The sequence below is a fragment of the Aphelocoma coerulescens genome, unplaced genomic scaffold (assembly GCF_041296385.1).
Source record: "Aphelocoma coerulescens isolate FSJ_1873_10779 unplaced genomic scaffold, UR_Acoe_1.0 HiC_scaffold_81, whole genome shotgun sequence".
In the NCBI taxonomy this organism is placed as follows: Eukaryota; Metazoa; Chordata; class Aves; order Passeriformes; family Corvidae; genus Aphelocoma; species Aphelocoma coerulescens.
In genome coordinates this window covers 85,214-370,965 of record NW_027184066.1, presented here as the reverse complement: position 1 = coordinate 370,965, position 285,752 = coordinate 85,214, and positions in this window count along the sequence as shown.

The window sequence follows — 285,752 nt, the reverse complement described above, 5'->3', positions numbered from 1 at the left end:
CCATGCAGCCGTGTCACAATGGGCTCCTTGATTCCATGATTCCCCACGGTGTCACAATGGAGCCTTGTTTCTAGGAGGTTCTGTACTGTCACAATTGCCTCCTTGATGCCATCAGCCCCTGCAGTGTCACAATGGCTCCTTGGTTCCATGAGGAACACAATAGCTTGGCATAAGCATTGAGCAACAGCTGCTGAACACACCTGGCAACATCTGCTTGCATCAAAAGAGGGCTTCAAGCTGACAATGGCACCAGCAGCTTCCATCTGCAACAGAGACCCAGGAAAGGACAGGCTGTGCCGGTTTGGACAAATGTGGAGGAAAATATCCTCTGATAGAAGGCAGGTTACACCCAGCCCTCCCCCACCAGGTTTTTGGAAAAAAGAACTTTCCTGGGAAGAAAGTGAAAGAGATAAAAACTATTTTTTTAACAAACACACAGGAAAAGGAGAACAATGCTAAATATTAAAAGCTCTCGCTGTGCAGAGAAAGCTGGGATAATTTGAGAGTCCTTCCGTGTTTCGGTGGGGTCTCCTGAAACATCCATAGACAGCGAGGCCCGTGCAAAGAAACAGGGAGCGATTCTTGAGAGAAGTTTCAGAGCTCTTTCTTCTCCAGCCACATGGGCGGGGCACTGCCAAAGAACTGAGCAATCACAGCACAACCAGGGCCCTCCTCGCACAGGGCAACACAAAATAAGCAGTGCTGAACAGGATTAGGGCACATGTGAGAAGGGAGCAGGGAGACCCCGTGCCCAGGCCATGCCTCTACCCCAGGGTCCCCTCTCCCATGACCTCATGGCAGGGGGGAGGAACCCCAACACTTCCGTAGGTGCAGTCTCTCTCCTCCTCCTTGCAGCTGGCTCATGGGCCCACATTCAGGGCCCCCATCTCGGGAGAAAATTCTCCCAATGTGCTCTGATGTTGAAAGAGTCAAGAAGAGAAGAAGGGAAAAAAACCCCCAAAGTCCCAGGAAAACAAAGTTCAACTCTCCATCTCCCCCCAGAGAAAAGGAGCTGAAAACTGGCTAAAAAGAAACAAAGTTGCTTCCCTCTGCTCTTGCTGCAAGCAGGATGCAGAGGAGTGTGTATGTGTGTCCTTGAACAAACGCTCTGAGAAGTTTGTCCGGTTTTTTCTCCTCTCCTCCCTCTCAGGCTCAGTTGAAAGGCACAGAAATGCACAAAGTTCACTTCTGGGCATAGAGCAGCAATAGGGGATACACATGATAAAGTCACCCCAAGACACAGGGACAGAGAATTCAGTGGAAAGACTCCGAGAATTCTGCTCCCAGAGATCATTCATTCCTGCTCACACTGACCCTTGTAGAAAGGGGACATCGTTCCAGGCAGCCTGTACTGAGCATGTGGCTCCTGAGTGGGGTTTGTTGTTTAGGAAACCTGCTCCGGCTTTTCCATTCTTTCCTTCCAAACAGGAAAACTTCTCCTGGGGCTGTGTGCAGGCAGAGCCCTGAGGAGAGCAGGTGGCACATGGTGCGCTGGGCTGGGACAGCCAGCTGCAGAGCTCAAGGGAAGAAGCCCAAAGTGTCACAATGGCTCCTTGCCTTCACATGCAACACCTGGGTCACAATGGTCTCCTTGATTCCATGAGGCCCCACTGTGTCACAATGGCTCCTTGGTTCCATCAGGTTCCGCAGTGTCACCATGGTCTCCTTTGATCCGCACTGTCATCATGGACAATTGGTTCCATGAGGCCCCGCAGTGTCACAATGGTCCCTTGGTTCCATAGGTTTGATGTTGTAACAATGGACTCCTTGCTTCTATGAGCTAGCCTGCTTTTTGCAGAGGTGTCTTTGGTTCCAACAAGGCCCCGCTGTGTCTCAGTGCACCCTGGCTTCCATGCGGATCTGGAGTATCACAAAGGCTCCTTGGTTCCACCAGGTCCTGCTGTGTCACAATGGGTCCTGTGGTCCCTGAGGCCCTCCAAAACCATCGTGGAGGCTTGCTTCCATGAGGTTCCATTATGTGCCAGTGGTCATCTTGGTTCCAGGAGTTTCCTTAGTGTCACAATGCTCTCCATGCTTCCATTAGGCCCTGCTTTGCCACAATGGTCCCCTTGTTTCCATGAGGCCCCGCTGTGTCACAATGGACCTATGGTTCCATGATGTTGCGTGGTGTCACCGTGCTCTTCTTGAATCCGCAGTGTAACCATGGACCATTGGTTCCATGCGGCCTGGCTGTGTCACAATGGGCTCCTTGATTCCATGATTCCCCACGGTGTCACAATGGAGCCTTGTTTCTAGGAGGTTCTGTACTGTGACAATTGTCTCCTTGATGCCATCAGCCCCTGCAGTGTCACAATGGCTCCTTGGTTCCATGAGGAACACAATAGCTTGGCATAAGCATTGAGCAACAGCTGCTGAACACACCTGGCAACATCTGCTTGCATCAAAAGAGTGCTTCAAGCTGACAATGGCACCAGCAGCTTCCATCTGCAACAGAGACCCAGGAAAGGACAGGCTGTGCCGGTTTGGACAAATGTGGAGGAAAATATCCTCTGATAGAAGGCAGGTTACACCCAGCCCTCCCCCACCAGGTTTTTGGAAAAAAGAACTTTCCTGGGAAGAAAGTGAAAGAGATAAAAACTATTTTTTTAACAAACACACAGGAAAAGGATAACAATGCTAAATATTAAAAGCTCTCGCTGTGCAGAGAAAGCTGGGATAATTTTAGAGTCCTTCTGTGTTTCGGTGGGGTCTCCTGAAACATCCATAGACAGCGAGGCCCGTGCAAAGAAACAGGGAGCGATTCTTGAGAGAAGTTTCAGAGCTCTTTCTTCTCCAGCCACATGGGCGGGGCACTGCCAAAGAACTGAGCAATCACAGCACAACCAGGGCCCTCCTCGCACAGGGCAACACAAAATAAGCAGTGCTGAACAGGATTAGGGCACATGTCAGCAGGGAGCAGGGAGACCCCCGTGCCCAGGCCATGCCTCTACCCCAGGGTCCCCTCTCCCATGACCTCATGGCAGGGGGGAGGAACCCCAACACTTCCGTAGGTGTAGTCTCTCTCCTCCTCCTTGCAGCTGGCTCATGGGCCCACATTCAGGGCCCCCACCTCGGGAGAAAATTCTCCCAATGTGCTCTGATGTTGAAAGAGTCAAGAAGAGAAGAAGGGAAAAAAAACCCCCGAAGTCCCAGGAAAACAAAGTTCAACTCTCCATCTCCCTCCAGAGAAAAGGAGCTGAAAACTGGCAAAAAAGAAACAAGGTTGTTTCCACCGCTCTTGCTGCAAGCAGGATGCAGAGGAGTGTGTATGTGTGTCCTTGAACAAACGCTCTGAGAAGTTTGTCCATTTTTTTTTTTCCTCTCTCCCCTCTCAGGCTCAGTTGAAAGGCACAGAAATGCACAAAGTTCACTTCTGGGCATAGAGCAGCAATAGGGGATACACATGATAAAGTCACCCCAAGACACAGGGACAGAGAATTCAGTGGAAAGACTCCGAGAATTCTGCTCCCAGAGATCATTCCTGCTCACACTGACCCTTGTAGAAAGGGGACATCGTTCCAGGCAGCCTGTACTGAGCATGTGGCTCCTGAGTGGGGTTTGTTGTTTAGGAAACCTGCTCCGGCTTTTCCATTCTTTCCTTCCAAACAGGAAAACTTCTCCTGGGGCTGTGTGCAGGCAGAGCCCTGAGGAGAGCAGGTGGCACATGGTGCGCTGGGCTGGGACAGCCAGCTGCAGAGCTCAAGGGAAGAAGCCCAAAGTGTCACAATGGCTCCTTGCCTTCACATGCAACACCTGGGTCACAATGGTCTCCTTGATTCCATGAGGCCCCACTGTGTCACAATGGCTCCTTGGTTCCATCAGGTTCCGCAGTGTCACCATGGTCTCCTTTGATCCGCACTGTCATCATGGACAATTGGTTCCATGAGGCCCCGCAGTGTCACAATGGTCCCTTGCTTCCATAGCTTTTACGTTGTAACAATGGACTCCTTGCTTCTATGAGCTAGCCTGCTTTTTGCAGAGGTGTCTTTGGTTCCAACAAGGCCCCGCTGTGTCTCTGCACCCTGGCTTCCATGTGGATCTGGAGTATCACAAAGGCTCCTTGGTTCCACCAGGTCCTGCTGTGTCACAATGGGTCCTGTGGTCCCTGAGGCCCTCCAAAGTCATTGTGGAGGCTTGCTTCCATGAGGTTCCATTATGTGCCAGTGGTCATCTTGGTTCCAGGAGTTTCCTTAGTGTCACAATGCTCTCCATGCTTCCATTAGGCCCTGCTTTGCCACAATGGTCCCCTTGTTTCCATGAGGCCCCGCTGTGTCACAATGGACCTATGGTTCCATGATGTTGCGTGGTGTCACCGTGCTCTTCTTGAATCCGCCGTGTAACCATGGACCATTGGTTCCATGCAGCCGTGTCACAATGGGCTCCTTGATTCCATGATTCCCCACGGTGTCACAATGGAGCCTTGTTTCTAGGAGGTTCTGTACTGTCACAATTGCCTCCTTGATGCCATCAGCCCCTGCAGTGTCACAATGGCTCCTTGGTTCCATGAGGAACACAATAGCTTGGCATAAGCATTGAGCAACAGCTGCTGAACACACCTGGCAACATCTGCTTGCATCAAAAGAGTGCTTCAAGCTGACAATGGCACCAGCAGCTTCCATCTGCAACAGAGACCCAGGAAAGGACAGGCTGTGCCGGTTTGGACAAATGTGGAGGAAAATATCCTCTGATAGAAGGCAGGTTACACCCAGCCCTCCCCCACCAGGTTTTTGGAAAAAAGAACTTTCCTGGGAAGAAAGTGAAAGAGATAAAAACTATTTTTTTAACAAACACACAGGAAAAGGATAACAATGCTAAATATTAAAAGCTCTCGCTGTGCAGAGAAAGCTGGGATAATTTGAGAGTCCTTCCGTGTTTCGGTGGGGTCTCCTGAAACATCCATAGACAGCGAGGCCCGTGCAAAGAAACAGGGAGCGATTCTTGAGAGAAGTTTCAGAGCTCTTTCTTCTCCAGCCACATGGGCGGGGCACTGCCAAAGAACTGAGCAATCACGGCACAAGCAGGGCCCTCCTCGCACAGGGCAACACAAAATAAGCAGTGCTGAACAGGATTAGGGCACATGTGAGAAGGGAGCAGGGAGACCCCGTGCCCAGGCCATGCCTCTACCCCAGGGTCCCCTCTCCCATGACCTCATGGCAGGGGGGAGGAACCCCAACACTTCCGTAGGTGTAGTCTCTCTCCTCCTCCTTGCAGCTGGCTCATGGGCCCACATTCAGGGCCCCCACCTCGGGAGAAAATTCTCCCAATGTGCTCTGATGTTGAAAGAGTCAAGAAGAGAAGAAGGGAAAAAAACCCCCGAAGTCCCAGGAAAACAAAGTTCAACTCTCCATCTCCCCCCAGAGAAAAGGAGCTGAAAACTGGCTAAAAAGAAACAAAGTTGCTTCCCTCTGCTCTTGCTGCAAGCAGGATGCAGAGGAGTGTGTATGTGTGTCCTTGAACAAACGCTCTGAGAAGTTTGTCCGGTTTTTTCTCCTCTCCTCCCTCTCAGGCTCAGTTGAAAGGCACAGAAATGCACAAAGTTCACTTCTGGGCATAGAGCAGCAATAGGGGATACACACGATAAAGTCACCCCAAGACACAGGGACAGAGAATTCAGTGGAAAGACTCCGAGAATTCTGCTCCCAGAGATCATTCATTCCTGCTCACACTGACCCTTGTAGAAAGGGGACCTCGTTCCAGGCAGCCTGTACTGAGCATGTGGCTCCTGAGTGGGGTTTGTTGTTTAGGAAACCTGCTCCGGCTTTTCCATTCTTTCCTTCCAAACAGGAAAACTTCTCCTGGGGCTGTGTGCAGGCAGAGCCCTGAGGAGAGCAGGTGGCACATGGTGCGCTGGGCTGGGACAGCCAGCTGCAGAGCTCAAGGGAAGAAGCCCAAAGTGTCACAATGGCTCCTTGCCTTCACATGCAACACCTGGGTCACAATGGTCTCCTTGATTCCATGAGGCCCCACTGTGTCACAATGGCTCCTTGGTTCCATCAGGTTCCGCAGTGTCACCATGGTCTCCTTTGATCCGCACTGTCATCATGGACAATTGGTTCCATGAGGCCCCGCAGTGTCACAATGGTCCCTTGCTTCCATAGCTTTTACGTTGTAACAATGGACTCCTTGCTTCTATGAGCTAGCCTGCTTTTTGCAGAGGTGTCTTTGGTTCCAACAAGGCCCCGCTGTGTCTCAGTGCACCCTGGCTTCCATGCGGATCTGGAGTATCACAAAGGCTCCTTGGTTCCACCAGGTCCTGCTGTGTCACAATGGGTCCTGTGGTCCCTGAGGCCCTCCAAAGTCATTGTGGAGGCTTGCTTCCATGAGGTTCCATTATGTGCCAGTGGTCATCTTGGTTCCAGGAGTTTCCTTAGTGTCACAATGCTCTCCATGCTTCCATGATTCCCCACAATGTCCCAATGCTCTCCATGCTTCCATTAGGCCCTGCTTGCCACAATGGTCCCCTTGTTTCCATGAGGCCCCGCTGTGTCACAATGGACGTACGGTTCCATGATGTTGCGTGGTGTCACCGTGCTCTTCTTGAATCCGCAGTGTAACCATGGACCATTGGTTCCATGCGGCCTGGCCGTGTCACAATGGGCTCCTTGATTCCATGATTCCCCACGGTGTCACAATGGAGCCTTGTTTCTAGGAGGTTCTGTACTGTCACAATTGCCTCCTTGATGCCATCAGCCCCTGCAGTGTCACAATGGCTCCTTGGTTCCATGAGGAACACAATAGCTTGGCATAAGCATTGAGCAACAGCTGCTGAACACACCTGGCAACATCTGCTTGCATCAAAAGAGGGCTTCAAGCTGACAATGGCACCAGCAGCTTCCATCTGCAACAGACAACCCGGAAAGGACAGGCTGTGCCGGTTTGGACAAATTTGGAGGAAAATATCCTCTGATAGAAGGCAGGTTACACCCAGCCCTCCCCCACCAGGTTTTTGGAAAAAAGAACTTTCCTGGGAAGAAAGTGAAAGAGATAAAAACTATTTTTTTAACAAACACCCAGGAAAAGGAGAACAATGCTAAATATTAAAACCTCTCGCTGTGCAGAGAAACCTGGGATAATTTGAGAGTCCTTCCGTGTTTCGGTGGGGTCTCCTGAAACATCCAGAGATAGCGAGGCCCATGCAAAGAAATACGGAGCGATTCTTGAGAGAAGTTTCAGAGCTCTTTCTTCTCCAGCCACATGGGCGGGGCACTGCCAAAGAACTGAGCAATCACGGCACAACCAGGGCCCTCCTCGCACAAGGCAACACAAAATAAGCAGTGCTGAACAGGATTAGGGCACATGTGAGCAGGGAGCAGGGAGACCCACCGTGCCCAGGCCATGCCTCTACCCCAGGGTCCCCTCTCCCATGACCTCATGGCAGGGGGGAGGAACCCCAACACTTCCGTAGGTGCAGTCTCTCTCCTCCTCCTTGCAGCTGGCTCATGGGCCCACATTCAGGGCCCCCACCTCGGTAGAAAATTCTCCCAATGTGCTCTGATGTTGAAAGAGTCAAGAAGAGAAGAAGGGAAAAAAACCCCCAAAAAGTCCCAGGAAAACAAAGTTCAACTCTCCATCTCCCTCCAGAGAAAAGGAGCTGAAAACTGGCTAAAAAGAAACAAGGTTGCTTCCTCCGCTCTTGCTGCAAGCAGGATGCAGAGGAGTGTGTATGTGTGTCCTTGAACAAACGCTCTGAGAAGTTTGTCCGGGTTTTTTTCCTCTCCCCCCTCTCAGGCTCAGTTGAAAGGCACAGAAATGCACACAGTTCACTTCTGGGCATAGAGCAGCAATAGGGGATACACACGATAAAGTCACCCCAAGACACAGGGACAGAGAATTCAGTGGAAAGACTCCGAGAATTCTGCTCCCAGAGATCATTCATTCCTGCTCACACTGACCCTTGTAGAAAGGGGACATCGCTCCAGGCAGCCTGTACTGAGCATGTGGCTCCTGAGTGAGGTTTGTTGTTTAGGAAACCTGCTCCGGCTTTTCCATTCTTTCCTTCCAAACAGGAAAACTTCTCCTGGGGCTGTGTGCAGGCAGAGCCCTGAGGAGAGCAGGTGGCACATGGTGCGCTGGGCTGGGACAGCCAGCTGCAGAGCTCAAGGGAAGAAGCCCAAAGTGTCACAATGGCTCCTTGCCTTCCCATGCAACACCTGGGTCACAATGGTCTCCTTGATTCCATGAGGCCCCGCAGTGTCACAATGGTCCCTTGGTTCCATAGGTTTGATGTTGTAACAATGGACTCCTTGCTTCTATGAGCTAGCCTGCTTTTTGCAGAGGTGTCTTTGGTTCCAACAAGGCCCCGCTGTGTCTCAGTGCACCCTGGCTTCCATGTGGATCTGGAGTATCACAAAGGCTCCTTGGTTCCACCAGGTCCTGCTGTGTCACAATGGGTCCTGTGGTCCCTGAGGCCCTCCAAAGTCATCGTGAAGGCTTGCTTCCATGAGGTTCCATTATGTGCCAGTGGTCATCTTGGTTCCAGGAGTTTCCTTAGTGTCACAATGCTCTCCATGCTTCCTTTAGGCCCTGCTTTGCCACAATGGTCCCCTTGTTTCCATGAGGCCCCGCTGTGTCACAATGGACGTACGGTTCCATGATGTTGCGTGGTGTCACCGTGCTCTTCTTGAATCCGCAGTGTAACCATGGACCATTGGTTCCATGCGGCCTGGCAGTGTCACAATGGGCTCCTTGATTCCATGATTCCCCACGGTGTCACAATGGAGCCTTGTTTCTAGGAGGTTCTGTACTGTCACAATTGTCTCCTTGATGCCATCAGCCCCTGCAGTGTCACAATGGCTCCTTGGTTCCATGAGGAACACAATAGCTTGGCATAAGCATTGAGCAACAGCTGCTGAACACACCTGGCAACATCTGCTTGCATCGAAAGAGGGCTTCAAGCTGACAATGGCACCAGCAGCTTCCATCTGCAACAGACACCCAGGAAAGGACAGGCTGTGCCAGTTTGGACAAATTTGGAGGAAAATATCCTCTGATAGAAGGCAGGTTACACCCAGCCATCCCCCACCAGGTTTGGGAAAAAAGAATTTTCCTGGGAAGAAAGTGAAAGAGAGAAAACCTCTTTTTTTAACAAACACACAGGAAAAGGATAACAATGCTAAATATTAAAACCTCTCGCTGTGCAGAGAAAGCTGGGATAATTTGAGAGTCCTTCCGTGTTTCGGTGGGGTCTCCTGAAACATCCATAGACAGCGAGGCCCGTGCAAAGAAACAGGGAGCGATTCTTGAGAGAAGTTTCAGAGCTCTTTCTTCTCCAGCCACATGGGCGGGGCACTGCCAAAGAACTGAGCAATCACGGCACAACCAGGGCCCTCCTGGCACAGGGCAACACAAAATAAGCAGTGCTGAACAGGATTAGGGCACATGTGAGCAGGGAGCAGGGAGACCCCCCGTGCCCAGGCCATGCCTCTACCCCAGGGTCCCCTCTTCCCATGACCTCATGGCAGGGGGGAGGAACCCCAACACTTCCGTAGGTGTAGTCTCTCTCCTCCTCCTTGCAGCTGCCTCATGGGCCCACATTCAGGGCTCCCACCTGGGTAGAAAATTCTCCCAATGTGCTCTGATGTTGAAAGAGTCAAGAAGAGAAGAAGGGAAAAAAACCCCCGAAGTCCCAGGAAAACAAAGTTCAACTCTCCATCTCCCTCCAGAGAAAAGGAGCTGAAAACTGGCTAAAAAGAAACAAGGTTGTTTCCACCGCTCTTGCTGCAAGCAGGATGCAGAGGAGTGTGTATGTGTGTCCTTGAACAAACGCTCTGAGAAGTTTGTCCGTTTTTTTTTTTTCCTCTCTCCCCTCTCAGGCTCAGTTGAAAGGCACAGAAATGCACAAAGTTCACTTCTGGGCATAGAGCAGCAATAGGGGATACACATGATAAAGTCACCCCAAGACACAGGGAGAGAGAATTCAGTGGAAAGACTCCGAGAATTCTGCTCCCAGAGATCATTCATTCCTGCTCACACTGACCCTTGTAGAAAGGGGACATCGTTCCAGGCAGCCTGTACTGAGCATGTGGCTCCTGAGTGGGGTTTGTTGTTTAGGAAACCTGCTCCGGCTTTTCCATTCTTTCCTTCCAAACAGGAAAACTTCTCCTGGGGCTGTGTGCAGGCAGAGCCCTGAGGAGAGCAGGTGGCACATGGTGCGCTGGGCTGGGACAGCCAGCTGCAGAGCTCAAGGGAAGAAGCCCAAAGTGTCACAATGGCTCCTTGCCTTCACATGCAACACCTGGGTCACAATGGTCTCCTTGATTCCATGAGGCCCCACTGTGTCACAATGGCTCCTTGGTTCCATCAGGTTCCGCAGTGTCACCATGGTCTCCTTTGATCCGCACTGTCATCATGGACAATTGGTTCCATGAGGCCCCGCAGTGTCACAATGGTCCCTTGCTTCCATAGCTTTTACGTTGTAACAATGGACTCCTTGCTTCTATGAGCTAGCCTGCTTTTTGCAGAGGTGTCTTTGGTTCCAACAAGGCCCCGCTGTGTCTCAGTGCACCCTGGCTTCCATGTGGATCTGGAGTATCACAAAGGCTCCTTGGTTCCACCAGGTCCTGCTGTGTCACAATGGGTCCTGTGGTCCCTGAGGCCCTCCAAAGTCATCGTGAAGGCTTGCTTCCATGAGGTTCCATTATGTGCCAGTGGTCATCTTGGTTCCAGGAGTTTCCTTAGTGTCACAATGCTCTCCATGCTTCCTTTAGGCCCTGCTTTGCCACAATGGTCCCCTTGTTTCCATGAGGCCCCGCTGTGTCACAATGGACGTACGGTTCCATGATGTTGCGTGGTGTCACCGTGCTCTTCTTGAATCCGCAGTGTAACCATGGACCATTGGTTCCATGCGGCCTGGCAGTGTCACAATGGGCTCCTTGATTCCATGATTCCCCACGGTGTCACAATGGAGCCTTGTTTCTAGGAGGTTCTGTACTGTCACAATTGTCTCCTTGATGCCATCAGCCCCTGCAGTGTCACAATGGCTCCTTGGTTCCATGAGGAACACAATAGCTTGGCATAAGCATTGAGCAACAGCTGCTGAACACACCTGGCAACATCTGCTTGCATCGAAAGAGGGCTTCAAGCTGAGAATGGCACCAGCAGCTTCCATCTGCAACAGACACCCAGGAAAGGACAGGCTGTGCCAGTTTGGACAAATTTGGAGGAAAATATCCTCTGATAGAAGGCAGGTTACACCCAGCCATCCCCCACCAGGTTTGGGAAAAAAGAATTTTCCTGGGAAGAAAGTGAAAGAGAGAAAACCTCTTTTTTTAACAAACACACAGGAAAAGGATAACAATGCTAAATATTAAAACCTCTCGCTGTGCAGAGAAAGCTGGGATAATTTGAGAGTCCTTCCGTGTTTCGGTGGGGTCTCCTGAAACATCCATAGACAGCGAGGCCCGTGCAAAGAAACAGGGAGCGATTCTTGAGAGAAGTTTCAGAGCTCTTTCTTCTCCAGCCACATGGGCGGGGCACTGCCAAAGAACTGAGCAATCACGGCACAAGCAGGGCCCTCCTGGCACAGGGCAACACAAAATAAGCAGTGCTGAACAGGATTAGGGCACATGTGAGCAGGGAGCAGGGAGACCCCCCGTGCCCAGGCCATGCCTCTACCCCAGGGTCCCCTCTTCCCATGACCTCATGGCAGGGGGGAGGAACCCCAACACTTCCGTAGGTGTAGTCTCTCTCCTCCTCCTTGCAGCTGCCTCATGGGCCCACATTCAGGGCTCCCACCTGGGTAGAAAATTCTCCCAATGTGCTCTGATGTTGAAAGAGTCAAGAAGAGAAGAAGGGAAAAAAACCCCCGAAGTCCCAGGAAAACAAAGTTCAACTCTCCATCTCCCTCCAGAGAAAAGGAGCTGAAAACTGGCTAAAAAGAAACAAGGTTGTTTCCACCGCTCCCTCTGCAAGCAGGATGCAGAGGAGTGTGTATGTGTGTCCTTGAACAAACGCTCTGAGAAGTTTGTCCGTTTTTTTTTTTTCCTCTCTCCCCTCTCAGGCTCAGTTGAAAGGCACAGAAATGCACAAAGTTCACTTCTGGGCATAGAGCAGCAATAGGGGATACACATGATAAAGTCACCCCAAGACACAGGGAGAGAGAATTCAGTGGAAAGACTCCGAGAATTCTGCTCCCAGAGATCATTCATTCCTGCTCACACTGACCCTTGTAGAAAGGGGACATCGTTCCAGGCAGCCTGTACTGAGCATGTGGCTCCTGAGTGGGGTTTGTTGTTTAGGAAACCTGCTCCGGCTTTTCCATTCTTTCCTTCCAAACAGGAAAACTTCTCCTGGGGCTGTGTGCAGGCAGAGCCCTGAGGAGAGCAGGTGGCACATGGTGCGCTGGGCTGGGACAGCCAGCTGCAGAGCTCAAGGGAAGAAGCCCAAAGTGTCACAATGGCTCCTTGCCTTCACATGCAACACCTGGGTCACAATGGTCTCCTTGATTCCATGAGGCCCCACTGTGTCACAATGGCTCCTTGGTTCCATCAGGTTCCGCAGTGTCACCATGGTCTCCTTTGATCCGCACTGTCATCATGGACAATTGGTTCCATGAGGCCCCGCAGTGTCACAATGGTCCCTTGCTTCCATAGCTTTTACGTTGTAACAATGGACTCCTTGCTTCTATGAGCTAGCCTGCTTTTTGCAGAGGTGTCTTTGGTTCCAACAAGGCCCCGCTGTGTCTCAGTGCACCCTGGCTTCCATGTGGATCTGGAGCATCACAAAGGCTCCTTGGTTCCACCAGGTCCTGCTGTGTCACAATGGGTCCTGTGGTCCCTGAGGCCCTCCAAAGTCATTGTGGAGGCTTGCTTCCATGAGGTTCCATTATGTGCCAGTGGTCATCTTGGTTCCAGGAGTTTCCTTAGTGTCACAATGCTCTCCAGGCTTCCATTAGGCCCTGCTTTGCCACAATGGTCCCCTTGTTTCCATGAGGCCCCGCTGTGTCACAATGGACCTATGGTTCCATGATGTTGCGTGATGTCACCGTGCTCTTCTTGAATCCGCAGTGTAACCATGGACCATTGGTTCCATGCAGCCGTGTCACAATGGGCTCCTTGATTCCATGATTCCCCACGGTGTCACAATGGAGCCTTGTTTCTAGGAGGTTCTGTACTGTCACAATTGCCTCCTTGATGCCATCAGCCCCTGCAGTGTCACAATGGCTCCTTGGTTCCATGAGGAACACAATAGCTTGGCATAAGCATTGAGCAACAGCTGCTGAACACACCTGGCAACATCTGCTTGCATCAAAAGAGGGCTTCAAGCTGACAATGGCACCAGCAGCTTCCATCTGCAACAGAGACCCAGGAAAGGACAGGCTGTGCCGGTTTGGACAAATGTGGAGGAAAATATCCTCTGATAGAAGGCAGGTTACACCCAGCCCTCCCCCACCAGGTTTTTGGAAAAAAGAACTTTCCTGGGAAGAAAGTGAAAGAGATAAAAACTATTTTTTTAACAAACACACAGGAAAAGGATAACAATGCTAAATATTAAAACCTCTCGCTGTGCAGAGAAAGCTGGGATAATTTGAGAGTCCTTCCGTGTTTCGGTGGGGTCTCCTGAAACATCCATAGACAGCGAGGCCCGTGCAAAGAAACAGGGAGCGATTCTTGAGAGAAGTTTCAGAGCTCTTTCTTCTCCAGCCACATGGGCGGGGCACTGCCAAAGAACTGAGCAATCACAGCACAACCAGGGCCCTCCTCGCACAGGGCAACACAAAATAAGCAGTGCTGAACAGGATTAGGGCACATGTGAGAAGGGAGCAGGGAGACCCCGTGCCCAGGCCATGCCTCTACCCCAGGGTCCCCTCTCCCATGACCTCATGGCAGGGGGGAGGAACCCCAACACTTCCGTAGGTGTAGTCTCTCTCCTCCTCCTTGCAGCTGGCTCATGGGCCCACATTCAGGGCCCCCACCTCGGGAGAAAATTCTCCCAATGTGCTCTGATGTTGAAAGAGTCAAGAAGAGAAGAAGGGAAAAAAACCCCCAAAGTCCCAGGAAAACAAAGTTCAACTCTCCATCTCCCCCCAGAGAAAAGGAGCTGAAAACTGGCTAAAAAGAAACAAAGTTGCTTCCCTCTGCTCTTGCTGCAAGCAGGATGCAGAGGAGTGTGTATGTGTGTCCTTGAACAAACGCTCTGAGAAGTTTGTCCGGTTTTTTCTCCTCTCCTCCCTCTCAGGCTCAGTTGAAAGGCACAGAAATGCACAAAGTTCACTTCTGGGCATAGAGCAGCAATAGGGGATACACACGATAAAGTCACCCCAAGACACAGGGACAGAGAATTCAGTGGAAAGACTCCAAGAATTCTGCTCCCAGAGATCATTCATTCCTGCTCACACTGACCCTTGTAGAAAGGGGACATCGTTCCAGGCAGCCTGTACTGAGCATGTGGCTCCTGAGTGGGGTTTGTTGTTTAGGAAACCTGCTCCGGCTTTTCCATTCTTTCCTTCCAAACAGGAAAACTTCTCCTGGGGCTGTGTGCAGGCAGAGCCCTGAGGAGAGCAGGTGGCACATGGTGCGCTGGGCTGGGACAGCCAGCTGCAGAGCTCAAGGGAAGAAGCCCAAAGTGTCACAATGGCTCCTTGCCTTCACATGCAACACCTGGGTCACAATGGTCTCCTTGATTCCATGAGGCCCCACTGTGTCACACTGGCTCCTTGGTTCCATCAGGTTCCGCAGTGTCACCATGGTCTCCTTTGATCCGCATTGTCATAATGGACAATTAGTTCCATGAGGCCCCGCAGTGTCACAATGGTCCCTTGCTTCCATAGGTTTGATGTTGTAACAATGGACTCCTTGCTTCTATGAGCTAGCCTGCTTTTTGCAGAGGTGTCTTTGGTTCCAACAAGGCCCCGCTGTGTCTCAGTGCACCCTGGCTTCCATGTGGATCTGGAGTATCACAAAGGCTCCTTGGTTCCACCAGGTCCTGCTGTGTCACAATGGGTCCTGTGGTCCCTGAGGCCCTCCAAAACCATCGTGAAGGCTTGCTTCCATGAGGTTCCATTATGTGCCAGTGGTCATCTTGGTTCCAGGAGTTTCCTTAGTGTCACAATGCTCTCCATGCTTCCTTTAGGCCCTGCTTTGCCACAATGGTCCCCTTGTTTCCATGAGGCCCCGCTGTGTCACAATGGACGTACGGTTCCATGATGTTGCGTGGTGTCACCGTGCTCTTCTTGAATCCGCAGTGTAACCATGGACCATTGGTTCCATGCAGCCGTGTCACAATGGGCTCCTTGATTCCATGATTCCCCACGGTGTCACAATGGAGCCTTGTTTCTAGGAGGTTCTGTACTGTCACAATTGTCTCCTTGATGCCATCAGCCCCTGCAGTGTCACAATGGCTCCTTGGTTCCATGAGGAACACAATAGCTTGGCATAAGCATTGAGCAACAGCTGCTGAACACACCTGGCAACATCTGCTTGCATCGAAAGAGGGCTTCAAGCTGACAATGGCACCAGCAGCTTCCATCTGCAACAGACACCCAGGAAAGGACAGGCTGTGCCAGTTTGGACAAATTTGGAGGAAAATATCCTCTGATAGAAGGCAGGTTACACCCAGCCATCCCCCACCAGGTTTGGGAAAAAAGAATTTTCCTGGGAAGAAAGTGAAAGAGAGAAAACCTCTTTTTTTAACAAACACACAGGAAAAGGATAACAATGCTAAATATTAAAACCTCTCGCTGTGCAGAGAAAGCTGGGATAATTTGAGAGTCCTTCCGTGTTTCGGTGGGGTCTCCTGAAACATCCATAGACAGCGAGGCCCGTGCAAAGAAACAGGGAGCGATTCTTGAGAGAAGTTTCAGAGCTCTTTCTTCTCCAGCCACATGGGCGGGGCACTGCCAAAGAACTGAGCAATCACGGCACAAGCAGGGCCCTCCTCGCACAAGGCAACACAAAATAAGCAGTGCTGAACAGGATTAGGGCACATGTGAGCAGGGAGCAGGGAGACCCCCCGTGCCCAGGCCATGCCTCTACCCCAGGGTCCCCTCTTCCCATGACCTCATGGCAGGGGGGAGGAACCCCAACACTTCCGTAGGTGTAGTCTCTCTCCTCCTCCTTGCAGCTGCCTCATGGGCCCACATTCAGGGCTCCCACCTGGGTAGAAAATTCTCCCAATGTGCTCTGATGTTGAAAGAGTCAAGAAGAGAAGAAGGGAAAAAAACCCCCAAAGTCCCAGGAAAACAAAGTTCAACTCTCCATCTCCCTCCAGAGAAAAGGAGCTGAAAACTGGCTAAAAAGAAACAAGGTTGTTTCCACCGCTCTTGCTGCAAGCAGGATGCAGAGGAGTGTGTATGTGTGTCCTTGAACAAACGCTCTGAGAAGTTTGTCCGTTTTTTTTTTTTCCTCTCTCCCCTCTCAGGCTCAGTTGAAAGGCACAGAAATGCACAAAGTTCACTTCTGGGCATAGAGCAGCAATAGGGGATACACATGATAAAGTCACCCCAAGACACAGGGAGAGAGAATTCAGTGGAAAGACTCCGAGAATTCTGCTCCCAGAGATCATTCCTGCTCACACTGACCCTTGTAGAAAGGGGACATCGTTCCAGGCAGCCTGTACTGAGCATGTGGCTCCTGAGTGGGGTTTGTTGTTTAGGAAACCTGCTCCGGCTTTTCCATTCTTTCCTTCCAAACAGGAAAACTTCTCCTGGGGCTGTGTGCAGGCAGAGCCCTGAGGAGAGCAGGTGGCACATGGTGCGCTGGGCTGGGACAGCCAGCTGCAGAGCTCAAGGGAAGAAGCCCAAAGTGTCACAATGGCTCCTTGCCTTCCCATGCAACACCTGGGTCACAATGGTCTCCTTGATTCCATGAGGCCCCGCAGTGTCACAATGGTCCCTTGGTTCCATAGGTTTGATGTTGTAACAATGGACTCCTTGCTTCTATGAGCTAGCCTGCTTTTTGCAGAGGTGTCTTTGGTTCCAACAAGGCCCCGCTGTGTCTCAGTGCACCCTGGCTTCCATGTGGATCTGGAGTATCACAAAGGCTCCTTGGTTCCACCAGGTCCTGCTGTGTCACAATGGGTCCTGTGGTCCCTGAGGCCCTCCAAAGTCATCGTGAAGGCTTGCTTCCATGAGGTTCCATTATGTGCCAGTGGTCATCTTGGTTCCAGGAGTTTCCTTAGTGTCACAATGCTCTCCATGCTTCCTTTAGGCCCTGCTTTGCCACAATGGTCCCCTTGTTTCCATGAGGCCCCGCTGTGTCACAATGGACGTACGGTTCCATGATGTTGCGTGGTGTCACCGTGCTCTTCTTGAATCCGCAGTGTAACCATGGACCATTGGTTCCATGCGGCCTGGCAGTGTCACAATGGGCTCCTTGATTCCATGATTCCCCACGGTGTCACAATGGAGCCTTGTTTCTAGGAGGTTCTGTACTGTCACAATTGTCTCCTTGATGCCATCAGCCCCTGCAGTGTCACAATGGCTCCTTGGTTCCATGAGGAACACAATAGCTTGGCATAAGCATTGAGCAACAGCTGCTGAACACACCTGGCAACATCTGCTTGCATCAAAAGAGGGCTTCAAGCTGAGAATGGCACCAGCAGCTTCCATCTGCAACAGAGACCCAGGAAAGGACAGGCTGTGCCGGTTTGGACAAATGTGGAGGAAAATATCCTCTGATAGAAGGCAGGTTACACCCAGCCATCCCCCACCAGGTTTGGGAAAAAAGAATTTTCCTGGGAAGAAAGTGAAAGAGAGAAAACCTCTTTTTTTAACAAACACACAGGAAAAGGATAACAATGCTAAATATTAAAACCTCTCGCTGTGCAGAGAAAGCTGGGATAATTTGAGAGTCCTTCCGTGTTTCGGTGGGGTCTCCTGAAACATCCATAGACAGCGAGGCCCGTGCAAAGAAACAGGGAGCGATTCTTGAGAGAAGTTTCAGAGCTCTTTCTTCTCCAGCCACATGGGCGGGGCACTGCCAAAGAACTGAGCAATCACGGCACAAGCAGGGCCCTCCTGGCACAGGGCAACACAAAATAAGCAGTGCTGAACAGGATTAGGGCACATGTGAGCAGGGAGCAGGGAGACCCCCCGTGCCCAGGCCATGCCTCTACCCCAGGGTCCCCTCTTCCCATGACCTCATGGCAGGGGGGAGGAACCCCAACACTTCCGTAGGTGTAGTCTCTCTCCTCCTCCTTGCAGCTGCCTCATGGGCCCACATTCAGGGCTCCCACCTGGGTAGAAAATTCTCCCAATGTGCTCTGATGTTGAAAGAGTCAAGAAGAGAAGAAGGGAAAAAAACCCCCGAAGTCCCAGGAAAACAAAGTTCAACTCTCCATCTCCCTCCAGAGAAAAGGAGCTGAAAACTGGCTAAAAAGAAACAAGGTTGTTTCCACCGCTCCCTCTGCAAGCAGGATGCAGAGGAGTGTGTATGTGTGTCCTTGAACAAACGCTCTGAGAAGTTTGTCCGTTTTTTTTTTTTCCTCTCTCCCCTCTCAGGCTCAGTTGAAAGGCACAGAAATGCACAAAGTTCACTTCTGGGCATAGAGCAGCAATAGGGGATACACATGATAAAGTCACCCCAAGACACAGGGAGAGAGAATTCAGTGGAAAGACTCCGAGAATTCTGCTCCCAGAGATCATTCATTCCTGCTCACACTGACCCTTGTAGAAAGGGGACATCGTTCCAGGCAGCCTGTACTGAGCATGTGGCTCCTGAGTGGGGTTTGTTGTTTAGGAAACCTGCTCCGGCTTTTCCATTCTTTCCTTCCAAACAGGAAAACTTCTCCTGGGGCTGTGTGCAGGCAGAGCCCTGAGGAGAGCAGGTGGCACATGGTGCGCTGGGCTGGGACAGCCAGCTGCAGAGCTCAAGGGAAGAAGCCCAAAGTGTCACAATGGCTCCTTGCCTTCACATGCAACACCTGGGTCACAATGGTCTCCTTGATTCCATGAGGCCCCACTGTGTCACAATGGCTCCTTGGTTCCATCAGGTTCCGCAGTGTCACCATGGTCTCCTTTGATCCGCACTGTCATCATGGACAATTGGTTCCATGAGGCCCCGCAGTGTCACAATGGTCCCTTGCTTCCATAGCTTTTACGTTGTAACAATGGACTCCTTGCTTCTATGAGCTAGCCTGCTTTTTGCAGAGGTGTCTTTGGTTCCAACAAGGCCCCGCTGTGTCTCAGTGCACCCTGGCTTCCATGTGGATCTGGAGCATCACAAAGGCTCCTTGGTTCCACCAGGTCCTGCTGTGTCACAATGGGTCCTGTGGTCCCTGAGGCCCTCCAAAGTCATTGTGGAGGCTTGCTTCCATGAGGTTCCATTATGTGCCAGTGGTCATCTTGGTTCCAGGAGTTTCCTTAGTGTCACAATGCTCTCCAGGCTTCCATTAGGCCCTGCTTTGCCACAATGGTCCCCTTGTTTCCATGAGGCCCCGCTGTGTCACAATGGACCTATGGTTCCATGATGTTGCGTGGTGTCACCGTGCTCTTCTTGAATCCGCAGTGTAACCATGGACCATTGGTTCCATGCGGCCTGGCCGTGTCACAATGGGCTCCGTGATTCCATGATTCCCCACGGTGCCACAATGGAGCCTTGTTTCTAGGAGGTTCTGTACTGTCACAATTGCCTCCTTGATGCCATCAGCCCCTGCAGTGTCACAATGGCTCCTTGGTTCCATGAGGAACACAATAGCTTGGCATAAGCATTGAGCAACAGCTGCTGAACACACCTGGCAACATCTGCTTGCATCAAAAGAGGGCTTCAAGCTGAGAATGGCACCAGCAGCTTCCATCTGCAACAGAGACCCAGGAAAGGACAGGCTGTGCCGGTTTGGACAAATGTGGAGGAAAATATCCTCTGATAGAAGGCAGGTTACACCCAGCCCTCCCCCACCAGCTTCGGGAAAAAAGAATTTTCCTGGGAAGAAAGTGAAAGAGATAAAAACCATTTTTTTAACAAACACACAGGAAAAGGATAACAATGCTAAATATTAAAACCTCTCGCTGTGCAGAGAAAGCTGGGATAATTTGAGAGTCCTTCCGTGTTTCGGTGGGGTCTCCTGAAACATCCATAGACAGCGAGGCCCGTGCAAAGAAACAGGGAGCGATTCTTGAGAGAAGTTTCAGAGCTCTTTCTTCTCCAGCCACATGGGCGGGGCACTGCCAAAGAACTGAGCAATCACGGCACAACCAGGGCCCTCCTGGCACAGGGCAACACAAAATAAGCAGTGCTGAACAGGATTAGGGCACATGTGGGCAGGGAGCAGGGAGACCCCGTGCCCAGGCCATGCCTCTACCCCAGGGTCCCCTCTCCCATGACCTCATGGCAGGGGGGAGGAACCCCAACACTTCCGTAGGTGTAGTCTCTCTCCTCCTCCTTGCAGCTGCCTCATGGGCCCACATTCAGGGCCCCCACCTCGGGAGAAAATTCTCCCAATGTGCTCTGATGTTGAAAGAGTCAAGAAGAGAAGAAGGGAAAAAAACCCCCGAAGTCCCAGGAAAACAAAGTTCAACTCTCCATCTCCCCCCAGAGAAAAGGAGCTGAAAACTGGCTAAAAAGAAACAAGGTTGTTTCCTCCGCTCTTGCTGCAAGCAGGATGCAGAGGAGTGTGTATGTGTGTCCTTGAACAAACGCTCTGAGAAGTTTGTCCGGGTTTTTTTTTTCCTCTCTCCCCTCTCAGGCTCAGTTGAAAGGCACAGAAATGCACAAAGTTCACTTCTGGGCATAGAGCAGCGATAGGGGATACACATGATAAAGTCACCCCAAGACACAGGGACAGAGAATTCAGTGGAAAGACTCCGAGAATTCTGCTCCCAGAGATCATTCCTGCTCACACTGACCCTTGTAGCAAGGGGACATCGTTCCAGGCAGCCTGTACTGAGCATGTGGCTCCTGAGTGGGGTTTGTTGTTTAGGAAACCTGCTCAGGCTTTTCCATTCTTTCCTTGCAAACAGGAAAACTTCTCCTGGGGCTGTGTGCAGGCAGAGCCCTGAGGAGAGCAGGTGGCACATGGTGCGCTGGGCTGGGACAGCCAGCTGCAGAGCTCAAGGGAAGAAGCCCAAAGTGTCACAATGGCTCCTTGCCTTCACATGCAACACCTGGGTCACAATGGTCTCCTTGATTCCATGAGGCCCCACTGTGTCACAATGGCTCCTTGGTTCCATCAGGTTCCGCAGTGTCACCATGGTCTCCTTTGATCCGCATTGTCATCATGGACAATTGGTTCCATGAGGCCCCGCAGTGTCACAATGGTCCCTTGCTTCCATAGCTTTTACGTTGTAACAATGGACTCCTTGCTTCTATGAGCTAGCCTGCTTTTTGCAGAGGTGTCTTTGGTTCCAACAAGGCCCCGCTGTGTCTCAGTGCACCCTGGCTTCCATGTGGATCTGGAGTATCACAAAGGCTCCTTGGTTCCACCAGGTCCTGCTGTGTCACAATGGGTCCTGTGGTCCCTGAGGCCCTCCAAAGTCATCATGGAGGCTTGTTTCCATGAGGTTCCATTATGTGCCAGTGGTCATCTTGGTTCCAGGAGTTTCCTTAGTGTCACAATGCTCTCCATGCTTCCATGATTCCCCACAATGTCCCAATGCTCTCCAGGCTTCCATTAGGCCCTGCTTTGCCACAATGGTCCCCTTGTTTCCATGAGGCCCCGCTGTGTCACAATGGACGTACGGTTCCATGATGTTGCGTGGTGTCACCGTGCTCTTCTTGAATCCGCAGTGTAACCATGGACCATTGGTTCCATGCGGCCTGGCCGTGTCACAATGGGCTCCGTGATTCCATGATTCCCCACGGTGTCACAATGGAGCCTTGTTTCTAGGAGGTTCTGTACTGTCACAATGGTCTCCTTGATGCCATCAGCCCCTGCAGTGTCACAATGGCTCCTTGGTTCCATGAGGAACACAAAAGCTTGGCATAAGCATTGAGCAACAGCTGCTGAACACACCTGGCAACATCTGCTTGCATCAAAAGAGGGCTTCAAGCTGAGAATGGCACCAGCAGCTTCCATCTGCAACAGAGACCCAGGAAAGGACAGGCTGTGCCGGTTTGGACAAATGTGGAGGAAAATATCCTCTGATAGAAGGCAGGTTACACTCAGCCATCCCCCACCAGGTTCGGGAAAAAAGAATTTTCCTGGGAAGAAAGTGAAAGAGATAAAAACTACTTTTTTAACAAACACACAGGAAAAGGATAGCAATGCTAAATATTAAAACCTCTCGCTGTGGAGAGAAACCTGGGATAATTTGAGAGTCCTTCCGTGTTTCGGTGGGGTCTCCTGAAACATCCATAGACAGCGAGGCCCGTGCAAAGAAATAGGGAGCGATTCTTGAGAGAAGTTTCAGAGCTCTTTCTTCTCCAGCCACATGGGCGGGGCACTGCCAAAGAACTGAGCAATCACGGCACAAGCAGGGCCCTCCTCGCACAGGGCAACACAAAATAAGCAGTGCTGAACAGGATTAGGGCACATGTGAGCAGGGAGCAGGGAGACCCCCCGTGCCCAGGCCATGCCTCTACCCCAGGGTCCCCTCTTCCCATGACCTCATGGCAGGGGGGAGGAACCCCAACACTTCCGTAGGTGTAGTCTCTCTCCTCCTCCTTGCAGCTGGCTCATGGGCCCACATTCAGGGCTCCCACCTCGGTAGAAAATTCTCCCAATGTGCTCTGATTTTGAAAGAGTCAAGAAGAAGGGAAAAAAACCCCCAAAGTCCCAGGAAAACAAAGTTCAACTCTCAATCTCCCCCCAGAGAAAAGGAGCTGAAAACTGGCTAAAAAGAAACAAGGTTGCTTCCTCTGCTCTTGCTGCAAGCAGGATGCAGAGGAGTGTGTATGTGTGTCCTTGAACAAACGCTCTGAGTAGTTTGTCCGGTTTTTTCTCCTCTCCTCCCTCTCAGGCTCAGTTGAAAGGCACAGAAATGCACAAAGTTCACTTCTGGGCATAGAGCAGCAATAGGGGATACACATGATAAAGTCACCCCAAGACACAGGGACAGAGAATTCAGTGGAAAGACTCCGAGAATTCTGCTCCCAGAGATCATTCATTCCTGCTCACACTGACCCTTGTAGAAAGGGGACATCGTTCCAGGCAGCCTGTACTGAGCATGTGGCTCCTGAGTGGGGTTTGTTGTTTAGGAAACCTGCTCCGGCTTTTCCATTCTTTCCTTCCAAACAGGAAAACTTCTCCTGGGGCTGTGTGCAGGCAGAGCCCTGAGGAGAGCAGGTGGCACATGGTGCGCTGGGCTGGGACAGCCAGCTGCAGAGCTCAAGGGAAGAAGCCCAAAGTGTCACAATGGCTCCTTGCCTTCACATGCAACACCTGGGTCACAATGGTCTCCTTGATTCCATGAGGCCCCACTGTGTCACAATGGCTCCTTGGTTCCATCGGGTTCCGCAGTGTCACCATGGTCTCTTTTGATCCGCACTGTCATCATGGACAATTGGTTCCATGAGGCCCCGCAGTGTCACAATGGTCCCTTGCTTCCATAGGTTTGGTGTTGTAACAATGGACTCCTTGCTTCTATGAGCTAGCCTGCTTTTTGCAGAGGTGTCTTTGGTTCCAACAAGGCCCCGCTGTGTCTCAGTGCACCCTGGCTTCCATGTGGATCTGGAGCATCACAAAGGCTCCTTGGTTCCACCAGGTCCTGCTGTGTCACAATGGGTCCTGTGGTCCCCGAGGCCCTCCAAAGTCATCATGGAGGCTTGGTTCCATGAGGTTCCATTATGTGCCAGTGGTCATCTTGGTTCCAGGAGTTTCCTTAGTGTCACAATGCTCTCCATGCTTCCATGATTCCCCACAATGTCCCAATGCTCTCCATGCTTCCATTAGGCCCTGCTTTGCCACAATGGTCCCCTTGTTTCCATGAGGCCCCGCTGTGTCACAATGGACGTACGGTTCCATGATGTTGCGTGGTGTCACCGTGCTCTTCTTGAATCCGCCGTGTAACCATGGACCATTGGTTCCATGCGGCCTGGCCGTGTCACAATGGGCTCCTTGATTCCATGATTCCCCACGGTGTCACAATGGAGCCTTGTTTCTAGGAGGTTCTGTACTGTCACAATTGCCTCCTTGATGCCATCAGCCCCTGCAGTGTCACAATGGCTCCTTGGTTCCATGAGGAACACAATAGCTTGGCATAAGCATTGAGCAACAGCTGCTGAACACACCTGGCAACATCTGCTTGCATCAAAAGAGGGCTTCAAGCTGACAATGGCACCAGCAGCTTCCATCTGCAACAGACACCCAGGAAAGGACAGGCTGTGCCGGTTTGGACAAATGTGGAGGAAAATATCCTCTGATAGAAGGCAGGTTACACCCAGCCCTCCCCCACCAGGTTTTTGGAAAAAAGAATTTTCCTGGGAAGAAAGTGAAAGAGATAAAAACTATTTTTTTAACAAACACCCAGGAAAAGGAGAACAATGCTAAATATTAAAACCTCTCGCTGTGCAGAGAAACCTGGGATAATTTGAGAGTCCTTCCGTGTTTCGGTGGGGTCTCCTGAAACATCCAGAGATAGCGAGGCCCATGCAAAGAAATAGGGAGCGATTCTTGAGAGAAGTTTCAGAGCTCTTTCTTCTCCAGCCACATGGGCGGGGCACTGCCAAAGAACTGAGCAATCACGGCACAACCAGGGCCCTCCTCGCACAAGGCAACACAAAATAAGCAGTGCTGAACAGGATTAGGGCACATGTGAGCAGGGAGCAGGGAGACCCACCGTGCCCAGGCCATGCCTCTACCCCAGGGTCCCCTCTCCCATGACCTCATGGCAGGGGGGAGGAACCCCAACACTTCCGTAGGTGCAGTCTCTCTCCTCCTCCTTGCAGCTGGCTCATGGGCCCACATTCAGGGCCCCCACCTCGGGAGAAAATTCTCCCAATGTGCTCTGATGTTGAAAGAGTCAAGAAGAGAAGAAGGGAAAAAAACCCCCAAAAAGTCCCAGGAAAACAAAGTTCAACTCTCCATCTCCCTCCAGAGAAAAGGAGCTGAAAACTGGCTAAAAAGAAACAAGGTTGCTTCCTCCGCTCTTGCTGCAAGCAGGATGCAGAGGAGTGTGTATGTGTGTCCTTGAACAAACGCTCTGAGAAGTTTGTCCGGGTTTTTTTCCTCTCCCCCCTCTCAGGCTCAGTTGAAAGGCACAGAAATGCACACAGTTCACTTCTGGGCATAGAGCAGCAATAGGGGATACACACGATAAAGTCACCCCAAGACACAGGGACAGAGAATTCAGTGGAAAGACTCCGAGAATTCTGCTCCCAGAGATCATTCATTCCTGCTCACACTGACCCTTGTAGAAAGGGGACATCGTTCCAGGCAGCCTGTACTGAGCATGTGGCTCCTGAGTGGGGTTTGTTGTTTAGGAAACCTGCTCCGGCTTTTCCATTCTTTCCTTCCAAACAGGAAAACTTCTCCTGGGGCTGTGTGCAGGCAGAGCCCTGAGGAGAGCAGGTGGCACATGGTGCGCTGGGCTGGGACAGCCAGCTGCAGAGCTCAAGGGAAGAAGCCCAAAGTGTCACAATGGCTCCTTGCCTTCACATGCAACACCTGGGTCACAATGGTCTCCTTGATTCCATGAGGCCCCACTGTGTCACAATGGCTCCTTGGTTCCATCAGGTTCCGCAGTGTCACCATGGTCTCCTTTGATCCGCACTGTCATCATGGACAATTGGTTCCATGAGGCCCCGCAGTGTCACAATGGTCCCTTGCTTCCATAGCTTTTACGTTGTAACAATGGACTCCTTGCTTCTATGAGCTAGCCTGCTTTTTGCAGAGGTGTCTTTGGTTCCAACAAGGCCCCGCTGTGTCTCAGTGCACCCTGGCTTCCATGTGGATCTGGAGCATCACAAAGGCTCCTTGGTTCCACCAGGTCCTGCTGTGTCACAATGGGTCCTGTGGTCCCTGAGGCCCTCCAAAGTCATTGTGGAGGCTTGCTTCCATGAGGTTCCATTATGTGCCAGTGGTCATCTTGGTTCCAGGAGTTTCCTTAGTGTCACAATGCTCTCCAGGCTTCCATTAGGCCCTGCTTTGCCACAATGGTCCCCTTGTTTCCATGAGGCCCCGCTGTGTCACAATGGACCTATGGTTCCATGATGTTGCGTGATGTCACCGTGCTCTTCTTGAATCCGCAGTGTAACCATGGACCATTGGTTCCATGCAGCCGTGTCACAATGGGCTCCTTGATTCCATGATTCCCCACGGTGTCACAATGGAGCCTTGTTTCTAGGAGGTTCTGTACTGTCACAATTGCCTCCTTGATGCCATCAGCCCCTGCAGTGTCACAATGGCTCCTTGGTTCCATGAGGAACACAATAGCTTGGCATAAGCATTGAGCAACAGCTGCTGAACACACCTGGCAACATCTGCTTGCATCAAAAGAGGGCTTCAAGCTGAGAATGGCACCAGCAGCTTCCATCTGCAACAGAGACCCAGGAAAGGACAGGCTGTGCCGGTTTGGACAAATGTGGAGGAAAATATCCTCTGATAGAAGGCAGGTTACACCCAGCCCTCCCCCACCAGGTTTTTGGAAAAAAGAACTTTCCTGGGAAGAAAGTGAAAGAGATAAAAACTATTTTTTTAACAAACACACAGGAAAAGGATAACAATGCTAAATATTAAAAGCTCTCGCTGTGCAGAGAAAGCTGGGATAATTTGAGAGTCCTTCCGTGTTTCGGTGGGGTCTCCTGAAACATCCATAGACAGCGAGGCCCGTGCAAAGAAACAGGGAGCGATTCTTGAGAGAAGTTTCAGAGCTCTTTCTTCTCCAGCCACATGGGCGGGGCACTGCCAAAGAACTGAGCAATCACAGCACAACCAGGGCCCTCCTCGCACAGGGCAACACAAAATAAGCAGTGCTGAACAGGATTAGGGCACATGTGAGAAGGGAGCAGGGAGACCCCGTGCCCAGGCCATGCCTCTACCCCAGGGTCCCCTCTCCCATGACCGCATGGCAGGGGGGAGGAACCCCAACACTTCCGTAGGTGCAGTCTCTCTCCTCCTCCTTGCAGCTGGCTCATGGGCCCACATTCAGGGCCCCCACCTCGGGAGAAAATTCTCCCAATGTGCTCTGATGTTGAAAGAGTCAAGAAGAGAAGAAGGGAAAAAAACCCCCAAAGTCCCAGGAAAACAAAGTTCAACTCTCCATCTCCCCCCAGAGAAAAGGAGCTGAAAACTGGCTAAAAAGAAACAAAGTTGCTTCCTCTGCTCTTGCTGCAAGCAGGATGCAGAGGAGTGTGTATGTGTGTCCTTGAACAAACGCTCTGAGAAGTTTGTCCGGTTTTTTCTCCTCTCCTCCCTCTCAGGCTCAGTTGAAAGGCACAGAAATGCACAAAGTTCACTTCTGGGCATAGAGCAGCAATAGGGGATACACACGATAAAGTCACCCCAAGACACAGGGACAGAGAATTCAGTGGAAAGACTCCAAGAATTCTGCTCCCAGAGATCATTCATTCCTGCTCACACTGACCCTTGTAGAAAGGGGACATCGTTCCAGGCAGCCTGTACTGAGCATGTGGCTCCTGAGTGGGGTTTGTTGTTTAGGAAACCTGCTCCGGCTTTTCCATTCTTTCCTTCCAAACAGGAAAACTTCTCCTGGGGCTGTGTGCAGGCAGAGCCCTGAGGAGAGCAGGTGGCACATGGTGCGCTGGGCTGGGACAGCCAGCTGCAGAGCTCAAGGGAAGAAGCCCAAAGTGTCACAATGGCTCCTTGCCTTCACATGCAACACCTGGGTCACAATGGTCTCCTTGATTCCATGAGGCCCCACTGTGTCACACTGGCTCCTTGGTTCCATCAGGTTCCGCAGTGTCACCATGGTCTCCTTTGATCCGCATTGTCATAATGGACAATTAGTTCCATGAGGCCCCGCAGTGTCACAATGGTCCCTTGCTTCCATAGGTTTGATGTTGTAACAATGGACTCCTTGCTTCTATGAGCTAGCCTGCTTTTTGCAGAGGTGTCTTTGGTTCCAACAAGGCCCCGCTGTGTCTCAGTGCACCCTGGCTTCCATGTGGATCTGGAGTATCACAAAGGCTCCTTGGTTCCACCAGGTCCTGCTGTGTCACAATGGGTCCTGTGGTCCCTGAGGCCCTCCAAAGTCATCGTGAAGGCTTGCTTCCATGAGGTTCCATTATGTGCCAGTGGTCATCTTGGTTCCAGGAGTTTCCTTAGTGTCACAATGCTCTCCATGCTTCCTTTAGGCCCTGCTTTGCCACAATGGTCCCCTTGTTTCCATGAGGCCCCGCTGTGTCACAATGGACGTACGGTTCCATGATGTTGCGTGGTGTCACCGTGCTCTTCTTGAATCCGCAGTGTAACCATGGACCATTGGTTCCATGCAGCCGTGTCACAATGGGCTCCTTGATTCCATGATTCCCCACGGTGTCACAATGGAGCCTTGTTTCTAGGAGGTTCTGTACTGTCACAATTGTCTCCTTGATGCCATCAGCCCCTGCAGTGTCACAATGGCTCCTTGGTTCCATGAGGAACACAATAGCTTGGCATAAGCATTGAGCAACAGCTGCTGAACACACCTGGCAACATCTGCTTGCATCAAAAGAGTGCTTCAAGCTGACAATGGCACCAGCAGCTTCCATCTGCAACAGACACCCAGGAAAGGACAGGCTGTGCCAGTTTGGACAAATTTGGAGGAAAATATCCTCTGATAGAAGGCAGGTTACACCCAGCCATCCCCCACCAGGTTTGGGAAAAAAGAATTTTCCTGGGAAGAAAGTGAAAGAGAGAAAACCTCTTTTTTTAACAAACACACAGGAAAAGGATAACAATGCTAAATATTAAAACCTCTCGCTGTGCAGAGAAAGCTGGGATAATTTGAGAGTCCTTCCGTGTTTCGGTGGGGTCTCCTGAAACATCCATAGACAGCGAGGCCCGTGCAAAGAAACAGGGAGCGATTCTTGAGAGAAGTTTCAGAGCTCTTTCTTCTCCAGCCACATGGGCGGGGCACTGCCAAAGAACTGAGCAATCACGGCACAAGCAGGGCCCTCCTCGCACAAGGCAACACAAAATAAGCAGTGCTGAACAGGATTAGGGCACATGTGAGCAGGGAGCAGGGAGACCCCCCGTGCCCAGGCCATGCCTCTACCCCAGGGTCCCCTCTTCCCATGACCTCATGGCAGGGGGGAGGAACCCCAACACTTCCGTAGGTGTAGTCTCTCTCCTCCTCCTTGCAGCTGCCTCATGGGCCCACATTCAGGGCTCCCACCTGGGTAGAAAATTCTCCCAATGTGCTCTGATGTTGAAAGAGTCAAGAAGAGAAGAAGGGAAAAAAACCCCCGAAGTCCCAGGAAAACAAAGTTCAACTCTCCATCTCCCTCCAGAGAAAAGGAGCTGAAAACTGGCTAAAAAGAAACAAGGTTGTTTCCACCGCTCTTGCTGCAAGCAGGATGCAGAGGAGTGTGTATGTGTGTCCTTGAACAAACGCTCTGAGAAGTTTGTCCGTTTTTTTTTTTTCCTCTCTCCCCTCTCAGGCTCTGTTGAAAGGCACAGAAATGCACAAAGTTCACTTCTGGGCATAGAGCAGCAATAGGGGATACACATGATAAAGTCACCCCAAGACACAGGGAGAGAGAATTCAGTGGAAAGACTCCGAGAATTCTGCTCCCAGAGATCATTCCTGCTCACACTGACCCTTGTAGAAAGGGGACATCGTTCCAGGCAGCCTGTACTGAGCATGTGGCTCCTGAGTGGGGTTTGTTGTTTAGGAAACCTGCTCCGGCTTTTCCATTCTTTCCTTCCAAACAGGAAAACTTCTCCTGGGGCTGTGTGCAGGCAGAGCCCTGAGGAGAGCAGGTGGCACATGGTGCGCTGGGCTGGGACAGCCAGCTGCAGAGCTCAAGGGAAGAAGCCCAAAGTGTCACAATGGCTCCTTGCCTTCACATGCAACACCTGGGTCACAATGGTCTCCTTGATTCCATGAGGCCCCACTGTGTCACACTGGCTCCTTGGTTCCATCAGGTTCCGCAGTGTCACCATGGTCTCCTTTGATCCGCACTGTCATCATGGACAATTGGTTCCATGAGGCCCCGCAGTGTCACAATGGTCCCTTGCTTCCATAGCTTTTACGTTGTAACAATGGACTCCTTGCTTCTATGAGCTAGCCTGCTTTTTGCAGAGGTGTCTTTGGTTCCAACAAGGCCCCGCTGTGTCTCTGCACCCTGGCTTCCATGTGGATCTGGAGTATCACAAAGGCTCCTTGGTTCCACCAGGTCCTGCTGTGTCACAATGGGTCCTGTGGTCCCTGAGGCCCTCCAAAGTCATTGTGGAGGCTTGCTTCCATGAGGTTCCATTATGTGCCAGTGGTCATCTTGGTTCCAGGAGTTTCCTTAGTGTCACAATGCTCTCCATGCTTCCATTAGGCCCTGCTTTGCCACAATGGTCCCCTTGTTTCCATGAGGCCCCGCTGTGTCACAATGGACCTATGGTTCCATGATGTTGCGTGGTGTCACCGTGCTCTTCTTGAATCCGCAGTGTAACCATGGACCATTGGTTCCATGCAGCCGTGTCACAATGGGCTCCTTGATTCCATGATTCCCCACGGTGTCACAATGGAGCCTTGTTTCTAGGAGGTTCTGTACTGTCACAATTGCCTCCTTGATGCCATCAGCCCCTGCAGTGTCACAATGGCTCCTTGGTTCCATGAGGAACACAATAGCTTGGCATAAGCATTGAGCAACAGCTGCTGAACACACCTGGCAACATCTGCTTGCATCAAAAGAGGGCTTCAAGCTGACAATGGCACCAGCAGCTTCCATCTGCAACAGAGACCCAGGAAAGGACAGGCTGTGCCGGTTTGGACAAATGTGGAGGAAAATATCCTCTGATAGAAGGCAGGTTACACCCAGCCCTCCCCCACCAGGTTTTTGGAAAAAAGAACTTTCCTGGGAAGAAAGTGAAAGAGATAAAAACTATTTTTTTAACAAACACACAGGAAAAGGAGAACAATGCTAAATATTAAAAGCTCTCGCTGTGCAGAGAAAGCTGGGATAATTTGAGAGTCCTTCCGTGTTTCGGTGGGGTCTCCTGAAACATCCATAGACAGCGAGGCCCGTGCAAAGAAACAGGGAGCGATTCTTGAGAGAAGTTTCAGAGCTCTTTCTTCTCCAGCCACATGGGCGGGGCACTGCCAAAGAACTGAGCAATCACAGCACAACCAGGGCCCTCCTCGCACAGGGCAACACAAAATAAGCAGTGCTGAACAGGATTAGGGCACATGTGAGAAGGGAGCAGGGAGACCCCGTGCCCAGGCCATGCCTCTACCCCAGGGTCCCCTCTCCCATGACCTCATGGCAGGGGGGAGGAACCCCAACACTTCCGTAGGTGCAGTCTCTCTCCTCCTCCTTGCAGCTGGCTCATGGGCCCACATTCAGGGCCCCCATCTCGGGAGAAAATTCTCCCAATGTGCTCTGATGTTGAAAGAGTCAAGAAGAGAAGAAGGGAAAAAAACCCCCAAAGTCCCAGGAAAACAAAGTTCAACTCTCCATCTCCCCCCAGAGAAAAGGAGCTGAAAACTGGCTAAAAAGAAACAAAGTTGCTTCCCTCTGCTCTTGCTGCAAGCAGGATGCAGAGGAGTGTGTATGTGTGTCCTTGAACAAACGCTCTGAGAAGTTTGTCCGGTTTTTTCTCCTCTCCTCCCTCTCAGGCTCAGTTGAAAGGCACAGAAATGCACAAAGTTCACTTCTGGGCATAGAGCAGCAATAGGGGATACACATGATAAAGTCACCCCAAGACACAGGGACAGAGAATTCAGTGGAAAGACTCCGAGAATTCTGCTCCCAGAGATCATTCATTCCTGCTCACACTGACCCTTGTAGAAAGGGGACATCGTTCCAGGCAGCCTGTACTGAGCATGTGGCTCCTGAGTGGGGTTTGTTGTTTAGGAAACCTGCTCCGGCTTTTCCATTCTTTCCTTCCAAACAGGAAAACTTCTCCTGGGGCTGTGTGCAGGCAGAGCCCTGAGGAGAGCAGGTGGCACATGGTGCGCTGGGCTGGGACAGCCAGCTGCAGAGCTCAAGGGAAGAAGCCCAAAGTGTCACAATGGCTCCTTGCCTTCACATGCAACACCTGGGTCACAATGGTCTCCTTGATTCCATGAGGCCCCACTGTGTCACAATGGCTCCTTGGTTCCATCAGGTTCCGCAGTGTCACCATGGTCTCCTTTGATCCGCACTGTCATCATGGACAATTGGTTCCATGAGGCCCCGCAGTGTCACAATGGTCCCTTGGTTCCATAGGTTTGATGTTGTAACAATGGACTCCTTGCTTCTATGAGCTAGCCTGCTTTTTGCAGAGGTGTCTTTGGTTCCAACAAGGCCCCGCTGTGTCTCAGTGCACCCTGGCTTCCATGCGGATCTGGAGTATCACAAAGGCTCCTTGGTTCCACCAGGTCCTGCTGTGTCACAATGGGTCCTGTGGTCCCTGAGGCCCTCCAAAACCATCGTGGAGGCTTGCTTCCATGAGGTTCCATTATGTGCCAGTGGTCATCTTGGTTCCAGGAGTTTCCTTAGTGTCACAATGCTCTCCATGCTTCCATTAGGCCCTGCTTTGCCACAATGGTCCCCTTGTTTCCATGAGGCCCCGCTGTGTCACAATGGACCTATGGTTCCATGATGTTGCGTGGTGTCACCGTGCTCTTCTTGAATCCGCAGTGTAACCATGGACCATTGGTTCCATGCGGCCTGGCTGTGTCACAATGGGCTCCTTGATTCCATGATTCCCCACGGTGTCACAATGGAGCCTTGTTTCTAGGAGGTTCTGTACTGTGACAATTGTCTCCTTGATGCCATCAGCCCCTGCAGTGTCACAATGGCTCCTTGGTTCCATGAGGAACACAATAGCTTGGCATAAGCATTGAGCAACAGCTGCTGAACACACCTGGCAACATCTGCTTGCATCAAAAGAGTGCTTCAAGCTGACAATGGCACCAGCAGCTTCCATCTGCAACAGAGACCCAGGAAAGGACAGGCTGTGCCGGTTTGGACAAATGTGGAGGAAAATATCCTCTGATAGAAGGCAGGTTACACCCAGCCCTCCCCCACCAGGTTTTTGGAAAAAAGAACTTTCCTGGGAAGAAAGTGAAAGAGATAAAAACTATTTTTTTAACAAACACACAGGAAAAGGATAACAATGCTAAATATTAAAAGCTCTCGCTGTGCAGAGAAAGCTGGGATAATTTTAGAGTCCTTCTGTGTTTCGGTGGGGTCTCCTGAAACATCCATAGACAGCGAGGCCCGTGCAAAGAAACAGGGAGCGATTCTTGAGAGAAGTTTCAGAGCTCTTTCTTCTCCAGCCACATGGGCGGGGCACTGCCAAAGAACTGAGCAATCACAGCACAACCAGGGCCCTCCTCGCACAGGGCAACACAAAATAAGCAGTGCTGAACAGGATTAGGGCACATGTCAGCAGGGAGCAGGGAGACCCCCGTGCCCAGGCCATGCCTCTACCCCAGGGTCCCCTCTCCCATGACCTCATGGCAGGGGGGAGGAACCCCAACACTTCCGTAGGTGTAGTCTCTCTCCTCCTCCTTGCAGCTGGCTCATGGGCCCACATTCAGGGCCCCCACCTCGGGAGAAAATTCTCCCAATGTGCTCTGATGTTGAAAGAGTCAAGAAGAGAAGAAGGGAAAAAAAACCCCCGAAGTCCCAGGAAAACAAAGTTCAACTCTCCATCTCCCTCCAGAGAAAAGGAGCTGAAAACTGGCAAAAAAGAAACAAGGTTGTTTCCACCGCTCTTGCTGCAAGCAGGATGCAGAGGAGTGTGTATGTGTGTCCTTGAACAAACGCTCTGAGAAGTTTGTCCATTTTTTTTTTTCCTCTCTCCCCTCTCAGGCTCAGTTGAAAGGCACAGAAATGCACAAAGTTCACTTCTGGGCATAGAGCAGCAATAGGGGATACACATGATAAAGTCACCCCAAGACACAGGGACAGAGAATTCAGTGGAAAGACTCCGAGAATTCTGCTCCCAGAGATCATTCCTGCTCACACTGACCCTTGTAGAAAGGGGACATCGTTCCAGGCAGCCTGTACTGAGCATGTGGCTCCTGAGTGGGGTTTGTTGTTTAGGAAACCTGCTCCGGCTTTTCCATTCTTTCCTTCCAAACAGGAAAACTTCTCCTGGGGCTGTGTGCAGGCAGAGCCCTGAGGAGAGCAGGTGGCACATGGTGCGCTGGGCTGGGACAGCCAGCTGCAGAGCTCAAGGGAAGAAGCCCAAAGTGTCACAATGGCTCCTTGCCTTCACATGCAACACCTGGGTCACAATGGTCTCCTTGATTCCATGAGGCCCCACTGTGTCACAATGGCTCCTTGGTTCCATCAGGTTCCGCAGTGTCACCATGGTCTCCTTTGATCCGCACTGTCATCATGGACAATTGGTTCCATGAGGCCCCGCAGTGTCACAATGGTCCCTTGCTTCCATAGCTTTTACGTTGTAACAATGGACTCCTTGCTTCTATGAGCTAGCCTGCTTTTTGCAGAGGTGTCTTTGGTTCCAACAAGGCCCCGCTGTGTCTCTGCACCCTGGCTTCCATGTGGATCTGGAGTATCACAAAGGCTCCTTGGTTCCACCAGGTCCTGCTGTGTCACAATGGGTCCTGTGGTCCCTGAGGCCCTCCAAAGTCATTGTGGAGGCTTGCTTCCATGAGGTTCCATTATGTGCCAGTGGTCATCTTGGTTCCAGGAGTTTCCTTAGTGTCACAATGCTCTCCATGCTTCCATTAGGCCCTGCTTTGCCACAATGGTCCCCTTGTTTCCATGAGGCCCCGCTGTGTCACAATGGACCTATGGTTCCGTGATGTTGCGTGGTGTCACCGTGCTCTTCTTGAATCCGCAGTGTAACCATGGACCATTGGTTCCATGCAGCCGTGTCACAATGGGCTCCTTGATTCCATGATTCCCCACGGTGTCACAATGGAGCCTTGTTTCTAGGAGGTTCTGTACTGTCACAATTGCCTCCTTGATGCCATCAGCCCCTGCAGTGTCACAATGGCTCCTTGGTTCCATGAGGAACACAATAGCTTGGCATAAGCATTGAGCAACAGCTGCTGAACACACCTGGCAACATCTGCTTGCATCAAAAGAGTGCTTCAAGCTGACAATGGCACCAGCAGCTTCCATCTGCAACAGAGACCCAGGAAAGGACAGGCTGTGCCGGTTTGGACAAATGTGGAGGAAAATATCCTCTGATAGAAGGCAGGTTACACCCAGCCCTCCCCCACCAGGTTTTTGGAAAAAAGAACTTTCCTGGGAAGAAAGTGAAAGAGATAAAAACTATTTTTTTAACAAACACACAGGAAAAGGATAACAATGCTAAATATTAAAAGCTCTCGCTGTGCAGAGAAAGCTGGGATAATTTGAGAGTCCTTCCGTGTTTCGGTGGGGTCTCCTGAAACATCCATAGACAGCGAGGCCCGTGCAAAGAAACAGGGAGCGATTCTTGAGAGAAGTTTCAGAGCTCTTTCTTCTCCAGCCACATGGGCGGGGCACTGCCAAAGAACTGAGCAATCACGGCACAAGCAGGGCCCTCCTCGCACAGGGCAACACAAAATAAGCAGTGCTGAACAGGATTAGGGCACATGTGAGAAGGGAGCAGGGAGACCCCGTGCCCAGGCCATGCCTCTACCCCAGGGTCCCCTCTCCCATGACCTCATGGCAGGGGGGAGGAACCCCAACACTTCCGTAGGTGTAGTCTCTCTCCTCCTCCTTGCAGCTGGCTCATGGGCCCACATTCAGGGCCCCCACCTCGGGAGAAAATTCTCCCAATGTGCTCTGATGTTGAAAGAGTCAAGAAGAGAAGAAGGGAAAAAAACCCCCAAAGTCCCAGGAAAACAAAGTTCAACTCTCCATCTCCCCCCAGAGAAAAGGAGCTGAAAACTGGCTAAAAAGAAACAAAGTTGCTTCCCTCTGCTCTTGCTGCAAGCAGGATGCAGAGGAGTGTGTATGTGTGTCCTTGAACAAACGCTCTGAGAAGTTTGTCCGGTTTTTTCTCCTCTCCTCCCTCTCAGGCTCAGTTGAAAGGCACAGAAATGCACAAAGTTCACTTCTGGGCATAGAGCAGCAATAGGGGATACACACGATAAAGTCACCCCAAGACACAGGGACAGAGAATTCAGTGGAAAGACTCCGAGAATTCTGCTCCCAGAGATCATTCATTCCTGCTCACACTGACCCTTGTAGAAAGGGGACCTCGTTCCAGGCAGCCTGTACTGAGCATGTGGCTCCTGAGTGGGGTTTGTTGTTTAGGAAACCTGCTCCGGCTTTTCCATTCTTTCCTTCCAAACAGGAAAACTTCTCCTGGGGCTGTGTGCAGGCAGAGCCCTGAGGAGAGCAGGTGGCACATGGTGCGCTGGGCTGGGACAGCCAGCTGCAGAGCTCAAGGGAAGAAGCCCAAAGTGTCACAATGGCTCCTTGCCTTCACATGCAACACCTGGGTCACAATGGTCTCCTTGATTCCATGAGGCCCCACTGTGTCACAATGGCTCCTTGGTTCCATCAGGTTCCGCAGTGTCACCATGGTCTCCTTTGATCCGCACTGTCATCATGGACAATTGGTTCCATGAGGCCCCGCAGTGTCACAATGGTCCCTTGCTTCCATAGCTTTTACGTTGTAACAATGGACTCCTTGCTTCTATGAGCTAGCCTGCTTTTTGCAGAGGTGTCTTTGGTTCCAACAAGGCCCCGCTGTGTCTCAGTGCACCCTGGCTTCCATGCGGATCTGGAGTATCACAAAGGCTCCTTGGTTCCACCAGGTCCTGCTGTGTCACAATGGGTCCTGTGGTCCCTGAGGCCCTCCAAAGTCATTGTGGAGGCTTGCTTCCATGAGGTTCCATTATGTGCCAGTGGTCATCTTGGTTCCAGGAGTTTCCTTAGTGTCACAATGCTCTCCATGCTTCCATGATTCCCCACAATGTCCCAATGCTCTCCATGCTTCCATTAGGCCCTGCTTGCCACAATGGTCCCCTTGTTTCCATGAGGCCCCGCTGTGTCACAATGGACGTACGGTTCCATGATGTTGCGTGGTGTCACCGTGCTCTTCTTGAATCCGCAGTGTAACCATGGACCATTGGTTCCATGCGGCCTGGCCGTGTCACAATGGGCTCCTTGATTCCATGATTCCCCACGGTGTCACAATGGAGCCTTGTTTCTAGGAGGTTCTGTACTGTCACAATTGCCTCCTTGATGCCATCAGCCCCTGCAGTGTCACAATGGCTCCTTGGTTCCATGAGGAACACAATAGCTTGGCATAAGCATTGAGCAACAGCTGCTGAACACACCTGGCAACATCTGCTTGCATCAAAAGAGGGCTTCAAGCTGACAATGGCACCAGCAGCTTCCATCTGCAACAGACAACCCGGAAAGGACAGGCTGTGCCGGTTTGGACAAATTTGGAGGAAAATATCCTCTGATAGAAGGCAGGTTACACCCAGCCCTCCCCCACCAGGTTTTTGGAAAAAAGAATTTTCCTGGGAAGAAAGTGAAAGAGATAAAAACTATTTTTTTAACAAACACCCAGGAAAAGGAGAACAATGCTAAATATTAAAACCTCTCGCTGTGCAGAGAAACCTGGGATAATTTGAGAGTCCTTCCGTGTTTCGGTGGGGTCTCCTGAAACATCCAGAGATAGCGAGGCCCATGCAAAGAAATACGGAGCGATTCTTGAGAGAAGTTTCAGAGCTCTTTCTTCTCCAGCCACATGGGCGGGGCACTGCCAAAGAACTGAGCAATCACGGCACAACCAGGGCCCTCCTCGCACAAGGCAACACAAAATAAGCAGTGCTGAACAGGATTAGGGCACATGTGAGCAGGGAGCAGGGAGACCCACCGTGCCCAGGCCATGCCTCTACCCCAGGGTCCCCTCTCCCATGACCTCATGGCAGGGGGGAGGAACCCCAACACTTCCGTAGGTGCAGTCTCTCTCCTCCTCCTTGCAGCTGGCTCATGGGCCCACATTCAGGGCCCCCACCTCGGTAGAAAATTCTCCCAATGTGCTCTGATGTTGAAAGAGTCAAGAAGAGAAGAAGGGAAAAAAACCCCCAAAAAGTCCCAGGAAAACAAAGTTCAACTCTCCATCTCCCTCCAGAGAAAAGGAGCTGAAAACTGGCTAAAAAGAAACAAGGTTGCTTCCTCCGCTCTTGCTGCAAGCAGGATGCAGAGGAGTGTGTATGTGTGTCCTTGAACAAACGCTCTGAGAAGTTTGTCCGGGTTTTTTTCCTCTCCCCCCTCTCAGGCTCAGTTGAAAGGCACAGAAATGCACACAGTTCACTTCTGGGCATAGAGCAGCAATAGGGGATACACACGATAAAGTCACCCCAAGACACAGGGACAGAGAATTCAGTGGAAAGACTCCGAGAATTCTGCTCCCAGAGATCATTCATTCCTGCTCACACTGACCCTTGTAGAAAGGGGACATCGCTCCAGGCAGCCTGTACTGAGCATGTGGCTCCTGAGTGAGGTTTGTTGTTTAGGAAACCTGCTCCGGCTTTTCCATTCTTTCCTTCCAAACAGGAAAACTTCTCCTGGGGCTGTGTGCAGGCAGAGCCCTGAGGAGAGCAGGTGGCACATGGTGCGCTGGGCTGGGACAGCCAGCTGCAGAGCTCAAGGGAAGAAGCCCAAAGTGTCACAATGGCTCCTTGCCTTCCCATGCAACACCTGGGTCACAATGGTCTCCTTGATTCCATGAGGCCCCGCAGTGTCACAATGGTCCCTTGGTTCCATAGGTTTGATGTTGTAACAATGGACTCCTTGCTTCTATGAGCTAGCCTGCTTTTTGCAGAGGTGTCTTTGGTTCCAACAAGGCCCCGCTGTGTCTCAGTGCACCCTGGCTTCCATGTGGATCTGGAGTATCACAAAGGCTCCTTGGTTCCACCAGGTCCTGCTGTGTCACAATGGGTCCTGTGGTCCCTGAGGCCCTCCAAAGTCATCGTGAAGGCTTGCTTCCATGAGGTTCCATTATGTGCCAGTGGTCATCTTGGTTCCAGGAGTTTCCTTAGTGTCACAATGCTCTCCATGCTTCCTTTAGGCCCTGCTTTGCCACAATGGTCCCCTTGTTTCCATGAGGCCCCGCTGTGTCACAATGGACGTACGGTTCCATGATGTTGCGTGGTGTCACCGTGCTCTTCTTGAATCCGCAGTGTAACCATGGACCATTGGTTCCATGCGGCCTGGCAGTGTCACAATGGGCTCCTTGATTCCATGATTCCCCACGGTGTCACAATGGAGCCTTGTTTCTAGGAGGTTCTGTACTGTCACAATTGTCTCCTTGATGCCATCAGCCCCTGCAGTGTCACAATGGCTCCTTGGTTCCATGAGGAACACAATAGCTTGGCATAAGCATTGAGCAACAGCTGCTGAACACACCTGGCAACATCTGCTTGCATCGAAAGAGGGCTTCAAGCTGACAATGGCACCAGCAGCTTCCATCTGCAACAGACACCCAGGAAAGGACAGGCTGTGCCAGTTTGGACAAATTTGGAGGAAAATATCCTCTGATAGAAGGCAGGTTACACCCAGCCATCCCCCACCAGGTTTGGGAAAAAAGAATTTTCCTGGGAAGAAAGTGAAAGAGAGAAAACCTCTTTTTTTAACAAACACACAGGAAAAGGATAACAATGCTAAATATTAAAACCTCTCGCTGTGCAGAGAAAGCTGGGATAATTTGAGAGTCCTTCCGTGTTTCGGTGGGGTCTCCTGAAACATCCATAGACAGCGAGGCCCGTGCAAAGAAACAGGGAGCGATTCTTGAGAGAAGTTTCAGAGCTCTTTCTTCTCCAGCCACATGGGCGGGGCACTGCCAAAGAACTGAGCAATCACGGCACAAGCAGGGCCCTCCTGGCACAGGGCAACACAAAATAAGCAGTGCTGAACAGGATTAGGGCACATGTGAGCAGGGAGCAGGGAGACCCCCCGTGCCCAGGCCATGCCTCTACCCCAGGGTCCCCTCTTCCCATGACCTCATGGCAGGGGGGAGGAACCCCAACACTTCCGTAGGTGTAGTCTCTCTCCTCCTCCTTGCAGCTGCCTCATGGGCCCACATTCAGGGCTCCCACCTGGGTAGAAAATTCTCCCAATGTGCTCTGATGTTGAAAGAGTCAAGAAGAGAAGAAGGGAAAAAAACCCCCGAAGTCCCAGGAAAACAAAGTTCAACTCTCCATCTCCCTCCAGAGAAAAGGAGCTGAAAACTGGCTAAAAAGAAACAAGGTTGTTTCCACCGCTCTTGCTGCAAGCAGGATGCAGAGGAGTGTGTATGTGTGTCCTTGAACAAACGCTCTGAGAAGTTTGTCCGTTTTTTTTTTTTCCTCTCTCCCCTCTCAGGCTCAGTTGAAAGGCACAGAAATGCACAAAGTTCACTTCTGGGCATAGAGCAGCAATAGGGGATACACATGATAAAGTCACCCCAAGACACAGGGAGAGAGAATTCAGTGGAAAGACTCCGAGAATTCTGCTCCCAGAGATCATTCATTCCTGCTCACACTGACCCTTGTAGAAAGGGGACATCGTTCCAGGCAGCCTGTACTGAGCATGTGGCTCCTGAGTGGGGTTTGTTGTTTAGGAAACCTGCTCCGGCTTTTCCATTCTTTCCTTCCAAACAGGAAAACTTCTCCTGGGGCTGTGTGCAGGCAGAGCCCTGAGGAGAGCAGGTGGCACATGGTGCGCTGGGCTGGGACAGCCAGCTGCAGAGCTCAAGGGAAGAAGCCCAAAGTGTCACAATGGCTCCTTGCCTTCACATGCAACACCTGGGTCACAATGGTCTCCTTGATTCCATGAGGCCCCACTGTGTCACAATGGCTCCTTGGTTCCATCAGGTTCCGCAGTGTCACCATGGTCTCCTTTGATCCGCACTGTCATCATGGACAATTGGTTCCATGAGGCCCCGCAGTGTCACAATGGTCCCTTGCTTCCATAGCTTTTACGTTGTAACAATGGACTCCTTGCTTCTATGAGCTAGCCTGCTTTTTGCAGAGGTGTCTTTGGTTCCAACAAGGCCCCGCTGTGTCTCAGTGCACCCTGGCTTCCATGTGGATCTGGAGTATCACAAAGGCTCCTTGGTTCCACCAGGTCCTGCTGTGTCACAATGGGTCCTGTGGTCCCTGAGGCCCTCCAAAGTCATCGTGAAGGCTTGCTTCCATGAGGTTCCATTATGTGCCAGTGGTCATCTTGGTTCCAGGAGTTTCCTTAGTGTCACAATGCTCTCCATGCTTCCTTTAGGCCCTGCTTTGCCACAATGGTCCCCTTGTTTCCATGAGGCCCCGCTGTGTCACAATGGACGTACGGTTCCATGATGTTGCGTGGTGTCACCGTGCTCTTCTTGAATCCGCAGTGTAACCATGGACCATTGGTTCCATGCGGCCTGGCAGTGTCACAATGGGCTCCTTGATTCCATGATTCCCCACGGTGTCACAATGGAGCCTTGTTTCTAGGAGGTTCTGTACTGTCACAATTGTCTCCTTGATGCCATCAGCCCCTGCAGTGTCACAATGGCTCCTTGGTTCCATGAGGAACACAATAGCTTGGCATAAGCATTGAGCAACAGCTGCTGAACACACCTGGCAACATCTGCTTGCATCGAAAGAGGGCTTCAAGCTGACAATGGCACCAGCAGCTTCCATCTGCAACAGACACCCAGGAAAGGACAGGCTGTGCCAGTTTGGACAAATTTGGAGGAAAATATCCTCTGATAGAAGGCAGGTTACACCCAGCCATCCCCCACCAGGTTTGGGAAAAAAGAATTTTCCTGGGAAGAAAGTGAAAGAGAGAAAACCTCTTTTTTTAACAAACACACAGGAAAAGGATAACAATGCTAAATATTAAAACCTCTCGCTGTGCAGAGAAAGCTGGGATAATTTGAGAGTCCTTCCGTGTTTCGGTGGGGTCTCCTGAAACATCCATAGACAGCGAGGCCCGTGCAAAGAAACAGGGAGCGATTCTTGAGAGAAGTTTCAGAGCTCTTTCTTCTCCAGCCACATGGGCGGGGCACTGCCAAAGAACTGAGCAATCACGGCACAAGCAGGGCCCTCCTGGCACAGGGCAACACAAAATAAGCAGTGCTGAACAGGATTAGGGCACATGTGAGCAGGGAGCAGGGAGACCCCCCGTGCCCAGGCCATGCCTCTACCCCAGGGTCCCCTCTTCCCATGACCTCATGGCAGGGGGGAGGAACCCCAACACTTCCGTAGGTGTAGTCTCTCTCCTCCTCCTTGCAGCTGCCTCATGGGCCCACATTCAGGGCTCCCACCTGGGTAGAAAATTCTCCCAATGTGCTCTGATGTTGAAAGAGTCAAGAAGAGAAGAAGGGAAAAAAACCCCCGAAGTCCCAGGAAAACAAAGTTCAACTCTCCATCTCCCTCCAGAGAAAAGGAGCTGAAAACTGGCTAAAAAGAAACAAGGTTGTTTCCACCGCTCCCTCTGCAAGCAGGATGCAGAGGAGTGTGTATGTGTGTCCTTGAACAAACGCTCTGAGAAGTTTGTCCGTTTTTTTTTTTTCCTCTCTCCCCTCTCAGGCTCAGTTGAAAGGCACAGAAATGCACAAAGTTCACTTCTGGGCATAGAGCAGCAATAGGGGATACACATGATAAAGTCACCCCAAGACACAGGGAGAGAGAATTCAGTGGAAAGACTCCGAGAATTCTGCTCCCAGAGATCATTCATTCCTGCTCACACTGACCCTTGTAGAAAGGGGACATCGTTCCAGGCAGCCTGTACTGAGCATGTGGCTCCTGAGTGGGGTTTGTTGTTTAGGAAACCTGCTCCGGCTTTTCCATTCTTTCCTTCCAAACAGGAAAACTTCTCCTGGGGCTGTGTGCAGGCAGAGCCCTGAGGAGAGCAGGTGGCACATGGTGCGCTGGGCTGGGACAGCCAGCTGCAGAGCTCAAGGGAAGAAGCCCAAAGTGTCACAATGGCTCCTTGCCTTCACATGCAACACCTGGGTCACAATGGTCTCCTTGATTCCATGAGGCCCCACTGTGTCACAATGGCTCCTTGGTTCCATCAGGTTCCGCAGTGTCACCATGGTCTCCTTTGATCCGCACTGTCATCATGGACAATTGGTTCCATGAGGCCCCGCAGTGTCACAATGGTCCCTTGCTTCCATAGCTTTTACGTTGTAACAATGGACTCCTTGCTTCTATGAGCTAGCCTGCTTTTTGCAGAGGTGTCTTTGGTTCCAACAAGGCCCCGCTGTGTCTCAGTGCACCCTGGCTTCCATGTGGATCTGGAGCATCACAAAGGCTCCTTGGTTCCACCAGGTCCTGCTGTGTCACAATGGGTCCTGTGGTCCCTGAGGCCCTCCAAAGTCATTGTGGAGGCTTGCTTCCATGAGGTTCCATTATGTGCCAGTGGTCATCTTGGTTCCAGGAGTTTCCTTAGTGTCACAATGCTCTCCAGGCTTCCATTAGGCCCTGCTTTGCCACAATGGTCCCCTTGTTTCCATGAGGCCCCGCTGTGTCACAATGGACCTATGGTTCCATGATGTTGCGTGATGTCACCGTGCTCTTCTTGAATCCGCAGTGTAACCATGGACCATTGGTTCCATGCAGCCGTGTCACAATGGGCTCCTTGATTCCATGATTCCCCACGGTGTCACAATGGAGCCTTGTTTCTAGGAGGTTCTGTACTGTCACAATTGCCTCCTTGATGCCATCAGCCCCTGCAGTGTCACAATGGCTCCTTGGTTCCATGAGGAACACAATAGCTTGGCATAAGCATTGAGCAACAGCTGCTGAACACACCTGGCAACATCTGCTTGCATCAAAAGAGGGCTTCAAGCTGACAATGGCACCAGCAGCTTCCATCTGCAACAGAGACCCAGGAAAGGACAGGCTGTGCCGGTTTGGACAAATGTGGAGGAAAATATCCTCTGATAGAAGGCAGGTTACACCCAGCCCTCCCCCACCAGGTTTTTGGAAAAAAGAACTTTCCTGGGAAGAAAGTGAAAGAGATAAAAACTATTTTTTTAACAAACACACAGGAAAAGGATAACAATGCTAAATATTAAAACCTCTCGCTGTGCAGAGAAAGCTGGGATAATTTGAGAGTCCTTCCGTGTTTCGGTGGGGTCTCCTGAAACATCCATAGACAGCGAGGCCCGTGCAAAGAAACAGGGAGCGATTCTTGAGAGAAGTTTCAGAGCTCTTTCTTCTCCAGCCACATGGGCGGGGCACTGCCAAAGAACTGAGCAATCACAGCACAACCAGGGCCCTCCTCGCACAGGGCAACACAAAATAAGCAGTGCTGAACAGGATTAGGGCACATGTGAGAAGGGAGCAGGGAGACCCCGTGCCCAGGCCATGCCTCTACCCCAGGGTCCCCTCTCCCATGACCTCATGGCAGGGGGGAGGAACCCCAACACTTCCGTAGGTGTAGTCTCTCTCCTCCTCCTTGCAGCTGGCTCATGGGCCCACATTCAGGGCCCCCACCTCGGGAGAAAATTCTCCCAATGTGCTCTGATGTTGAAAGAGTCAAGAAGAGAAGAAGGGAAAAAAACCCCCAAAGTCCCAGGAAAACAAAGTTCAACTCTCCATCTCCCCCCAGAGAAAAGGAGCTGAAAACTGGCTAAAAAGAAACAAAGTTGCTTCCCTCTGCTCTTGCTGCAAGCAGGATGCAGAGGAGTGTGTATGTGTGTCCTTGAACAAACGCTCTGAGAAGTTTGTCCGGTTTTTTCTCCTCTCCCCCCTCTCAGGCTCAGTTGAAAGGCACAGAAATGCACAAAGTTCACTTCTGGGCATAGAGCAGCAATAGGGGATACACACGATAAAGTCACCCCAAGACACAGGGACAGAGAATTCAGTGGAAAGACTCCAAGAATTCTGCTCCCAGAGATCATTCATTCCTGCTCACACTGACCCTTGTAGAAAGGGGACATCGTTCCAGGCAGCCTGTACTGAGCATGTGGCTCCTGAGTGGGGTTTGTTGTTTAGGAAACCTGCTCCGGCTTTTCCATTCTTTCCTTCCAAACAGGAAAACTTCTCCTGGGGCTGTGTGCAGGCAGAGCCCTGAGGAGAGCAGGTGGCACATGGTGCGCTGGGCTGGGACAGCCAGCTGCAGAGCTCAAGGGAAGAAGCCCAAAGTGTCACAATGGCTCCTTGCCTTCACATGCAACACCTGGGTCACAATGGTCTCCTTGATTCCATGAGGCCCCACTGTGTCACACTGGCTCCTTGGTTCCATCAGGTTCCGCAGTGTCACCATGGTCTCCTTTGATCCGCATTGTCATAATGGACAATTAGTTCCATGAGGCCCCGCAGTGTCACAATGGTCCCTTGCTTCCATAGGTTTGATGTTGTAACAATGGACTCCTTGCTTCTATGAGCTAGCCTGCTTTTTGCAGAGGTGTCTTTGGTTCCAACAAGGCCCCGCTGTGTCTCAGTGCACCCTGGCTTCCATGTGGATCTGGAGTATCACAAAGGCTCCTTGGTTCCACCAGGTCCTGCTGTGTCACAATGGGTCCTGTGGTCCCTGAGGCCCTCCAAAACCATCGTGAAGGCTTGCTTCCATGAGGTTCCATTATGTGCCAGTGGTCATCTTGGTTCCAGGAGTTTCCTTAGTGTCACAATGCTCTCCATGCTTCCTTTAGGCCCTGCTTTGCCACAATGGTCCCCTTGTTTCCATGAGGCCCCGCTGTGTCACAATGGACGTACGGTTCCATGATGTTGCGTGGTGTCACCGTGCTCTTCTTGAATCCGCAGTGTAACCATGGACCATTGGTTCCATGCAGCCGTGTCACAATGGGCTCCTTGATTCCATGATTCCCCACGGTGTCACAATGGAGCCTTGTTTCTAGGAGGTTCTGTACTGTCACAATTGTCTCCTTGATGCCATCAGCCCCTGCAGTGTCACAATGGCTCCTTGGTTCCATGAGGAACACAATAGCTTGGCATAAGCATTGAGCAACAGCTGCTGAACACACCTGGCAACATCTGCTTGCATCAAAAGAGGGCTTCAAGCTGACAATGGCACCAGCAGCTTCCATCTGCAACAGACACCCAGGAAAGGACAGGCTGTGCCAGTTTGGACAAATTTGGAGGAAAATATCCTCTGATAGAAGGCAGGTTACACCCAGCCATCCCCCACCAGGTTTGGGAAAAAAGAATTTTCCTGGGAAGAAAGTGAAAGAGAGAAAACCTCTTTTTTTAACAAACACACAGGAAAAGGATAACAATGCTAAATATTAAAACCTCTCGCTGTGCAGAGAAAGCTGGGATAATTTGAGAGTCCTTCCGTGTTTCGGTGGGGTCTCCTGAAACATCCATAGACAGCGAGGCCCGTGCAAAGAAACAGGGAGCGATTCTTGAGAGAAGTTTCAGAGCTCTTTCTTCTCCAGCCACATGGGCGGGGCACTGCCAAAGAACTGAGCAATCACGGCACAAGCAGGGCCCTCCTCGCACAAGGCAACACAAAATAAGCAGTGCTGAACAGGATTAGGGCACATGTGAGCAGGGAGCAGGGAGACCCCCCGTGCCCAGGCCATGCCTCTACCCCAGGGTCCCCTCTTCCCATGACCTCATGGCAGGGGGGAGGAACCCCAACACTTCCGTAGGTGTAGTCTCTCTCCTCCTCCTTGCAGCTGCCTCATGGGCCCACATTCAGGGCTCCCACCTGGGTAGAAAATTCTCCCAATGTGCTCTGATGTTGAAAGAGTCAAGAAGAGAAGAAGGGAAAAAAACCCCCGAAGTCCCAGGAAAACAAAGTTCAACTCTCCATCTCCCTCCAGAGAAAAGGAGCTGAAAACTGGCTAAAAAGAAACAAGGTTGTTTCCACCGCTCTTGCTGCAAGCAGGATGCAGAGGAGTGTGTATGTGTGTCCTTGAACAAACGCTCTGAGAAGTTTGTCCGTTTTTTTTTTTTCCTCTCTCCCCTCTCAGGCTCAGTTGAAAGGCACAGAAATGCACAAAGTTCACTTCTGGGCATAGAGCAGCAATAGGGGATACACATGATAAAGTCACCCCAAGACACAGGGAGAGAGAATTCAGTGGAAAGACTCCGAGAATTCTGCTCCCAGAGATCATTCCTGCTCACACTGACCCTTGTAGAAAGGGGACATCGTTCCAGGCAGCCTGTACTGAGCATGTGGCTCCTGAGTGGGGTTTGTTGTTTAGGAAACCTGCTCCGGCTTTTCCATTCTTTCCTTCCAAACAGGAAAACTTCTCCTGGGGCTGTGTGCAGGCAGAGCCCTGAGGAGAGCAGGTGGCACATGGTGCGCTGGGCTGGGACAGCCAGCTGCAGAGCTCAAGGGAAGAAGCCCAAAGTGTCACAATGGCTCCTTGCCTTCCCATGCAACACCTGGGTCACAATGGTCTCCTTGATTCCATGAGGCCCCGCAGTGTCACAATGGTCCCTTGGTTCCATAGGTTTGATGTTGTAACAATGGACTCCTTGCTTCTATGAGCTAGCCTGCTTTTTGCAGAGGTGTCTTTGGTTCCAACAAGGCCCCGCTGTGTCTCAGTGCACCCTGGCTTCCATGTGGATCTGGAGTATCACAAAGGCTCCTTGGTTCCACCAGGTCCTGCTGTGTCACAATGGGTCCTGTGGTCCCTGAGGCCCTCCAAAGTCATCGTGAAGGCTTGCTTCCATGAGGTTCCATTATGTGCCAGTGGTCATCTTGGTTCCAGGAGTTTCCTTAGTGTCACAATGCTCTCCATGCTTCCTTTAGGCCCTGCTTTGCCACAATGGTCCCCTTGTTTCCATGAGGCCCCGCTGTGTCACAATGGACGTACGGTTCCATGATGTTGCGTGGTGTCACCGTGCTCTTCTTGAATCCGCAGTGTAACCATGGACCATTGGTTCCATGCGGCCTGGCAGTGTCACAATGGGCTCCTTGATTCCATGATTCCCCACGGTGTCACAATGGAGCCTTGTTTCTAGGAGGTTCTGTACTGTCACAATTGTCTCCTTGATGCCATCAGCCCCTGCAGTGTCACAATGGCTCCTTGGTTCCATGAGGAACACAATAGCTTGGCATAAGCATTGAGCAACAGCTGCTGAACACACCTGGCAACATCTGCTTGCATCGAAAGAGGGCTTCAAGCTGACAATGGCACCAGCAGCTTCCATCTGCAACAGACACCCAGGAAAGGACAGGCTGTGCCAGTTTGGACAAATTTGGAGGAAAATATCCTCTGATAGAAGGCAGGTTACACCCAGCCATCCCCCACCAGGTTTGGGAAAAAAGAATTTTCCTGGGAAGAAAGTGAAAGAGAGAAAACCTCTTTTTTTAACAAACACACAGGAAAAGGATAACAATGCTAAATATTAAAACCTCTCGCTGTGCAGAGAAAGCTGGGATAATTTGAGAGTCCTTCCGTGTTTCGGTGGGGTCTCCTGAAACATCCATAGACAGCGAGGCCCGTGCAAAGAAACAGGGAGCGATTCTTGAGAGAAGTTTCAGAGCTCTTTCTTCTCCAGCCACATGGGCGGGGCACTGCCAAAGAACTGAGCAATCACGGCACAAGCAGGGCCCTCCTGGCACAGGGCAACACAAAATAAGCAGTGCTGAACAGGATTAGGGCACATGTGAGCAGGGAGCAGGGAGACCCCCCGTGCCCAGGCCATGCCTCTACCCCAGGGTCCCCTCTTCCCATGACCTCATGGCAGGGGGGAGGAACCCCAACACTTCCGTAGGTGTAGTCTCTCTCCTCCTCCTTGCAGCTGCCTCATGGGCCCACATTCAGGGCTCCCACCTGGGTAGAAAATTCTCCCAATGTGCTCTGATGTTGAAAGAGTCAAGAAGAGAAGAAGGGAAAAAAACCCCCGAAGTCCCAGGAAAACAAAGTTCAACTCTCCATCTCCCTCCAGAGAAAAGGAGCTGAAAACTGGCTAAAAAGAAACAAGGTTGTTTCCACCGCTCCCTCTGCAAGCAGGATGCAGAGGAGTGTGTATGTGTGTCCTTGAACAAACGCTCTGAGAAGTTTGTCCGTTTTTTTTTTTTCCTCTCTCCCCTCTCAGGCTCAGTTGAAAGGCACAGAAATGCACAAAGTTCACTTCTGGGCATAGAGCAGCAATAGGGGATACACATGATAAAGTCACCCCAAGACACAGGGAGAGAGAATTCAGTGGAAAGACTCCGAGAATTCTGCTCCCAGAGATCATTCATTCCTGCTCACACTGACCCTTGTAGAAAGGGGACATCGTTCCAGGCAGCCTGTACTGAGCATGTGGCTCCTGAGTGGGGTTTGTTGTTTAGGAAACCTGCTCCGGCTTTTCCATTCTTTCCTTCCAAACAGGAAAACTTCTCCTGGGGCTGTGTGCAGGCAGAGCCCTGAGGAGAGCAGGTGGCACATGGTGCGCTGGGCTGGGACAGCCAGCTGCAGAGCTCAAGGGAAGAAGCCCAAAGTGTCACAATGGCTCCTTGCCTTCACATGCAACACCTGGGTCACAATGGTCTCCTTGATTCCATGAGGCCCCACTGTGTCACAATGGCTCCTTGGTTCCATCAGGTTCCGCAGTGTCACCATGGTCTCCTTTGATCCGCACTGTCATCATGGACAATTGGTTCCATGAGGCCCCGCAGTGTCACAATGGTCCCTTGCTTCCATAGCTTTTACGTTGTAACAATGGACTCCTTGCTTCTATGAGCTAGCCTGCTTTTTGCAGAGGTGTCTTTGGTTCCAACAAGGCCCCGCTGTGTCTCAGTGCACCCTGGCTTCCATGTGGATCTGGAGCATCACAAAGGCTCCTTGGTTCCACCAGGTCCTGCTGTGTCACAATGGGTCCTGTGGTCCCTGAGGCCCTCCAAAGTCATTGTGGAGGCTTGCTTCCATGAGGTTCCATTATGTGCCAGTGGTCATCTTGGTTCCAGGAGTTTCCTTAGTGTCACAATGCTCTCCAGGCTTCCATTAGGCCCTGCTTTGCCACAATGGTCCCCTTGTTTCCATGAGGCCCCGCTGTGTCACAATGGACCTATGGTTCCATGATGTTGCGTGATGTCACCGTGCTCTTCTTGAATCCGCAGTGTAACCATGGACCATTGGTTCCATGCAGCCGTGTCACAATGGGCTCCTTGATTCCATGATTCCCCACGGTGTCACAATGGAGCCTTGTTTCTAGGAGGTTCTGTACTGTCACAATTGCCTCCTTGATGCCATCAGCCCCTGCAGTGTCACAATGGCTCCTTGGTTCCATGAGGAACACAATAGCTTGGCATAAGCATTGAGCAACAGCTGCTGAACACACCTGGCAACATCTGCTTGCATCAAAAGAGGGCTTCAAGCTGACAATGGCACCAGCAGCTTCCATCTGCAACAGAGACCCAGGAAAGGACAGGCTGTGCCGGTTTGGACAAATGTGGAGGAAAATATCCTCTGATAGAAGGCAGGTTACACCCAGCCCTCCCCCACCAGGTTTTTGGAAAAAAGAACTTTCCTGGGAAGAAAGTGAAAGAGATAAAAACTATTTTTTTAACAAACACACAGGAAAAGGATAACAATGCTAAATATTAAAAGCTCTCGCTGTGCAGAGAAAGCTGGGATAATTTGAGAGTCCTTCCGTGTTTCGGTGGGGTCTCCTGAAACATCCATAGACAGCGAGGCCCGTGCAAAGAAACAGGGAGCGATTCTTGAGAGAAGTTTCAGAGCTCTTTCTTCTCCAGCCACATGGGCGGGGCACTGCCAAAGAACTGAGCAATCACAGCACAACCAGGGCCCTCCTCGCACAGGGCAACACAAAATAAGCAGTGCTGAACAGGATTAGGGCACATGTGAGAAGGGAGCAGGGAGACCCCGTGCCCAGGCCATGCCTCTACCCCAGGGTCCCCTCTCCCATGACCTCATGGCAGGGGGGAGGAACCCCAACACTTCCGTAGGTGTAGTCTCTCTCCTCCTCCTTGCAGCTGGCTCATGGGCCCACATTCAGGGCCCCCACCTCGGGAGAAAATTCTCCCAATGTGCTCTGATGTTGAAAGAGTCAAGAAGAGAAGAAGGGAAAAAAACCCCCAAAGTCCCAGGAAAACAAAGTTCAACTCTCCATCTCCCCCCAGAGAAAAGGAGCTGAAAACTGGCTAAAAAGAAACAAAGTTGCTTCCCTCTGCTCTTGCTGCAAGCAGGATGCAGAGGAGTGTGTATGTGTGTCCTTGAACAAACGCTCTGAGAAGTTTGTCCGGTTTTTTCTCCTCTCCTCCCTCTCAGGCTCAGTTGAAAGGCACAGAAATGCACAAAGTTCACTTCTGGGCATAGAGCAGCAATAGGGGATACACACGATAAAGTCACCCCAAGACACAGGGACAGAGAATTCAGTGGAAAGACTCCGAGAATTCTGCTCCCAGAGATCATTCATTCCTGCTCACACTGACCCTTGTAGAAAGGGGACCTCGTTCCAGGCAGCCTGTACTGAGCATGTGGCTCCTGAGTGGGGTTTGTTGTTTAGGAAACCTGCTCCGGCTTTTCCATTCTTTCCTTCCAAACAGGAAAACTTCTCCTGGGGCTGTGTGCAGGCAGAGCCCTGAGGAGAGCAGGTGGCACATGGTGCGCTGGGCTGGGACAGCCAGCTGCAGAGCTCAAGGGAAGAAGCCCAAAGTGTCACAATGGCTCCTTGCCTTCACATGCAACACCTGGGTCACAATGGTCTCCTTGATTCCATGAGGCCCCACTGTGTCAAAATGGCTCCTTGGTTCCATCAGGTTCCGCAGTGTCACCATGGTCTCCTTTGATCCGCACTGTCATCATGGACAATTGGTTCCATGAGGCCCCGCAGTGTCACAATGGTCCCTTGCTTCCATAGCTTTTACGTTGTAACAATGGACTCCTTGCTTCTATGAGCTAGCCTGCTTTTTGCAGAGGTGTCTTTGGTTCCAACAAGGCCCCGCTGTGTCTCAGTGCACCCTGGCTTCCATGCGGATCTGGAGTATCACAAAGGCTCCTTGGTTCCACCAGGTCCTGCTGTGTCACAATGGGTCCTGTGGTCCCTGAGGCCCTCCAAAGTCATTGTGGAGGCTTGCTTCCATGAGGTTCCATTATGTGCCAGTGGTCATCTTGGTTCCAGGAGTTTCCTTAGTGTCACAATGCTCTCCATGCTTCCATGATTCCCCACAATGTCCCAATGCTCTCCATGCTTCCATTAGGCCCTGCTTGCCACAATGGTCCCCTTGTTTCCATGAGGCCCCGCTGTGTCACAATGGACGTACGGTTCCATGATGTTGCGTGGTGTCACCGTGCTCTTCTTGAATCCGCAGTGTAACCATGGACCATTGGTTCCATGCGGCCTGGCCGTGTCACAATGGGCTCCTTGATTCCATGATTCCCCACGGTGTCACAATGGAGCCTTGTTTCTAGGAGGTTCTGTACTGTCACAATTGCCTCCTTGATGCCATCAGCCCCTGCAGTGTCACAATGGCTCCTTGGTTCCATGAGGAACACAATAGCTTGGCATAAGCATTGAGCAACAGCTGCTGAACACACCTGGCAACATCTGCTTGCATCAAAAGAGGGCTTCAAGCTGACAATGGCACCAGCAGCTTCCATCTGCAACAGACAACCCGGAAAGGACAGGCTGTGCCGGTTTGGACAAATTTGGAGGAAAATATCCTCTGATAGAAGGCAGGTTACACCCAGCCCTCCCCCACCAGGTTTTTGGAAAAAAGAATTTTCCTGGGAAGAAAGTGAAAGAGATAAAAACTATTTTTTTAACAAACACCCAGGAAAAGGAGAACAATGCTAAATATTAAAACCTCTCGCTGTGCAGAGAAACCTGGGATAATTTGAGAGTCCTTCCGTGTTTCGGTGGGGTCTCCTGAAACATCCAGAGATAGCGAGGCCCATGCAAAGAAATACGGAGCGATTCTTGAGAGAAGTTTCAGAGCTCTTTCTTCTCCAGCCACATGGGCGGGGCACTGCCAAAGAACTGAGCAATCACGGCACAAGCAGGGCCCTCCTCGCACAAGGCAACACAAAATAAGCAGTGCTGAACAGGATTAGGGCACATGTGAGCAGGGAGCAGGGAGACCCCCCGTGCCCAGGCCATGCCTCTACCCCAGGGTCCCCTCTCCCATGACCTCATGGCAGGGGGGAGGAACCCCAACACTTCCGTAGGTGCAGTCTCTCTCCTCCTCCTTGCAGCTGGCTCATGGGCCCACATTCAGGGCCCCCACCTCGGTAGAAAATTCTCCCAATGTGCTCTGATGTTGAAAGAGTCAAGAAGAGAAGAAGGGAAAAAAACCCCCAAAAAGTCCCAGGAAAACAAAGTTCAACTCTCCATCTCCCTCCAGAGAAAAGGAGCTGAAAACTGGCTAAAAAGAAACAAGGTTGCTTCCTCCGCTCTTGCTGCAAGCAGGATGCAGAGGAGTGTGTATGTGTGTCCTTGAACAAACGCTCTGAGAAGTTTGTCCGGGTTTTTTTCCTCTCCCCCCTCTCAGGCTCAGTTGAAAGGCACAGAAATGCACACAGTTCACTTCTGGGCATAGAGCAGCAATAGGGGATACACACGATAAAGTCACCCCAAGACACAGGGACAGAGAATTCAGTGGAAAGACTCCGAGAATTCTGCTCCCAGAGATCATTCATTCCTGCTCACACTGACCCTTGTAGAAAGGGGACATCGCTCCAGGCAGCCTGTACTGAGCATGTGGCTCCTGAGTGAGGTTTGTTGTTTAGGAAACCTGCTCCGGCTTTTCCATTCTTTCCTTCCAAACAGGAAAACTTCTCCTGGGGCTGTGTGCAGGCAGAGCCCTGAGGAGAGCAGGTGGCACATGGTGCGCTGGGCTGGGACAGCCAGCTGCAGAGCTCAAGGGAAGAAGCCCAAAGTGTCACAATGGCTCCTTGCCTTCCCATGCAACACCTGGGTCACAATGGTCTCCTTGATTCCATGAGGCCCCGCAGTGTCACAATGGTCCCTTGGTTCCATAGGTTTGATGTTGTAACAATGGACTCCTTGCTTCTATGAGCTAGCCTGCTTTTTGCAGAGGTGTCTTTGGTTCCAACAAGGCCCCGCTGTGTCTCAGTGCACCCTGGCTTCCATGTGGATCTGGAGTATCACAAAGGCTCCTTGGTTCCACCAGGTCCTGCTGTGTCACAATGGGTCCTGTGGTCCCTGAGGCCCTCCAAAGTCATCGTGAAGGCTTGCTTCCATGAGGTTCCATTATGTGCCAGTGGTCATCTTGGTTCCAGGAGTTTCCTTAGTGTCACAATGCTCTCCATGCTTCCTTTAGGCCCTGCTTTGCCACAATGGTCCCCTTGTTTCCATGAGGCCCCGCTGTGTCACAATGGACGTACGGTTCCATGATGTTGCGTGGTGTCACCGTGCTCTTCTTGAATCCGCAGTGTAACCATGGACCATTGGTTCCATGCGGCCTGGCAGTGTCACAATGGGCTCCTTGATTCCATGATTCCCCACGGTGTCACAATGGAGCCTTGTTTCTAGGAGGTTCTGTACTGTCACAATTGTCTCCTTGATGCCATCAGCCCCTGCAGTGTCACAATGGCTCCTTGGTTCCATGAGGAACACAATAGCTTGGCATAAGCATTGAGCAACAGCTGCTGAACACACCTGGCAACATCTGCTTGCATCAAAAGAGGGCTTCAAGCTGACAATGGCACCAGCAGCTTCCATCTGCAACAGACACCCAGGAAAGGACAGGCTGTGCCAGTTTGGACAAATTTGGAGGAAAATATCCTCTGATAGAAGGCAGGTTACACCCAGCCATCCCCCACCAGGTTTGGGAAAAAAGAATTTTCCTGGGAAGAAAGTGAAAGAGAGAAAACCTCTTTTTTTAACAAACACACAGGAAAAGGATAACAATGCTAAATATTAAAACCTCTCGCTGTGCAGAGAAAGCTGGGATAATTTGAGAGTCCTTCCGTGTTTCGGTGGGGTCTCCTGAAACATCCATAGACAGCGAGGCCCGTGCAAAGAAACAGGGAGCGATTCTTGAGAGAAGTTTCAGAGCTCTTTCTTCTCCAGCCACATGGGCGGGGCACTGCCAAAGAACTGAGCAATCACGGCACAAGCAGGGCCCTCCTGGCACAGGGCAACACAAAATAAGCAGTGCTGAACAGGATTAGGGCACATGTGAGCAGGGAGCAGGGAGACCCCCCGTGCCCAGGCCATGCCTCTACCCCAGGGTCCCCTCTTCCCATGACCTCATGGCAGGGGGGAGGAACCCCAACACTTCCGTAGGTGTAGTCTCTCTCCTCCTCCTTGCAGCTGCCTCATGGGCCCACATTCAGGGCTCCCACCTGGGTAGAAAATTCTCCCAATGTGCTCTGATGTTGAAAGAGTCAAGAAGAGAAGAAGGGAAAAAAACCCCCGAAGTCCCAGGAAAACAAAGTTCAACTCTCCATCTCCCTCCAGAGAAAAGGAGCTGAAAACTGGCTAAAAAGAAACAAGGTTGTTTCCACCGCTCCCTCTGCAAGCAGGATGCAGAGGAGTGTGTATGTGTGTCCTTGAACAAACGCTCTGAGAAGTTTGTCCGTTTTTTTTTTTTCCTCTCTCCCCTCTCAGGCTCAGTTGAAAGGCACAGAAATGCACAAAGTTCACTTCTGGGCATAGAGCAGCAATAGGGGATACACATGATAAAGTCACCCCAAGACACAGGGAGAGAGAATTCAGTGGAAAGACTCCGAGAATTCTGCTCCCAGAGATCATTCATTCCTGCTCACACTGACCCTTGTAGAAAGGGGACATCGTTCCAGGCAGCCTGTACTGAGCATGTGGCTCCTGAGTGGGGTTTGTTGTTTAGGAAACCTGCTCCGGCTTTTCCATTCTTTCCTTCCAAACAGGAAAACTTCTCCTGGGGCTGTGTGCAGGCAGAGCCCTGAGGAGAGCAGGTGGCACATGGTGCGCTGGGCTGGGACAGCCAGCTGCAGAGCTCAAGGGAAGAAGCCCAAAGTGTCACAATGGCTCCTTGCCTTCACATGCAACACCTGGGTCACAATGGTCTCCTTGATTCCATGAGGCCCCACTGTGTCACAATGGCTCCTTGGTTCCATCAGGTTCCGCAGTGTCACCATGGTCTCCTTTGATCCGCACTGTCATCATGGACAATTGGTTCCATGAGGCCCCGCAGTGTCACAATGGTCCCTTGCTTCCATAGCTTTTACGTTGTAACAATGGACTCCTTGCTTCTATGAGCTAGCCTGCTTTTTGCAGAGGTGTCTTTGGTTCCAACAAGGCCCCGCTGTGTCTCAGTGCACCCTGGCTTCCATGTGGATCTGGAGCATCACAAAGGCTCCTTGGTTCCACCAGGTCCTGCTGTGTCACAATGGGTCCTGTGGTCCCTGAGGCCCTCCAAAGTCATTGTGGAGGCTTGCTTCCATGAGGTTCCATTATGTGCCAGTGGTCATCTTGGTTCCAGGAGTTTCCTTAGTGTCACAATGCTCTCCAGGCTTCCATTAGGCCCTGCTTTGCCACAATGGTCCCCTTGTTTCCATGAGGCCCCGCTGTGTCACAATGGACCTATGGTTCCATGATGTTGCGTGATGTCACCGTGCTCTTCTTGAATCCGCAGTGTAACCATGGACCATTGGTTCCATGCAGCCGTGTCACAATGGGCTCCTTGATTCCATGATTCCCCACGGTGTCACAATGGAGCCTTGTTTCTAGGAGGTTCTGTACTGTCACAATTGCCTCCTTGATGCCATCAGACCCTGCAGTGTCACAATGGCTCCTTGGTTCCATGAGGAACACAATAGCTTGGCATAAGCATTGAGCAACAGCTGCTGAACACACCTGGCAACATCTGCTTGCATCAAAAGAGGGCTTCAAGCTGACAATGGCACCAGCAGCTTCCATCTGCAACAGAGACCCAGGAAAGGACAGGCTGTGCCGGTTTGGACAAATGTGGAGGAAAATATCCTCTGATAGAAGGCAGGTTACACCCAGCCCTCCCCCACCAGGTTTTTGGAAAAAAGAACTTTCCTGGGAAGAAAGTGAAAGAGATAAAAACTATTTTTTTAACAAACACACAGGAAAAGGATAACAATGCTGAATATTAAAACCTCTCGCTGTGCAGAGAAAGCTGGGATAATTTGAGAGTCCTTCCGTGTTTCGGTGGGGTCTCCTGAAACATCCATAGACAGCGAGGCCCGTGCAAAGAAACAGGGAGCGATTCTTGAGAGAAGTTTCAGAGCTCTTTCTTCTCCAGCCACATGGGCGGGGCACTGCCAAAGAACTGAGCAATCACAGCACAACCAGGGCCCTCCTCGCACAGGGCAACACAAAATAAGCAGTGCTGAACAGGATTAGGGCACATGTGAGAAGGGAGCAGGGAGACCCCGTGCCCAGGCCATGCCTCTACCCCAGGGTCCCCTCTCCCATGACCTCATGGCAGGGGGGAGGAACCCCAACACTTCCGTAGGTGTAGTCTCTCTCCTCCTCCTTGCAGCTGGCTCATGGGCCCACATTCAGGGCCCCCACCTCGGGAGAAAATTCTCCCAATGTGCTCTGATGTTGAAAGAGTCAAGAAGAGAAGAAGGGAAAAAAACCCCCAAAGTCCCAGGAAAACAAAGTTCAACTCTCCATCTCCCCCCAGAGAAAAGGAGCTGAAAACTGGCTAAAAAGAAACAAAGTTGCTTCCCTCTGCTCTTGCTGCAAGCAGGATGCAGAGGAGTGTGTATGTGTGTCCTTGAACAAACGCTCTGAGAAGTTTGTCCGGTTTTTTCTCCTCTCCTCCCTCTCAGGCTCAGTTGAAAGGCACAGAAATGCACAAAGTTCACTTCTGGGCATAGAGCAGCAATAGGGGATACACACGATAAAGTCACCCCAAGACACAGGGACAGAGAATTCAGTGGAAAGACTCCAAGAATTCTGCTCCCAGAGATCATTCATTCCTGCTCACACTGACCCTTGTAGAAAGGGGACATCGTTCCAGGCAGCCTGTACTGAGCATGTGGCTCCTGAGTGGGGTTTGTTGTTTAGGAAACCTGCTCCGGCTTTTCCATTCTTTCCTTCCAAACAGGAAAACTTCTCCTGGGGCTGTGTGCAGGCAGAGCCCTGAGGAGAGCAGGTGGCACATGGTGCGCTGGGCTGGGACAGCCAGCTGCAGAGCTCAAGGGAAGAAGCCCAAAGTGTCACAATGGCTCCTTGCCTTCACATGCAACACCTGGGTCACAATGGTCTCCTTGATTCCATGAGGCCCCACTGTGTCACACTGGCTCCTTGGTTCCATCAGGTTCCGCAGTGTCACCATGGTCTCCTTTGATCCGCATTGTCATAATGGACAATTAGTTCCATGAGGCCCCGCAGTGTCACAATGGTCCCTTGCTTCCATAGGTTTGATGTTGTAACAATGGACTCCTTGCTTCTATGAGCTAGCCTGCTTTTTGCAGAGGTGTCTTTGGTTCCAACAAGGCCCCGCTGTGTCTCAGTGCACCCTGGCTTCCATGTGGATCTGGAGTATCACAAAGGCTCCTTGGTTCCACCAGGTCCTGCTGTGTCACAATGGGTCCTGTGGTCCCTGAGGCCCTCCAAAGTCATCGTGAAGGCTTGCTTCCATGAGGTTCCATTATGTGCCAGTGGTCATCTTGGTTCCAGGAGTTTCCTTAGTGTCACAATGCTCTCCATGCTTCCTTTAGGCCCTGCTTTGCCACAATGGTCCCCTTGTTTCCATGAGGCCCCGCTGTGTCACAATGGACGTACGGTTCCATGATGTTGCGTGGTGTCACCGTGCTCTTCTTGAATCCGCAGTGTAACCATGGACCATTGGTTCCATGCAGCCGTGTCACAATGGGCTCCTTGATTCCATGATTCCCCACGGTGTCACAATGGAGCCTTGTTTCTAGGAGGTTCTGTACTGTCACAATTGTCTCCTTGATGCCATCAGCCCCTGCAGTGTCACAATGGCTCCTTGGTTCCATGAGGAACACAATAGCTTGGCATAAGCATTGAGCAACAGCTGCTGAACACACCTGGCAACATCTGCTTGCATCAAAAGAGGGCTTCAAGCTGACAATGGCACCAGCAGCTTCCATCTGCAACAGACACCCAGGAAAGGACAGGCTGTGCCAGTTTGGACAAATTTGGAGGAAAATATCCTCTGATAGAAGGCAGGTTACACCCAGCCATCCCCCACCAGGTTTGGGAAAAAAGAATTTTCCTGGGAAGAAAGTGAAAGAGAGAAAACCTCTTTTTTTAACAAACACACAGGAAAAGGATAACAATGCTAAATATTAAAACCTCTCGCTGTGCAGAGAAAGCTGGGATAATTTGAGAGTCCTTCCGTGTTTCGGTGGGGTCTCCTGAAACATCCATAGACAGCGAGGCCCGTGCAAAGAAACAGGGAGCGATTCTTGAGAGAAGTTTCAGAGCTCTTTCTTCTCCAGCCACATGGGCGGGGCACTGCCAAAGAACTGAGCAATCACGGCACAAGCAGGGCCCTCCTCGCACAAGGCAACACAAAATAAGCAGTGCTGAACAGGATTAGGGCACATGTGAGCAGGGAGCAGGGAGACCCCCCGTGCCCAGGCCATGCCTCTACCCCAGGGTCCCCTCTTCCCATGACCTCATGGCAGGGGGGAGGAACCCCAACACTTCCGTAGGTGTAGTCTCTCTCCTCCTCCTTGCAGCTGCCTCATGGGCCCACATTCAGGGCTCCCACCTGGGTAGAAAATTCTCCCAATGTGCTCTGATGTTGAAAGAGTCAAGAAGAGAAGAAGGGAAAAAAACCCCCGAAGTCCCAGGAAAACAAAGTTCAACTCTCCATCTCCCTCCAGAGAAAAGGAGCTGAAAACTGGCTAAAAAGAAACAAGGTTGTTTCCACCGCTCTTGCTGCAAGCAGGATGCAGAGGAGTGTGTATGTGTGTCCTTGAACAAACGCTCTGAGAAGTTTGTCCGTTTTTTTTTTTTCCTCTCTCCCCTCTCAGGCTCAGTTGAAAGGCACAGAAATGCACAAAGTTCACTTCTGGGCATAGAGCAGCAATAGGGGATACACATGATAAAGTCACCCCAAGACACAGGGAGAGAGAATTCAGTGGAAAGACTCCGAGAATTCTGCTCCCAGAGATCATTCCTGCTCACACTGACCCTTGTAGAAAGGGGACATCGTTCCAGGCAGCCTGTACTGAGCATGTGGCTCCTGAGTGGGGTTTGTTGTTTAGGAAACCTGCTCCGGCTTTTCCATTCTTTCCTTCCAAACAGGAAAACTTCTCCTGGGGCTGTGTGCAGGCAGAGCCCTGAGGAGAGCAGGTGGCACATGGTGCGCTGGGCTGGGACAGCCAGCTGCAGAGCTCAAGGGAAGAAGCCCAAAGTGTCACAATGGCTCCTTGCCTTCACATGCAACACCTGGGTCACAATGGTCTCCTTGATTCCATGAGGCCCCACTGTGTCACAATGGCTCCTTGGTTCCATCAGGTTCCGCAGTGTCACCATGGTCTCCTTTGATCCGCACTGTCATCATGGACAATTGGTTCCATGAGGCCCCGCAGTGTCACAATGGTCCCTTGCTTCCATAGCTTTTACGTTGTAACAATGGACTCCTTGCTTCTATGAGCTAGCCTGCTTTTTGCAGAGGTGTCTTTGGTTCCAACAAGGCCCCGCTGTGTCTCTGCACCCTGGCTTCCATGTGGATCTGGAGTATCACAAAGGCTCCTTGGTTCCACCAGGTCCTGCTGTGTCACAATGGGTCCTGTGGTCCCTGAGGCCCTCCAAAGTCATTGTGGAGGCTTGCTTCCATGAGGTTCCATTATGTGCCAGTGGTCATCTTGGTTCCAGGAGTTTCCTTAGTGTCACAATGCTCTCCATGCTTCCATTAGGCCCTGCTTTGCCACAATGGTCCCCTTGTTTCCATGAGGCCCCGCTGTGTCACAATGGACCTATGGTTCCATGATGTTGCGTGGTGTCACCGTGCTCTTCTTGAATCCGCAGTGTAACCATGGACCATTGGTTCCATGCAGCCGTGTCACAATGGGCTCCTTGATTCCATGATTCCCCACGGTGTCACAATGGAGCCTTGTTTCTAGGAGGTTCTGTACTGTGACAATTGCCTCCTTGATGCCATCAGCCCCTGCAGTGTCACAATGGCTCCTTGGTTCCATGAGGAACACAATAGCTTGGCATAAGCATTGAGCAACAGCTGCTGAACACACCTGGCAACATCTGCTTGCATCAAAAGAGGGCTTCAAGCTGACAATGGCACCAGCAGCTTCCATCTGCAACAGAGACCCAGGAAAGGACAGGCTGTGCCGGTTTGGACAAATGTGGAGGAAAATATCCTCTGATAGAAGGCAGGTTACACCCAGCCCTCCCCCACCAGGTTTTTGGAAAAAAGAACTTTCCTGGGAAGAAAGTGAAAGAGATAAAAACTATTTTTTTAACAAACACACAGGAAAAGGAGAACAATGCTAAATATTAAAAGCTCTCGCTGTGCAGAGAAAGCTGGGATAATTTGAGAGTCCTTCCGTGTTTCGGTGGGGTCTCCTGAAACATCCATAGACAGCGAGGCCCGTGCAAAGAAACAGGGAGCGATTCTTGAGAGAAGTTTCAGAGCTCTTTCTTCTCCAGCCACATGGGCGGGGCACTGCCAAAGAACTGAGCAATCACAGCACAACCAGGGCCCTCCTCGCACAGGGCAACACAAAATAAGCAGTGCTGAACAGGATTAGGGCACATGTGAGAAGGGAGCAGGGAGACCCCGTGCCCAGGCCATGCCTCTACCCCAGGGTCCCCTCTCCCATGACCTCATGGCAGGGGGGAGGAACCCCAACACTTCCGTAGGTGCAGTCTCTCTCCTCCTCCTTGCAGCTGGCTCATGGGCCCACATTCAGGGCCCCCACCTCGGGAGAAAATTCTCCCAATGTGCTCTGATGTTGAAAGAGTCAAGAAGAGAAGAAGGGAAAAAAACCCCCAAAGTCCCAGGAAAACAAAGTTCAACTCTCCATCTCCCCCCAGAGAAAAGGAGCTGAAAACTGGCTAAAAAGAAACAAAGTTGCTTCCCTCTGCTCTTGCTGCAAGCAGGATGCAGAGGAGTGTGTATGTGTGTCCTTGAACAAACGCTCTGAGAAGTTTGTCCGGTTTTTTCTCCTCTCCTCCCTCTCAGGCTCAGTTGAAAGGCACAGAAATGCACAAAGTTCACTTCTGGGCATAGAGCAGCAATAGGGGATACACACGATAAAGTCACCCCAAGACACAGGGACAGAGAATTCAGTGGAAAGACTCCGAGAATTCTGCTCCCAGAGATCATTCATTCCTGCTCACACTGACCCTTGTAGAAAGGGGACATCGTTCCAGGCAGCCTGTACTGAGCATGTGGCTCCTGAGTGGGGTTTGTTGTTTAGGAAACCTGCTCCGGCTTTTCCATTCTTTCCTTCCAAACAGGAAAACTTCTCCTGGGGCTGTGTGCAGGCAGAGCCCTGAGGAGAGCAGGTGGCACATGGTGCGCTGGGCTGGGACAGCCAGCTGCAGAGCTCAAGGGAAGAAGCCCAAAGTGTCACAATGGCTCCTTGCCTTCACATGCAACACCTGGGTCACAATGGTCTCCTTGATTCCATGAGGCCCCACTGTGTCACAATGGCTCCTTGGTTCCATCAGGTTCCGCAGTGTCACCATGGTCTCCTTTGATCCGCACTGTCATCATGGACAATTGGTTCCATGAGGCCCCGCAGTGTCACAATGGTCCCTTGCTTCCATAGGTTTGATGTTGTAACAATGGACTCCTTGCTTCTATGAGCTAGCCTGCTTTTTGCAGAGGTGTCTTTGGTTCCAACAAGGCCCCGCTGTGTCTCAGTGCACCCTGGCTTCCATGCGGATCTGGAGTATCACAAAGGCTCCTTGGTTCCACCAGGTCCTGCTGTGTCACAATGGGTCCTGTGGTCCCTGAGGCCCTCCAAAACCATCGTGGAGGCTTGCTTCCATGAGGTTCCATTATGTGCCAGTGGTCATCTGGGTTCCAGGAGTTTCCTTAGTGTCACAATGCTCTCCATGCTTCCATTAGGCCCTGCTTTGCCACAATGGTCCCCTTGTTTCCATGAGGCCCCGCTGTGTCACAATGGACCTATGGTTCCATGATGTTGCGTGGTGTCACCGTGCTCTTCTTGAATCCGCAGTGTAACCATGGACCATTGGTTCCATGCGGCCTGGCTGTGTCACAATGGGCTCCTTGATTCCATGATTCCCCACGGTGTCACAATGGAGCCTTGTTTCTAGGAGGTTCTGTACTGTGACAATTGTCTCCTTGATGCCATCAGCCCCTGCAGTGTCACAATGGCTCCTTGGTTCCATGAGGAACACAATAGCTTGGCATAAGCATTGAGCAACAGCTGCTGAACACACCTGGCAACATCTGCTTGCATCAAAAGAGGGCTTCAAGCTGACAATGGCACCAGCAGCTTCCATCTGCAACAGACACCCAGGAAAGGACAGGCTGTGCCGGTTTGGACAAATTTGGAGGAAAATATCCTCTGATAGAAGGCAGGTTACACCCAGCCATCCCCCACCAGGTTTGGGAAAAAAGAATTTTCCTGGGAAGAAAGTGAAAGAGAGAAAACCTCTTTTTTTAACAAACACACAGGAAAAGGATAACAATGCTAAATATTAAAACCTCTCGCTGTGCAGAGAAAGCTGGGATAATTTGAGAGTCCTTCCGTGTTTCGGTGGGGTCTCCTGAAACATCCATAGACAGCGAGGCCCGTGCAAAGAAACAGGGAGCGATTCTTGAGAGAAGTTTCAGAGCTCTTTCTTCTCCAGCCACATGGGCGGGGCACTGCCAAAGAACTGAGCAATCACGGCACAACCAGGGCCCTCCTCGCACAAGGCAACACAAAATAAGCAGTGCTGAACAGGATTAGGGCACATGTGAGCACGGAGCAGGGAGACCCCCCGTGCCCAGGCCATGCCTCTACCCCAGGGTCCCCTCTTCCCATGACCTCATGGCAGGGGGGAGGAACCCCAACACTTCCGTAGGTGTAGTCTCTCTCCTCCTCCTTGCAGCTGCCTCATGGGCCCACATTCAGGGCTCCCACCTGGGTAGAAAATTCTCCCAATGTGCTCTGATGTTGAAAGAGTCAAGAAGAGAAGAAGGGAAAAAAACCCCCGAAGTCCCAGGAAAACAAAGTTCAACTCTCCATCTCCCTCCAGAGAAAAGGAGCTGAAAACTGGCTAAAAAGAAACAAGGTTGTTTCCACCGCTCTTGCTGCAAGCAGGATGCAGAGGAGTGTGTATGTGTGTCCTTGAACAAACGCTCTGAGAAGTTTGTCCGGTTTTTTCTCCTCTCCTCCCTCTCAGGCTCAGTTGAAAGGCACAGAAATGCACAAAGTTCACTTCTGGGCATAGAGCAGCAATAGGGGATACACACGATAAAGTCACCCCAAGACACAGGGACAGAGAATTCAGTGGAAAGACTCCAAGAATTCTGCTCCCAGAGATCATTCATTCCTGCTCACACTGACCCTTGTAGAAAGGGGACATCGTTCCAGGCAGCCTGTACTGAGCATGTGGCTCCTGAGTGGGGTTTGTTGTTTAGGAAACCTGCTCCGGCTTTTCCATTCTTTCCTTCCAAACAGGAAAACTTCTCCTGGGGCTGTGTGCAGGCAGAGCCCTGAGGAGAGCAGGTGGCACATGGTGCGCTGGGCTGGGACAGCCAGCTGCAGAGCTCAAGGGAAGAAGCCCAAAGTGTCACAATGGCTCCTTGCCTTCACATGCAACACCTGGGTCACAATGGTCTCCTTGATTCCATGAGGCCCCACTGTGTCACACTGGCTCCTTGGTTCCATCAGGTTCCGCAGTGTCACCATGGTCTCCTTTGATCCGCATTGTCATAATGGACAATTAGTTCCATGAGGCCCCGCAGTGTCACAATGGTCCCTTGCTTCCATAGGTTTGATGTTGTAACAATGGACTCCTTGCTTCTATGAGCTAGCCTGCTTTTTGCAGAGGTGTCTTTGGTTCCAACAAGGCCCCGCTGTGTCTCAGTGCACCCTGGCTTCCATGTGGATCTGGAGTATCACAAAGGCTCCTTGGTTCCACCAGGTCCTGCTGTGTCACAATGGGTCCTGTGGTCCCTGAGGCCCTCCAAAGTCATCGTGAAGGCTTGCTTCCATGAGGTTCCATTATGTGCCAGTGGTCATCTTGGTTCCAGGAGTTTCCTTAGTGTCACAATGCTCTCCATGCTTCCTTTAGGCCCTGCTTTGCCACAATGGTCCCCTTGTTTCCATGAGGCCCCGCTGTGTCACAATGGACGTACGGTTCCATGATGTTGCGTGGTGTCACCGTGCTCTTCTTGAATCCGCAGTGTAACCATGGACCATTGGTTCCATGCAGCCGTGTCACAATGGGCTCCTTGATTCCATGATTCCCCACGGTGTCACAATGGAGCCTTGTTTCTAGGAGGTTCTGTACTGTCACAATTGTCTCCTTGATGCCATCAGCCCCTGCAGTGTCACAATGGCTCCTTGGTTCCATGAGGAACACAATAGCTTGGCATAAGCATTGAGCAACAGCTGCTGAACACACCTGGCAACATCTGCTTGCATCAAAAGAGGGCTTCAAGCTGACAATGGCACCAGCAGCTTCCATCTGCAACAGACACCCAGGAAAGGACAGGCTGTGCCAGTTTGGACAAATTTGGAGGAAAATATCCTCTGATAGAAGGCAGGTTACACCCAGCCATCCCCCACCAGGTTTGGGAAAAAAGAATTTTCCTGGGAAGAAAGTGAAAGAGAGAAAACCTCTTTTTTTAACAAACACACAGGAAAAGGATAACAATGCTAAATATTAAAACCTCTCGCTGTGCAGAGAAAGCTGGGATAATTTGAGAGTCCTTCCGTGTTTCGGTGGGGTCTCCTGAAACATCCATAGACAGCGAGGCCCGTGCAAAGAAACAGGGAGCGATTCTTGAGAGAAGTTTCAGAGCTCTTTCTTCTCCAGCCACATGGGCGGGGCACTGCCAAAGAACTGAGCAATCACGGCACAAGCAGGGCCCTCCTCGCACAAGGCAACACAAAATAAGCAGTGCTGAACAGGATTAGGGCACATGTGAGCAGGGAGCAGGGAGACCCCCCGTGCCCAGGCCATGCCTCTACCCCAGGGTCCCCTCTTCCCATGACCTCATGGCAGGGGGGAGGAACCCCAACACTTCCGTAGGTGTAGTCTCTCTCCTCCTCCTTGCAGCTGCCTCATGGGCCCACATTCAGGGCTCCCACCTGGGTAGAAAATTCTCCCAATGTGCTCTGATGTTGAAAGAGTCAAGAAGAGAAGAAGGGAAAAAAACCCCCGAAGTCCCAGGAAAACAAAGTTCAACTCTCCATCTCCCTCCAGAGAAAAGGAGCTGAAAACTGGCTAAAAAGAAACAAGGTTGTTTCCACCGCTCTTGCTGCAAGCAGGATGCAGAGGAGTGTGTATGTGTGTCCTTGAACAAACGCTCTGAGAAGTTTGTCCGTTTTTTTTTTTTCCTCTCTCCCCTCTCAGGCTCAGTTGAAAGGCACAGAAATGCACAAAGTTCACTTCTGGGCATAGAGCAGCAATAGGGGATACACATGATAAAGTCACCCCAAGACACAGGGAGAGAGAATTCAGTGGAAAGACTCCGAGAATTCTGCTCCCAGAGATCATTCCTGCTCACACTGACCCTTGTAGAAAGGGGACATCGTTCCAGGCAGCCTGTACTGAGCATGTGGCTCCTGAGTGGGGTTTGTTGTTTAGGAAACCTGCTCCGGCTTTTCCATTCTTTCCTTCCAAACAGGAAAACTTCTCCTGGGGCTGTGTGCAGGCAGAGCCCTGAGGAGAGCAGGTGGCACATGGTGCGCTGGGCTGGGACAGCCAGCTGCAGAGCTCAAGGGAAGAAGCCCAAAGTGTCACAATGGCTCCTTGCCTTCACATGCAACACCTGGGTCACAATGGTCTCCTTGATTCCATGAGGCCCCACTGTGTCACAATGGCTCCTTGGTTCCATCAGGTTCCGCAGTGTCACCATGGTCTCCTTTGATCCGCACTGTCATCATGGACAATTGGTTCCATGAGGCCCCGCAGTGTCACAATGGTCCCTTGCTTCCATAGCTTTTACGTTGTAACAATGGACTCCTTGCTTCTATGAGCTAGCCTGCTTTTTGCAGAGGTGTCTTTGGTTCCAACAAGGCCCCGCTGTGTCTCTGCACCCTGGCTTCCATGTGGATCTGGAGTATCACAAAGGCTCCTTGGTTCCACCAGGTCCTGCTGTGTCACAATGGGTCCTGTGGTCCCTGAGGCCCTCCAAAGTCATTGTGGAGGCTTGCTTCCATGAGGTTCCATTATGTGCCAGTGGTCATCTTGGTTCCAGGAGTTTCCTTAGTGTCACAATGCTCTCCATGCTTCCATTAGGCCCTGCTTTGCCACAATGGTCCCCTTGTTTCCATGAGGCCCCGCTGTGTCACAATGGACCTATGGTTCCATGATGTTGCGTGGTGTCACCGTGCTCTTCTTGAATCCGCAGTGTAACCATGGACCATTGGTTCCATGCAGCCGTGTCACAATGGGCTCCTTGATTCCATGATTCCCCACGGTGTCACAATGGAGCCTTGTTTCTAGGAGGTTCTGTACTGTGACAATTGCCTCCTTGATGCCATCAGCCCCTGCAGTGTCACAATGGCTCCTTGGTTCCATGAGGAACACAATAGCTTGGCATAAGCATTGAGCAACAGCTGCTGAACACACCTGGCAACATCTGCTTGCATCAAAAGAGGGCTTCAAGCTGACAATGGCACCAGCAGCTTCCATCTGCAACAGAGACCCAGGAAAGGACAGGCTGTGCCGGTTTGGACAAATGTGGAGGAAAATATCCTCTGATAGAAGGCAGGTTACACCCAGCCCTCCCCCACCAGGTTTTTGGAAAAAAGAACTTTCCTGGGAAGAAAGTGAAAGAGATAAAAACTATTTTTTTAACAAACACACAGGAAAAGGAGAACAATGCTAAATATTAAAAGCTCTCGCTGTGCAGAGAAAGCTGGGATAATTTGAGAGTCCTTCCGTGTTTCGGTGGGGTCTCCTGAAACATCCATAGACAGCGAGGCCCGTGCAAAGAAACAGGGAGCGATTCTTGAGAGAAGTTTCAGAGCTCTTTCTTCTCCAGCCACATGGGCGGGGCACTGCCAAAGAACTGAGCAATCACAGCACAACCAGGGCCCTCCTCGCACAGGGCAACACAAAATAAGCAGTGCTGAACAGGATTAGGGCACATGTGAGAAGGGAGCAGGGAGACCCCGTGCCCAGGCCATGCCTCTACCCCAGGGTCCCCTCTCCCATGACCTCATGGCAGGGGGGAGGAACCCCAACACTTCCGTAGGTGCAGTCTCTCTCCTCCTCCTTGCAGCTGGCTCATGGGCCCACATTCAGGGCCCCCACCTCGGTAGAAAATTCTCCCAATGTGCTCTGATGTTGAAAGAGTCAAGAAGAGAAGAAGGGAAAAAAACCCCCAAAGTCCCAGGAAAACAAAGTTCAACTCTCCATCTCCCCCCAGAGAAAAGGAGCTGAAAACTGGCTAAAAAGAAACAAAGTTGCTTCCCTCTGCTCTTGCTGCAAGCAGGATGCAGAGGAGTGTGTATGTGTGTCCTTGAACAAACGCTCTGAGAAGTTTGTCCGGTTTTTTCTCCTCTCCTCCCTCTCAGGCTCAGTTGAAAGGCACAGAAATGCACAAAGTTCACTTCTGGGCATAGAGCAGCAATAGGGGATACACACGATAAAGTCACCCCAAGACACAGGGACAGAGAATTCAGTGGAAAGACTCCGAGAATTCTGCTCCCAGAGATCATTCATTCCTGCTCACACTGACCCTTGTAGAAAGGGGACATCGTTCCAGGCAGCCTGTACTGAGCATGTGGCTCCTGAGTGGGGTTTGTTGTTTAGGAAACCTGCTCCGGCTTTTCCATTCTTTCCTTCCAAACAGGAAAACTTCTCCTGGGGCTGTGTGCAGGCAGAGCCCTGAGGAGAGCAGGTGGCACATGGTGCGCTGGGCTGGGACAGCCAGCTGCAGAGCTCAAGGGAAGAAGCCCAAAGTGTCACAATGGCTCCTTGCCTTCACATGCAACACCTGGGTCACAATGGTCTCCTTGATTCCATGAGGCCCCACTGTGTCACAATGGCTCCTTGGTTCCATCAGGTTCCGCAGTGTCACCATGGTCTCCTTTGATCCGCACTGTCATCATGGACAATTGGTTCCATGAGGCCCCGCAGTGTCACAATGGTCCCTTGCTTCCATAGGTTTGATGTTGTAACAATGGACTCCTTGCTTCTATGAGCTAGCCTGCTTTTTGCAGAGGTGTCTTTGGTTCCAACAAGGCCCCGCTGTGTCTCAGTGCACCCTGGCTTCCATGCGGATCTGGAGTATCACAAAGGCTCCTTGGTTCCACCAGGTCCTGCTGTGTCACAATGGGTCCTGTGGTCCCTGAGGCCCTCCAAAACCATCGTGGAGGCTTGCTTCCATGAGGTTCCATTATGTGCCAGTGGTCATCTTGGTTCCAGGAGTTTCCTTAGTGTCACAATGCTCTCCATGCTTCCATTAGGCCCTGCTTTGCCACAATGGTCCCCTTGTTTCCATGAGGCCCCGCTGTGTCACAATGGACCTATGGTTCCATGATGTTGCGTGGTGTCACCGTGCTCTTCTTGAATCCGCAGTGTAACCATGGACCATTGGTTCCATGCGGCCTGGCTGTGTCACAATGGGCTCCTTGATTCCATGATTCCCCACGGTGTCACAATGGAGCCTTGTTTCTAGGAGGTTCTGTACTGTCACAATTGTCTCCTTGATGCCATCAGCCCCTGCAGTGTCACAATGGCTCCTTGGTTCCATGAGGAACACAATAGCTTGGCATAAGCATTGAGCAACAGCTGCTGAACACACCTGGCAACATCTGCTTGCATCAAAAGAGTGCTTCAAGCTGACAATGGCACCAGCAGCTTCCATCTGCAACAGAGACCCAGGAAAGGACAGGCTGTGCCGGTTTGGACAAATGTGGAGGAAAATATCCTCTGATAGAAGGCAGGTTACACCCAGCCCTCCCCCACCAGGTTTTTGGAAAAAAGAACTTTCCTGGGAAGAAAGTGAAAGAGATAAAAACTATTTTTTTAACAAACACACAGGAAAAGGATAACAATGCTAAATATTAAAAGCTCTCGCTGTGCAGAGAAAGCTGGGATAATTTGAGAGTCCTTCTGTGTTTCGGTGGGGTCTCCTGAAACATCCATAGACAGCGAGGCCCGTGCAAAGAAACAGGGAGCGATTCTTGAGAGAAGTTTCAGAGCTCTTTCTTCTCCAGCCACATGGGCGGGGCACTGCCAAAGAACTGAGCAATCACAGCACAACCAGGGCCCTCCTCGCACAGGGCAACACAAAATAAGCAGTGCTGAACAGGATTAGGGCACATGTCAGCAGGGAGCAGGGAGACCCCCGTGCCCAGGCCATGCCTCTACCCCAGGGTCCCCTCTCCCATGACCTCATGGCAGGGGGGAGGAACCCCAACACTTCCGTAGGTGTAGTCTCTCTCCTCCTCCTTGCAGCTGGCTCATGGGCCCACATTCAGGGCCCCCACCTCGGGAGAAAATTCTCCCAATGTGCTCTGATGTTGAAAGAGTCAAGAAGAGAAGAAGGGAAAAAAAACCCCCGAAGTCCCAGGAAAACAAAGTTCAACTCTCCATCTCCCTCCAGAGAAAAGGAGCTGAAAACTGGCAAAAAAGAAACCAAGTTCCTCTGCTCTTGCTGCAAGCAGGATGCAGAGGAGTGTGTATGTGTGTCCTTGAACAAACGCTCTGAGAAGTTTGTCCGTTTTTTTTTTTTCCTCTCTCCCCTCTCAGGCTCAGTTGAAAGGCACAGAAATGCACAAAGTTCACTTCTGGGCATAGAGCAGCAATAGGGGATACACATGATAAAGTCACCCCAAGACACAGGGACAGAGAATTCAGTGGAAAGACTCCGAGAATTCTGCTCCCAGAGATCATTCCTGCTCACACTGACCCTTGTAGAAAGGGGACATCGTTCCAGGCAGCCTGTACTGAGCATGTGGCTCCTGAGTGGGGTTTGTTGTTTAGGAAACCTGCTCCGGCTTTTCCATTCTTTCCTTCCAAACAGGAAAACTTCTCCTGGGGCTGTGTGCAGGCAGAGCCCTGAGGAGAGCAGGTGGCACATGGTGCGCTGGGCTGGGACAGCCAGCTGCAGAGCTCAAGGGAAGAAGCCCAAAGTGTCACAATGGCTCCTTGCCTTCACATGCAACACCTGGGTCACAATGGTCTCCTTGATTCCATGAGGCCCCACTGTGTCACAATGGCTCCTTGGTTCCATCAGGTTCCGCAGTGTCACCATGGTCTCCTTTGATCCGCACTGTCATCATGGACAATTGGTTCCATGAGGCCCCGCAGTGTCACAATGGTCCCTTGCTTCCATAGCTTTTACGTTGTAACAATGGACTCCTTGCTTCTATGAGCTAGCCTGCTTTTTGCAGAGGTGTCTTTGGTTCCAACAAGGCCCCGCTGTGTCTCAGTGCACCCTGGCTTCCATGTGGATCTGGAGTATCACAAAGGCTCCTTGGTTCCACCAGGTCCTGCTGTGTCACAATGGGTCCTGTGGTCCCTGAGGCCCTCCAAAACCATCGTGGAGGCTTGCTTCCATGAGGTTCCATTATGTGCCAGTGGTCATCTTGGTTCCAGGAGTTTCCTTAGTGTCACAATGCTCTCCATGCTTCCATTAGGCCCTGCTTTGCCACAATGGTCCCCTTGTTTCCATGAGGCCCCGCTGTGTCACAATGGACCTATGGTTCCATGATGTTGCGTGGTGTCACCGTGCTCTTCTTGAATCCGCAGTGTAACCATGGACCATTGGTTCCATGCAGCCGTGTCACAATGGGCTCCTTGATTCCATGATTCCCCACGGTGTCACAATGGAGCCTTGTTTCTAGGAGGTTCTGTACTGTGACAATTGCCTCCTTGATGCCATCAGCCCCTGCAGTGTCACAATGGCTCCTTGGTTCCATGAGGAACACAATAGCTTGGCATAAGCATTGAGCAACAGCTGCTGAACACACCTGGCAACATCTGCTTGCATCAAAAGAGGGCTTCAAGCTGACAATGGCACCAGCAGCTTCCATCTGCAACAGAGACCCAGGAAAGGACAGGCTGTGCCGGTTTGGACAAATGTGGAGGAAAATATCCTCTGATAGAAGGCAGGTTACACCCAGCCCTCCCCCACCAGGTTTTTGGAAAAAAGAACTTTCCTGGGAAGAAAGTGAAAGAGATAAAAACTATTTTTTTAACAAACACACAGGAAAAGGATAACAATGCTAAATATTAAAAGCTCTCGCTGTGCAGAGAAAGCTGGGATAATTTGAGAGTCCTTCCGTGTTTCGGTGGGGTCTCCTGAAACATCCATAGACAGCGAGGCCCGTGCAAAGAAACAGGGAGCGATTCTTGAGAGAAGTTTCAGAGCTCTTTCTTCTCCAGCCACATGGGCGGGGCACTGCCAAAGAACTGAGCAATCACAGCACGACCAGGGCCCTCCTCGCACAGGGCAACACAAAATAAGCAGTGCTGAACAGGATTAGGGCACATGTGAGAAGGGAGCAGGGAGACCCCGTGCCCAGGCCATGCCTCTACCCCAGGGTCCCCTCTCCCATGACCTCATGGCAGGGGGGAGGAACCCCAACACTTCCGTAGGTGTAGTCTCTCTCCTCCTCCTTGCAGCTGGCTCATGGGCCCACATTCAGGGCCCCCACCTCGGGAGAAAATTCTCCCAATGTGCTCTGATGTTGAAAGAGTCAAGAAGAGAAGAAGGGAAAAAAACCCCCAAAGTCCCAGGAAAACAAAGTTCAACTCTCCATCTCCCCCCAGAGAAAAGGAGCTGAAAACTGGCTAAAAAGAAACAAAGTTGCTTCCCTCTGCTCTTGCTGCAAGCAGGATGCAGAGGAGTGTGTATGTGTGTCCTTGAACAAACGCTCTGAGAAGTTTGTCCGGTTTTTTCTCCTCTCCTCCCTCTCAGGCTCAGTTGAAAGGCACAGAAATGCACAAAGTTCACTTCTGGGCATAGAGCAGCAATAGGGGATACACATGATAAAGTCACCCCAAGACACAGGGACAGAGAATTCAGTGGAAAGACTCCAAGAATTCTGCTCCCAGAGATCATTCATTCCTGCTCACACTGACCCTTGTAGAAAGGGGACATCGTTCCAGGCAGCCTGTACTGAGCATGTGGCTCCTGAGTGGGGTTTGTTGTTTAGGAAACCTGCTCCGGCTTTTCCATTCTTTCCTTCCAAACAGGAAAACTTCTCCTGGGGCTGTGTGCAGGCAGAGCCCTGAGGAGAGCAGGTGGCACATGGTGCGCTGGGCTGGGACAGCCAGCTGCAGAGCTCAAGGGAAGAAGCCCAAAGTGTCACAATGGCTCCTTGCCTTCACATGCAACACCTGGGTCACAATGGTCTCCTTGATTCCATGAGGCCCCACTGTGTCACACTGGCTCCTTGGTTCCATCAGGTTCCGCAGTGTCACCATGGTCTCCTTTGATCCGCATTGTCATAATGGACAATTAGTTCCATGAGGCCCCGCAGTGTCACAATGGTCCCTTGCTTCCATAGGTTTGATGTTGTAACAAAGGACTCCTTGCTTCTATGAGCTAGCCTGCTTTTTGCAGAGGTGTCTTTGGTTCCAACAAGGCCCCGCTGTGTCTCAGTGCACCCTGGCTTCCATGTGGATCTGGAGTATCACAAAGGCTCCTTGGTTCCACCAGGTCCTGCTGTGTCACAATGGGTCCTGTGGTCCCTGAGGCCCTCCAAAGTCATCGTGAAGGCTTGCTTCCATGAGGTTCCATTATGTGCCAGTGGTCATCTTGGTTCCAGGAGTTTCCTTAGTGTCACAATGCTCTCCATGCTTCCTTTAGGCCCTGCTTTGCCACAATGGTCCCCTTGTTTCCATGAGGCCCCGCTGTGTCACAATGGACGTACGGTTCCATGATGTTGCGTGGTGTCACCGTGCTCTTCTTGAATCCGCAGTGTAACCATGGACCATTGGTTCCATGCAGCCGTGTCACAATGGGCTCCTTGATTCCATGATTCCCCACGGTGTCACAATGGAGCCTTGTTTCTAGGAGGTTCTGTACTGTGACAATTGTCTCCTTGATGCCATCAGCCCCTGCAGTGTCACAATGGCTCCTTGGTTCCATGAGGAACACAATAGCTTGGCATAAGCATTGAGCAACAGCTGCTGAACACACCTGGCAACATCTGCTTGCATCAAAAGAGGGCTTCAAGCTGACAATGGCACCAGCAGCTTCCATCTGCAACAGACACCCAGGAAAGGACAGGCTGTGCCAGTTTGGACAAATTTGGAGGAAAATATCCTCTGATAGAAGGCAGGTTACACCCAGCCATCCCCCACCAGGTTTGGGAAAAAAGAATTTTCCTGGGAAGAAAGTGAAAGAGAGAAAACCTCTTTTTTTAACAAACACACAGGAAAAGGAGAACAATGCTAAATATTAAAAGCTCTCGCTGTGCAGAGAAAGCTGGGATAATTTGAGAGTCCTTCCGTGTTTCGGTGGGGTCTCCTGAAACATCCATAGACAGCGAGGCCCGTGCAAAGAAACAGGGAGCGATTCTTGAGAGAAGTTTCAGAGCTCTTTCTTCTCCAGCCACATGGGCGGGGCACTGCCAAAGAACTGAGCAATCACGGCACAACCAGGGCCCTCCTCGCACAAGGCAACACAAAATAAGCAGTGCTGAACAGGATTAGGGCACATGTGAGCAGGGAGCAGGGAGACCCCCCGTGCCCAGGCCATGCCTCTACCCCAGGGTCCCCTCTTCCCATGACCTCATGGCAGGGGGGAGGAACCCCAACACTTCCGTAGGTGTAGTCTCTCTCCTCCTCCTTGCAGCTGCCTCATGGGCCCACATTCAGGGCTCCCACCTGGGTAGAAAATTCTCCCAATGTGCTCTGATGTTGAAAGAGTCAAGAAGAGAAGAAGGGAAAAAAACCCCCGAAGTCCCAGGAAAACAAAGTTCAACTCTCCATCTCCCTCCAGAGAAAAGGAGCTGAAAACTGGCTAAAAAGAAACAAGGTTGTTTCCACCGCTCTTGCTGCAAGCAGGATGCAGAGGAGTGTGTATGTGTGTCCTTGAACAAACGCTCTGAGAAGTTTGTCCGTTTTTTTTTTTTCCTCTCTCCCCTCTCAGGCTCAGTTGAAAGGCACAGAAATGCACAAAGTTCACTTCTGGGCATAGAGCAGCAATAGGGGATACACATGATAAAGTCACCCCAAGACACAGGGAGAGAGAATTCAGTGGAAAGACTCCGAGAATTCTGCTCCCAGAGATCATTCCTGCTCACACTGACCCTTGTAGAAAGGGGACATCGTTCCAGGCAGCCTGTACTGAGCATGTGGCTCCTGAGTGGGGTTTGTTGTTTAGGAAACCTGCTCCGGCTTTTCCATTCTTTCCTTCCAAACAGGAAAACTTCTCCTGGGGCTGTGTGCAGGCAGAGCCCTGAGGAGAGCAGGTGGCACATGGTGCGCTGGGCTGGGACAGCCAGCTGCAGAGCTCAAGGGAAGAAGCCCAAAGTGTCACAATGGCTCCTTGCCTTCACATGCAACACCTGGGTCACAATGGTCTCCTTGATTCCATGAGGCCCCACTGTGTCACAATGGCTCCTTGGTTCCATCAGGTTCCGCAGTGTCACCATGGTCTCCTTTGATCCGCACTGTCATCATGGACAATTGGTTCCATGAGGCCCCGCAGTGTCACAATGGTCCCTTGCTTCCATAGGTTTGATGTTGTAACAATGGACTCCTTGCTTCTATGAGCTAGCCTGCTTTTTGCAGAGGTGTCTTTGGTTCCAACAAGGCCCCGCTGTGTCTCTGCACCCTGGCTTCCATGTGGATCTGGAGTATCACAAAGGCTCCTTGGTTCCACCAGGTCCTGCTGTGTCACAATGGGTCCTGTGGTCCCTGAGGCCCTCCAAAGTCATTGTGGAGGCTTGCTTCCATGAGGTTCCATTATGTGCCAGTGGTCATCTTGGTTCCAGGAGTTTCCTTAGTGTCACAATGCTCTCCATGCTTCCATTAGGCCCTGCTTTGCCACAATGGTCCCCTTGTTTCCATGAGGCCCCGCTGTGTCACAATGGACCTATGGTTCCATGATGTTGCGTGGTGTCACCGTGCTCTTCTTGAATCCGCAGTGTAACCATGGACCATTGGTTCCATGCAGCCGTGTCACAATGGGCTCCTTGATTCCATGATTCCCCACGGTGTCACAATGGAGCCTTGTTTCTAGGAGGTTCTGTACTGTGACAATTGCCTCCTTGATGCCATCAGCCCCTGCAGTGTCACAATGGCTCCTTGGTTCCATGAGGAACACAATAGCTTGGCATAAGCATTGAGCAACAGCTGCTGAACACACCTGGCAACATCTGCTTGCATCAAAAGAGTGCTTCAAGCTGACAATGGCACCAGCAGCTTCCATCTGCAACAGAGACCCAGGAAAGGACAGGCTGTGCCGGTTTGGACAAATGTGGAGGAAAATATCCTCTGATAGAAGGCAGGTTACACCCAGCCCTCCCCCACCAGGTTTTTGGAAAAAAGAACTTTCCTGGGAAGAAAGTGAAAGAGATAAAAACTATTTTTTTAACAAACACACAGGAAAAGGAGAACAATGCTAAATATTAAAAGCTCTCGCTGTGCAGAGAAAGCTGGGATAATTTGAGAGTCCTTCCGTGTTTCGGTGGGGTCTCCTGAAACATCCATAGACAGCGAGGCCCGTGCAAAGAAACAGGGAGCGATTCTTGAGAGAAGTTTCAGAGCTCTTTCTTCTCCAGCCACATGGGCGGGGCACTGCCAAAGAACTGAGCAATCACAGCACAACCAGGGCCCTCCTCGCACAGGGCAACACAAAATAAGCAGTGCTGAACAGGATTAGGGCACATGTGAGAAGGGAGCAGGGAGACCCCGTGCCCAGGCCATGCCTCTACCCCAGGGTCCCCTCTCCCATGACCTCATGGCAGGGGGGAGGAACCCCAACACTTCCGTAGGTGTAGTCTCTCTCCTCCTCCTTGCAGCTGGCTCATGGGCCCACATTCAGGGCCCCCACCTCGGGAGAAAATTCTCCCAATGTGCTCTGATGTTGAAAGAGTCAAGAAGAGAAGAAGGGAAAAAAACCCCCAAAGTCCCAGGAAAACAAAGTTCAACTCTCCATCTCCCCCCAGAGAAAAGGAGCTGAAAACTGGCTAAAAAGAAACAAAGTTGCTTCCCTCTGCTCTTGCTGCAAGCAGGATGCAGAGGAGTGTGTATGTGTGTCCTTGAACAAACGCTCTGAGAAGTTTGTCCGGTTTTTTCTCCTCTCCTCCCTCTCAGGCTCAGTTGAAAGGCACAGAAATGCACAAAGTTCACTTCTGGGCATAGAGCAGCAATAGGGGATACACACGATAAAGTCACCCCAAGACACAGGGACAGAGAATTCAGTGGAAAGACTCCGAGAATTCTGCTCCCAGAGATCATTCATTCCTGCTCACACTGACCCTTGTAGAAAGGGGACCTCGTTCCAGGCAGCCTGTACTGAGCATGTGGCTCCTGAGTGGGGTTTGTTGTTTAGGAAACCTGCTCCGGCTTTTCCATTCTTTCCTTCCAAACAGGAAAACTTCTCCTGGGGCTGTGTGCAGGCAGAGCCCTGAGGAGAGCAGGTGGCACATGGTGCGCTGGGCTGGGACAGCCAGCTGCAGAGCTCAAGGGAAGAAGCCCAAAGTGTCACAATGGCTCCTTGCCTTCCCATGCAACACCTGGGTCACAATGGTCTCCTTGATTCCATGAGGCCCCACTGTGTCACAATGGCTCCTTGGTTCCATCAGGTTCCGCAGTGTCACCATGGTCTCCTTTGATCCGCACTGTCATCATGGACAATTGGTTCCATGAGGCCCCGCAGTGTCACAATGGTCCCTTGCTTCCATAGCTTTTACGTTGTAACAATGGACTCCTTGCTTCTATGAGCTAGCCTGCTTTTTGCAGAGGTGTCTTTGGTTCCAACAAGGCCCCGCTGTGTCTCAGTGCACCCTGGCTTCCATGCGGATCTGGAGTATCACAAAGGCTCCTTGGTTCCACCAGGTCCTGCTGTGTCACAATGGGTCCTGTGGTCCCTGAGGCCCTCCAAAGTCATTGTGGAGGCTTGCTTCCATGAGGTTCCATTATGTGCCAGTGGTCATCTTGGTTCCAGGAGTTTCCTTAGTGTCACAATGCTCTCCATGCTTCCATGATTCCCCACAATGTCCCAATGCTCTCCATGCTTCCATTAGGCCCTGCTTGCCACAATGGTCCCCTTGTTTCCATGAGGCCCCGCTGTGTCACAATGGACGTACGGTTCCATGATGTTGCGTGGTGTCACCGTGCTCTTCTTGAATCCGCAGTGTAACCATGGACCATTGGTTCCATGCGGCCTGGCCGTGTCACAATGGGCTCCTTGATTCCATGATTCCCCACGGTGTCACAATGGAGCCTTGTTTCTAGGAGGTTCTGTACTGTCACAATTGCCTCCTTGATGCCATCAGCCCCTGCAGTGTCACAATGGCTCCTTGGTTCCATGAGGAACACAATAGCTTGGCATAAGCATTGAGCAACAGCTGCTGAACACACCTGGCAACATCTGCTTGCATCAAAAGAGGGCTTCAAGCTGACAATGGCACCAGCAGCTTCCATCTGCAACAGACACCCAGGAAAGGACAGGCTGTGCCGGTTTGGACAAATTTGGAGGAAAATATCCTCTGATAGAAGGCAGGTTACACCCAGCCCTCCCCCACCAGGTTTTTGGAAAAAAGAATTTTCCTGGGAAGAAAGTGAAAGAGATAAAAACTATTTTTTTAACAAACACCCAGGAAAAGGAGAACAATGCTAAATATTAAAACCTCTCGCTGTGCAGAGAAACCATGGATAATTTGAGAGTCCTTCCGTGTTTCGGTGGGGTCTCCTGAAACATCCAGAGATAGCGAGGCCCATGCAAAGAAATACGGAGCGATTCTTGAGAGAAGTTTCAGAGCTCTTTCTTCTCCAGCCACATGGGCGGGGCACTGCCAAAGAACTGAGCAATCACGGCACAACCAGGGCCCTCCTCGCACAAGGCAACACAAAATAAGCAGTGCTGAACAGGATTAGGGCACATGTGAGCAGGGAGCAGGGAGACCCACCGTGCCCAGGCCATGCCTCTACCCCAGGGTCCCCTCTCCCATGACCTCATGGCAGGGGGGAGGAACCCCAACACTTCCGTAGGTGCAGTCTCTCTCCTCCTCCTTGCAGCTGGCTCATGGGCCCACATTCAGGGCCCCCACCTCGGTAGAAAATTCTCCCAATGTGCTCTGATGTTGAAAGAGTCAAGAAGAGAAGAAGGGAAAAAAACCCCCAAAAAGTCCCAGGAAAACAAAGTTCAACTCTCCATCTCCCTCCAGAGAAAAGGAGCTGAAAACTGGCTAAAAAGAAACAAGGTTGCTTCCTCCGCTCTTGCTGCAAGCAGGATGCAGAGGAGTGTGTATGTGTGTCCTTGAACAAACGCTCTGAGAAGTTTGTCCGGGTTTTTTTCCTCTCCCCCCTCTCAGGCTCAGTTGAAAGGCACAGAAATGCACACAGTTCACTTCTGGGCATAGAGCAGCAATAGGGGATACACACGATAAAGTCACCCCAAGACACAGGGACAGAGAATTCAGTGGAAAGACTCCGAGAATTCTGCTCCCAGAGATCATTCATTCCTGCTCACACTGACCCTTGTAGAAAGGGGACATCGCTCCAGGCAGCCTGTACTGAGCATGTGGCTCCTGAGTGAGGTTTGTTGTTTAGGAAACCTGCTCCGGCTTTTCCATTCTTTCCTTCCAAACAGGAAAACTTCTCCTGGGGCTGTGTGCAGGCAGAGCCCTGAGGAGAGCAGGTGGCACATGGTGCGCTGGGCTGGGACAGCCAGCTGCAGAGCTCAAGGGAAGAAGCCCAAAGTGTCACAATGGCTCCTTGCCTTCCCATGCAACACCTGGGTCACAATGGTCTCCTTGATTCCATGAGGCCCCGCAGTGTCACAATGGTCCCTTGGTTCCATAGGTTTGATGTTGTAACAATGGACTCCTTGCTTCTATGAGCTAGCCTGCTTTTTGCAGAGGTGTCTTTGGTTCCAACAAGGCCCCGCTGTGTCTCAGTGCACCCTGGCTTCCATGTGGATCTGGAGTATCACAAAGGCTCCTTGGTTCCACCAGGTCCTGCTGTGTCACAATGGGTCCTGTGGTCCCTGAGGCCCTCCAAAGTCATCGTGAAGGCTTGCTTCCATGAGGTTCCATTATGTGCCAGTGGTCATCTTGGTTCCAGGAGTTTCCTTAGTGTCACAATGCTCTCCATGCTTCCTTTAGGCCCTGCTTTGCCACAATGGTCCCCTTGTTTCCATGAGGCCCCGCTGTGTCACAATGGACGTACGGTTCCATGATGTTGCGTGGTGTCACCGTGCTCTTCTTGAATCCGCAGTGTAACCATGGACCATTGGTTCCATGCGGCCTGGCAGTGTCACAATGGGCTCCTTGATTCCATGATTCCCCACGGTGTCACAATGGAGCCTTGTTTCTAGGAGGTTCTGTACTGTCACAATTGTCTCCTTGATGCCATCAGCCCCTGCAGTGTCACAATGGCTCCTTGGTTCCATGAGGAACACAATAGCTTGGCATAAGCATTGAGCAACAGCTGCTGAACACACCTGGCAACATCTGCTTGCATCGAAAGAGGGCTTCAAGCTGACAATGGCACCAGCAGCTTCCATCTGCAACAGACACCCAGGAAAGGACAGGCTGTGCCAGTTTGGACAAATTTGGAGGAAAATATCCTCTGATAGAAGGCAGGTTACACCCAGCCATCCCCCACCAGGTTTGGGAAAAAAGAATTTTCCTGGGAAGAAAGTGAAAGAGAGAAAACCTCTTTTTTTAACAAACACACAGGAAAAGGATAACAATGCTAAATATTAAAACCTCTCGCTGTGCAGAGAAAGCTGGGATAATTTGAGAGTCCTTCCGTGTTTCGGTGGGGTCTCCTGAAACATCCATAGACAGCGAGGCCCGTGCAAAGAAACAGGGAGCGATTCTTGAGAGAAGTTTCAGAGCTCTTTCTTCTCCAGCCACATGGGCGGGGCACTGCCAAAGAACTGAGCAATCACGGCACAAGCAGGGCCCTCCTCGCACAAGGCAACACAAAATAAGCAGTGCTGAACAGGATTAGGGCACATGTGAGCAGGGAGCAGGGAGACCCCCCGTGCCCAGGCCATGCCTCTACCCCAGGGTCCCCTCTTCCCATGACCTCATGGCAGGGGGGAGGAACCCCAACACTTCCGTAGGTGTAGTCTCTCTCCTCCTCCTTGCAGCTGCCTCATGGGCCCACATTCAGGGCTCCCACCTGGGTAGAAAATTCTCCCAATGTGCTCTGATGTTGAAAGAGTCAAGAAGAGAAGAAGGGAAAAAAACCCCCGAAGTCCCAGGAAAACAAAGTTCAACTCTCCATCTCCCTCCAGAGAAAAGGAGCTGAAAACTGGCTAAAAAGAAACAAGGTTGTTTCCACCGCTCTTGCTGCAAGCAGGATGCAGAGGAGTGTGTATGTGTGTCCTTGAACAAACGCTCTGAGAAGTTTGTCCGTTTTTTTTTTTTCCTCTCTCCCCTCTCAGGCTCAGTTGAAAGGCACAGAAATGCACAAAGTTCACTTCTGGGCATAGAGCAGCAATAGGGGATACACATGATAAAGTCACCCCAAGACACAGGGAGAGAGAATTCAGTGGAAAGACTCCGAGAATTCTGCTCCCAGAGATCATTCATTCCTGCTCACACTGACCCTTGTAGAAAGGGGACATCGTTCCAGGCAGCCTGTACTGAGCATGTGGCTCCTGAGTGGGGTTTGTTGTTTAGGAAACCTGCTCCGGCTTTTCCATTCTTTCCTTCCAAACAGGAAAACTTCTCCTGGGGCTGTGTGCAGGCAGAGCCCTGAGGAGAGCAGGTGGCACATGGTGCGCTGGGCTGGGACAGCCAGCTGCAGAGCTCAAGGGAAGAAGCCCAAAGTGTCACAATGGCTCCTTGCCTTCACATGCAACACCTGGGTCACAATGGTCTCCTTGATTCCATGAGGCCCCACTGTGTCACAATGGCTCCTTGGTTCCATCAGGTTCCGCAGTGTCACCATGGTCTCCTTTGATCCGCACTGTCATCATGGACAATTGGTTCCATGAGGCCCCGCAGTGTCACAATGGTCCCTTGCTTCCATAGGTTTGATGTTGTAACAATGGACTCCTTGCTTCTATGAGCTAGCCTGCTTTTTGCAGAGGTGTCTTTGGTTCCAACAAGGCCCCGCTGTGTCTCAGTGCACCCTGGCTTCCATGCGGATCTGGAGTATCACAAAGGCTCCTTGGTTCCACCAGGTCCTGCTGTGTCACAATGGGTCCTGTGGTCCCTGAGGCCCTCCAAAACCATCGTGGAGGCTTGCTTCCATGAGGTTCCATTATGTGCCAGTGGTCATCTTGGTTCCAGGAGTTTCCTTAGTGTCACAATGCTCTCCATGCTTCCATTAGGCCCTGCTTTGCCACAATGGTCCCCTTGTTTCCATGAGGCCCCGCTGTGTCACAATGGACCTATGGTTCCATGATGTTGCGTGGTGTCACCGTGCTCTTCTTGAATCCGCAGTGTAACCATGGACCATTGGTTCCATGCGGCCTGGCTGTGTCACAATGGGCTCCTTGATTCCATGATTCCCCACGGTGTCACAATGGAGCCTTGTTTCTAGGAGGTTCTGTACTGTCACAATTGTCTCCTTGATGCCATCAGCCCCTGCAGTGTCACAATGGCTCCTTGGTTCCATGAGGAACACAATAGCTTGGCATAAGCATTGAGCAACAGCTGCTGAACACACCTGGCAACATCTGCTTGCATCAAAAGAGTGCTTCAAGCTGACAATGGCACCAGCAGCTTCCATCTGCAACAGAGACCCAGGAAAGGACAGGCTGTGCCGGTTTGGACAAATGTGGAGGAAAATATCCTCTGATAGAAGGCAGGTTACACCCAGCCCTCCCCCACCAGGTTTTTGGAAAAAAGAACTTTCCTGGGAAGAAAGTGAAAGAGATAAAAACTATTTTTTTAACAAACACACAGGAAAAGGATAACAATGCTAAATATTAAAAGCTCTCGCTGTGCAGAGAAAGCTGGGATAATTTGAGAGTCCTTCTGTGTTTCGGTGGGGTCTCCTGAAACATCCATAGACAGCGAGGCCCGTGCAAAGAAACAGGGAGCGATTCTTGAGAGAAGTTTCAGAGCTCTTTCTTCTCCAGCCACATGGGCGGGGCACTGCCAAAGAACTGAGCAATCACAGCACAACCAGGGCCCTCCTCGCACAGGGCAACACAAAATAAGCAGTGCTGAACAGGATTAGGGCACATGTCAGCAGGGAGCAGGGAGACCCCCGTGCCCAGGCCATGCCTCTACCCCAGGGTCCCCTCTCCCATGACCTCATGGCAGGGGGGAGGAACCCCAACACTTCCGTAGGTGTAGTCTCTCTCCTCCTCCTTGCAGCTGGCTCATGGGCCCACATTCAGGGCCCCCACCTCGGGAGAAAATTCTCCCAATGTGCTCTGATGTTGAAAGAGTCAAGAAGAGAAGAAGGGAAAAAAAACCCCCGAAGTCCCAGGAAAACAAAGTTCAACTCTCCATCTCCCTCCAGAGAAAAGGAGCTGAAAACTGGCAAAAAAGAAACCAAGTTCCTCTGCTCTTGCTGCAAGCAGGATGCAGAGGAGTGTGTATGTGTGTCCTTGAACAAACGCTCTGAGAAGTTTGTCCGTTTTTTTTTTTTCCTCTCTCCCCTCTCAGGCTCAGTTGAAAGGCACAGAAATGCACAAAGTTCACTTCTGGGCATAGAGCAGCAATAGGGGATACACATGATAAAGTCACCCCAAGACACAGGGACAGAGAATTCAGTGGAAAGACTCCGAGAATTCTGCTCCCAGAGATCATTCCTGCTCACACTGACCCTTGTAGAAAGGGGACATCGTTCCAGGCAGCCTGTACTGAGCATGTGGCTCCTGAGTGGGGTTTGTTGTTTAGGAAACCTGCTCCGGCTTTTCCATTCTTTCCTTCCAAACAGGAAAACTTCTCCTGGGGCTGTGTGCAGGCAGAGCCCTGAGGAGAGCAGGTGGCACATGGTGCGCTGGGCTGGGACAGCCAGCTGCAGAGCTCAAGGGAAGAAGCCCAAAGTGTCACAATGGCTCCTTGCCTTCACATGCAACACCTGGGTCACAATGGTCTCCTTGATTCCATGAGGCCCCACTGTGTCACAATGGCTCCTTGGTTCCATCAGGTTCCGCAGTGTCACCATGGTCTCCTTTGATCCGCACTGTCATCATGGACAATTGGTTCCATGAGGCCCCGCAGTGTCACAATGGTCCCTTGCTTCCATAGCTTTTACGTTGTAACAATGGACTCCTTGCTTCTATGAGCTAGCCTGCTTTTTGCAGAGGTGTCTTTGGTTCCAACAAGGCCCCGCTGTGTCTCAGTGCACCCTGGCTTCCATGTGGATGTGGAGTATCACAAAGGCTCCTTGGTTCCACCAGGTCCTGCTGTGTCACAATGGGTCCTGTGGTCCCTGAGGCCCTCCAAAACCATCGTGGAGGCTTGCTTCCATGAGGTTCCATTATGTGCCAGTGGTCATCTTGGTTCCAGGAGTTTCCTTAGTGTCACAATGCTCTCCATGCTTCCATTAGGCCCTGCTTTGCCACAATGGTCCCCTTGTTTCCATGAGGCCCCGCTGTGTCACAATGGACCTATGGTTCCATGATGTTGCGTGGTGTCACCGTGCTCTTCTTGAATCCGCAGTGTAACCATGGACCATTGGTTCCATGCAGCCGTGTCACAATGGGCTCCTTGATTCCATGATTCCCCACGGTGTCACAATGGAGCCTTGTTTCTAGGAGGTTCTGTACTGTGACAATTGCCTCCTTGATGCCATCAGCCCCTGCAGTGTCACAATGGCTCCTTGGTTCCATGAGGAACACAATAGCTTGGCATAAGCATTGAGCAACAGCTGCTGAACACACCTGGCAACATCTGCTTGCATCAAAAGAGGGCTTCAAGCTGACAATGGCACCAGCAGCTTCCATCTGCAACAGAGACCCAGGAAAGGACAGGCTGTGCCGGTTTGGACAAATGTGGAGGAAAATATCCTCTGATAGAAGGCAGGTTACACCCAGCCCTCCCCCACCAGGTTTTTGGAAAAAAGAACTTTCCTGGGAAGAAAGTGAAAGAGATAAAAACTATTTTTTTAACAAACACACAGGAAAAGGATAACAATGCTAAATATTAAAAGCTCTCGCTGTGCAGAGAAAGCTGGGATAATTTGAGAGTCCTTCCGTGTTTCGGTGGGGTCTCCTGAAACATCCATAGACAGCGAGGCCCGTGCAAAGAAACAGGGAGCGATTCTTGAGAGAAGTTTCAGAGCTCTTTCTTCTCCAGCCACATGGGCGGGGCACTGCCAAAGAACTGAGCAATCACAGCACGACCAGGGCCCTCCTCGCACAGGGCAACACAAAATAAGCAGTGCTGAACAGGATTAGGGCACATGTGAGAAGGGAGCAGGGAGACCCCGTGCCCAGGCCATGCCTCTACCCCAGGGTCCCCTCTCCCATGACCTCATGGCAGGGGGGAGGAACCCCAACACTTCCGTAGGTGTAGTCTCTCTCCTCCTCCTTGCAGCTGGCTCATGGGCCCACATTCAGGGCCCCCACCTCGGGAGAAAATTCTCCCAATGTGCTCTGATGTTGAAAGAGTCAAGAAGAGAAGAAGGGAAAAAAACCCCCAAAGTCCCAGGAAAACAAAGTTCAACTCTCCATCTCCCCCCAGAGAAAAGGAGCTGAAAACTGGCTAAAAAGAAACAAAGTTGCTTCCCTCTGCTCTTGCTGCAAGCAGGATGCAGAGGAGTGTGTATGTGTGTCCTTGAACAAACGCTCTGAGAAGTTTGTCCGGTTTTTTCTCCTCTCCTCCCTCTCAGGCTCAGTTGAAAGGCACAGAAATGCACAAAGTTCACTTCTGGGCATAGAGCAGCAATAGGGGATACACATGATAAAGTCACCCCAAGACACAGGGACAGAGAATTCAGTGGAAAGACTCCAAGAATTCTGCTCCCAGAGATCATTCATTCCTGCTCACACTGACCCTTGTAGAAAGGGGACATCGTTCCAGGCAGCCTGTACTGAGCATGTGGCTCCTGAGTGGGGTTTGTTGTTTAGGAAACCTGCTCCGGCTTTTCCATTCTTTCCTTCCAAACAGGAAAACTTCTCCTGGGGCTGTGTGCAGGCAGAGCCCTGAGGAGAGCAGGTGGCACATGGTGCGCTGGGCTGGGACAGCCAGCTGCAGAGCTCAAGGGAAGAAGCCCAAAGTGTCACAATGGCTCCTTGCCTTCACATGCAACACCTGGGTCACAATGGTCTCCTTGATTCCATGAGGCCCCACTGTGTCACACTGGCTCCTTGGTTCCATCAGGTTCCGCAGTGTCACCATGGTCTCCTTTGATCCGCACTGTCATCATGGACAATTGGTTCCATGAGGCCCCGCAGTGTCACAATGGTCCCTTGCTTCCATAGGTTTGATGTTGTAACAATGGACTCCTTGCTTCTATGAGCTAGCCTGCTTTTTGCAGAGGTGTCTTTGGTTCCAACAAGGCCCCGCTGTGTCTCTGCACCCTGGCTTCCATGTGGATCTGGAGTATCACAAAGGCTCCTTGGTTCCACCAGGTCCTGCTGTGTCACAATGGGTCCTGTGGTCCCTGAGGCCCTCCAAAGTCATTGTGGAGGCTTGCTTCCATGAGGTTCCATTATGTGCCAGTGGTCATCTTGGTTCCAGGAGTTTCCTTAGTGTCACAATGCTCTCCATGCTTCCATTAGGCCCTGCTTTGCCACAATGGTCCCCTTGTTTCCATGAGGCCCCGCTGTGTCACAATGGACCTATGGTTCCATGATGTTGCGTGGTGTCACCGTGCTCTTCTTGAATCCGCAGTGTAACCATGGACCATTGGTTCCATGCAGCCGTGTCACAATGGGCTCCTTGATTCCATGATTCCCCACGGTGTCACAATGGAGCCTTGTTTCTAGGAGGTTCTGTACTGTGACAATTGCCTCCTTGATGCCATCAGCCCCTGCAGTGTCACAATGGCTCCTTGGTTCCATGAGGAACACAATAGCTTGGCATAAGCATTGAGCAACAGCTGCTGAACACACCTGGCAACATCTGCTTGCATCAAAAGAGGGCTTCAAGCTGACAATGGCACCAGCAGCTTCCATCTGCAACAGACACCCAGGAAAGGACAGGCTGTGCCGGTTTGGACAAATGTGGAGGAAAATATCCTCTGATAGAAGGCAGGTTACACCCAGCCCTCCCCCACCAGGTTTTTGGAAAAAAGAACTTTCCTGGGAAGAAAGTGAAAGAGATAAAAACTATTTTTTTAACAAACACACAGGAAAAGGAGAACAATGCTAAATATTAAAAGCTCTCGCTGTGCAGAGAAAGCTGGGATAATTTGAGAGTCCTTCCGTGTTTCGGTGGGGTCTCCTGAAACATCCATAGACAGCGAGGCCCGTGCAAAGAAACAGGGAGCGATTCTTGAGAGAAGTTTCAGAGCTCTTTCTTCTCCAGCCACATGGGCGGGGCACTGCCAAAGAACTGAGCAATCACAGCACAACCAGGGCCCTCCTCGCACAGGGCAACACAAAATAAGCAGTGCTGAACAGGATTAGGGCACATGTGAGAAGGGAGCAGGGAGACCCCGTGCCCAGGCCATGCCTCTACCCCAGGGTCCCCTCTCCCATGACCTCATGGCAGGGGGGAGGAACCCCAACACTTCCGTAGGTGCAGTCTCTCTCCTCCTCCTTGCAGCTGGCTCATGGGCCCACATTCAGGGCCCCCACCTCGGGAGAAAATTCTCCCAATGTGCTCTGATGTTGAAAGAGTCAAGAAGAGAAGAAGGGAAAAAAACCCCCAAAGTCCCAGGAAAACAAAGTTCAACTCTCCATCTCCCCCCAGAGAAAAGGAGCTGAAAACTGGCTAAAAAGAAACAAAGTTGCTTCCCTCTGCTCTTGCTGCAAGCAGGATGCAGAGGAGTGTGTATGTGTGTCCTTGAACAAACGCTCTGAGAAGTTTGTCCGGTTTTTTCTCCTCTCCTCCCTCTCAGGCTCAGTTGAAAGGCACAGAAATGCACAAAGTTCACTTCTGGGCATAGAGCAGCAATAGGGGATACACACGATAAAGTCACCCCAAGACACAGGGACAGAGAATTCAGTGGAAAGACTCCGAGAATTCTGCTCCCAGAGATCATTCATTCCTGCTCACACTGACCCTTGTAGAAAGGGGACATCGTTCCAGGCAGCCTGTACTGAGCATGTGGCTCCTGAGTGGGGTTTGTTGTTTAGGAAACCTGCTCCGGCTTTTCCATTCTTTCCTTCCAAACAGGAAAACTTCTCCTGGGGCTGTGTGCAGGCAGAGCCCTGAGGAGAGCAGGTGGCACATGGTGCGCTGGGCTGGGACAGCCAGCTGCAGAGCTCAAGGGAAGAAGCCCAAAGTGTCACAATGGCTCCTTGCCTTCACATGCAACACCTGGGTCACAATGGTCTCCTTGATTCCATGAGGCCCCACTGTGTCACAATGGCTCCTTGGTTCCATCAGGTTCCGCAGTGTCACCATGGTCTCCTTTGATCCGCACTGTCATCATGGACAATTGGTTCCATGAGGCCCCGCAGTGTCACAATGGTCCCTTGCTTCCATAGCTTTTACGTTGTAACAATGGACTCCTTGCTTCTATGAGCTAGCCTGCTTTTTGCAGAGGTGTCTTTGGTTCCAACAAGGCCCCGCTGTGTCTCAGTGCACCCTGGCTTCCATGTGGATGTGGAGTATCACAAAGGCTCCTTGGTTCCACCAGGTCCTGCTGTGTCACAATGGGTCCTGTGGTCCCTGAGGCCCTCCAAAACCATCGTGGAGGCTTGCTTCCATGAGGTTCCATTATGTGCCAGTGGTCATCTTGGTTCCAGGAGTTTCCTTAGTGTCACAATGCTCTCCATGCTTCCATTAGGCCCTGCTTTGCCACAATGGTCCCCTTGTTTCCATGAGGCCCCGCTGTGTCACAATGGACCTATGGTTCCATGATGTTGCGTGGTGTCACCGTGCTCTTCTTGAATCCGCAGTGTAACCATGGACCATTGGTTCCATGCAGCCGTGTCACAATGGGCTCCTTGATTCCATGATTCCCCACGGTGTCACAATGGAGCCTTGTTTCTAGGAGGTTCTGTACTGTGACAATTGCCTCCTTGATGCCATCAGCCCCTGCAGTGTCACAATGGCTCCTTGGTTCCATGAGGAACACAATAGCTTGGCATAAGCATTGAGCAACAGCTGCTGAACACACCTGGCAACATCTGCTTGCATCAAAAGAGGGCTTCAAGCTGACAATGGCACCAGCAGCTTCCATCTGCAACAGAGACCCAGGAAAGGACAGGCTGTGCCGGTTTGGACAAATGTGGAGGAAAATATCCTCTGATAGAAGGCAGGTTACACCCAGCCCTCCCCCACCAGGTTTTTGGAAAAAAGAACTTTCCTGGGAAGAAAGTGAAAGAGATAAAAACTATTTTTTTAACAAACACACAGGAAAAGGATAACAATGCTAAATATTAAAAGCTCTCGCTGTGCAGAGAAAGCTGGGATAATTTGAGAGTCCTTCCGTGTTTCGGTGGGGTCTCCTGAAACATCCATAGACAGCGAGGCCCGTGCAAAGAAACAGGGAGCGATTCTTGAGAGAAGTTTCAGAGCTCTTTCTTCTCCAGCCACATGGGCGGGGCACTGCCAAAGAACTGAGCAATCACAGCACGACCAGGGCCCTCCTCGCACAGGGCAACACAAAATAAGCAGTGCTGAACAGGATTAGGGCACATGTCAGCAGGGAGCAGGGAGACCCCGTGCCCAGGCCATGCCTCTACCCCAGGGTCCCCTCTCCCATGACCTCATGGCAGGGGGGAGGAACCCCAACACTTCCGTAGGTGTAGTCTCTCTCCTCCTCCTTGCAGCTGCCTCATGGGCCCACATTCAGGGCCCCCACCTCGGGAGAAAATTCTCCCAATGTGCTCTGATGTTGAAAGAGTCAAGAAGAGAAGAAGGGAAAAAAACCCCCAAAGTCCCAGGAAAACAAAGTTCAACTCTCCATCTCCCCCCAGAGAAAAGGAGCTGAAAACTGGCTAAAAAGAAACAAAGTTGCTTCCCTCTGCTCTTGCTGCAAGCAGGATGCAGAGGAGTGTGTATGTGTGTCCTTGAACAAACGCTCTGAGAAGTTTGTCCGGTTTTTTCTCCTCTCCTCCCTCTCAGGCTCAGTTGAAAGGCACAGAAATGCACAAAGTTCACTTCTGGGCATAGAGCAGCAATAGGGGATACACATGATAAAGTCACCCCAAGACACAGGGACAGAGAATTCAGTGGAAAGACTCCAAGAATTCTGCTCCCAGAGATCATTCATTCCTGCTCACACTGACCCTTGTAGAAAGGGGACATCGTTCCAGGCAGCCTGTACTGAGCATGTGGCTCCTGAGTGGGGTTTGTTGTTTAGGAAACCTGCTCCGGCTTTTCCATTCTTTCCTTCCAAACAGGAAAACTTCTCCTGGGGCTGTGTGCAGGCAGAGCCCTGAGGAGAGCAGGTGGCACATGGTGCGCTGGGCTGGGACAGCCAGCTGCAGAGCTCAAGGGAAGAAGCCCAAAGTGTCACAATGGCTCCTTGCCTTCACATGCAACACCTGGGTCACAATGGTCTCCTTGATTCCATGAGGCCCCACTGTGTCACACTGGCTCCTTGGTTCCATCAGGTTCCGCAGTGTCACCATGGTCTCCTTTGATCCGCACTGTCATCATGGACAATTGGTTCCATGAGGCCCCGCAGTGTCACAATGGTCCCTTGCTTCCATAGGTTTGATGTTGTAACAATGGACTCCTTGCTTCTATGAGCTAGCCTGCTTTTTGCAGAGGTGTCTTTGGTTCCAACAAGGCCCCGCTGTGTCTCTGCACCCTGGCTTCCATGTGGATCTGGAGTATCACAAAGGCTCCTTGGTTCCACCAGGTCCTGCTGTGTCACAATGGGTCCTGTGGTCCCTGAGGCCCTCCAAAGTCATTGTGGAGGCTTGCTTCCATGAGGTTCCATTATGTGCCAGTGGTCATCTTGGTTCCAGGAGTTTCCTTAGTGTCACAATGCTCTCCATGCTTCCATTAGGCCCTGCTTTGCCACAATGGTCCCCTTGTTTCCATGAGGCCCCGCTGTGTCACAATGGACCTATGGTTCCATGATGTTGCGTGGTGTCACCGTGCTCTTCTTGAATCCGCAGTGTAACCATGGACCATTGGTTCCATGCAGCCGTGTCACAATGGGCTCCTTGATTCCATGATTCCCCACGGTGTCACAATGGAGCCTTGTTTCTAGGAGGTTCTGTACTGTGACAATTGCCTCCTTGATGCCATCAGCCCCTGCAGTGTCACAATGGCTCCTTGGTTCCATGAGGAACACAATAGCTTGGCATAAGCATTGAGCAACAGCTGCTGAACACACCTGGCAACATCTGCTTGCATCAAAAGAGGGCTTCAAGCTGACAATGGCACCAGCAGCTTCCATCTGCAACAGACACCCAGGAAAGGACAGGCTGTGCCGGTTTGGACAAATGTGGAGGAAAATATCCTCTGATAGAAGGCAGGTTACACCCAGCCCTCCCCCACCAGGTTTTTGGAAAAAAGAACTTTCCTGGGAAGAAAGTGAAAGAGATAAAAACTATTTTTTTAACAAACACACAGGAAAAGGAGAACAATGCTAAATATTAAAAGCTCTCGCTGTGCAGAGAAAGCTGGGATAATTTGAGAGTCCTTCCGTGTTTCGGTGGGGTCTCCTGAAACATCCATAGACAGCGAGGCCCGTGCAAAGAAACAGGGAGCGATTCTTGAGAGAAGTTTCAGAGCTCTTTCTTCTCCAGCCACATGGGCGGGGCACTGCCAAAGAACTGAGCAATCACAGCACAACCAGGGCCCTCCTCGCACAGGGCAACACAAAATAAGCAGTGCTGAACAGGATTAGGGCACATGTGAGAAGGGAGCAGGGAGACCCCGTGCCCAGGCCATGCCTCTACCCCAGGGTCCCCTCTCCCATGACCTCATGGCAGGGGGGAGGAACCCCAACACTTCCGTAGGTGCAGTCTCTCTCCTCCTCCTTGCAGCTGGCTCATGGGCCCACATTCAGGGCCCCCACCTCGGGAGAAAATTCTCCCAATGTGCTCTGATGTTGAAAGAGTCAAGAAGAGAAGAAGGGAAAAAAACCCCCAAAGTCCCAGGAAAACAAAGTTCAACTCTCCATCTCCCCCCAGAGAAAAGGAGCTGAAAACTGGCTAAAAAGAAACAAAGTTGCTTCCCTCTGCTCTTGCTGCAAGCAGGATGCAGAGGAGTGTGTATGTGTGTCCTTGAACAAACGCTCTGAGAAGTTTGTCCGGTTTTTTCTCCTCTCCTCCCTCTCAGGCTCAGTTGAAAGGCACAGAAATGCACAAAGTTCACTTCTGGGCATAGAGCAGCAATAGGGGATACACACGATAAAGTCACCCCAAGACACAGGGACAGAGAATTCAGTGGAAAGACTCCGAGAATTCTGCTCCCAGAGATCATTCATTCCTGCTCACACTGACCCTTGTAGAAAGGGGACATCGTTCCAGGCAGCCTGTACTGAGCATGTGGCTCCTGAGTGGGGTTTGTTGTTTAGGAAACCTGCTCCGGCTTTTCCATTCTTTCCTTCCAAACAGGAAAACTTCTCCTGGGGCTGTGTGCAGGCAGAGCCCTGAGGAGAGCAGGTGGCACATGGTGCGCTGGGCTGGGACAGCCAGCTGCAGAGCTCAAGGGAAGAAGCCCAAAGTGTCACAATGGCTCCTTGCCTTCACATGCAACACCTGGGTCACAATGGTCTCCTTGATTCCATGAGGCCCCACTGTGTCACAATGGCTCCTTGGTTCCATCAGGTTCCGCAGTGTCACCATGGTCTCCTTTGATCCGCACTGTCATCATGGACAATTGGTTCCATGAGGCCCCGCAGTGTCACAATGGTCCCTTGCTTCCATAGCTTTTACGTTGTAACAATGGACTCCTTGCTTCTATGAGCTAGCCTGCTTTTTGCAGAGGTGTCTTTGGTTCCAACAAGGCCCCGCTGTGTCTCAGTGCACCCTGGCTTCCATGTGGATGTGGAGTATCACAAAGGCTCCTTGGTTCCACCAGGTCCTGCTGTGTCACAATGGGTCCTGTGGTCCCTGAGGCCCTCCAAAACCATCGTGGAGGCTTGCTTCCATGAGGTTCCATTATGTGCCAGTGGTCATCTTGGTTCCAGGAGTTTCCTTAGTGTCACAATGCTCTCCATGCTTCCATTAGGCCCTGCTTTGCCACAATGGTCCCCTTGTTTCCATGAGGCCCCGCTGTGTCACAATGGACCTATGGTTCCATGATGTTGCGTGGTGTCACCGTGCTCTTCTTGAATCCGCAGTGTAACCATGGACCATTGGTTCCATGCAGCCGTGTCACAATGGGCTCCTTGATTCCATGATTCCCCACGGTGTCACAATGGAGCCTTGTTTCTAGGAGGTTCTGTACTGTGACAATTGCCTCCTTGATGCCATCAGCCCCTGCAGTGTCACAATGGCTCCTTGGTTCCATGAGGAACACAATAGCTTGGCATAAGCATTGAGCAACAGCTGCTGAACACACCTGGCAACATCTGCTTGCATCAAAAGAGGGCTTCAAGCTGACAATGGCACCAGCAGCTTCCATCTGCAACAGAGACCCAGGAAAGGACAGGCTGTGCCGGTTTGGACAAATGTGGAGGAAAATATCCTCTGATAGAAGGCAGGTTACACCCAGCCCTCCCCCACCAGGTTTTTGGAAAAAAGAACTTTCCTGGGAAGAAAGTGAAAGAGATAAAAACTATTTTTTTAACAAACACACAGGAAAAGGATAACAATGCTAAATATTAAAAGCTCTCGCTGTGCAGAGAAAGCTGGGATAATTTGAGAGTCCTTCCGTGTTTCGGTGGGGTCTCCTGAAACATCCATAGACAGCGAGGCCCGTGCAAAGAAACAGGGAGCGATTCTTGAGAGAAGTTTCAGAGCTCTTTCTTCTCCAGCCACATGGGCGGGGCACTGCCAAAGAACTGAGCAATCACAGCACGACCAGGGCCCTCCTCGCACAGGGCAACACAAAATAAGCAGTGCTGAACAGGATTAGGGCACATGTCAGCAGGGAGCAGGGAGACCCCGTGCCCAGGCCATGCCTCTACCCCAGGGTCCCCTCTCCCATGACCTCATGGCAGGGGGGAGGAACCCCAACACTTCCGTAGGTGTAGTCTCTCTCCTCCTCCTTGCAGCTGCCTCATGGGCCCACATTCAGGGCCCCCACCTCGGGAGAAAATTCTCCCAATGTGCTCTGATGTTGAAAGAGTCAAGAAGAGAAGAAGGGAAAAAAACCCCCAAAGTCCCAGGAAAACAAAGTTCAACTCTCCATCTCCCCCCAGAGAAAAGGAGCTGAAAACTGGCTAAAAAGAAACAAAGTTGCTTCCCTCTGCTCTTGCTGCAAGCAGGATGCAGAGGAGTGTGTATGTGTGTCCTTGAACAAACGCTCTGAGAAGTTTGTCCGGTTTTTTCTCCTCTCCTCCCTCTCAGGCTCAGTTGAAAGGCACAGAAATGCACAAAGTTCACTTCTGGGCATAGAGCAGCAATAGGGGATACACATGATAAAGTCACCCCAAGACACAGGGACAGAGAATTCAGTGGAAAGACTCCAAGAATTCTGCTCCCAGAGATCATTCATTCCTGCTCACACTGACCCTTGTAGAAAGGGGACATCGTTCCAGGCAGCCTGTACTGAGCATGTGGCTCCTGAGTGGGGTTTGTTGTTTAGGAAACCTGCTCCGGCTTTTCCATTCTTTCCTTCCAAACAGGAAAACTTCTCCTGGGGCTGTGTGCAGGCAGAGCCCTGAGGAGAGCAGGTGGCACATGGTGCGCTGGGCTGGGACAGCCAGCTGCAGAGCTCAAGGGAAGAAGCCCAAAGTGTCACAATGGCTCCTTGCCTTCACATGCAACACCTGGGTCACAATGGTCTCCTTGATTCCATGAGGCCCCACTGTGTCACACTGGCTCCTTGGTTCCATCAGGTTCCGCAGTGTCACCATGGTCTCCTTTGATCCGCATTGTCATAATGGACAATTAGTTCCATGAGGCCCCGCAGTGTCACAATGGTCCCTTGCTTCCATAGGTTTGATGTTGTAACAAAGGACTCCTTGCTTCTATGAGCTAGCCTGCTTTTTGCAGAGGTGTCTTTGGTTCCAACAAGGCCCCGCTGTGTCTCAGTGCACCCTGGCTTCCATGTGGATCTGGAGTATCACAAAGGCTCCTTGGTTCCACCAGGTCCTGCTGTGTCACAATGGGTCCTGTGGTCCCTGAGGCCCTCCAAAGTCATCGTGAAGGCTTGCTTCCATGAGGTTCCATTATGTGCCAGTGGTCATCTTGGTTCCAGGAGTTTCCTTAGTGTCACAATGCTCTCCATGCTTCCTTTAGGCCCTGCTTTGCCACAATGGTCCCCTTGTTTCCATGAGGCCCCGCTGTGTCACAATGGACGTACGGTTCCATGATGTTGCGTGGTGTCACCGTGCTCTTCTTGAATCCGCAGTGTAACCATGGACCATTGGTTCCATGCAGCCGTGTCACAATGGGCTCCTTGATTCCATGATTCCCCACGGTGTCACAATGGAGCCTTGTTTCTAGGAGGTTCTGTACTGTGACAATTGTCTCCTTGATGCCATCAGCCCCTGCAGTGTCACAATGGCTCCTTGGTTCCATGAGGAACACAATAGCTTGGCATAAGCATTGAGCAACAGCTGCTGAACACACCTGGCAACATCTGCTTGCATCAAAAGAGGGCTTCAAGCTGACAATGGCACCAGCAGCTTCCATCTGCAACAGACACCCAGGAAAGGACAGGCTGTGCCAGTTTGGACAAATTTGGAGGAAAATATCCTCTGATAGAAGGCAGGTTACACCCAGCCATCCCCCACCAGGTTTGGGAAAAAAGAATTTTCCTGGGAAGAAAGTGAAAGAGAGAAAACCTCTTTTTTTAACAAACACACAGGAAAAGGATAACAATGCTAAATATTAAAACCTCTCGCTGTGCAGAGAAAGCTGGGATAATTTGAGAGTCCTTCCGTGTTTCGGTGGGGTCTCCTGAAACATCCATAGACAGCGAGGCCCGTGCAAAGAAACAGGGAGCGATTCTTGAGAGAAGTTTCAGAGCTCTTTCTTCTCCAGCCACATGGGCGGGGCACTGCCAAAGAACTGAGCAATCACGGCACAACCAGGGCCCTCCTCGCACAAGGCAACACAAAATAAGCAGTGCTGAACAGGATTAGGGCACATGTGAGCAGGGAGCAGGGAGACCCCCCGTGCCCAGGCCATGCCTCTACCCCAGGGTCCCCTCTTCCCATGACCTCATGGCAGGGGGGAGGAACCCCAACACTTCCGTAGGTGTAGTCTCTCTCCTCCTCCTTGCAGCTGCCTCATGGGCCCACATTCAGGGCTCCCACCTGGGTAGAAAATTCTCCCAATGTGCTCTGATGTTGAAAGAGTCAAGAAGAGAAGAAGGGAAAAAAACCCCCGAAGTCCCAGGAAAACAAAGTTCAACTCTCCATCTCCCTCCAGAGAAAAGGAGCTGAAAACTGGCTAAAAAGAAGCAAGGTTGTTTCCACCGCTCTTGCTGCAAGCAGGATGCAGAGGAGTGTGTATGTGTGTCCTTGAACAAACGCTCTGAGAAGTTTGTCCGGTTTTTTCTCCTCTCCTCCCTCTCAGGCTCAGTTGAAAGGCACAGAAATGCACAAAGTTCACTTCTGGGCATAGAGCAGCAATAGGGGATACACACGATAAAGTCACCCCAAGACACAGGGACAGAGAATTCAGTGGAAAGACTCCAAGAATTCTGCTCCCAGAGATCATTCATTCCTGCTCACACTGACCCTTGTAGAAAGGGGACATCGTTCCAGGCAGCCTGTACTGAGCATGTGGCTCCTGAGTGGGGTTTGTTGTTTAGGAAACCTGCTCCGGCTTTTCCATTCTTTCCTTCCAAACAGGAAAACTTCTCCTGGGGCTGTGTGCAGGCAGAGCCCTGAGGAGAGCAGGTGGCACATGGTGCGCTGGGCTGGGACAGCCAGCTGCAGAGCTCAAGGGAAGAAGCCCAAAGTGTCACAATGGCTCCTTGCCTTCACATGCAACACCTGGGTCACAATGGTCTCCTTGATTCCATGAGGCCCCACTGTGTCACACTGGCTCCTTGGTTCCATCAGGTTCCGCAGTGTCACCATGGTCTCCTTTGATCCGCATTGTCATAATGGACAATTAGTTCCATGAGGCCCCGCAGTGTCACAATGGTCCCTTGCTTCCATAGGTTTGATGTTGTAACAATGGACTCCTTGCTTCTATGAGCTAGCCTGCTTTTTGCAGAGGTGTCTTTGGTTCCAACAAGGCCCCGCTGTGTCTCAGTGCACCCTGGCTTCCATGTGGATCTGGAGTATCACAAAGGCTCCTTGGTTCCACCAGGTCCTGCTGTGTCACAATGGGTCCTGTGGTCCCTGAGGCCCTCCAAAGTCATCGTGAAGGCTTGCTTCCATGAGGTTCCATTATGTGCCAGTGGTCATCTTGGTTCCAGGAGTTTCCTTAGTGTCACAATGCTCTCCATGCTTCCTTTAGGCCCTGCTTTGCCACAATGGTCCCCTTGTTTCCATGAGGCCCCGCTGTGTCACAATGGACGTACGGTTCCATGATGTTGCGTGGTGTCACCGTGCTCTTCTTGAATCCGCAGTGTAACCATGGACCATTGGTTCCATGCAGCCGTGTCACAATGGGCTCCTTGATTCCATGATTCCCCACGGTGTCACAATGGAGCCTTGTTTCTAGGAGGTTCTGTACTGTCACAATTGTCTCCTTGATGCCATCAGCCCCTGCAGTGTCACAATGGCTCCTTGGTTCCATGAGGAACACAATAGCTTGGCATAAGCATTGAGCAACAGCTGCTGAACACACCTGGCAACATCTGCTTGCATCAAAAGAGGGCTTCAAGCTGACAATGGCACCAGCAGCTTCCATCTGCAACAGACACCCAGGAAAGGACAGGCTGTGCCAGTTTGGACAAATTTGGAGGAAAATATCCTCTGATAGAAGGCAGGTTACACCCAGCCATCCCCCACCAGGTTTGGGAAAAAAGAATTTTCCTGGGAAGAAAGTGAAAGAGAGAAAACCTCTTTTTTTAACAAACACACAGGAAAAGGATAACAATGCTAAATATTAAAACCTCTCGCTGTGCAGAGAAAGCTGGGATAATTTGAGAGTCCTTCCGTGTTTCGGTGGGGTCTCCTGAAACATCCATAGACAGCGAGGCCCGTGCAAAGAAACAGGGAGCGATTCTTGAGAGAAGTTTCAGAGCTCTTTCTTCTCCAGCCACATGGGCGGGGCACTGCCAAAGAACTGAGCAATCACGGCACAAGCAGGGCCCTCCTCGCACAAGGCAACACAAAATAAGCAGTGCTGAACAGGATTAGGGCACATGTGAGCAGGGAGCAGGGAGACCCCCCGTGCCCAGGCCATGCCTCTACCCCAGGGTCCCCTCTTCCCATGACCTCATGGCAGGGGGGAGGAACCCCAACACTTCCGTAGGTGTAGTCTCTCTCCTCCTCCTTGCAGCTGCCTCATGGGCCCACATTCAGGGCTCCCACCTGGGTAGAAAATTCTCCCAATGTGCTCTGATGTTGAAAGAGTCAAGAAGAGAAGAAGGGAAAAAAACCCCCGAAGTCCCAGGAAAACAAAGTTCAACTCTCCATCTCCCTCCAGAGAAAAGGAGCTGAAAACTGGCTAAAAAGAAACAAGGTTGTTTCCACCGCTCTTGCTGCAAGCAGGATGCAGAGGAGTGTGTATGTGTGTCCTTGAACAAACGCTCTGAGAAGTTTGTCCGTTTTTTTTTTTTCCTCTCTCCCCTCTCAGGCTCAGTTGAAAGGCACAGAAATGCACAAAGTTCACTTCTGGGCATAGAGCAGCAATAGGGGATACACATGATAAAGTCACCCCAAGACACAGGGAGAGAGAATTCAGTGGAAAGACTCCGAGAATTCTGCTCCCAGAGATCATTCCTGCTCACACTGACCCTTGTAGAAAGGGGACATCGTTCCAGGCAGCCTGTACTGAGCATGTGGCTCCTGAGTGGGGTTTGTTGTTTAGGAAACCTGCTCCGGCTTTTCCATTCTTTCCTTCCAAACAGGAAAACTTCTCCTGGGGCTGTGTGCAGGCAGAGCCCTGAGGAGAGCAGGTGGCACATGGTGCGCTGGGCTGGGACAGCCAGCTGCAGAGCTCAAGGGAAGAAGCCCAAAGTGTCACAATGGCTCCTTGCCTTCACATGCAACACCTGGGTCACAATGGTCTCCTTGATTCCATGAGGCCCCACTGTGTCACAATGGCTCCTTGGTTCCATCAGGTTCCGCAGTGTCACCATGGTCTCCTTTGATCCGCACTGTCATCATGGACAATTGGTTCCATGAGGCCCCGCAGTGTCACAATGGTCCCTTGCTTCCATAGCTTTTACGTTGTAACAATGGACTCCTTGCTTCTATGAGCTAGCCTGCTTTTTGCAGAGGTGTCTTTGGTTCCAACAAGGCCCCGCTGTGTCTCTGCACCCTGGCTTCCATGTGGATCTGGAGTATCACAAAGGCTCCTTGGTTCCACCAGGTCCTGCTGTGTCACAATGGGTCCTGTGGTCCCTGAGGCCCTCCAAAGTCATTGTGGAGGCTTGCTTCCATGAGGTTCCATTATGTGCCAGTGGTCATCTTGGTTCCAGGAGTTTCCTTAGTGTCACAATGCTCTCCATGCTTCCATTAGGCCCTGCTTTGCCACAATGGTCCCCTTGTTTCCATGAGGCCCCGCTGTGTCACAATGGACCTATGGTTCCATGATGTTGCGTGGTGTCACCGTGCTCTTCTTGAATCCGCAGTGTAACCATGGACCATTGGTTCCATGCAGCCGTGTCACAATGGGCTCCTTGATTCCATGATTCCCCACGGTGTCACAATGGAGCCTTGTTTCTAGGAGGTTCTGTACTGTGACAATTGCCTCCTTGATGCCATCAGCCCCTGCAGTGTCACAATGGCTCCTTGGTTCCATGAGGAACACAATAGCTTGGCATAAGCATTGAGCAACAGCTGCTGAACACACCTGGCAACATCTGCTTGCATCAAAAGAGGGCTTCAAGCTGACAATGGCACCAGCAGCTTCCATCTGCAACAGAGACCCAGGAAAGGACAGGCTGTGCCGGTTTGGACAAATGTGGAGGAAAATATCCTCTGATAGAAGGCAGGTTACACCCAGCCCTCCCCCACCAGGTTTTTGGAAAAAAGAACTTTCCTGGGAAGAAAGTGAAAGAGATAAAAACTATTTTTTTAACAAACACACAGGAAAAGGAGAACAATGCTAAATATTAAAAGCTCTCGCTGTGCAGAGAAAGCTGGGATAATTTGAGAGTCCTTCCGTGTTTCGGTGGGGTCTCCTGAAACATCCATAGACAGCGAGGCCCGTGCAAAGAAACAGGGAGCGATTCTTGAGAGAAGTTTCAGAGCTCTTTCTTCTCCAGCCACATGGGCGGGGCACTGCCAAAGAACTGAGCAATCACAGCACAACCAGGGCCCTCCTCGCACAGGGCAACACAAAATAAGCAGTGCTGAACAGGATTAGGGCACATGTGAGAAGGGAGCAGGGAGACCCCGTGCCCAGGCCATGCCTCTACCCCAGGGTCCCCTCTCCCATGACCTCATGGCAGGGGGGAGGAACCCCAACACTTCCGTAGGTGCAGTCTCTCTCCTCCTCCTTGCAGCTGGCTCATGGGCCCACATTCAGGGCCCCCACCTCGGGAGAAAATTCTCCCTATGTGCTCTGATGTTGAAAGAGTCAAGAAGAGAAGAAGGGAAAAAAACCCCCAAAGTCCCAGGAAAACAAAGTTCAACTCTCCATCTCCCCCCAGAGAAAAGGAGCTGAAAACTGGCTAAAAAGAAACAAAGTTGCTTCCCTCTGCTCTTGCTGCAAGCAGGATGCAGAGGAGTGTGTATGTGTGTCCTTGAACAAACGCTCTGAGAAGTTTGTCCGTTTTTTTCTCCTCTCCTCCCTCTCAGGCTCAGTTGAAAGGCACAGAAATGCACAAAGTTCACTTCTGGGCATAGAGCAGCAATAGGGGATACACACGATAAAGTCACCCCAAGACACAGGGACAGAGAATTCAGTGGAAAGACTCCGAGAATTCTGCTCCCAGAGATCATTCATTCCTGCTCACACTGACCCTTGTAGAAAGGGGACATCGTTCCAGGCAGCCTGTACTGAGCATGTGGCTCCTGAGTGGGGTTTGTTGTTTAGGAAACCTGCTCCGGCTTTTCCATTCTTTCCTTCCAAACAGGAAAACTTCTCCTGGGGCTGTGTGCAGGCAGAGCCCTGAGGAGAGCAGGTGGCACATGGTGCGCTGGGCTGGGACAGCCAGCTGCAGAGCTCAAGGGAAGAAGCCCAAAGTGTCACAATGGCTCCTTGCCTTCACATGCAACACCTGGGTCACAATGGTCTCCTTGATTCCATGAGGCCCCACTGTGTCACAATGGCTCCTTGGTTCCATCAGGTTCCGCAGTGTCACCATGGTCTCCTTTGATCCGCACTGTCATCATGGACAATTGGTTCCATGAGGCCCCGCAGTGTCACAATGGTCCCTTGGTTCCATAGGTTTGATGTTGTAACAATGGACTCCTTGCTTCTATGAGCTAGCCTGCTTTTTGCAGAGGTGTCTTTGGTTCCAACAAGGCCCCGCTGTGTCTCAGTGCACCCTGGCTTCCATGCGGATCTGGAGTATCACAAAGGCTCCTTGGTTCCACCAGGTCCTGCTGTGTCACAATGGGTCCTGTGGTCCCTGAGGCCCTCCAAAACCATCGTGGAGGCTTGCTTCCATGAGGTTCCATTATGTGCCAGTGGTCATCTTGGTTCCAGGAGTTTCCTTAGTGTCACAATGCTCTCCATGCTTCCATTAGGCCCTGCTTTGCCACAATGGTCCCCTTGTTTCCATGAGGCCCCGCTGTGTCACAATGGACCTATGGTTCCATGATGTTGCGTGGTGTCACCGTGCTCTTCTTGAATCCGCAGTGTAACCATGGACCATTGGTTCCATGCGGCCTGGCTGTGTCACAATGGGCTCCTTGATTCCATGATTCCCCACGGTGTCACAATGGAGCCTTGTTTCTAGGAGGTTCTGTACTGTCACAATTGTCTCCTTGATGCCATCAGCCCCTGCAGTGTCACAATGGCTCCTTGGTTCCATGAGGAACACAATAGCTTGGCATAAGCATTGAGCAACAGCTGCTGAACACACCTGGCAACATCTGCTTGCATCAAAAGAGTGCTTCAAGCTGACAATGGCACCAGCAGCTTCCATCTGCAACAGAGACCCAGGAAAGGACAGGCTGTGCCGGTTTGGACAAATGTGGAGGAAAATATCCTCTGATAGAAGGCAGGTTACACCCAGCCCTCCCCCACCAGGTTTTTGGAAAAAAGAACTTTCCTGGGAAGAAAGTGAAAGAGATAAAAACTATTTTTTTAACAAACACACAGGAAAAGGATAACAATGCTAAATATTAAAAGCTCTCGCTGTGCAGAGAAAGCTGGGATAATTTGAGAGTCCTTCTGTGTTTCGGTGGGGTCTCCTGAAACATCCATAGACAGCGAGGCCCGTGCAAAGAAACAGGGAGCGATTCTTGAGAGAAGTTTCAGAGCTCTTTCTTCTCCAGCCACATGGGCGGGGCACTGCCAAAGAACTGAGCAATCACAGCACAACCAGGGCCCTCCTCGCACAGGGCAACACAAAATAAGCAGTGCTGAACAGGATTAGGGCACATGTCAGCAGGGAGCAGGGAGACCCCCGTGCCCAGGCCATGCCTCTACCCCAGGGTCCCCTCTCCCATGACCTCATGGCAGGGGGGAGGAACCCCAACACTTCCGTAGGTGTAGTCTCTCTCCTCCTCCTTGCAGCTGGCTCATGGGCCCACATTCAGGGCCCCCACCTCGGGAGAAAATTCTCCCAATGTGCTCTGATGTTGAAAGAGTCAAGAAGAGAAGAAGGGAAAAAAAACCCCCGAAGTCCCAGGAAAACAAAGTTCAACTCTCCATCTCCCTCCAGAGAAAAGGAGCTGAAAACTGGCAAAAAAGAAACCAAGTTCCTCTGCTCTTGCTGCAAGCAGGATGCAGAGGAGTGTGTATGTGTGTCCTTGAACAAACGCTCTGAGAAGTTTGTCCGTTTTTTTTTTTTCCTCTCTCCCCTCTCAGGCTCAGTTGAAAGGCACAGAAATGCACAAAGTTCACTTCTGGGCATAGAGCAGCAATAGGGGATACACATGATAAAGTCACCCCAAGACACAGGGAGAGAGAATTCAGTGGAAAGACTCCGAGAATTCTGCTCCCAGAGATCATTCCTGCTCACACTGACCCTTGTAGAAAGGGGACATCGTTCCAGGCAGCCTGTACTGAGCATGTGGCTCCTGAGTGGGGTTTGTTGTTTAGGAAACCTGCTCCGGCTTTTCCATTCTTTCCTTCCAAACAGGAAAACTTCTCCTGGGGCTGTGTGCAGGCAGAGCCCTGAGGAGAGCAGGTGGCACATGGTGCGCTGGGCTGGGACAGCCAGCTGCAGAGCTCAAGGGAAGAAGCCCAAAGTGTCACAATGGCTCCTTGCCTTCACATGCAACACCTGGGTCACAATGGTCTCCTTGATTCCATGAGGCCCCACTGTGTCACAATGGCTCCTTGGTTCCATCAGGTTCCGCAGTGTCACCATGGTCTCCTTTGATCCGCACTGTCATCATGGACAATTGGTTCCATGAGGCCCCGCAGTGTCACAATGGTCCCTTGCTTCCATAGCTTTTACGTTGTAACAATGGACTCCTTGCTTCTATGAGCTAGCCTGCTTTTTGCAGAGGTGTCTTTGGTTCCAACAAGGCCCCGCTGTGTCTCTGCACCCTGGCTTCCATGTGGATCTGGAGTATCACAAAGGCTCCTTGGTTCCACCAGGTCCTGCTGTGTCACAATGGGTCCTGTGGTCCCTGAGGCCCTCCAAAGTCATTGTGGAGGCTTGCTTCCATGAGGTTCCATTATGTGCCAGTGGTCATCTTGGTTCCAGGAGTTTCCTTAGTGTCACAATGCTCTCCATGCTTCCATTAGGCCCTGCTTTGCCACAATGGTCCCCTTGTTTCCATGAGGCCCCGCTGTGTCACAATGGACCTATGGTTCCATGATGTTGCGTGGTGTCACCGTGCTCTTCTTGAATCCGCAGTGTAACCATGGACCATTGGTTCCATGCAGCCGTGTCACAATGGGCTCCTTGATTCCATGATTCCCCACGGTGTCACAATGGAGCCTTGTTTCTAGGAGGTTCTGTACTGTCACAATTGCCTCCTTGATGCCATCAGCCCCTGCAGTGTCACAATGGCTCCTTGGTTCCATGAGGAACACAATAGCTTGGCATAAGCATTGAGCAACAGCTGCTGAACACACCTGGCAACATCTGCTTGCATCAAAAGAGGGCTTCAAGCTGACAATGGCACCAGCAGCTTCCATCTGCAACAGAGACCCAGGAAAGGACAGGCTGTGCCGGTTTGGACAAATGTGGAGGAAAATATCCTCTGATAGAAGGCAGGTTACACCCAGCCCTCCCCCACCAGGTTTTTGGAAAAAAGAACTTTCCTGGGAAGAAAGTGAAAGAGATAAAAACTATTTTTTTAACAAACACACAGGAAAAGGAGAACAATGCTAAATATTAAAAGCTCTCGCTGTGCAGAGAAAGCTGGGATAATTTGAGAGTCCTTCCGTGTTTCGGTGGGGTCTCCTGAAACATCCATAGACAGCGAGGCCCGTGCAAAGAAACAGGGAGCGATTCTTGAGAGAAGTTTCAGAGCTCTTTCTTCTCCAGCCACATGGGCGGGGCACTGCCAAAGAACTGAGCAATCACAGCACAACCAGGGCCCTCCTCGCACAGGGCAACACAAAATAAGCAGTGCTGAACAGGATTAGGGCACATGTCAGCAGGGAGCAGGGAGACCCCCGTGCCCAGGCCATGCCTCTACCCCAGGGTCCCCTCTCCCATGACCTCATGGCAGGGGGGAGGAACCCCAACACTTCCGTAGGTGTAGTCTCTCTCCTCCTCCTTGCAGCTGGCTCATGGGCCCACATTCAGGGCCCCCACCTCGGGAGAAAATTCTCCCAATGTGCTCTGATGTTGAAAGAGTCAAGAAGAGAAGAAGGGAAAAAAACCCCCAAAGTCCCAGGAAAACAAAGTTCAACTCTCCATCTCCCCCCAGAGAAAAGGAGCTGAAAACTGGCTAAAAAGAAACAAAGTTGCTTCCCTCTGCTCTTGCTGCAAGCAGGATGCAGAGGAGTGTGTATGTGTGTCCTTGAACAAACGCTCTGAGAAGTTTGTCCGGTTTTTTCTCCTCTCCTCCCTCTCAGGCTCAGTTGAAAGGCACAGAAATGCACAAAGTTCACTTCTGGGCATAGAGCAGCAATAGGGGATACACACGATAAAGTCACCCCAAGACACAGGGACAGAGAATTCAGTGGAAAGACTCCGAGAATTCTGCTCCCAGAGATCATTCATTCCTGCTCACACTGACCCTTGTAGAAAGGGGACCTCGTTCCAGGCAGCCTGTACTGAGCATGTGGCTCCTGAGTGGGGTTTGTTGTTTAGGAAACCTGCTCCGGCTTTTCCATTCTTTCCTTCCAAACAGGAAAACTTCTCCTGGGGCTGTGTGCAGGCAGAGCCCTGAGGAGAGCAGGTGGCACATGGTGCGCTGGGCTGGGACAGCCAGCTGCAGAGCTCAAGGGAAGAAGCCCAAAGTGTCACAATGGCTCCTTGCCTTCCCATGCAACACCTGGGTCACAATGGTCTCCTTGATTCCATGAGGCCCCACTGTGTCACAATGGCTCCTTGGTTCCATCAGGTTCCGCAGTGTCACCATGGTCTCCTTTGATCCGCACTGTCATCATGGACAATTGGTTCCATGAGGCCCCGCAGTGTCACAATGGTCCCTTGCTTCCATAGCTTTTACGTTGTAACAATGGACTCCTTGCTTCTATGAGCTAGCCTGCTTTTTGCAGAGGTGTCTTTGGTTCCAACAAGGCCCCGCTGTGTCTCAGTGCACCCTGGCTTCCATGCGGATCTGGAGTATCACAAAGGCTCCTTGGTTCCACCAGGTCCTGCTGTGTCACAATGGGTCCTGTGGTCCCTGAGGCCCTCCAAAGTCATTGTGGAGGCTTGCTTCCATGAGGTTCCATTATGTGCCAGTGGTCATCTTGGTTCCAGGAGTTTCCTTAGTGTCACAATGCTCTCCATGCTTCCATGATTCCCCACAATGTCCCAATGCTCTCCATGCTTCCATTAGGCCCTGCTTGCCACAATGGTCCCCTTGTTTCCATGAGGCCCCGCTGTGTCACAATGGACGTACGGTTCCATGATGTTGCGTGGTGTCACCGTGCTCTTCTTGAATCCGCAGTGTAACCATGGACCATTGGTTCCATGCGGCCTGGCCGTGTCACAATGGGCTCCTTGATTCCATGATTCCCCACGGTGTCACAATGGAGCCTTGTTTCTAGGAGGTTCTGTACTGTCACAATTGCCTCCTTGATGCCATCAGCCCCTGCAGTGTCACAATGGCTCCTTGGTTCCATGAGGAACACAATAGCTTGGCATAAGCATTGAGCAACAGCTGCTGAACACACCTGGCAACATCTGCTTGCATCAAAAGAGGGCTTCAAGCTGACAATGGCACCAGCAGCTTCCATCTGCAACAGACACCCAGGAAAGGACAGGCTGTGCCGGTTTGGACAAATTTGGAGGAAAATATCCTCTGATAGAAGGCAGGTTACACCCAGCCCTCCCCCACCAGGTTTTTGGAAAAAAGAATTTTCCTGGGAAGAAAGTGAAAGAGATAAAAACTATTTTTTTAACAAACACCCAGGAAAAGGAGAACAATGCTAAATATTAAAACCTCTCGCTGTGCAGAGAAACCTGGGATAATTTGAGAGTCCTTCCGTGTTTCGGTGGGGTCTCCTGAAACATCCAGAGATAGCGAGGCCCATGCAAAGAAATACGGAGCGATTCTTGAGAGAAGTTTCAGAGCTCTTTCTTCTCCAGCCACATGGGCGGGGCACTGCCAAAGAACTGAGCAATCACGGCACAACCAGGGCCCTCCTCGCACAAGGCAACACAAAATAAGCAGTGCTGAACAGGATTAGGGCACATGTGAGCAGGGAGCAGGGAGACCCACCGTGCCCAGGCCATGCCTCTACCCCAGGGTCCCCTCTCCCATGACCTCATGGCAGGGGGGAGGAACCCCAACACTTCCGTAGGTGCAGTCTCTCTCCTCCTCCTTGCAGCTGGCTCATGGGCCCACATTCAGGGCCCCCACCTCGGTAGAAAATTCTCCCAATGTGCTCTGATGTTGAAAGAGTCAAGAAGAGAAGAAGGGAAAAAAACCCCCAAAAAGTCCCAGGAAAACAAAGTTCAACTCTCCATCTCCCTCCAGAGAAAAGGAGCTGAAAACTGGCTAAAAAGAAACAAGGTTGCTTCCTCCGCTCTTGCTGCAAGCAGGATGCAGAGGAGTGTGTATGTGTGTCCTTGAACAAACGCTCTGAGAAGTTTGTCCGGGTTTTTTTCCTCTCCCCCCTCTCAGGCTCAGTTGAAAGGCACAGAAATGCACACAGTTCACTTCTGGGCATAGAGCAGCAATAGGGGATACACACGATAAAGTCACCCCAAGACACAGGGACAGAGAATTCAGTGGAAAGACTCCGAGAATTCTGCTCCCAGAGATCATTCATTCCTGCTCACACTGACCCTTGTAGAAAGGGGACATCGCTCCAGGCAGCCTGTACTGAGCATGTGGCTCCTGAGTGAGGTTTGTTGTTTAGGAAACCTGCTCCGGCTTTTCCATTCTTTCCTTCCAAACAGGAAAACTTCTCCTGGGGCTGTGTGCAGGCAGAGCCCTGAGGAGAGCAGGTGGCACATGGTGCGCTGGGCTGGGACAGCCAGCTGCAGAGCTCAAGGGAAGAAGCCCAAAGTGTCACAATGGCTCCTTGCCTTCCCATGCAACACCTGGGTCACAATGGTCTCCTTGATTCCATGAGGCCCCGCAGTGTCACAATGGTCCCTTGGTTCCATAGGTTTGATGTTGTAACAATGGACTCCTTGCTTCTATGAGCTAGCCTGCTTTTTGCAGAGGTGTCTTTGGTTCCAACAAGGCCCCGCTGTGTCTCAGTGCACCCTGGCTTCCATGTGGATCTGGAGTATCACAAAGGCTCCTTGGTTCCACCAGGTCCTGCTGTGTCACAATGGGTCCTGTGGTCCCTGAGGCCCTCCAAAGTCATCGTGAAGGCTTGCTTCCATGAGGTTCCATTATGTGCCAGTGGTCATCTTGGTTCCAGGAGTTTCCTTAGTGTCACAATGCTCTCCATGCTTCCTTTAGGCCCTGCTTTGCCACAATGGTCCCCTTGTTTCCATGAGGCCCCGCTGTGTCACAATGGACGTACGGTTCCATGATGTTGCGTGGTGTCACCGTGCTCTTCTTGAATCCGCAGTGTAACCATGGACCATTGGTTCCATGCGGCCTGGCAGTGTCACAATGGGCTCCTTGATTCCATGATTCCCCACGGTGTCACAATGGAGCCTTGTTTCTAGGAGGTTCTGTACTGTCACAATTGTCTCCTTGATGCCATCAGCCCCTGCAGTGTCACAATGGCTCCTTGGTTCCATGAGGAACACAATAGCTTGGCATAAGCATTGAGCAACAGCTGCTGAACACACCTGGCAACATCTGCTTGCATCGAAAGAGGGCTTCAAGCTGACAATGGCACCAGCAGCTTCCATCTGCAACAGACACCCAGGAAAGGACAGGCTGTGCCAGTTTGGACAAATTTGGAGGAAAATATCCTCTGATAGAAGGCAGGTTACACCCAGCCATCCCCCACCAGGTTTGGGAAAAAAGAATTTTCCTGGGAAGAAAGTGAAAGAGAGAAAACCTCTTTTTTTAACAAACACACAGGAAAAGGATAACAATGCTAAATATTAAAACCTCTCGCTGTGCAGAGAAAGCTGGGATAATTTGAGAGTCCTTCCGTGTTTCGGTGGGGTCTCCTGAAACATCCATAGACAGCGAGGCCCGTGCAAAGAAACAGGGAGCGATTCTTGAGAGAAGTTTCAGAGCTCTTTCTTCTCCAGCCACATGGGCGGGGCACTGCCAAAGAACTGAGCAATCACGGCACAAGCAGGGCCCTCCTGGCACAGGGCAACACAAAATAAGCAGTGCTGAACAGGATTAGGGCACATGTGAGCAGGGAGCAGGGAGACCCCCCGTGCCCAGGCCATGCCTCTACCCCAGGGTCCCCTCTTCCCATGACCTCATGGCAGGGGGGAGGAACCCCAACACTTCCGTAGGTGTAGTCTCTCTCCTCCTCCTTGCAGCTGCCTCATGGGCCCACATTCAGGGCTCCCACCTGGGTAGAAAATTCTCCCAATGTGCTCTGATGTTGAAAGAGTCAAGAAGAGAAGAAGGGAAAAAAACCCCCGAAGTCCCAGGAAAACAAAGTTCAACTCTCCATCTCCCTCCAGAGAAAAGGAGCTGAAAACTGGCTAAAAAGAAACAAGGTTGTTTCCACCGCTCTTGCTGCAAGCAGGATGCAGAGGAGTGTGTATGTGTGTCCTTGAACAAACGCTCTGAGAAGTTTGTCCGTTTTTTTTTTTTCCTCTCTCCCCTCTCAGGCTCAGTTGAAAGGCACAGAAATGCACAAAGTTCACTTCTGGGCATAGAGCAGCAATAGGGGATACACATGATAAAGTCACCCCAAGACACAGGGAGAGAGAATTCAGTGGAAAGACTCCGAGAATTCTGCTCCCAGAGATCATTCATTCCTGCTCACACTGACCCTTGTAGAAAGGGGACATCGTTCCAGGCAGCCTGTACTGAGCATGTGGCTCCTGAGTGGGGTTTGTTGTTTAGGAAACCTGCTCCGGCTTTTCCATTCTTTCCTTGCAAACAGGAAAACTTCTCCTGGGGCTGTGTGCAGGCAGAGCCCTGAGGAGAGCAGGTGGCACATGGTGCGCTGGGCTGGGACAGCCAGCTGCAGAGCTCAAGGGAAGAAGCCCAAAGTGTCACAATGGCTCCTTGCCTTCACATGCAACACCTGGGTCACAATGGTCTCCTTGATTCCATGAGGCCCCACTGTGTCACAATGGCTCCTTGGTTCCATCAGGTTCCGCAGTGTCACCATGGTCTCCTTTGATCCGCACTGTCATCATGGACAATTGGTTCCATGAGGCCCCGCAGTGTCACAATGGTCCCTTGCTTCCATAGCTTTTACGTTGTAACAATGGACTCCTTGCTTCTATGAGCTAGCCTGCTTTTTGCAGAGGTGTCTTTGGTTCCAACAAGGCCCCGCTGTGTCTCAGTGCACCCTGGCTTCCATGTGGATCTGGAGCATCACAAAGGCTCCTTGGTTCCACCAGGTCCTGCTGTGTCACAATGGGTCCTGTGGTCCCTGAGGCCCTCCAAAGTCATTGTGGAGGCTTGCTTCCATGAGGTTCCATTATGTGCCAGTGGTCATCTTGGTTCCAGGAGTTTCCTTAGTGTCACAATGCTCTCCAGGCTTCCATTAGGCCCTGCTTTGCCACAATGGTCCCCTTGTTTCCATGAGGCCCCGCTGTGTCACAATGGACCTATGGTTCCGTGATGTTGCGTGGTGTCACCGTGCTCTTCTTGAATCCGCAGTGTAACCATGGACCATTGGTTCCATGCAGCCGTGTCACAATGGGCTCCTTGATTCCATGATTCCCCACGGTGTCACAATGGAGCCTTGTTTCTAGGAGGTTCTGTACTGTCACAATTGCCTCCTTGATGCCATCAGCCCCTGCAGTGTCACAATGGCTCCTTGGTTCCATGAGGAACACAATAGCTTGGCATAAGCATTGAGCAACAGCTGCTGAACACACCTGGCAACATCTGCTTGCATCAAAAGAGGGCTTCAAGCTGACAATGGCACCAGCAGCTTCCATCTGCAACAGAGACCCAGGAAAGGACAGGCTGTGCCGGTTTGGACAAATGTGGAGGAAAATATCCTCTGATAGAAGGCAGGTTACACCCAGCCCTCCCCCACCAGGTTTTTGGAAAAAAGAACTTTCCTGGGAAGAAAGTGAAAGAGATAAAAACTATTTTTTTAACAAACACACAGGAAAAGGATAACAATGCTAAATATTAAAACCTCTCGCTGTGCAGAGAAAGCTGGGATAATTTGAGAGTCCTTCCGTGTTTCGGTGGGGTCTCCTGAAACATCCATAGACAGCGAGGCCCGTGCAAAGAAACAGGGAGCGATTCTTGAGAGAAGTTTCAGAGCTCTTTCTTCTCCAGCCACATGGGCGGGGCACTGCCAAAGAACTGAGCAATCACAGCACAACCAGGGCCCTCCTCGCACAGGGCAACACAAAATAAGCAGTGCTGAACAGGATTAGGGCACATGTGAGAAGGGAGCAGGGAGACCCCGTGCCCAGGCCATGCCTCTACCCCAGGGTCCCCTCTCCCATGACCTCATGGCAGGGGGGAGGAACCCCAACACTTCCGTAGGTGTAGTCTCTCTCCTCCTCCTTGCAGCTGGCTCATGGGCCCACATTCAGGGCCCCCACCTCGGGAGAAAATTCTCCCAATGTGCTCTGATGTTGAAAGAGTCAAGAAGAGAAGAAGGGAAAAAAACCCCCAAAGTCCCAGGAAAACAAAGTTCAACTCTCCATCTCCCCCCAGAGAAAAGGAGCTGAAAACTGGCTAAAAAGAAACAAAGTTGCTTCCCTCTGCTCTTGCTGCAAGCAGGATGCAGAGGAGTGTGTATGTGTGTCCTTGAACAAACGCTCTGAGAAGTTTGTCCGGTTTTTTCTCCTCTCCTCCCTCTCAGGCTCAGTTGAAAGGCACAGAAATGCACAAAGTTCACTTCTGGGCATAGAGCAGCAATAGGGGATACACACGATAAAGTCACCCCAAGACACAGGGACAGAGAATTCAGTGGAAAGACTCCAAGAATTCTGCTCCCAGAGATCATTCATTCCTGCTCACACTGACCCTTGTAGAAAGGGGACATCGTTCCAGGCAGCCTGTACTGAGCATGTGGCTCCTGAGTGGGGTTTGTTGTTTAGGAAACCTGCTCCGGCTTTTCCATTCTTTCCTTCCAAACAGGAAAACTTCTCCTGGGGCTGTGTGCAGGCAGAGCCCTGAGGAGAGCAGGTGGCACATGGTGCGCTGGGCTGGGACAGCCAGCTGCAGAGCTCAAGGGAAGAAGCCCAAAGTGTCACAATGGCTCCTTGCCTTCACATGCAACACCTGGGTCACAATGGTCTCCTTGATTCCATGAGGCCCCACTGTGTCACACTGGCTCCTTGGTTCCATCAGGTTCCGCAGTGTCACCATGGTCTCCTTTGATCCGCATTGTCATAATGGACAATTAGTTCCATGAGGCCCCGCAGTGTCACAATGGTCCCTTGCTTCCATAGGTTTGATGTTGTAACAATGGACTCCTTGCTTCTATGAGCTAGCCTGCTTTTTGCAGAGGTGTCTTTGGTTCCAACAAGGCCCCGCTGTGTCTCAGTGCACCCTGGCTTCCATGTGGATCTGGAGTATCACAAAGGCTCCTTGGTTCCACCAGGTCCTGCTGTGTCACAATGGGTCCTGTGGTCCCTGAGGCCCTCCAAAGTCATCGTGAAGGCTTGCTTCCATGAGGTTCCATTATGTGCCAGTGGTCATCTTGGTTCCAGGAGTTTCCTTAGTGTCACAATGCTCTCCATGCTTCCTTTAGGCCCTGCTTTGCCACAATGGTCCCCTTGTTTCCATGAGGCCCCGCTGTGTCACAATGGACGTACGGTTCCATGATGTTGCGTGGTGTCACCGTGCTCTTCTTGAATCCGCAGTGTAACCATGGACCATTGGTTCCATGCAGCCGTGTCACAATGGGCTCCTTGATTCCATGATTCCCCACGGTGTCACAATGGAGCCTTGTTTCTAGGAGGTTCTGTACTGTCACAATTGTCTCCTTGATGCCATCAGCCCCTGCAGTGTCACAATGGCTCCTTGGTTCCATGAGGAACACAATAGCTTGGCATAAGCATTGAGCAACAGCTGCTGAACACACCTGGCAACATCTGCTTGCATCAAAAGAGGGCTTCAAGCTGACAATGGCACCAGCAGCTTCCATCTGCAACAGACACCCAGGAAAGGACAGGCTGTGCCAGTTTGGACAAATTTGGAGGAAAATATCCTCTGATAGAAGGCAGGTTACACCCAGCCATCCCCCACCAGGTTTGGGAAAAAAGAATTTTCCTGGGAAGAAAGTGAAAGAGAGAAAACCTCTTTTTTTAACAAACACACAGGAAAAGGATAACAATGCTAAATATTAAAACCTCTCGCTGTGCAGAGAAAGCTGGGATAATTTGAGAGTCCTTCCGTGTTTCGGTGGGGTCTCCTGAAACATCCATAGACAGCGAGGCCCGTGCAAAGAAACAGGGAGCGATTCTTGAGAGAAGTTTCAGAGCTCTTTCTTCTCCAGCCACATGGGCGGGGCACTGCCAAAGAACTGAGCAATCACGGCACAACCTGGGCCCTCCTCGCACAAGGCAACACAAAATAAGCAGTGCTGAACAGGATTAGGGCACATGTGAGCAGGGAGCAGGGAGACCCCCCATGCCCAGGCCATGCCTCTACCCCAGGGTCCCCTCTTCCCATGACCTCATGGCAGGGGGGAGGAACCCCAACACTTCCGTAGGTGTAGTCTCTCTCCTCCTCCTTGCAGCTGCCTCATGGGCCCACATTCAGGGCTCCCACCTGGGTAGAAAATTCTCCCAATGTGCTCTGATGTTGAAAGAGTCAAGAAGAGAAGAAGGGAAAAAAACCCCCGAAGTCCCAGGAAAACAAAGTTCAACTCTCCATCTCCCTCCAGAGAAAAGGAGCTGAAAACTGGCTAAAAAGAAACAAGGTTGTTTCCACCGCTCTTGCTGCAAGCAGGATGCAGAGGAGTGTGTATGTGTGTCCTTGAACAAACGCTCTGAGAAGTTTGTCCGTTTTTTTTTTTTCCTCTCTCCCCTCTCAGGCTCAGTTGAAAGGCACAGAAATGCACAAAGTTCACTTCTGGGCATAGAGCAGCAATAGGGGATACACATGATAAAGTCACCCCAAGACACAGGGAGAGAGAATTCAGTGGAAAGACTCCGAGAATTCTGCTCCCAGAGATCATTCCTGCTCACACTGACCCTTGTAGAAAGGGGACATCGTTCCAGGCAGCCTGTACTGAGCATGTGGCTCCTGAGTGGGGTTTGTTGTTTAGGAAACCTGCTCCGGCTTTTCCATTCTTTCCTTCCAAACAGGAAAACTTCTCCTGGGGCTGTGTGCAGGCAGAGCCCTGAGGAGAGCAGGTGGCACATGGTGCGCTGGGCTGGGACAGCCAGCTGCAGAGCTCAAGGGAAGAAGCCCAAAGTGTCACAATGGCTCCTTGCCTTCCCATGCAACACCTGGGTCACAATGGTCTCCTTGATTCCATGAGGCCCCACTGTGTCACAATGGCTCCTTGGTTCCATCAGGTTCCGCAGTGTCACCATGGTCTCCTTTGATCCGCACTGTCATCATGGACAATTGGTTCCATGAGGCCCCGCAGTGTCACAATGGTCCCTTGCTTCCATAGCTTTTACGTTGTAACAATGGACTCCTTGCTTCTATGAGCTAGCCTGCTTTTTGCAGAGGTGTCTTTGGTTCCAACAAGGCCCCGCTGTGTCTCTGCACCCTGGCTTCCATGTGGATCTGGAGTATCACAAAGGCTCCTTGGTTCCACCAGGTCCTGCTGTGTCACAATGGGTCCTGTGGTCCCTGAGGCCCTCCAAAGTCATTGTGGAGGCTTGCTTCCATGAGGTTCCATTATGTGCCAGTGGTCATCTTGGTTCCAGGAGTTTCCTTAGTGTCACAATGCTCTCCATGCTTCCATTAGGCCCTGCTTTGCCACAATGGTCCCCTTGTTTCCATGAGGCCCCGCTGTGTCACAATGGACCTATGGTTCCATGATGTTGCGTGGTGTCACCGTGCTCTTCTTGAATCCGCAGTGTAACCATGGACCATTGGTTCCATGCAGCCGTGTCACAATGGGCTCCTTGATTCCATGATTCCCCACGGTGTCACAATGGAGCCTTGTTTCTAGGAGGTTCTGTACTGTGACAATTGCCTCCTTGATGCCATCAGCCCCTGCAGTGTCACAATGGCTCCTTGGTTCCATGAGGAACACAATAGCTTGGCATAAGCATTGAGCAACAGCTGCTGAACACACCTGGCAACATCTGCTTGCATCAAAAGAGGGCTTCAAGCTGACAATGGCACCAGCAGCTTCCATCTGCAACAGAGACCCAGGAAAGGACAGGCTGTGCCGGTTTGGACAAATGTGGAGGAAAATATCCTCTGATAGAAGGCAGGTTACACCCAGCCCTCCCCCACCAGGTTTTTGGAAAAAAGAACTTTCCTGGGAAGAAAGTGAAAGAGATAAAAACTATTTTTTTAACAAACACACAGGAAAAGGAGAACAATGCTAAATATTAAAAGCTCTCGCTGTGCAGAGAAAGCTGGGATAATTTGAGAGTCCTTCCGTGTTTCGGTGGGGTCTCCTGAAACATCCATAGACAGCGAGGCCCGTGCAAAGAAACAGGGAGCGATTCTTGAGAGAAGTTTCAGAGCTCTTTCTTCTCCAGCCACATGGGCGGGGCACTGCCAAAGAACTGAGCAATCACAGCACAACCAGGGCCCTCCTCGCACAGGGCAACACAAAATAAGCAGTGCTGAACAGGATTAGGGCACATGTGAGAAGGGAGCAGGGAGACCCCGTGCCCAGGCCATGCCTCTACCCCAGGGTCCCCTCTCCCATGACCTCATGGCAGGGGGGAGGAACCCCAACACTTCCGTAGGTGCAGTCTCTCTCCTCCTCCTTGCAGCTGGCTCATGGGCCCACATTCAGGGCCCCCACCTCGGGAGAAAATTCTCCCAATGTGCTCTGATGTTGAAAGAGTCAAGAAGAGAAGAAGGGAAAAAAACCCCCAAAGTCCCAGGAAAACAAAGTTCAACTCTCCATCTCCCCCCAGAGAAAAGGAGCTGAAAACTGGCTAAAAAGAAACAAAGTTGCTTCCCTCTGCTCTTGCTGCAAGCAGGATGCAGAGGAGTGTGTATGTGTGTCCTTGAACAAACGCTCTGAGAAGTTTGTCCGGTTTTTTCTCCTCTCCTCCCTCTCAGGCTCAGTTGAAAGGCACAGAAATGCACAAAGTTCACTTCTGGGCATAGAGCAGCAATAGGGGATACACACGATAAAGTCACCCCAAGACACAGGGACAGAGAATTCAGTGGAAAGACTCCGAGAATTCTGCTCCCAGAGATCATTCATTCCTGCTCACACTGACCCTTGTAGAAAGGGGACATCGTTCCAGGCAGCCTGTACTGAGCATGTGGCTCCTGAGTGGGGTTTGTTGTTTAGGAAACCTGCTCCGGCTTTTCCATTCTTTCCTTCCAAACAGGAAAACTTCTCCTGGGGCTGTGTGCAGGCAGAGCCCTGAGGAGAGCAGGTGGCACATGGTGCGCTGGGCTGGGACAGCCAGCTGCAGAGCTCAAGGGAAGAAGCCCAAAGTGTCACAATGGCTCCTTGCCTTCACATGCAACACCTGGGTCACAATGGTCTCCTTGATTCCATGAGGCCCCACTGTGTCACAATGGCTCCTTGGTTCCATCAGGTTCCGCAGTGTCACCATGGTCTCCTTTGATCCGCACTGTCATCATGGACAATTGGTTCCATGAGGCCCCGCAGTGTCACAATGGTCCCTTGCTTCCATAGGTTTGATGTTGTAACAATGGACTCCTTGCTTCTATGAGCTAGCCTGCTTTTTGCAGAGGTGTCTTTGGTTCCAACAAGGCCCCACTGTGTCTCAGTGCACCCTGGCTTCCATGCGGATCTGGAGTATCACAAAGGCTCCTTGGTTCCACCAGGTCCTGCTGTGTCACAATGGGTCCTGTGGTCCCTGAGGCCCTCCAAAACCATCGTGGAGGCTTGCTTCCATGAGGTTCCATTATGTGCCAGTGGTCATCTTGGTTCCAGGAGTTTCCTTAGTGTCACAATGCTCTCCATGCTTCCATTAGGCCCTGCTTTGCCACAATGGTCCCCTTGTTTCCATGAGGCCCCACTGTGTCACAATGGACCTATGGTTCCATGATGTTGCGTGGTGTCACCGTGCTCTTCTTGAATCCGCAGTGTAACCATGGACCATTGGTTCCATGCGGCCTGGCTGTGTCACAATGGGCTCCTTGATTCCATGATTCCCCACGGTGTCACAATGGAGCCTTGTTTCTAGGAGGTTCTGTACTGTCACAATTGTCTCCTTGATGCCATCAGCCCCTGCAGTGTCACAATGGCTCCTTGGTTCCATGAGGAACACAATAGCTTGGCATAAGCATTGAGCAACAGCTGCTGAACACACCTGGCAACATCTGCTTGCATCAAAAGAGTGCTTCAAGCTGACAATGGCACCAGCAGCTTCCATCTGCAACAGAGACCCAGGAAAGGACAGGCTGTGCCGGTTTGGACAAATGTGGAGGAAAATATCCTCTGATAGAAGGCAGGTTACACCCAGCCCTCCCCCACCAGGTTTTTGGAAAAAAGAACTTTCCTGGGAAGAAAGTGAAAGAGATAAAAACTATTTTTTTAACAAACACACAGGAAAAGGATAACAATGCTAAATATTAAAAGCTCTCGCTGTGCAGAGAAAGCTGGGATAATTTGAGAGTCCTTCTGTGTTTCGGTGGGGTCTCCTGAAACATCCATAGACAGCGAGGCCCGTGCAAAGAAACAGGGAGCGATTCTTGAGAGAAGTTTCAGAGCTCTTTCTTCTCCAGCCACATGGGCGGGGCACTGCCAAAGAACTGAGCAATCACAGCACAACCAGGGCCCTCCTCGCACAGGGCAACACAAAATAAGCAGTGCTGAACAGGATTAGGGCACATGTCAGCAGGGAGCAGGGAGACCCCCGTGCCCAGGCCATGCCTCTACCCCAGGGTCCCCTCTCCCATGACCTCATGGCAGGGGGGAGGAACCCCAACACTTCCGTAGGTGTAGTCTCTCTCCTCCTCCTTGCAGCTGGCTCATGGGCCCACATTCAGGGCCCCCACCTCGGGAGAAAATTCTCCCAATGTGCTCTGATGTTGAAAGAGTCAAGAAGAGAAGAAGGGAAAAAAAACCCCCGAAGTCCCAGGAAAACAAAGTTCAACTCTCCATCTCCCTCCAGAGAAAAGGAGCTGAAAACTGGCAAAAAAGAAACCAAGTTCCTCTGCTCTTGCTGCAAGCAGGATGCAGAGGAGTGTGTATGTGTGTCCTTGAACAAACGCTCTGAGAAGTTTGTCCGTTTTTTTTTTTTCCTCTCTCCCCTCTCAGGCTCAGTTGAAAGGCACAGAAATGCACAAAGTTCACTTCTGGGCATAGAGCAGCAATAGGGGATACACATGATAAAGTCACCCCAAGACACAGGGACAGAGAATTCAGTGGAAAGACTCCGAGAATTCTGCTCCCAGAGATCATTCCTGCTCACACTGACCCTTGTAGAAAGGGGACATCGTTCCAGGCAGCCTGTACTGAGCATGTGGCTCCTGAGTGGGGTTTGTTGTTTAGGAAACCTGCTCCGGCTTTTCCATTCTTTCCTTCCAAACAGGAAAACTTCTCCTGGGGCTGTGTGCAGGCAGAGCCCTGAGGAGAGCAGGTGGCACATGGTGCGCTGGGCTGGGACAGCCAGCTGCAGAGCTCAAGGGAAGAAGCCCAAAGTGTCACAATGGCTCCTTGCCTTCACATGCAACACCTGGGTCACAATGGTCTCCTTGATTCCATGAGGCCCCACTGTGTCACAATGGCTCCTTGGTTCCATCAGGTTCCGCAGTGTCACCATGGTCTCCTTTGATCCGCACTGTCATCATGGACAATTGGTTCCATGAGGCCCCGCAGTGTCACAATGGTCCCTTGCTTCCATAGCTTTTACGTTGTAACAATGGACTCCTTGCTTCTATGAGCTAGCCTGCTTTTTGCAGAGGTGTCTTTGGTTCCAACAAGGCCCCGCTGTGTCTCAGTGCACCCTGGCTTCCATGTGGATCTGGAGTATCACAAAGGCTCCTTGGTTCCACCAGGTCCTGCTGTGTCACAATGGGTCCTGTGGTCCCTGAGGCCCTCCAAAGTCATCGTGAAGGCTTGCTTCCATGAGGTTCCATTATGTGCCAGTGGTCATCTTGGTTCCAGGAGTTTCCTTAGTGTCACAATGCTCTCCATGCTTCCTTTAGGCCCTGCTTTGCCACAATGGTCCCCTTGTTTCCATGAGGCCCCGCTGTGTCACAATGGACGTACGGTTCCATGATGTTGCGTGGTGTCACCGTGCTCTTCTTGAATCCGCAGTGTAACCATGGACCATTGGTTCCATGCAGCCGTGTCACAATGGGCTCCTTGATTCCATGATTCCCCACGGTGTCACAATGGAGCCTTGTTTCTAGGAGGTTCTGTACTGTCACAATTGTCTCCTTGATGCCATCAGCCCCTGCAGTGTCACAATGGCTCCTTGGTTCCATGAGGAACACAATAGCTTGGCATAAGCATTGAGCAACAGCTGCTGAACACACCTGGCAACATCTGCTTGCATCAAAAGAGGGCTTCAAGCTGACAATGGCACCAGCAGCTTCCATCTGCAACAGACACCCAGGAAAGGACAGGCTGTGCCAGTTTGGACAAATTTGGAGGAAAATATCCTCTGATAGAAGGCAGGTTACACCCAGCCATCCCCCACCAGGTTTGGGAAAAAAGAATTTTCCTGGGAAGAAAGTGAAAGAGAGAAAACCTCTTTTTTTAACAAACACACAGGAAAAGGATAACAATGCTAAATATTAAAACCTCTCGCTGTGCAGAGAAAGCTGGGATAATTTGAGAGTCCTTCCGTGTTTCGGTGGGGTCTCCTGAAACATCCATAGACAGCGAGGCCCGTGCAAAGAAACAGGGAGCGATTCTTGAGAGAAGTTTCAGAGCTCTTTCTTCTCCAGCCACATGGGCGGGGCACTGCCAAAGAACTGAGCAATCACGGCACAACCTGGGCCCTCCTCGCACAAGGCAACACAAAATAAGCAGTGCTGAACAGGATTAGGGCACATGTGAGCAGGGAGCAGGGAGACCCCCCATGCCCAGGCCATGCCTCTACCCCAGGGTCCCCTCTTCCCATGACCTCATGGCAGGGGGGAGGAACCCCAACACTTCCGTAGGTGTAGTCTCTCTCCTCCTCCTTGCAGCTGCCTCATGGGCCCACATTCAGGGCTCCCACCTGGGTAGAAAATTCTCCCAATGTGCTCTGATGTTGAAAGAGTCAAGAAGAGAAGAAGGGAAAAAAACCCCCGAAGTCCCAGGAAAACAAAGTTCAACTCTCCATCTCCCTCCAGAGAAAAGGAGCTGAAAACTGGCTAAAAAGAAACAAGGTTGTTTCCACCGCTCTTGCTGCAAGCAGGATGCAGAGGAGTGTGTATGTGTGTCCTTGAACAAACGCTCTGAGAAGTTTGTCCGTTTTTTTTTTTTCCTCTCTCCCCTCTCAGGCTCAGTTGAAAGGCACAGAAATGCACAAAGTTCACTTCTGGGCATAGAGCAGCAATAGGGGATACACATGATAAAGTCACCCCAAGACACAGGGAGAGAGAATTCAGTGGAAAGACTCCGAGAATTCTGCTCCCAGAGATCATTCCTGCTCACACTGACCCTTGTAGAAAGGGGACATCGTTCCAGGCAGCCTGTACTGAGCATGTGGCTCCTGAGTGGGGTTTGTTGTTTAGGAAACCTGCTCCGGCTTTTCCATTCTTTCCTTCCAAACAGGAAAACTTCTCCTGGGGCTGTGTGCAGGCAGAGCCCTGAGGAGAGCAGGTGGCACATGGTGCGCTGGGCTGGGACAGCCAGCTGCAGAGCTCAAGGGAAGAAGCCCAAAGTGTCACAATGGCTCCTTGCCTTCCCATGCAACACCTGGGTCACAATGGTCTCCTTGATTCCATGAGGCCCCACTGTGTCACAATGGCTCCTTGGTTCCATCAGGTTCCGCAGTGTCACCATGGTCTCCTTTGATCCGCACTGTCATCATGGACAATTGGTTCCATGAGGCCCCGCAGTGTCACAATGGTCCCTTGCTTCCATAGCTTTTACGTTGTAACAATGGACTCCTTGCTTCTATGAGCTAGCCTGCTTTTTGCAGAGGTGTCTTTGGTTCCAACAAGGCCCCGCTGTGTCTCTGCACCCTGGCTTCCATGTGGATCTGGAGTATCACAAAGGCTCCTTGGTTCCACCAGGTCCTGCTGTGTCACAATGGGTCCTGTGGTCCCTGAGGCCCTCCAAAGTCATTGTGGAGGCTTGCTTCCATGAGGTTCCATTATGTGCCAGTGGTCATCTTGGTTCCAGGAGTTTCCTTAGTGTCACAATGCTCTCCATGCTTCCATTAGGCCCTGCTTTGCCACAATGGTCCCCTTGTTTCCATGAGGCCCCGCTGTGTCACAATGGACCTATGGTTCCATGATGTTGCGTGGTGTCACCGTGCTCTTCTTGAATCCGCAGTGTAACCATGGACCATTGGTTCCATGCAGCCGTGTCACAATGGGCTCCTTGATTCCATGATTCCCCACGGTGTCACAATGGAGCCTTGTTTCTAGGAGGTTCTGTACTGTGACAATTGCCTCCTTGATGCCATCAGCCCCTGCAGTGTCACAATGGCTCCTTGGTTCCATGAGGAACACAATAGCTTGGCATAAGCATTGAGCAACAGCTGCTGAACACACCTGGCAACATCTGCTTGCATCAAAAGAGGGCTTCAAGCTGACAATGGCACCAGCAGCTTCCATCTGCAACAGAGACCCAGGAAAGGACAGGCTGTGCCGGTTTGGACAAATGTGGAGGAAAATATCCTCTGATAGAAGGCAGGTTACACCCAGCCCTCCCCCACCAGGTTTTTGGAAAAAAGAACTTTCCTGGGAAGAAAGTGAAAGAGATAAAAACTATTTTTTTAACAAACACACAGGAAAAGGAGAACAATGCTAAATATTAAAAGCTCTCGCTGTGCAGAGAAAGCTGGGATAATTTGAGAGTCCTTCCGTGTTTCGGTGGGGTCTCCTGAAACATCCATAGACAGCGAGGCCCGTGCAAAGAAACAGGGAGCGATTCTTGAGAGAAGTTTCAGAGCTCTTTCTTCTCCAGCCACATGGGCGGGGCACTGCCAAAGAACTGAGCAATCACAGCACAACCAGGGCCCTCCTCGCACAGGGCAACACAAAATAAGCAGTGCTGAACAGGATTAGGGCACATGTGAGAAGGGAGCAGGGAGACCCCGTGCCCAGGCCATGCCTCTACCCCAGGGTCCCCTCTCCCATGACCTCATGGCAGGGGGGAGGAACCCCAACACTTCCGTAGGTGCAGTCTCTCTCCTCCTCCTTGCAGCTGGCTCATGGGCCCACATTCAGGGCCCCCACCTCGGGAGAAAATTCTCCCAATGTGCTCTGATGTTGAAAGAGTCAAGAAGAGAAGAAGGGAAAAAAACCCCCAAAGTCCCAGGAAAACAAAGTTCAACTCTCCATCTCCCCCCAGAGAAAAGGAGCTGAAAACTGGCTAAAAAGAAACAAAGTTGCTTCCCTCTGCTCTTGCTGCAAGCAGGATGCAGAGGAGTGTGTATGTGTGTCCTTGAACAAACGCTCTGAGAAGTTTGTCCGGTTTTTTCTCCTCTCCTCCCTCTCAGGCTCAGTTGAAAGGCACAGAAATGCACAAAGTTCACTTCTGGGCATAGAGCAGCAATAGGGGATACACACGATAAAGTCACCCCAAGACACAGGGACAGAGAATTCAGTGGAAAGACTCCGAGAATTCTGCTCCCAGAGATCATTCATTCCTGCTCACACTGACCCTTGTAGAAAGGGGACATCGTTCCAGGCAGCCTGTACTGAGCATGTGGCTCCTGAGTGGGGTTTGTTGTTTAGGAAACCTGCTCCGGCTTTTCCATTCTTTCCTTCCAAACAGGAAAACTTCTCCTGGGGCTGTGTGCAGGCAGAGCCCTGAGGAGAGCAGGTGGCACATGGTGCGCTGGGCTGGGACAGCCAGCTGCAGAGCTCAAGGGAAGAAGCCCAAAGTGTCACAATGGCTCCTTGCCTTCACATGCAACACCTGGGTCACAATGGTCTCCTTGATTCCATGAGGCCCCACTGTGTCACAATGGCTCCTTGGTTCCATCAGGTTCCGCAGTGTCACCATGGTCTCCTTTGATCCGCACTGTCATCATGGACAATTGGTTCCATGAGGCCCCGCAGTGTCACAATGGTCCCTTGCTTCCATAGGTTTGATGTTGTAACAATGGACTCCTTGCTTCTATGAGCTAGCCTGCTTTTTGCAGAGGTGTCTTTGGTTCCAACAAGGCCCCACTGTGTCTCAGTGCACCCTGGCTTCCATGCGGATCTGGAGTATCACAAAGGCTCCTTGGTTCCACCAGGTCCTGCTGTGTCACAATGGGTCCTGTGGTCCCTGAGGCCCTCCAAAACCATCGTGGAGGCTTGCTTCCATGAGGTTCCATTATGTGCCAGTGGTCATCTTGGTTCCAGGAGTTTCCTTAGTGTCACAATGCTCTCCATGCTTCCATTAGGCCCTGCTTTGCCACAATGGTCCCCTTGTTTCCATGAGGCCCCACTGTGTCACAATGGACCTATGGTTCCATGATGTTGCGTGGTGTCACCGTGCTCTTCTTGAATCCGCAGTGTAACCATGGACCATTGGTTCCATGCGGCCTGGCTGTGTCACAATGGGCTCCTTGATTCCATGATTCCCCACGGTGTCACAATGGAGCCTTGTTTCTAGGAGGTTCTGTACTGTCACAATTGTCTCCTTGATGCCATCAGCCCCTGCAGTGTCACAATGGCTCCTTGGTTCCATGAGGAACACAATAGCTTGGCATAAGCATTGAGCAACAGCTGCTGAACACACCTGGCAACATCTGCTTGCATCAAAAGAGTGCTTCAAGCTGACAATGGCACCAGCAGCTTCCATCTGCAACAGAGACCCAGGAAAGGACAGGCTGTGCCGGTTTGGACAAATGTGGAGGAAAATATCCTCTGATAGAAGGCAGGTTACACCCAGCCCTCCCCCACCAGGTTTTTGGAAAAAAGAACTTTCCTGGGAAGAAAGTGAAAGAGATAAAAACTATTTTTTTAACAAACACACAGGAAAAGGATAACAATGCTAAATATTAAAAGCTCTCGCTGTGCAGAGAAAGCTGGGATAATTTGAGAGTCCTTCTGTGTTTCGGTGGGGTCTCCTGAAACATCCATAGACAGCGAGGCCCGTGCAAAGAAACAGGGAGCGATTCTTGAGAGAAGTTTCAGAGCTCTTTCTTCTCCAGCCACATGGGCGGGGCACTGCCAAAGAACTGAGCAATCACAGCACAACCAGGGCCCTCCTCGCACAGGGCAACACAAAATAAGCAGTGCTGAACAGGATTAGGGCACATGTCAGCAGGGAGCAGGGAGACCCCCGTGCCCAGGCCATGCCTCTACCCCAGGGTCCCCTCTCCCATGACCTCATGGCAGGGGGGAGGAACCCCAACACTTCCGTAGGTGTAGTCTCTCTCCTCCTCCTTGCAGCTGGCTCATGGGCCCACATTCAGGGCCCCCACCTCGGGAGAAAATTCTCCCAATGTGCTCTGATGTTGAAAGAGTCAAGAAGAGAAGAAGGGAAAAAAAACCCCCGAAGTCCCAGGAAAACAAAGTTCAACTCTCCATCTCCCTCCAGAGAAAAGGAGCTGAAAACTGGCAAAAAAGAAACCAAGTTCCTCTGCTCTTGCTGCAAGCAGGATGCAGAGGAGTGTGTATGTGTGTCCTTGAACAAACGCTCTGAGAAGTTTGTCTGGCTTTTTTTTCCTCTCCCCCCTCTCAGGCTCAGTTGAAAGGCACAGAAATGCACAAAGTTCACTTCTGGGCATAGAGCAGCAATAGGGGATACACATGATAAAGTCACCCCAAGACACAGGGACAGAGAATTCAGTGGAAAGACTCCGAGAATTCTGCTCCCAGAGATCATTCCTGCTCACACTGACCCTTGTAGAAAGGGGACATCGTTCCAGGCAGCCTGTACTGAGCATGTGGCTCCTGAGTGGGGTTTGTTGTTTAGGAAACCTGCTCCGGCTTTTCCATTCTTTCCTTCCAAACAGGAAAACTTCTCCTGGGGCTGTGTGCAGGCAGAGCCCTGAGGAGAGCAGGTGGCACATGGTGCGCTGGGCTGGGACAGCCAGCTGCAGAGCTCAAGGGAAGAAGCCCAAAGTGTCACAATGGCTCCTTGCCTTCACATGCAACACCTGGGTCACAATGGTCTCCTTGATTCCATGAGGCCCCACTGTGTCACAATGGCTCCTTGGTTCCATCAGGTTCCGCAGTGTCACCATGGTCTCCTTTGATCCGCACTGTCATCATGGACAATTGGTTCCATGAGGCCCCGCAGTGTCACAATGGTCCCTTGCTTCCATAGCTTTTACGTTGTAACAATGGACTCCTTGCTTCTATGAGCTAGCCTGCTTTTTGCAGAGGTGTCTTTGGTTCCAACAAGGCCCCGCTGTGTCTCAGTGCACCCTGGCTTCCATGTGGATCTGGAGTATCACAAAGGCTCCTTGGTTCCACCAGGTCCTGCTGTGTCACAATGGGTCCTGTGGTCCCTGAGGCCCTCCAAAGTCATTGTGGAGGCTTGCTTCCATGAGGTTCCATTATGTGCCAGTGGTCATCTTGGTTCCAGGAGTTTCCTTAGTGTCACAATGCTCTCCATGCTTCCATTAGGCCCTGCTTTGCCACAATGGTCCCCTTGTTTCCATGAGGCCCCGCTGTGTCACAATGGACCTATGGTTCCATGATGTTGCGTGGTGTCACCGTGCTCTTCTTGAATCCGCCGTGTAACCATGGACCATTGGTTCCATGCAGCCGTGTCACAATGGGCTCCTTGATTCCATGATTCCCCACGGTGTCACAATGGAGCCTTGTTTCTAGGAGGTTCTGTACTGTGACAATTGCCTCCTTGATGCCATCAGCCCCTGCAGTGTCACAATGGCTCCTTGGTTCCATGAGGAACACAATAGCTTGGCATAAGCATTGAGCAACAGCTGCTGAACACACCTGGCAACATCTGCTTGCATCAAAAGAGGGCTTCAAGCTGACAATGGCACCAGCAGCTTCCATCTGCAACAGAGACCCAGGAAAGGACAGGCTGTGCCGGTTTGGACAAATGTGGAGGAAAATATCCTCTGATAGAAGGCAGGTTACACCCAGCCCTCCCCCACCAGGTTTTTGGAAAAAAGAACTTTCCTGGGAAGAAAGTGAAAGAGATAAAAACTATTTTTTTAACAAACACACAGGAAAAGGAGAACAATGCTAAATATTAAAAGCTCTCGCTGTGCAGAGAAAGCTGGGATAATTTGAGAGTCCTTCCGTGTTTCGGTGGGGTCTCCTGAAACATCCATAGACAGCGAGGCCCGTGCAAAGAAACAGGGAGCGATTCTTGAGAGAAGTTTCAGAGCTCTTTCTTCTCCAGCCACATGGGCGGGGCACTGCCAAAGAACTGAGCAATCACAGCACAACCAGGGCCCTCCTCGCACAGGGCAACACAAAATAAGCAGTGCTGAACAGGATTAGGGCACATGTGAGAAGGGAGCAGGGAGACCCCGTGCCCAGGCCATGCCTCTACCCCAGGGTCCCCTCTCCCATGACCTCATGGCAGGGGGGAGGAACCCCAACACTTCCGTAGGTGCAGTCTCTCTCCTCCTCCTTGCAGCTGGCTCATGGGCCCACATTCAGGGCCCCCACCTCGGGAGAAAATTCTCCCAATGTGCTCTGATGTTGAAAGAGTCAAGAAGAGAAGAAGGGAAAAAAACCCCCAAAGTCCCAGGAAAACAAAGTTCAACTCTCCATCTCCCCCCAGAGAAAAGGAGCTGAAAACTGGCTAAAAAGAAACAAAGTTGCTTCCCTCTGCTCTTGCTGCAAGCAGGATGCAGAGGAGTGTGTATGTGTGTCCTTGAACAAACGCTCTGAGAAGTTTGTCCGGTTTTTTCTCCTCTCCTCCCTCTCAGGCTCAGTTGAAAGGCACAGAAATGCACAAAGTTCACTTCTGGGCATAGAGCAGCAATAGGGGATACACACGATAAAGTCACCCCAAGACACAGGGACAGAGAATTCAGTGGAAAGACTCCGAGAATTCTGCTCCCAGAGATCATTCATTCCTGCTCACACTGACCCTTGTAGAAAGGGGACATCGTTCCAGGCAGCCTGTACTGAGCATGTGGCTCCTGAGTGGGGTTTGTTGTTTAGGAAACCTGCTCCGGCTTTTCCATTCTTTCCTTCCAAACAGGAAAACTTCTCCTGGGGCTGTGTGCAGGCAGAGCCCTGAGGAGAGCAGGTGGCACATGGTGCGCTGGGCTGGGACAGCCAGCTGCAGAGCTCAAGGGAAGAAGCCCAAAGTGTCACAATGGCTCCTTGCCTTCACATGCAACACCTGGGTCACAATGGTCTCCTTGATTCCATGAGGCCCCACTGTGTCACAATGGCTCCTTGGTTCCATCAGGTTCCGCAGTGTCACCATGGTCTCCTTTGATCCGCACTGTCATCATGGACAATTGGTTCCATGAGGCCCCGCAGTGTCACAATGGTCCCTTGCTTCCATAGGTTTGATGTTGTAACAATGGACTCCTTGCTTCTATGAGCTAGCCTGCTTTTTGCAGAGGTGTCTTTGGTTCCAACAAGGCCCCACTGTGTCTCAGTGCACCCTGGCTTCCATGCGGATCTGGAGTATCACAAAGGCTCCTTGGTTCCACCAGGTCCTGCTGTGTCACAATGGGTCCTGTGGTCCCTGAGGCCCTCCAAAACCATCGTGGAGGCTTGCTTCCATGAGGTTCCATTATGTGCCAGTGGTCATCTTGGTTCCAGGAGTTTCCTTAGTGTCACAATGCTCTCCATGCTTCCATTAGGCCCTGCTTTGCCACAATGGTCCCCTTGTTTCCATGAGGCCCCGCTGTGTCACAATGGACCTATGGTTCCATGATGTTGCGTGGTGTCACCGTGCTCTTCTTGAATCCGCAGTGTAACCATGGACCATTGGTTCCATGCGGCCTGGCTGTGTCACAATGGGCTCCTTGATTCCATGATTCCCCACGGTGTCACAATGGAGCCTTGTTTCTAGGAGGTTCTGTACTGTGACAATTGTCTCCTTGATGCCATCAGCCCCTGCAGTGTCACAATGGCTCCTTGGTTCCATGAGGAACACAATAGCTTGGCATAAGCATTGAGCAACAGCTGCTGAACACACCTGGCAACATCTGCTTGCATCAAAAGAGTGCTTCAAGCTGACAATGGCACCAGCAGCTTCCATCTGCAACAGAGACCCAGGAAAGGACAGGCTGTGCCGGTTTGGACAAATGTGGAGGAAAATATCCTCTGATAGAAGGCAGGTTACACCCAGCCCTCCCCCACCAGGTTTTTGGAAAAAAGAACTTTCCTGGGAAGAAAGTGAAAGAGATAAAAACTATTTTTTTAACAAACACACAGGAAAAGGATAACAATGCTAAATATTAAAAGCTCTCGCTGTGCAGAGAAAGCTGGGATAATTTGAGAGTCCTTCTGTGTTTCGGTGGGGTCTCCTGAAACATCCATAGACAGCGAGGCCCGTGCAAAGAAACAGGGAGCGATTCTTGAGAGAAGTTTCAGAGCTCTTTCTTCTCCAGCCACATGGGCGGGGCACTGCCAAAGAACTGAGCAATCACAGCACAACCAGGGCCCTCCTCGCACAGGGCAACACAAAATAAGCAGTGCTGAACAGGATTAGGGCACATGTCAGCAGGGAGCAGGGAGACCCCCGTGCCCAGGCCATGCCTCTACCCCAGGGTCCCCTCTCCCATGACCTCATGGCAGGGGGGAGGAACCCCAACACTTCCGTAGGTGTAGTCTCTCTCCTCCTCCTTGCAGCTGGCTCATGGGCCCACATTCAGGGCCCCCACCTCGGGAGAAAATTCTCCCAATGTGCTCTGATGTTGAAAGAGTCAAGAAGAGAAGAAGGGAAAAAAAACCCCCGAAGTCCCAGGAAAACAAAGTTCAACTCTCCATCTCCCTCCAGAGAAAAGGAGCTGAAAACTGGCTAAAAAGAAACAAAGTTCCTCTGCTCTTGCTGCAAGCAGGATGCAGAGGAGTGTGTATGTGTGTCCTTGAACAAACGCTCTGAGAAGTTTGTCCGTTTTTTTTTTTTCCTCTCTCCCCTCTCAGGCTCAGTTGAAAGGCACAGAAATGCACAAAGTTCACTTCTGGGCATAGAGCAGCAATAGGGGATACACATGATAAAGTCACCCCAAGACACAGGGACAGAGAATTCAGTGGAAAGACTCCGAGAATTCTGCTCCCAGAGATCATTCCTGCTCACACTGACCCTTGTAGAAAGGGGACATCGTTCCAGGCAGCCTGTACTGAGCATGTGGCTCCTGAGTGGGGTTTGTTGTTTAGGAAACCTGCTCCGGCTTTTCCATTCTTTCCTTCCAAACAGGAAAACTTCTCCTGGGGCTGTGTGCAGGCAGAGCCCTGAGGAGAGCAGGTGGCACATGGTGCGCTGGGCTGGGACAGCCAGCTGCAGAGCTCAAGGGAAGAAGCCCAAAGTGTCACAATGGCTCCTTGCCTTCCCATGCAACACCTGGGTCACAATGGTCTCCTTGATTCCATGAGGCCCCACTGTGTCACAATGGCTCCTTGGTTCCATCAGGTTCCGCAGTGTCACCATGGTCTCCTTTGATCCGCACTGTCATCATGGACAATTGGTTCCATGAGGCCCCGCAGTGTCACAATGGTCCCTTGCTTCCATAGCTTTTACGTTGTAACAATGGACTCCTTGCTTCTATGAGCTAGCCTGCTTTTTGCAGAGGTGTCTTTGGTTCCAACAAGGCCCCGCTGTGTCTCAGTGCACCCTGGCTTCCATGTGGATCTGGAGTATCACAAAGGCTCCTTGGTTCCACCAGGTCCTGCTGTGTCACAATGGGTCCTGTGGTCCCTGAGGCCCTCCAAAACCATCGTGGAGGCTTGCTTCCATGAGGTTCCATTATGTGCCAGTGGTCATCTTGGTTCCAGGAGTTTCCTTAGTGTCACAATGCTCTCCATGCTTCCATTAGGCCCTGCTTTGCCACAATGGTCCCCTTGTTTCCATGAGGCCCCGCTGTGTCACAATGGACCTATGGTTCCATGATGTTGCGTGGTGTCACCGTGCTCTTCTTGAATCCGCCGTGTAACCATGGACCATTGGTTCCATGCAGCCGTGTCACAATGGGCTCCTTGATTCCATGATTCCCCACGGTGTCACAATGGAGCCTTGTTTCTAGGAGGTTCTGTACTGTGACAATTGCCTCCTTGATGCCATCAGCCCCTGCAGTGTCACAATGGCTCCTTGGTTCCATGAGGAACACAATAGCTTGGCATAAGCATTGAGCAACAGCTGCTGAACACACCTGGCAACATCTGCTTGCATCAAAAGAGGGCTTCAAGCTGACAATGGCACCAGCAGCTTCCATCTGCAACAGAGACCCAGGAAAGGACAGGCTGTGCCGGTTTGGACAAATGTGGAGGAAAATATCCTCTGATAGAAGGCAGGTTACACCCAGCCCTCCCCCACCAGCTTCGGGAAAAAAGAATTTTCCTGGGAAGAAAGTGAAAGAGATAAAAACCATTTTTTTAACAAACACACAGGAAAAGGAGAACAATGCTAAATATTAAAAGCTCTCGCTGTGCAGAGAAAGCTGGGATAATTTGAGAGTCCTTCCGTGTTTCGGTGGGGTCTCCTGAAACATCCATAGACAGCGAGGCCCGTGCAAAGAAACAGGGAGCGATTCTTGAGAGAAGTTTCAGAGCTCTTTCTTCTCCAGCCACATGGGCGGGGCACTGCCAAAGAACTGAGCAATCACGGCACAACCAGGGCCCTCCTGGCACAGGGCAACACAAAATAAGCAGTGCTGAACAGGATTAGGGCACATGTGAGCAGGGAGCAGGGAGACCCCCCGTGCCCAGGCCATGCCTCTACCCCAGGGTCCCCTCTTCCCATGACCTCATGGCAGGGGGGAGGAACCCCAACACTTCCGTAGGTGTAGTCTCTCTCCTCCTCCTTGCAGCTGCCTCATGGGCCCACATTCAGGGCTCCCACCTGGGTAGAAAATTCTCCCAATGTGCTCTGATGTTGAAAGAGTCAAGAAGAGAAGAAGGGAAAAAAACCCCCGAAGTCCCAGGAAAACAAAGTTCAACTCTCCATCTCCCTCCAGAGAAAAGGAGCTGAAAACTGGCTAAAAAGAAACAAGGTTGTTTCCACCGCTCTTGCTGCAAGCAGGATGCAGAGGAGTGTGTATGTGTGTCCTTGAACAAACGCTCTGAGAAGTTTGTCCGGTTTTTTTTTTTCCTCTCTCCCCTCTCAGGCTCAGTTGAAAGGCACAGAAATGCACAAAGTTCACTTCTGGGCATAGAGCAGCAATAGGGGATACACATGATAAAGTCACCCCAAGACACAGGGACAGAGAATTCAGTGGAAAGACTCCGAGAATTCTGCTCCCAGAGATCATTCATTCCTGCTCACACTGACCCTTGTAGAAAGGGGACATCGTTCCAGGCAGCCTGTACTGAGCATGTGGCTCCTGAGTGGGGTTTGTTGTTTAGGAAACCTGCTCCGGCTTTTCCATTCTTTCCTTCCAAACAGGAAAACTTCTCCTGGGGCTGTGTGCAGGCAGAGCCCTGAGGAGAGCAGGTGGCACATGGTGCGCTGGGCTGGGACAGCCAGCTGCAGAGCTCAAGGGAAGAAGCCCAAAGTGTCACAATGGCTCCTTGCCTTCACATGCAACACCTGGGTCACAATGGTCTCCTTGATTCCATGAGGCCCCACTGTGTCACAATGGCTCCTTGGTTCCATCAGGTTCCGCAGTGTCACCATGGTCTCCTTTGATCCGCACTGTCATCATGGACAATTGGTTCCATGAGGCCCCGCAGTGTCACAATGGTCCCTTGCTTCCATAGCTTTTACGTTGTAACAATGGACTCCTTGCTTCTATGAGCTAGCCTGCTTTTTGCAGAGGTGTCTTTGGTTCCAACAAGGCCCCGCTGTGTCTCAGTGCACCCTGGCTTCCATGTGGATCTGGAGCATCACAAAGGCTCCTTGGTTCCACCAGGTCCTGCTGTGTCACAATGGGTCCTGTGGTCCCTGAGGCCCTCCAAAGTCATTGTGGAGGCTTGCTTCCATGAGGTTCCATTATGTGCCAGTGGTCATCTTGGTTCCAGGAGTTTCCTTAGTGTCACAATGCTCTCCAGGCTTCCATTAGGCCCTGCTTTGCCACAATGGTCCCCTTGTTTCCATGAGGCCCCGCTGTGTCACAATGGACCTATGGTTCCATGATGTTGCGTGATGTCACCGTGCTCTTCTTGAATCCGCAGTGTAACCATGGACCATTGGTTCCATGCAGCCGTGTCACAATGGGCTCCTTGATTCCATGATTCCCCACGGTGTCACAATGGAGCCTTGTTTCTAGGAGGTTCTGTACTGTCACAATTGCCTCCTTGATGCCATCAGCCCCTGCAGTGTCACAATGGCTCCTTGGTTCCATGAGGAACACAATAGCTTGGCATAAGCATTGAGCAACAGCTGCTGAACACACCTGGCAACATCTGCTTGCATCAAAAGAGGGCTTCAAGCTGACAATGGCACCAGCAGCTTCCATCTGCAACAGAGACCCAGGAAAGGACAGGCTGTGCCGGTTTGGACAAATGTGGAGGAAAATATCCTCTGATAGAAGGCAGGTTACACCCAGCCCTCCCCCACCAGGTTTTTGGAAAAAAGAACTTTCCTGGGAAGAAAGTGAAAGAGATAAAAACTATTTTTTTAACAAACACACAGGAAAAGGATAACAATGCTAAATATTAAAAGCTCTCGCTGTGCAGAGAAAGCTGGGATAATTTGAGAGTCCTTCCGTGTTTCGGTGGGGTCTCCTGAAACATCCATAGACAGCGAGGCCCGTGCAAAGAAACAGGGAGCGATTCTTGAGAGAAGTTTCAGAGCTCTTTCTTCTCCAGCCACATGGGCGGGGCACTGCCAAAGAACTGAGCAATCACAGCACGACCAGGGCCCTCCTCGCACAGGGCAACACAAAATAAGCAGTGCTGAACAGGATTAGGGCACATGTGAGAAGGGAGCAGGGAGACCCCGTGCCCAGGCCATGCCTCTACCCCAGGGTCCCCTCTCCCATGACCTCATGGCAGGGGGGAGGAACCCCAACACTTCCGTAGGTGTAGTCTCTCTCCTCCTCCTTGCAGCTGGCTCATGGGCCCACATTCAGGGCCCCCACCTCGGGAGAAAATTCTCCCAATGTGCTCTGATGTTGAAAGAGTCAAGAAGAGAAGAAGGGAAAAAAACCCCCAAAGTCCCAGGAAAACAAAGTTCAACTCTCCATCTCCCCCCAGAGAAAAGGAGCTGAAAACTGGCTAAAAAGAAACAAAGTTGCTTCCCTCTGCTCTTGCTGCAAGCAGGATGCAGAGGAGTGTGTATGTGTGTCCTTGAACAAACGCTCTGAGAAGTTTGTCCGGTTTTTTCTCCTCTCCTCCCTCTCAGGCTCAGTTGAAAGGCACAGAAATGCACAAAGTTCACTTCTGGGCATAGAGCAGCAATAGGGGATACACATGATAAAGTCACCCCAAGACACAGGGACAGAGAATTCAGTGGAAAGACTCCAAGAATTCTGCTCCCAGAGATCATTCATTCCTGCTCACACTGACCCTTGTAGAAAGGGGACATCGTTCCAGGCAGCCTGTACTGAGCATGTGGCTCCTGAGTGGGGTTTGTTGTTTAGGAAACCTGCTCCGGCTTTTCCATTCTTTCCTTCCAAACAGGAAAACTTCTCCTGGGGCTGTGTGCAGGCAGAGCCCTGAGGAGAGCAGGTGGCACATGGTGCGCTGGGCTGGGACAGCCAGCTGCAGAGCTCAAGGGAAGAAGCCCAAAGTGTCACAATGGCTCCTTGCCTTCACATGCAACACCTGGGTCACAATGGTCTCCTTGATTCCATGAGGCCCCACTGTGTCACACTGGCTCCTTGGTTCCATCAGGTTCCGCAGTGTCACCATGGTCTCCTTTGATCCGCATTGTCATAATGGACAATTAGTTCCATGAGGCCCCGCAGTGTCACAATGGTCCCTTGCTTCCATAGGTTTGATGTTGTAACAATGGACTCCTTGCTTCTATGAGCTAGCCTGCTTTTTGCAGAGGTGTCTTTGGTTCCAACAAGGCCCCGCTGTGTCTCAGTGCACCCTGGCTTCCATGTGGATCTGGAGTATCACAAAGGCTCCTTGGTTCCACCAGGTCCTGCTGTGTCACAATGGGTCCTGTGGTCCCTGAGGCCCTCCAAAACCATCGTGGAGGCTTGCTTCCATGAGGTTCCATTATGTGCCAGTGGTCATCTTGGTTCCAGGAGTTTCCTTAGTGTCACAATGCTCTCCATGCTTCCTTTAGGCCCTGCTTTGCCACAATGGTCCCCTTGTTTCCATGAGGCCCCGCTGTGTCACAATGGACGTACGGTTCCATGATGTTGCGTGGTGTCACCGTGCTCTTCTTGAATCCGCAGTGTAACCATGGACCATTGGTTCCATGCAGCCGTGTCACAATGGGCTCCTTGATTCCATGATTCCCCACGGTGTCACAATGGAGCCTTGTTTCTAGGAGGTTCTGTACTGTCACAATTGTCTCCTTGATGCCATCAGCCCCTGCAGTGTCACAATGGCTCCTTGGTTCCATGAGGAACACAATAGCTTGGCATAAGCATTGAGCAACAGCTGCTGAACACACCTGGCAACATCTGCTTGCATCAAAAGAGGGCTTCAAGCTGACAATGGCACCAGCAGCTTCCATCTGCAACAGACACCCAGGAAAGGACAGGCTGTGCCAGTTTGGACAAATTTGGAGGAAAATATCCTCTGATAGAAGGCAGGTTACACCCAGCCATCCCCCACCAGGTTTGGGAAAAAAGAATTTTCCTGGGAAGAAAGTGAAAGAGAGAAAAACTATTTTTTTAACAAACACACAGGAAAAGGATAACAATGCTAAATATTAAAACCTCTCGCTGTGCAGAGAAAGCTGGGATAATTTGAGAGTCCTTCCGTGTTTCGGTGGGGTCTCCTGAAACATCCATAGACAGCGAGGCCCGTGCAAAGAAACAGGGAGCGATTCTTGAGAGAAGTTTCAGAGCTCTTTCTTCTCCAGCCACATGGGCGGGGCACTGCCAAAGAACTGAGCAATCACGGCACAACCAGGGCCCTCCTCGCACAAGGCAACACAAAATAAGCAGTGCTGAACAGGATTAGGGCACATGTGAGCAGGGAGCAGGGAGACCCCCCGTGCCCAGGCCATGCCTCTACCCCAGGGTCCCCTCTTCCCATGACCTCATGGCAGGGGGGAGGAACCCCAACACTTCCGTAGGTGTAGTCTCTCTCCTCCTCCTTGCAGCTGCCTCATGGGCCCACATTCAGGGCTCCCACCTGGGTAGAAAATTCTCCCAATGTGCTCTGATGTTGAAAGAGTCAAGAAGAGAAGAAGGGAAAAAAACCCCCGAAGTCCCAGGAAAACAAAGTTCAACTCTCCATCTCCCTCCAGAGAAAAGGAGCTGAAAACTGGCTAAAAAGAAACAAGGTTGTTTCCACTGCTCTTGCTGCAAGCAGGATGCAGAGGAGTGTGTATGTGTGTCCTTGAACAAACGCTCTGAGAAGTTTGTCCGTTTTTTTTTTTTCCTCTCTCCCCTCTCAGGCTCAGTTGAAAGGCACAGAAATGCACAAAGTTCACTTCTGGGCATAGAGCAGCAATAGGGGATACACATGATAAAGTCACCCCAAGACACAGGGAGAGAGAATTCAGTGGAAAGACTCCGAGAATTCTGCTCCCAGAGATCATTCCTGCTCACACTGACCCTTGTAGAAAGGGGACCTCGTTCCAGGCAGCCTGTACTGAGCATGTGGCTCCTGAGTGGGGTTTGTTGTTTAGGAAACCTGCTCCGGCTTTTCCATTCTTTCCTTCCAAACAGGAAAACTTCTCCTGGGGCTGTGTGCAGGCAGAGCCCTGAGGAGAGCAGGTGGCACATGGTGCGCTGGGCTGGGACAGCCAGCTGCAGAGCTCAAGGGAAGAAGCCCAAAGTGTCACAATGGCTCCTTGCCTTCACATGCAACACCTGGGTCACAATGGTCTCCTTGATTCCATGAGGCCCCACTGTGTCACAATGGCTCCTTGGTTCCATCAGGTTCCGCAGTGTCACCATGGTCTCCTTTGATCCGCACTGTCATCATGGACAATTGGTTCCATGAGGCCCCGCAGTGTCACAATGGTCCCTTGCTTCCATAGCTTTTACGTTGTAACAATGGACTCCTTGCTTCTATGAGCTAGCCTGCTTTTTGCAGAGGTGTCTTTGGTTCCAACAAGGCCCCGCTGTGTCTCTGCACCCTGGCTTCCATGTGGATCTGGAGTATCACAAAGGCTCCTTGGTTCCACCAGGTCCTGCTGTGTCACAATGGGTCCTGTGGTCCCTGAGGCCCTCCAAAGTCATTGTGGAGGCTTGCTTCCATGAGGTTCCATTATGTGCCAGTGGTCATCTTGGTTCCAGGAGTTTCCTTAGTGTCACAATGCTCTCCATGCTTCCATTAGGCCCTGCTTTGCCACAATGGTCCCCTTGTTTCCATGAGGCCCCGCTGTGTCACAATGGACCTATGGTTCCATGATGTTGCGTGGTGTCACCGTGCTCTTCTTGAATCCGCAGTGTAACCATGGACCATTGGTTCCATGCAGCCGTGTCACAATGGGCTCCTTGATTCCATGATTCCCCACGGTGTCACAATGGAGCCTTGTTTCTAGGAGGTTCTGTACTGTCACAATTGCCTCCTTGATGCCATCAGCCCCTGCAGTGTCACAATGGCTCCTTGGTTCCATGAGGAACACAATAGCTTGGCATAAGCATTGAGCAACAGCTGCTGAACACACCTGGCAACATCTGCTTGCATCAAAAGAGGGCTTCAAGCTGACAATGGCACCAGCAGCTTCCATCTGCAACAGAGACCCAGGAAAGGACAGGCTGTGCCGGTTTGGACAAATGTGGAGGAAAATATCCTCTGATAGAAGGCAGGTTACACCCAGCCCTCCCCCACCAGGTTTTTGGAAAAAAGAACTTTCCTGGGAAGAAAGTGAAAGAGATAAAAACTATTTTTTTAACAAACACACAGGAAAAGGATAACAATGCTAAATATTAAAAGCTCTCGCTGTGCAGAGAAAGCTGGGATAATTTGAGAGTCCTTCCGTGTTTCGGTGGGGTCTCCTGAAACATCCATAGACAGCGAGGCCCGTGCAAAGAAACAGGGAGCGATTCTTGAGAGAAGTTGCAGAGCTCTTTCTTCTCCAGCCACATGGGCGGGGCACTGCCAAAGAACTGAGCAATCACAGCACAACCAGGGCCCTCCTCGCACAGGGCAACACAAAATAAGCAGTGCTGAACAGGATTAGGGCACATGTGAGAAGGGAGCAGGGAGACCCCGTGCCCAGGCCATGCCTCTACCCCAGGGTCCCCTCTCCCATGACCTCATGGCAGGGGGGAGGAACCCCAACACTTCCGTAGGTGCAGTCTCTCTCCTCCTCCTTGCAGCTGGCTCATGGGCCCACATTCAGGGCCCCCACCTCGGGAGAAAATTCTCCCAATGTGCTCTGATGTTGAAAGAGTCAAGAAGAGAAGAAGGGAAAAAAACCCCCAAAGTCCCAGGAAAACAAAGTTCAACTCTCCATCTCCCCCCAGAGAAAAGGAGCTGAAAACTGGCTAAAAAGAAACAAAGTTGCTTCCCTCTGCTCTTGCTGCAAGCAGGATGCAGAGGAGTGTGTATGTGTGTCCTTGAACAAACGCTCTGAGAAGTTTGTCCGGTTTTTTCTCCTCTCCTCCCTCTCAGGCTCAGTTGAAAGGCACAGAAATGCACAAAGTTCACTTCTGGGCATAGAGCAGCAATAGGGGATACACACGATAAAGTCACCCCAAGACACAGGGACAGAGAATTCAGTGGAAAGACTCCGAGAATTCTGCTCCCAGAGATCATTCATTCCTGCTCACACTGACCCTTGTAGAAAGGGGACATCGTTCCAGGCAGCCTGTACTGAGCATGTGGCTCCTGAGTGGGGTTTGTTGTTTAGGAAACCTGCTCCGGCTTTTCCATTCTTTCCTTCCAAACAGGAAAACTTCTCCTGGGGCTGTGTGCAGGCAGAGCCCTGAGGAGAGCAGGTGGCACATGGTGCGCTGGGCTGGGACAGCCAGCTGCAGAGCTCAAGGGAAGAAGCCCAAAGTGTCACAATGGCTCCTTGCCTTCACATGCAACACCTGGGTCACAATGGTCTCCTTGATTCCATGAGGCCCCACTGTGTCACAATGGCTCCTTGGTTCCATCAGGTTCCGCAGTGTCACCATGGTCTCCTTTGATCCGCACTGTCATCATGGACAATTGGTTCCATGAGGCCCCGCAGTGTCACAATGGTCCCTTGCTTCCATAGCTTTTACGTTGTAACAATGGACTCCTTGCTTCTATGAGCTAGCCTGCTTTTTGCAGAGGTGTCTTTGGTTCCAACAAGGCCCCGCTGTGTCTCAGTGCACCCTGGCTTCCATGTGGATCTGGAGTATCACAAAGGCTCCTTGGTTCCACCAGGTCCTGCTGTGTCACAATGGGTCCTGTGGTCCCTGAGGCCCTCCAAAACCATCGTGGAGGCTTGCTTCCATGAGGTTCCATTATGTGCCAGTGGTCATCTTGGTTCCAGGAGTTTCCTTAGTGTCACAATGCTCTCCATGCTTCCATTAGGCCCTGCTTTGCCACAATGGTCCCCTTGTTTCCATGCGGCCTTGCTGTGTCACAATGGACGTACGGTTCCATGATGTTGCGTGGTGTCACCGTGCTCTTCTTGAATCCGCCGTGTAACCATGGACCATTGGTTCCATGCAGCCGTGTCACAATGGGCTCCTTGATTCCATGATTCCCCACGGTGTCACAATGGAGCCTTGTTTCTAGGAGGTTCTGTACTGTCACAATTGCCTCCTTGATGCCATCAGCCCCTGCAGTGTCACAATGGCTCCTTGGTTCCATGAGGAACACAATAGCTTGGCATAAGCATTGAGCAACAGCTGCTGAACACACCTGGCAACATCTGCTTGCATCAAAAGAGTGCTTCAAGCTGACAATGGCACCAGCAGCTTCCATCTGCAACAGAGACCCAGGAAAGGACAGGCTGTGCCGGTTTGGACAAATGTGGAGGAAAATATCCTCTGATAGAAGGCAGGTTACACCCAGCCCTCCCCCACCAGGTTTTTGGAAAAAAGAACTTTCCTGGGAAGAAAGTGAAAGAGATAAAAACTATTTTTTTAACAAACACACAGGAAAAGGATAACAATGCTAAATATTAAAAGCTCTCGCTGTGCAGAGAAAGCTGGGATAATTTGAGAGTCCTTCCGTGTTTCGGTGGGGTCTCCTGAAACATCCATAGACAGCGAGGCCCGTGCAAAGAAACAGGGAGCGATTCTTGAGAGAAGTTTCAGAGCTCTTTCTTCTCCAGCCACATGGGCGGGGCACTGCCAAAGAACTGAGCAATCACAGCACGACCAGGGCCCTCCTCGCACAGGGCAACACAAAATAAGCAGTGCTGAACAGGATTAGGGCACATGTGAGAAGGGAGCAGGGAGACCCCGTGCCCAGGCCATGCCTCTACCCCAGGGTCCCCTCTCCCATGACCTCATGGCAGGGGGGAGGAACCCCAACACTTCCGTAGGTGTAGTCTCTCTCCTCCTCCTTGCAGCTGGCTCATGGGCCCACATTCAGGGCCCCCACCTCGGGAGAAAATTCTCCCAATGTGCTCTGATGTTGAAAGAGTCAAGAAGAGAAGAAGGGAAAAAAACCCCCAAAGTCCCAGGAAAACAAAGTTCAACTCTCCATCTCCCCCCAGAGAAAAGGAGCTGAAAACTGGCTAAAAAGAAACAAAGTTGCTTCCCTCTGCTCTTGCTGCAAGCAGGATGCAGAGGAGTGTGTATGTGTGTCCTTGAACAAACGCTCTGAGAAGTTTGTCCGGTTTTTTCTCCTCTCCTCCCTCTCAGGCTCAGTTGAAAGGCACAGAAATGCACAAAGTTCACTTCTGGGCATAGAGCAGCAATAGGGGATACACATGATAAAGTCACCCCAAGACACAGGGACAGAGAATTCAGTGGAAAGACTCCAAGAATTCTGCTCCCAGAGATCATTCATTCCTGCTCACACTGACCCTTGTAGAAAGGGGACATCGTTCCAGGCAGCCTGTACTGAGCATGTGGCTCCTGAGTGGGGTTTGTTGTTTAGGAAACCTGCTCCGGCTTTTCCATTCTTTCCTTCCAAACAGGAAAACTTCTCCTGGGGCTGTGTGCAGGCAGAGCCCTGAGGAGAGCAGGTGGCACATGGTGCGCTGGGCTGGGACAGCCAGCTGCAGAGCTCAAGGGAAGAAGCCCAAAGTGTCACAATGGCTCCTTGCCTTCACATGCAACACCTGGGTCACAATGGTCTCCTTGATTCCATGAGGCCCCACTGTGTCACACTGGCTCCTTGGTTCCATCAGGTTCCGCAGTGTCACCATGGTCTCCTTTGATCCGCATTGTCATAATGGACAATTAGTTCCATGAGGCCCCGCAGTGTCACAATGGTCCCTTGCTTCCATAGGTTTGATGTTGTAACAATGGACTCCTTGCTTCTATGAGCTAGCCTGCTTTTTGCAGAGGTGTCTTTGGTTCCAACAAGGCCCCGCTGTGTCTCAGTGCACCCTGGCTTCCATGTGGATCTGGAGTATCACAAAGGCTCCTTGGTTCCACCAGGTCCTGCTGTGTCACAATGGGTCCTGTGGTCCCTGAGGCCCTCCAAAACCATCGTGGAGGCTTGCTTCCATGAGGTTCCATTATGTGCCAGTGGTCATCTTGGTTCCAGGAGTTTCCTTAGTGTCACAATGCTCTCCATGCTTCCATTAGGCCCTGCTTTGCCACAATGGTCCCCTTGTTTCCATGAGGCCCCGCTGTGTCACAATGGACCTATGGTTCCATGATGTTGCGTGGTGTCACCGTGCTCTTCTTGAATCCGCCGTGTAACCATGGACCATTGGTTCCATGCAGCCGTGTCACAATGGGCTCCTTGATTCCATGATTCCCCACGGTGTCACAATGGAGCCTTGTTTCTAGGAGGTTCTGTACTGTGACAATTGCCTCCTTGATGCCATCAGCCCCTGCAGTGTCACAATGGCTCCTTGGTTCCATGAGGAACACAATAGCTTGGCATAAGCATTGAGCAACAGCTGCTGAACACACCTGGCAACATCTGCTTGCATCAAAAGAGGGCTTCAAGCTGACAATGGCACCAGCAGCTTCCATCTGCAACAGAGACCCAGGAAAGGACAGGCTGTGCCGGTTTGGACAAATGTGGAGGAAAATATCCTCTGATAGAAGGCAGGTTACACCCAGCCCTCCCCCACCAGCTTCGGGAAAAAAGAATTTTCCTGGGAAGAAAGTGAAAGAGATAAAAACCATTTTTTTAACAAACACACAGGAAAAGGAGAACAATGCTAAATATTAAAAGCTCTCGCTGTGCAGAGAAAGCTGGGATAATTTGAGAGTCCTTCCGTGTTTCGGTGGGGTCTCCTGAAACATCCATAGACAGCGAGGCCCGTGCAAAGAAACAGGGAGCGATTCTTGAGAGAAGTTTCAGAGCTCTTTCTTCTCCAGCCACATGGGCGGGGCACTGCCAAAGAACTGAGCAATCACGGCACAACCAGGGCCCTCCTGGCACAGGGCAACACAAAATAAGCAGTGCTGAACAGGATTAGGGCACATGTGAGCAGGGAGCAGGGAGACCCCCCGTGCCCAGGCCATGCCTCTACCCCAGGGTCCCCTCTTCCCATGACCTCATGGCAGGGGGGAGGAACCCCAACACTTCCGTAGGTGTAGTCTCTCTCCTCCTCCTTGCAGCTGCCTCATGGGCCCACATTCAGGGCTCCCACCTGGGTAGAAAATTCTCCCAATGTGCTCTGATGTTGAAAGAGTCAAGAAGAGAAGAAGGGAAAAAAACCCCCGAAGTCCCAGGAAAACAAAGTTCAACTCTCCATCTCCCTCCAGAGAAAAGGAGCTGAAAACTGGCTAAAAAGAAACAAGGTTGTTTCCACCGCTCTTGCTGCAAGCAGGATGCAGAGGAGTGTGTATGTGTGTCCTTGAACAAACGCTCTGAGAAGTTTGTCCGGTTTTTTTTTTTCCTCTCTCCCCTCTCAGGCTCAGTTGAAAGGCACAGAAATGCACAAAGTTCACTTCTGGGCATAGAGCAGCAATAGGGGATACACATGATAAAGTCACCCCAAGACACAGGGACAGAGAATTCAGTGGAAAGACTCCGAGAATTCTGCTCCCAGAGATCATTCATTCCTGCTCACACTGACCCTTGTAGAAAGGGGACATCGTTCCAGGCAGCCTGTACTGAGCATGTGGCTCCTGAGTGGGGTTTGTTGTTTAGGAAACCTGCTCCGGCTTTTCCATTCTTTCCTTCCAAACAGGAAAACTTCTCCTGGGGCTGTGTGCAGGCAGAGCCCTGAGGAGAGCAGGTGGCACATGGTGCGCTGGGCTGGGACAGCCAGCTGCAGAGCTCAAGGGAAGAAGCCCAAAGTGTCACAATGGCTCCTTGCCTTCACATGCAACACCTGGGTCACAATGGTCTCCTTGATTCCATGAGGCCCCACTGTGTCACAATGGCTCCTTGGTTCCATCAGGTTCCGCAGTGTCACCATGGTCTCCTTTGATCCGCACTGTCATCATGGACAATTGGTTCCATGAGGCCCCGCAGTGTCACAATGGTCCCTTGCTTCCATAGCTTTTACGTTGTAACAATGGACTCCTTGCTTCTATGAGCTAGCCTGCTTTTTGCAGAGGTGTCTTTGGTTCCAACAAGGCCCCGCTGTGTCTCAGTGCACCCTGGCTTCCATGTGGATCTGGAGCATCACAAAGGCTCCTTGGTTCCACCAGGTCCTGCTGTGTCACAATGGGTCCTGTGGTCCCTGAGGCCCTCCAAAGTCATTGTGGAGGCTTGCTTCCATGAGGTTCCATTATGTGCCAGTGGTCATCTTGGTTCCAGGAGTTTCCTTAGTGTCACAATGCTCTCCAGGCTTCCATTAGGCCCTGCTTTGCCACAATGGTCCCCTTGTTTCCATGAGGCCCCGCTGTGTCACAATGGACCTATGGTTCCATGATGTTGCGTGATGTCACCGTGCTCTTCTTGAATCCGCAGTGTAACCATGGACCATTGGTTCCATGCAGCCGTGTCACAATGGGCTCCTTGATTCCATGATTCCCCACGGTGTCACAATGGAGCCTTGTTTCTAGGAGGTTCTGTACTGTCACAATTGCCTCCTTGATGCCATCAGCCCCTGCAGTGTCACAATGGCTCCTTGGTTCCATGAGGAACACAATAGCTTGGCATAAGCATTGAGCAACAGCTGCTGAACACACCTGGCAACATCTGCTTGCATCAAAAGAGGGCTTCAAGCTGACAATGGCACCAGCAGCTTCCATCTGCAACAGAGACCCAGGAAAGGACAGGCTGTGCCGGTTTGGACAAATGTGGAGGAAAATATCCTCTGATAGAAGGCAGGTTACACCCAGCCCTCCCCCACCAGGTTTTTGGAAAAAAGAACTTTCCTGGGAAGAAAGTGAAAGAGATAAAAACTATTTTTTTAACAAACACACAGGAAAAGGATAACAATGCTAAATATTAAAAGCTCTCGCTGTGCAGAGAAAGCTGGGATAATTTGAGAGTCCTTCCGTGTTTCGGTGGGGTCTCCTGAAACATCCATAGACAGCGAGGCCCGTGCAAAGAAACAGGGAGCGATTCTTGAGAGAAGTTTCAGAGCTCTTTCTTCTCCAGCCACATGGGCGGGGCACTGCCAAAGAACTGAGCAATCACAGCACAACCAGGGCCCTCCTCGCACAGGGCAACACAAAATAAGCAGTGCTGAACAGGATTAGGGCACATGTGAGAAGGGAGCAGGGAGACCCCGTGCCCAGGCCATGCCTCTACCCCAGGGTCCCCTCTCCCATGACCTCATGGCAGGGGGGAGGAACCCCAACACTTCCGTAGGTGTAGTCTCTCTCCTCCTCCTTGCAGCTGGCTCATGGGCCCACATTCAGGGCCCCCACCTCGGGAGAAAATTCTCCCAATGTGCTCTGATGTTGAAAGAGTCAAGAAGAGAAGAAGGGAAAAAAACCCCCAAAGTCCCAGGAAAACAAAGTTCAACTCTCCATCTCCCCCCAGAGAAAAGGAGCTGAAAACTGGCTAAAAAGAAACAAAGTTGCTTCCCTCTGCTCTTGCTGCAAGCAGGATGCAGAGGAGTGTGTATGTGTGTCCTTGAACAAACGCTCTGAGAAGTTTGTCCGGTTTTTTCTCCTCTCCTCCCTCTCAGGCTCAGTTGAAAGGCACAGAAATGCACAAAGTTCACTTCTGGGCATAGAGCAGCAATAGGGGATACACATGATAAAGTCACCCCAAGACACAGGGACAGAGAATTCAGTGGAAAGACTCCAAGAATTCTGCTCCCAGAGATCATTCATTCCTGCTCACACTGACCCTTGTAGAAAGGGGACATCGTTCCAGGCAGCCTGTACTGAGCATGTGGCTCCTGAGTGGGGTTTGTTGTTTAGGAAACCTGCTCCGGCTTTTCCATTCTTTCCTTCCAAACAGGAAAACTTCTCCTGGGGCTGTGTGCAGGCAGAGCCCTGAGGAGAGCAGGTGGCACATGGTGCGCTGGGCTGGGACAGCCAGCTGCAGAGCTCAAGGGAAGAAGCCCAAAGTGTCACAATGGCTCCTTGCCTTCACATGCAACACCTGGGTCACAATGGTCTCCTTGATTCCATGAGGCCCCACTGTGTCACACTGGCTCCTTGGTTCCATCAGGTTCCGCAGTGTCACCATGGTCTCCTTTGATCCGCATTGTCATAATGGACAATTAGTTCCATGAGGCCCCGCAGTGTCACAATGGTCCCTTGCTTCCATAGGTTTGATGTTGTAACAATGGACTCCTTGCTTCTATGAGCTAGCCTGCTTTTTGCAGAGGTGTCTTTGGTTCCAACAAGGCCCCGCTGTGTCTCAGTGCACCCTGGCTTCCATGTGGATCTGGAGTATCACAAAGGCTCCTTGGTTCCACCAGGTCCTGCTGTGTCACAATGGGTCCTGTGGTCCCTGAGGCCCTCCAAAACCATCGTGGAGGCTTGCTTCCATGAGGTTCCATTATGTGCCAGTGGTCATCTTGGTTCCAGGAGTTTCCTTAGTGTCACAATGCTCTCCATGCTTCCTTTAGGCCCTGCTTTGCCACAATGGTCCCCTTGTTTCCATGAGGCCCCGCTGTGTCACAATGGACGTACGGTTCCATGATGTTGCGTGGTGTCACCGTGCTCTTCTTGAATCCGCAGTGTAACCATGGACCATTGGTTCCATGCAGCCGTGTCACAATGGGCTCCTTGATTCCATGATTCCCCACGGTGTCACAATGGAGCCTTGTTTCTAGGAGGTTCTGTACTGTGACAATTGTCTCCTTGATGCCATCAGCCCCTGCAGTGTCACAATGGCTCCTTGGTTCCATGAGGAACACAATAGCTTGGCATAAGCATTGAGCAACAGCTGCTGAACACACCTGGCAACATCTGCTTGCATCAAAAGAGGGCTTCAAGCTGACAATGGCACCAGCAGCTTCCATCTGCAACAGACACCCAGGAAAGGACAGGCTGTGCCAGTTTGGACAAATTTGGAGGAAAATATCCTCTGATAGAAGGCAGGTTACACCCAGCCATCCCCCACCAGGTTTGGGAAAAAAGAATTTTCCTGGGAAGAAAGTGAAAGAGAGAAAAACTATTTTTTTAACAAACACACAGGAAAAGGATAACAATGCTAAATATTAAAACCTCTCGCTGTGCAGAGAAAGCTGGGATAATTTGAGAGTCCTTCCGTGTTTCGGTGGGGTCTCCTGAAACATCCATAGACAGCGAGGCCCGTGCAAAGAAACAGGGAGCGATTCTTGAGAGAAGTTTCAGAGCTCTTTCTTCTCCAGCCACATGGGCGGGGCACTGCCAAAGAACTGAGCAATCACGGCACAACCAGGGCCCTCCTCGCACAAGGCAACACAAAATAAGCAGTGCTGAACAGGATTAGGGCACATGTGAGCAGGGAGCAGGGAGACCCCCCGTGCCCAGGCCATGCCTCTACCCCAGGGTCCCCTCTTCCCATGACCTCATGGCAGGGGGGAGGAACCCCAACACTTCCGTAGGTGTAGTCTCTCTCCTCCTCCTTGCAGCTGCCTCATGGGCCCACATTCAGGGCTCCCACCTGGGTAGAAAATTCTCCCAATGTGCTCTGATGTTGAAAGAGTCAAGAAGAGAAGAAGGGAAAAAAACCCCCGAAGTCCCAGGAAAACAAAGTTCAACTCTCCATCTCCCTCCAGAGAAAAGGAGCTGAAAACTGGCTAAAAAGAAACAAGGTTGTTTCCACTGCTCTTGCTGCAAGCAGGATGCAGAGGAGTGTGTATGTGTGTCCTTGAACAAACGCTCTGAGAAGTTTGTCCGTTTTTTTTTTTTCCTCTCTCCCCTCTCAGGCTCAGTTGAAAGGCACAGAAATGCACAAAGTTCACTTCTGGGCATAGAGCAGCAATAGGGGATACACATGATAAAGTCACCCCAAGACACAGGGAGAGAGAATTCAGTGGAAAGACTCCGAGAATTCTGCTCCCAGAGATCATTCCTGCTCACACTGACCCTTGTAGAAAGGGGACATCGTTCCAGGCAGCCTGTACTGAGCATGTGGCTCCTGAGTGGGGTTTGTTGTTTAGGAAACCTGCTCCGGCTTTTCCATTCTTTCCTTCCAAACAGGAAAACTTCTCCTGGGGCTGTGTGCAGGCAGAGCCCTGAGGAGAGCAGGTGGCACATGGTGCGCTGGGCTGGGACAGCCAGCTGCAGAGCTCAAGGGAAGAAGCCCAAAGTGTCACAATGGCTCCTTGCCTTCACATGCAACACCTGGGTCACAATGGTCTCCTTGATTCCATGAGGCCCCACTGTGTCACAATGGCTCCTTGGTTCCATCAGGTTCCGCAGTGTCACCATGGTCTCCTTTGATCCGCACTGTCATCATGGACAATTGGTTCCATGAGGCCCCGCAGTGTCACAATGGTCCCTTGCTTCCATAGCTTTTACGTTGTAACAATGGACTCCTTGCTTCTATGAGCTAGCCTGCTTTTTGCAGAGGTGTCTTTGGTTCCAACAAGGCCCCGCTGTGTCTCAGTGCACCCTGGCTTCCATGTGGATCTGGAGTATCACAAAGGCTCCTTGGTTCCACCAGGTCCTGCTGTGTCACAATGGGTCCTGTGGTCCCTGAGGCCCTCCAAAACCATCGTGGAGGCTTGCTTCCATGAGGTTCCATTATGTGCCAGTGGTCATCTTGGTTCCAGGAGTTTCCTTAGTGTCACAATGCTCTCCATGCTTCCATTAGGCCCTGCTTTGCCACAATGGTCCCCTTGTTTCCATGCGGCCTTGCTGTGTCACAATGGACGTACGGTTCCATGATGTTGCGTGGTGTCACCGTGCTCTTCTTGAATCCGCCGTGTAACCATGGACCATTGGTTCCATGCAGCCGTGTCACAATGGGCTCCTTGATTCCATGATTCCCCACGGTGTCACAATGGAGCCTTGTTTCTAGGAGGTTCTGTACTGTCACAATTGCCTCCTTGATGCCATCAGCCCCTGCAGTGTCACAATGGCTCCTTGGTTCCATGAGGAACACAATAGCTTGGCATAAGCATTGAGCAACAGCTGCTGAACACACCTGGCAACATCTGCTTGCATCAAAAGAGGGCTTCAAGCTGACAATGGCACCAGCAGCTTCCATCTGCAACAGAGACCCAGGAAAGGACAGGCTGTGCCGGTTTGGACAAATGTGGAGGAAAATATCCTCTGATAGAAGGCAGGTTACACCCAGCCCTCCCCCACCAGGTTTTTGGAAAAAAGAACTTTCCTGGGAAGAAAGTGAAAGAGATAAAAACTATTTTTTTAACAAACACACAGGAAAAGGATAACAATGCTAAATATTAAAACCTCTCGCTGTGCAGAGAAAGCTGGGATAATTTGAGAGTCCTTCCGTGTTTCAGTGGGGTCTCCTGAAACATCCATAGACAGCGAGGCCCGTGCAAAGAAACAGGGAGCGATTCTTGAGAGAAGTTTCAGAGCTCTTTCTTCTCCAGCCACATGGGCGGGGCACTGCCAAAGAACTGAGCAATCACAGCACGACCAGGGCCCTCCTCGCACAGGGCAACACAAAATAAGCAGTGCTGAACAGGATTAGGGCACATGTGAGAAGGGAGCAGGGAGACCCCGTGCCCAGGCCATGCCTCTACCCCAGGGTCCCCTCTCCCATGACCTCATGGCAGGGGGGAGGAACCCCAACACTTCCGTAGGTGTAGTCTCTCTCCTCCTCCTTGCAGCTGGCTCATGGGCCCACATTCAGGGCCCCCACCTCGGGAGAAAATTCTCCCAATGTGCTCTGATGTTGAAAGAGTCAAGAAGAGAAGAAGGGAAAAAAACCCCCAAAGTCCCAGGAAAACAAAGTTCAACTCTCCATCTCCCCCCAGAGAAAAGGAGCTGAAAACTGGCTAAAAAGAAACAAAGTTGCTTCCCTCTGCTCTTGCTGCAAGCAGGATGCAGAGGAGTGTGTATGTGTGTCCTTGAACAAACGCTCTGAGAAGTTTGTCCGGTTTTTTCTCCTCTCCTCCCTCTCAGGCTCAGTTGAAAGGCACAGAAATGCACAAAGTTCACTTCTGGGCATAGAGCAGCAATAGGGGATACACATGATAAAGTCACCCCAAGACACAGGGACAGAGAATTCAGTGGAAAGACTCCAAGAATTCTGCTCCCAGAGATCATTCATTCCTGCTCACACTGACCCTTGTAGAAAGGGGACATCGTTCCAGGCAGCCTGTACTGAGCATGTGGCTCCTGAGTGGGGTTTGTTGTTTAGGAAACCTGCTCCGGCTTTTCCATTCTTTCCTTCCAAACAGGAAAACTTCTCCTGGGGCTGTGTGCAGGCAGAGCCCTGAGGAGAGCAGGTGGCACATGGTGCGCTGGGCTGGGACAGCCAGCTGCAGAGCTCAAGGGAAGAAGCCCAAAGTGTCACAATGGCTCCTTGCCTTCACATGCAACACCTGGGTCACAATGGTCTCCTTGATTCCATGAGGCCCCACTGTGTCACAATGGCTCCTTGGTTCCATCAGGTTCCGCAGTGTCACCATGGTCTCCTTTGATCCGCATTGTCATAATGGACAATTAGTTCCATGAGGCCCCGCAGTGTCACAATGGTCCCTTGCTTCCATAGGTTTGATGTTGTAACAATGGACTCCTTGCTTCTATGAGCTAGCCTGCTTTTTGCAGAGGTGTCTTTGGTTCCAACAAGGCCCCGCTGTGTCTCAGTGCACCCTGGCTTCCATGTGGATCTGGAGTATCACAAAGGCTCCTTGGTTCCACCAGGTCCTGCTGTGTCACAATGGGTCCTGTGGTCCCTGAGGCCCTCCAAAACCATCGTGGAGGCTTGCTTCCATGAGGTTCCATTATGTGCCAGTGGTCATCTTGGTTCCAGGAGTTTCCTTAGTGTCACAATGCTCTCCATGCTTCCTTTAGGCCCTGCTTTGCCACAATGGTCCCCTTGTTTCCATGAGGCCCCGCTGTGTCACAATGGACGTACGGTTCCATGATGTTGCGTGGTGTCACCGTGCTCTTCTTGAATCCGCAGTGTAACCATGGACCATTGGTTCCATGCAGCCGTGTCACAATGGGCTCCTTGATTCCATGATTCCCCACGGTGTCACAATGGAGCCTTGTTTCTAGGAGGTTCTGTACTGTGACAATTGTCTCCTTGATGCCATCAGCCCCTGCAGTGTCACAATGGCTCCTTGGTTCCATGAGGAACACAATAGCTTGGCATAAGCATTGAGCAACAGCTGCTGAACACACCTGGCAACATCTGCTTGCATCAAAAGAGGGCTTCAAGCTGACAATGGCACCAGCAGCTTCCATCTGCAACAGACACCCAGGAAAGGACAGGCTGTGCCAGTTTGGACAAATTTGGAGGAAAATATCCTCTGATAGAAGGCAGGTTACACCCAGCCATCCCCCACCAGGTTTGGGAAAAAAGAATTTTCCTGGGAAGAAAGTGAAAGAGAGAAAAACTATTTTTTTAACAAACACACAGGAAAAGGATAACAATGCTAAATATTAAAACCTCTCGCTGTGCAGAGAAAGCTGGGATAATTTGAGAGTCCTTCCGTGTTTCGGTGGGGTCTCCTGAAACATCCATAGACAGCGAGGCCCGTGCAAAGAAACAGGGAGCGATTCTTGAGAGAAGTTTCAGAGCTCTTTCTTCTCCAGCCACATGGGCGGGGCACTGCCAAAGAACTGAGCAATCACGGCACAACCAGGGCCCTCCTCGCACAAGGCAACACAAAATAAGCAGTGCTGAACAGGATTAGGGCACATGTGAGCAGGGAGCAGGGAGACCCCCCGTGCCCAGGCCATGCCTCTACCCCAGGGTCCCCTCTTCCCATGACCTCATGGCAGGGGGGAGGAACCCCAACACTTCCGTAGGTGTAGTCTCTCTCCTCCTCCTTGCAGCTGCCTCATGGGCCCACATTCAGGGCTCCCACCTGGGTAGAAAATTCTCCCAATGTGCTCTGATGTTGAAAGAGTCAAGAAGAGAAGAAGGGAAAAAAACCCCCGAAGTCCCAGGAAAACAAAGTTCAACTCTCCATCTCCCTCCAGAGAAAAGGAGCTGAAAACTGGCTAAAAAGAAACAAGGTTGTTTCCACTGCTCTTGCTGCAAGCAGGATGCAGAGGAGTGTGTATGTGTGTCCTTGAACAAACGCTCTGAGAAGTTTGTCCGTTTTTTTTTTTCCTCTCTCCCCTCTCAGGCTCAGTTGAAAGGCACAGAAATGCACAAAGTTCACTTCTGGGCATAGAGCAGCAATAGGGGATACACATGATAAAGTCACCCCAAGACACAGGGAGAGAGAATTCAGTGGAAAGACTCCGAGAATTCTGCTCCCAGAGATCATTCCTGCTCACACTGACCCTTGTAGAAAGGGGACATCGTTCCAGGCAGCCTGTACTGAGCATGTGGCTCCTGAGTGGGGTTTGTTGTTTAGGAAACCTGCTCCGGCTTTTCCATTCTTTCCTTCCAAACAGGAAAACTTCTCCTGGGGCTGTGTGCAGGCAGAGCCCTGAGGAGAGCAGGTGGCACATGGTGCGCTGGGCTGGGACAGCCAGCTGCAGAGCTCAAGGGAAGAAGCCCAAAGTGTCACAATGGCTCCTTGCCTTCACATGCAACACCTGGGTCACAATGGTCTCCTTGATTCCATGAGGCCCCACTGTGTCACAATGGCTCCTTGGTTCCATCAGGTTCCGCAGTGTCACCATGGTCTCCTTTGATCCGCACTGTCATCATGGACAATTGGTTCCATGAGGCCCCGCAGTGTCACAATGGTCCCTTGCTTCCATAGCTTTTACGTTGTAACAATGGACTCCTTGCTTCTATGAGCTAGCCTGCTTTTTGCAGAGGTGTCTTTGGTTCCAACAAGGCCCCGCTGTGTCTCTGCACCCTGGCTTCCATGTGGATCTGGAGTATCACAAAGGCTCCTTGGTTCCACCAGGTCCTGCTGTGTCACAATGGGTCCTGTGGTCCCTGAGGCCCTCCAAAGTCATTGTGGAGGCTTGCTTCCATGAGGTTCCATTATGTGCCAGTGGTCATCTTGGTTCCAGGAGTTTCCTTAGTGTCACAATGCTCTCCATGCTTCCATTAGGCCCTGCTTTGCCACAATGGTCCCCTTGTTTCCATGAGGCCCCGCTGTGTCACAATGGACCTATGGTTCCATGATGTTGCGTGGTGTCACCGTGCTCTTCTTGAATCCGCAGTGTAACCATGGACCATTGGTTCCATGCAGCCGTGTCACAATGGGCTCCTTGATTCCATGATTCCCCACGGTGTCACAATGGAGCCTTGTTTCTAGGAGGTTCTGTACTGTCACAATTGCCTCCTTGATGCCATCAGCCCCTGCAGTGTCACAATGGCTCCTTGGTTCCATGAGGAACACAATAGCTTGGCATAAGCATTGAGCAACAGCTGCTGAACACACCTGGCAACATCTGCTTGCATCAAAAGAGGGCTTCAAGCTGACAATGGCACCAGCAGCTTCCATCTGCAACAGAGACCCAGGAAAGGACAGGCTGTGCCGGTTTGGACAAATGTGGAGGAAAATATCCTCTGATAGAAGGCAGGTTACACCCAGCCCTCCCCCACCAGGTTTTTGGAAAAAAGAACTTTCCTGGGAAGAAAGTGAAAGAGATAAAAACTATTTTTTTAACAAACACACAGGAAAAGGAGAACAATGCTAAATATTAAAAGCTCTCGCTGTGCAGAGAAAGCTGGGATAATTTGAGAGTCCTTCCGTGTTTCGGTGGGGTCTCCTGAAACATCCATAGACAGCGAGGCCCGTGCAAAGAAACAGGGAGCGATTCTTGAGAGAAGTTTCAGAGCTCTTTCTTCTCCAGCCACATGGGCGGGGCACTGCCAAAGAACTGAGCAATCACAGCACAACCAGGGCCCTCCTCGCACAGGGCAACACAAAATAAGCAGTGCTGAACAGGATTAGGGCACATGTGAGAAGGGAGCAGGGAGACCCCGTGCCCAGGCCATGCCTCTACCCCAGGGTCCCCTCTCCCATGACCTCATGGCAGGGGGGAGGAACCCCAACACTTCCGTAGGTGCAGTCTCTCTCCTCCTCCTTGCAGCTGGCTCATGGGCCCACATTCAGGGCCCCCACCTCGGGAGAAAATTCTCCCAATGTGCTCTGATGTTGAAAGAGTCAAGAAGAGAAGAAGGGAAAAAAACCCCCAAAGTCCCAGGAAAACAAAGTTCAACTCTCCATCTCCCCCCAGAGAAAAGGAGCTGAAAACTGGCTAAAAAGAAACAAAGTTGCTTCCCTCTGCTCTTGCTGCAAGCAGGATGCAGAGGAGTGTGTATGTGTGTCCTTGAACAAACGCTCTGAGAAGTTTGTCCGGTTTTTTCTCCTCTCCTCCCTCTCAGGCTCAGTTGAAAGGCACAGAAATGCACAAAGTTCACTTCTGGGCATAGAGCAGCAATAGGGGATACACACGATAAAGTCACCCCAAGACACAGGGACAGAGAATTCAGTGGAAAGACTCCGAGAATTCTGCTCCCAGAGATCATTCATTCCTGCTCACACTGACCCTTGTAGAAAGGGGACATCGTTCCAGGCAGCCTGTACTGAGCATGTGGCTCCTGAGTGGGGTTTGTTGTTTAGGAAACCTGCTCCGGCTTTTCCATTCTTTCCTTCCAAACAGGAAAACTTCTCCTGGGGCTGTGTGCAGGCAGAGCCCTGAGGAGAGCAGGTGGCACATGGTGCGCTGGGCTGGGACAGCCAGCTGCAGAGCTCAAGGGAAGAAGCCCAAAGTGTCACAATGGCTCCTTGCCTTCACATGCAACACCTGGGTCACAATGGTCTCCTTGATTCCATGAGGCCCCACTGTGTCACAATGGCTCCTTGGTTCCATCAGGTTCCGCAGTGTCACCATGGTCTCCTTTGATCCGCACTGTCATCATGGACAATTGGTTCCATGAGGCCCCGCAGTGTCACAATGGTCCCTTGCTTCCATAGCTTTTACGTTGTAACAATGGACTCCTTGCTTCTATGAGCTAGCCTGCTTTTTGCAGAGGTGTCTTTGGTTCCAACAAGGCCCCGCTGTGTCTCAGTGCACCCTGGCTTCCATGTGGATCTGGAGTATCACAAAGGCTCCTTGGTTCCACCAGGTCCTGCTGTGTCACAATGGGTCCTGTGGTCCCTGAGGCCCTCCAAAACCATCGTGGAGGCTTGCTTCCATGAGGTTCCATTATGTGCCAGTGGTCATCTTGGTTCCAGGAGTTTCCTTAGTGTCACAATGCTCTCCATGCTTCCATTAGGCCCTGCTTTGCCACAATGGTCCCCTTGTTTCCATGCGGCCTTGCTGTGTCACAATGGACGTACGGTTCCATGATGTTGCGTGGTGTCACCGTGCTCTTCTTGAATCCGCCGTGTAACCATGGACCATTGGTTCCATGCAGCCGTGTCACAATGGGCTCCTTGATTCCATGATTCCCCACGGTGTCACAATGGAGCCTTGTTTCTAGGAGGTTCTGTACTGTCACAATTGCCTCCTTGATGCCATCAGCCCCTGCAGTGTCACAATGGCTCCTTGGTTCCATGAGGAACACAATAGCTTGGCATAAGCATTGAGCAACAGCTGCTGAACACACCTGGCAACATCTGCTTGCATCAAAAGAGTGCTTCAAGCTGACAATGGCACCAGCAGCTTCCATCTGCAACAGAGACCCAGGAAAGGACAGGCTGTGCCGGTTTGGACAAATGTGGAGGAAAATATCCTCTGATAGAAGGCAGGTTACACCCAGCCCTCCCCCACCAGGTTTTTGGAAAAAAGAACTTTCCTGGGAAGAAAGTGAAAGAGATAAAAACTATTTTTTTAACAAACACACAGGAAAAGGAGAACAATGCTAAATATTAAAACCTCTCGCTGTGCAGAGAAAGCTGGGATAATTTGAGAGTCCTTCTGTGTTTCGGTGGGGTCTCCTGAAACATCCATAGACAGCGAGGCCCGTGCAAAGAAACAGGGAGCGATTCTTGAGAGAAGTTGCAGAGCTCTTTCTTCTCCAGCCACATGGGCGGGGCACTGCCAAAGAACTGAGCAATCACGGCACAACCAGGGCCCTCCTCACACAGGGCAACACAAAATAAGCAGTGCTGAACAGGGTTAGGGCACATGTGAGCAGGGAGCAGGGAGACCCCCCGTGCCCAGGCCATGCCTCTACCCCAGGGTCCCCTCTCCCATGACCGCATGGCAGGAGGGAGGAACCCCAACACTTCCGTAGGTGCAGTCTCTCTCCTCCTCCTTGCAGCTGGCTCATGGGCCCACATTCAGGGCCCCCACCTCGGGAGAAAATTCTCCCAATGTGCTCTGATGTTGAAAGAGTCAAGAAGAGAAGAAGGGAAAAAAAACCCCCGAAGTCCCAGGAAAACAAAGTTCAACTCTCCATCTCCCCCCAGAGAAAAGGAGCTGAAAACTGGCTAAAAAGAAACAAAGTTGCTTCCCTCTGCTCTTGCTGCAAGCAGGATGCAGAGGAGTGTGTATGTGTGTCCTTGAACAAACGCTCTGAGAAGTTTGTCCGGTTTTTTTTCCTCTCCCCCCTCTCAGGCTCAGTTGAAAGGCACAGAAATGCACAAAGTTCACTTCTGGGCATAGAGCAGCAATAGGGGATACACATGATAAAGTCACCCCAAGACACAGGGAGAGAGAATTCAGTGGAAAGACTCCGAGAATTCTGCTCCCAGAGATCATTCATTCCTGCTCACACTGACCCTTGTAGAAAGGGGACATCGTTCCCGGCAGCCTGTACTGAGCATGTGGCTCCTGAGTGGGGTTTGTTGTTTAGGAAACCTGCTCCGGCTTTTCCATTCTTTCCTTGCAAACAGGAAAACTTCTCCTGGGGCTGTGTGCAGGCAGAGCCCTGAGGAGAGCAGGTGGCACATGGTGCGCTGGGCTGGGACAGCCAGCTGCAGAGCTCAAGGGAAGAAGCCCAAAGTGTCACAATGGCTCCTTGCCTTCCCATGCAACACCTGGGTCACAATGGTCTCCTTGATTCCATGAGGCCCCACTGTGTCACAATGGCTCCTTGGTTCCATCAGGTTCCGCAGTGTCACCATGGTCTCCTTTGATCCGCACTGTCATCATGGACAATTGGTTCCATGAGGCCCCGCAGTGTCACAATGGTCCCTTGGTTGCATAGCTTTTACGTTGTAACAATGGACTCCTTGCTTCTATGAGCTAGCCTGCTTTTTGCAGAGGTGTCTTTGGTTCCAACAAGGCCCCACTGTGTCTCAGTGCACCCTGGCTTCCATGTGGATCTGGAGTATCACAAAGGCTCCTTGGTTCCACCAGGTCCTGCTGTGTCACAATGGGTCCTGTGGTCCCTGAGGCCCTCCAAAGTCATCATGGATGCTTGCTTCCATGAGGTTCCATTATGTGCCAGTGGTCATCTTGGTTCCAGGAGTTTCCTTAGTGTCACAATGCTCTCCATGTTTCCATGATTCCCCACAATGTCACAATGCTCTCCAGGCTTCCATTAGGCCCTGCTTTGCCACAATGGTCCCCTTGTTTCCATGCGGCCTTGCTGTGTCACAATGGACGTACGGTTCCATGATGTTGCGTGGTGTCACCGTGCTCTTCTTGAATCCGCCGTGTAACCATGGACCATTGGTTCCATGCAGCCGTGTCACAATGGGCTCCTTGATTCCATGATTCCCCACGGTGTCACAATGGAGCCTTGTTTCTAGGAGGTTCTGTACTGTCACAATTGCCTCCTTGATGCCATCAGCCCCTGCAGTGTCACAATGGCTCCTTGGTTCCATGAGGAACACAATAGCTTGGCATAAGCATTGAGCAACAGCTGCTGAACACACCTGGCAACATCTGCTTGCATCAAAAGAGGGCTTCAAGCTGACAATGGCACCAGCAGCTTCCATCTGCAACAGACACCCAGGGAAAGGACAGGCTGTGCCGGTTTGGACAAATGTGGAGGAAAATATCCTCTGATAGAAGGCAGGTTACACCCAGCCCTCCCCCACCAGCTTCGGGAAAAAAGAATTTTCCTGGGAAGAAAGTGAAAGAGATAAAAACTACTTTTTTAACAAACACACAGGAAAAGGATAACAATGCTAAATATTAAAACCTCTCGCTGTGCAGAGAAAGCTGGGATAATTTGAGAGTCCTTCCGTGTTTCGGTGGGGTCTCCTGAAACATCCATAGACAGCGAGGCCCGTGCAAAGAAACAGGGAGCGATTCTTGAGAGAAGTTTCAGAGCTCTTTCTTCTCCAGCCACATGGGCGGGGCACTGCCAAAGAACTGAGCAATCACAGCACAACCAGGGCCCTCCTGGCACAGGGCAACACAAAATAAGCAGTGCTGAACAGGATTAGGGCACATGTGAGCAGGGAGCAGGGAGACCCCGTGCCCAGGCCATGCCTCTACCCCAGGGTCCCCTCTCCCATGACCTCATGGCAGGGGGGAGGAACCCCAACACTTCCGTAGGTGTAGTCTCTCTCCTCCTCCTTGCAGCTGGCTCATGGGCCCACATTCAGGGCCCCCACCTCGGGAGAAAATTCTCCCAATGTGCTCTGATGTTGAAAGAGTCAAGAAGAGAAGAAGGGAAAAAAAACCCCCGAAGTCCCAGGAAAACAAAGTTCAACTCTCCATCTCCCTCCAGAGAAAAGGAGCTGAAAACTGGCTAAAAAGAAACAAAGTTGCTTCCTCTGCTCTTGCTGCAAGCAGGATGCAGAGGAGTGTGTATGTGTGTCCTTGAACAAACGCTCTGAGAAGTTTGTCTGGCTTTTTTTTCCTCTCCCCCCTCTCAGGCTCAGTTGAAAGGCACAGAAATGCACAAAGTTCACTTCTGGGCATAGAGCAGCAATAGGGGGATACACATGATAAAGTCACCCCAAGACACAGGGACAGAGAATTCAGTGGAAAGACTCCGAGAATTCTGCTCCCAGAGATCATTCATTCCTGCTCACACTGACCCTTGTAGAAAGGGGACATCGTTCCCGGCAGCCTGTACTGAGCATGTGGCTCCTGAGTGGGGTTTGTTGTTTAGGAAACCTGCTCCGGCTTTTCCATTCTTTCCTTCCAAACAGGAAAACTTCTCCTGGGGCTGTGTGCAGGCAGAGCCCTGAGGAGAGCAGGTGGCACATGGTGCGCTGGGCTGGGACAGCCAGCTGCAGAGCTCAAGGGAAGAAGCCCAAAGTGTCACAATGGCTCCTTGCCTTCCCATGCAACACCTGGGTCACAATGGTCTCCTTGATTCCATGAGGCCCCACTGTGTCACAATGGCTCCTTGGTTCCATCAGGTTCCGCAGTGTCACCATGGTCTCTTTTGATCCGCACTGTCATCATGGACAATTGGTTCCATGAGGCCCCGCAGTGTCACAATGGTCCCTTGGTTCCATAGGTTTGATGTTGTAACAAAGGACTCCTTGCTTCTATGAGCTAGCCTGCTTTTTGCAGAGGTGTCTTTGGTTCCAACAAGGCCCCGCTGTGTCTCAGTGCACCCTGGCTTCCATGTGGATCTGGAGTATCACAAAGGCTCCTTGGTTCCACCAGGTCCTGCTGTGTCACAATGGGTCCTGTGGTCCCTGAGGCCCTCCAAAACCATCGTGGAGGCTTGCTTCCATGAGGTTCCATTATGTGCCAGTGGTCATCTTGGTTCCAGGAGTTTCCTTAGTGTCACAATGCTCTCCATGCTTCCATTAGGCCCTGCTTTGCCACAATGGTCCCCTTGTTTCCATGAGGCCCCGCTGTGTCACAATGGACCTATGGTTCCGTGATGTTGCGTGGTGTCACCGTGCTCTTCTTGAATCCGCCGTGTAACCATGGACCATTGGTTCCATGCAGCCGTGTCACAATGGGCTCCTTGATTCCATGATTCCCCACGGTGTCACAATGGAGCCTTGTTTCTAGGAGGTTCTGTACTGTGACAATTGCCTCCTTGATGCCATCAGCCCCTGCAGTGTCACAATGGCTCCTTGGTTCCATGAGGAACACAATAGCTTGGCATAAGCATTGAGCAACAGCTGCTGAACACACCTGGCAACATCTGCTTGCATCAAAAGAGGGCTTCAAGCTGACAATGGCACCAGCAGCTTCCATCTGCAACAGAGACCCAGGAAAGGACAGGCTGTGCCGGTTTGGACAAATGTGGAGGAAAATATCCTCTGATAGAAGGCAGGTTACACCCAGCCCTCCCCCACCAGGTTTTTGGAAAAAAGAACTTTCCTGGGAAGAAAGTGAAAGAGATAAAAACTATTTTTTTAACAAACACACAGGAAAAGGATAACAATGCTAAATATTAAAACCTCTCGCTGTGCAGAGAAAGCTGGGATAATTTGAGAGTCCTTCTGTGTTTCGGTGGGGTCTCCTGAAACATCCATAGACAGCGAGGCCCGTGCAAAGAAACAGGGAGCGATTCTTGAGAGAAGTTTCAGAGCTCTTTCTTCTCCAGCCACATGGGCGGGGCACTGCCAAAGAACTGAGCAATCACGGCACAACCAGGGCCCTCCTCACACAGGGCAACACAAAATAAGCAGTGCTGAACAGGGTTAGGGCACATGTGAGCAGGGAGCAGGGAGACCCCCCGTGCCCAGGCCATGCCTCTACCCCAGGGTCCCCTCTCCCATGACCTCATGGCAGGGGGGAGGAACCCCAACACTTCCGTAGGTGTAGTCTCTCTCCTCCTCCTTGCAGCTGGCTCATGGGCCCACATTCAGGGCCCCCACCTCGGGAGAAAATTCTCCCAATGTGCTCTGATGTTGAAAGAGTCAAGAAGAGAAGAAGGGAAAAAAAACCCCCGAAGTCCCAGGAAAACAAAGTTCAACTCTCCATCTCCCTCCAGAGAAAAGGAGCTGAAAACTGGCTAAAAAGAAACAAAGTTGCTTCCTCTGCTCTTGCTGCAAGCAGGATGCAGAGGAGTGTGTATGTGTGTCCTTGAACAAACGCTCTGAGAAGTTTGTCTGGCTTTTTTTTCCTCTCCCCCCTCTCAGGCTCAGTTGAAAGGCACAGAAATGCACAAAGTTCACTTCTGGGCATAGAGCAGCAATAGGGGGATACACATGATAAAGTCACCCCAAGACACAGGGACAGAGAATTCAGTGGAAAGACTCCGAGAATTCTGCTCCCAGAGATCATTCATTCCTGCTCACACTGACCCTTGTAGAAAGGGGACATCGTTCCCGGCAGCCTGTACTGAGCATGTGGCTCCTGAGTGGGGTTTGTTGTTTAGGAAACCTGCTCCGGCTTTTCCATTCTTTCCTTGCAAACAGGAAAACTTCTCCTGGGGCTGTGTGCAGGCAGAGCCCTGAGGAGAGCAGGTGGCACATGGTGCGCTGGGCTGGGACAGCCAGCTGCAGAGCTCAAGGGAAGAAGCCCAAAGTGTCACAATGGCTCCTTGCCTTCCCATGCAACACCTGGGTCACAATGGTCTCCTTGATTCCATGAGGCCCCACTGTGTCACAATGGCTCCTTGGTTCCATCAGGTTCCGCAGTGTCACCATGGTCTCTTTTGATCCGCACTGTCATCATGGACAATTGGTTCCATGAGGCCCCGCAGTGTCACAATGGTCCCTTGGTTCCATAGCTTTGATGTTGTAACAAAGGACTCCTTGCTTCTATGAGCTAGCCTGCTTTTTGCAGAGGTGTCTTTGGTTCCAACAAGGCCCCGCTGTGTCTCAGTGCACCCTGGCTTCCATGTGGATCTGGAGTATCACAAAGGCTCCTTGGTTCCACCAGGTCCTGCTGTGTCACAATGGGTCCTGTGGTCCCTGAGGCCCTCCAAAACCATCGTGGAGGCTTGCTTCCATGAGGTTCCATTATGTGCCAGTGGTCATCTTGGTTCCAGGAGTTTCCTTAGTGTCACAATGCTCTCCATGCTTCCATTAGGCCCTGCTTTGCCACAATGGTCCCCTTGTTTCCATGAGGCCCCGCTGTGTCACAATGGACCTATGGTTCCGTGATGTTGCGTGGTGTCACCGTGCTCTTCTTGAATCCGCCGTGTAACCATGGACCATTGGTTCCATGCAGCCGTGTCACAATGGGCTCCTTGATTCCATGATTCCCCACGGTGTCACAATGGAGCCTTGTTTCTAGGAGGTTCTGTACTGTCACAATTGCCTCCTTGATGCCATCAGCCCCTGCAGTGTCACAATGGCTCCTTGGTTCCATGAGGAACACAATAGCTTGGCATAAGCATTGAGCAACAGCTGCTGAACACACCTGGCAACATCTGCTTGCATCAAAAGAGGGCTTCAAGCTGACAATGGCACCAGCAGCTTCCATCTGCAACAGAGACCCAGGAAAGGACAGGCTGTGCCGGTTTGGACAAATGTGGAGGAAAATATCCTCTGATAGAAGGCAGGTTACACCCAGCCCTCCCCCACCAGGTTTTTGGAAAAAAGAACTTTCCTGGGAAGAAAGTGAAAGAGATAAAAACTATTTTTTTAACAAACACACAGGAAAAGGAGAACAATGCTAAATATTAAAACCTCTCGCTGTGCAGAGAAAGCTGGGATAATTTGAGAGTCCTTCTGTGTTTCGGTGGGGTCTCCTGAAACATCCATAGACAGCGAGGCCCGTGCAAAGAAACAGGGAGCGATTCTTGAGAGAAGTTGCAGAGCTCTTTCTTCTCCAGCCACATGGGCGGGGCACTGCCAAAGAACTGAGCAATCACGGCACAACCAGGGCCCTCCTCACACAGGGCAACACAAAATAAGCAGTGCTGAACAGGATTAGGGCACATGTGAGAAGGGAGCAGGGAGACCCCGTGCCCAGGCCATGCCTCTACCCCAGGGTCCCCTCTCCCATGACCTCATGGCAGGGGGGAGGAACCCCAACACTTCCGTAGGTGCAGTCTCTCTCCTCCTCCTTGCAGCTGGCTCATGGGCCCACATTCAGGGCCCCCACCTCGGGAGAAAATTCTCCCAATGTGCTCTGATGTTGAAAGAGTCAAGAAGAGAAGAAGGGAAAAAAACCCCCAAAGTCCCAGGAAAACAAAGTTCAACTCTCCATCTCCCCCCAGAGAAAAGGAGCTGAAAACTGGCTAAAAAGAAACAAAGTTGCTTCCCTCTGCTCTTGCTGCAAGCAGGATGCAGAGGAGTGTGTATGTGTGTCCTTGAACAAACGCTCTGAGAAGTTTGTCCGGTTTTTTCTCCTCTCCTCCCTCTCAGGCTCAGTTGAAAGGCACAGAAATGCACAAAGTTCACTTCTGGGCATAGAGCAGCAATAGGGGATACACACGATAAAGTCACCCCAAGACACAGGGACAGAGAATTCAGTGGAAAGACTCCGAGAATTCTGCTCCCAGAGATCATTCATTCCTGCTCACACTGACCCTTGTAGAAAGGGGACATCGTTCCAGGCAGCCTGTACTGAGCATGTGGCTCCTGAGTGGGGTTTGTTGTTTAGGAAACCTGCTCCGGCTTTTCCATTCTTTCCTTCCAAACAGGAAAACTTCTCCTGGGGCTGTGTGCAGGCAGAGCCCTGAGGAGAGCAGGTGGCACATGGTGCGCTGGGCTGGGACAGCCAGCTGCAGAGCTCAAGGGAAGAAGCCCAAAGTGTCACAATGGCTCCTTGCCTTCACATGCAACACCTGGGTCACAATGGTCTCCTTGATTCCATGAGGCCCCACTGTGTCACAATGGCTCCTTGGTTCCATCAGGTTCCGCAGTGTCACCATGGTCTCCTTTGATCCGCACTGTCATCATGGACAATTGGTTCCATGAGGCCCCGCAGTGTCACAATGGTCCCTTGCTTCCATAGCTTTTACGTTGTAACAATGGACTCCTTGCTTCTATGAGCTAGCCTGCTTTTTGCAGAGGTGTCTTTGGTTCCAACAAGGCCCCGCTGTGTCTCAGTGCACCCTGGCTTCCATGTGGATCTGGAGTATCACAAAGGCTCCTTGGTTCCACCAGGTCCTGCTGTGTCACAATGGGTCCTGTGGTCCCTGAGGCCCTCCAAAACCATCGTGGAGGCTTGCTTCCATGAGGTTCCATTATGTGCCAGTGGTCATCTTGGTTCCAGGAGTTTCCTTAGTGTCACAATGCTCTCCATGCTTCCATTAGGCCCTGCTTTGCCACAATGGTCCCCTTGTTTCCATGCGGCCTTGCTGTGTCACAATGGACGTACGGTTCCATGATGTTGCGTGGTGTCACCGTGCTCTTCTTGAATCCGCCGTGTAACCATGGACCATTGGTTCCATGCAGCCGTGTCACAATGGGCTCCTTGATTCCATGATTCCCCACGGTGTCACAATGGAGCCTTGTTTCTAGGAGGTTCTGTACTGTCACAATTGCCTCCTTGATGCCATCAGCCCCTGCAGTGTCACAATGGCTCCTTGGTTCCATGAGGAACACAATAGCTTGGCATAAGCATTGAGCAACAGCTGCTGAACACACCTGGCAACATCTGCTTGCATCAAAAGAGTGCTTCAAGCTGACAATGGCACCAGCAGCTTCCATCTGCAACAGAGACCCAGGAAAGGACAGGCTGTGCCGGTTTGGACAAATGTGGAGGAAAATATCCTCTGATAGAAGGCAGGTTACACCCAGCCCTCCCCCACCAGGTTTTTGGAAAAAAGAACTTTCCTGGGAAGAAAGTGAAAGAGATAAAAACTATTTTTTTAACAAACACACAGGAAAAGGAGAACAATGCTAAATATTAAAAGCTCTCGCTGTGCAGAGAAAGCTGGGATAATTTGAGAGTCCTTCTGTGTTTCGGTGGGGTCTCCTGAAACATCCATAGACAGCGAGGCCCGTGCAAAGAAACAGGGAGCGATTCTTGAGAGAAGTTGCAGAGCTCTTTCTTCTCCAGCCACATGGGCGGGGCACTGCCAAAGAACTGAGCAATCACGGCACAACCAGGGCCCTCCTCACACAGGGCAACACAAAATAAGCAGTGCTGAACAGGGTTAGGGCACATGTGAGCAGGGAGCAGGGAGACCCCCCGTGCCCAGGCCATGCCTCTACCCCAGGGTCCCCTCTCCCATGACCGCATGGCAGGAGGGAGGAACCCCAACACTTCCGTAGGTGCAGTCTCTCTCCTCCTCCTTGCAGCTGGCTCATGGGCCCACATTCAGGGCCCCCACCTCGGGAGAAAATTCTCCCAATGTGCTCTGATGTTGAAAGAGTCAAGAAGAGAAGAAGGGAAAAAAAACCCCCGAAGTCCCAGGAAAACAAAGTTCAACTCTCCATCTCCCCCCAGAGAAAAGGAGCTGAAAACTGGCTAAAAAGAAACAAAGTTGCTTCCCTCTGCTCTTGCTGCAAGCAGGATGCAGAGGAGTGTGTATGTGTGTCCTTGAACAAACGCTCTGAGAAGTTTGTCCGGTTTTTTTTCCTCTCCCCCCTCTCAGGCTCAGTTGAAAGGCACAGAAATGCACAAAGTTCACTTCTGGGCATAGAGCAGCAATAGGGGATACACATGATAAAGTCACCCCAAGACACAGGGAGAGAGAATTCAGTGGAAAGACTCCGAGAATTCTGCTCCCAGAGATCATTCATTCCTGCTCACACTGACCCTTGTAGAAAGGGGACATCGTTCCCGGCAGCCTGTACTGAGCATGTGGCTCCTGAGTGGGGTTTGTTGTTTAGGAAACCTGCTCCGGCTTTTCCATTCTTTCCTTGCAAACAGGAAAACTTCTCCTGGGGCTGTGTGCAGGCAGAGCCCTGAGGAGAGCAGGTGGCACATGGTGCGCTGGGCTGGGACAGCCAGCTGCAGAGCTCAAGGGAAGAAGCCCAAAGTGTCACAATGGCTCCTTGCCTTCCCATGCAACACCTGGGTCACAATGGTCTCCTTGATTCCATGAGGCCCCACTGTGTCACAATGGCTCCTTGGTTCCATCAGGTTCCGCAGTGTCACCATGGTCTCCTTTGATCCGCACTGTCATCATGGACAATTGGTTCCATGAGGCCCCGCAGTGTCACAATGGTCCCTTGGTTGCATAGCTTTTACGTTGTAACAATGGACTCCTTGCTTCTATGAGCTAGCCTGCTTTTTGCAGAGGTGTCTTTGGTTCCAACAAGGCCCCACTGTGTCTCAGTGCACCCTGGCTTCCATGTGGATCTGGAGTATCACAAAGGCTCCTTGGTTCCACCAGGTCCTGCTGTGTCACAATGGGTCCTGTGGTCCCTGAGGCCCTCCAAAGTCATCATGGATGCTTGCTTCCATGAGGTTCCATTATGTGCCAGTGGTCATCTTGGTTCCAGGAGTTTCCTTAGTGTCACAATGCTCTCCATGTTTCCATGATTCCCCACAATGTCACAATGCTCTCCAGGCTTCCATTAGGCCCTGCTTTGCCACAATGGTCCCCTTGTTTCCATGAGGCCCCGCTGTGTCACAATGGACCTATGGTTCCATGATGTTGCGTGGTGTCACCGTGCTCTTCTTGAATCCGCCGTGTAACCATGGACCATTGGTTCCATGCAGCCGTGTCACAATGGGCTCCTTGATTCCATGATTCCCCACGGTGTCACAATGGAGCCTTGTTTCTAGGAGGTTCTGTACTGTCACAATTGCCTCCTTGATGCCATCAGCCCCTGCAGTGTCACAATGGCTCCTTGGTTCCATGAGGAACACAATAGCTTGGCATAAGCATTGAGCAACAGCTGCTGAACACACCTGGCAACATCTGCTTGCATCAAAAGAGGGCTTCAAGCTGACAATGGCACCAGCAGCTTCCATCTGCAACAGACACCCAGGGAAAGGACAGGCTGTGCCGGTTTGGACAAATGTGGAGGAAAATATCCTCTGATAGAAGGCAGGTTACACCCAGCCCTCCCCCACCAGCTTCGGGAAAAAAGAATTTTCCTGGGAAGAAAGTGAAAGAGATAAAAACTACTTTTTTAACAAACACACAGGAAAAGGATAACAATGCTAAATATTAAAACCTCTCGCTGTGCAGAGAAAGCTGGGATAATTTGAGAGTCCTTCCGTGTTTCGGTGGGGTCTCCTGAAACATCCATAGACAGCGAGGCCCGTGCAAAGAAACAGGGAGCGATTCTTGAGAGAAGTTTCAGAGCTCTTTCTTCTCCAGCCACATGGGCGGGGCACTGCCAAAGAACTGAGCAATCACAGCACAACCAGGGCCCTCCTGGCACAGGGCAACACAAAATAAGCAGTGCTGAACAGGATTAGGGCACATGTGAGCAGGGAGCAGGGAGACCCCGTGCCCAGGCCATGCCTCTACCCCAGGGTCCCCTCTCCCATGACCTCATGGCAGGGGGGAGGAACCCCAACACTTCCGTAGGTGTAGTCTCTCTCCTCCTCCTTGCAGCTGGCTCATGGGCCCACATTCAGGGCCCCCACCTCGGGAGAAAATTCTCCCAATGTGCTCTGATGTTGAAAGAGTCAAGAAGAGAAGAAGGGAAAAAAAACCCCCGAAGTCCCAGGAAAACAAAGTTCAACTCTCCATCTCCCTCCAGAGAAAAGGAGCTGAAAACTGGCTAAAAAGAAACAAAGTTGCTTCCTCTGCTCTTGCTGCAAGCAGGATGCAGAGGAGTGTGTATGTGTGTCCTTGAACAAACGCTCTGAGAAGTTTGTCTGGCTTTTTTTTCCTCTCCCCCCTCTCAGGCTCAGTTGAAAGGCACAGAAATGCACAAAGTTCACTTCTGGGCATAGAGCAGCAATAGGGGGATACACATGATAAAGTCACCCCAAGACACAGGGACAGAGAATTCAGTGGAAAGACTCCGAGAATTCTGCTCCCAGAGATCATTCATTCCTGCTCACACTGACCCTTGTAGAAAGGGGACATCGTTCCCGGCAGCCTGTACTGAGCATGTGGCTCCTGAGTGGGGTTTGTTGTTTAGGAAACCTGCTCCGGCTTTTCCATTCTTTCCTTCCAAACAGGAAAACTTCTCCTGGGGCTGTGTGCAGGCAGAGCCCTGAGGAGAGCAGGTGGCACATGGTGCGCTGGGCTGGGACAGCCAGCTGCAGAGCTCAAGGGAAGAAGCCCAAAGTGTCACAATGGCTCCTTGCCTTCCCATGCAACACCTGGGTCACAATGGTCTCCTTGATTCCATGAGGCCCCACTGTGTCACAATGGCTCCTTGGTTCCATCAGGTTCCGCAGTGTCACCATGGTCTCTTTTGATCCGCACTGTCATCATGGACAATTGGTTCCATGAGGCCCCGCAGTGTCACAATGGTCCCTTGGTTCCATAGCTTTGATGTTGTAACAAAGGACTCCTTGCTTCTATGAGCTAGCCTGCTTTTTGCAGAGGTGTCTTTGGTTCCAACAAGGCCCCGCTGTGTCTCAGTGCACCCTGGCTTCCATGTGGATCTGGAGTATCACAAAGGCTCCTTGGTTCCACCAGGTCCTGCTGTGTCACAATGGGTCCTGTGGTCCCTGAGGCCCTCCAAAACCATCGTGGAGGCTTGCTTCCATGAGGTTCCATTATGTGCCAGTGGTCATCTTGGTTCCAGGAGTTTCCTTAGTGTCACAATGCTCTCCATGCTTCCATTAGGCCCTGCTTTGCCACAATGGTCCCCTTGTTTCCATGAGGCCCCGCTGTGTCACAATGGACCTATGGTTCCGTGATGTTGCGTGGTGTCACCGTGCTCTTCTTGAATCCGCCGTGTAACCATGGACCATTGGTTCCATGCAGCCGTGTCACAATGGGCTCCTTGATTCCATGATTCCCCACGGTGTCACAATGGAGCCTTGTTTCTAGGAGGTTCTGTACTGTGACAATTGCCTCCTTGATGCCATCAGCCCCTGCAGTGTCACAATGGCTCCTTGGTTCCATGAGGAACACAATAGCTTGGCATAAGCATTGAGCAACAGCTGCTGAACACACCTGGCAACATCTGCTTGCATCAAAAGAGGGCTTCAAGCTGACAATGGCACCAGCAGCTTCCATCTGCAACAGAGACCCAGGAAAGGACAGGCTGTGCCGGTTTGGACAAATGTGGAGGAAAATATCCTCTGATAGAAGGCAGGTTACACCCAGCCCTCCCCCACCAGGTTTTTGGAAAAAAGAACTTTCCTGGGAAGAAAGTGAAAGAGATAAAAACTATTTTTTTAACAAACACACAGGAAAAGGAGAACAATGCTAAATATTAAAACCTCTCGCTGTGCAGAGAAAGCTGGGATAATTTGAGAGTCCTTCTGTGTTTCGGTGGGGTCTCCTGAAACATCCATAGACAGCGAGGCCCGTGCAAAGAAACAGGGAGCGATTCTTGAGAGAAGTTGCAGAGCTCTTTCTTCTCCAGCCACATGGGCGGGGCACTGCCAAAGAACTGAGCAATCACGGCACAACCAGGGCCCTCCTCACACAGGGCAACACAAAATAAGCAGTGCTGAACAGGGTTAGGGCACATGTGAGCAGGGAGCAGGGAGACCCCCCGTGCCCAGGCCATGCCTCTACCCCAGGGTCCCCTCTCCCATGACCTCATGGCAGGGGGGAGGAACCCCAACACTTCCGTAGGTGTAGTCTCTCTCCTCCTCCTTGCAGCTGGCTCATGGGCCCACATTCAGGGCCCCCACCTCGGGAGAAAATTCTCCCAATGTGCTCTGATGTTGAAAGAGTCAAGAAGAGAAGAAGGGAAAAAAAACCCCCGAAGTCCCAGGAAAACAAAGTTCAACTCTCCATCTCCCTCCAGAGAAAAGGAGCTGAAAACTGGCTAAAAAGAAACAAAGTTGCTTCCTCTGCTCTTGCTGCAAGCAGGATGCAGAGGAGTGTGTATGTGTGTCCTTGAACAAACGCTCTGAGAAGTTTGTCTGGCTTTTTTTTCCTCTCCCCCCTCTCAGGCTCAGTTGAAAGGCACAGAAATGCACAAAGTTCACTTCTGGGCATAGAGCAGCAATAGGGGGATACACATGATAAAGTCACCCCAAGACACAGGGACAGAGAATTCAGTGGAAAGACTCCGAGAATTCTGCTCCCAGAGATCATTCATTCCTGCTCACACTGACCCTTGTAGAAAGGGGACATCGTTCCCGGCAGCCTGTACTGAGCATGTGGCTCCTGAGTGGGGTTTGTTGTTTAGGAAACCTGCTCCGGCTTTTCCATTCTTTCCTTGCAAACAGGAAAACTTCTCCTGGGGCTGTGTGCAGGCAGAGCCCTGAGGAGAGCAGGTGGCACATGGTGCGCTGGGCTGGGACAGCCAGCTGCAGAGCTCAAGGGAAGAAGCCCAAAGTGTCACAATGGCTCCTTGCCTTCCCATGCAACACCTGGGTCACAATGGTCTCCTTGATTCCATGAGGCCCCACTGTGTCACAATGGCTCCTTGGTTCCATCAGGTTCCGCAGTGTCACCATGGTCTCTTTTGATCCGCACTGTCATCATGGACAATTGGTTCCATGAGGCCCCGCAGTGTCACAATGGTCCCTTGGTTCCATAGCTTTGATGTTGTAACAAAGGACTCCTTGCTTCTATGAGCTAGCCTGCTTTTTGCAGAGGTGTCTTTGGTTCCAACAAGGCCCCGCTGTGTCTCAGTGCACCCTGGCTTCCATGTGGATCTGGAGTATCACAAAGGCTCCTTGGTTCCACCAGGTCCTGCTGTGTCACAATGGGTCCTGTGGTCCCTGAGGCCCTCCAAAACCATCGTGGAGGCTTGCTTCCATGAGGTTCCATTATGTGCCAGTGGTCATCTTGGTTCCAGGAGTTTCCTTAGTGTCACAATGCTCTCCATGCTTCCATTAGGCCCTGCTTTGCCACAATGGTCCCCTTGTTTCCATGAGGCCCCGCTGTGTCACAATGGACCTATGGTTCCGTGATGTTGCGTGGTGTCACCGTGCTCTTCTTGAATCCGCCGTGTAACCATGGACCATTGGTTCCATGCAGCCGTGTCACAATGGGCTCCTTGATTCCATGATTCCCCACGGTGTCACAATGGAGCCTTGTTTCTAGGAGGTTCTGTACTGTCACAATTGCCTCCTTGATGCCATCAGCCCCTGCAGTGTCACAATGGCTCCTTGGTTCCATGAGGAACACAATAGCTTGGCATAAGCATTGAGCAACAGCTGCTGAACACACCTGGCAACATCTGCTTGCATCAAAAGAGGGCTTCAAGCTGACAATGGCACCAGCAGCTTCCATCTGCAACAGAGACCCAGGAAAGGACAGGCTGTGCCGGTTTGGACAAATGTGGAGGAAAATATCCTCTGATAGAAGGCAGGTTACACCCAGCCCTCCCCCACCAGGTTTTTGGAAAAAAGAACTTTCCTGGGAAGAAAGTGAAAGAGATAAAAACTATTTTTTTAACAAACACACAGGAAAAGGAGAACAATGCTAAATATTAAAACCTCTCGCTGTGCAGAGAAAGCTGGGATAATTTGAGAGTCCTTCTGTGTTTCGGTGGGGTCTCCTGAAACATCCATAGACAGCGAGGCCCGTGCAAAGAAACAGGGAGCGATTCTTGAGAGAAGTTTCAGAGCTCTTTCTTCTCCAGCCACATGGGCGGGGCACTGCCAAAGAACTGAGCAATCACGGCACAACCAGGGCCCTCCTCACACAGGGCAACACAAAATAAGCAGTGCTGAACAGGGTTAGGGCACATGTGAGCAGGGAGCAGGGAGACCCCCCGTGCCCAGGCCATGCCTCTACCCCAGGGTCCCCTCTCCCATGACCTCATGGCAGGGGGGAGGAACCCCAACACTTCCGTAGGTGTAGTCTCTCTCCTCCTCCTTGCAGCTGGCTCATGGGCCCACATTCAGGGCCCCCACCTCGGGAGAAAATTCTCCCAATGTGCTCTGATGTTGAAAGAGTCAAGAAGAGAAGAAGGGAAAAAAAACCCCCGAAGTCCCAGGAAAACAAAGTTCAACTCTCCATCTCCCCCCAGAGAAAAGGAGCTGAAAACTGGCTAAAAAGAAACAAAGTTGCTTCCCTCTGCTCTTGCTGCAAGCAGGATGCAGAGGAGTGTGTATGTGTGTCCTTGAACAAACGCTCTGAGAAGTTTGTCCGGTTTTTTTTCCTCTCCCCCCTCTCAGGCTCAGTTGAAAGGCACAGAAATGCACAAAGTTCACTTCTGGGCATAGAGCAGCAATAGGGGATACACATGATAAAGTCACCCCAAGACACAGGGACAGAGAATTCAGTGGAAAGACTCCGAGAATTCTGCTCCCAGAGATCATTCCTGCTCACACTGACCCTTGTAGAAAGGGGACATCGTTCCAGGCAGCCTGTACTGAGCATGTGGCTCCTGAGTGGGGTTTGTTGTTTAGGAAACCTGCTCCGGCTTTTCCATTCTTTCCTTGCAAACAGGAAAACTTCTCCTGGGGCTGTGTGCAGGCAGAGCCCTGAGGAGAGCAGGTGGCACATGGTGCGCTGGGCTGGGACAGCCAGCTGCAGAGCTCAAGGGAAGAAGCCCAAAGTGTCACAATGGCTCCTTGCCTTCCCATGCAACACCTGGGTCACAATGGTCTCCTTGATTCCATGAGGCCCCACTGTGTCACAATGGCTCCTTGGTTCCATCAGGTTCCGCAGTGTCACCATGGTCTCTTTTGATCCGCACTGTCATCATGGACAATTGGTTCCATGAGGCCCCGCAGTGTCACAATGGTCCCTTGGTTCCATAGCTTTGATGTTGTAACAAAGGACTCCTTGCTTCTATGAGCTAGCCTGCTTTTTGCAGAGGTGTCTTTGGTTCCAACAAGGCCCCGCTGTGTCTCAGTGCACCCTGGCTTCCATGTGGATCTGGAGTATCACAAAGGCTCCTTGGTTCCACCAGGTCCTGCTGTGTCACAATGGGTCCTGTGGTCCCTGAGGCCCTCCAAAACCATCGTGGAGGCTTGCTTCCATGAGGTTCCATTATGTGCCAGTGGTCATCTTGGTTCCAGGAGTTTCCTTAGTGTCACAATGCTCTCCATGCTTCCATTAGGCCCTGCTTTGCCACAATGGTCCCCTTGTTTCCATGAGGCCCCGCTGTGTCACAATGGACCTATGGTTCCGTGATGTTGCGTGGTGTCACCGTGCTCTTCTTGAATCCGCCGTGTAACCATGGACCATTGGTTCCATGCAGCCGTGTCACAATGGGCTCCTTGATTCCATGATTCCCCACGGTGTCACAATGGAGCCTTGTTTCTAGGAGGTTCTGTACTGTCACAATTGCCTCCTTGATGCCATCAGCCCCTGCAGTGTCACAATGGCTCCTTGGTTCCATGAGGAACACAATAGCTTGGCATAAGCATTGAGCAACAGCTGCTGAACACACCTGGCAACATCTGCTTGCATCAAAAGAGTGCTTCAAGCTGACAATGGCACCAGCAGCTTCCATCTGCAACAGAGACCCAGGAAAGGACAGGCTGTGCCGGTTTGGACAAATGTGGAGGAAAATATCCTCTGATAGAAGGCAGGTTACACCCAGCCCTCCCCCACCAGGTTTTTGGAAAAAAGAACTTTCCTGGGAAGAAAGTGAAAGAGATAAAAACTATTTTTTTAACAAACACACAGGAAAAGGATAACAATGCTAAATATTAAAAGCTCTCGCTGTGCAGAGAAAGCTGGGATAATTTGAGAGTCCTTCTGTGTTTCGGTGGGGTCTCCTGAAACATCCATAGACAGCGAGGCCCGTGCAAAGAAACAGGGAGCGATTCTTGAGAGAAGTTTCAGAGCTCTTTCTTCTCCAGCCACATGGGCGGGGCACTGCCAAAGAACTGAGCAATCACGGCACAACCAGGGCCCTCCTCACACAGGGCAACACAAAATAAGCAGTGCTGAACAGGGTTAGGGCACATGTGAGCAGGGAGCAGGGAGATCCCCCGTGCCCAGGCCATGCCTCTACCCCAGGGTCCCCTCTCCCATGACCTCATGGCAGGGGGGAGGAACCCCAACACTTCCGTAGGTGTAGTCTCTCTCCTCCTCCTTGCAGCTGGCTCATGGGCCCACATTCAGGGCCCCCACCTCGGGAGAAAATTCTCCCAATGTGCTCTGATGTTGAAAGAGTCAAGAAGAGAAGAAGGGAAAAAAAACCCCCGAAGTCCCAGGAAAACAAAGTTCAACTCTCCATCTCCCCCCAGAGAAAAGGAGCTGAAAACTGGCTAAAAAGAAACAAAGTTGCTTCCCTCTGCTCTTGCTGCAAGCAGGATGCAGAGGAGTGTGTATGTGTGTCCTTGAACAAACGCTCTGAGAAGTTTGTCCGGTTTTTTTTCCTCTCCCCCCTCTCAGGCTCAGTTGAAAGGCACAGAAATGCACAAAGTTCACTTCTGGGCATAGAGCAGCAATAGGGGATACACATGATAAAGTCACCCCAAGACACAGGGAGAGAGAATTCAGTGGAAAGACTCCGAGAATTCTGCTCCCAGAGATCATTCCTGCTCACACTGACCCTTGTAGAAAGGGGACATCGTTCCAGGCAGCCTGTACTGAGCATGTGGCTCCTGAGTGGGGTTTGTTGTTTAGGAAACCTGCTCCGGCTTTTCCATTCTTTCCTTGCAAACAGGAAAACTTCTCCTGGGGCTGTGTGCAGGCAGAGCCCTGAGGAGAGCAGGTGGCACATGGTGCACTGGGCTGGGACAGCCAGCTGCAGAGCTCAAGGGAAGAAGCCCAAAGTGTCACAATGGCTCCTTGCCTTCCCATGCAACACCTGGGTCACAATGGTCTCCTTGATTCCATGAGGCCCCACTGTGTCACAATGGCTCCTTGGTTCCATCAGGTTCCGCAGTGTCACCATGGTCTCCTTTGATCCGCACTGTCATCATGGACAATTGGTTCCATGAGGCCCCGCAGTGTCACAATGGTCCCTTGGTTGCATAGCTTTTACGTTGTAACAATGGACTCCTTGCTTCTATGAGCTAGCCTGCTTTTTGCAGAGGTGTCTTTGGTTCCAACAAGGCCCCACTGTGTCTCAGTGCACCCTGGCTTCCATGTGGATCTGGAGTATCACAAAGGCTCCTTGGTTCCACCAGGTCCTGCTGTGTCACAATGGGTCCTGTGGTCCCTGAGGCCCTCCAAAGTCATCATGGATGCTTGCTTCCATGAGGTTCCATTATGTGCCAGTGGTCATCTTGGTTCCAGGAGTTTCCTTAGTGTCACAATGCTCTCCATGTTTCCATGATTCCCCACAATGTCACAATGCTCTCCATGCTTCCATTAGGCCCTGCTTTGCCACAATGGTCCCCTTGTTTCCATGCGGCCTTGCTGTGTCACAATGGACGTACAGTTCCATGATGTTGCGTGGTGTCACCGTGCTCTTCTTGAATCCGCCGTGTAACCATGGACCATTGGTTCCATGCAGCCGTGTCACAATGGGCTCCTTGATTCCATGATTCCCCACGGTGTCACAATGGAGCCTTGTTTCTAGGAGGTTCTGTACTGTCACAATTGCCTCCTTGATGCCATCAGCCCCTGCAGTGTCACAATGGCTCCTTGGTTCCATGAGGAACACAATAGCTTGGCATAAGCATTGAGCAACAGCTGCTGAACACACCTGGCAACATCTGCTTGCATCAAAAGAGTGCTTCAAGCTGACAATGGCACCAGCAGCTTCCATCTGCAACAGAGACCCAGGAAAGGACAGGCTGTGCCGGTTTGGACAAATGTGGAGGAAAATATCCTCTGATAGAAGGCAGGTTACACCCAGCCCTCCCCCACCAGGTTTTTGGAAAAAAGAACTTTCCTGGGAAGAAAGTGAAAGAGATAAAAACTATTTTTTTAACAAACACACAGGAAAAGGATAACAATGCTAAATATTAAAACCTCTCGCTGTGCAGAGAAAGCTGGGATAATTTGAGAGTCCTTCCGTGTTTCGGTGGGGTCTCCTGAAACATCCATAGACAGCGAGGCCCGTGCAAAGAAACAGGGAGCGATTCTTGAGAGAAGTTTCAGAGCTCTTTCTTCTCCAGCCACATGGGCGGGGCACTGCCAAAGAACTGAGCAATCACGGCACAACCAGGGCCCTCCTCACACAGGGCAACACAAAATAAGCAGTGCTGAACAGGATTAGGGCACATGTGAGCAGGGAGCAGGGAGACCCCCCGTGCCCAGGCCATGCCTCTACCCCAGGGTCCCCTCTCCCATGACCTCATGGCAGGAGGGAGGAACCCCAACACTTCCGTAGGTGCAGTCTCTCTCCTCCTCCTTGCAGCTGGCTCATGGGCCCACATTCAGGGCCCCCACCTCGGGAGAAAATTCTCCCAATGTGCTCTGATGTTGAAAGAGTCAAGAAGAGAAGAAGGGAAAAAAAACCCCCGAAGTCCCAGGAAAACAAAGTTCAACTCTCCATCTCCCCCCAGAGAAAAGGAGCTGAAAACTGGCTAAAAAGAAACAAAGTTGCTTCCCTCTGCTCTTGCTGCAAGCAGGATGCAGAGGAGTGTGTATGTGTGTCCTTGAACAAACGCTCTGAGAAGTTTGTCCGGTTTTTTTTCCTCTCCCCCCTCTCAGGCTCAGTTGAAAGGCACAGAAATGCACAAAGTTCACTTCTGGGCATAGAGCAGCAATAGGGGATACACATGATAAAGTCACCCCAAGACACAGGGAGAGAGAATTCAGTGGAAAGACTCCGAGAATTCTGCTCCCAGAGATCATTCCTGCTCACACTGACCCTTGTAGAAAGGGGACATCGTTCCAGGCAGCCTGTACTGAGCATGTGGCTCCTGAGTGGGGTTTGTTGTTTAGGAAACCTGCTCCGGCTTTTCCATTCTTTCCTTGCAAACAGGAAAACTTCTCCTGGGGCTGTGTGCAGGCAGAGCCCTGAGGAGAGCAGGTGGCACATGGTGCGCTGGGCTGGGACAGCCAGCTGCAGAGCTCAAGGGAAGAAGCCCAAAGTGTCACAATGGCTCCTTGCCTTCCCATGCAACACCTGGGTCACAATGGTCTCCTTGATTCCATGAGGCCCCACTGTGTCACAATGGCTCCTTGGTTCCATCAGGTTCCGCAGTGTCACCATGGTCTCCTTTGATCCGCACTGTCATCATGGACAATTGGTTCCATGAGGCCCCGCAGTGTCACAATGGTCCCTTGGTTCCATAGCTTTTACGTTGTAACAATGGACTCCTTGCTTCTATGAGCTAGCCTGCTTTTTGCAGAGGTGTCTTTGGTTCCAACAAGGCCCCACTGTGTCTCAGTGCACCCTGGCTTCCATGTGGATCTGGAGTATCACAAAGGCTCCTTGGTTCCACCAGGTCCTGCTGTGTCACAATGGGTCCTGTGGTCCCTGAGGCCCTCCAAAGTCATCATGGATGCTTGCTTCCATGAGGTTCCATTATGTGCCAGTGGTCATCTTGGTTCCAGGAGTTTCCTTAGTGTCACAATGCTCTCCATGTTTCCATGATTCCCCACAATGTCACAATGCTCTCCAGGCTTCCATTAGGCCCTGCTTTGCCACAATGGTCCCCTTGTTTCCATGCGGCCTTGCTGTGTCACAATGGACGTACGGTTCCATGATGTTGCGTGGTGTCACCGTGCTCTTCTTGAATCCGCCGTGTAACCATGGACCATTGGTTCCATGCAGCCGTGTCACAATGGGCTCCTTGATTCCATGATTCCCCACGGTGTCACAATGGAGCCTTGTTTCTAGGAGGTTCTGTACTGTCACAATTGCCTCCTTGATGCCATCAGCCCCTGCAGTGTCACAATGGCTCCTTGGTTCCATGAGGAACACAATAGCTTGGCATAAGCATTGAGCAACAGCTGCTGAACACACCTGGCAACATCTGCTTGCATCAAAAGAGGGCTTCAAGCTGACAATGGCACCAGCAGCTTCCATCTGCAACAGACACCCAGGGAAAGGACAGGCTGTGCCGGTTTGGACAAATGTGGAGGAAAATATCCTCTGATAGAAGGCAGGTTACACCCAGCCCTCCCCCACCAGCTTCGGGAAAAAAGAATTTTCCTGGGAAGAAAGTGAAAGAGATAAAAACTACTTTTTTAACAAACACACAGGAAAAGGATAACAATGCTAAATATTAAAACCTCTCGCTGTGCAGAGAAAGCTGGGATAATTTGAGAGTCCTTCCGTGTTTCGGTGGGGTCTCCTGAAACATCCATAGACAGCGAGGCCCGTGCAAAGAAACAGGGAGCGATTCTTGAGAGAAGTTGCAGAGCTCTTTCTTCTCCAGCCACATGGGCGGGGCACTGCCAAAGAACTGAGCAATCACGGCACAACCAGGGCCCTCCTCACACAGGGCAACACAAAATAAGCAGTGCTGAACAGGATTAGGGCACATGTGAGCAGGGAGCAGGGAGACCCCCCGTGCCCAGGCCATGCCTCTACCCCAGGGTCCCCTCTCCCATGACCTCATGGCAGGAGGGAGGAACCCCAACACTTCCGTAGGTGCAGTCTCTCTCCTCCTCCTTGCAGCTGGCTCATGGGCCCACATTCAGGGCCCCCACCTCGGGAGAAAATTCTCCCAATGTGCTCTGATGTTGAAAGAGTCAAGAAGAGAAGAAGGGAAAAAAAACCCCCGAAGTCCCAGGAAAACAAAGTTCAACTCTCCATCTCCCTCCAGAGAAAAGGAGCTGAAAACTGGCTAAAAAGAAACAAAGTTGCTTCCTCTGCTCTTGCTGCAAGCAGGATGCAGAGGAGTGTGTATGTGTGTCCTTGAACAAACGCTCTGAGAAGTTTGTCTGGCTTTTTTTTCCTCTCCCCCCTCTCAGGCTCAGTTGAAAGGCACAGAAATGCACAAAGTTCACTTCTGGGCATAGAGCAGCAATAGGGGGATACACATGATAAAGTCACCCCAAGACACAGGGACAGAGAATTCAGTGGAAAGACTCCGAGAATTCTGCTCCCAGAGATCATTCATTCCTGCTCACACTGACCCTTGTAGAAAGGGGACATCGTTCCCGGCAGCCTGTACTGAGCATGTGGCTCCTGAGTGGGGTTTGTTGTTTAGGAAACCTGCTCCGGCTTTTCCATTCTTTCCTTGCAAACAGGAAAACTTCTCCTGGGGCTGTGTGCAGGCAGAGCCCTGAGGAGAGCAGGTGGCACATGGTGCGCTGGGCTGGGACAGCCAGCTGCAGAGCTCAAGGGAAGAAGCCCAAAGTGTCACAATGGCTCCTTGCCTTCCCATGCAACACCTGGGTCACAATGGTCTCCTTGATTCCATGAGGCCCCACTGTGTCACAATGGCTCCTTGGTTCCATCAGGTTCCGCAGTGTCACCATGGTCTCCTTTGATCCGCACTGTCATCATGGACAATTGGTTCCATGAGGCCCCGCAGTGTCACAATGGTCCCTTGGTTCCATAGCTTTTACGTTGTAACAATGGACTCCTTGCTTCTATGAGCTAGCCTGCTTTTTGCAGAGGTGTCTTTGGTTCCAACAAGGCCCCACTGTGTCTCAGTGCACCCTGGCTTCCATGTGGATCTGGAGTATCACAAAGGCTCCTTGGTTCCACCAGGTCCTGCTGTGTCACAATGGGTCCTGTGGTCCCTGAGGCCCTCCAAAGTCATCATGGATGCTTGCTTCCATGAGGTTCCATTATGTGCCAGTGGTCATCTTGGTTCCAGGAGTTTCCTTAGTGTCACAATGCTCTCCATGTTTCCATGATTCCCCACAATGTCACAATGCTCTCCAGGCTTCCATTAGGCCCTGCTTTGCCACAATGGTCCCCTTGTTTCCATGCGGCCTTGCTGTGTCACAATGGACGTACGGTTCCATGATGTTGCGTGGTGTCACCGTGCTCTTCTTGAATCCGCCGTGTAACCATGGACCATTGGTTCCATGCAGCCGTGTCACAATGGGCTCCTTGATTCCATGATTCCCCACGGTGTCACAATGGAGCCTTGTTTCTAGGAGGTTCTGTACTGTCACAATTGCCTCCTTGATGCCATCAGCCCCTGCAGTGTCACAATGGCTCCTTGGTTCCATGAGGAACACAATAGCTTGGCATAAGCATTGAGCAACAGCTGCTGAACACACCTGGCAACATCTGCTTGCATCAAAAGAGGGCTTCAAGCTGACAATGGCACCAGCAGCTTCCATCTGCAACAGACACCCAGGGAAAGGACAGGCTGTGCCGGTTTGGACAAATGTGGAGGAAAATATCCTCTGATAGAAGGCAGGTTACACCCAGCCCTCCCCCACCAGCTTCGGGAAAAAAGAATTTTCCTGGGAAGAAAGTGAAAGAGATAAAAACTACTTTTTTAACAAACACACAGGAAAAGGATAACAATGCTAAATATTAAAACCTCTCGCTGTGCAGAGAAAGCTGGGATAATTTGAGAGTCCTTCCGTGTTTCGGTGGGGTCTCCTGAAACATCCATAGACAGCGAGGCCCGTGCAAAGAAACAGGGAGCGATTCTTGAGAGAAGTTGCAGAGCTCTTTCTTCTCCAGCCACATGGGCGGGGCACTGCCAAAGAACTGAGCAATCACGGCACAACCAGGGCCCTCCTCACACAGGGCAACACAAAATAAGCAGTGCTGAACAGGATTAGGGCACATGTGAGCAGGGAGCAGGGAGACCCCCCGTGCCCAGGCCATGCCTCTACCCCAGGGTCCCCTCTCCCATGACCTCATGGCAGGAGGGAGGAACCCCAACACTTCCGTAGGTGCAGTCTCTCTCCTCCTCCTTGCAGCTGGCTCATGGGCCCACATTCAGGGCCCCCACCTCGGGAGAAAATTCTCCCAATGTGCTCTGATGTTGAAAGAGTCAAGAAGAGAAGAAGGGAAAAAAAACCCCCGAAGTCCCAGGAAAACAAAGTTCAACTCTCCATCTCCCCCCAGAGAAAAGGAGCTGAAAACTGGCTAAAAAGAAACAAAGTTGCTTCCCTCTGCTCTTGCTGCAAGCAGGATGCAGAGGAGTGTGTATGTGTGTCCTTGAACAAACGCTCTGAGAAGTTTGTCCGGTTTTTTTTCCTCTCCCCCCTCTCAGGCTCAGTTGAAAGGCACAGAAATGCACAAAGTTCACTTCTGGGCATAGAGCAGCAATAGGGGATACACATGATAAAGTCACCCCAAGACACAGGGAGAGAGAATTCAGTGGAAAGACTCCGAGAATTCTGCTCCCAGAGATCATTCCTGCTCACACTGACCCTTGTAGAAAGGGGACATCGTTCCAGGCAGCCTGTACTGAGCATGTGGCTCCTGAGTGGGGTTTGTTGTTTAGGAAACCTGCTCCGGCTTTTCCATTCTTTCCTTGCAAACAGGAAAACTTCTCCTGGGGCTGTGTGCAGGCAGAGCCCTGAGGAGAGCAGGTGGCACATGGTGCGCTGGGCTGGGACAGCCAGCTGCAGAGCTCAAGGGAAGAAGCCCAAAGTGTCACAATGGCTCCTTGCCTTCCCATGCAACACCTGGGTCACAATGGTCTCCTTGATTCCATGAGGCCCCACTGTGTCACAATGGCTCCTTGGTTCCATCAGGTTCCGCAGTGTCACCATGGTCTCCTTTGATCCGCACTGTCATCATGGACAATTGGTTCCATGAGGCCCCGCAGTGTCACAATGGTCCCTTGGTTCCATAGCTTTTACGTTGTAACAATGGACTCCTTGCTTCTATGAGCTAGCCTGCTTTTTGCAGAGGTGTCTTTGGTTCCAACAAGGCCCCACTGTGTCTCAGTGCACCCTGGCTTCCATGTGGATCTGGAGTATCACAAAGGCTCCTTGGTTCCACCAGGTCCTGCTGTGTCACAATGGGTCCTGTGGTCCCTGAGGCCCTCCAAAGTCATCATGGATGCTTGCTTCCATGAGGTTCCATTATGTGCCAGTGGTCATCTTGGTTCCAGGAGTTTCCTTAGTGTCACAATGCTCTCCATGTTTCCATGATTCCCCACAATGTCACAATGCTCTCCAGGCTTCCATTAGGCCCTGCTTTGCCACAATGGTCCCCTTGTTTCCATGCGGCCTTGCTGTGTCACAATGGACGTACGGTTCCATGATGTTGCGTGGTGTCACCGTGCTCTTCTTGAATCCGCCGTGTAACCATGGACCATTGGTTCCATGCAGCCGTGTCACAATGGGCTCCTTGATTCCATGATTCCCCACGGTGTCACAATGGAGCCTTGTTTCTAGGAGGTTCTGTACTGTCACAATTGCCTCCTTGATGCCATCAGCCCCTGCAGTGTCACAATGGCTCCTTGGTTCCATGAGGAGCACAATAGCTTGGCATAAGCATTGAGCAACAGCTGCTGAACACACCTGGCAACATCTGCTTGCATCAAAAGAGGGCTTCAAGCTGACAATGGCACCAGCAGCTTCCATCTGCAACAGACACCCAGGGAAAGGACAGGCTGTGCCGGTTTGGACAAATGTGGAGGAAAATATCCTCTGATAGAAGGCAGGTTACACCCAGCCCTCCCCCACCAGCTTCGGGAAAAAAGAATTTTCCTGGGAAGAAAGTGAAAGAGATAAAAACTACTTTTTTAACAAACACACAGGAAAAGGATAACAATGCTAAATATTAAAACCTCTCGCTGTGCAGAGAAAGCTGGGATAATTTGAGAGTCCTTCCGTGTTTCGGTGGGGTCTCCTGAAACATCCATAGACAGCGAGGCCCGTGCAAAGAAACAGGGAGCGATTCTTGAGAGAAGTTTCAGAGCTCTTTCTTCTCCAGCCACATGGGCGGGGCACTGCCAAAGAACTGAGCAATCACAGCACAACCAGGGCCCTCCTGGCACAGGGCAACACAAAATAAGCAGTGCTGAACAGGATTAGGGCACATGTGAGCAGGGAGCAGGGAGACCCCGTGCCCAGGCCATGCCTCTACCCCAGGGTCCCCTCTCCCATGACCTCATGGCAGGGGGGAGGAACCCCAACACTTCCGTAGGTGTAGTCTCTCTCCTCCTCCTTGCAGCTGGCTCATGGGCCCACATTCAGGGCCCCCACCTCGGGAGAAAATTCTCCCAATGTGCTCTGATGTTGAAAGAGTCAAGAAGAGAAGAAGGGAAAAAAAACCCCCGAAGTCCCAGGAAAACAAAGTTCAACTCTCCATCTCCCTCCAGAGAAAAGGAGCTGAAAACTGGCTAAAAAGAAACCAAGTTGCTTCCTCTGCTCTTGCTGCAAGCAGGATGCAGAGGAGTGTGTATGTGTGTCCTTGAACAAACGCTCTGAGAAGTTTGTCTGGCTTTTTTTTCCTCTCCCCCCTCTCAGGCTCAGTTGAAAGGCACAGAAATGCACAAAGTTCACTTCTGGGCATAGAGCAGCAATAGGGGGATACACATGATAAAGTCACCCCAAGACACAGGGACAGAGAATTCAGTGGAAAGACTCCGAGAATTCTGCTCCCAGAGATCATTCATTCCTGCTCACACTGACCCTTGTAGAAAGGGGACATCGTTCCCGGCAGCCTGTACTGAGCATGTGGCTCCTGAGTGGGGTTTGTTGTTTAGGAAACCTGCTCCGGCTTTTCCATTCTTTCCTTGCAAACAGGAAAACTTCTCCTGGGGCTGTGTGCAGGCAGAGCCCTGAGGAGAGCAGGTGGCACATGGTGCGCTGGGCTGGGACAGCCAGCTGCAGAGCTCAAGGGAAGAAGCCCAAAGTGTCACAATGGCTCCTTGCCTTCCCATGCAACACCTGGGTCACAATGGTCTCCTTGATTCCATGAGGCCCCACTGTGTCACAATGGCTCCTTGGTTCCATCAGGTTCCGCAGTGTCACCATGGTCTCTTTTGATCCGCACTGTCATCATGGACAATTGGTTCCATGAGGCCCCGCAGTGTCACAATGGTCCCTTGGTTCCATAGCTTTGATGTTGTAACAAAGGACTCCTTGCTTCTATGAGCTAGCCTGCTTTTTGCAGAGGTGTCTTTGGTTCCAACAAGGCCCCGCTGTGTCTCAGTGCACCCTGGCTTCCATGTGGATGTGGAGTATCACAAAGGCTCCTTGGTTCCACCAGGTCCTGCTGTGTCACAATGGGTCCTGTGGTCCCTGAGGCCCTCCAAAACCATCGTGGAGGCTTGCTTCCATGAGGTTCCATTATGTGCCAGTGGTCATCTTGGTTCCAGGAGTTTCCTTAGTGTCACAATGCTCTCCATGCTTCCATTAGGCCCTGCTTTGCCACAATGGTCCCCTTGTTTCCATGAGGCCCCGCTGTGTCACAATGGACCTATGGTTCCATGATGTTGCGTGGTGTCACCGTGCTCTTCTTGAATCCGCCGTGTAACCATGGACCATTGGTTCCATGCAGCCGTGTCACAATGGGCTCCTTGATTCCATGATTCCCCACGGTGTCACAATGGAGCCTTGTTTCTAGGAGGTTCTGTACTGTCACAATTGCCTCCTTGATGCCATCAGCCCCTGCAGTGTCACAATGGCTCCTTGGTTCCATGAGGAACACAATAGCTTGGCATAAGCATTGAGCAACAGCTGCTGAACACACCTGGCAACATCTGCTTGCATCAAAAGAGGGCTTCAAGCTGACAATGGCACCAGCAGCTTCCATCTGCAACAGAGACCCAGGAAAGGACAGGCTGTGCCGGTTTGGACAAATGTGGAGGAAAATATCCTCTGATAGAAGGCAGGTTACACCCAGCCCTCCCCCACCAGGTTTTTGGAAAAAAGAACTTTCCTGGGAAGAAAGTGAAAGAGATAAAAACTATTTTTTTAACAAACACACAGGAAAAGGATAACAATGCTAAATATTAAAACCTCTCGCTGTGCAGAGAAAGCTGGGATAATTTGAGAGTCCTTCCGTGTTTCGGTGGGGTCTCCTGAAACATCCATAGACAGCGAGGCCCGTGCAAAGAAACAGGGAGCGATTCTTGAGAGAAGTTGCAGAGCTCTTTCTTCTCCAGCCACATGGGCGGGGCACTGCCAAAGAACTGAGCAATCACGGCACAACCAGGGCCCTCCTCACACAGGGCAACACAAAATAAGCAGTGCTGAACAGGATTAGGGCACATGTGAGCAGGGAGCAGGGAGACCCCCCGTGCCCAGGCCATGCCTCTACCCCAGGGTCCCCTCTCCCATGACCTCATGGCAGGAGGGAGGAACCCCAACACTTCCGTAGGTGCAGTCTCTCTCCTCCTCCTTGCAGCTGGCTCATGGGCCCACATTCAGGGCCCCCACCTCGGGAGAAAATTCTCCCAATGTGCTCTGATGTTGAAAGAGTCAAGAAGAGAAGAAAGGAAAAAAAACCCCCGAAGTCCCAGGAAAACAAAGTTCAACTCTCCATCTCCCCCCAGAGAAAAGGAGCTGAAAACTGGCTAAAAAGAAACAAAGTTGCTTCCCTCTGCTCTTGCTGCAAGCAGGATGCAGAGGAGTGTGTATGTGTGTCCTTGAACAAACGCTCTGAGAAGTTTGTCTGGCTTTTTTTTCCTCTCCCCCCTCTCAGGCTCAGTTGAAAGGCACAGAAATGCACAAAGTTCACTTCTGGGCATAGAGCAGCAATAGGGGGATACACATGATAAAGTCACCCCAAGACACAGGGACAGAGAATTCAGTGGAAAGACTCCGAGAATTCTGCTCCCAGAGATCATTCATTCCTGCTCACACTGACCCTTGTAGAAAGGGGACATCGTTCCCGGCAGCCTGTACTGAGCATGTGGCTCCTGAGTGGGGTTTGTTGTTTAGGAAACCTGCTCCGGCTTTTCCATTCTTTCCTTGCAAACAGGAAAACTTCTCCTGGGGCTGTGTGCAGGCAGAGCCCTGAGGAGAGCAGGTGGCACATGGTGCGCTGGGCTGGGACAGCCAGCTGCAGAGCTCAAGGGAAGAAGCCCAAAGTGTCACAATGGCTCCTTGCCTTCCCATGCAACACCTGGGTCACAATGGTCTCCTTGATTCCATGAGGCCCCACTGTGTCACAATGGCTCCTTGGTTCCATCAGGTTCCGCAGTGTCACCATGGTCTCTTTTGATCCGCACTGTCATCATGGACAATTGGTTCCATGAGGCCCCGCAGTGTCACAATGGTCCCTTGGTTCCATAGCTTTGATGTTGTAACAAAGGACTCCTTGCTTCTATGAGCTAGCCTGCTTTTTGCAGAGGTGTCTTTGGTTCCAACAAGGCCCCGCTGTGTCTCAGTGCACCCTGGCTTCCATGTGGATGTGGAGTATCACAAAGGCTCCTTGGTTCCACCAGGTCCTGCTGTGTCACAATGGGTCCTGTGGTCCCTGAGGCCCTCCAAAACCATCGTGGAGGCTTGCTTCCATGAGGTTCCATTATGTGCCAGTGGTCATCTTGGTTCCAGGAGTTTCCTTAGTGTCACAATGCTCTCCATGCTTCCATTAGGCCCTGCTTTGCCACAATGGTCCCCTTGTTTCCATGAGGCCCCGCTGTGTCACAATGGACCTATGGTTCCGTGATGTTGCGTGGTGTCACCGTGCTCTTCTTGAATCCGCCGTGTAACCATGGACCATTGGTTCCATGCAGCCGTGTCACAATGGGCTCCTTGATTCCATGATTCCCCACGGTGTCACAATGGAGCCTTGTTTCTAGGAGGTTCTGTACTGTCACAATTGCCTCCTTGATGCCATCAGCCCCTGCAGTGTCACAATGGCTCCTTGGTTCCATGAGGAACACAATAGCTTGGCATAAGCATTGAGCAACAGCTGCTGAACACACCTGGCAACATCTGCTTGCATCAAAAGAGTGCTTCAAGCTGACAATGGCACCAGCAGCTTCCATCTGCAACAGAGACCCAGGAAAGGACAGGCTGTGCCGGTTTGGACAAATGTGGAGGAAAATATCCTCTGATAGAAGGCAGGTTACACCCAGCCCTCCCCCACCAGGTTTTTGGAAAAAAGAACTTTCCTGGGAAGAAAGTGAAAGAGATAAAAACTATTTTTTTAACAAACACACAGGAAAAGGATAACAATGCTAAATATTAAAACCTCTCGCTGTGCAGAGAAAGCTGGGATAATTTGAGAGTCCTTCTGTGTTTCGGTGGGGTCTCCTGAAACATCCATAGACAGCGAGGCCCGTGCAAAGAAACAGGGAGCGATTCTTGAGAGAAGTTTCAGAGCTCTTTCTTCTCCAGCCACATGGGCGGGGCACTGCCAAAGAACTGAGCAATCACGGCACAACCAGGGCCCTCCTCACACAGGGCAACACAAAATAAGCAGTGCTGAACAGGGTTAGGGCACATGTGAGCAGGGAGCAGGGAGACCCCCCGTGCCCAGGCCATGCCTCTACCCCAGGGTCCCCTCTCCCATGACCTCATGGCAGGGGGGAGGAACCCCAACACTTCCGTAGGTGTAGTCTCTCTCCTCCTCCTTGCAGCTGGCTCATGGGCCCACATTCAGGGCCCCCACCTCGGGAGAAAATTCTCCCAATGTGCTCTGATGTTGAAAGAGTCAAGAAGAGAAGAAGGGAAAAAAAACCCCCGAAGTCCCAGGAAAACAAAGTTCAACTCTCCATCTCCCTCCAGAGAAAAGGAGCTGAAAACTGGCTAAAAAGAAACAAAGTTGCTTCCTCTGCTCTTGCTGCAAGCAGGATGCAGAGGAGTGTGTATGTGTGTCCTTGAACAAACGCTCTGAGAAGTTTGTCCGGTTTTTTTTCCTCTCCCCCCTCTCAGGCTCAGTTGAAAGGCACAGAAATGCACAAAGTTCACTTCTGGGCATAGAGCAGCAATAGGGGATACACATGATAAAGTCACCCCAAGACACAGGGAGAGAGAATTCAGTGGAAAGACTCCGAGAATTCTGCTCCCAGAGATCATTCCTGCTCACACTGACCCTTGTAGAAAGGGGACATCGTTCCAGGCAGCCTGTACTGAGCATGTGGCTCCTGAGTGGGGTTTGTTGTTTAGGAAACCTGCTCCGGCTTTTCCATTCTTTCCTTGCAAACAGGAAAACTTCTCCTGGGGCTGTGTGCAGGCAGAGCCCTGAGGAGAGCAGGTGGCACATGGTGCACTGGGCTGGGACAGCCAGCTGCAGAGCTCAAGGGAAGAAGCCCAAAGTGTCACAATGGCTCCTTGCCTTCCCATGCAACACCTGGGTCACAATGGTCTCCTTGATTCCATGAGGCCCCACTGTGTCACAATGGCTCCTTGGTTCCATCAGGTTCCGCAGTGTCACCATGGTCTCCTTTGATCCGCACTGTCATCATGGACAATTGGTTCCATGAGGCCCCGCAGTGTCACAATGGTCCCTTGGTTCCATAGCTTTTACGTTGTAACAATGGACTCCTTGCTTCTATGAGCTAGCCTGCTTTTTGCAGAGGTGTCTTTGGTTCCAACAAGGCCCCACTGTGTCTCAGTGCACCCTGGCTTCCATGTGGATCTGGAGTATCACAAAGGCTCCTTGGTTCCACCAGGTCCTGCTGTGTCACAATGGGTCCTGTGGTCCCTGAGGCCCTCCAAAGTCATCATGGATGCTTGCTTCCATGAGGTTCCATTATGTGCCAGTGGTCATCTTGGTTCCAGGAGTTTCCTTAGTGTCACAATGCTCTCCATGTTTCCATGATTCCCCACAATGTCACAATGCTCTCCATGCTTCCATTAGGCCCTGCTTTGCCACAATGGTCCCCTTGTTTCCATGCGGCCTTGCTGTGTCACAATGGACGTACAGTTCCATGATGTTGCGTGGTGTCACCGTGCTCTTCTTGAATCCGCCGTGTAACCATGGACCATTGGTTCCATGCAGCCGTGTCACAATGGGCTCCTTGATTCCATGATTCCCCACGGTGTCACAATGGAGCCTTGTTTCTAGGAGGTTCTGTACTGTCACAATTGCCTCCTTGATGCCATCAGCCCCTGCAGTGTCACAATGGCTCCTTGGTTCCATGAGGAACACAATAGCTTGGCATAAGCATTGAGCAACAGCTGCTGAACACACCTGGCAACATCTGCTTGCATCAAAAGAGTGCTTCAAGCTGACAATGGCACCAGCAGCTTCCATCTGCAACAGAGACCCAGGAAAGGACAGGCTGTGCCGGTTTGGACAAATGTGGAGGAAAATATCCTCTGATAGAAGGCAGGTTACACCCAGCCCTCCCCCACCAGCTTCGGGAAAAAAGAATTTTCCTGGGAAGAAAGTGAAAGAGATAAAAACTACTTTTTTAACAAACACACAGGAAAAGGATAACAATGCTAAATATTAAAACCTCTCGCTGTGCAGAGAAAGCTGGGATAATTTGAGAGTCCTTCCGTGTTTCGGTGGGGTCTCCTGAAACATCCATAGACAGCGAGGCCCGTGCAAAGAAACAGGGAGCGATTCTTGAGAGAAGTTTCAGAGCTCTTTCTTCTCCAGCCACATGGGCGGGGCACTGCCAAAGAACTGAGCAATCACAGCACAACCAGGGCCCTCCTGGCACAGGGCAACACAAAATAAGCAGTGCTGAACAGGGTTAGGGCACATGTGAGAAGGGAGCAGGGAGACCCCCCGTGCCCAGGCCATGCCTCTACCCCAGGGTCCCCTCTCCCATGACCGCATGGCAGGAGGGAGGAACCCCAACACTTCCGTAGGTGCAGTCTCTCTCCTCCTCCTTGCAGCTGGCTCATGGGCCCACATTCAGGGCCCCCACCTCGGGAGAAAATTCTCCCAATGTGCTCTGATGTTGAAAGAGTCAAGAAGAGAAGAAGGGAAAAAAAACCCCCGAAGTCCCAGGAAAACAAAGTTCAACTCTCCATCTCCCCCCAGAGAAAAGGAGCTGAAAACTGGCTAAAAAGAAACAAAGTTGCTTCCCTCTGCTCTTGCTGCAAGCAGGATGCAGAGGAGTGTGTATGTGTGTCCTTGAACAAACGCTCTGAGAAGTTTGTCCGGTTTTTTTTCCTCTCCCCCCTCTCAGGCTCAGTTGAAAGGCACAGAAATGCACAAAGTTCACTTCTGGGCATAGAGCAGCAATAGGGGATACACATGATAAAGTCACCCCAAGACACAGGGACAGAGAATTCAGTGGAAAGACTCCGAGAATTCTGCTCCCAGAGATCATTCCTGCTCACACTGACCCTTGTAGAAAGGGGACATCGTTCCCGGCAGCCTGTACTGAGCATGTGGCTCCTGAGTGGGGTTTGTTGTTTAGGAAACCTGCTCCGGCTTTTCCATTCTTTCCTTGCAAACAGGAAAACTTCTCCTGGGGCTGTGTGCAGGCAGAGCCCTGAGGAGAGCAGGTGGCACATGGTGCGCTGGGCTGGGACAGCCAGCTGCAGAGCTCAAGGGAAGAAGCCCAAAGTGTCACAATGGCTCCTTGCCTTCACATGCAACACCTGGGTCACAATGGTCTCCTTGATTCCATGAGGCCCCACTGTGTCACAATGGCTCCTTGGTTCCATCAGGTTCCGCAGTGTCACCATGGTCTCTTTTGATCCGCACTGTCATCATGGACAATTGGTTCCATGAGGCCCCGCAGTGTCACAATGGTCCCTTGGTTCCATAGCTTTGATGTTGTAACAATGGACTCCTTGCTTCTATGAGCTAGCCTGCTTTTTGCAGAGGTGTCTTTGGTTCCAACAAGGCCCCACTGTGTCTCAGTGCACCCTGGCTTCCATGTGGCTCTGGAGTATCACAAAGGCTCCTTGGTTCCACCAGGTCCTGCTGTGTCACAATGGGTCCTGTGGTCCCTGAGGCCCTCCAAAGTCATCATGGATGCTTGCTTCCATGAGGTTCCATTATGTGCCAGTGGTCATCTTGGTTCCAGGAGTTTCCTTAGTGTCACAATGCTCTCCATGTTTCCATGATTCCCCACAATGTCACAATGCTCTCCAGGCTTCCATTAGGCCCTGCTTTGCCACAATGGTCCCCTTGTTTCCATGCGGCCTTGCTGTGTCACAATGGACGTACGGTTCCATGATGTTGCGTGGTGTCACCGTGCTCTTCTTGAATCCGCCGTGTAACCATGGACCATTGGTTCCATGCAGCCGTGTCACAATGGGCTCCTTGATTCCATGATTCCCCACGGTGTCACAATGGAGCCTTGTTTCTAGGAGGTTCTGTACTGTCACAATTGCCTCCTTGATGCCATCAGCCCCTGCAGTGTCACAATGGCTCCTTGGTTCCATGAGGAACACAATAGCTTGGCATAAGCATTGAGCAACAGCTGCTGAACACACCTGGCAACATCTGCTTGCATCAAAAGAGGGCTTCAAGCTGACAATGGCACCAGCAGCTTCCATCTGCAACAGACACCCAGGGAAAGGACAGGCTGTGCCGGTTTGGACAAATGTGGAGGAAAATATCCTCTGATAGAAGGCAGGTTACACCCAGCCCTCCCCCACCAGCTTCGGGAAAAAAGAATTTTCCTGGGAAGAAAGTGAAAGAGATAAAAACTACTTTTTTAACAAACACACAGGAAAAGGATAACAATGCTAAATATTAAAACCTCTCGCTGTGCAGAGAAAGCTGGGATAATTTGAGAGTCCTTCCGTGTTTCGGTGGGGTCTCCTGAAACATCCATAGACAGCGAGGCCCGTGCAAAGAAACAGGGAGCGATTCTTGAGAGAAGTTTCAGAGCTCTTTCTTCTCCAGCCACATGGGCGGGGCACTGCCAAAGAACTGAGCAATCACAGCACAACCAGGGCCCTCCTGGCACAGGGCAACACAAAATAAGCAGTGCTGAACAGGATTAGGGCACATGTGAGCAGGGAGCAGGGAGACCCCGTGCCCAGGCCATGCCTCTACCCCAGGGTCCCCTCTCCCATGACCTCATGGCAGGGGGGAGGAACCCCAACACTTCCGTAGGTGTAGTCTCTCTCCTCCTCCTTGCAGCTGGCTCATGGGCCCACATTCAGGGCCCCCACCTCGGGAGAAAATTCTCCCAATGTGCTCTGATGTTGAAAGAGTCAAGAAGAGAAGAAGGGAAAAAAAACCCCCGAAGTCCCAGGAAAACAAAGTTCAACTCTCCATCTCCCTCCAGAGAAAAGGAGCTGAAAACTGGCTAAAAAGAAACAAAGTTGCTTCCTCTGCTCTTGCTGCAAGCAGGATGCAGAGGAGTGTGTATGTGTGTCCTTGAACAAACGCTCTGAGAAGTTTGTCTGGCTTTTTTTTCCTCTCCCCCCTCTCAGGCTCAGTTGAAAGGCACAGAAATGCACAAAGTTCACTTCTGGGCATAGAGCAGCAATAGGGGGATACACATGATAAAGTCACCCCAAGACACAGGGACAGAGAATTCAGTGGAAAGACTCCGAGAATTCTGCTCCCAGAGATCATTCATTCCTGCTCACACTGACCCTTGTAGAAAGGGGACATCGTTCCCGGCAGCCTGTACTGAGCATGTGGCTCCTGAGTGGGGTTTGTTGTTTAGGAAACCTGCTCCGGCTTTTCCATTCTTTCCTTGCAAACAGGAAAACTTCTCCTGGGGCTGTGTGCAGGCAGAGCCCTGAGGAGAGCAGGTGGCACATGGTGCGCTGGGCTGGGACAGCCAGCTGCAGAGCTCAAGGGAAGAAGCCCAAAGTGTCACAATGGCTCCTTGCCTTCCCATGCAACACCTGGGTCACAATGGTCTCCTTGATTCCATGAGGCCCCACTGTGTCACAATGGCTCCTTGGTTCCATCAGGTTCCGCAGTGTCACCATGGTCTCTTTTGATCCACACTGTCATCATGGACAATTGGTTCCATGAGGCCCCGCAGTGTCACAATGGTCCCTTGGTTCCATAGCTTTGATGTTGTAACAAAGGACTCCTTGCTTCTATGAGCTAGCCTGCTTTTTGCAGAGGTGTCTTTGGTTCCAACAAGGCCCCGCTGTGTCTCAGTGCACCCTGGCTTCCATGTGGATGTGGAGTATCACAAAGGCTCCTTGGTTCCACCAGGTCCTGCTGTGTCACAATGGGTCCTGTGGTCCCTGAGGCCCTCCAAAACCATCGTGGAGGCTTGCTTCCATGAGGTTCCATTATGTGCCAGTGGTCATCTTGGTTCCAGGAGTTTCCTTAGTGTCACAATGCTCTCCATGCTTCCATTAGGCCCTGCTTTGCCACAATGGTCCCCTTGTTTCCATGAGGCCCCGCTGTGTCACAATGGACCTATGGTTCCGTGATGTTGCGTGGTGTCACCGTGCTCTTCTTGAATCCGCCGTGTAACCATGGACCATTGGTTCCATGCAGCCGTGTCACAATGGGCTCCTTGATTCCATGATTCCCCACGGTGTCACAATGGAGCCTTGTTTCTAGGAGGTTCTGTACTGTCACAATTGCCTCCTTGATGCCATCAGCCCCTGCAGTGTCACAATGGCTCCTTGGTTCCATGAGGAACACAATAGCTTGGCATAAGCATTGAGCAACAGCTGCTGAACACACCTGGCAACATCTGCTTGCATCAAAAGAGTGCTTCAAGCTGACAATGGCACCAGCAGCTTCCATCTGCAACAGAGACCCAGGAAAGGACAGGCTGTGCCGGTTTGGACAAATGTGGAGGAAAATATCCTCTGATAGAAGGCAGGTTACACCCAGCCCTCCCCCACCAGGTTTTTGGAAAAAAGAACTTTCCTGGGAAGAAAGTGAAAGAGATAAAAACTATTTTTTTAACAAACACACAGGAAAAGGATAACAATGCTAAATATTAAAACCTCTCGCTGTGCAGAGAAAGCTGGGATAATTTGAGAGTCCTTCTGTGTTTCGGTGGGGTCTCCTGAAACATCCATAGACAGCGAGGCCCGTGCAAAGAAACAGGGAGCAATTCTTGAGAGAAGTTGCAGAGCTCTTTCTTCTCCAGCCACATGGGCGGGGCACTGCCAAAGAACTGAGCAATCACGGCACAACCAGGGCCCTCCTCACACAGGGCAACACAAAATAAGCAGTGCTGAACAGGGTTAGGGCACATGTGAGCAGGGAGCAGGGAGACCCCCCGTGCCCAGGCCATGCCTCTACCCCAGGGTCCCCTCTCCCATGACCTCATGGCAGGGGGGAGGAACCCCAACACTTCCGTAGGTGTAGTCTCTCTCCTCCTCCTTGCAGCTGGCTCATGGGCCCACATTCAGGGCCCCCACCTCGGGAGAAAATTCTCCCAATGTGCTCTGATGTTGAAAGAGTCAAGAAGAGAAGAAGGGAAAAAAAACCCCCGAAGTCCCAGGAAAACAAAGTTCAACTCTCCATCTCCCCCCAGAGAAAAGGAGCTGAAAACTGGCTAAAAAGAAACAAAGTTGCTTCCCTCTGCTCTTGCTGCAAGCAGGATGCAGAGGAGTGTGTATGTGTGTCCTTGAACAAACGCTCTGAGAAGTTTGTCCGGTTTTTTTTCCTCTCCCCCCTCTCAGGCTCAGTTGAAAGGCACAGAAATGCACAAAGTTCACTTCTGGGCATAGAGCAGCAATAGGGGGATACACATGATAAAGTCACCCCAAGACACAGGGACAGAGAATTCAGTGGAAAGACTCCGAGAATTCTGCTCCCAGAGATCATTCCTGCTCACACTGACCCTTGTAGAAAGGGGACATCGTTCCAGGCAGCCTGTACTGAGCATGTGGCTCCTGAGTGGGGTTTGTTGTTTAGGAAACCTGCTCCGGCTTTTCCATTCTTTCCTTGCAAACAGGAAAACTTCTCCTGGGGCTGTGTGCAGGCAGAGCCCTGAGGAGAGCAGGTGGCACATGGTGCGCTGGGCTGGGACAGCCAGCTGCAGAGCTCAAGGGAAGAAGCCCAAAGTGTCACAATGGCTCCTTGCCTTCCCATGCAACACCTGGGTCACAATGGTCTCCTTGATTCCATGAGGCCCCACTGTGTCACAATGGCTCCTTGGTTCCATCAGGTTCCGCAGTGTCACCATGGTCTCTTTTGATCCGCACTGTCATCATGGACAATTGGTTCCATGAGGCCCCGCAGTGTCACAATGGTCCCTTGGTTCCATAGCTTTGATGTTGTAACAAAGGACTCCTTGCTTCTATGAGCTAGCCTGCTTTTTGCAGAGGTGTCTTTGGTTCCAACAAGGCCCCGCTGTGTCTCAGTGCACCCTGGCTTCCATGTGGATGTGGAGTATCACAAAGGCTCCTTGGTTCCACCAGGTCCTGCTGTGTCACAATGGGTCCTGTGGTCCCTGAGGCCCTCCAAAACCATCGTGGAGGCTTGCTTCCATGAGGTTCCATTATGTGCCAGTGGTCATCTTGGTTCCAGGAGTTTCCTTAGTGTCACAATGCTCTCCATGCTTCCATTAGGCCCTGCTTTGCCACAATGGTCCCCTTGTTTCCATGAGGCCCCGCTGTGTCACAATGGACCTATGGTTCCGTGATGTTGCGTGGTGTCACCGTGCTCTTCTTGAATCCGCCGTGTAACCATGGACCATTGGTTCCATGCAGCCGTGTCACAATGGGCTCCTTGATTCCATGATTCCCCACGGTGTCACAATGGAGCCTTGTTTCTAGGAGGTTCTGTACTGTCACAATTGCCTCCTTGATGCCATCAGCCCCTGCAGTGTCACAATGGCTCCTTGGTTCCATGAGGAACACAATAGCTTGGCATAAGCATTGAGCAACAGCTGCTGAACACACCTGGCAACATCTGCTTGCATCAAAAGAGTGCTTCAAGCTGACAATGGCACCAGCAGCTTCCATCTGCAACAGAGACCCAGGAAAGGACAGGCTGTGCCGGTTTGGACAAATGTGGAGGAAAATATCCTCTGATAGAAGGCAGGTTACACCCAGCCCTCCCCCACCAGGTTTTTGGAAAAAAGAACTTTCCTGGGAAGAAAGTGAAAGAGATAAAAACTATTTTTTTAACAAACACACAGGAAAAGGATAACAATGCTAAATATTAAAACCTCTCGCTGTGCAGAGAAAGCTGGGATAATTTGAGAGTCCTTCTGTGTTTCGGTGGGGTCTCCTGAAACATCCATAGACAGCGAGGCCCGTGCAAAGAAACAGGGAGCGATTCTTGAGAGAAGTTTCAGAGCTCTTTCTTCTCCAGCCACATGGGCGGGGCACTGCCAAAGAACTGAGCAATCACGGCACAACCAGGGCCCTCCTCACACAGGGCAACACAAAATAAGCAGTGCTGAACAGGGTTAGGGCACATGTGAGCAGGGAGCAGGGAGACCCCCCGTGCCCAGGCCATGCCTCTACCCCAGGGTCCCCTCTCCCATGACCTCATGGCAGGAGGGAGGAACCCCAACACTTCCGTAGGTGCAGTCTCTCTCCTCCTCCTTGCAGCTGGCTCATGGGCCCACATTCAGGGCCCCCACCTCGGGAGAAAATTCTCCCAATGTGCTCTGATGTTGAAAGAGTCAAGAAGAGAAGAAGGGAAAAAAAACCCCCGAAGTCCCAGGAAAACAAAGTTCAACTCTCCATCTCCCCCCAGAGAAAAGGAGCTGAAAACTGGCTAAAAAGAAACAAAGTTGCTTCCCTCTGCTCTTGCTGCAAGCAGGATGCAGAGGAGTGTGTATGTGTGTCCTTGAACAAACGCTCTGAGAAGTTTGTCCGGTTTTTTTTCCTCTCCCCCCTCTCAGGCTCAGTTGAAAGGCACAGAAATGCACAAAGTTCACTTCTGGGCATAGAGCAGCAATAGGGGATACACATGATAAAGTCACCCCAAGACACAGGGACAGAGAATTCAGTGGAAAGACTCCGAGAATTCTGCTCCCAGAGATCATTCCTGCTCACACTGACCCTTGTAGAAAGGGGACATCGTTCCCGGCAGCCTGTACTGAGCATGTGGCTCCTGAGTGGGGTTTGTTGTTTAGGAAACCTGCTCCGGCTTTTCCATTCTTTCCTTGCAAACAGGAAAACTTCTCCTGGGGCTGTGTGCAGGCAGAGCCCTGAGGAGAGCAGGTGGCACATGGTGCGCTGGGCTGGGACAGCCAGCTGCAGAGCTCAAGGGAAGAAGCCCAAAGTGTCACAATGGCTCCTTGCCTTCACATGCAACACCTGGGTCACAATGGTCTCCTTGATTCCATGAGGCCCCACTGTGTCACAATGGCTCCTTGGTTCCATCAGGTTCCGCAGTGTCACCATGGTCTCTTTTGATCCGCACTGTCATCATGGACAATTGGTTCCATGAGGCCCCGCAGTGTCACAATGGTCCCTTGGTTCCATAGCTTTGATGTTGTAACAATGGACTCCTTGCTTCTATGAGCTAGCCTGCTTTTTGCAGAGGTGTCTTTGGTTCCAACAAGGCCCCACTGTGTCTCAGTGCACCCTGGCTTCCATGTGGCTCTGGAGTATCACAAAGGCTCCTTGGTTCCACCAGGTCCTGCTGTGTCACAATGGGTCCTGTGGTCCCTGAGGCCCTCCAAAGTCATCATGGATGCTTGCTTCCATGAGGTTCCATTATGTGCCAGTGGTCATCTTGGTTCCAGGAGTTTCCTTAGTGTCACAATGCTCTCCATGTTTCCATGATTCCCCACAATGTCACAATGCTCTCCAGGCTTCCATTAGGCCCTGCTTTGCCACAATGGTCCCCTTGTTTCCATGCGGCCTTGCTGTGTCACAATGGACGTACGGTTCCATGATGTTGCGTGGTGTCACCGTGCTCTTCTTGAATCCGCCGTGTAACCATGGACCATTGGTTCCATGCAGCCGTGTCACAATGGGCTCCTTGATTCCATGATTCCCCACGGTGTCACAATGGAGCCTTGTTTCTAGGAGGTTCTGTACTGTCACAATTGCCTCCTTGATGCCATCAGCCCCTGCAGTGTCACAATGGCTCCTTGGTTCCATGAGGAACACAATAGCTTGGCATAAGCATTGAGCAACAGCTGCTGAACACACCTGGCAACATCTGCTTGCATCAAAAGAGGGCTTCAAGCTGACAATGGCACCAGCAGCTTCCATCTGCAACAGAGACCCAGGGAAAGGACAGGCTGTGCCGGTTTGGACAAATGTGGAGGAAAATATCCTCTGATAGAAGGCAGGTTACACCCAGCCCTCCCCCACCAGCTTCGGGAAAAAAGAATTTTCCTGGGAAGAAAGTGAAAGAGATAAAAACTACTTTTTTAACAAACACACAGGAAAAGGATAACAATGCTAAATATTAAAACCTCTCGCTGTGCAGAGAAAGCTGGGATAATTTGAGAGTCCTTCCGTGTTTCGGTGGGGTCTCCTGAAACATCCATAGACAGCGAGGCCCGTGCAAAGAAACAGGGAGCGATTCTTGAGAGAAGTTTCAGAGCTCTTTCTTCTCCAGCCACATGGGCGGGGCACTGCCAAAGAACTGAGCAATCACAGCACAACCAGGGCCCTCCTGGCACAGGGCAACACAAAATAAGCAGTGCTGAACAGGATTAGGGCACATGTGAGCAGGGAGCAGGGAGACCCCGTGCCCAGGCCATGCCTCTACCCCAGGGTCCCCTCTCCCATGACCTCATGGCAGGGGGGAGGAACCCCAACACTTCCGTAGGTGTAGTCTCTCTCCTCCTCCTTGCAGCTGGCTCATGGGCCCACATTCAGGGCCCCCACCTCGGGAGAAAATTCTCCCAATGTGCTCTGATGTTGAAAGAGTCAAGAAGAGAAGAAGGGAAAAAAAACCCCCGAAGTCCCAGGAAAACAAAGTTCAACTCTCCATCTCCCTCCAGAGAAAAGGAGCTGAAAACTGGCTAAAAAGAAACAAAGTTGCTTCCTCTGCTCTTGCTGCAAGCAGGATGCAGAGGAGTGTGTATGTGTGTCCTTGAACAAACGCTCTGAGAAGTTTGTCTGGCTTTTTTTTCCTCTCCCCCCTCTCAGGCTCAGTTGAAAGGCACAGAAATGCACAAAGTTCACTTCTGGGCATAGAGCAGCAATAGGGGGATACACATGATAAAGTCACCCCAAGACACAGGGACAGAGAATTCAGTGGAAAGACTCCGAGAATTCTGCTCCCAGAGATCATTCATTCCTGCTCACACTGACCCTTGTAGAAAGGGGACATCGTTCCCGGCAGCCTGTACTGAGCATGTGGCTCCTGAGTGGGGTTTGTTGTTTAGGAAACCTGCTCCGGCTTTTCCATTCTTTCCTTGCAAACAGGAAAACTTCTCCTGGGGCTGTGTGCAGGCAGAGCCCTGAGGAGAGCAGGTGGCACATGGTGCGCTGGGCTGGGACAGCCAGCTGCAGAGCTCAAGGGAAGAAGCCCAAAGTGTCACAATGGCTCCTTGCCTTCCCATGCAACACCTGGGTCACAATGGTCTCCTTGATTCCATGAGGCCCCACTGTGTCACAATGGCTCCTTGGTTCCATCAGGTTCCGCAGTGTCACCATGGTCTCTTTTGATCCACACTGTCATCATGGACAATTGGTTCCATGAGGCCCCGCAGTGTCACAATGGTCCCTTGGTTCCATAGCTTTGATGTTGTAACAAAGGACTCCTTGCTTCTATGAGCTAGCCTGCTTTTTGCAGAGGTGTCTTTGGTTCCAACAAGGCCCCGCTGTGTCTCAGTGCACCCTGGCTTCCATGTGGATGTGGAGTATCACAAAGGCTCCTTGGTTCCACCAGGTCCTGCTGTGTCACAATGGGTCCTGTGGTCCCTGAGGCCCTCCAAAACCATCGTGGAGGCTTGCTTCCATGAGGTTCCATTATGTGCCAGTGGTCATCTTGGTTCCAGGAGTTTCCTTAGTGTCACAATGCTCTCCATGCTTCCATTAGGCCCTGCTTTGCCACAATGGTCCCCTTGTTTCCATGAGGCCCCGCTGTGTCACAATGGACCTATGGTTCCGTGATGTTGCGTGGTGTCACCGTGCTCTTCTTGAATCCGCCGTGTAACCATGGACCATTGGTTCCATGCAGCCGTGTCACAATGGGCTCCTTGATTCCATGATTCCCCACGGTGTCACAATGGAGCCTTGTTTCTAGGAGGTTCTGTACTGTCACAATTGCCTCCTTGATGCCATCAGCCCCTGCAGTGTCACAATGGCTCCTTGGTTCCATGAGGAACACAATAGCTTGGCATAAGCATTGAGCAACAGCTGCTGAACACACCTGGCAACATCTGCTTGCATCAAAAGAGTGCTTCAAGCTGACAATGGCACCAGCAGCTTCCATCTGCAACAGAGACCCAGGAAAGGACAGGCTGTGCCGGTTTGGACAAATGTGGAGGAAAATATCCTCTGATAGAAGGCAGGTTACACCCAGCCCTCCCCCACCAGGTTTTTGGAAAAAAGAACTTTCCTGGGAAGAAAGTGAAAGAGATAAAAACTATTTTTTTAACAAACACACAGGAAAAGGATAACAATGCTAAATATTAAAAGCTCTCGCTGTGCAGAGAAAGCTGGGATAATTTGAGAGTCCTTCTGTGTTTCGGTGGGGTCTCCTGAAACATCCATAGACAGCGAGGCCCGTGCAAAGAAACAGGGAGCAATTCTTGAGAGAAGTTGCAGAGCTCTTTCTTCTCCAGCCACATGGGCGGGGCACTGCCAAAGAACTGAGCAATCACGGCACAACCAGGGCCCTCCTCACACAGGGCAACACAAAATAAGCAGTGCTGAACAGGGTTAGGGCACATGTGAGCAGGGAGCAGGGAGACCCCCCGTGCCCAGGCCATGCCTCTACCCCAGGGTCCCCTCTCCCATGACCGCATGGCAGGAGGGAGGAACCCCAACACTTCCGGAGGTGCAGTCTCTCTCCTCCTCCTTGCAGCTGGCTCATGGGCCCACATTCAGGGCCCCCACCTCGGGAGAAAATTCTCCCAATGTGCTCTGATGTTGAAAGAGTCAAGAAGAGAAGAAGGGAAAAAAAACCCCCGAAGTCCCAGGAAAACAAAGTTCAACTCTCCATCTCCCCCCAGAGAAAAGGAGCTGAAAACTGGCTAAAAAGAAACAAAGTTGCTTCCCTCTGCTCTTGCTGCAAGCAGGATGCAGAGGAGTGTGTATGTGTGTCCTTGAACAAACGCTCTGAGAAGTTTGTCCGGTTTTTTTTCCTCTCCCCCCTCTCAGGCTCAGTTGAAAGGCACAGAAATGCACAAAGTTCACTTCTGGGCATAGAGCAGCAATAGGGGGATACACATGATAAAGTCACCCCAAGACACAGGGAGAGAGAATTCAGTGGAAAGACTCCGAGAATTCTGCTCCCAGAGATCATTCCTGCTCACACTGACCCTTGTAGAAAGGGGACATCGTTCCAGGCAGCCTGTACTGAGCATGTGGCTCCTGAGTGGGGTTTGTTGTTTAGGAAACCTGCTCCGGCTTTTCCATTCTTTCCTTGCAAACAGGAAAACTTCTCCTGGGGCTGTGTGCAGGCAGAGCCCTGAGGAGAGCAGGTGGCACATGGTGCACTGGGCTGGGACAGCCAGCTGCAGAGCTCAAGGGAAGAAGCCCAAAGTGTCACAATGGCTCCTTGCCTTCCCATGCAACACCTGGGTCACAATGGTCTCCTTGATTCCATGAGGCCCCACTGTGTCACAATGGCTCCTTGGTTCCATCAGGTTCCGCAGTGTCACCATGGTCTCCTTTGATCCGCACTGTCATCATGGACAATTGGTTCCATGAGGCCCCGCAGTGTCACAATGGTCCCTTGGTTGCATAGCTTTTACGTTGTAACAAAGGACTCCTTGCTTCTATGAGCTAGCCTGCTTTTTGCAGAGGTGTCTTTGGTTCCAACAAGGCCCCGCTGTGTCTCAGTGCACCCTGGCTTCCATGTGGATCTGGAGTATCACAAAGGCTCCTTGGTTCCACCAGGTCCTGCTGTGTCACAATGGGTCCTGTGGTCCCTGAGGCCCTCCAAAGTCATCATGGATGCTTGCTTCCATGAGGTTCCATTATGTGCCAGTGGTCATCTTGGTTCCAGGAGTTTCCTTAGTGTCACAATGCTCTCCATGTTTCCATGATTCCCCACAATGTCACAATGCTCTCCAGGCTTCCATTAGGCCCTGCTTTGCCACAATGGTCCCCTTGTTTCCATGCGGCCTTGCTGTGTCACAATGGACGTACGGTTCCATGATGTTGCGTGGTGTCACCGTGCTCTTCTTGAATCCGCCGTGTAACCATGGACCATTGGTTCCATGCAGCCGTGTCACAATGGGCTCCTTGATTCCATGATTCCCCACGGTGTCACAATGGAGCCTTGTTTCTAGGAGGTTCTGTACTGTCACAATTGCCTCCTTGATGCCATCAGCCCCTGCAGTGTCACAATGGCTCCTTGGTTCCATGAGGAACACAATAGCTTGGCATAAGCATTGAGCAACAGCTGCTGAACACACCTGGCAACATCTGCTTGCATCAAAAGAGTGCTTCAAGCTGACAATGGCACCAGCAGCTTCCATCTGCAACAGAGACCCAGGAAAGGACAGGCTGTGCCGGTTTGGACAAATGTGGAGGAAAATATCCTCTGATAGAAGGCAGGTTACACCCAGCCCTCCCCCACCAGGTTTTTGGAAAAAAGAACTTTCCTGGGAAGAAAGTGAAAGAGATAAAAACTATTTTTTTAACAAACACACAGGAAAAGGATAACAATGCTAAATATTAAAACCTCTCGCTGTGCAGAGAAAGCTGGGATAATTTGAGAGTCCTTCTGTGTTTCGGTGGGGTCTCCTGAAACATCCATAGACAGCGAGGCCCGTGCAAAGAAACAGGGAGCGATTCTTGAGAGAAGTTGCAGAGCTCTTTCTTCTCCAGCCACATGGGCGGGGCACTGCCAAAGAACTGAGCAATCACGGCACAACCAGGGCCCTCCTCACACAGGGCAACACAAAATAAGCAGTGCTGAACAGGGTTAGGGCACATGTGAGCAGGGAGCAGGGAGACCCCCCGTGCCCAGGCCATGCCTCTACCCCAGGGTCCCCTCTCCCATGACCTCATGGCAGGGGGGAGGAACCCCAACACTTCCGTAGGTGTAGTCTCTCTCCTCCTCCTTGCAGCTGGCTCATGGGCCCACATTCAGGGCCCCCACCTCGGGAGAAAATTCTCCCAATGTGCTCTGATGTTGAAAGAGTCAAGAAGAGAAGAAGGGAAAAAAAACCCCCGAAGTCCCAGGAAAACAAAGTTCAACTCTCCATCTCCCCCCAGAGAAAAGGAGCTGAAAACTGGCTAAAAAGAAACAAAGTTGCTTCCCTCTGCTCTTGCTGCAAGCAGGATGCAGAGGAGTGTGTATGTGTGTCCTTGAACAAACGCTCTGAGAAGTTTGTCCGGTTTTTTTTCCTCTCCCCCCTCTCAGGCTCAGTTGAAAGGCACAGAAATGCACAAAGTTCACTTCTGGGCATAGAGCAGCAATAGGGGGATACACATGATAAAGTCACCCCAAGACACAGGGACAGAGAATTCAGTGGAAAGACTCCGAGAATTCTGCTCCCAGAGATCATTCCTGCTCACACTGACCCTTGTAGAAAGGGGACATCGTTCCAGGCAGCCTGTACTGAGCATGTGGCTCCTGAGTGGGGTTTGTTGTTTAGGAAACCTGCTCCGGCTTTTCCATTCTTTCCTTGCAAACAGGAAAACTTCTCCTGGGGCTGTGTGCAGGCAGAGCCCTGAGGAGAGCAGGTGGCACATGGTGCACTGGGCTGGGACAGCCAGCTGCAGAGCTCAAGGGAAGAAGCCCAAAGTGTCACAATGGCTCCTTGCCTTCCCATGCAACACCTGGGTCACAATGGTCTCCTTGATTCCATGAGGCCCCACTGTGTCACAATGGCTCCTTGGTTCCATCAGGTTCCGCAGTGTCACCATGGTCTCCTTTGATCCGCACTGTCATCATGGACAATTGGTTCCATGAGGCCCCGCAGTGTCACAATGGTCCCTTGGTTGCATAGCTTTTACGTTGTAACAATGGACTCCTTGCTTCTATGAGCTAGCCTGCTTTTTGCAGAGGTGTCTTTGGTTCCAACAAGGCCCCACTGTGTCTCAGTGCACCCTGGCTTCCATGTGGATCTGGAGTATCACAAAGGCTCCTTGGTTCCACCAGGTCCTGCTGTGTCACAATGGGTCCTGTGGTCCCTGAGGCCCTCCAAAGTCATCATGGATGCTTGCTTCCATGAGGTTCCATTATGTGCCAGTGGTCATCTTGGTTCCAGGAGTTTCCTTAGTGTCACAATGCTCTCCATGTTTCCATGATTCCCCACAATGTCACAATGCTCTCCAGGCTTCCATTAGGCCCTGCTTTGCCACAATGGTCCCCTTGTTTCCATGCGGCCTTGCTGTGTCACAATGGACGTACAGTTCCATGATGTTGCGTGGTGTCACCGTGCTCTTCTTGAATCCGCCGTGTAACCATGGACCATTGGTTCCATGCAGCCGTGTCACAATGGGCTCCTTGATTCCATGATTCCCCACGGTGTCACAATGGAGCCTTGTTTCTAGGAGGTTCTGTACTGTCACAATTGCCTCCTTGATGCCATCAGCCCCTGCAGTGTCACAATGGCTCCTTGGTTCCATGAGGAACACAATAGCTTGGCATAAGCATTGAGCAACAGCTGCTGAACACACCTGGCAACATCTGCTTGCATCAAAAGAGTGCTTCAAGCTGACAATGGCACCAGCAGCTTCCATCTGCAACAGAGACCCAGGAAAGGACAGGCTGTGCCGGTTTGGACAAATGTGGAGGAAAATATCCTCTGATAGAAGGCAGGTTACACCCAGCCCTCCCCCACCAGGTTTTTGGAAAAAAGAACTTTCCTGGGAAGAAAGTGAAAGAGATAAAAACTATTTTTTTAACAAACACACAGGAAAAGGATAACAATGCTAAATATTAAAAGCTCTCGCTGTGCAGAGAAAGCTGGGATAATTTGAGAGTCCTTCTGTTTTTCGGTGGGGTCTCCTGAAACATCCATAGACAGCGAGGCCCGTGCAAAGAAACAGGGAGCGATTCTTGAGAGAAGTTGCAGAGCTCTTTCTTCTCCAGCCACATGGGCGGGGCACTGCCAAAGAACTGAGCAATCACGGCACAACCAGGGCCCTCCTCACACAGGGCAACACAAAATAAGCAGTGCTGAACAGGGTTAGGGCACATGTGAGCAGGGAGCAGGGAGACCCCCCGTGCCCAGGCCATGCCTCTACCCCAGGGTCCCCTCTCCCATGACCGCATGGCAGGAGGGAGGAACCCCAACACTTCCGTAGGTGCAGTCTCTCTCCTCCTCCTTGCAGCTGGCTCATGGGCCCACATTCAGGGCCCCCACCTCGGGAGAAAATTCTCCCAATGTGCTCTGATGTTGAAAGAGTCAAGAAGAGAAGAAGGGAAAAAAAACCCCCGAAGTCCCAGGAAAACAAAGTTCAACTCTCCATCTCCCCCCAGAGAAAAGGAGCTGAAAACTGGCTAAAAAGAAACAAAGTTGCTTCCCTCTGCTCTTGCTGCAAGCAGGATGCAGAGGAGTGTGTATGTGTGTCCTTGAACAAACGCTCTGAGAAGTTTGTCCGGTTTTTTTCCTCTCCCCCCTCTCAGGCTCAGTTGAAAGGCACAGAAATGCACAAAGTTCACTTCTGGGCATAGAGCAGCAATAGGGGGATACACATGATAAAGTCACCCCAAGACACAGGGAGAGAGAATTCAGTGGAAAGACTCCGAGAATTCTGCTCCCAGAGATCATTCCTGCTCACACTGACCCTTGTAGAAAGGGGACATCGTTCCAGGCAGCCTGTACTGAGCATGTGGCTCCTGAGTGGGGTTTGTTGTTTAGGAAACCTGCTCCGGCTTTTCCATTCTTTCCTTGCAAACAGGAAAACTTCTCCTGGGGCTGTGTGCAGGCAGAGCCCTGAGGAGAGCAGGTGGCACATGGTGCGCTGGGCTGGGACAGCCAGCTGCAGAGCTCAAGGGAAGAAGCCCAAAGTGTCACAATGGCTCCTTGCCTTCCCATGCAACACCTGGGTCACAATGGTCTCCTTGATTCCATGAGGCCCCACTGTGTCACAATGGCTCCTTGGTTCCATCAGGTTCCGCAGTGTCACCATGGTCTCCTTTGATCCGCACTGTCATCATGGACAATTGGTTCCATGAGGCCCCGCAGTGTCACAATGGTCCCTTGGTTGCATAGCTTTTACGTTGTAACAATGGACTCCTTGCTTCTATGAGCTAGCCTGCTTTTTGCAGAGGTGTCTTTGGTTCCAACAAGGCCCCACTGTGTCTCAGTGCACCCTGGCTTCCATGTGGATCTGGAGTATCACAAAGGCTCCTTGGTTCCACCAGGTCCTGCTGTGTCACAATGGGTCCTGTGGTCCCTGAGGCCCTCCAAAGTCATCATGGATGCTTGCTTCAATGAGGTTCCATTATGTGCCAGTGGTCATCTTGGTTCCAGGAGTTTCCTTAGTGTCACAATGCTCTCCATGTTTCCATGATTCCCCACAATGTCACAATGCTCTCCATGCTTCCATTAGGCCCTGCTTTGCCACAATGGTCCCCTTGTTTCCATGAGGCCCCGCTGTGTCACAATGGACGTACGGTTCCATGATGTTGCGTGGTGTCACCGTGCTCTTCTTGAATCCGCCGTGTAACCATGGACCATTGGTTCCATGCAGCCGTGTCACAATGGGCTCCTTGATTCCATGATTCCCCACGGTGTCACAATGGAGCCTTGTTTCTAGGAGGTTCTGTACTGTCACAATTGCCTCCTTGATGCCATCAGCCCCTGCAGTGTCACAATGGCTCCTTGGTTCCATGAGGAACACAATAGCTTGGCATAAGCATTGAGCAACAGCTGCTGAACACACCTGGCAACATCTGCTTGCATCAAAAGAGGGCTTCAAGCTGACAATGGCACCAGCAGCTTCCATCTGCAACAGACACCCAGGGAAAGGACAGGCTGTGCCGGTTTGGACAAATGTGGAGGAAAATATCCTCTGATAGAAGGCAGGTTACACCCAGCCCTCCCCCACCAGCTTCGGGAAAAAAGAATTTTCCTGGGAAGAAAGTGAAAGAGATAAAAACTACTTTTTTAACAAACACACAGGAAAAGGATAACAATGCTAAATATTAAAACCTCTCGCTGTGCAGAGAAAGCTGGGATAATTTGAGAGTCCTTCCGTGTTTCGGTGGGGTCTCCTGAAACATCCATAGACAGCGAGGCCCGTGCAAAGAAACAGGGAGCGATTCTTGAGAGAAGTTTCAGAGCTCTTTCTTCTCCAGCCACATGGGCGGGGCACTGCCAAAGAACTGAGCAATCACAGCACAACCAGGGCCCTCCTGGCACAGGGCAACACAAAATAAGCAGTGCTGAACAGGATTAGGGCACATGTGAGCAGGGAGCAGGGAGACCCCCCGTGCCCAGGCCATGCCTCTACCCCAGGGTCCCCTCTCCCATGACCTCATGGCAGGGGGGAGGAACCGCAACACTTCCGTAGGTGCAGTCTCTCTCCTCCTCCTTGCAGCTGGCTCATGGGCCCACATTCAGGGCCCCCACCTCGGGAGAAAATTCTCCCAATGTGCTCTGATGTTGAAAGAGTCAAGAAGAGAAGAAGGGAAAAAAAACCCCCGAAGTCCCAGGAAAACAAAGTTCAACTCTCCATCTCCCTCCAGAGAAAAGGAGCTGAAAACTGGCTAAAAAGAAACAAAGTTGCTTCCTCTGCTCTTGCTGCAAGCAGGATGCAGAGGAGTGTGTATGTGTGTCCTTGAACAAACGCTCTGAGAAGTTTGTCTGGCTTTTTTTATCCTCTCCCCCCTCTCAGGCTCAGTTGAAAGGCACAGAAATGCACAAAGTTCACTTCTGGGCATAGAGCAGCAATAGGGGATACACATGATAAAGTCACCCCAAGACACAGGGACAGAGAATTCAGTGGAAAGACTCCGAGAATTCTGCTCCCAGAGATCATTCATTCCTGCTCACACTGACCCTTGTAGAAAGGGGACATCGTTCCTGGCAGCCTGTACTGAGCATGTGGCTCCTGAGTGGGGTTTGTTGTTTAGGAAACCTGCTCCGGCTTTTCCATTCTTTCCTTGCAAACAGGAAAACTTCTCCTGGGGCTGTGTGCAGGCAGAGCCCTGAGGAGAGCAGGTGGCACATGGTGCGCTGGGCTGGGACAGCCAGCTGCAGAGCTCAAGGGAAGAAGCCCAAAGTGTCACAATAGCTCCTTGCCTTCCCATGCAACACCTGGGTCACAATGGTCTCCTTGATTCCATGAGGCCCCACTGTGTCACAATGGCTCCTTGGTTCCATCAGGTTCCGCAGTGTCACCATGGTCTCCTTTGATCCGCACTGTCATCATGGACAATTGGTTCCATGAGGCCCCGCAGTGTCACAATGGTCCCTTGCTTCCATAGGTTTGATGTTGTAACAAAGGACTCCTTGCTTCTATGAGCTAGCCTGCTTTTTGCAGAGGTGTCTTTGGTTCCAACAAGGCCCCGCTGTGTCTCAGTGCACCCTGGCTTCCATGTGGATGTGGAGTATCACAAAGGCTCCTTGGTTCCACCAGGTCCTGCTGTGTCACAATGGGTCCTGTGGTCCCTGAGGCCCTCCAAAACCATCGTGGAGGCTTGCTTCCATGAGGTTCCATTATGTGCCAGTGGTCATCTTGGTTCCAGGAGTTTCCTTAGTGTCACAATGCTCTCCATGTTTCCATGATTCCCCACAATGTCACAATGCTCTCCAGGCTTCCATTAGGCCCTGCTTTGCCACAATGGTCCCCTTGTTTCCATGAGGCCCCGCTGTGTCACAATGGACGTACGGTTCCATGATGTTGCGTGGTGTCACCGTGCTCTTCTTGAATCCGCCGTGTAACCATGGACCATTGGTTCCATGCAGCCGTGTCACAATGGGCTCCTTGATTCCATGATTCCCCACGGTGTCACAATGGAGCCTTGTTTCTAGGAGGTTCTGTACTGTCACAATTGCCTCCTTGATGCCATCAGCCCCTGCAGTGTCACAATGGCTCCTTGGTTCCATGAGGAACACAATAGCTTGGCATAAGCATTGAGCAACAGCTGCTGAACACACCTGGCAACATCTGCTTGCATCAAAAGAGTGCTTCAAGCTGACAATGGCACCAGCAGCTTCCATCTGCAACAGAGACCCAGGAAAGGACAGGCTGTGCCGGTTTGAACAAATGTGGAGGAAAATATCCTCTGATAGAAGGCAGGTTACACCCAGCCCTCCCCCACCAGGTTTTTGGAAAAAAGAACTTTCCTGGGAAGAAAGTGAAAGAGATAAAAAATATTTTTTTAACAAACACACAGGAAAAGGATAACAATGCTAAATATTAAAACCTCTCGCTGTGCAGAGAAAGCTGGGATAATTTGAGAGTCCTTCTGTGTTTCGGTGGGGTCTCCTGAAACATCCATAGACAGCGAGGCCCGTGCAAAGAAACAGGGAGCGATTCTTGAGAGAAGTTGCAGAGCTCTTTCTTCTCCAGCCACATGGGCGGGGCACTGCCAAAGAACTGAGCAATCACGGCACAACCAGGGCCCTCCTGGCACAGGGCAACACAAAATAAGCAGTGCTGAACAGGGTTAGGGCACATGTGAGCAGGGAGCAGGGAGACCCCCCGTGCCCAGGCCATGCCTCTACCCCAGGGTCCCCTCTCCCATGACCTCATGGCAGGAGGGAGGAACCCCAACACTTCCGTAGGTGCAGTCTCTCTCCTCCTCCTTGCAGCTGGCTCATGGGCCCACATTCAGGGCCCCCACCTCGGGAGAAAATTCTCCCAATGTGCTCTGATGTTGAAAGAGTCAAGAAGAGAAGAAGGGAAAAAAAACCCCCGAAGTCCCAGGAAAACAAAGTTCAACTCTCCATCTCCCTCCAGAGAAAAGGAGCTGAAAACTGGCTAAAAAGAAACAAAGTTGCTTCCCTCTGATTTGCTGCAAGCAGGATGCAGAGGAGTGTGTATGTGTGTCCTTGAACAAACGCTCTGAGAAGTTTGTCCGGTTTTTTTTCCTCTCCCCCCTCTCAGGCTCAGTTGAAAGGCACAGAAATGCACAAAGTTCACTTCTGGGCATAGAGCAGCAATAGGGGATACACATGATAAAGTCACCCCAAGACACAGGGAGAGAGAATTCAGTGGAAAGACTCCGAGAATTCTGCTCCCAGAGATCATTCCTGCTCACACTGACCCTTGTAGAAAGGGGACATCGTTCCAGGCAGCCTGTACTGAGCATGTGGCTCCTGAGTGGGGTTTGTTGTTTAGGAAACCTGCTCCGGCTTTTCCATTCTTTCCTTGCAAACAGGAAAACTTCTCCTGGGGCTGTGTGCAGGCAGAGCCCTGAGGAGAGCAGGTGGCACATGGTGTGCTGGGCTGGGACAGCCAGCTGCAGAGCTCAAGGGAAGAAGCCCAAAGTGTCACAATGGCTCCTTGCCTTCCCATGCAACACCTGGGTCACAATGGTCTCCTTGATTCCATGAGGCCCCACTGTGTCACAATGGCTCCTTGGTTCCATCAGGTTCCGCAGTGTCACCATGGTCTCCTTTGATCCGCACTGTCATCATGGACAATTGGTTCCATGAGGCCCCGCAGTGTCACAATGGTCCCTTGGTTGCATAGCTTTTACGTTGTAACAATGGACTCCTTGCTTCTATGAGCTAGCCTGCTTTTTGCAGAGGTGTCTTTGGTTCCAACAAGGCCCCACTGTGTCTCAGTGCACCCTGGCTTCCATGTGGATCTGGAGTATCACAAAGGCTCCTTGGTTCCACCAGGTCCTGCTGTGTCACAATGGGTCCTGTGGTCCCTGAGGCCCTCCAAAGTCATCATGGATGCTTGCTTCCATGAGGTTCCATTATGTGCCAGTGGTCATCTTGGTTCCAGGAGTTTCCTTAGTGTCACAATGCTCTCCATGTTTCCATGATTCCCCACAATGTCACAATGCTCTCCAGGCTTCCATTAGGCCCTGCTTTGCCACAATGGTCCCCTTGTTTCCATGCGGCCTTGCTGTGTCACAATGGACGTACGGTTCCATGATGTTGCGTGGTGTCACCGTGCTCTTCTTGAATCCGCCGTGTAACCATGGACCATTGGTTCCATGCAGCCGTGTCACAATGGGCTCCTTGATTCCATGATTCCCCACGGTGTCACAATGGAGCCTTGTTTCTAGGAGGTTCTGTACTGTCACAATTGCCTCCTTGATGCCATCAGCCCCTGCAGTGTCAAAATGGCTCCTTGGTTCCATGAGGAACACAATAGCTTGGCATAAGCATTGAGCAACAGCTGCTGAACACACCTGGCAACATCTGCTTGCATCAAAAGAGGGCTTCAAGCTGACAATGGCACCAGCAGCTTCCATCTGCAACAGACACCCAGGGAAAGGACAGGCTGTGCCGGTTTGGACAAATGTGGAGGAAAATATCCTCTGATAGAAGGCAGGTTACACCCAGCCCTCCCCCACCAGCTTCGGGAAAAAAGAATTTTCCTGGGAAGAAAGTGAAAGAGATAAAAACTACTTTTTTAACAAACACACAGGAAAAGGATAACAATGCTAAATATTAAAACCTCTCGCTGTGCAGAGAAAGCTGGGATAATTTGAGAGTCCTTCCGTGTTTCGGTGGGGTCTCCTGAAACATCCATAGACAGCGAGGCCCGTGCAAAGAAACAGGGAGCGATTCTTGAGAGAAGTTTCAGAGCTCTTTCTTCTCCAGCCACATGGGCGGGGCACTGCCAAAGAACTGAGCAATCACGGCACAACCAGGGCCCTCCTCACACAGGGCAACACAAAATAAGCAGTGCTGAACAGGATTAGGGCACATGTGAGCAGGGAGCAGGGAGACCCCGTGCCCAGGCCATGCCTCTACCCCAGGGTCCCCTCTCCCATGACCTCATGGCAGGAGGGAGGAACCCCAACACTTCCGTAGGTGTAGTCTCTCTCCTCCTCCTTGCAGCTGGCTCATGGGCCCACATTCAGGGCCCCCACCTCGGGAGAAAATTCTCCCAATGTGCTCTGATGTTGAAAGAGTCAAGAAGAGAAGAAGGGAAAAAAAACCCCCGAAGTCCCAGGAAAACAAAGTTCAACTCTCCATCTCCCTCCAGAGAAAAGGAGCTGAAAACTGGCTAAAAAGAAACAAAGTTGCTTCCTCTGCTCTTGCTGCAAGCAGGATGCAGAGGAGTGTGTATGTGTGTCCTTGAACAAACGCTCTGAGAAGTTTGTCTGGCTTTTTTTTCCTCTCCCCCCTCTCAGGCTCAGTTGAAAGGCACAGAAATGCACAAAGTTCACTTCTGGGCATAGAGCAGCAATAGGGGGATACACATGATAAAGTCACCCCAAGACACAGGGACGGAGAATTCAGTGGAAAGACTCCGAGAATTCTGCTCCCAGAGATCATTCATTCCTGCTCACACTGACCCTTGTAGAAAGGGGACATCGTTCCCGGCAGCCTGTACTGAGCATGTGGCTCCTGAGTGGGGTTTGTTGTTTAGGAAACCTGCTCCGGCTTTTCCATTCTTTCCTTGCAAACAGGAAAACTTCTCCTGGGGCTGTGTGCAGGCAGAGCCCTGAGGAGAGCAGGTGGCACATGGTGCGCTGGGCTGGGACAGCCAGCTGCAGAGCTCAAGGGAAGAAGCCCAAAGTGTCACAATGGCTCCTTGCCTTCCCATGCAACACCTGGGTCACAATGGTCTCCTTGATTCCATGAGGCCCCACTGTGTCACAATGGCTCCTTGGTTCCATCAGGTTCCGCAGTGTCACCATGGTCTCCTTTGATCCGCACTGTCATCATGGACAATTGGTTCCATGAGGCCCCGCAGTGTCACAATGGTCCCTTGGTTGCATAGCTTTTACGTTGTAACAATGGACTCCTTGCTTCTATGAGCTAGCCTGCTTTTTGCAGAGGTGTCTTTGGTTCCAACAAGGCCCCGCTGTGTCTCAGTGCACCCTGGCTTCCATGTGGATGTGGAGTATCACAAAGGCTCCTTGGTTCCACCAGGTCCTGCTGTGTCACAATGGGTCCTGTGGTCCCTGAGGCCCTCCAAAACCATCGTGGAGGCTTGCTTCCATGAGGTTCCATTATGTGCCAGTGGTCATCTTGGTTCCAGGAGTTTCCTTAGTGTCACAATGCTCTCCATGTTTCCATGATTCCCCACAATGTCACAATGCTCTCCAGGCTTCCATTAGGCCCTGCTTTGCCACAATGGTCCCCTTGTTTCCATGAGGCCCCGCTGTGTCACAATGGACCTATGGTTCCGTGATGTTGCGTGGTGTCACCGTGCTCTTCTTGAATCCGCCGTGTAACCATGGACCATTGGTTCCATGCAGCCGTGTCACAATGGGCTCCTTGATTCCATGATTCCCCACGGTGTCACAATGGAGCCTTGTTTCTAGGAGGTTCTGTACTGTCACAATTGCCTCCTTGATGCCATCAGCCCCTGCAGTGTCACAATGGCTCCTTGGTTCCATGAGGAACACAATAGCTTGGCATAAGCATTGAGCAACAGCTGCTGAACACACCTGGCAACATCTGCTTGCATCAAAAGAGGGCTTCAAGCTGACAATGGCACCAGCAGCTTCCATCTGCAACAGACACCCAGGGAAAGGACAGGCTGTGCCGGTTTGGACAAATGTGGAGGAAAATATCCTCTGATAGAAGGCAGGTTACACCCAGCCCTCCCCCACCAGGTTTTTGGAAAAAAGAACTTTCCTGGGAAGAAAGTGAAAGAGATAAAAACTATTTTTTTAACAAACACACAGGAAAAGGATAACAATGCTAAATATTAAAACCTCTCGCTGTGCAGAGAAAGCTGGGATAATTTGAGAGTCCTTCCGTGTTTCGGTGGGGTCTCCTGAAACATCCATAGACAGCGAGGCCCGTGCAAAGAAACAGGGAGCGATTCTTGAGAGAAGTTGCAGAGCTCTTTCTTCTCCAGCCACATGGGCGGGGCACTGCCAAAGAACTGAGCAATCACGGCACAACCAGGGCCCTCCTCACACAGGGCAACACAAAATAAGCAGTGCTGAACAGGGTTAGGGCACATGTGAGCAGGGAGCAGGGAGACCCCCCGTGCCCAGGCCATGCCTCTACCCCAGGGTCCCCTCTCCCATGACCTCATGGCAGGAGGGAGGAACCCCAACACTTCCGTAGGTGCAGTCTCTCTCCTCCTCCTTGCAGCTGGCTCATGGGCCCACATTCAGGGCCCCCACCTCGGGAGAAAATTCTCCCAATGTGCTCTGATGTTGAAAGAGTCAAGAAGAGAAGAAGGGAAAAAAAAACCCCGAAGTCCCAGGAAAACAAAGTTCAACTCTCCATCTCCCCCCAGAGAAAAGGAGCTGAAAACTGGCTAAAAAGAAACAAAGTTGCTTCCTCTGCTCTTGCTGCAAGCAGGATGCAGAGGAGTGTGTATGTGTGTCCTTGAACAAACGCTCTGAGAAGTTTGTCCGGTTTTTTTTCCTCTCCCCCCTCTCAGGCTCAGTTGAAAGGCACAGAAATGCACAAAGTTCACTTCTGGGCATAGAGCAGCAATAGGGGATACACATGATAAAGTCACCCCAAGACACAGGGAGAGAGAATTCAGTGGAAAGACTCCGAGAATTCTGCTCCCAGAGATCATTCCTGCTCACACTGACCCTTGTAGAAAGGGGACATCGTTCCAGGCAGCCTGTACTGAGCATGTGGCTCCTGAGTGGGGTTTGTTGTTTAGGAAACCTGCTCCGGCTTTTCCATTCTTTCCTTGCAAACAGGAAAACTTCTCCTGGGGCTGTGTGCAGGCAGAGCCCTGAGGAGAGCAGGTGGCACATGGTGCGCTGGGCTGGGACAGCCAGCTGCAGAGCTCAAGGGAAGAAGCCCAAAGTGTCACAATGGCTCCTTGCCTTCCCATGCAACACCTGGGTCACAATGGTCTCCTTGATTCCATGAGGCCCCACTGTGTCACAATGGCTCCTTGGTTCCATCAGGTTCCGCAGTGTCACCATGGTCTCTTTTGATCCGCACTGTCATCATGGACAATTGGTTCCATGAGGCCCCGCAGTGTCACAATGGTCCCTTGCTTCCATAGGTTTGATGTTGTAACAAAGGACTCCTTGCTTCTATGAGCTAGCCTGCTTTTTGCAGAGGTGTCTTTGGTTCCAACAAGGCCCCGCTGTGTCTCAGTGCACCCTGGCTTCCATGTGGATGTGGAGTATCACAAAGGCTCCTTGGTTCCACCAGGTCCTGCTGTGTCACAATGGGTCCTGTGGTCCCTGAGGCCCTCCAAAACCATCGTGGAGGCTTGCTTCCATGAGGTTCCATTATGTGCCAGTGGTCATCTTGGTTCCAGGAGTTTCCTTAGTGTCACAATGCTCTCCATGTTTCCATGATTCCCCACAATGTCACAATGCTCTCCAGGCTTCCATTAGGCCCTGCTTTGCCACAATGGTCCCCTTGTTTCCATGAGGCCCCGCTGTGTCACAATGGACCTATGGTTCCGTGATGTTGCGTGGTGTCACCGTGCTCTTCTTGAATCCGCCGTGTAACCATGGACCATTGGTTCCATGCAGCCGTGTCACAATGGGCTCCTTGATTCCATGATTCCCCACGGTGTCACAATGGAGCCTTGTTTCTAGGAGGTTCTGTACTGTCACAATTGCCTCCTTGATGCCATCAGCCCCTGCAGTGTCACAATGGCTCCTTGGTTCCATGAGGAACACAATAGCTTGGCATAAGCATTGAGCAACAGCTGCTGAACACACCTGGCAACATCTGCTTGCATCAAAAGAGGGCTTCAAGCTGACAATGGCACCAGCAGCTTCCATCTGCAACAGACACCCAGGGAAAGGACAGGCTGTGCCGGTTTGGACAAATGTGGAGGAAAATATCCTCTGATAGAAGGCAGGTTACACCCAGCCCTCCCCCACCAGGTTTTTGGAAAAAAGAACTTTCCTGGGAAGAAAGTGAAAGAGATAAAAACTATTTTTTTAACAAACACACAGGAAAAGGATAACAATGCTAAATATTAAAACCTCTCGCTGTGCAGAGAAAGCTGGGATAATTTGAGAGTCCTTCCGTGTTTCGGTGGGGTCTCCTGAAACATCCATAGACAGCGAGGCCCGTGCAAAGAAACAGGGAGCGATTCTTGAGAGAAGTTGCAGAGCTCTTTCTTCTCCAGCCACATGGGCGGGGCACTGCCAAAGAACTGAGCAATCACGGCACAACCAGGGCCCTCCTCACACAGGGCAACACAAAATAAGCAGTGCTGAACAGGATTAGGGCACATGTGAGCAGGGAGCAGGGAGACCCCGTGCCCAGGCCATGCCTCTACCCCAGGGTCCCCTCTCCCATGACCGCATGGCAGGAGGGAGGAACCCCAACACTTCCGTAGGTGCAGTCTCTCTCCTCCTCCTTGCAGCTGGCTCATGGGCCCACATTCAGGGCCCCCACCTCGGGAGAAAATTCTCCCAATGTGCTCTGATGTTGAAAGAGTCAAGAAGAGAAGAAGGGAAAAAAAACCCCCGAAGTCCCAGGAAAACAAAGTTCAACTCTCCATCTCCCCCCAGAGAAAAGGAGCTGAAAACTGGCTAAAAAGAAACAAAGTTGCTTCCTCCGCTCTTGCTGCAAGCAGGATGCAGAGGAGTGTGTATGTGTGTCCTTGAACAAACGCTCTGAGAAGTTTGTCCGGTTTTTTTTCCTCTCCCCCCTCTCAGGCTCAGTTGAAAGGCACAGAAATGCACAAAGTTCACTTCTGGGCATAGAGCAGCAATAGGGGATACACATGATAAAGTCACCCCAAGACACAGGGAGAGAGAATTCAGTGGAAAGACTCCGAGAATTCTGCTCCCAGAGATCATTCCTGCTCACACTGACCCTTGTAGAAAGGGGACATCGTTCCAGGCAGCCTGTACTGAGCATGTGGCTCCTGAGTGGGGTTTGTTGTTTAGGAAACCTGCTCCGGCTTTTCCATTCTTTCCTTGCAAACAGGAAAACTTCTCCTGGGGCTGTGTGCAGGCAGAGCCCTGAGGAGAGCAGGTGGCACATGGTGCGCTGGGCTGGGACAGCCAGCTGCAGAGCTCAAGGGAAGAAGCCCAAAGTGTCACAATGGCTCCTTGCCTTCCCATGCAACACCTGGGTCACAATGGTCTCCTTGATTCCATGAGGCCCCACTGTGTCACAATGGCTCCTTGGTTCCATCAGGTTCCGCAGTGTCACCATGGTCTCTTTTGATCCGCACTGTCATCATGGACAATTGGTTCCATGAGGCCCCGCAGTGTCACAATGGTCCCTTGCTTCCATAGGTTTGATGTTGTAACAAAGGACTCCTTGCTTCTATGAGCTAGCCTGCTTTTTGCAGAGGTGTCTTCTGTTCCAACAAGGTCCCGCTGTGTCTCAGTGCACCCTGGCTTCCATGTGGATGTGGAGTATCACAAAGGCTCCTTGGTTCCACCAGGTCCTGCTGTGTCACAATGGGTCCTGTGGTCCCTGAGGCCCTCCAAAACCATCGTGGAGGCTTGCTTCCATGAGGTTCCATTATGTGCCAGTGGTCATCTTGGTTCCAGGAGTTTCCTTAGTGTCACAATGCTCTCCATGCTTCCATTAGGCCCTGCTTTGCCACAATGGTCCCCTTGTTTCCATGAGGCCCCGCTGTGTCACAATGGACGTACGGTTCCATGATGTTGCGTGGTGTCACCGTGCTCTTCTTGAATCCGCCGTGTAACCATGGACCATTGGTTCCATGCAGCCGTGTCACAATGGGCTCCTTGATTCCATGATTCCCCACGGTGTCACAATGGAGCCTTGTTTCTAGGAGGTTCTGTACTGTCACAATTGCCTCCTTGATGCCATCAGCCCCTGCAGTGTCACAATGGCTCCTTGGTTCCATGAGGAACACAATAGCTTGGCATAAGCATTGAGCAACAGCTGCTGAACACACCTGGCAACATCTGCTTGCATCAAAAGAGTGCTTCAAGCTGACAATGGCACCAGCAGCTTCCATCTGCAACAGAGACCCAGGAAAGGACAGGCTGTGCCGGTTTGGACAAATGTGGAGGAAAATATCCTCTGATAGAAGGCAGGTTACACCCAGCCCTCCCCCACCAGGTTTTTGGAAAAAAGAACTTTCCTAGGAAGAAAGTGAAAGAGATAAAAACTATTTTTTTAACAAACACACAGGAAAAGGATAACAATGCTAAATATTAAAACCTCTCGCTGTGCAGAGAAAGCTGGGATAATTTGAGAGTCCTTCTGTGTTTCGGTGGGGTCTCCTGAAACATCCATAGACAGCGAGGCCCGTGCAAAGAAACAGGGAGCGATTCTTGAGAGAAGTTTCAGAGCTCTTTCTTCTCCAGCCACATGGGCGGGGCACTGCCAAAGAACTGAGCAATCACGGCACAACCAGGGCCCTCCTGGCACAGGGCAACACAAAATAAGCAGTGCTGAACAGGATTAGGGCACATGTGAGCAGGGAGCAGGGAGACCCCCCGTGCCCAGGCCATGCCTCTACCCCAGGGTCCCCTCTCCCATGACCGCATGGCAGGAGGGAGGAACCCCAACACTTCCGTAGGTGCAGTCTCTCTCCTCCTCCTTGCAGCTGGCTCATGGGCCCACATTCAGGGCCCCCACCTCGGGAGAAAATTCTCCCAATGTGCTCTGATGTTGAAAGAGTCAAGAAGAGAAGAAGGGAAAAAAAACCCCCGAAGTCCCAGGAAAACAAAGTTCAACTCTCCATCTCCCCCCAGAGAAAAGGAGCTGAAAACTGGCTAAAAAGAAACAAAGTTGCTTCCCTCTGATTTGCTGCAAGCAGGATGCAGAGGAGTGTGTATGTGTGTCCTTGAACAAACGCTCTGAGAAGTTTGTCCGGTTTTTTTTCCTCTCCCCCCTCTCAGGCTCAGTTGAAAGGCACAGAAATGCACAAAGTTCACTTCTGGGCATAGAGCAGCAATAGGGGATACACATGATAAAGTCACCCCAAGACACAGGGAGAGAGAATTCAGTGGAAAGACTCCGAGAATTCTGCTCCCAGAGATCATTCCTGCTCACACTGACCCTTGTAGAAAGGGGACATCGTTCCCGGCAGCCTGTACTGAGCATGTGGCTCCTGAGTGGGGTTTGTTGTTTAGGAAACCTGCTCCGGCTTTTCCATTCTTTCCTTGCAAACAGGAAAACTTCTCCTGGGGCTGTGTGCAGGCAGAGCCCTGAGGAGAGCAGGTGGCACATGGTGCGCTGGGCTGGGACAGCCAGCTGCAGAGCTCAAGGGAAGAAGCCCAAAGTGTCACAATGGCTCCTTGCCTTCCCATGCAACACCTGGGTCACAATGGTCTCCTTGATTCCATGAGGCCCCACTGGGTCACAATGGCTCCTTGGTTCCATCAGGTTCCGCAGTGTCACCATGGTCTCCTTTGATCCGCACTGTCATCATGGACAATTGGTTCCATGAGGCCCCGCAGTGTCACAATGGTCCCTTGGTTGCATAGCTTTTACGTTGTAACAATGGACTCCTTGCTTCTATGAGCTAGCCTGCTTTTTGCAGAGGTGTCTTTGGTTCCAACAAGGCCCCACTGTGTCTCAGTGCACCCTGGCTTCCATGTGGATCTGGAGTATCACAAAGGCTCCTTGGTTCCACCAGGTCCTGCTGTGTCACAATGGGTCCTGTGGTCCCTGAGGCCCTCCAAAACCATCATGGATGCTTGCTTCCATGAGGTTCCATTATGTGCCAGTGGTCATCTTGGTTCCAGGAGTTTCCTTAGTGTCACAATGCTCTCCATGTTTCCATGATTCCCCACAATGTCACAATGCTCTCCAGGCTTCCATTAGGCCCTGCTTTGCCACAATGGTCCCCTTGTTTCCATGCGGCCTTGCTGTGTCACAATGGACGTACGGTTCCATGATGTTGCGTGGTGTCACCGTGCTCTTCTTGAATCCGCCGTGTAACCATGGACCATTGGTTCCATGCAGCCGTGTCACAATGGGCTCCTTGATTCCATGATTCCCCACGGTGTCACAATGGAGCCTTGTTTCTAGGAGGTTCTGTACTGTCACAATTGCCTCCTTGATGCCATCAGCCCCTGCAGTGTCACAATGGCTCCTTGGTTCCATGAGGAACACAATAGCTTGGCATAAGCATTGAGCAACAGCTGCTGAACACACCTGGCAACATCTGCTTGCATCAAAAGAGGGCTTCAAGCTGACAATGGCACCAGCAGCTTCCATCTGCAACAGAGACCCAGGAAAGGACAGGCTGTGCCGGTTTGGACAAATGTGGAGGAAAATATCCTCTGATAGAAGGCAGGTTACACCCAGCCCTCCCCCACCAGGTTTTTGGAAAAAAGAACTTTCCTGGGAAGAAAGTGAAAGAGATAAAAACTATTTTTTTAACAAACACACAGGAAAAGGATAACAATGCTAAATATTAAAACCTCTCGCTGTGCAGAGAAAGCTGGGATAATTTGAGAGTCCTTCTGTGTTTCGGTGGGGTCTCCTGAAACATCCATAGACAGCGAGGCCCGTGCAAAGAAACAGGGAGCGATTCTTGAGAGAAGTTGCAGAGCTCTTTCTTCTCCAGCCACATGGGCGGGGCACTGCCAAAGAACTGAGCAATCACGGCACAACCAGGGCCCTCCTCACACAGGGCAACACAAAATAAGCAGTGCTGAACAGGGTTAGGGCACATGTGAGCAGGGAGCAGGGAGACCCCGTGCCCAGGCCATGCCTCTACCCCAGGGTCCCCTCTCCCATGACCTCATGGCAGGGGGGAGGAACCGCAACACTTCCGTAGGTGCAGTCTCTCTCCTCCTCCTTGCAGCTGGCTCATGGGCCCACATTCAGGGCCCCCACCTCGGGAGAAAATTCTCCCAATGTGCTCTGATGTTGAAAGAGTCAAGAAGAGAAGAAGGGAAAAAAAACCCCCGAAGTCCCAGGAAAACAAAGTTCAACTCTCCATCTCCCTCCAGAGAAAAGGAGCTGAAAACTGGCTAAAAAGAAACAAAGTTGCTTCCTCTGCTCTTGCTGCAAGCAGGATGCAGAGGAGTGTGTATGTGTGTCCTTGAACAAACGCTCTGAGAAGTTTGTCTGGCTTTTTTTATCCTCTCCCCCCTCTCAGGCTCAGTTGAAAGGCACAGAAATGCACAAAGTTCACTTCTGGGCATAGAGCAGCAATAGGGGGATACACATGATAAAGTCACCCCAAGACACAGGGAGAGAGAATTCAGTGGAAAGACTCCGAGAATTCTGCTCCCAGAGATCATTCATTCCTGCTCACACTGACCCTTGTAGAAAGGGGACATCGTTCCCGGCAGCCTGTACTGAGCATGTGGCTCCTGAGTGGGGTTTGTTGTTTAGGAAACCTGCTCCGGCTTTTCCATTCTTTCCTTGCAAACAGGAAAACTTCTCCTGGGGCTGTGTGCAGGCAGAGCCCTGAGGAGAGCAGGTGGCACATGGTGCGCTGGGCTGGGACAGCCAGCTGCAGAGCTCAAGGGAAGAAGCCCAAAGTGTCACAATGGCTCCTTGCCTTCCCATGCAACACCTGGGTCACAATGGTCTCCTTGATTCCATGAGGCCCCACTGTGTCACAATGGCTCCTTGGTTCCATCAGGTTCCGCAGTGTCACCATGGTCTCTTTTGATCCGCACTGTCATCATGGACAATTGGTTCCATGAGGCCCCGCAGTGTCACAATGGTCCCTTGCTTCCATAGGTTTGATGTTGTAACAAAGGACTCCTTGCTTCTATGAGCTAGCCTGCTTTTTGCAGAGGTGTCTTTGGTTCCAACAAGGCCCCGCTGTGTCTCAGTGCACCCTGGCTTCCATGTGGATGTGGAGTATCACAAAGGCTCCTTGGTTCCACCAGGTCCTGCTGTGTCACAATGGGTCCTGTGGTCCCTGAGGCCCTCCAAAACCATCGTGGAGGCTTGCTTCCATGAGGTTCCATTATGTGCCAGTGGTCATCTTGGTTCCAGGAGTTTCCTTAGTGTCACAATGCTCTCCATGCTTCCATTAGGCCCTGCTTTGCCACAATGGTCCCCTTGTTTCCATGAGGCCCCGCTGTGTCACAATGGACCTATGGTTCCGTGATGTTGCGTGGTGTCACCGTGCTCTTCTTGAATCCGCCGTGTAACCATGGACCATTGGTTCCATGCAGCCGTGTCACAATGGGCTCCTTGATTCCATGATTCCCCACGGTGTCACAATGGAGCCTTGTTTCTAGGAGGTTCTGTACTGTCACAATTGCCTCCTTGATGCCATCAGCCCCTGCAGTGTCACAATGGCTCCTTGGTTCCATGAGGAACACAATAGCTTGGCATAAGCATTGAGCAACAGCTGCTGAACACACCTGGCAACATCTGCTTGCATCAAAAGAGGGCTTCAAGCTGACAATGGCACCAGCAGCTTCCATCTGCAACAGAGACCCAGGAAAGGACAGGCTGTGCCGGTTTGGACAAATGTGGAGGAAAATATCCTCTGATAGAAGGCAGGTTACACCCAGCCCTCCCCCACCAGGTTTTTGGAAAAAAGAACTTTCCTGGGAAGAAAGTGAAAGAGATAAAAACTATTTTTTTAACAAACACACAGGAAAAGGATAACAATGCTAAATATTAAAACCTCTCGCTGTGCAGAGAAAGCTGGGATAATTTGAGAGTCCTTCCGTGTTTCGGTGGGGTCTCCTGAAAAATCCATAGACAGCGAGGCCCGTGCAAAGAAACAGGGAGCGATTCTTGAGAGAAGTTGCAGAGCTCTTTCTTCTCCAGCCACATGGGCGGGGCACTGCCAAAGAACTGAGCAATCACGGCACAACCAGGGCCCTCCTGGCACAGGGCAACACAAAATAAGCAGTGCTGAACAGGGTTAGGGCACATGTGAGCAGGGAGCAGGGAGACCCCCCGTGCCCAGGCCATGCCTCTACCCCAGGGTCCCCTCTCCCATGACCGCATGGCAGGAGGGAGGAACCCCAACACTTCCGTAGGTGCAGTCTCTCTCCTCCTCCTTGCAGCTGGCTCATGGGCCCACATTCAGGGCCCCCACCTCGGGAGAAAATTCTCCCAATGTGCTCTGATGTTGAAAGAGTCAAGAAGAGAAGAAGGGAAAAAAAACCCCCGAAGTCCCAGGAAAACAAAGTTCAACTCTCCATCTCCCCCCAGAGAAAAGGAGCTGAAAACTGGCTAAAAAGAAACAAAGTTGCTTCCCTCTGCTCTTGCTGCAAGCAGGATGCAGAGGAGTGTGTATGTGTGTCCTTGAACAAACGCTCTGAGAAGTTTGTCCGGTTTTTTTTCCTCTCCCCCCTCTCAGGCTCAGTTGAAAGGCACAGAAATGCACAAAGTTCACTTCTGGGCATAGAGCAGCAATAGGGGATACACATGATAAAGTCACCCCAAGACACAGGGAGAGAGAATTCAGTGGAAAGACTCCGAGAATTCTGCTCCCAGAGATCATTCCTGCTCACACTGACCCTTGTAGAAAGGGGACATCGTTCCAGGCAGCCTGTACTGAGCATGTGGCTCCTGAGTGGGGTTTGTTGTTTAGGAAACCTGCTCCGGCTTTTCCATTCTTTCCTTGCAAACAGGAAAACTTCTCCTGGGGCTGTGTGCAGGCAGAGCCCTGAGGAGAGCAGGTGGCACATGGTGCGCTGGGCTGGGACAGCCAGCTGCAGAGCTCAAGGGAAGAAGCCCAAAGTGTCACAATGGCTCCTTGCCTTCCCATGCAACACCTGGGTCACAATGGTCTCCTTGATTCCATGAGGCCCCACTGTGTCACAATGGCTCCTTGGTTCCATCAGGTTCCGCAGTGTCACCATGGTCTCCTTTGATCCGCACTGTCATCATGGACAATTGGTTCCATGAGGCCCCGCAGTGTCACAATGGTCCCTTGCTTCCATAGGTTTGATGTTGTAACAAAGGACTCCTTGCTTCTATGAGCTAGCCTGCTTTTTGCAGAGGTGTCTTTGGTTCCAACAAGGCCCCGCTGTGTCTCAGTGCACCCTGGCTTCCATGTGGATGTGGAGTATCACAAAGGCTCCTTGGTTCCACCAGGTCCTGCTGTGTCACAATGGGTCCTGTGGTCCCTGAGGCCCTCCAAAACCATCGTGGAGGCTTGCTTCCATGAGGTTCCATTATGTGCCAGTGGTCATCTTGGTTCCAGGAGTTTCCTTAGTGTCACAATGCTCTCCATGTTTCCATGATTCCCCACAATGTCACAATGCTCTCCAGGCTTCCATTAGGCCCTGCTTTGCCACAATGGTCCCCTTGTTTCCATGCGGCCTTGCTGTGTCACAATGGACGTACGGTTCCATGATGTTGCGTGGTGTCACCGTGCTCTTCTTGAATCCGCCGTGTAACCATGGACCATTGGTTCCATGCAGCCGTGTCACAATGGGCTCCGTGATTCCATGATTCCCCACGGTGTCACAATGGAGCCTTGTTTCTAGGAGGTTCTGTACTGTCACAATTGCCTCCTTGATGCCATCAGCCCCTGCAGTGTCACAATGGCTCCTTGGTTCCATGAGGAACACAATAGCTTGGCATAAGCATTGAGCAACAGCTGCTGAACACACCTGGCAACATCTGCTTGCATCAAAAGAGGGCTTCAAGCTGACAATGGCACCAGCAGCTTCCATCTGCAACAGACACCCAGGGAAAGGACAGGCTGTGCCGGTTTGGACAAATGTGGAGGAAAATATCCTCTGATAGAAGGCAGGTTACACCCAGCCCTCCCCCACCAGCTTCGGGAAAAAAGAATTTTCCTGGGAAGAAAGTGAAAGAGATAAAAACTACTTTTTTAACAAACACACAGGAAAAGGATAACAATGCTAAATATTAAAACCTCTCGCTGTGCAGAGAAAGCTGGGATAATTTGAGAGTCCTTCTGTGTTTCGGTGGGGTCTCCTGAAACATCCATAGACAGCGAGGCCCGTGCAAAGAAACAGGGAGCGATTCTTGAGAGAAGTTGCAGAGCTCTTTCTTCTCCAGCCACATGGGCGGGGCACTGCCAAAGAACTGAGCAATCACAGCACAACCAGGGCCCTCCTGGCACAGGGCAACACAAAATAAGCAGTGCTGAACAGGATTAGGGCACATGTGAGCAGGGAGCAGGGAGACCCTGTGCCCAGGCCATGCCTCTACCCCAGGGTCCCCTCTCCCATGACCTCATGGCAGGGGGGAGGAACCCCAACACTTCCGTAGGTGCAGTCTCTCTCCTCCTCCTTGCAGCTGGCTCATGGGCCCACATTCAGGGCCCCCACCTCGGGAGAAAATTCTCCCAATGTGCTCTGATGTTGAAAGAGTCAAGAAGAGAAGAAGGGAAAAAAAACCCCCGAAGTCCCAGGAAAACAAAGTTCAACTCTCCATCTCCCTCCAGAGAAAAGGAGCTGAAAACTGGCTAAAAAGAAACAAAGTTGCTTCCTCTGCTCTTGCTGCAAGCAGGATGCAGAGGAGTGTGTATGTGTGTCTTTGAACAAACGCTCTGAGAATTTTGTCTGGCTTTTTTTTCCTCTCCCCCCTCTCAGGCTCAGTTGAAAGGCACAGAAATGCACAAAGTTCACTTCTGGGCATAGAGCAGCAATAGGGGGATACACATGATAAAGTCACCCCAAGACACAGGGACAGAGAATTCAGTGGAAAGACTCCGAGAATTCTGCTCCCAGAGATCATTCCTGCTCACACTGACCCTTGTAGAAAGGGGACATCGTTCCCGGCAGCCTGTACTGAGCATGTGGCTCCTGAGTGGGGTTTGTTGTTTAGGAAACCTGCTCCGGCTTTTCCATTCTTTCCTTGCAAACAGGAAAACTTCTCCTGGGGCTGTGTGCAGGCAGAGCCCTGAGGAGAGCAGGTGGCACATGGTGCGCTGGGCTGGGACAGCCAGCTGCAGAGCTCAAGGGAAGAAGCCCAAAGTGTCACAATGGCTCCTTGCCTTCCCATGCAACACCTGGGTCACAATGGTCTCCTTGATTCCATGAGGCCCCACTGTGTCACAATGGCTCCTTGGTTCCATCAGGTTCCGCAGTGTCACCATGGTCTCCTTTGATCCGCACTGTCATCATGGACAATTGGTTCCATGAGGCCCCGCAGTGTCACAATGGTCCCTTGCTTCCATAGCTTTGATGTTGTAACAAAGGACTCCTTGCTTCTATGAGCTAGCCTGCTTTTTGCAGAGGTGTCTTTGGTTCCAACAAGGCCCCGCTGTGTCTCAGTGCACCCTGGCTTCCATGTGGATGTGGAGTATCACAAAGGCTCCTTGGTTCCACCAGGTCCTGCTGTGTCACAATGGGTCCTGTGGTCCCTGAGGCCCTCCAAAACCATCGTGGAGGCTTGCTTCCATGAGGTTCCATTATGTGCCAGTGGTCATCTTGGTTCCAGGAGTTTCCTTAGTGTCACAATGCTCTCCATGCTTCCATTAGGCCCTGCTTTGCCACAATGGTCCCCTTGTTTCCATGAGGCCCCGCTGTGTCACAATGGACCTATGGTTCCGTGATGTTGCGTGGTGTCACCGTGCTCTTCTTGAATCCGCCGTGTAACCATGGACCATTGGTTCCATGCAGCCGTGTCACAATGGGCTCCTTGATTCCATGATTCCCCACGGTGTCACAATGGAGCCTTGTTTCTAGGAGGTTCTGTACTGTCACAATTGCCTCCTTGATGCCATCAGCCCCTGCAGTGTCACAATGGCTCCTTGGTTCCATGAGGAACACAATAGCTTGGCATAAGCATTGAGCAACAGCTGCTGAACACACCTGGCAACATCTGCTTGCATCAAAAGAGGGCTTCAAGCTGACAATGGCACCAGCAGCTTCCATCTGCAACAGACACCCAGGGAAAGGACAGGCTGTGCCGGTTTGGACAAATGTGGAGGAAAATATCCTCTGATAGAAGGCAGGTTACACCCAGCCCTCCCCCACCAGCTTCGGGAAAAAAGAATTTTCCTGGGAAGAAAGTGAAAGAGATAAAAACTACTTTTTTAACAAACACACAGGAAAAGGATAACAATGCTAAATATTAAAACCTCTTGCTGTGCAGAGAAAGCTGGGATAATTTGAGAGTCCTTCCGTGTTTCGGTGGGGTCTCCTGAAACATCCATAGACAGCGAGGCCCGTGCAAAGAAACAGGGAGCGATTCTTGAGAGAAGTTTCAGAGCTCTTTCTTCTCCAGCCACATGGGCGGGGCACTGCCAAAGAACTGAGCAATCACAGCACAACCAGGGCCCTCCTCACACAGGGCAACACAAAATAAGCAGTGCTGAACAGGATTAGGGCACATGTGAGCAGGGAGCAGGGAGACCCCGTGCCCAGGCCATGCCTCTACCCCAGGGTCCCCTCTCCCATGACCTCATGGCAGGGGGGAGGAACCCCAACACTTCCGTAGGTGTAGTCTCTCTCCTCCTCCTTGCAGCTGGCTCATGGGCCCACATTCAGGGCCCCCACCTCGGGAGAAAATTCTCCCAATGTGCTCTGATGTTGAAAGAGTCAAGAAGAGAAGAAGGGAAAAAAAACCCCCGAAGTCCCAGGAAAACAAAGTTCAACTCTCCATCTCCCTCCAGAGAAAAGGAGCTGAAAACTGGCTAAAAAGAAACAAAGTTGCTTCCTCTGCTCTTGCTGCAAGCAGGATGCAGAGGAGTGTGTATGTGTGTCTTTGAACAAACGCTCTGAGAATTTTGTCTGGCTTTTTTTTCCTCTCCCCCCTCTCAGGCTCAGTTGAAAGGCACAGAAATGCACAAAGTTCACTTCTGGGCATAGAGCAGCAATAGGGGGATACACATGATAAAGTCACCCCAAGACACAGGGACAGAGAATTCAGTGGAAAGACTCCGAGAATTCTGCTCCCAGAGATCATTCCTGCTCACACTGACCCTTGTAGAAAGGGGACATCGTTCCCGGCAGCCTGTACTGAGCATGTGGCTCCTGAGTGGGGTTTGTTGTTTAGGAAACCTGCTCCGGCTTTTCCATTCTTTCCTTGCAAACAGGAAAACTTCTCCTGGGGCTGTGTGCAGGCAGAGCCCTGAGGAGAGCAGGTGGCACATGGTGCGCTGGGCTGGGACAGCCAGCTGCAGAGCTCAAGGGAAGAAGCCCAAAGTGTCACAATGGCTCCTTGCCTTCCCATGCAACACCTGGGTCACAATGGTCTCCTTGATTCCATGAGGCCCCACTGTGTCACAATGGCTCCTTGGTTCCATCAGGTTCCGCAGTGTCACCATGGTCTCCTTTGATCCGCACTGTCATCATGGACAATTGGTTCCATGAGGCCCCGCAGTGTCACAATGGTCCCTTGCTTCCATAGGTTTGATGTTGTAACAAAGGACTCCTTGCTTCTATGAGCTAGCCTGCTTTTTGCAGAGGTGTCTTTGGTTCCAACAAGGCCCCGCTGTGTCTCAGTGCACCCTGGCTTCCATGTGGATGTGGAGTATCACAAAGGCTCCTTGGTTCCACCAGGTCCTGCTGTGTCACAATGGGTCCTGTGGTCCCTGAGGCCCTCCAAAACCATCGTGGAGGCTTGCTTCCATGAGGTTCCATTATGTGCCAGTGGTCATCTTGGTTCCAGGAGTTTCCTTAGTGTCACAATGCTCTCCATGCTTCCATTAGGCCCTGCTTTGCCACAATGGTCCCCTTGTTTCCATGAGGCCCCGCTGTGTCACAATGGACCTATGGTTCCGTGATGTTGCGTGGTGTCACCGTGCTCTTCTTGAATCCGCCGTGTAACCATGGACCATTGGTTCCATGCAGCCGTGTCACAATGGGCTCCTTGATTCCATGATTCCCCACGGTGTCACAATGGAGCCTTGTTTCTAGGAGGTTCTGTACTGTCACAATTGCCTCCTTGATGCCATCAGCCCCTGCAGTGTCACAATGGCTCCTTGGTTCCATGAGGAACACAATAGCTTGGCATAAGCATTGAGCAACAGCTGCTGAACACACCTGGCAACATCTGCTTGCATCAAAAGAGGGCTTCAAGCTGACAATGGCACCAGCAGCTTCCATCTGCAACAGACACCCAGGGAAAGGACAGGCTGTGCCGGTTTGGACAAATGTGGAGGAAAATATCCTCTGATAGAAGGCAGGTTACACCCAGCCCTCCCCCACCAGCTTCGGGAAAAAAGAATTTTCCTGGGAAGAAAGTGAAAGAGATAAAAACTACTTTTTTAACAAACACACAGGAAAAGGATAACAATGCTAAATATTAAAACCTCTCGCTGTGCAGAGAAAGCTGGGATAATTTGAGAGTCCTTCCGTGTTTCGGTGGGGTCTCCTGAAACATCCATAGACAGCGAGGCCCGTGCAAAGAAACAGGGAGCGATTCTTGAGAGAAGTTTCAGAGCTCTTTCTTCTCCAGCCACATGGGCGGGGCACTGCCAAAGAACTGAGCAATCACAGCACAACCAGGGCCCTCCTCGCACAGGGCAACACCAATAAGCAGTGCTGAACAGGGTTAGGGCACATGTGAGCAGGGAGCAGGGAGACCCCGTGCCCAGGCCATGCCTCTACCCCAGGGTCCCCTCTCCCATGACCTCATGGCAGGGGGGAGGAACCCCAACACTTCCGTAGGTGTAGTCTCTCTCCTCCTCCTTGCAGCTGGCTCATGGGCCCACATTCAGGGCCCCCACCTCGGGAGAAAATTCTCCCAATGTGCTCTGATGTTGAAAGTGTCAAGAAGAGAAGAAGGGAAAAAAAACCCCGAAGTCCCAGGAAAACAAAGTTCAACTCTCCATCTCCCTCCAGAGAAAAGGAGCTGAAAACTGGCTAAAAAGAAACAAAGTTGCTTCCTCTGCTCTTGCTGCAAGCAGGATGCAGAGGAGTGTGTATGTGTGTCTTTGAACAAACGCTCTGAGAATTTTGTCTGGCTTTTTTTTCCTCTCCCCCCTCTCAGGCTCAGTTGAAAGGCACAGAAATGCACAAAGTTCACTTCTGGGCATAGAGCAGCAATAGGGGGATACACATGATAAAGTCACCCCAAGACACAGGGACAGAGAATTCAGTGGAAAGACTCCGAGAATTCTGCTCCCAGAGATCATTCCTGCTCACACTGACCCTTGTAGAAAGGGGACATCGTTCCCGGCAGCCTGTACTGAGCATGTGGCTCCTGAGTGGGGTTTGTTGTTTAGGAAACCTGCTCCGGCTTTTCCATTCTTTCCTTGCAAACAGGAAAACTTCTCCTGGGGCTGTGTGCAGGCAGAGCCCTGAGGAGAGCAGGTGGCACATGGTGCGCTGGGCTGGGACAGCCAGCTGCAGAGCTCAAGGGAAGAAGCCCAAAGTGTCACAATGGCTCCTTGCCTTCCCATGCAACACCTGGGTCACAATGGTCTCCTTGATTCCATGAGGCCCCACTGTGTCACAATGGCTCCTTGGTTCCATCAGGTTCCGCAGTGTCACCATGGTCTCCTTTGATCCGCACTGTCATCATGGACAATTGGTTCCATGAGGCCCCGCAGTGTCACAATGGTCCCTTGCTTCCATAGGTTTGATGTTGTAACAAAGGACTCCTTGCTTCTATGAGCTAGCCTGCTTTTTGCAGAGGTGTCTTTGGTTCCAACAAGGCCCCGCTGTGTCTCAGTGCACCCTGGCTTCCATGTGGATGTGGAGTATCACAAAGGCTCCTTGGTTCCACCAGGTCCTGCTGTGTCACAATGGGTCCTGTGGTCCCTGAGGCCCTCCAAAACCATCGTGGAGGCTTGCTTCCATGAGGTTCCATTATGTGCCAGTGGTCATCTTGGTTCCAGGAGTTTCCTTAGTGTCACAATGCTCTCCATGCTTCCATTAGGCCCTGCTTTGCCACAATGGTCCCCTTGTTTCCATGAGGCCCCGCTGTGTCACAATGGACCTATGGTTCCGTGATGTTGCGTGGTGTCACCGTGCTCTTCTTGAATCCGCCGTGTAACCATGGACCATTGGTTCCATGCAGCCGTGTCACAATGGGCTCCTTGATTCCATGATTCCCCACGGTGTCACAATGGAGCCTTGTTTCTAGGAGGTTCTGTACTGTCACAATTGCCTCCTTGATGCCATCAGCCCCTGCAGTGTCACAATGGCTCCTTGGTTCCATGAGGAACACAATAGCTTGGCATAAGCATTGAGCAACAGCTGCTGAACACACCTGGCAACATCTGCTTGCATCAAAAGAGGGCTTCAAGCTGACAATGGCACCAGCAGCTTCCATCTGCAACAGACACCCAGGGAAAGGACAGGCTGTGCCGGTTTGGACAAATGTGGAGGAAAATATCCTCTGATAGAAGGCAGGTTACACCCAGCCCTCCCCCACCAGCTTCGGGAAAAAAGAATTTTCCTGGGAAGAAAGTGAAAGAGATAAAAACTACTTTTTTAACAAACACACAGGAAAAGGATAACAATGCTAAATATTAAAACCTCTCGCTGTGCAGAGAAAGCTGGGATAATTTGAGAGTCCTTCCGTGTTTCGGTGGGGTCTCCTGAAACATCCATAGACAGCGAGGCCCGTGCAAAGAAACAGGGAGCGATTCTTGAGAGAAGTTTCAGAGCTCTTTCTTCTCCAGCCACATGGGCGGGGCACTGCCAAAGAACTGAGCAATCACAGCACAACCAGGGCCCTCCTCACACAGGGCAACACAAAATAAGCAGTGCTGAACAGGGTTAGGGCACATGTGAGCAGGGAGCAGGGAGACCCCGTGCCCAGGCCATGCCTCTACCCCAGGGTCCCCTCTCCCATGACCTCATGGCAGGGGGGAGGAACCCCAACACTTCCGTAGGTGTAGTCTCTCTCCTCCTCCTTGCAGCTGGCTCATGGGCCCACATTCAGGGCCCCCACCTCGGGAGAAAATTCTCCCAATGTGCTCTGATGTTGAAAGAGTCAAGAAGAGAAGAAGGGAAAAAAAACCCCGAAGTCCCAGGAAAACAAAGTTCAACTCTCCATCTCCCTCCAGAGAAAAGGAGCTGAAAACTGGCTAAAAAGAAACAAAGTTGCTTCCTCTGCTCTTGCTGCAAGCAGGATGCAGAGGAGTGTGTATGTGTGTCTTTGAACAAACGCTCTGAGAATTTTGTCTGGCTTTTTTTTCCTCTCCCCCCTCTCAGGCTCAGTTGAAAGGCACAGAAATGCACAAAGTTCACTTCTGGGCATAGAGCAGCAATAGGGGGATACACATGATAAAGTCACCCCAAGACACAGGGACAGAGAATTCAGTGGAAAGACTCCGAGAATTCTGCTCCCAGAGATCATTCATTCCTGCTCACACTGACCCTTGTAGAAAGGGGACATTGTTCCCGGCAGCCTGTACTGAGCATGTGGCTCCTGAGTGGGGTTTGTTGTTTAGGAAACCTGCTCCGGCTTTTCCATTCTTTCCTTGCAAACAGGAAAACTTCTCCTGGGGCTGTGTGCAGGCAGAGCCCTGAGGAGAGCAGGTGGCACATGGTGCGCTGGGCTGGGACAGCCAGCTGCAGAGCTCAAGGGAAGAAGCCCAAAGTGTCACAATGGCTCCTTGCCTTCCCATGCAACACCTGGGTCACAATGGTCTCCTTGATTCCATGAGGCCCCACTGTGTCACAATGGCTCCTTGGTTCCATCAGGTTCGGCAGTGTCACCATGGTCTCTTTTGATCCGCACTGTCATCATGGACAATTGGTTCCATGAGGCCCCGCAGTGTCACAATGGTCCCTTGCTTCCATAGGTTTGATGTTGTAACAAAGGACTCCTTGCTTCTATGAGCTAGCCTGCTTTTTGCAGAGGTGTCTTTGGTTCCAACAAGGCCCCGCTGTGTCTCAGTGCATCCTGGCTTCCATGTGGATGTGGAGTATCACAAAGGCTCCTTGGTTCCACCAGGTCCTGCTGTGTCACAATGGGTCCTGTGGTCCCTGAGGCCCTCCAAAACCATCGTGGAGGCTTGCTTCCATGAGGTTCCATTATGTGCCAGTGGTCATCTTGGTTCCAGGAGTTTCCTTAGTGTCACAATGCTCTCCATGCTTCCATTAGGCCCTGCTTTGCCACAATGGTCCCCTTGTTTCCATGAGGCCCCGCTGTGTCACAATGGACCTATGGTTCCGTGATGTTGCGTGGTGTCACCGTGCTCTTCTTGAATCCGCCGTGTAACCATGGACCATTGGTTCCATGCAGCCGTGTCACAATGGGCTCCTTGATTCCATGATTCCCCACGGTGTCACAATGGAGCCTTGTTTCTAGGAGGTTCTGTACTGTCACAATTGCCTCCTTGATGCCATCAGCCCCTGCAGTGTCACAATGGCTCCTTGGTTCCATGAGGAACACAATAGCTTGGCATAAGCATTGAGCAACAGCTGCTGAACACACCTGGCAACATCTGCTTGCATCAAAAGAGGGCTTCAAGCTGACAATGGCACCAGCAGCTTCCATCTGCAACAGACACCCAGGGAAAGGACAGGCTGTGCCGGTTTGGACAAATGTGGAGGAAAATATCCTCTGATAGAAGGCAGGTTACACCCAGCCCTCCCCCACCAGCTTCGGGAAAAAAGAATTTTCCTGGGAAGAAAGTGAAAGAGATAAAAACTACTTTTTTAACAAACACACAGGAAAAGGATAACAATGCTAAATATTAAAACCTCTCGCTGTGCAGAGAAAGCTGGGATAATTTGAGAGTCCTTCCGTGTTTCGGTGGGGTCTCCTGAAACATCCATAGACAGCGAGGCCCGTGCAAAGAAACAGGGAGCGATTCTTGAGAGAAGTTGCAGAGCTCTTTCTTCTCCAGCCACATGGGCGGGGCACTGCCAAAGAACTGAGCAATCACAGCACAACCAGGGCCCTCCTCACACAGGGCAACACAAAATAAGCAGTGCTGAACAGGGTTAGGGCACATGTGAGCAGGGAGCAGGGAGACCCCGTGCCCAGGCCATGCCTCTACCCCAGGGTCCCCTCTCCCATGACCTCATGGCAGGGGGGAGGAACCCCAACACTTCCGTAGGTGTAGTCTCTCTCCTCCTCCTTGCAGCTGGCTCATGGGCCCACATTCAGGGCCCCCACCTCGGGAGAAAATTCTCCCAATGTGCTCTGATGTTGAAAGAGTCAAGAAGAGAAGAAGGGAAAAAAAACCCCGAAGTCCCAGGAAAACAAAGTTCAACTCTCCATCTCCCTCCAGAGAAAAGGAGCTGAAAACTGGCTAAAAAGAAACAAAGTTGCTTCCTCTGCTCTTGCTGCAAGCAGGATGCAGAGGAGTGTGTATGTGTGTCTTTGAACAAACGCTCTGAGAATTTTGTCTGGCTTTTTTTTCCTCTCCCCCCTCTCAGGCTCAGTTGAAAGGCACAGAAATGCACAAAGTTCACTTCTGGGCATAGAGCAGCAATAGGGGGATACACATGATAAAGTCACCCCAAGACACAGGGACAGAGAATTCAGTGGAAAGACTCCGAGAATTCTGCTCCCAGAGATCATTCATTCCTGCTCACACTGACCCTTGTAGAAAGGGGACATTGTTCCCGGCAGCCTGTACTGAGCATGTGGCTCCTGAGTGGGGTTTGTTGTTTAGGAAACCTGCTCCGGCTTTTCCATTCTTTCCTTGCAAACAGGAAAACTTCTCCTGGGGCTGTGTGCAGGCAGAGCCCTGAGGAGAGCAGGTGGCACATGGTGCGCTGGGCTGGGACAGCCAGCTGCAGAGCTCAAGGGAAGAAGCCCAAAGTGTCACAATGGCTCCTTGCCTTCCCATGCAACACCTGGGTCACAATGGTCTCCTTGATTCCATGAGGCCCCACTGTGTCACAATGGCTCCTTGGTTCCATCAGGTTCGGCAGTGTCACCATGGTCTCTTTTGATCCGCACTGTCATCATGGACAATTGGTTCCATGAGGCCCCGCAGTGTCACAATGGTCCCTTGCTTCCATAGGTTTGATGTTGTAACAAAGGACTCCTTGCTTCTATGAGCTAGCCTGCTTTTTGCAGAGGTGTCTTTGGTTCCAACAAGGCCCCGCTGTGTCTCAGTGCATCCTGGCTTCCATGTGGATGTGGAGTATCACAAAGGCTCCTTGGTTCCACCAGGTCCTGCTGTGTCACAATGGGTCCTGTGGTCCCTGAGGCCCTCCAAAACCATCGTGGAGGCTTGCTTCCATGAGGTTCCATTATGTGCCAGTGGTCATCTTGGTTCCAGGAGTTTCCTTAGTGTCACAATGCTCTCCATGCTTCCATTAGGCCCTGCTTTGCCACAATGGTCCCCTTGTTTCCATGAGGCCCCGCTGTGTCACAATGGACCTATGGTTCCGTGATGTTGCGTGGTGTCACCGTGCTCTTCTTGAATCCGCCGTGTAACCATGGACCATTGGTTCCATGCAGCCGTGTCACAATGGGCTCCTTGATTCCATGATTCCCCACGGTGTCACAATGGAGCCTTGTTTCTAGGAGGTTCTGTACTGTCACAATTGCCTCCTTGATGCCATCAGCCCCTGCAGTGTCACAATGGCTCCTTGGTTCCATGAGGAACACAATAGCTTGGCATAAGCATTGAGCAACAGCTGCTGAACACACCTGGCAACATCTGCTTGCATCAAAAGAGGGCTTCAAGCTGACAATGGCACCAGCAGCTTCCATCTGCAACAGACACCCAGGGAAAGGACAGGCTGTGCCGGTTTGGACAAATGTGGAGGAAAATATCCTCTGATAGAAGGCAGGTTACACCCAGCCCTCCCCCACCAGCTTCGGGAAAAAAGAATTTTCCTGGGAAGAAAGTGAAAGAGATAAAAACTACTTTTTTAACAAACACACAGGAAAAGGATAACAATGCTAAATATTAAAACCTCTCGCTGTGCAGAGAAAGCTGGGATAATTTGAGAGTCCTTCCGTGTTTCGGTGGGGTCTCCTGAAACATCCATAGACAGCGAGGCCCGTGCAAAGAAACAGGGAGCGATTCTTGAGAGAAGTTGCAGAGCTCTTTCTTCTCCAGCCACATGGGCGGGGCACTGCCAAAGAACTGAGCAATCACAGCACAACCAGGGCCCTCCTGGCACAGGGCAACACAAAATAAGCAGTGCTGAACAGGATTAGGGCACATGTGAGCAGGGAGCAGGGAGACCCCGTGCCCAGGCCATGCCTCTACCCCAGGGTCCCCTCTCCCATGACCTCATGGCAGGGGGGAGGAACCCCAACACTTCCGTAGGTGTAGTCTCTCTCCTCCTCCTTGCAGCTGGCTCATGGGCCCACATTCAGGGCCCCCACCTCGGGAGAAAATTCTCCCAATGTGCTCTGATGTTGAAAGAGTCAAGAAGAGAAGAAGGGAAAAAAAACCCCCGAAGTCCCAGGAAAACAAAGTTCAACTCTCCATCTCCCTCCAGAGAAACGGAGCTGAAAACTGGCTAAAAAGAAACAAAGTTGCTTCCTCTGCTCTTGCTGCAAGCAGGATGCAGAGGAGTGTGTATGTGTGTCTTTGAACAAACGCTCTGAGAAGTTTGTCTGGCTTTTTTTTCCTCTCCCCCCTCTCAGGCTCAGTTGAAAGGCACAGAAATGCACAAAGTTCACTTCTGGGCATAGAGCAGCAATAGGGGGATACACATGATAAAGTCACCCCAAGACACAGGGACAGAGAATTCAGTGGAAAGACTCCGAGAATTCTGCTCCCAGAGATCATTCCTGCTCACACTGACCCTTGTAGAAAGGGGACATCGTTCCCGGCAGCCTGTACTGAGCATGTGGCTCCTGAGTGGGGTTTGTTGTTTAGGAAACCTGCTCCGGCTTTTCCATTCTTTCCTTGCAAACAGGAAAACTTCTCCTGGGGCTGTGTGCAGGCAGAGCCCTGAGGAGAGCAGGTGGCACATGGTGCGCTGGGCTGGGACAGCCAGCTGCAGAGCTCAAGGGAAGAAGCCCAAAGTGTCACAATGGCTCCTTGCCTTCCCATGCAACACCTGGGTCACAATGGTCTCCTTGATTCCATGAGGCCCCACTGTGTCACAATGGCTCCTTGGTTCCATCAGGTTCCGCAGTGTCACCATGGTCTCCTTTGATCCGCACTGTCATCATGGACAATTGGTTCCATGAGGCCCCGCAGTGTCACAATGGTCCCTTGCTTCCATAGGTTTGATGTTGTAACAAAGGACTCCTTGCTTCTATGAGCTAGCCTGCTTTTTGCAGAGGTGTCTTTGGTTCCAACAAGGCCCCGCTGTGTCTCAGTGCACCCTGGCTTCCATGTGGATGTGGAGTATCACAAAGGCTCCTTGGTTCCACCAGGTCCTGCTGTGTCACAATGGGTCCTGTGGTCCCTGAGGCCCTCCAAAACCATCGTGGAGGCTTGCTTCCATGAGGTTCCATTATGTGCCAGTGGTCATCTTGGTTCCAGGAGTTTCCTTAGTGTCACAATGCTCTCCATGCTTCCATTAGGCCCTGCTTTGCCACAATGGTCCCCTTGTTTCCATGAGGCCCCGCTGTGTCACAATGGACCTATGGTTCCGTGATGTTGCGTGGTGTCACCGTGCTCTTCTTGAATCCGCCGTGTAACCATGGACCATTGGTTCCATGCAGCCGTGTCACAATGGGCTCCTTGATTCCATGATTCCCCACGGTGTCACAATGGAGCCTTGTTTCTAGGAGGTTCTGTACTGTCACAATTGCCTCCTTGATGCCATCAGCCCCTGCAGTGTCACAATGGCTCCTTGGTTCCATGAGGAACACAATAGCTTGGCATAAGCATTGAGCAACAGCTGCTGAACACACCTGGCAACATCTGCTTGCATCAAAAGAGGGCTTCAAGCTGACAATGGCACCAGCAGCTTCCATCTGCAACAGACACCCAGGGAAAGGACAGGCTGTGCCGGTTTGGACAAATGTGGAGGAAAATATCCTCTGATAGAAGGCAGGTTACACCCAGCCCTCCCCCACCAGCTTCGGGAAAAAAGAATTTTCCTGGGAAGAAAGTGAAAGAGATAAAAACTACTTTTTTAACAAACACACAGGAAAAGGATAACAATGCTAAATATTAAAACCTCTCGCTGTGCAGAGAAAGCTGGGATAATTTGAGAGTCCTTCCGTGTTTCGGTGGGGTCTCCTGAAACATCCATAGACAGCGAGGCCCGTGCAAAGAAACAGGGAGCGATTCTTGAGAGAAGTTTCAGAGCTCTTTCTTCTCCAGCCACATGGGCGGGGCACTGCCAAAGAACTGAGCAATCACAGCACAACCAGGGCCCTCCTGGCACAGGGCAACACAAAATAAGCAGTGCTGAACAGGATTAGGGCACATGTGAGCAGGGAGCAGGGAGACCCCGTGCCCAGGCCATGCCTCTACCCCAGGGTCCCCTCTCCCATGACCTCATGGCAGGGGGGAGGAACCCCAACACTTCCGTAGGTGCAGTCTCTCTCCTCCTCCTTGCAGCTGGCTCATGGGCCCACATTCAGGGCCCCCACCTCGGGAGAAAATTCTCCCAATGTGCTCTGATGTTGAAAGAGTCAAGAAGAGAAGAAGGGAAAAAAAACCCCGAAGTCCCAGGAAAACAAAGTTCAACTCTCCATCTCCCTCCAGAGAAAAGGAGCTGAAAACTGGCTAAAAAGAAACAAAGTTGCTTCCTCTGCTCTTGCTGCAAGCAGGATGCAGAGGAGTGTGTATGTGTGTCTTTGAACAAACGCTCTGAGAATTTTGTCTGGCTTTTTTTTCCTCTCCCCCCTCTCAGGCTCAGTTGAAAGGCACAGAAATGCACAAAGTTCACTTCTGGGCATAGAGCAGCAATAGGGGGATACACATGATAAAGTCACCCCAAGACACAGGGACAGAGAATTCAGTGGAAAGACTCCGAGAATTCTGCTCCCAGAGATCATTCATTCCTGCTCACACTGACCCTTGTAGAAAGGGGACATTGTTCCCGGCAGCCTGTACTGAGCATGTGGCTCCTGAGTGGGGTTTGTTGTTTAGGAAACCTGCTCCGGCTTTTCCATTCTTTCCTTGCAAACAGGAAAACTTCTCCTGGGGCTGTGTGCAGGCAGAGCCCTGAGGAGAGCAGGTGGCACATGGTGCGCTGGGCTGGGACAGCCAGCTGCAGAGCTCAAGGGAAGAAGCCCAAAGTGTCACAATGGCTCCTTGCCTTCCCATGCAACACCTGGGTCACAATGGTCTCCTTGATTCCATGAGGCCCCACTGTGTCACAATGGCTCCTTGGTTCCATCAGGTTCCGCAGTGTCACCATGGTCTCTTTTGATCCGCACTGTCATCATGGACAATTGGTTCCATGAGGCCCCGCAGTGTCACAATGGTCCCTTGCTTCCATAGGTTTGATGTTGTAACAAAGGACTCCTTGCTTCTATGAGCTAGCCTGCTTTTTGCAGAGGTGTCTTTGGTTCCAACAAGGCCCCGCTGTGTCTCAGTGCACCCTGGCTTCCATGTGGATGTGGAGTATCACAAAGGCTCCTTGGTTCCACCAGGTCCTGCTGTGTCACAATGGGTCCTGTGGTCCCTGAGGCCCTCCAAAACCATCGTGGAGGCTTGCTTCCATGAGGTTCCATTATGTGCCAGTGGTCATCTTGGTTCCAGGAGTTTCCTTAGTGTCACAATGCTCTCCATGCTTCCATTAGGCCCTGCTTTGCCACAATGGTCCCCTTGTTTCCATGAGGCCCCGCTGTGTCACAATGGACCTATGGTTCCGTGATGTTGCGTGGTGTCACCGTGCTCTTCTTGAATCCGCCGTGTAACCATGGACCATTGGTTCCATGCAGCCGTGTCACAATGGGCTCCTTGATTCCATGATTCCCCACGGTGTCACAATGGAGCCTTGTTTCTAGGAGGTTCTGTACTGTCACAATTGCCTCCTTGATGCCATCAGCCCCTGCAGTGTCACAATGGCTCCTTGGTTCCATGAGGAACACAATAGCTTGGCATAAGCATTGAGCAACAGCTGCTGAACACACCTGGCAACATCTGCTTGCATCAAAAGAGTGCTTCAAGCTGACAATGGCACCAGCAGCTTCCATCTGCAACAGAGACCCAGGAAAGGACAGGCTGTGCCGGTTTGGACAAATGTGGAGGAAAATATCCTCTGATAGAAGGCAGGTTACACCCAGCCCTCCCCCACCAGGTTTTTGGAAAAAAGAACTTTCCTGGGAAGAAAGTGAAAGAGATAAAAACTATTTTTTTAACAAACACACAGGAAAAGGATAACAATGCTAAATATTAAAAGCTCTCGCTGTGCAGAGAAAGCTGGGATAATTTGAGAGTCCTTCTGTGTTTCGGTGGGGTCTCCTGAAACATCCATAGACAGCGAGGCCCGTGCAAAGAAACAGGGAGCGATTCTTGAGAGAAGTTTCAGAGCTCTTTCTTCTCCAGCCACATGGGCGGGGCACTGCCAAAGAACTGAGCAATCACGGCACAACCAGGGCCCTCCTCACACAGGGCAACACAAAATAAGCAGTGCTGAACAGGGTTAGGGCACATGTGAGCAGGGAGCAGGGAGACCCCCCGTGCCCAGGCCATGCCTCTACCCCAGGGTCCCCTCTCCCATGACCTCATGGCAGGGGGGAGGAACCCCAACACTTCCGTAGGTGCAGTCTCTCTCCTCCTCCTTGCAGCTGGCTCATGGGCCCACATTCAGGGCCCCCACCTCGGGAGAAAATTCTCCCAATGTGCTCTGATGTTGAAAGAGTCAAGAAGAGAAGAAGGGAAAAAAAACCCCCGAAGTCCCAGGAAAACAAAGTTCAACTCTCCATCTCCCTCCAGAGAAAAGGAGCTGAAAACTGGCTAAAAAGAAACAAAGTTGCTTCCTCTGCTCTTGCTGCAAGCAGGATGCAGAGGAGTGTGTATGTGTGTCCTTGAACAAACGCTCTGAGAAGTTTGTCTGGCTTTTTTTTCCTCTCCCCCCTCTCAGGCTCAGTTGAAAGGCACAGAAATGCACAAAGTTCACTTCTGGGCATAGAGCAGCAATAGGGGGATACACATGATAAAGTCACCCCAAGACACAGGGACAGAGAATTCAGTGGAAAGACTCCGAGAATTCTGCTCCCAGAGATCATTCATTCCTGCTCACACTGACCCTTGTAGAAAGGGGACATCGTTCCCGGCAGCCTGTACTGAGCATGTGGCTCCTGAGTGGGGTTTGTTGTTTAGGAAACCTGCTCCGGCTTTTCCATTCTTTCCTTGCAAACAGGAAAACTTCTCCTGGGGCTGTGTGCAGGCAGAGCCCTGAGGAGAGCAGGTGGCACATGGTGCGCTGGGCTGGGACAGCCAGCTGCAGAGCTCAAGGGAAGAAGCCCAAAGTGTCACAATGGCTCCTTGCCTTCCCATGCAACACCTGGGTCACAATGGTCTCCTTGATTCCATGAGGCCCCACTGTGTCACAATGGCTCCTTGGTTCCATCAGGTTCCGCAGTGTCACCATGGTCTCTTTTGATCCGCACTGTCATCATGGACAATTGGTTCCATGAGGCCCCGCAGTGTCACAATGGTCCCTTGCTTCCATAGGTTTGATGTTGTAACAAAGGACTCCTTGCTTCTATGAGCTAGCCTGCTTTTTGCAGAGGTGTCTTTGGTTCCAACAAGGCCCCGCTGTGTCTCAGTGCACCCTGGCTTCCATGTGGATGTGGAGTATCACAAAGGCTCCTTGGTTCCACCAGGTCCTGCTGTGTCACAATGGGTCCTGTGGTCCCTGAGGCCCTCCAAAACCATCGTGGAGGCTTGCTTCCATGAGGTTCCATTATGTGCCAGTGGTCATCTTGGTTCCAGGAGTTTCCTTAGTGTCACAATGCTCTCCATGCTTCCATTAGGCCCTGCTTTGCCACAATGGTCCCCTTGTTTCCATGAGGCCCCGCTGTGTCACAATGGACCTATGGTTCCGTGATGTTGCGTGGTGTCACCGTGCTCTTCTTGAATCCGCCGTGTAACCATGGACCATTGGTTCCATGCAGCCGTGTCACAATGGGCTCCTTGATTCCATGATTCCCCACGGTGTCACAATGGAGCCTTGTTTCTAGGAGGTTCTGTACTGTCACAATTGCCTCCTTGATGCCATCAGCCCCTGCAGTGTCACAATGGCTCCTTGGTTCCATGAGGAACACAATAGCTTGGCATAAGCATTGAGCAACAGCTGCTGAACACACCTGGCAACATCTGCTTGCATCAAAAGAGTGCTTCAAGCTGACAATGGCACCAGCAGCTTCCATCTGCAACAGAGACCCAGGAAAGGACAGGCTGTGCCGGTTTGGACAAATGTGGAGGAAAATATCCTCTGATAGAAGGCAGGTTACACCCAGCCCTCCCCCACCAGGTTTTTGGAAAAAAGAACTTTCCTGGGAAGAAAGTGAAAGAGATAAAAACTATTTTTTTAACAAACACACAGGAAAAGGATAACAATGCTAAATATTAAAACCTCTCGCTGTGCAGAGAAAGCTGGGATAATTTGAGAGTCCTTCCGTGTTTCGGTGGGGTCTCCTGAAACATCCATAGACAGCGAGGCCCGTGCAAAGAAACAGGGAGCGATTCTTGAGAGAAGTTTCAGAGCTCTTTCTTCTCCAGCCACATGGGCGGGGCACTGCCAAAGAACTGAGCAATCACGGCACAACCAGGGCCCTCCTCACACAGGGCAACACAAAATAAGCAGTGCTGAACAGGGTTAGGGCACATGTGAGCAGGGAGCAGGGAGACCCCCCGTGCCCAGGCCATGCCTCTACCCCAGGGTCCCCTCTCCCATGACCGCATGGCAGGAGGGAGGAACCCCAACACTTCCGTAGGTGCAGTCTCTCTCCTCCTCCTTGCAGCTGGCTCATGGGCCCACATTCAGGGCCCCCACCTCGGGAGAAAATTCTCCCAATGTGCTCTGATGTTGAAAGAGTCAAGAAGAGAAGAAGGGAAAAAAAACCCCCGAAGTCCCAGGAAAACAAAGTTCAACTCTCCATCTCCCCCCAGAGAAAAGGAGCTGAAAACTGGCTAAAAAGAAACAAAGTTGCTTCCCTCTGCTCTTGCTGCAAGCAGGATGCAGAGGAGTGTGTATGTGTGTCCTTGAACAAACGCTCTGAGAAGTTTGTCCGGTTTTTTTTCCTCTCCCCCCTCTCAGGCTCAGTTGTAAGGCACAGAAATGCACAAAGTTCACTTCTGGGCATAGAGCAGCAATAGGGGATACACATGATAAAGTCACCCCAAGACACAGGGAGAGAGAATTCAGTGGAAAGACTCCGAGAATTCTGCTCCCAGAGATCATTCATTCCTGCTCACACTGACCCTTGTAGAAAGGGGACATCGTTCCCGGCAGCCTGTACTGAGCATGTGGCTCCTGAGTGGGGTTTGTTGTTTAGGAAACCTGCTCCGGCTTTTCCATTCTTTCCTTGCAAACAGGAAAACTTCTCCTGGGGCTGTGTGCAGGCAGAGCCCTGAGGAGAGCAGGTGGCACATGGTGCGCTGGGCTGGGACAGCCAGCTGCAGAGCTCAAGGGAAGAAGCCCAAAGTGTCACAATGGCTCCTTGCCTTCCCATGCAACACCTGGGTCACAATGGTCTCCTTGATTCCATGAGGCCCCACTGTGTCACAATGGCTCCTTGGTTCCATCAGGTTCCGCAGTGTCACCATGGTCTCCTTTGATCCGCACTGTCATCATGGACAATTGGTTCCATGAGGCCCCGCAGTGTCACAATGGTCCCTTGCTTCCATAGGTTTGATGTTGTAACAAAGGACTCCTTGCTTCTATGAGCTAGCCTGCTTTTTGCAGAGGTGTCTTTGGTTCCAACAAGGCCCCGCTGTGTCTCAGTGCACCCTGGCTTCCATGTGGATGTGGAGTATCACAAAGGCTCCTTGGTTCCACCAGGTCCTGCTGTGTCACAATGGGTCCTGTGGTCCCTGAGGCCCTCCAAAACCATCGTGGAGGCTTGCTTCCATGAGGTTCCATTATGTGCCAGTGGTCATCTTGGTTCCAGGAGTTTCCTTAGTGTCACAATGCTCTCCATGCTTCCATTAGGCCCTGCTTTGCCACAATGGTCCCCTTGTTTCCATGAGGCCCCGCTGTGTCACAATGGACCTATGGTTCCGTGATGTTGCGTGGTGTCACCGTGCTCTTCTTGAATCCGCCGTGTAACCATGGACCATTGGTTCCATGCAGCCGTGTCACAATGGGCTCCTTGATTCCATGATTCCCCACGGTGTCACAATGGAGCCTTGTTTCTAGGAGGTTCTGTACTGTCACAATTGCCTCCTTGATGCCATCAGCCCCTGCAGTGTCACAATGGCTCCTTGGTTCCATGAGGAACACAATAGCTTGGCATAAGCATTGAGCAACAGCTGCTGAACACACCTGGCAACATCTGCTTGCATCAAAAGAGGGCTTCAAGCTGACAATGGCACCAGCAGCTTCCATCTGCAACAGAGACCCAGGGAAAGGACAGGCTGTGCCGGTTTGGACAAATGTGGAGGAAAATATCCTCTGATAGAAGGCAGGTTACACCCAGCCCTCCCCCACCAGCTTCGGGAAAAAAGAATTTTCCTGGGAAGAAAGTGAAAGAGATAAAAACTACTTTTTTAACAAACACACAGGAAAAGGATAACAATGCTAAATATTAAAACCTCTCGCTGTGCAGAGAAAGCTGGGATAATTTGAGAGTCCTTCCGTGTTTCGGTGGGGTCTCCTGAAACATCCATAGACAGCGAGGCCCGTGCAAAGAAACAGGGAGCGATTCTTGAGAGAAGTTTCAGAGCTCTTTCTTCTCCAGCCACATGGGCGGGGCACTGCCAAAGAACTGAGCAATCACAGCACAACCAGGGCCCTCCTGGCACAGGGCAACACAAAATAAGCAGTGCTGAACAGGATTAGGGCACATGTCAGCAGGGAGCAGGGAGACCCCGTGCCCAGGCCATGCCTCTACCCCAGGGTCCCCTCTCCCATGACCTCATGGCAGGGGGGAGGAACCCCAACACTTCCGTAGGTGCAGTCTCTCTCCTCCTCCTTGCAGCTGGCTCATGGGCCCACATTCAGGGCCCCCACCTCGGGAGAAAATTCTCCCAATGTGCTCTGATGTTGAAAGAGTCAAGAAGAGAAGAAGGGAAAAAAAAACCCCGAAGTCCCAGGAAAACAAAGTTCAACTCTCCATCTCCCTCCAGAGAAAAGGAGCTGAAAACTGGCTAAAAAGAAACAAAGTTGCTTCCTCTGCTCTTGCTGCAAGCAGGATGCAGAGGAGTGTGTATGTGTGTCCTTGAACAAACGCTCTGAGAAGTTTGTCTGGCTTTTTTTTCCTCTCCCCCCTCTCAGGCTCAGTTGAAAGGCACAGAAATGCACAAAGTTCACTTCTGGGCATAGAGCAGCAATAGGGGGATACACATGATAAAGTCACCCCAAGACACAGGGACAGAGAATTCAGTGGAAAGACTCCGAGAATTCTGCTCCCAGAGATCATTCATTCCTGCTCACACTGACCCTTGTAGAAAGGGGACATCGTTCCCGGCAGCCTGTACTGAGCATGTGGCTCCTGAGTGGGGTTTGTTGTTTAGGAAACCTGCTCCGGCTTTTCCATTCTTTCCTTGCAAACAGGAAAACTTCTCCTGGGGCTGTGTGCAGGCAGAGCCCTGAGGAGAGCAGGTGGCACATGGTGCGCTGGGCTGGGACAGCCAGCTGCAGAGCTCAAGGGAAGAAGCCCAAAGTGTCACAATGGCTCCTTGCCTTCCCATGCAACACCTGGGTCACAATGGTCTCCTTGATTCCATGAGGCCCCACTGTGTCACAATGGCTCCTTGGTTCCATCAGGTTCCGCAGTGTCACCATGGTCTCTTTTGATCCGCACTGTCATCATGGACAATTGGTTCCATGAGGCCCCGCAGTGTCACAATGGTCCCTTGCTTCCATAGGTTTGATGTTGTAACAAAGGACTCCTTGCTTCTATGAGCTAGCCTGCTTTTTGCAGAGGTGTCTTTGGTTCCAACAAGGCCCCGCTGTGTCTCAGTGCATCCTGGCTTCCATGTGGATGTGGAGTATCACAAAGGCTCCTTGGTTCCACCAGGTCCTGCTGTGTCACAATGGGTCCTGTGGTCCCTGAGGCCCTCCAAAACCATCGTGGAGGCTTGCTTCCATGAGGTTCCATTATGTGCCAGTGGTCATCTTGGTTCCAGGAGTTTCCTTAGTGTCACAATGCTCTCCATGCTTCCATTAGGCCCTGCTTTGCCACAATGGTCCCCTTGTTTCCATGAGGCCCCGCTGTGTCACAATGGACCTATGGTTCCGTGATGTTGCGTGGTGTCACCGTGCTCTTCTTGAATCCGCCGTGTAACCATGGACCATTGGTTCCATGCAGCCGTGTCACAATGGGCTCCTTGATTCCATGATTCCCCACGGTGTCACAATGGAGCCTTGTTTCTAGGAGGTTCTGTACTGTCACAATTGCCTCCTTGATGCCATCAGCCCCTGCAGTGTCACAATGGCTCCTTGGTTCCATGAGGAACACAATAGCTTGGCATAAGCATTGAGCAACAGCTGCTGAACACACCTGGCAACATCTGCTTGCATCAAAAGAGGGCTTCAAGCTGACAATGGCACCAGCAGCTTCCATCTGCAACAGAGACCCAGGAAAGGACAGGCTGTGCCGGTTTGGACAAATGTGGAGGAAAATATCCTCTGATAGAAGGCAGGTTACACCCAGCCCTCCCCCACCAGGTTTTTGGAAAAAAGAACTTTCCTGGGAAGAAAGTGAAAGAGATAAAAACTATTTTTTTAACAAACACACAGGAAAAGGATAACAATGCTAAATATTAAAACCTCTCGCTGTGCAGAGAAAGCTGGGATAATTTGAGAGTCCTTCCGTGTTTCGGTGGGGTCTCCTGAAACATCCATAGACAGCGAGGCCCGTGCAAAGAAACAGGGAGCGATTCTTGAGAGAAGTTTCAGAGCTCTTTCTTCTCCAGCCACATGGGCGGGGCACTGCCAAAGAACTGAGCAATCACAGCACAACCAGGGCCCTCCTGGCACAGGGCAACACAAAATAAGCAGTGCTGAACAGGATTAGGGCACATGTGAGCAGGGAGCAGGGAGACCCCGTGCCCAGGCCATGCCTCTACCCCAGGGTCCCCTCTCCCATGACCTCATGGCAGGGGGGAGGAACCCCAACACTTCCGTAGGTGTAGTCTCTCTCCTCCTCCTTGCAGCTGGCTCATGGGCCCACATTCAGGGCCCCCACCTCGGGAGAAAATTCTCCCAATGTGCTCTGATGTTGAAAGAGTCAAGAAGAGAAGAAGGGAAAAAAAACCCCGAAGTCCCAGGAAAACAAAGTTCAACTCTCCATCTCCCTCCAGAGAAAAGGAGCTGAAAACTGGCTAAAAAGAAACAAAGTTGCTTCCTCTGCTCTTGCTGCAAGCAGGATGCAGAGGAGTGTGTATGTGTGTCTTTGAACAAACGCTCTGAGAATTTTGTCTGGCTTTTTTTTCCTCTCCCCCCTCTCAGGCTCAGTTGAAAGGCACAGAAATGCACAAAGTTCACTTCTGGGCATAGAGCAGCAATAGGGGGATACACATGATAAAGTCACCCCAAGACACAGGGACAGAGAATTCAGTGGAAAGACTCCGAGAATTCTGCTCCCAGAGATCATTCATTCCTGCTCACACTGACCCTTGTAGAAAGGGGACATTGTTCCCGGCAGCCTGTACTGAGCATGTGGCTCCTGAGTGGGGTTTGTTGTTTAGGAAACCTGCTCCGGCTTTTCCATTCTTTCCTTGCAAACAGGAAAACTTCTCCTGGGGCTGTGTGCAGGCAGAGCCCTGAGGAGAGCAGGTGGCACATGGTGCGCTGGGCTGGGACAGCCAGCTGCAGAGCTCAAGGGAAGAAGCCCAAAGTGTCACAATGGCTCCTTGCCTTCCCATGCAACACCTGGGTCACAATGGTCTCCTTGATTCCATGAGGCCCCACTGTGTCACAATGGCTCCTTGGTTCCATCAGGTTCGGCAGTGTCACCATGGTCTCTTTTGATCCGCACTGTCATCATGGACAATTGGTTCCATGAGGCCCCGCAGTGTCACAATGGTCCCTTGCTTCCATAGGTTTGATGTTGTAACAAAGGACTCCTTGCTTCTATGAGCTAGCCTGCTTTTTGCAGAGGTGTCTTTGGTTCCAACAAGGCCCCGCTGTGTCTCAGTGCACCCTGGCTTCCATGTGGATGTGGAGTATCACAAAGGCTCCTTGGTTCCACCAGGTCCTGCTGTGTCACAATGGGTCCTGTGGTCCCTGAGGCCCTCCAAAACCATCGTGGAGGCTTGCTTCCATGAGGTTCCATTATGTGCCAGTGGTCATCTTGGTTCCAGGAGTTTCCTTAGTGTCACAATGCTCTCCATGCTTCCATTAGGCCCTGCTTTGCCACAATGGTCCCCTTGTTTCCATGAGGCCCCGCTGTGTCACAATGGACCTATGGTTCCGTGATGTTGCGTGGTGTCACCGTGCTCTTCTTGAATCCGCCGTGTAACCATGGACCATTGGTTCCATGCAGCCGTGTCACAATGGGCTCCTTGATTCCATGATTCCCCACGGTGTCACAATGGAGCCTTGTTTCTAGGAGGTTCTGTACTGTCACAATTGCCTCCTTGATGCCATCAGCCCCTGCAGTGTCACAATGGCTCCTTGGTTCCATGAGGAACACAAGAGCTTGGCATAAGCATTGAGCAACAGCTGCTGAACACACCTGGCAACATCTGCTTGCATCAAAAGAGTGCTTCAAGCTGACAATGGCACCAGCAGCTTCCATCTGCAACAGAGACCCAGGAAAGGACAGGCTGTGCCGGTTTGGACAAATGTGGAGGAAAATATCCTCTGATAGAAGGCAGGTTACACCCAGCCCTCCCCCACCAGGTTTTTGGAAAAAAGAACTTTCCTGGGAAGAAAGTGAAAGAGATAAAAACTATTTTTTTAACAAACACACAGGAAAAGGATAACAATGCTAAATATTAAAAGCTCTCGCTGTGCAGAGAAAGCTGGGATAATTTGAGAGTCCTTCTGTGTTTCGGTGGGGTCTCCTGAAACATCCATAGACAGCGAGGCCCGTGCAAAGAAACAGGGAGCGATTCTTGAGAGAAGTTTCAGAGCTCTTTCTTCTCCAGCCACATGGGCGGGGCACTGCCAAAGAACTGAGCAATCACGGCACAACCAGGGCCCTCCTCACACAGGGCAACACAAAATAAGCAGTGCTGAACAGGGTTAGGGCACATGTGAGCAGGGAGCAGGGAGACCCCCCGTGCCCAGGCCATGCCTCTACCCCAGGGTCCCCTCTCCCATGACCTCATGGCAGGGGGGAGGAACCCCAACACTTCCGTAGGTGCAGTCTCTCTCCTCCTCCTTGCAGCTGGCTCATGGGCCCACATTCAGGGCCCCCACCTCGGGAGAAAATTCTCCCAATGTGCTCTGATGTTGAAAGAGTCAAGAAGAGAAGAAGGGAAAAAAAACCCCCGAAGTCCCAGGAAAACAAAGTTCAACTCTCCATCTCCCTCCAGAGAAAAGGAGCTGAAAACTGGCTAAAAAGAAACAAAGTTGCTTCCTCTGCTCTTGCTGCAAGCAGGATGCAGAGGAGTGTGTATGTGTGTCCTTGAACAAACGCTCTGAGAAGTTTGTCTGGCTTTTTTTTCCTCTCCCCCCTCTCAGGCTCAGTTGAAAGGCACAGAAATGCACAAAGTTCACTTCTGGGCATAGAGCAGCAATAGGGGGATACACATGATAAAGTCACCCCAAGACACAGGGACAGAGAATTCAGTGGAAAGACTCCGAGAATTCTGCTCCCAGAGATCATTCATTCCTGCTCACACTGACCCTTGTAGAAAGGGGACATCGTTCCCGGCAGCCTGTACTGAGCATGTGGCTCCTGAGTGGGGTTTGTTGTTTAGGAAACCTGCTCCGGCTTTTCCATTCTTTCCTTGCAAACAGGAAAACTTCTCCTGGGGCTGTGTGCAGGCAGAGCCCTGAGGAGAGCAGGTGGCACATGGTGCGCTGGGCTGGGACAGCCAGCTGCAGAGCTCAAGGGAAGAAGCCCAAAGTGTCACAATGGCTCCTTGCCTTCCCATGCAACACCTGGGTCACAATGGTCTCCTTGATTCCATGAGGCCCCACTGTGTCACAATGGCTCCTTGGTTCCATCAGGTTCCGCAGTGTCACCATGGTCTCTTTTGATCCGCACTGTCATCATGGACAATTGGTTCCATGAGGCCCCGCAGTGTCACAATGGTCCCTTGCTTCCATAGGTTTGATGTTGTAACAAAGGACTCCTTGCTTCTATGAGCTAGCCTGCTTTTTGCAGAGGTGTCTTTGGTTCCAACAAGGCCCCGCTGTGTCTCAGTGCACCCTGGCTTCCATGTGGATGTGGAGTATCACAAAGGCTCCTTGGTTCCACCAGGTCCTGCTGTGTCACAATGGGTCCTGTGGTCCCTGAGGCCCTCCAAAACCATCGTGGAGGCTTGCTTCCATGAGGTTCCATTATGTGCCAGTGGTCATCTTGGTTCCAGGAGTTTCCTTAGTGTCACAATGCTCTCCATGCTTCCATTAGGCCCTGCTTTGCCACAATGGTCCCCTTGTTTCCATGAGGCCCCGCTGTGTCACAATGGACCTATGGTTCCGTGATGTTGCGTGGTGTCACCGTGCTCTTCTTGAATCCGCCGTGTAACCATGGACCATTGGTTCCATGCAGCCGTGTCACAATGGGCTCCTTGATTCCATGATTCCCCACGGTGTCACAATGGAGCCTTGTTTCTAGGAGGTTCTGTACTGTCACAATTGCCTCCTTGATGCCATCAGCCCCTGCAGTGTCACAATGGCTCCTTGGTTCCATGAGGAACACAATAGCTTGGCATAAGCATTGAGCAACAGCTGCTGAACACACCTGGCAACATCTGCTTGCATCAAAAGAGTGCTTCAAGCTGACAATGGCACCAGCAGCTTCCATCTGCAACAGAGACCCAGGAAAGGACAGGCTGTGCCGGTTTGGACAAATGTGGAGGAAAATATCCTCTGATAGAAGGCAGGTTACACCCAGCCCTCCCCCACCAGGTTTTTGGAAAAAAGAACTTTCCTGGGAAGAAAGTGAAAGAGATAAAAACTATTTTTTTAACAAACACACAGGAAAAGGATAACAATGCTAAATATTAAAACCTCTCGCTGTGCAGAGAAAGCTGGGATAATTTGAGAGTCCTTCCGTGTTTCGGTGGGGTCTCCTGAAACATCCATAGACAGCGAGGCCCGTGCAAAGAAACAGGGAGCGATTCTTGAGAGAAGTTTCAGAGCTCTTTCTTCTCCAGCCACATGGGCGGGGCACTGCCAAAGAACTGAGCAATCACGGCACAACCAGGGCCCTCCTCACACAGGGCAACACAAAATAAGCAGTGCTGAACAGGGTTAGGGCACATGTGAGCAGGGAGCAGGGAGACCCCCCGTGCCCAGGCCATGCCTCTACCCCAGGGTCCCCTCTCCCATGACCTCATGGCAGGAGGGAGGAACCCCAACACTTCCGTAGGTGTAGTCTCTCTCCTCCTCCTTGCAGCTGGCTCATGGGCCCACATTCAGGGCCCCCACCTCGGGAGAAAATTCTCCCAATGTGCTCTGATGTTGAAAGAGTCAAGAAGAGAAGAAGGGAAAAAAAACCCCCGAAGTCCCAGGAAAACAAAGTTCAACTCTCCATCTCCCCCCAGAGAAAAGGAGCTGAAAACTGGCTAAAAAGAAACAAAGTTGCTTCCCTCTGCTCTTGCTGCAAGCAGGATGCAGAGGAGTGTGTATGTGTGTCCTTGAACAAACGCTCTGAGAAGTTTGTCCGGTTTTTTTTCCTCTCCCCCCTCTCAGGCTCAGTTGTAAGGCACAGAAATGCACAAAGTTCACTTCTGGGCATAGAGCAGCAATAGGGGATACACATGATAAAGTCACCCCAAGACACAGGGAGAGAGAATTCAGTGGAAAGACTCCGAGAATTCTGCTCCCAGAGATCATTCATTCCTGCTCACACTGACCCTTGTAGAAAGGGGACATCGTTCCCGGCAGCCTGTACTGAGCATGTGGCTCCTGAGTGGGGTTTGTTGTTTAGGAAACCTGCTCCGGCTTTTCCATTCTTTCCTTGCAAACAGGAAAACTTCTCCTGGGGCTGTGTGCAGGCAGAGCCCTGAGGAGAGCAGGTGGCACATGGTGCGCTGGGCTGGGACAGCCAGCTGCAGAGCTCAAGGGAAGAAGCCCAAAGTGTCACAATGGCTCCTTGCCTTCCCATGCAACACCTGGGTCACAATGGTCTCCTTGATTCCATGAGGCCCCACTGTGTCACAATGGCTCCTTGGTTCCATCAGGTTCCGCAGTGTCACCATGGTCTCTTTTGATCCGCACTGTCATCATGGACAATTGGTTCCATGAGGCCCCGCAGTGTCACAATGGTCCCTTGCTTCCATAGGTTTGATGTTGTAACAAAGGACTCCTTGCTTCTATGAGCTAGCCTGCTTTTTGCAGAGGTGTCTTTGGTTCCAACAAGGCCCCGCTGTGTCTCAGTGCACCCTGGCTTCCATGTGGATGTGGAGTATCACAAAGGCTCCTTGGTTCCACCAGGTCCTGCTGTGTCACAATGGGTCCTGTGGTCCCTGAGGCCCTCCAAAACCATCGTGGAGGCTTGCTTCCATGAGGTTCCATTATGTGCCAGTGGTCATCTTGGTTCCAGGAGTTTCCTTAGTGTCACAATGCTCTCCATGCTTCCATTAGGCCCTGCTTTGCCACAATGGTCCCCTTGTTTCCATGAGGCCCCGCTGTGTCACAATGGACCTATGGTTCCGTGATGTTGCGTGGTGTCACCGTGCTCTTCTTGAATCCGCCGTGTAACCATGGACCATTGGTTCCATGCAGCCGTGTCACAATGGGCTCCTTGATTCCATGATTCCCCACGGTGTCACAATGGAGCCTTGTTTCTAGGAGGTTCTGTACTGTCACAATTGCCTCCTTGATGCCATCAGCCCCTGCAGTGTCACAATGGCTCCTTGGTTCCATGAGGAACACAATAGCTTGGCATAAGCATTGAGCAACAGCTGCTGAACACACCTGGCAACATCTGCTTGCATCAAAAGAGGGCTTCAAGCTGACAATGGCACCAGCAGCTTCCATCTGCAACAGACACCCAGGGAAAGGACAGGCTGTGCCGGTTTGGACAAATGTGGAGGAAAATATCCTCTGATAGAAGGCAGGTTACACCCAGCCCTCCCCCACCAGCTTCGGGAAAAAAGAATTTTCCTGGGAAGAAAGTGAAAGAGATAAAAACTACTTTTTTAACAAACACACAGGAAAAGGATAACAATGCTAAATATTAAAACCTCTCGCTGTGCAGAGAAAGCTGGGATAATTTGAGAGTCCTTCCGTGTTTCGGTGGGGTCTCCTGAAACATCCATAGACAGCGAGGCCCGTGCAAAGAAACAGGGAGCGATTCTTGAGAGAAGTTTCAGAGCTCTTTCTTCTCCAGCCACATGGGCGGGGCACTGCCAAAGAACTGAGCAATCACAGCACAACCAGGGCCCTCCTCACACAGGGCAACACAAAATAAGCAGTGCTGAACAGGATTAGGGCACATGTCAGCAGGGAGCAGGGAGACCCCGTGCCCAGGCCATGCCTCTACCCCAGGGTCCCCTCTCCCATGACCTCATGGCAGGGGGGAGGAACCCCAACACTTCCGTAGGTGTAGTCTCTCTCCTCCTCCTTGCAGCTGGCTCATGGGCCCACATTCAGGGCCCCCACCTCGGGAGAAAATTCTCCCAATGTGCTCTGATGTTGAAAGAGTCAAGAAGAGAAGAAGGGAAAAAAAACCCCCGAAGTCCCAGGAAAACAAAGTTCAACTCTCCATCTCCCTCCAGAGAAAAGGAGCTGAAAACTGGCTAAAAAGAAACAAAGTTGCTTCCTCTGCTCTTGCTGCAAGCAGGATGCAGAGGAGTGTGTATGTGTGTCTTTGAACAAACGCTCTGAGAAGTTTGTCTGGCTTTTTTTTCCTCTCCCCCCTCTCAGGCTCAGTTGAAAGGCACAGAAATGCACAAAGTTCACTTCTGGGCATAGAGCAGCAATAGGGGGATACACATGATAAAGTCACCCCAAGACACAGGGACAGAGAATTCAGTGGAAAGACTCCGAGAATTCTGCTCCCAGAGATCATTCCTGCTCACACTGACCCTTGTAGAAAGGGGACATCGTTCCCGGCAGCCTGTACTGAGCATGTGGCTCCTGAGTGGGGTTTGTTGTTTAGGAAACCTGCTCCGGCTTTTCCATTCTTTCCTTGCAAACAGGAAAACTTCTCCTGGGGCTGTGTGCAGGCAGAGCCCTGAGGAGAGCAGGTGGCACATGGTGCGCTGGGCTGGGACAGCCAGCTGCAGAGCTCAAGGGAAGAAGCCCAAAGTGTCACAATGGCTCCTTGCCTTCCCATGCAACACCTGGGTCACAATGGTCTCCTTGATTCCATGAGGCCCCACTGTGTCACAATGGCTCCTTGGTTCCATCAGGTTCCGCAGTGTCACCATGGTCTCCTTTGATCCGCACTGTCATCATGGACAATTGGTTCCATGAGGCCCCGCAGTGTCACAATGGTCCCTTGCTTCCATAGGTTTGATGTTGTAACAAAGGACTCCTTGCTTCTATGAGCTAGCCTGCTTTTTGCAGAGGTGTCTTTGGTTCCAACAAGGCCCCGCTGTGTCTCAGTGCACCCTGGCTTCCATGTGGATGTGGAGTATCACAAAGGCTCCTTGGTTCCACCAGGTCCTGCTGTGTCACAATGGGTCCTGTGGTCCCTGAGGCCCTCCAAAACCATCGTGGAGGCTTGCTTCCATGAGGTTCCATTATGTGCCAGTGGTCATCTTGGTTCCAGGAGTTTCCTTAGTGTCACAATGCTCTCCATGCTTCCATTAGGCCCTGCTTTGCCACAATGGTCCCCTTGTTTCCATGAGGCCCCGCTGTGTCACAATGGACCTATGGTTCCGTGATGTTGCGTGGTGTCACCGTGCTCTTCTTGAATCCGCCGTGTAACCATGGACCATTGGTTCCATGCAGCCGTGTCACAATGGGCTCCTTGATTCCATGATTCCCCACGGTGTCACAATGGAGCCTTGTTTCTAGGAGGTTCTGTACTGTCACAATTGCCTCCTTGATGCCATCAGCCCCTGCAGTGTCACAATGGCTCCTTGGTTCCATGAGGAACACAATAGCTTGGCATAAGCATTGAGCAACAGCTGCTGAACACACCTGGCAACATCTGCTTGCATCAAAAGAGGGCTTCAAGCTGACAATGGCACCAGCAGCTTCCATCTGCAACAGACACCCAGGGAAAGGACAGGCTGTGCCGGTTTGGACAAATGTGGAGGAAAATATCCTCTGATAGAAGGCAGGTTACACCCAGCCCTCCCCCACCAGCTTCGGGAAAAAAGAATTTTCCTGGGAAGAAAGTGAAAGAGATAAAAACTACTTTTTTAACAAACACACAGGAAAAGGATAACAATGCTAAATATTAAAACCTCTCGCTGTGCAGAGAAAGCTGGGATAATTTGAGAGTCCTTCCGTGTTTCGGTGGGGTCTCCTGAAACATCCATAGACAGCGAGGCCCGTGCAAAGAAACAGGGAGCGATTCTTGAGAGAAGTTTCAGAGCTCTTTCTTCTCCAGCCACATGGGCGGGGCACTGCCAAAGAACTGAGCAATCACAGCACAACCAGGGCCCTCCTCACACAGGGCAACACAAAATAAGCAGTGCTGAACAGGGTTAGGGCACATGTGAGCAGGGAGCAGGGAGACCCCGTGCCCAGGCCATGCCTCTACCCCAGGGTCCCCTCTCCCATGACCTCATGGCAGGGGGGAGGAACCCCAACACTTCCGTAGGTGTAGTCTCTCTCCTCCTCCTTGCAGCTGGCTCATGGGCCCACATTCAGGGCCCCCACCTCGGGAGAAAATTCTCCCAATGTGCTCTGATGTTGAAAGAGTCAAGAAGAGAAGAAGGGAAAAAAAACCCCGAAGTCCCAGGAAAACAAAGTTCAACTCTCCATCTCCCTCCAGAGAAAAGGAGCTGAAAACTGGCTAAAAAGAAACAAAGTTGCTTCCTCTGCTCTTGCTGCAAGCAGGATGCAGAGGAGTGTGTATGTGTGTCTTTGAACAAACGCTCTGAGAATTTTGTCTGGCTTTTTTTTCCTCTCCCCCCTCTCAGGCTCAGTTGAAAGGCACAGAAATGCACAAAGTTCACTTCTGGGCATAGAGCAGCAATAGGGGGATACACATGATAAAGTCACCCCAAGACACAGGGACAGAGAATTCAGTGGAAAGACTCCGAGAATTCTGCTCCCAGAGATCATTCATTCCTGCTCACACTGACCCTTGTAGAAAGGGGACATTGTTCCCGGCAGCCTGTACTGAGCATGTGGCTCCTGAGTGGGGTTTGTTGTTTAGGAAACCTGCTCCGGCTTTTCCATTCTTTCCTTGCAAACAGGAAAACTTCTCCTGGGGCTGTGTGCAGGCAGAGCCCTGAGGAGAGCAGGTGGCACATGGTGCGCTGGGCTGGGACAGCCAGCTGCAGAGCTCAAGGGAAGAAGCCCAAAGTGTCACAATGGCTCCTTGCCTTCCCATGCAACACCTGGGTCACAATGGTCTCCTTGATTCCATGAGGCCCCACTGTGTCACAATGGCTCCTTGGTTCCATCAGGTTCGGCAGTGTCACCATGGTCTCTTTTGATCCGCACTGTCATCATGGACAATTGGTTCCATGAGGCCCCGCAGTGTCACAATGGTCCCTTGCTTCCATAGGTTTGATGTTGTAACAAAGGACTCCTTGCTTCTATGAGCTAGCCTGCTTTTTGCAGAGGTGTCTTTGGTTCCAACAAGGCCCCGCTGTGTCTCAGTGCATCCTGGCTTCCATGTGGATGTGGAGTATCACAAAGGCTCCTTGGTTCCACCAGGTCCTGCTGTGTCACAATGGGTCCTGTGGTCCCTGAGGCCCTCCAAAACCATCGTGGAGGCTTGCTTCCATGAGGTTCCATTATGTGCCAGTGGTCATCTTGGTTCCAGGAGTTTCCTTAGTGTCACAATGCTCTCCATGCTTCCATTAGGCCCTGCTTTGCCACAATGGTCCCCTTGTTTCCATGAGGCCCCGCTGTGTCACAATGGACCTATGGTTCCGTGATGTTGCGTGGTGTCACCGTGCTCTTCTTGAATCCGCCGTGTAACCATGGACCATTGGTTCCATGCAGCCGTGTCACAATGGGCTCCTTGATTCCATGATTCCCCACGGTGTCACAATGGAGCCTTGTTTCTAGGAGGTTCTGTACTGTCACAATTGCCTCCTTGATGCCATCAGCCCCTGCAGTGTCACAATGGCTCCTTGGTTCCATGAGGAACACAATAGCTTGGCATAAGCATTGAGCAACAGCTGCTGAACACACCTGGCAACATCTGCTTGCATCAAAAGAGGGCTTCAAGCTGACAATGGCACCAGCAGCTTCCATCTGCAACAGACACCCAGGGAAAGGACAGGCTGTGCCGGTTTGGACAAATGTGGAGGAAAATATCCTCTGATAGAAGGCAGGTTACACCCAGCCCTCCCCCACCAGCTTCGGGAAAAAAGAATTTTCCTGGGAAGAAAGTGAAAGAGATAAAAACTACTTTTTTAACAAACACACAGGAAAAGGATAACAATGCTAAATATTAAAACCTCTCGCTGTGCAGAGAAAGCTGGGATAATTTGAGAGTCCTTCCGTGTTTCGGTGGGGTCTCCTGAAACATCCATAGACAGCGAGGCCCGTGCAAAGAAACAGGGAGCGATTCTTGAGAGAAGTTGCAGAGCTCTTTCTTCTCCAGCCACATGGGCGGGGCACTGCCAAAGAACTGAGCAATCACAGCACAACCAGGGCCCTCCTCACACAGGGCAACACAAAATAAGCAGTGCTGAACAGGGTTAGGGCACATGTGAGCAGGGAGCAGGGAGACCCCGTGCCCAGGCCATGCCTCTACCCCAGGGTCCCCTCTCCCATGACCTCATGGCAGGGGGGAGGAACCCCAACACTTCCGTAGGTGTAGTCTCTCTCCTCCTCCTTGCAGCTGGCTCATGGGCCCACATTCAGGGCCCCCACCTCGGGAGAAAATTCTCCCAATGTGCTCTGATGTTGAAAGAGTCAAGAAGAGAAGAAGGGAAAAAAAACCCCGAAGTCCCAGGAAAACAAAGTTCAACTCTCCATCTCCCTCCAGAGAAAAGGAGCTGAAAACTGGCTAAAAAGAAACAAAGTTGCTTCCTCTGCTCTTGCTGCAAGCAGGATGCAGAGGAGTGTGTATGTGTGTCTTTGAACAAACGCTCTGAGAATTTTGTCTGGCTTTTTTTTCCTCTCCCCCCTCTCAGGCTCAGTTGAAAGGCACAGAAATGCACAAAGTTCACTTCTGGGCATAGAGCAGCAATAGGGGGATACACATGATAAAGTCACCCCAAGACACAGGGACAGAGAATTCAGTGGAAAGACTCCGAGAATTCTGCTCCCAGAGATCATTCATTCCTGCTCACACTGACCCTTGTAGAAAGGGGACATTGTTCCCGGCAGCCTGTACTGAGCATGTGGCTCCTGAGTGGGGTTTGTTGTTTAGGAAACCTGCTCCGGCTTTTCCATTCTTTCCTTGCAAACAGGAAAACTTCTCCTGGGGCTGTGTGCAGGCAGAGCCCTGAGGAGAGCAGGTGGCACATGGTGCGCTGGGCTGGGACAGCCAGCTGCAGAGCTCAAGGGAAGAAGCCCAAAGTGTCACAATGGCTCCTTGCCTTCCCATGCAACACCTGGGTCACAATGGTCTCCTTGATTCCATGAGGCCCCACTGTGTCACAATGGCTCCTTGGTTCCATCAGGTTCGGCAGTGTCACCATGGTCTCTTTTGATCCGCACTGTCATCATGGACAATTGGTTCCATGAGGCCCCGCAGTGTCACAATGGTCCCTTGCTTCCATAGGTTTGATGTTGTAACAAAGGACTCCTTGCTTCTATGAGCTAGCCTGCTTTTTGCAGAGGTGTCTTTGGTTCCAACAAGGCCCCGCTGTGTCTCAGTGCATCCTGGCTTCCATGTGGATGTGGAGTATCACAAAGGCTCCTTGGTTCCACCAGGTCCTGCTGTGTCACAATGGGTCCTGTGGTCCCTGAGGCCCTCCAAAACCATCGTGGAGGCTTGCTTCCATGAGGTTCCATTATGTGCCAGTGGTCATCTTGGTTCCAGGAGTTTCCTTAGTGTCACAATGCTCTCCATGCTTCCATTAGGCCCTGCTTTGCCACAATGGTCCCCTTGTTTCCATGAGGCCCCGCTGTGTCACAATGGACCTATGGTTCCGTGATGTTGCGTGGTGTCACCGTGCTCTTCTTGAATCCGCCGTGTAACCATGGACCATTGGTTCCATGCAGCCGTGTCACAATGGGCTCCTTGATTCCATGATTCCCCACGGTGTCACAATGGAGCCTTGTTTCTAGGAGGTTCTGTACTGTCACAATTGCCTCCTTGATGCCATCAGCCCCTGCAGTGTCACAATGGCTCCTTGGTTCCATGAGGAACACAATAGCTTGGCATAAGCATTGAGCAACAGCTGCTGAACACACCTGGCAACATCTGCTTGCATCAAAAGAGGGCTTCAAGCTGACAATGGCACCAGCAGCTTCCATCTGCAACAGACACCCAGGGAAAGGACAGGCTGTGCCGGTTTGGACAAATGTGGAGGAAAATATCCTCTGATAGAAGGCAGGTTACACCCAGCCCTCCCCCACCAGCTTCGGGAAAAAAGAATTTTCCTGGGAAGAAAGTGAAAGAGATAAAAACTACTTTTTTAACAAACACACAGGAAAAGGATAACAATGCTAAATATTAAAACCTCTCGCTGTGCAGAGAAAGCTGGGATAATTTGAGAGTCCTTCCGTGTTTCGGTGGGGTCTCCTGAAACATCCATAGACAGCGAGGCCCGTGCAAAGAAACAGGGAGCGATTCTTGAGAGAAGTTGCAGAGCTCTTTCTTCTCCAGCCACATGGGCGGGGCACTGCCAAAGAACTGAGCAATCACAGCACAACCAGGGCCCTCCTGGCACAGGGCAACACAAAATAAGCAGTGCTGAACAGGATTAGGGCACATGTGAGCAGGGAGCAGGGAGACCCCGTGCCCAGGCCATGCCTCTACCCCAGGGTCCCCTCTCCCATGACCTCATGGCAGGGGGGAGGAACCCCAACACTTCCGTAGGTGTAGTCTCTCTCCTCCTCCTTGCAGCTGGCTCATGGGCCCACATTCAGGGCCCCCACCTCGGGAGAAAATTCTCCCAATGTGCTCTGATGTTGAAAGAGTCAAGAAGAGAAGAAGGGAAAAAAAACCCCCGAAGTCCCAGGAAAACAAAGTTCAACTCTCCATCTCCCTCCAGAGAAACGGAGCTGAAAACTGGCTAAAAAGAAACAAAGTTGCTTCCTCTGCTCTTGCTGCAAGCAGGATGCAGAGGAGTGTGTATGTGTGTCTTTGAACAAACGCTCTGAGAAGTTTGTCTGGCTTTTTTTTCCTCTCCCCCCTCTCAGGCTCAGTTGAAAGGCACAGAAATGCACAAAGTTCACTTCTGGGCATAGAGCAGCAATAGGGGGATACACATGATAAAGTCACCCCAAGACACAGGGAGAGAGAATTCAGTGGAAAGACTCCGAGAATTCTGCTCCCAGAGATCATTCCTGCTCACACTGACCCTTGTAGAAAGGGGACATCGTTCCCGGCAGCCTGTACTGAGCATGTGGCTCCTGAGTGGGGTTTGTTGTTTAGGAAACCTGCTCCGGCTTTTCCATTCTTTCCTTGCAAACAGGAAAACTTCTCCTGGGGCTGTGTGCAGGCAGAGCCCTGAGGAGAGCAGGTGGCACATGGTGCGCTGGGCTGGGACAGCCAGCTGCAGAGCTCAAGGGAAGAAGCCCAAAGTGTCACAATGGCTCCTTGCCTTCCCATGCAACACCTGGGTCACAATGGTCTCCTTGATTCCATGAGGCCCCACTGTGTCACAATGGCTCCTTGGTTCCATCAGGTTCCGCAGTGTCACCATGGTCTCCTTTGATCCGCACTGTCATCATGGACAATTGGTTCCATGAGGCCCCGCAGTGTCACAATGGTCCCTTGCTTCCATAGGTTTGATGTTGTAACAAAGGACTCCTTGCTTCTATGAGCTAGCCTGCTTTTTGCAGAGGTGTCTTTGGTTCCAACAAGGCCCCGCTGTGTCTCAGTGCACCCTGGCTTCCATGTGGATGTGGAGTATCACAAAGGCTCCTTGGTTCCACCAGGTCCTGCTGTGTCACAATGGGTCCTGTGGTCCCTGAGGCCCTCCAAAACCATCGTGGAGGCTTGCTTCCATGAGGTTCCATTATGTGCCAGTGGTCATCTTGGTTCCAGGAGTTTCCTTAGTGTCACAATGCTCTCCATGCTTCCATTAGGCCCTGCTTTGCCACAATGGTCCCCTTGTTTCCATGAGGCCCCGCTGTGTCACAATGGACCTATGGTTCCGTGATGTTGCGTGGTGTCACCGTGCTCTTCTTGAATCCGCCGTGTAACCATGGACCATTGGTTCCATGCAGCCGTGTCACAATGGGCTCCTTGATTCCATGATTCCCCACGGTGTCACAATGGAGCCTTGTTTCTAGGAGGTTCTGTACTGTCACAATTGCCTCCTTGATGCCATCAGCCCCTGCAGTGTCACAATGGCTCCTTGGTTCCATGAGGAACACAATAGCTTGGCATAAGCATTGAGCAACAGCTGCTGAACACACCTGGCAACATCTGCTTGCATCAAAAGAGGGCTTCAAGCTGACAATGGCACCAGCAGCTTCCATCTGCAACAGACACCCAGGGAAAGGACAGGCTGTGCCGGTTTGGACAAATGTGGAGGAAAATATCCTCTGATAGAAGGCAGGTTACACCCAGCCCTCCCCCACCAGCTTCGGGAAAAAAGAATTTTCCTGGGAAGAAAGTGAAAGAGATAAAAACTACTTTTTTAACAAACACACAGGAAAAGGATAACAATGCTAAATATTAAAACCTCTCGCTGTGCAGAGAAAGCTGGGATAATTTGAGAGTCCTTCCGTGTTTCGGTGGGGTCTCCTGAAACATCCATAGACAGCGAGGCCCGTGCAAAGAAACAGGGAGCGATTCTTGAGAGAAGTTTCAGAGCTCTTTCTTCTCCAGCCACATGGGCGGGGCACTGCCAAAGAACTGAGCAATCACAGCACAACCAGGGCCCTCCTGGCACAGGGCAACACAAAATAAGCAGTGCTGAACAGGATTAGGGCACATGTGAGCAGGGAGCAGGGAGACCCCGTGCCCAGGCCATGCCTCTACCCCAGGGTCCCCTCTCCCATGACCTCATGGCAGGGGGGAGGAACCCCAACACTTCCGTAGGTGCAGTCTCTCTCCTCCTCCTTGCAGCTGGCTCATGGGCCCACATTCAGGGCCCCCACCTCGGGAGAAAATTCTCCCAATGTGCTCTGATGTTGAAAGAGTCAAGAAGAGAAGAAGGGAAAAAAAACCCCGAAGTCCCAGGAAAACAAAGTTCAACTCTCCATCTCCCTCCAGAGAAAAGGAGCTGAAAACTGGCTAAAAAGAAACAAAGTTGCTTCCTCTGCTCTTGCTGCAAGCAGGATGCAGAGGAGTGTGTATGTGTGTCTTTGAACAAACGCTCTGAGAATTTTGTCTGGCTTTTTTTTCCTCTCCCCCCTCTCAGGCTCAGTTGAAAGGCACAGAAATGCACAAAGTTCACTTCTGGGCATAGAGCAGCAATAGGGGGATACACATGATAAAGTCACCCCAAGACACAGGGACAGAGAATTCAGTGGAAAGACTCCGAGAATTCTGCTCCCAGAGATCATTCATTCCTGCTCACACTGACCCTTGTAGAAAGGGGACATTGTTCCCGGCAGCCTGTACTGAGCATGTGGCTCCTGAGTGGGGTTTGTTGTTTAGGAAACCTGCTCCGGCTTTTCCATTCTTTCCTTGCAAACAGGAAAACTTCTCCTGGGGCTGTGTGCAGGCAGAGCCCTGAGGAGAGCAGGTGGCACATGGTGCGCTGGGCTGGGACAGCCAGCTGCAGAGCTCAAGGGAAGAAGCCCAAAGTGTCACAATGGCTCCTTGCCTTCCCATGCAACACCTGGGTCACAATGGTCTCCTTGATTCCATGAGGCCCCACTGTGTCACAATGGCTCCTTGGTTCCATCAGGTTCCGCAGTGTCACCATGGTCTCTTTTGATCCGCACTGTCATCATGGACAATTGGTTCCATGAGGCCCCGCAGTGTCACAATGGTCCCTTGCTTCCATAGGTTTGATGTTGTAACAAAGGACTCCTTGCTTCTATGAGCTAGCCTGCTTTTTGCAGAGGTGTCTTTGGTTCCAACAAGGCCCCGCTGTGTCTCAGTGCACCCTGGCTTCCATGTGGATGTGGAGTATCACAAAGGCTCCTTGGTTCCACCAGGTCCTGCTGTGTCACAATGGGTCCTGTGGTCCCTGAGGCCCTCCAAAACCATCGTGGAGGCTTGCTTCCATGAGGTTCCATTATGTGCCAGTGGTCATCTTGGTTCCAGGAGTTTCCTTAGTGTCACAATGCTCTCCATGCTTCCATTAGGCCCTGCTTTGCCACAATGGTCCCCTTGTTTCCATGAGGCCCCGCTGTGTCACAATGGACCTATGGTTCCGTGATGTTGCGTGGTGTCACCGTGCTCTTCTTGAATCCGCCGTGTAACCATGGACCATTGGTTCCATGCAGCCGTGTCACAATGGGCTCCTTGATTCCATGATTCCCCACGGTGTCACAATGGAGCCTTGTTTCTAGGAGGTTCTGTACTGTCACAATTGCCTCCTTGATGCCATCAGCCCCTGCAGTGTCACAATGGCTCCTTGGTTCCATGAGGAACACAATAGCTTGGCATAAGCATTGAGCAACAGCTGCTGAACACACCTGGCAACATCTGCTTGCATCAAAAGAGTGCTTCAAGCTGACAATGGCACCAGCAGCTTCCATCTGCAACAGAGACCCAGGAAAGGACAGGCTGTGCCGGTTTGGACAAATGTGGAGGAAAATATCCTCTGATAGAAGGCAGGTTACACCCAGCCCTCCCCCACCAGGTTTTTGGAAAAAAGAACTTTCCTGGGAAGAAAGTGAAAGAGATAAAAACTATTTTTTTAACAAACACACAGGAAAAGGATAACAATGCTAAATATTAAAACCTCTCGCTGTGCAGAGAAAGCTGGGATAATTTGAGAGTCCTTCTGTGTTTCGGTGGGGTCTCCTGAAACATCCATAGACAGCGAGGCCCGTGCAAAGAAACAGGGAGCGATTCTTGAGAGAAGTTTCAGAGCTCTTTCTTCTCCAGCCACATGGGCGGGGCACTGCCAAAGAACTGAGCAATCACGGCACAACCAGGGCCCTCCTCACACAGGGCAACACAAAATAAGCAGTGCTGAACAGGGTTAGGGCACATGTGAGCAGGGAGCAGGGAGACCCCCCGTGCCCAGGCCATGCCTCTACCCCAGGGTCCCCTCTCCCATGACCTCATGGCAGGGGGGAGGAACCCCAACACTTCCGTAGGTGCAGTCTCTCTCCTCCTCCTTGCAGCTGGCTCATGGGCCCACATTCAGGGCCCCCACCTCGGGAGAAAATTCTCCCAATGTGCTCTGATGTTGAAAGAGTCAAGAAGAGAAGAAGGGAAAAAAAACCCCCGAAGTCCCAGGAAAACAAAGTTCAACTCTCCATCTCCCTCCAGAGAAAAGGAGCTGAAAACTGGCTAAAAAGAAACAAAGTTGCTTCCTCTGCTCTTGCTGCAAGCAGGATGCAGAGGAGTGTGTATGTGTGTCCTTGAACAAACGCTCTGAGAAGTTTGTCTGGCTTTTTTTTCCTCTCCCCCCTCTCAGGCTCAGTTGAAAGGCACAGAAATGCACAAAGTTCACTTCTGGGCATAGAGCAGCAATAGGGGGATACACATGATAAAGTCACCCCAAGACACAGGGACAGAGAATTCAGTGGAAAGACTCCGAGAATTCTGCTCCCAGAGATCATTCATTCCTGCTCACACTGACCCTTGTAGAAAGGGGACATCGTTCCCGGCAGCCTGTACTGAGCATGTGGCTCCTGAGTGGGGTTTGTTGTTTAGGAAACCTGCTCCGGCTTTTCCATTCTTTCCTTGCAAACAGGAAAACTTCTCCTGGGGCTGTGTGCAGGCAGAGCCCTGAGGAGAGCAGGTGGCACATGGTGCGCTGGGCTGGGACAGCCAGCTGCAGAGCTCAAGGGAAGAAGCCCAAAGTGTCACAATGGCTCCTTGCCTTCCCATGCAACACCTGGGTCACAATGGTCTCCTTGATTCCATGAGGCCCCACTGTGTCACAATGGCTCCTTGGTTCCATCAGGTTCCGCAGTGTCACCATGGTCTCTTTTGATCCGCACTGTCATCATGGACAATTGGTTCCATGAGGCCCCGCAGTGTCACAATGGTCCCTTGCTTCCATAGGTTTGATGTTGTAACAAAGGACTCCTTGCTTCTATGAGCTAGCCTGCTTTTTGCAGAGGTGTCTTTGGTTCCAACAAGGCCCCGCTGTGTCTCAGTGCACCCTGGCTTCCATGTGGATGTGGAGTATCACAAAGGCTCCTTGGTTCCACCAGGTCCTGCTGTGTCACAATGGGTCCTGTGGTCCCTGAGGCCCTCCAAAACCATCGTGGAGGCTTGCTTCCATGAGGTTCCATTATGTGCCAGTGGTCATCTTGGTTCCAGGAGTTTCCTTAGTGTCACAATGCTCTCCATGCTTCCATTAGGCCCTGCTTTGCCACAATGGTCCCCTTGTTTCCATGAGGCCCCGCTGTGTCACAATGGACCTATGGTTCCGTGATGTTGCGTGGTGTCACCGTGCTCTTCTTGAATCCGCCGTGTAACCATGGACCATTGGTTCCATGCAGCCGTGTCACAATGGGCTCCTTGATTCCATGATTCCCCACGGTGTCACAATGGAGCCTTGTTTCTAGGAGGTTCTGTACTGTCACAATTGCCTCCTTGATGCCATCAGCCCCTGCAGTGTCACAATGGCTCCTTGGTTCCATGAGGAACACAATAGCTTGGCATAAGCATTGAGCAACAGCTGCTGAACACACCTGGCAACATCTGCTTGCATCAAAAGAGTGCTTCAAGCTGACAATGGCACCAGCAGCTTCCATCTGCAACAGAGACCCAGGAAAGGACAGGCTGTGCCGGTTTGGACAAATGTGGAGGAAAATATCCTCTGATAGAAGGCAGGTTACACCCAGCCCTCCCCCACCAGGTTTTTGGAAAAAAGAACTTTCCTGGGAAGAAAGTGAAAGAGATAAAAACTATTTTTTTAACAAACACACAGGAAAAGGATAACAATGCTAAATATTAAAACCTCTCGCTGTGCAGAGAAAGCTGGGATAATTTGAGAGTCCTTCCGTGTTTCGGTGGGGTCTCCTGAAACATCCATAGACAGCGAGGCCCGTGCAAAGAAACAGGGAGCGATTCTTGAGAGAAGTTTCAGAGCTCTTTCTTCTCCAGCCACATGGGCGGGGCACTGCCAAAGAACTGAGCAATCACGGCACAACCAGGGCCCTCCTCACACAGGGCAACACAAAATAAGCAGTGCTGAACAGGGTTAGGGCACATGTGAGCAGGGAGCAGGGAGACCCCCCGTGCCCAGGCCATGCCTCTACCCCAGGGTCCCCTCTCCCATGACCGCATGGCAGGAGGGAGGAACCCCAACACTTCCGTAGGTGCAGTCTCTCTCCTCCTCCTTGCAGCTGGCTCATGGGCCCACATTCAGGGCCCCCACCTCGGGAGAAAATTCTCCCAATGTGCTCTGATGTTGAAAGAGTCAAGAAGAGAAGAAGGGAAAAAAAACCCCCGAAGTCCCAGGAAAACAAAGTTCAACTCTCCATCTCCCCCCAGAGAAAAGGAGCTGAAAACTGGCTAAAAAGAAACAAAGTTGCTTCCCTCTGCTCTTGCTGCAAGCAGGATGCAGAGGAGTGTGTATGTGTGTCCTTGAACAAACGCTCTGAGAAGTTTGTCCGGTTTTTTTTCCTCTCCCCCCTCTCAGGCTCAGTTGTAAGGCACAGAAATGCACAAAGTTCACTTCTGGGCATAGAGCAGCAATAGGGGATACACATGATAAAGTCACCCCAAGACACAGGGAGAGAGAATTCAGTGGAAAGACTCCGAGAATTCTGCTCCCAGAGATCATTCATTCCTGCTCACACTGACCCTTGTAGAAAGGGGACATCGTTCCCGGCAGCCTGTACTGAGCATGTGGCTCCTGAGTGGGGTTTGTTGTTTAGGAAACCTGCTCCGGCTTTTCCATTCTTTCCTTGCAAACAGGAAAACTTCTCCTGGGGCTGTGTGCAGGCAGAGCCCTGAGGAGAGCAGGTGGCACATGGTGCGCTGGGCTGGGACAGCCAGCTGCAGAGCTCAAGGGAAGAAGCCCAAAGTGTCACAATGGCTCCTTGCCTTCCCATGCAACACCTGGGTCACAATGGTCTCCTTGATTCCATGAGGCCCCACTGTGTCACAATGGCTCCTTGGTTCCATCAGGTTCCGCAGTGTCACCATGGTCTCCTTTGATCCGCACTGTCATCATGGACAATTGGTTCCATGAGGCCCCGCAGTGTCACAATGGTCCCTTGCTTCCATAGGTTTGATGTTGTAACAAAGGACTCCTTGCTTCTATGAGCTAGCCTGCTTTTTGCAGAGGTGTCTTTGGTTCCAACAAGGCCCCGCTGTGTCTCAGTGCACCCTGGCTTCCATGTGGATGTGGAGTATCACAAAGGCTCCTTGGTTCCACCAGGTCCTGCTGTGTCACAATGGGTCCTGTGGTCCCTGAGGCCCTCCAAAACCATCGTGGAGGCTTGCTTCCATGAGGTTCCATTATGTGCCAGTGGTCATCTTGGTTCCAGGAGTTTCCTTAGTGTCACAATGCTCTCCATGCTTCCATTAGGCCCTGCTTTGCCACAATGGTCCCCTTGTTTCCATGAGGCCCCGCTGTGTCACAATGGACCTATGGTTCCGTGATGTTGCGTGGTGTCACCGTGCTCTTCTTGAATCCGCCGTGTAACCATGGACCATTGGTTCCATGCAGCCGTGTCACAATGGGCTCCTTGATTCCATGATTCCCCACGGTGTCACAATGGAGCCTTGTTTCTAGGAGGTTCTGTACTGTCACAATTGCCTCCTTGATGCCATCAGCCCCTGCAGTGTCACAATGGCTCCTTGGTTCCATGAGGAACACAATAGCTTGGCATAAGCATTGAGCAACAGCTGCTGAACACACCTGGCAACATCTGCTTGCATCAAAAGAGGGCTTCAAGCTGACAATGGCACCAGCAGCTTCCATCTGCAACAGAGACCCAGGGAAAGGACAGGCTGTGCCGGTTTGGACAAATGTGGAGGAAAATATCCTCTGATAGAAGGCAGGTTACACCCAGCCCTCCCCCACCAGCTTCGGGAAAAAAGAATTTTCCTGGGAAGAAAGTGAAAGAGATAAAAACTACTTTTTTAACAAACACACAGGAAAAGGATAACAATGCTAAATATTAAAACCTCTCGCTGTGCAGAGAAAGCTGGGATAATTTGAGAGTCCTTCCGTGTTTCGGTGGGGTCTCCTGAAACATCCATAGACAGCGAGGCCCGTGCAAAGAAACAGGGAGCGATTCTTGAGAGAAGTTTCAGAGCTCTTTCTTCTCCAGCCACATGGGCGGGGCACTGCCAAAGAACTGAGCAATCACAGCACAACCAGGGCCCTCCTGGCACAGGGCAACACAAAATAAGCAGTGCTGAACAGGATTAGGGCACATGTCAGCAGGGAGCAGGGAGACCCCGTGCCCAGGCCATGCCTCTACCCCAGGGTCCCCTCTCCCATGACCTCATGGCAGGGGGGAGGAACCCCAACACTTCCGTAGGTGCAGTCTCTCTCCTCCTCCTTGCAGCTGGCTCATGGGCCCACATTCAGGGCCCCCACCTCGGGAGAAAATTCTCCCAATGTGCTCTGATGTTGAAAGAGTCAAGAAGAGAAGAAGGGAAAAAAAAACCCCGAAGTCCCAGGAAAACAAAGTTCAACTCTCCATCTCCCTCCAGAGAAAAGGAGCTGAAAACTGGCTAAAAAGAAACAAAGTTGCTTCCTCTGCTCTTGCTGCAAGCAGGATGCAGAGGAGTGTGTATGTGTGTCCTTGAACAAACGCTCTGAGAAGTTTGTCTGGCTTTTTTTTCCTCTCCCCCCTCTCAGGCTCAGTTGAAAGGCACAGAAATGCACAAAGTTCACTTCTGGGCATAGAGCAGCAATAGGGGGATACACATGATAAAGTCACCCCAAGACACAGGGACAGAGAATTCAGTGGAAAGACTCCGAGAATTCTGCTCCCAGAGATCATTCATTCCTGCTCACACTGACCCTTGTAGAAAGGGGACATCGTTCCCGGCAGCCTGTACTGAGCATGTGGCTCCTGAGTGGGGTTTGTTGTTTAGGAAACCTGCTCCGGCTTTTCCATTCTTTCCTTGCAAACAGGAAAACTTCTCCTGGGGCTGTGTGCAGGCAGAGCCCTGAGGAGAGCAGGTGGCACATGGTGCGCTGGGCTGGGACAGCCAGCTGCAGAGCTCAAGGGAAGAAGCCCAAAGTGTCACAATGGCTCCTTGCCTTCCCATGCAACACCTGGGTCACAATGGTCTCCTTGATTCCATGAGGCCCCACTGTGTCACAATGGCTCCTTGGTTCCATCAGGTTCCGCAGTGTCACCATGGTCTCTTTTGATCCGCACTGTCATCATGGACAATTGGTTCCATGAGGCCCCGCAGTGTCACAATGGTCCCTTGCTTCCATAGGTTTGATGTTGTAACAAAGGACTCCTTGCTTCTATGAGCTAGCCTGCTTTTTGCAGAGGTGTCTTTGGTTCCAACAAGGCCCCGCTGTGTCTCAGTGCATCCTGGCTTCCATGTGGATGTGGAGTATCACAAAGGCTCCTTGGTTCCACCAGGTCCTGCTGTGTCACAATGGGTCCTGTGGTCCCTGAGGCCCTCCAAAACCATCGTGGAGGCTTGCTTCCATGAGGTTCCATTATGTGCCAGTGGTCATCTTGGTTCCAGGAGTTTCCTTAGTGTCACAATGCTCTCCATGCTTCCATTAGGCCCTGCTTTGCCACAATGGTCCCCTTGTTTCCATGAGGCCCCGCTGTGTCACAATGGACCTATGGTTCCGTGATGTTGCGTGGTGTCACCGTGCTCTTCTTGAATCCGCCGTGTAACCATGGACCATTGGTTCCATGCAGCCGTGTCACAATGGGCTCCTTGATTCCATGATTCCCCACGGTGTCACAATGGAGCCTTGTTTCTAGGAGGTTCTGTACTGTCACAATTGCCTCCTTGATGCCATCAGCCCCTGCAGTGTCACAATGGCTCCTTGGTTCCATGAGGAACACAATAGCTTGGCATAAGCATTGAGCAACAGCTGCTGAACACACCTGGCAACATCTGCTTGCATCAAAAGAGGGCTTCAAGCTGACAATGGCACCAGCAGCTTCCATCTGCAACAGAGACCCAGGAAAGGACAGGCTGTGCCGGTTTGGACAAATGTGGAGGAAAATATCCTCTGATAGAAGGCAGGTTACACCCAGCCCTCCCCCACCAGGTTTTTGGAAAAAAGAACTTTCCTGGGAAGAAAGTGAAAGAGATAAAAACTATTTTTTTAACAAACACACAGGAAAAGGATAACAATGCTAAATATTAAAACCTCTCGCTGTGCAGAGAAAGCTGGGATAATTTGAGAGTCCTTCCGTGTTTCGGTGGGGTCTCCTGAAACATCCATAGACAGCGAGGCCCGTGCAAAGAAACAGGGAGCGATTCTTGAGAGAAGTTTCAGAGCTCTTTCTTCTCCAGCCACATGGGCGGGGCACTGCCAAAGAACTGAGCAATCACAGCACAACCAGGGCCCTCCTGGCACAGGGCAACACAAAATAAGCAGTGCTGAACAGGATTAGGGCACATGTGAGCAGGGAGCAGGGAGACCCCGTGCCCAGGCCATGCCTCTACCCCAGGGTCCCCTCTCCCATGACCTCATGGCAGGGGGGAGGAACCCCAACACTTCCGTAGGTGTAGTCTCTCTCCTCCTCCTTGCAGCTGGCTCATGGGCCCACATTCAGGGCCCCCACCTCGGGAGAAAATTCTCCCAATGTGCTCTGATGTTGAAAGAGTCAAGAAGAGAAGAAGGGAAAAAAAACCCCGAAGTCCCAGGAAAACAAAGTTCAACTCTCCATCTCCCTCCAGAGAAAAGGAGCTGAAAACTGGCTAAAAAGAAACAAAGTTGCTTCCTCTGCTCTTGCTGCAAGCAGGATGCAGAGGAGTGTGTATGTGTGTCTTTGAACAAACGCTCTGAGAATTTTGTCTGGCTTTTTTTTCCTCTCCCCCCTCTCAGGCTCAGTTGAAAGGCACAGAAATGCACAAAGTTCACTTCTGGGCATAGAGCAGCAATAGGGGGATACACATGATAAAGTCACCCCAAGACACAGGGACAGAGAATTCAGTGGAAAGACTCCGAGAATTCTGCTCCCAGAGATCATTCATTCCTGCTCACACTGACCCTTGTAGAAAGGGGACATTGTTCCCGGCAGCCTGTACTGAGCATGTGGCTCCTGAGTGGGGTTTGTTGTTTAGGAAACCTGCTCCGGCTTTTCCATTCTTTCCTTGCAAACAGGAAAACTTCTCCTGGGGCTGTGTGCAGGCAGAGCCCTGAGGAGAGCAGGTGGCACATGGTGCGCTGGGCTGGGACAGCCAGCTGCAGAGCTCAAGGGAAGAAGCCCAAAGTGTCACAATGGCTCCTTGCCTTCCCATGCAACACCTGGGTCACAATGGTCTCCTTGATTCCATGAGGCCCCACTGTGTCACAATGGCTCCTTGGTTCCATCAGGTTCGGCAGTGTCACCATGGTCTCCTTTGATCCGCACTGTCATCATGGACAATTGGTTCCATGAGGCCCCGCAGTGTCACAATGGTCCCTTGCTTCCATAGGTTTGATGTTGTAACAAAGGACTCCTTGCTTCTATGAGCTAGCCTGCTTTTTGCAGAGGTGTCTTTGGTTCCAACAAGGCCCCGCTGTGTCTCAGTGCACCCTGGCTTCCATGTGGATGTGGAGTATCACAAAGGCTCCTTGGTTCCACCAGGTCCTGCTGTGTCACAATGGGTCCTGTGGTCCCTGAGGCCCTCCAAAACCATCGTGGAGGCTTGCTTCCATGAGGTTCCATTATGTGCCAGTGGTCATCTTGGTTCCAGGAGTTTCCTTAGTGTCACAATGCTCTCCATGCTTCCATTAGGCCCTGCTTTGCCACAATGGTCCCCTTGTTTCCATGAGGCCCCGCTGTGTCACAATGGACCTATGGTTCCGTGATGTTGCGTGGTGTCACCGTGCTCTTCTTGAATCCGCCGTGTAACCATGGACCATTGGTTCCATGCAGCCGTGTCACAATGGGCTCCTTGATTCCATGATTCCCCACGGTGTCACAATGGAGCCTTGTTTCTAGGAGGTTCTGTACTGTCACAATTGCCTCCTTGATGCCATCAGCCCCTGCAGTGTCACAATGGCTCCTTGGTTCCATGAGGAACACAATAGCTTGGCATAAGCATTGAGCAACAGCTGCTGAACACACCTGGCAACATCTGCTTGCATCAAAAGAGTGCTTCAAGCTGACAATGGCACCAGCAGCTTCCATCTGCAACAGAGACCCAGGAAAGGACAGGCTGTGCCGGTTTGGACAAATGTGGAGGAAAATATCCTCTGATAGAAGGCAGGTTACACCCAGCCCTCCCCCACCAGGTTTTTGGAAAAAAGAACTTTCCTGGGAAGAAAGTGAAAGAGATAAAAACTATTTTTTTAACAAACACACAGGAAAAGGATAACAATGCTAAATATTAAAAGCTCTCGCTGTGCAGAGAAAGCTGGGATAATTTGAGAGTCCTTCTGTGTTTCGGTGGGGTCTCCTGAAACATCCATAGACAGCGAGGCCCGTGCAAAGAAACAGGGAGCGATTCTTGAGAGAAGTTTCAGAGCTCTTTCTTCTCCAGCCACATGGGCGGGGCACTGCCAAAGAACTGAGCAATCACGGCACAACCAGGGCCCTCCTCACACAGGGCAACACAAAATAAGCAGTGCTGAACAGGGTTAGGGCACATGTGAGCAGGGAGCAGGGAGACCCCCCGTGCCCAGGCCATGCCTCTACCCCAGGGTCCCCTCTCCCATGACCTCATGGCAGGGGGGAGGAACCCCAACACTTCCGTAGGTGCAGTCTCTCTCCTCCTCCTTGCAGCTGGCTCATGGGCCCACATTCAGGGCCCCCACCTCGGGAGAAAATTCTCCCAATGTGCTCTGATGTTGAAAGAGTCAAGAAGAGAAGAAGGGAAAAAAAACCCCCGAAGTCCCAGGAAAACAAAGTTCAACTCTCCATCTCCCTCCAGAGAAAAGGAGCTGAAAACTGGCTAAAAAGAAACAAAGTTGCTTCCTCTGCTCTTGCTGCAAGCAGGATGCAGAGGAGTGTGTATGTGTGTCCTTGAACAAACGCTCTGAGAAGTTTGTCTGGCTTTTTTTTCCTCTCCCCCCTCTCAGGCTCAGTTGAAAGGCACAGAAATGCACAAAGTTCACTTCTGGGCATAGAGCAGCAATAGGGGGATACACATGATAAAGTCACCCCAAGACACAGGGACAGAGAATTCAGTGGAAAGACTCCGAGAATTCTGCTCCCAGAGATCATTCATTCCTGCTCACACTGACCCTTGTAGAAAGGGGACATCGTTCCCGGCAGCCTGTACTGAGCATGTGGCTCCTGAGTGGGGTTTGTTGTTTAGGAAACCTGCTCCGGCTTTTCCATTCTTTCCTTGCAAACAGGAAAACTTCTCCTGGGGCTGTGTGCAGGCAGAGCCCTGAGGAGAGCAGGTGGCACATGGTGCGCTGGGCTGGGACAGCCAGCTGCAGAGCTCAAGGGAAGAAGCCCAAAGTGTCACAATGGCTCCTTGCCTTCCCATGCAACACCTGGGTCACAATGGTCTCCTTGATTCCATGAGGCCCCACTGTGTCACAATGGCTCCTTGGTTCCATCAGGTTCCGCAGTGTCACCATGGTCTCTTTTGATCCGCACTGTCATCATGGACAATTGGTTCCATGAGGCCCCGCAGTGTCACAATGGTCCCTTGCTTCCATAGGTTTGATGTTGTAACAAAGGACTCCTTGCTTCTATGAGCTAGCCTGCTTTTTGCAGAGGTGTCTTTGGTTCCAACAAGGCCCCGCTGTGTCTCAGTGCACCCTGGCTTCCATGTGGATGTGGAGTATCACAAAGGCTCCTTGGTTCCACCAGGTCCTGCTGTGTCACAATGGGTCCTGTGGTCCCTGAGGCCCTCCAAAACCATCGTGGAGGCTTGCTTCCATGAGGTTCCATTATGTGCCAGTGGTCATCTTGGTTCCAGGAGTTTCCTTAGTGTCACAATGCTCTCCATGCTTCCATTAGGCCCTGCTTTGCCACAATGGTCCCCTTGTTTCCATGAGGCCCCGCTGTGTCACAATGGACCTATGGTTCCGTGATGTTGCGTGGTGTCACCGTGCTCTTCTTGAATCCGCCGTGTAACCATGGACCATTGGTTCCATGCAGCCGTGTCACAATGGGCTCCTTGATTCCATGATTCCCCACGGTGTCACAATGGAGCCTTGTTTCTAGGAGGTTCTGTACTGTCACAATTGCCTCCTTGATGCCATCAGCCCCTGCAGTGTCACAATGGCTCCTTGGTTCCATGAGGAACACAATAGCTTGGCATAAGCATTGAGCAACAGCTGCTGAACACACCTGGCAACATCTGCTTGCATCAAAAGAGTGCTTCAAGCTGACAATGGCACCAGCAGCTTCCATCTGCAACAGAGACCCAGGAAAGGACAGGCTGTGCCGGTTTGGACAAATGTGGAGGAAAATATCCTCTGATAGAAGGCAGGTTACACCCAGCCCTCCCCCACCAGGTTTTTGGAAAAAAGAACTTTCCTGGGAAGAAAGTGAAAGAGATAAAAACTATTTTTTTAACAAACACACAGGAAAAGGATAACAATGCTAAATATTAAAACCTCTCGCTGTGCAGAGAAAGCTGGGATAATTTGAGAGTCCTTCCGTGTTTCGGTGGGGTCTCCTGAAACATCCATAGACAGCGAGGCCCGTGCAAAGAAACAGGGAGCGATTCTTGAGAGAAGTTTCAGAGCTCTTTCTTCTCCAGCCACATGGGCGGGGCACTGCCAAAGAACTGAGCAATCACGGCACAACCAGGGCCCTCCTCACACAGGGCAACACAAAATAAGCAGTGCTGAACAGGGTTAGGGCACATGTGAGCAGGGAGCAGGGAGACCCCCCGTGCCCAGGCCATGCCTCTACCCCAGGGTCCCCTCTCCCATGACCTCATGGCAGGAGGGAGGAACCCCAACACTTCCGTAGGTGTAGTCTCTCTCCTCCTCCTTGCAGCTGGCTCATGGGCCCACATTCAGGGCCCCCACCTCGGGAGAAAATTCTCCCAATGTGCTCTGATGTTGAAAGAGTCAAGAAGAGAAGAAGGGAAAAAAAACCCCCGAAGTCCCAGGAAAACAAAGTTCAACTCTCCATCTCCCCCCAGAGAAAAGGAGCTGAAAACTGGCTAAAAAGAAACAAAGTTGCTTCCCTCTGCTCTTGCTGCAAGCAGGATGCAGAGGAGTGTGTATGTGTGTCCTTGAACAAACGCTCTGAGAAGTTTGTCCGGTTTTTTTTCCTCTCCCCCCTCTCAGGCTCAGTTGTAAGGCACAGAAATGCACAAAGTTCACTTCTGGGCATAGAGCAGCAATAGGGGATACACATGATAAAGTCACCCCAAGACACAGGGAGAGAGAATTCAGTGGAAAGACTCCGAGAATTCTGCTCCCAGAGATCATTCATTCCTGCTCACACTGACCCTTGTAGAAAGGGGACATCGTTCCCGGCAGCCTGTACTGAGCATGTGGCTCCTGAGTGGGGTTTGTTGTTTAGGAAACCTGCTCCGGCTTTTCCATTCTTTCCTTGCAAACAGGAAAACTTCTCCTGGGGCTGTGTGCAGGCAGAGCCCTGAGGAGAGCAGGTGGCACATGGTGCGCTGGGCTGGGACAGCCAGCTGCAGAGCTCAAGGGAAGAAGCCCAAAGTGTCACAATGGCTCCTTGCCTTCCCATGCAACACCTGGGTCACAATGGTCTCCTTGATTCCATGAGGCCCCACTGTGTCACAATGGCTCCTTGGTTCCATCAGGTTCCGCAGTGTCACCATGGTCTCCTTTGATCCGCACTGTCATCATGGACAATTGGTTCCATGAGGCCCCGCAGTGTCACAATGGTCCCTTGCTTCCATAGGTTTGATGTTGTAACAAAGGACTCCTTGCTTCTATGAGCTAGCCTGCTTTTTGCAGAGGTGTCTTTGGTTCCAACAAGGCCCCGCTGTGTCTCAGTGCACCCTGGCTTCCATGTGGATGTGGAGTATCACAAAGGCTCCTTGGTTCCACCAGGTCCTGCTGTGTCACAATGGGTCCTGTGGTCCCTGAGGCCCTCCAAAACCATCGTGGAGGCTTGCTTCCATGAGGTTCCATTATGTGCCAGTGGTCATCTTGGTTCCAGGAGTTTCCTTAGTGTCACAATGCTCTCCATGCTTCCATTAGGCCCTGCTTTGCCACAATGGTCCCCTTGTTTCCATGAGGCCCCGCTGTGTCACAATGGACCTATGGTTCCGTGATGTTGCGTGGTGTCACCGTGCTCTTCTTGAATCCGCCGTGTAACCATGGACCATTGGTTCCATGCAGCCGTGTCACAATGGGCTCCTTGATTCCATGATTCCCCACGGTGTCACAATGGAGCCTTGTTTCTAGGAGGTTCTGTACTGTCACAATTGCCTCCTTGATGCCATCAGCCCCTGCAGTGTCACAATGGCTCCTTGGTTCCATGAGGAACACAATAGCTTGGCATAAGCATTGAGCAACAGCTGCTGAACACACCTGGCAACATCTGCTTGCATCAAAAGAGGGCTTCAAGCTGACAATGGCACCAGCAGCTTCCATCTGCAACAGACACCCAGGGAAAGGACAGGCTGTGCCGGTTTGGACAAATGTGGAGGAAAATATCCTCTGATAGAAGGCAGGTTACACCCAGCCCTCCCCCACCAGCTTCGGGAAAAAAGAATTTTCCTGGGAAGAAAGTGAAAGAGATAAAAACTACTTTTTTAACAAACACACAGGAAAAGGATAACAATGCTAAATATTAAAACCTCTCGCTGTGCAGAGAAAGCTGGGATAATTTGAGAGTCCTTCCGTGTTTCGGTGGGGTCTCCTGAAACATCCATAGACAGCGAGGCCCGTGCAAAGAAACAGGGAGCGATTCTTGAGAGAAGTTTCAGAGCTCTTTCTTCTCCAGCCACATGGGCGGGGCACTGCCAAAGAACTGAGCAATCACAGCACAACCAGGGCCCTCCTCACACAGGGCAACACAAAATAAGCAGTGCTGAACAGGATTAGGGCACATGTCAGCAGGGAGCAGGGAGACCCCGTGCCCAGGCCATGCCTCTACCCCAGGGTCCCCTCTCCCATGACCTCATGGCAGGGGGGAGGAACCCCAACACTTCCGTAGGTGCAGTCTCTCTCCTCCTCCTTGCAGCTGGCTCATGGGCCCACATTCAGGGCCCCCACCTCGGGAGAAAATTCTCCCAATGTGCTCTGATGTTGAAAGAGTCAAGAAGAGAAGAAGGGAAAAAAAAACCCCGAAGTCCCAGGAAAACAAAGTTCAACTCTCCATCTCCCTCCAGAGAAAAGGAGCTGAAAACTGGCTAAAAAGAAACAAAGTTGCTTCCTCTGCTCTTGCTGCAAGCAGGATGCAGAGGAGTGTGTATGTGTGTCTTTGAACAAACGCTCTGAGAAGTTTGTCTGGCTTTTTTTTCCTCTCCCCCCTCTCAGGCTCAGTTGAAAGGCACAGAAATGCACAAAGTTCACTTCTGGGCATAGAGCAGCAATAGGGGGATACACATGATAAAGTCACCCCAAGACACAGGGACAGAGAATTCAGTGGAAAGACTCCGAGAATTCTGCTCCCAGAGATCATTCATTCCTGCTCACACTGACCCTTGTAGAAAGGGGACATCGTTCCCGGCAGCCTGTACTGAGCATGTGGCTCCTGAGTGGGGTTTGTTGTTTAGGAAACCTGCTCCGGCTTTTCCATTCTTTCCTTGCAAACAGGAAAACTTCTCCTGGGGCTGTGTGCAGGCAGAGCCCTGAGGAGAGCAGGTGGCACATGGTGCGCTGGGCTGGGACAGCCAGCTGCAGAGCTCAAGGGAAGAAGCCCAAAGTGTCACAATGGCTCCTTGCCTTCCCATGCAACACCTGGGTCACAATGGTCTCCTTGATTCCATGAGGCCCCACTGTGTCACAATGGCTCCTTGGTTCCATCAGGTTCCGCAGTGTCACCATGGTCTCTTTTGATCCGCACTGTCATCATGGACAATTGGTTCCATGAGGCCCCGCAGTGTCACAATGGTCCCTTGCTTCCATAGGTTTGATGTTGTAACAAAGGACTCCTTGCTTCTATGAGCTAGCCTGCTTTTTGCAGAGGTGTCTTTGGTTCCAACAAGGCCCCGCTGTGTCTCAGTGCACCCTGGCTTCCATGTGGATGTGGAGTATCACAAAGGCTCCTTGGTTCCACCAGGTCCTGCTGTGTCACAATGGGTCCTGTGGTCCCTGAGGCCCTCCAAAACCATCGTGGAAGCTTGCTTCCATGAGGTTCCATTATGTGCCAGTGGTCATCTTGGTTCCAGGAGTTTCCTTAGTGTCACAATGCTCTCCATGCTTCCATTAGGCCCTGCTTTGCCACAATGGTCCCCTTGTTTCCATGAGGCCCCGCTGTGTCACAATGGACCTATGGTTCCGTGATGTTGCGTGGTGTCACCGTGCTCTTCTTGAATCCGCCGTGTAACCATGGACCATTGGTTCCATGCAGCCGTGTCACAATGGGCTCCTTGATTCCATGATTCCCCACGGTGTCACAATGGAGCCTTGTTTCTAGGAGGTTCTGTACTGTCACAATTGCCTCCTTGATGCCATCAGCCCCTGCAGTGTCACAATGGCTCCTTGGTTCCATGAGGAACACAATAGCTTGGCATAAGCATTGAGCAACAGCTGCTGAACACACCTGGCAACATCTGCTTGCATCAAAAGAGGGCTTCAAGCTGACAATGGCACCAGCAGCTTCCATCTGCAACAGACACCCAGGGAAAGGACAGGCTGTGCCGGTTTGGACAAATGTGGAGGAAAATATCCTCTGATAGAAGGCAGGTTACACCCAGCCCTCCCCCACCAGGTTTTTGGAAAAAAGAATTTTCCTGGGAAGAAAGTGAAAGAGATAAAAACTATTTTTTTAACAAACACACAGGAAAAGGATAACAATGCTAAATATTAAAAGCTCTCGCTGTGCAGAGAAAGCTGGGATAATTTGAGAGTCCTTCTGTGTTTCGGTGGGGTCTCCTGAAACATCCATAGACAGCGAGGCCCGTGCAAAGAAACAGGGAGCGATTCTTGAGAGAAGTTGCAGAGCTCTTTCTTCTCCAGCCACATGGGCGGGGCACTGCCAAAGAACTGAGCAATCACGGCACAACCAGGGCCCTCCTCACACAGGGCAACACAAAATAAGCAGTGCTGAACAGGGTTAGGGCACATGTCAGCAGGGAGCAGGGAGACCCCCCGTGCCCAGGCCATGCCTCTACCCCAGGGTCCCCTCTCCCATGACCGCATGGCAGGAGGGAGGAACCCCAACACTTCCGTAGGTGTAGTCTCTCTCCTCCTCCTTGCAGCTGGCTCATGGGCCCACATTCAGGGCCCCCACCTCGGGAGAAAATTCTCCCAATGTGCTCTGATGTTGAAAGAGTCAAGAAGAGAAGAAGGGAAAAAAAACCCCCGAAGTCCCAGGAAAACAAAGTTCAACTCTCCATCTCCCTCCAGAGAAAAGGAGCTGAAAACTGGCTAAAAAGAAACAAAGTTGCTTCCTCTGCTCTTGCTGCAAGCAGGATGCAGAGGAGTGTGTATGTGTGTCCTTGAACAAACGCTCTGAGAAGTTTGTCTGGCTTTTTTTTCCTCTCCCCCCTCTCAGGCTCAGTTGAAAGGCACAGAAATGCACAAAGTTCACTTCTGGGCATAGAGCAGCAATAGGGGGATACACATGATAAAGTCACCCCAAGACACAGGGACAGAGAATTCAGTGGAAAGACTCCGAGAATTCTGCTCCCAGAGATCATTCATTCCTGCTCACACTGACCCTTGTAGAAAGGGGACATCGTTCCCGGCAGCCTGTACTGAGCATGTGGCTCCTGAGTGGGGTTTGTTGTTTAGGAAACCTGCTCCGGCTTTTCCATTCTTTCCTTGCAAACAGGAAAACTTCTCCTGGGGCTGTGTGCAGGCAGAGCCCTGAGGAGAGCAGGTGGCACATGGTGCGCTGGGCTGGGACAGCCAGCTGCAGAGCTCAAGGGAAGAAGCCCAAAGTGTCACAATGGCTCCTTGCCTTCCCATGCAACACCTGGGTCACAATGGTCTCCTTGATTCCATGAGGCCCCACTGTGTCACAATGGCTCCTTGGTTCCATCAGGTTCCGCAGTGTCACCATGGTCTCCTTTGATCCGCACTGTCATCATGGACAATTGGTTCCATGAGGCCCCGCAGTGTCACAATGGTCCCTTGCTTCCATAGGTTTGATGTTGTAACAAAGGACTCCTTGCTTCTATGAGCTAGCCTGCTTTTTGCAGAGGTGTCTTTGGTTCCAACAAGGCCCCGCTGTGTCTCAGTGCATCCTGGCTTCCATGTGGATGTGGAGTATCACAAAGGCTCCTTGGTTCCACCAGGTCCTGCTGTGTCACAATGGGTCCTGTGGTCCCTGAGGCCCTCCAAAACCATCGTGGAGGCTTGCTTCCATGAGGTTCCATTATGTGCCAGTGGTCATCTTGGTTCCAGGAGTTTCCTTAGTGTCACAATGCTCTCCATGCTTCCATTAGGCCCTGCTTTGCCACAATGGTCCCCTTGTTTCCATGAGGCCCCGCTGTGTCACAATGGACCTATGGTTCCGTGATGTTGCGTGGTGTCACCGTGCTCTTCTTGAATCCGCCGTGTAACCATGGACCATTGGTTCCATGCAGCCGTGTCACAATGGGCTCCTTGATTCCATGATTCCCCACGGTGTCACAATGGAGCCTTGTTTCTAGGAGGTTCTGTACTGTCACAATTGCCTCCTTGATGCCATCAGCCCCTGCAGTGTCACAATGGCTCCTTGGTTCCATGAGGAACACAATAGCTTGGCATAAGCATTGAGCAACAGCTGCTGAACACACCTGGCAACATCTGCTTGCATCAAAAGAGGGCTTCAAGCTGACAATGGCACCAGCAGCTTCCATCTGCAACAGAGACCCAGGAAAGGACAGGCTGTGCCGGTTTGGACAAATGTGGAGGAAAATATCCTCTGATAGAAGGCAGGTTACACCCAGCCCTCCCCCACCAGGTTTTTGGAAAAAAGAACTTTCCTGGGAAGAAAGTGAAAGAGATAAAAACTATTTTTTTAACAAACACACAGGAAAAGGATAACAATGCTAAATATTAAAACTTCTCGCTGTGCAGAGAAAGCTGGGATAATTTGAGAGTCCTTCTGTGTTTCGGTGGGGTCTCCTGAAACATCCATAGACAGCGAGGCCCGTGCAAAGAAACAGGGAGCGATTCTTGAGAGAAGTTGCAGAGCTCTTTCTTCTCCAGCCACATGGGCGGGGCACTGCCAAAGAACTGAGCAATCACGGCACAACCAGGGCCCTCCTGGCACAGGGCAACACAAAATAAGCAGTGCTGAACAGGGTTAGGGCACATGTGAGCAGGGAGCAGGGAGACCCCGTGCCCAGGCCATGCCTCTACCCCAGGGTCCCCTCTCCCATGACCTCATGGCAGGGGGGAGGAACCCCAACACTTCCGTAGGTGCAGTCTCTCTCCTCCTCCTTGCAGCTGGCTCATGGGCCCACATTCAGGGCCCCCACCTCGGGAGAAAATTCTCCCAATGTGCTCTGATGTTGAAAGAGTCAAGAAGAGAAGAAGGGAAAAAAAACCCCCGAAGTCCCAGGAAAACAAAGTTCAACTCTCCATCTCCCTCCAGAGAAAAGGAGCTGAAAACTGGCTAAAAAGAAACAAAGTTGCTTCCTCTGCTCTTGCTGCAAGCAGGATGCAGAGGAGTGTGTATGTGTGTCCTTGAACAAACGCTCTGAGAAGTTTGTCTGGCTTTTTTTTCCTCTCCCCCCTCTCAGGCTCAGTTGAAAGGCACAGAAATGCACAAAGTTCACTTCTGGGCATAGAGCAGCAATAGGGGGATACACATGATAAAGTCACCCCAAGACACAGGGACAGAGAATTCAGTGGAAAGACTCCGAGAATTCTGCTCCCAGAGATCATTCATTCCTGCTCACACTGACCCTTGTAGAAAGGGGACATCGTTCCAGGCAGCCTGTACTGAGCATGTGGCTCCTGAGTGGGGTTTGTTGTTTAGGAAACCTGCTCCGGCTTTTCCATTCTTTCCTTGCAAACAGGAAAACTTCTCCTGGGGCTGTGTGCAGGCAGAGCCCTGAGGAGAGCAGGTGGCACATGGTGCGCTGGGCTGGGACAGCCAGCTGCAGAGCTCAAGGGAAGAAGCCCAAAGTGTCACAATGGCTCCTTGCCTTCCCATGCAACACCTGGGTCACAATGGTCTCCTTGATTCCATGAGGCCCCACTGTGTCACAATGGCTCCTTGGTTCCATCAGGTTCCGCAGTGTCACCATGGTCTCTTTTGATCCGCACTGTCATCATGGACAATTGGTTCCATGAGGCCCCGCAGTGTCACAATGGTCCCTTGCTTCCATAGGTTTGATGTTGTAACAAAGGACTCCTTGCTTCTATGAGCTAGCCTGCTTTTTGCAGAGGTGTCTTTGGTTCCAACAAGGCCCCGCTGTGTCTCAGTGCACCCTGGCTTCCATGTGGATGTGGAGTATCACAAAGGCTCCTTGGTTCCACCAGGTCCTGCTGTGTCACAATGGGTCCTGTGGTCCCTGAGGCCCTCCAAAACCATCGTGGAGGCTTGCTTCCATGAGGTTCCATTATGTGCCAGTGGTCATCTTGGTTCCAGGAGTTTCCTTAGTGTCACAATGCTCTCCATGCTTCCATTAGGCCCTGCTTTGCCACAATGGTCCCCTTGTTTCCATGAGGCCCCGCTGTGTCACAATGGACCTATGGTTCCGTGATGTTGCGTGGTGTCACCGTGCTCTTCTTGAATCCGCCGTGTAACCATGGACCATTGGTTCCATGCAGCCGTGTCACAATGGGCTCCTTGATTCCATGATTCCCCACGGTGTCACAATGGAGCCTTGTTTCTAGGAGGTTCTGTACTGTCACAATTGCCTCCTTGATGCCATCAGCCCCTGCAGTGTCACAATGGCTCCTTGGTTCCATGAGGAACACAATAGCTTGGCATAAGCATTGAGCAACAGCTGCTGAACACACCTGGCAACATCTGCTTGCATCAAAAGAGGGCTTCAAGCTGACAATGGCACCAGCAGCTTCCATCTGCAACAGACACCCAGGGAAAGGACAGGCTGTGCCGGTTTGGACAAATGTGGAGGAAAATATCCTCTGATAGAAGGCAGGTTACACCCAGCCCTCCCCCACCAGGTTTTTGGAAAAAAGAACTTTCCTGGGAAGAAAGTGAAAGAGATAAAAACTATTTTTTTAACAAACACACAGGAAAAGGATAACAATGCTAAATATTAAAACCTCTCGCTGTGCAGAGAAAGCTGGGATAATTTGAGAGTCCTTCTGTGTTTCGGTGGGGTCTCCTGAAACATCCATAGACAGCGAGGCCCGTGCAAAGAAACAGGGAGCGATTCTTGAGAGAAGTTTCAGAGCTCTTTCTTCTCCAGCCACATGGGCGGGGCACTGCCAAAGAACTGAGCAATCACAGCACAACCAGGGCCCTCCTGGCACAGGGCAACACAAAATAAGCAGTGCTGAACAGGATTAGGGCACATGTCAGCAGGGAGCAGGGAGACCCCGTGCCCAGGCCATGCCTCTACCCCAGGGTCCCCTCTCCCATGACCTCATGGCAGGGGGGAGGAACCCCAACACTTCCGTAGGTGCAGTCTCTCTCCTCCTCCTTGCAGCTGGCTCATGGGCCCACATTCAGGGCCCCCACCTCGGGAGAAAATTCTCCCAATGTGCTCTGATGTTGAAAGAGTCAAGAAGAGAAGAAGGGAAAAAAAACCCCCGAAGTCCCAGGAAAACAAAGTTCAACTCTCCATCTCCCTCCAGAGAAAAGGAGCTGAAAACTGGCTAAAAAGAAACAAAGTTGCTTCCTCTGCTCTTGCTGCAAGCAGGATGCAGAGGAGTGTGTATGTGTGTCTTTGAACAAACGCTCTGAGAAGTTTGTCTGGCTTTTTTTTCCTCTCCCCCCTCTCAGGCTCAGTTGAAAGGCACAGAAATGCACAAAGTTCACTTCTGGGCATAGAGCAGCAATAGGGGGATACACATGATAAAGTCACCCCAAGACACAGGGACAGAGAATTCAGTGGAAAGACTCCGAGAATTCTGCTCCCAGAGATCATTCATTCCTGCTCACACTGACCCTTGTAGAAAGGGGACATCGTTCCCGGCAGCCTGTACTGAGCATGTGGCTCCTGAGTGGGGTTTGTTGTTTAGGAAACCTGCTCCGGCTTTTCCATTCTTTCCTTGCAAACAGGAAAACTTCTCCTGGGGCTGTGTGCAGGCAGAGCCCTGAGGAGAGCAGGTGGCACATGGTGCGCTGGGCTGGGACAGCCAGCTGCAGAGCTCAAGGGAAGAAGCCCAAAGTGTCACAATGGCTCCTTGCCTTCCCATGCAACACCTGGGTCACAATGGTCTCCTTGATTCCATGAGGCCCCACTGTGTCACAATGGCTCCTTGGTTCCATCAGGTTCCGCAGTGTCACCATGGTCTCTTTTGATCCGCACTGTCATCATGGACAATTGGTTCCATGAGGCCCCGCAGTGTCACAATGGTCCCTTGCTTCCATAGGTTTGATGTTGTAACAAAGGACTCCTTGCTTCTATGAGCTAGCCTGCTTTTTGCAGAGGTGTCTTTGGTTCCAACAAGGCCCCGCTGTGTCTCAGTGCACCCTGGCTTCCATGTGGATGTGGAGTATCACAAAGGCTCCTTGGTTCCACCAGGTCCTGCTGTGTCACAATGGGTCCTGTGGTCCCTGAGGCCCTCCAAAACCATCGTGGAGGCTTGCTTCCATGAGGTTCCATTATGTGCCAGTGGTCATCTTGGTTCCAGGAGTTTCCTTAGTGTCACAATGCTCTCCATGCTTCCATTAGGCCCTGCTTTGCCACAATGGTCCCCTTGTTTCCATGAGGCCCCGCTGTGTCACAATGGACCTATGGTTCCGTGATGTTGCGTGGTGTCACCGTGCTCTTCTTGAATCCGCCGTGTAACCATGGACCATTGGTTCCATGCAGCCGTGTCACAATGGGCTCCTTGATTCCATGATTCCCCACGGTGTCACAATGGAGCCTTGTTTCTAGGAGGTTCTGTACTGTCACAATTGCCTCCTTGATGCCATCAGCCCCTGCAGTGTCACAATGGCTCCTTGGTTCCATGAGGAACACAATAGCTTGGCATAAGCATTGAGCAACAGCTGCTGAACACACCTGGCAACATCTGCTTGCATCAAAAGAGTGCTTCAAGCTGACAATGGCACCAGCAGCTTCCATCTGCAACAGAGACCCAGGAAAGGACAGGCTGTGCCGGTTTGGACAAATGTGGAGGAAAATATCCTCTGATAGAAGGCAGGTTACACCCAGCCCTCCCCCACCAGGTTTTTGGAAAAAAGAACTTTCCTGGGAAGAAAGTGAAAGAGATAAAAACTATTTTTTTAACAAACACACAGGAAAAGGATAACAATGCTAAATATTAAAAGCTCTCGCTGTGCAGAGAAAGCTGGGATAATTTGAGAGTCCTTCTGTGTTTCGGTGGGGTCTCCTGAAACATCCATAGACAGCGAGGCCCGTGCAAAGAAACAGGGAGCGATTCTTGAGAGAAGTTGCAGAGCTCTTTCTTCTCCAGCCACATGGGCGGGGCACTGCCAAAGAACTGAGCAATCACGGCACAACCAGGGCCCTCCTCACACAGGGCAACACAAAATAAGCAGTGCTGAACAGGGTTAGGGCACATGTGAGCAGGGAGCAGGGAGACCCCCCGTGCCCAGGCCATGCCTCTACCCCAGGGTCCCCTCTCCCATGACCGCATGGCAGGAGGGAGGAACCCCAACACTTCCGTAGGTGCAGTCTCTCTCCTCCTCCTTGCAGCTGGCTCATGGGCCCACATTCAGGGCCCCCACCTCGGGAGAAAATTCTCCCAATGTGCTCTGATGTTGAAAGAGTCAAGAAGAGAAGAAGGGAAAAAAAACCCCCGAAGTCCCAGGAAAACAAAGTTCAACTCTCCATCTCCCTCCAGAGAAAAGGAGCTGAAAACTGGCTAAAAAGAAACAAAGTTGCTTCCTCTGCTCTTGCTGCAAGCAGGATGCAGAGGAGTGTGTATGTGTGTCCTTGAACAAACGCTCTGAGAAGTTTGTCTGGCTTTTTTTTCCTCTCCCCCCTCTCAGGCTCAGTTGAAAGGCACAGAAATGCACAAAGTTCACTTCTGGGCATAGAGCAGCAATAGGGGGATACACATGATAAAGTCACCCCAAGACACAGGGACAGAGAATTCAGTGGAAAGACTCCGAGAATTCTGCTCCCAGAGATCATTCATTCCTGCTCACACTGACCCTTGTAGAAAGGGGACATCGTTCCCGGCAGCCTGTACTGAGCATGTGGCTCCTGAGTGGGGTTTGTTGTTTAGGAAACCTGCTCCGGCTTTTCCATTCTTTCCTTGCAAACAGGAAAACTTCTCCTGGGGCTGTGTGCAGGCAGAGCCCTGAGGAGAGCAGGTGGCACATGGTGCGCTGGGCTGGGACAGCCAGCTGCAGAGCTCAAGGGAAGAAGCCCAAAGTGTCACAATGGCTCCTTGCCTTCCCATGCAACACCTGGGTCACAATGGTCTCCTTGATTCCATGAGGCCCCACTGTGTCACAATGGCTCCTTGGTTCCATCAGGTTCGGCAGTGTCACCATGGTCTCTTTTGATCCGCACTGTCATCATGGACAATTGGTTCCATGAGGCCCCGCAGTGTCACAATGGTCCCTTGCTTCCATAGGTTTGATGTTGTAACAAAGGACTCCTTGCTTCTATGAGCTAGCCTGCTTTTTGCAGAGGTGTCTTTGGTTCCAACAAGGCCCCGCTGTGTCTCAGTGCATCCTGGCTTCCATGTGGATGTGGAGTATCACAAAGGCTCCTTGGTTCCACCAGGTCCTGCTGTGTCACAATGGGTCCTGTGGTCCCTGAGGCCCTCCAAAACCATCGTGGAGGCTTGCTTCCATGAGGTTCCATTATGTGCCAGTGGTCATCTTGGTTCCAGGAGTTTCCTTAGTGTCACAATGCTCTCCATGCTTCCATTAGGCCCTGCTTTGCCACAATGGTCCCCTTGTTTCCATGAGGCCCCGCTGTGTCACAATGGACCTATGGTTCCGTGATGTTGCGTGGTGTCACCGTGCTCTTCTTGAATCCGCCGTGTAACCATGGACCATTGGTTCCATGCAGCCGTGTCACAATGGGCTCCTTGATTCCATGATTCCCCACGGTGTCACAATGGAGCCTTGTTTCTAGGAGGTTCTGTACTGTCACAATTGCCTCCTTGATGCCATCAGCCCCTGCAGTGTCACAATGGCTCC